We start from the raw sequence: 243,793 nt of genomic DNA, 5'->3' as shown, positions 1-243,793 counted from the left end.
AGGCTCAGAAAGTCATACCTGGGACTTCTAATTTTGGATACTGCATTATTAAATGTGATTATGGCTTTGCTTCTACATGAAGCCTGCTTAATTGCCAATTTCATGAATTAATTCTCTGTTTGTGATTTAATACCTCTATCCTTTTGATTTAGTTAACAGCATGGACTAAGCACCGGGCTAGTGCTGCAGGCAGTGTGCAAGAGACTGCTGCCATCTTCTGTTCAAAGTTGGCAAGTGACAGCAACCACCCTTGGAATAAACCTCAATTATACCAAGTCAAGGCATGCGCATCATCATGCGTGCGCACCCACCCAACAAGTTTATGTGAAAATGTCTTTCCCTCTAACATTCTAGGCTTTGCTGATAGAGAAAATATATGCCAAAATGGGCTGAATAACTTAAGCACCTACTCACACATTATACTGCCCAGATTAAGCATAACATGCATGAGACGAAAATGGCAGAAAGTCACACATATGAACCAAGCTTTGGCCTGTAACCTAATAGTTGTGTACCATGATGGCTTTGCAGTAGTGCAGGTGTGGGGAACCTTTGGCCCTTTGAAAGTGGCTTTGATGTGTAGGTCTTACTGACTTATATTTAAAAGGAGGAGTTGCTGAACTACAACTCCCATCAGCCCCAGCAAGCTTGGCTGGTGGTCAGGGATGGCGGGATCTGAAGTTCAACAACATCTGCAGGGCCAAAGACCCCCACACTTTCTGCTCATACAAGGCAGGGCATCCCGTTATAACTGATTCCTCCCCACCAGCTTCAGCCATCTGTGCTACATCTCCTTCAGGCAGTGGCAGAGGGTGGCTCAGCCCTCAGCAGCAGTTTCCCAGGGGCACAGGGGCTGGCTGTGTATGTTGCGGGGAGAATTAGTGGAAACTGGTTGCACGAAGGAAGTGCTTTGTGCTAGCACAAAGCCATCAGTGGCTACGTCCCAAAGTAATAACGGCTGACTACTTTTTTTTAAGTAAAGCTAAATTTAGACAATCTTTATAGGGAACTTGTCATAGTCATGGAGACACAAGTATGGCATTAATTCAAAGTTCTGCCCTTCTGTAGCCCCAGCCAGCATAGTTCCAGAGTTATGTGACGTCACCCTCAGGAGCAGCTTTTTTGGGGGGGAGGGGTAAAATGCTGCAGAAGAAGAGAGAAGACAGGGAAACCCCACTGAACAACCATCAAGCCTTTGCTAGTTACACTAGAGCAGCCTACTTCTGGGCTCAGGTTGGTGTTATGGCCCGGTGTCAGAATATCTCAAGGATCACCCTTGCGCAAAAACTTTATTCTACTCCCAAGGCCTTTGCCTGGGTCCCTCAGCCATCAAATTAACCATAAACATTACTCAAATTAGTTGTGGAGGCAGCCAACATACGGAACAGTCTTCAAAGAGGGGTAGAGCTGGCCTTTGCTTAGACAAGCAGCAACCATTTTCCTTTCAACAGGCTTTTCAGATTACTGCTTCTTACTCATCTGTTAGATTGTCACTGTTGATGCTTTTAAACACTTTTCACATTTGTTAAAACTACCAATTTGTACTTTGTTTTATTGTGCCTCTATAAGCTGCCTTGAAAAATTCATTTAGTTTAAGCAAGTTCAGGGCAAGAGCTTCCAGAGAAACTGCCAGCCATCATAATCATCTTCTTCTACTACTACTATTCAAATTCAACAGAGCACTATTTCAATATGAAACCAGATTAAAAACAGCAATAAAAAGGATTTAATCAGGTGCTGAAAGGTTATTGATTTCAGACCCAGCTGTGCCTACCTGAGGAAAATCCCCTTCAACTGGGCTCACCAACAGCTTGGAATGTGGAGAGTTAAACCAGGAGAGTTAAATTAGCTGTAGAAATACAAAGCTGGCAGCTGCCTGGATATTTCAATGGGGAATTTTAGGTTACTTGTAAGCAACCCTGGATTTGTATACTGAAAGGTGGGTCTGAAATAGTTGTAACTGAATAAACAAATATCCTTAACTGATCTCCAACTTTTTTTTTTTTAATAGTCTTCATTTTCCCTCGATGAGTGAACTGTTGAAATATACTGAGAATAAGGGCTTCTGCAGACATATCTTAATGTTTAAAAAAGCTCATGTGGGTAAAAGCTAACCTTGAGGTGTCCTCATGATGGTCCCAAGCTGTTCAGAGGGAACCCACGGCCTTCCAAATGTTGCTCACCTACAATCCCAGTCGTCCTTAATAACAGGTGAGCTGCTGGGGTCATGCAGCATCTGAAAGGTTAGGGGTTACTCACAGCTATCCTAGAGGCAGGTGTGAGGGGGAAATTAATTCCATTCATTTTGTACATCGGCCTACTTTATTAACTTCTTGAACCAAAATACAGCTATCCTTAAAAATTTGCACTTCTCCAAATTTTGTGATGCGGTTTTCCAGTGAAAATAATAAATGTTATGCAAAACTGCATACAAAACCCATCTGCTACCGAACCAGTTTCAAGGTCCTGAATGACTAAGCAAAAGGGTGGGTGCATGAAGGGCAAGTTGTAAGCAACCACAGTTTGTGACATTGCACAACATTGTTACAGATCAGGGACACGTCTGTTGAGCCATGATTCCATTTCCCAGATTTGTGGAGTTTGAGCTAACATGATACCCTTAACTTTGGTCACAAATAAGTTTTTTTCGGTTTTTTTGAATCAATGCATTTACCAGGTTTTGAAAAAGGAGACACGATTACAGTGCTGGCATCCCCAACGTCTCCCAAAGAACCTGACTCTGCCTTCTTGCAAATTGGGAAGATAGATAGATGGATAGATGGATGGATGGATGGATAGATAGATAGACAGATAGATAGATAGATAGATATGCTATGTTGTACTTGAGGCAAAAGAGTAACAATAAAATCAAGAAACTGACTTGCTGATGTCAAGGTCAAGCAAGAAAATTGCCAGAGTTATATGAGACAAATTGATATTGACTGCATTAAGTCTATATAGCAAGCAGAATTCACTTGCTGTACTTCCCTCTGTAATGCACAGCTCTTTGTGACACTATTAAAAGGATGGCTGTGAAAATGGATGCAGATGATCACCACTGAATGACAATTCTTACCTTGCTTCCTGGTAGCTTCATGGGCACTAAGATTGTATAATAACTCTTCACCAATGCTTGGAAAATTCATTTTAAAAAGGAGCAAGCTCTAGCTCACGCTAACCCTGTACCAAAAGAAGCTAGTTCAAGCTAATGTTCATACTCTTACAAACTAGTTCAAGTTCATACAACTGAACTTTTTTAGCTTATAAAGCTCATCCTTGGTGATAAATAAATAAATCAGTTTTCAGAACATTATGATAGGGCTGCCATACATCCGAATTTCCCCTGACATTACGGGATTTCAAAGGCAGAATTGGGGGACATCAACTCAATAACTTTTGGGTTGTCCTAAAAGAAGCTTAACAATTTTGGTGGTGTCCTCAAAACTACCTGGTCTTTACTTTTTGAAATATGGGCTCTGCTACCACTTGTTGGTTTGCAAGCCCCCTCCATAGAGGCTGGCCCCTCTCACTGTCCTCGGAGCTTGCATACCGGTAACCTCCTCTGGCTGACATCCAGGCAGACCAGGGAGATTTTGATAGGCGACATTTTCCCAAGCGCGGGTAAATGCACATCCCCTCCTCCTGCTTCCTCCCTAGCAGGGAAAAGGAGACAGTCAGAAACGTTTATCTACATTCTTTTATTTCTGACATTACAGCACTACAGAAAAACACGTCCTTTCAGTTCAGTTCTCCCAGCACATCTAACAAACTTCCTGTACATGCGCACAGGGAAGGTTTCAAATTACACTCTTCACAGAGACTTTTCCAGCCTGTGAACTTCCTGGGAAATTCTTCTTTCCCACAGATAGGCGCATCATGTGATGTCAACAATCTGGCTGTCTGCAGCTGCGATGTTTCCATATACTGACAAACCCTACATTACAAGCTGTGTTGAAGTATAGGGTCTAAAGGTAAAACAGGGGCCACACACAAGTAATGTACAGCAGAATGCAATGTAAAGCATAATGTACAAGTAATGGAAAACAGAACCTTCTCTCATAATTGATATTTCCATACTAGAATAGGCTTACCCTATTTAATTTATGCCTCCCACACAGCTATTAAAGCCACAAGGCATCATCTGCTTTGTTCCTGTACTTGTACTTTTGCCTGCAAGCTGCACCTGTTGGGAGAAAGCAAATCATTTTATTATGGAAGATGCAGGATATGCCTCACATTCCTTCCCTCTGCTTGCTTTGCAACAGCAGTAGTTCTGGATCTGCCAAGTCAGTCTTAGAATGCTGCCTCCACATTTTGCTTTCTAACTTTCATAGATGTCCAACTAACTTGACTGACTTGAAGAGATTTAAGTGAGGAGGGAATCCTCATAGTGGTCTTCAAGTATCTGAAGGGCTATCACACAAAACATGGAGCAGTCTTGTTCTCTGTTGCTCCAGAGGACATATCTAGAACCAATGGTTTAACAGATGGCAGCTGAACATTAAAAGTTTCCCAATGCTAAGAGCCATTCAGTAATGGAGGGGAGTTGATGGGCTCTCATTTGCTGCAGGTATTTAAGAAGAGGCTAGAGTACCATCTGTCAGGGATGCTGTCATTGCATCCTGCAACGCAGATCGTGCACTGAGCTGTGGACTGGATTATATGAATTCCGAAGTCCTTTCTAACTCTATGGTTCTATGAAAGGTGGAGACTAATCAAAATAAATTAAAACACAATCACCCTACACTTGGAGGGGTAAGTTTTGAATTATATGCACAATAATATATTACATCAGCATATGGATTTCAGGTGTGCCCAGGCATGATTTAGTTCGGCAAATTTATATCCCACCTTTCAACCAGTTTGTAACTACAGGCAACTCTTAATCTACAAGCGTTCTATATGTGCACAACTGCACATACACACATCACAACGAATCTGAAAGTGACATCACACAAAGGGACAGAATGGGGCAGTACAGGAGCGGAATGGGATGTTTGCAGGCTTCTTCAATGGTGTTTCAAATATATGTGATTTCACTTAAATGAGTGGTGCCTTAGAATGTAACGCCCATGTAAATTGGGAGTTGCCTGTATTACAAACTACAGTGGTACCTCGGGTTACAGACGCTTCAGGTTACAGACACTTCAGGTTACAGACTCCGCTAACCCAGAAATAGTACCTCGGGTTAAGAACTTTGTTTCAGGATGAGAACAGAAATCGCACTGTGGCGGCGCAGCGGCAGCGGGAGGTCCCATTAGCTACAGTGGTACCTCAGGTTAAGAACAGTTTGAGGTTAAGAACAGACCTCCAGAACAAATTAAGTTCTTAACCCGAGGTACCACTGTAATATAAGAACACAGGGATGTGCTCCTGCTTGTCACCCCATTGCTAATTCCCTTCCCTTCCCTTTACATTTTACCCCCTTCCTCAAAAAAAAATTCAGGACATACCCACCCCTGGAAGATTGCCCATTTACCCATGAGGAAAAGCAGCTCTGAGACTGAAAGAAGCTCCACATTCTTGGTTTAAACAAAGCAGAGGAGCATAAAAAGGAATTGTGTTTTGTTTAAAAGTGGAAGCAAAACCTTATAATCTCTTTGCAGCCACACAAGGTGGCTTAATTCACATGTCATGAAACCATGTTTTTTCTATGTCTGAACTATGTCACTGTATGAGTAAGCCCTTATAAGCAAGGATTTCAGAAACTTCCTAAGAAACAGATAGTTATATGACCCAAAGCTTAACCACAGTAACAAATTATGTTTGTTTCTCCAAGTTAAGAATGAGACTCAGGAAAGTGAGTTTTTAGGAGTTTTATTCCAATTCAGTAATATTTGCTGCTTTAATATATTATATAAACTGTATAAATAATGTTATTTCCAGAGTTCAGCTTTAGTAGTACTAAATGAATCAATCAGTATGCATCAATTCTACAATGCCAAAATTTTACAAAAATGAAGACCTCCTTAGAAAGGGTAGTGGTTTTTATTGCATTAGAAAACACTGTACTATGAAAGATATAAAATCAATTGTAATTAATGGAGAGTCGTTTTTTACAATCTTGATGCTGTTTTGTTGTTAGAACACCTAACAATTTGCCCAAAATATTTTAAACTACTTTTGACATGCCTTGATGCAAATATATTACAAGTTCAAAACTGAATGTTCTTGGCTGAAACTAAAAAAAAAATACACATTTTACCTGAGAGTCTTGTATATTAAAATTGCCATTGAAGTTCATTCCAATATTTGCAAGTTGATGTTTTAGCCGTTCAGTGTTTGCACACAACCTGAGGCATCACTGTACAAACTTTCCTAGAGGTAGCTGATTAGGTATTAAACCACCTCCTTTTTTCAATTAGGTATTAGAAACTGAGCATATTTAACAATTCCTATAAAAATGTGAACTGAACCTGGAGCTTCAATTCACAGACCATGAGTGGTATTCAATTAAGTTTTACCCGAAGAAATTAGCAAACATGACTATGTTAGCTCCATTAATTTCAACAAATTGACAGAGAGTAAAACTAGTTGAATACCACTCAGTAAATTTATTAACCAACAGCAAGAATGCAGCGCAAGATCTGATGCACTGCTCTACTGGACAATAATCCAGTCTTCCAGACTCTTTTGTTAGTTGGCTTTTGAGAGACAGAGACTTAAGCCAGACTGTCCCTGTCAACCTCAACACTAGCCAGCCCATAGAAAATCCAGTTCCCTACAGATACAATTTAGTTTACAGTATTGACACTTAGCTGTATTTCAAAAGCAATTATGTCAATATTACATCCTTTCAAAACAGAGCTACTTCTTTAAAGTATACGTTTTACATTATAAGCCTAAACAAATTTGGCACTGCTAACTGATTTGTCAGAAAGGAACAGGGTGGATCAAGAAGGAAGTTGAAGCATATGACTCCTAGGACAGAAGTTATGTGCACTTTTCAAGAGTAAGTGCCTTATTAAATGCACACAACACCCAAAATGCTAGAATCCTTCCCTAAAATTATCACAATGGAATTGAACATACACAAGAGAAAACAAATGAACTTATAGAGGAACTTCCACAATGAAGTCAAAAGTCTGTAAGCTGTGTAAATCATAATGCTAATTCGTGACAAGTATTTATGAATACCACTGCAGCTTTGAATGATCTTGAAATCATTCTGTGAGGTAGTGTAGTTTTTGTAATACATGCTGGTTATTAAAAGTACTGTTCTGATTATGTATTTGGCCAAATGTTCCCCATGTATGTTCGCATTATAATTTATAAAATGCAATTTTACTTTCCTAGAGGCTAAAGTCAACACTAACTTAACCAATATCTTAGCATGTTAAGAAATAGCAGATCTACTATGCTAAAATCTTGCAAAGCAGTTATAGAAAGATGATCATATTCCAAACATAGGTATAAAAACAGATGCCTGTTTTGAGGTAGGAAATGAAGAATTCCATTGGCTTTTGCATTTGTAAACCAGCAAAAATATTTGAGGTTCTGTAGATAAAGCTTCTGTTATTAAGAGCAATTACAGATTTTATATGGATTTTCTGTAATTAATACAATGCAGAGAAGCCTACCATAAAATTCTCTATTTGCTTATTTTTAATAGTTAGAACTATTGAAGAATCGAAGTGATTCTATTTTTATAAGTGAAGAACAAGACAATGAAAACTGAATATAAATTAACTATCCATTTAAGAGAATAGTTTTTAAATACATCCGAACTGGTCCCACTATTAATAGTAAAAGCTGAAATCCTTCTAGAATACTTGATCATTTTAATTCTCCTTATAACCACTTATCAAATCTCAAGCAAGAAGCACAAATGTTATGTCAAGCAGAACCTCACGTATTGGGGGCAGTATCCAACAATGCCTAAGGACTTTTGCCCAAGGGATAGAATGGAATTTCCTCTCCTGTCCTCTCCAGTCCCCCAAGCAGATTTGGTGAGTGTTTGGGGGAGGAAAGGAAACAAGAGTCCCACTATGTCAACAGAACCCCACTGTCGCAGCACTGGGCTCCACCCTTGGAGAGCATAGAAGGACAACATGCCAAGAATGGGAAAAGCCTCTAATGAAATGACCCACTATTCCCAAGGATGTGTCACCAAATGCATTTATTCATTTGAAACACATCTAGGCTGGATTGTTGAGGGAATTTTTAAGAAGGCAAATTGTTCCAGTTATTTTGATTCATATGGCACTGGCAGCCTAAAGCCTCTAAACTGCACAACAGCTCCTTCACATGTCAGAAAGAGAAGCCCATAATTACTTTTAGGGTTCACATAGAATGGTGGGTAGTTAAGCATAAGCAGATGCACATGTATTCCTCCTACGCAACCAAACTTTTAACCCTGTTAGTACGAGTGTGACAAAAATACGGTTTTTCTGTAGTGCATTTATCAAGTCATTCATTGATGAAAACTGGCAAGACCAATACTGTTCTGCACACCTCTTTGGACACAATGTTTTCTCAGATATTATTACAGGAACTGGACAATTTTTTGTGCTTGATCATATCTGTATCACATGCTCCTTTTACATTTTGGTAAGTGGAACTCTAATCATTTGTTGATGCAACAGAAAGACCTGCAGATAATTCTACACACAATGGCGTTGCAGACATAACATCAGCTGGTGCTGGTTGTTCCTTCTCTGGGACCAAAAACGAAAGTGGACAATCAGAGGCAGAATATTTTGCAAGAATCTGTATTTGCTCATGACTCAGTGCTGCTTCCTTGCAAACTTGTTGGCAAAGTCCTGTCAGATTCTGCTTTGTCTCAACCAGTGTTGACAAAATTTGATCTTTCTCCTTCAGCAAGTTCTCTTTTTCATTTTGCTACAGAAAAACAAAAGAGTTATAAGTTTGGTACTTTGCTCTGAAATGCTGTATGCTTTATTCTGAAATGCACTGTGCAGCTTTATTTTACTTTTTAAATCAAAGTTAAATTGTACTTCCAGGTATGTGGATTAGTTTAGAAAAAAACAATAATAGATGACACTAGATGGCTTGATGTGTACTCATTTGCAGAAATTAAAATGAAATGTAACACAAGTTCAAGAACAGTGTTAAAACAATACAAATAGCTACTCCCATACATACAAGTACTGAGTTCAATGTGGTTCCAAAGGAGGTGGGAATATGATCACAGCTCAAAAGTAAAGCCAGAATGTTACTTATGTGCAGCTTTAATTCAAGTGGTCTAATTCAGCAATCTAATTGGCTATATTTGTGAAAGGGTGATACACTGAACTTTCAATCCATTTAAAGGTAGCAGTGTAGATAACTGTAATCCCTTGGACAAAATGCAGCATGCTGAAGAGTGCTGTTCTGTCTGAAGATACCCATGTCTCTTAATGTTTCCTAGACTCTTGCTCCTTCACTTATGTAAATGATGGAATTTTCGGACATGATTAGTATCAGACCAAATACCGTATTTTTCGCCCCATAGGACGCACTGGCCCATAGGACGCACCTAGTTTTTTGGGGGGGAAATAAAGAAAAAAAATTTATTTCCCCCCCAGGTGCGGGGCTGGGGCGGGGAAAGCCAGAGCTTCCCCCGACCCCAGAACAGGCTGCTATCCGCAAGCCGTGGGAGAGCTGTGTGAAGCCCGAAGCTTGGGGCGTGCTGAGCTCAGCGCGCCCCAAGCTTCTGGGTGCCGGCAAGCTCTCTGCTAGCCGTGGGAAAGCTGCGTCTCCCACGGCTAGCGGATAGCTTCCTGAAGCCTGGAGAGCGAGAGGTGTCGGTGCGCACCGACCCCCCTCGCTCTCCAGGCTTCAGCGAAAGCCTGCATTCGCCCCATAGGATGCACACACATTTCCCCTTCATTTTTGGAGGGGGAAAAGTGCGTCCTATAGGGCGAAAAATACGGTAATCTGTGGACCACTTCACATAAGCAACTGGAGGAAGCACACCTTGACAAACACAACTAGGTAAACTAAGCAGGGAAATCTAATTTTAGCTACTGCATTTTATTTTAAAGACTTACAATAACATGGTCTACAAGCTTACAGCCCTATGTGAATGTGTTTGTACCAGAAAGGACGTGTTAGGCACTTTATTAGCACCCATGTTTATGATGGTCCAACACAGAGCTATTAGGTGGGTGGAAATCATCCAGATTTCCCATAGCAGTAGGCTCTACAAAGATAGCTACATATACTTAGGGCTGAAGAAGCATACACAACAAGAAGTAGTGGTACAAAATAGTCAATCGACAGTCAAGTTTCAAAACTTGGGTACTCAATTACTTACTAATGTTTCCAGCAGCTTCTCTCTTTAATAGCATAATTGTGTTCTAACAATCAGTTGTGTAAATGATATTTATAAAGTAATAGGGTAGCATATAGTTATGATTTTCACTTCTAAGATGTATGAATAAAAATGGGAAGAAATGCAACACTAGTTAGCCAGTGTGGATTAGAAGTGTCTTTTTGTCTCTGATAAAGTGTGTACTCTGGATGAAAGAGCCCTTGCTACCGTAAATGGCATCTTTACTACAAATGACTCAGGGACTCCTGGTTCTAGGCAGAATTACGAATCACCACTGCCTTGTAAAGCAATTTGTTTTGTTGGCATGAGACCACATAACAAACACCAGGGTCAAATATACACCTCAGATCCAACACACATTCAGAAACAGAAAGACAGCAGCACTAAAGAGATTTTCAGGACATTTTTCAAAATTCCCTCCATCAAGATACTTGCCATCAGTAAGGTTATTATTATCCCCTACAATACCCTATAGAGATACCAGAAAAAATGTAAAGTTTTTCAAGAAGTAAGAAAAGACTCATCAAGTTTACTGGGGAGGCAACAGGATGAGACCTTCTAACCCTTTTAAAAGACACACTTTGACCATCACAGAATTTCCCCCATCACTGATACAATTGCTATTGGTGAGGCAACATGACCTCAATCTCCCGAAAAGAAACACAACCTCCAGAGCAGCGGTTCTCAACCTGCAGGTCCCCAGATGTTGTTGGACTACAACTCCCATCATCCCTGAGCTCTGGCCTTGCTAGCTGGGGTGATGGGAGTTGTAGTTCAACAACATCTGGGGATCCACAGGTTGAGAAAGGCTGCTCCAGAGCCTGGAAAGAGAGAAAACACACAATCCTCCATACATTGCTACCATTATGTTCTTAAAGCAGCTCCCTGACACTGCTTAGCAGAAAGTAGCAATGAACACGCAAAAACAGATGGTGAAGGTGGCTGTGGTACAGCTACTGCTCTGGCTGTAAATGAAGTAGGTGGCTAGCCTGACAGGAGGGAGTCAATGCAGCAGCCTTATTGTGCTCAGCTTCTCCTTGCAGGTTGCCAGCTCATCTCTGGAATGCACAGTTCTGCACTGCCACCTCCGTGTACACAGCTTCTGCCTCCAGCTACTTACTGCCCATCAGACACTTTGCTATAGTTGCGGTTCAGGTGGGGATAGAAAGAGAATGGGAGTCAGAAAGATCTCAGGCTGCTCAACAATACAGCAATCTCTGAAAACTTACAACCATGATGAAAGGAATCTACAGGTGTGGCAAAAATTATCCAGGATTCTTTTGAACATGTAGGTTTAAAAATGCTTTTCACACATACCAGTTTCTCTATTTCACACTCAAGGTTCTGTATGCAGTCTAGCTTTCGCTTACGACAGCGCTGTGCGGCAATTCTATTTTTACTTCGCCTTCTAATATCATGGATACAGTCCAGCTCTTCTGGCGTCAATTTGTGCATTTTTAGAAATGACTGAAAGTCATTTCTAGAAAGAGAAATTATCTTCTGTGGATTAAATGGCAGCTTTACCTGGAAAGTAAATATAGCTTTAGAAACTTGCACACCCTACTGTGTTTCAAAATGTGGAGACCCATGTCCTAGTGCAATCATTTACGTGAATGGTTACAAGGCCAAAACACAGCAAAAACAATCTCAATACTTGCTTCCTAATTGATTGGTACATTAATAAAAGTTAAAATATATATCTAATCACCTTAAGAGTCACATTCAGAAAGAAACACTACCACTTTGTATGCTTATAGTGCTAATATTTAGAGCAGCACATGGAAAGGAATGGTATTTTAGCTAACTAAATCTGCAATAATGAGGAATTTCTGTATAAATGTCTGGCATTTGAAGTAGCAATCCTTAGCAAAAAGTGAGGAACACGAGCATTTAAACATGAAGTTAATATAAACCTTTTCAGCAGGTCTGAATATTAGCCATTCTGAATACGGTATGTTAAGTATGAGAGGAATTTAAGAGCAGCAGGGTTCTTCAAAGATGAAGACCAAACACCTTGAAAATATTGATGTGGTCAAAACCTAGCTCCACTTTAGAAAGCCATACTCTGCATGATATGTGAACAATTAGAATGTATAGCCAATCTCCGGAATCAAGCTGTAAGGGTGGTTTGCTTGTCACCGTTCAATTCACTAAACTGAATACAGGGGAATTCAATAATCAGTTAAGAGAAAGTACGTGGGAGAACCACAATGCTGTTCTAAGTAGAACCTAGGTTGGTCCAGTCTGTGGTTGGGAGGGTGATGATAAGAGATTGATCACATTATATCAAGAGCATGCCTGTGCAGAACAGGTGCTGTGCCTAGACACCTTTAGAGAAAGCATGCAAGAGTACTGGGCAGCCTGGAAGCCAAAAAGTTCAATGGTTCACATCCACCTGTGCAGACAGATGTTAGTAAGGCAGCCGCTGCACAATACAAAATGACCCGTATTTATATCCAGAGTAAGTGTGGCCTGTGCATGATCCCAAATTTTGAAAATGGAGTCTTTTGAGAAACCACCATGCAATCTGGTTGGGAATACGATCACAAATGCTATTTTGTGTGGCTTGTGGAAAGCAATTTACATTAGCTGCAATAAAATATCTAATTGTTCAACAAAAATATTTCAATAGAGGACAGAAATTATGCAAAACTGACATTTTCATACCAGAATCCAGTATCGATTGTACTGTGTTACAGTGCTTAAAGGTAAAGGACCCCTGACCGTTAGGTCCAGTCGCGGACGACTCTGGGGTTGCGGCGCTCACCTCACTTTACTGGCCAAGGGAGCCGGCGTACAGCTTGCGGGTCATGTGGCCAGCATGACTAAGCCGCTTCTGGCGAACCAGAGCAGTGCATGGAAACACTGTTTACCTTCCCGCCAAAGCGGTACTTATTTATCTACTTGCACTTCGTGCTTTCAAACTGCTAGGTTGGCAGGAGCAGGGACTGAGCAACGGGAGCTCACCCCGTCTCAGGGATTCGAACCGCCAACCTTCTGATCAGCAAGCCCTAGGCAGTGACAATTCCGTTCTGGTGATTATTATCTTGGAACCGGTTATGGGGAAGTACCTTTAATTGCATGTACGCATGGTGGAAAACCAAGTCTAAAAATAAAAGTGTTTCTTCAATCCCAACAGTCATTTCATCTTTCAAAACTTAATATACTTCTTAAGGCAGGTGTTGCAAGTGCAAAATCAGCACAATTACGCAACCCATTTCAACAGAATTACTTCCTAAACAAATGCATTTACAAAAGCTGTCATTATATAAAACGATTGTTCGTTTTAAAGTGAGGAGGAAATTCTTAAGCTTTCTTTTAAACTTTCCAGTAATAAAGTGAAAGAGCTCTCTGAATTATAAAATGCAACTTTTAAGACAGAAAAGGGGATACTTTGTACATTCTCACCTCACATTCCTGTTCTCTGGCAGAACAGGATTCACTATCTCCTTCTGTATCAGTTTCGGATTCTTCTTCCAGGTTTATCACACAGGTGTAAGGGCACTGATCTGATTGCTGTTCTGGAACACAGTCTCCACTATTATTATCAGTGCTGTTTTCAGTTCCAAGATTACTGATGAAGGGGCAAGTGACGGAGCTCAAAGTTGTAAAAGTTCTTTGAGGGCCATGCTCAGGACTGTCACTGATCCTAATACCTAACCATGGGCACTCCGTTTTCTTTTCGGAACAGACCTGCTCTGTAAAGTCTTTTGATGATGCAGGAGACAAGCTGACTTGACATGCTGGATCTGTGCTGTAAACATCACTCCAAAATCCTTTTGCTAGCTGTTCTGCTATCTCTCTCTCCACACTGCTGCGATTGCTAGGCGAACTGCTGTTCACATTTTCTCTGTCACACAAATGAGATTTCAAAGATGGGCCCTCAACGTTTTCATTCACTGATTTGCAACTTCCAGCTCCGGAAACAATGCCATTTTTTTCAGCTACCTCTGTATTGCTCTGCATACCACTCAAAGTCAAATTACAACATTGATCGTATGCATTTAAGAAAGAGGCAGAATAAAGTCCATGAGTGGCAACAGAAAAATTGTGGGGGGCAAAAGCAGAATCCATCTTCTCCACAGAGCATTCAATACTTTGGAACAGAGGGGTTGTCTCTTTTATTAACTCTTCTTTCCCATCTTCTTCCATCTCTACCTGAGCATCTTCACATTTTGCGACCGGCTGCACAGCTGCACAGTCAAGAGATTTCTTTATAGCACCAGTAGTATTTGATTCAGTCTGATGAACGGATGCAATCTCTTTAATACTGGAGTTGGACTCCGCAATAGCAACTTTATCATTTCCTAAAGCTTTTTGGAACTTCCTGTATTTGGGATATAGGGACTCTAAACCAAAGACATGACCCCTTTCTGATACAGACTCACAGGTCTGACTGGCATTATCTTGCAGAATAGACATTTCCAAATTTTGTTCATTTTTGCAGGCATTCAACTGAGGATTTTGAATGCGTTTGTTTTGTAAAATGTCATCCACACCATCTATTTCTAGAGCCCCATCATCAGCATCTATTTTACGAAGCTCTTTCTGACAGCGCTGTTTACAACATTTTTGGGGGAGGTATTCCCGCCTGCCGGATTTATGGTCCAGGAATTTGAATTTAAGAAACTGAAAGCAAGATTCCTCAATGTCATGTACTCCCAAAAACTCTGCACACTTGCAGACTTCAGCCACATTGTCTTTATCTAAAATAAGTTTGGAAGTGTATGCAAATTGAAGCAAAGGTTCGAATCCATTTAGTGTTACCTGTCGCAGGGAAGAGGAGCAAAAAGATGCATGTTAAATTTCTAACCTGCAAAAGACAAAAATGACACTTGTATGAAAATTAACCCTTCCTGTTTAGCAATGTGAACCATTAACAAGTTATGATTAGAACTGCTTCTAAATAACCACGCTTATTTTTGGCTTGCTTACTCTCAAACAGTCTCATTGCTAGACAAACAAATGCTACAATGTACACTAGAAAATATAAGAAGAGAATCAATCAAAACTTTCAATAAAAGAACAAATGCATATTTGGCAGGACACTTTGACTATATAGAATTGTATTACAAATAACGTTTTGTAGAACTGCTATAAATTCTGTATAGGTACATTTGTTACATGGTGGCTCAACACCTAAAGTTATTTGCGGCTACAAAGGAATAGTAATCAGATTGCATTTTATTTTTCACTTTTTACAGCTTTTTATAGAAGTATTTTCACTCTTAAAGCACCTCAGCACAATCTGTCCTGAAAATCCATTTTTATACATAGGGCATTCCAACTTATCCTATGCAATGTTATACTAAAATGCTTCTGATAGAGCAATGCATCTTGTAACTGCAGCCAAACACATAGGCAGTATATGCATGCACGTGCGAAGGAAAAGAATAAAGCAGGTAAGAAGAGAGTGAAGAATGAAGTAATGAGGAGACGTACTAGAGATTGATGTTACCAGACTAACGAAAATAGTTGAAGGATTGGAAGCTGAAGACTAGAAGTCTAAGCATGCAAAAGTGGTAACCTGGAACACACATATATTACACAGAAGTTTCATTGGGTTTTGTGAAAATATCAATGCATTATGTGGAATGCAAACATGGTGGTAAAGTTGCAGTATAAAGGAAAGAAACATACTCAAAGGGGCTGAAATAAGGAACTCATTCTACGCACAGCCATTGCTGCTCTAAGATCTGAGGGGGAAAGAATGGAGGAGGTCTGTGATGGCCATGTACCACTATGTTTCAGTGCCCGTTAGGAGTAGGTATTTAGTACTCACATTCTTTGGAAACTGAGTAACAAAAGTGGGACTATGGAGGGGTGTGTGTGTGTATTCCACTTTTGAGTCAATGCCAACACATCATATTTCCTCCATGAAACTGATATTAAAACATGCAAAATTTAATAATAATTATTGAAAAGCAGATGGATAATCTATTTTTGTTTCACACATCTTTCCTGCAAAAAGGATATGGATCTTGAAGTAGATTTCACTTCAGCAATATGTAACTTTAGAGCAAGCCCTAAATTAATTCAATGCATTCTGTTAATATTTTAAAGTAAATTCATTTGGAATATAATGGATTTGCAAAAGTACAGATATTGATCCCTATGATGTTTTTTCCTGGTGCTATTACTAAGCTATCTCTGCTGTATGAAGGATGTTTTTATTACAGAAAAGCGTGGACAGACAATTTCTAGGCGTTGGAGATGCCACAGCGATGATTTATAGGGTACCAGAAGCATTGTGACACTGGTGGCTTGACTGAAGCACACCCACTACTTTGCCTGGATTATACTTCTTGGAGAGAATAGTGGCTAAACTGTACAAGAACACATAATTAAAATCTCGTACAGTGGTACCTCTGATTACGAACTTAATTAGTTCTGGAGGCCCGTTCTTAACCTGAAACCGTTCTTAACCTGAGATACCACTTTAGCTAATGGGGCCTCCTGTTGCTGCCACATGATTTCTGTTCTCATCCTGGGGCAAAGTTCTTAACCCGAGGTACTACTTCCAGGTTCGCGGAATCTGTAACCCGAAGTGTTTGTAACCAGAGGTACCACTGTATTAGTTTTTAGGCTCCTAGAGTATTCAAAAAAAGAAGTTAGCTGTAGAACACCAGGATGCAACACACTTAAGACTGTTCAAGACACAAGCAAACGATGGCTTACCATCTATTACATTTGTTGTAGGAATTCTATATACTTTTTTTCCCCTTTTACGGAAAGAGAAAAATGTATATTGAGGAGCTACAGAAATGGAAGTGGAAGAAAATAGAGGAAGTGCATGTAGAAGGACTGCATAGCAAGAGAAGTTCTTTTTGTCAGTTTCAGAATTAATGTAATTGTGGTTATTCTAGAGAACTGTTTACATGGTTGTCTGGGAATCATGAAGGTTTCTGTTTAGCTCTTCCTTATAAACTCAGAACCTTTCAACGTGAGTGAGCTTGTATTTGTATCTTTAGTAGGAAAAGAAACTGATACATTTGTTTTCTCACAATATTGACAAACACCCCTGAAATAAGGAGTGGCTGATGCAATTATCTGCAGATTTACACTTGATATAAACTGAAGGGGATAATCTAGTTAACCGTGAGCATGAAAATATGCACATGAAGCTCTTTGAGTCCTGCATGTGGAGGAAGAAATGAGTGAGGGAAAGATGTGGCAGGAGATTGGATCATCCTCTATTTTATCTCATACAGGGCACAAAGTATTCATAGACTTTATAATCTTGGAATAATAAACAAGCAACAGATTAAAACATATCTGTTCTCTCAGGCATTTGACAGAATGTGACATGTTGGTTAGTAGTCTGTCTGCTTGCAAGTTAGTGTACTGTTTTACTGAAATGTACTTTATAATGTATTTTGTGTTTTTACCTTGTATTTTTACAATGTGAACCTCCCTGAGATGTACAGATGGAGGCCAGTATACAAAATTAATTAATTAACTGTAATAATAATGATGTTCTTCATGTCATTGCTTTTTGGTGTTTAACCTTCTTGTAAGTTGCTTAAGAGACTTTCTGTAATAGGCAACTACTAAGTCAAATCAATAATACTAATACAGAAGGTTTTCTGCCCTCCCAGAAAATCATTCTATGGCTGCTTGACATAGTAATTCTAAACATCACTTGTATGCTTTCACTAATAGTAATATCTACACCACCTTGAGCAGGAACAACATTTTTAACATGTGAGTAGATAGAATAGCATACATAGGAAGTGAGCTAGCAGCAGCAGTAGCAGCACTTACCTCTTCAGGTAAAATAATAAGATCAGGTTCCAACTGACCCGCAATTCTTGAACGGAAATAATTGCTGCAGGCTGCAAGCACAGAACGATGGGCCCGAAATCGCTGATCTTCCACTAAGATGGTAACATCACAAAAAAGGTCTTGCTTTCTCTGTTCGTCAAGACTAAGCAGAACATTGGCACTGTGTACTGAAGATTCATATGCAAAAACCACACTGTTCCTTTCACTTAAAGACATTCTGTATCACGTCTGTGGATGAAGATCTCAGAGGGAACATGCTTCTATTCTTCACACCTGAGATAAAGGAAAAGTTTTTTTACAGAATGCCCAATAATACAAAACACCATAAAGTTAAAGGAATCTAAACCAAGAAAAAACATTGCAGAAGATATGTCACCACTAAACAAAACTGTCAATTATTAATAGATGCATTTTATAACCTGTATATGTGGCCTAATCAGGTGAACAACATAAAATTTGCTGTTGTTTAGTCATGTCCAACCCTTCATGACCCCATGGACCAGAGCACGCCAGGCACACCAGTCTTCCACTGCCTCCCGCAAGCATAAATTTAGTTTGTTTTGAATTTATTTTCACTTTTCACGATTTTATTGTTTGGTTTTATATTTTCATTTTGTTGTAAACCAGTGTGATATATGATAAATATATGATATATGATAAATAAATATTGTTACGATTTTTAAAATCCAACTGAAAGGCCTTTGCCAGGAGGCCTGCCTGGCTCCCTGCTTACAATCATTTTCATCCTCTAAAAAGTTAGGATAGTTTAGATTACCCAGTGTGTTGATTTGTGGTCTGAGGCAAAGATGTATCACTATTCAAGTACATGTATGCTGTATGTGTTTTATTCTGTTGTTTCAATGCTTCTATTTATTTTTGTTGTGACCAATAGCTGACACATATATGGTGGTAGTAGTAGTAGTAGTTCTATTTTAAATGTTAAGATCAAGTTGAGTGTTGTTGAGTTTTTTAAATCACCACACACATAAAACACAAAACCACTAAGGTAGTTGTAACTGTGTACAAAGCTAACAATGTACATAGGAAATTTCCTACGTAGACTGAAAAAAGGAAGTTTCAAACCACTGAAGATGTAGATCAAAGTTCATCTACCCACACCCTAAGCAGAACTTTCATTTGGTATATAACAGAAGTTGCATAAATTTAATGCAAAAATGCTTCTAATTACTAGCTCCCTTCCATTTTCTGTTTAATGAAAATGTTAATTTAAAAAGTATCACAACATAACACTTTTCAGTCCATGTTTTCTTTGACAGAAGATTCTTTCACCAACTCTGCCTGATAACTGGAGACAGATGGCTGAAACTGACTCAAAAGCTGGTAAACTAGCTGCATATCTTTCTAACTGCAGGACTATGTTACTGTAAAATGTTCTACATAAGATTCATAAACTTCATCTGGTGCAAAATATAGCAGCTAATCTCTTGACAGACTTGGGTTTTCAACGGCATCGTACACCAGTGCCTTAGCATCTGTGATGGCTTCCCGTTTATGGACACTGGATAAAGTTTGTAAAATCCAAGCTGCTTACCAACTACCTAATAAATGGATTGACCAACTGTAGCTCTTGAATCACTGTAAGGCCAAGCCACTGCCCTCCATTGGATGGCAATATTAATATCAGCTCTTTTAAGCCTAATTATGAAAAACAGCAAGCTATTTCTTATCACCTGTCTCCATCAAAATGTGCTCAGTTTACAAGACTGCATAAGGAGTGGGGGCAGAACTTCACATTGAAGGAGTCATCATACCTGAATTTTTTGTCAAGCTGAGTCATTTCTTCCTTGCGTATCTCTCTAGCTAAATACATTCTGCTTATGCAGGGTAAATTGTGCAACCGCATTGCCTGAGCGAGTCTGTACAAATGTAACTTGAACTTTAACAAACAGGTCTGTTGAGGAAGCAAACAGAATGAATGCTCTTTTAAATTTATGGGCTCCAATATTAGAAATGGTGTAGGATATAGAAGCTGGGTGGAGGGATCATTGCAGACTTAGAAGAACAGTCAGTGTCAGCTTTGGGAACACTTCCGCCTTCATATCCTAATGAAATTCCACATGTCAAATTAAAAAAACTAACACCACATCTTTAGTAGTCACACAACTTCAAGGAAAGGGGTACATTAAAAGGTACAGTGGTACCTTGGGTTAAGTACTTAATTCGTTCTGGAGGTCCATACTTAACCTGAAACTGTTCTTAACCTGAAGCACCACTTTAGCTAATGTAGCCTCCTGCTGCCGCCGCACCGCCGGAGCATGATTTCTGTTCTCATCCTGAAGCAAAGTTCTTAACCTGAAGCACTATTTCTGGGTTAGCAGAGTCTGTAACCTGAAGCGTATGTAACCCGAGGTACCACTGTATTACACATCTCAGGAGCCACAAATAGACACTGAATCGGCAATAAAAGTTAAGTGGATACACAAATTCAGAAAGTAGGAGCAGATCATTACAGCTTCTAGTTTTTCACCCAGCACAAATGAGTGCTTTCAATGAATATGGCCCCTAGGCATGCTGTTCCAGAACAGAGGCGTTGTTGTTTCACATATACTACACACATACAAATCTAGTCCTCCATGCAGGACATGGGGAACAGTATTTACCCTTAGGAAAGGCATATTCTGGTTGCCAGGATATCCCACAATTGTCCACATTCATGTTCGGAAAACATCTCATGACTGCCTTTGCTAAAAACCCAAATTATAAGGTGTGCTACACTGTATCTGTGTTTTGAACCTGCTCTATTCTAAGTCACAGGAGATTGTAAGCATACGTAAAACAAATCAGAAGGCTATGAAAAGTTCCTTAGTAAGACATCCCCAAGGTAGTGCTTAGGACTGAATTAGGATCGAAAATTAGTATAAATGTGAAAAAAATGGACATGTTAGTTTGTAGATTTAAACCTTTATAAATATGCTGTTACTTCCCTGTACCATTGGGGAAAGTTTTTTAAAACTAAAATAAAATTAGTAAAAGTCTTCCTAATTTTTTGGAAAGTATGTTGGACTGCAATATCATTTATTCAACCATGATGTATGGAAAAGATTTAAGTTTCAGAAGAAGGAAAGAATTAGTTTATAATGTTGTAACTTTGAGAAGCTACTACTAAACCACAGGTCTATACTGAGCCCAACCCTTGAACAGAAAATCTGCATTGACTCAAGCAAAGACTTCCATTTCAGAACTAAACTGCACAACTTTCATTAATTAGTGTCTAGGGAGAAGAATAGTGCCTTAAGTTGCAACACAAAGGTTTCCACCATGCAATATTGCTGTCCAATATAAAACAAGATTATTTCAATGTTAACTAACAGAATAAAGGCAACTGGATAATACTGTATTCAAAGAAGAAAAGTGTACAGATTTAATATAGATGCATCTGACAATCCAACCTAAAAATATTTTCTTTTGTTGACAACGCATTTCCCAACTGGTGTAAAATATGGGGGGATAAAAGCTGTCCACTTAGGACATTTACACAGACAAGTAGCAGTAGCTATTAAATGACAGTTGGCTATCTAACCCCACCCCAACCACCTCCCCGTTTATGGGGGAAGAGATACGCTTCGAATGAGTGCCTGCAATAGTTAAGAGCTGCTGATTCATTATGTTATGCTGACATGGCATGAAACAGCATTTTACTGAAAAAGTTACTGCCTCACTTGAGCAACCTTACTTTAAAGTGACCAGAATTTCCCCCCCTATTAAATACTCAATTTATTTTGAGTATTTTGGTTATTATGGCGATCCACTGCAAGCATTTTAATGACTGTTATGGGGGGGCACTATATGATTAAAAACATATTCTAGATTTAGGGATGTTGAAATGATTCATGCATATAAACTGGGGGAAATGGTTAAACTAGGACCGGGAAGAACCTTTTTTAAAAAAACAACAACAACACAGCCTGAAATCCTGCTAGATGAGCTTGGGCCAGTATTTATCTCTCAGTCTAACTTGCTTCTCAGGATTGCTGTGAGAATAAAATGATGAACCACTTTATATTTCCCTGAGCTCCTTGGAGGATATTAGTGTAATGAATATACACAGGAGATATATATTAACATGATAAAAATGAATGTTTATTAATGTTGTGAACCAATGTTAAAAGAAATAGGCACCTTAATTGAGTCCATAACAGAGCTCACAAATACACACTTGGAAGAAATCTGTATCATTAGGTGCGGTGACAAATTACAGTGGTACCTCAGGTTAGGTACTTAATTCGTTCTGGAAGTCCGTTCTTAACCTGAAACTGTTCTTAACCTGAAGCACTACTTTAGCTAATGGGGCCTCCTGCTGCCGCCGCGCCGCTGGACCATGATTTCTGTTCTCATTTTGAAGCAAAGTTCTTAATCTGAGGTACTATTTCTGGGTTAGCGGAGTCTGTAACCTGAAGCAAATGTAACCTGAAGCGTATGTAACCTCAGGTACCACTGTATGTTGTCAGACTGTCAAACTAGGAGAGATACCTGCTAAAGCCATGAAGATCACTGGGTGACCTTGGTCTAGTCACCCCCTTATTATCAAACTAGTCTACTTGTGAGGATAGAAATTGAGATGGGAGAACCATGTATACTACTTTGAGCTCTTTGAGGGCAATAATTACAAATAACATCATTTGCATTATTGTTCTGTGTAAGTGCTCTTGAACATGCAGTTCTTCCGACCAAACATCAGGAAGAACTTCCTGGAAATAAGAGCTGTTTGACGGTGGAAGAGACTCCCTTGGAAAGTGATGGACTCTTCTCCATTGGAAGCTTTTAGAGAGAGTTGGAATTTTTTTTTTTAACAGTTGTATGGCCAACAGTGCAGGATTTTTTTTTGGGGGGGGGGGTCCCTTCCAATTCTACAGTTCTATGAGTCTATGATTAATGTCTGCAACAGCAGCTCTTTGCCTGTTGAATGAACATGGCAGGAAACAGAGATGTTCAGTGGGCAGGAGGAAAAGATGATGGCCATTTCAGAGAGGGAAAAGAAAAAGAAGGTATTGAAGGACAAAAGAATGGGAGGAAAAAATATTTATACTTGGCTACAGGAAACTTCTCTCCACAAGGAAAATGTTGCAGCAAAGAATCAACAGAAATTTATGTCAATGTAATTGCTAACTGATAATTTTCAGCTTTCACAAGGAAGCCCTGGGGGGTAAAAAGTTTTTGAGCCCTGGAGCTAGATAGTGGGATATGTATCAACAATCATCATGCCAGAAACCAGGAGAAGAAAACCAATGTGTTGTCACCCACTCCCCGAAAGCACCACATTTAACCCTTCTGTTGGTTGCTATCACCAACAGAGCTGCCAAACATGATGCTTGGATAGAATTGCATTGCTTCTGGAAGTGAAAGAGTTAAAAGCATTTTCTCCTTACATTAAAGTGTTCCTAAAAGTCAGCCCCATGAAAAAAAAAAATACAATGAGAAGGGTTTATTTAATTTATATCCTGCTCTTCCTCTCAAGGGAACCTAGGGTAGACATGTGTCTACTTATCAGAGAGACCCACATAAATTGGAAATTGGGGACAATATAGCTTTTCAATGTCTGTTTCAATAATAGGTGTAGAAATCATGCTCTGTGTTACAATTTTTAAAGTCAAAGCTTCATATGATATGAGGAAGTGCACATATAAACTGATTTTAGAGAGTTCAACTTATATTTAGTTGAAGCCTTACTATATAACCTCATTCAGGATGTAAAAAATGCAAAGGTATTTTTACGCAAAGCAGCTCTAATAGTAATTAGTGAAAATGTGACCGTTCTTACAAGTCTTAACTGTAACAAATGACTCCAGGGCTTTTCAAATTAGCATGCAAATTAGTATTATCCTAAAACCTCTTAATTCAAAGTGCTTGAAACTGCTTAGCTTGCAGCTGCAATCCTGTAAATTTGTGTCCACTGGGCAGAGCAATCAAAACCCCTGATGCACCATGATGGAAGATCTAGATGAGGCACAGGTGCCCCTCTGCCCAGGAGGGCTCCACTGGTGAGGAGACGCCACAGCCGTGGAGGTCCTTGACGCGAAAGGGGGGGCTGCGGATGCAACAATAGTCTATTATTCCGTTAAGCCCCACTGCTGCCTGGCCAATATTAGGATCATCCCCTGAATACAGGGTTGTAACTTGGTATCCCAGTCCCAAACAGATTACTTGACAGTTTTAGAAATTTATTTCCAATAAGTTTAAGAAGAAGCAAATTAGTACTGCCACACTAAAATGAACAACAGAAATCCGCCATTCATTAAAACTGAAATCCAATACATACAGTGGAAACTCGGGTTGCGAATGTGATCCATGCGAGAGGCACGTTCGCAACCCGCAGCGCCGCGTCTGTGCATGCACAGGTCACACTTCAGCACATAGCGCGATTTAGCAATTCTGCACACGCGCGAGCGCCGTAACCCATTCTGGTGCTTCCAGGTTCGGCATGGTACACAACTCGAAATCGCGTAACCTGAAGCATCTGTAACCCGAGGTACCATTGTACTTACTTGTGATTAGGGCCTATTGAACTCAATGTGGATTATTTCCAAGAAAATATGTGTAAGATTCCAGGGCTGGGTATCTAAATATTAGTTCTGAAGGTGTTAGGTTTCATTTACCAATATGCTTCCTTTCGACTGAAACATTACTCTTATACTGTAAACATTATACTCTTATACTGTACAGAGTTAAAGTCAACTTTAAAAACAATCAATATGCCATTGCTATCTAGTCTACAGATAATTCTGTGCCACCACAAATTATATCATCCCTAAACCTCATCACACTTTTGAGTTATCAGTCAATAGACTACTGTAAAACAGTAGGAAGCAATTTGCTTTTGAGTAAGCATGCACAACAAGGTCTTTCTAGACTTTCTGAACTTCCCATGTGCTCCCCACACTGCAATCTGATTGAATGTGTGAAGATTACTATGCAGAGTTGCTTATACTGGTCCAACACCAACACTGTAATGGGGGGGGTGGGGAATAGTATAGACCATATGGCTTCATCCAAAGACCAGCTCTTCCTTCCCAAATCAAATTGAAATCATGGAGTAGGAAATGCATTCCCTGTACAAATCTAATGCTGATTGGTGGCACTCCTTTACTGAGTGCATAGAACCCAACCAGATATTGGCTGGTGAGGAAGAAAGGCTCCAAGTACTTCAGAACCCAATCATACCTGGAACTTTGAACTCTCCACTTTCAGGTGCTCCACACTCTCAAGTACAACCCAACTCATCCTTTGAGAACTGCTCTCCTAATAGCCCAATCCTGAGTATATTTTAAACCAAAAGTAAGCTCCATAATGTTCAGTGGTGCTTATTCCCATGTCAACCTATTCCAACAATGTACACTATTGCAGACTAAGAACACTTATATTCAAGGATACACAAATTTATATCCACCTCCAACTCTGTCCTTCATCCAAATGGAAAGCATGGGATTTTATATATTTCCTACTAAGCTTGAAAGGTACTCCAGTCACCTCCCGAGTGAAGTGTGACTGGGAGTTATGTCCCCAAGCTCTTTCCAGCTCCAAGGTAGAAGGGGTAGGTTTGTCCCTGTCCAGATAAGCCTCAGAGATGCTCCAACATCTCAGCGATTTCAGAGCCCTTCCAAAACTTAGGGTAACATCAGGGAGAACCTCTGTCCTTATTGAGGATTCAGAAGGGCAGGAAGCCTTGTCAGAATGAAAAGGGTCTCATTGGTGGCAAGATGCTTATGGTCAAATGAAATCAATGGACTTACAATGCAGGTGTTTATGATTAAGCATATTATTCATAGGAAGAAAATACCTTATATGGGCCAAGTTGGGAGATCTAGGCTTTAAACTACTTGGTTCATTTACTATATTATTAGACAATTTTCCATGAAGTTCAAAGTGATAGATGATAATAATGAAATCACAGACATTTTTTTAAAAATCAAAATAAAACAATCTGTCCATGATAAAACAGTACAGAATTTGGAGCTGAAGGTGATAAACAAAAACAAGTTAATTTTTGCCTTCAGAAGTTTACTAAATACAAGTTTAGGCAGGCCTCAAAGAGGTTTCCTTATCTGTTATATTTTCTGTTGTTTTATGGGATTTGAAACGAACAATTTATATTTGTTTCTAAATCTTGTAAGAGAACAAGCGTAGCCAACATGCATCCAGAGGCACAAATTCAAATGGGGGAGGGGAAGGAGGAATGATATGAAATGTAGTTGGGCTTGTTTATCTATTGTGGTACAGCTAGACGCTTATGTCATGCTGCCAAGAAAAATAAAGACAACAGGAGGAGGAAAGAAGGCACAGCTTATTGTTTACCTTACCTTGGCAGTTTTTCATGAGCCTAGATATCTTTTGGAAAATACAATTAAGCTTTTTGTTTAATTCAGGTAATACATTAATGGTGTAATATATCTGTAACAGACCTCGCCGAAGTGCAACCAAGGGGACATATTAAGATCTCATTCAAGTACTCTACTTGCCTTTTAATCTACTATGTTCACCTGTCAGATGCAGCTGCTAAATCCAATGGGTTTCTCCCCCATTACAAGTAGACATGTTTGGCTACTTTCTTTATAATTTGAAGCATTCCACTTCACAATTCTAACTCAACTTCTTGACATCACATTTTATCAATGTCCCTAAGAGGAACACTCAATGTTTCAAACTAACCTCATGATCCTGTCCACAGAAGATATGGGATCAGCTGATCCTGCACATGTTTACTTGGACACAGTTTCTACAATGATTTATCATTAAGGGTATGTTCACATTAGCAGCTTAAACGCAGTGAAATAATTTCTCCCTGCTGTGTTTCTAGCCACATGTGCATAGTGTTGCTCACACCACAGAGAGGGGGTAAGGATGTCTTCACATGACATGCATGACCTTTTTGGCTTCCATGCCCTTGCAACCCACCCCCCAAAAACTCATGTTCATGAAGCTGTCATCTGTGATGGTTGTCTTAAATGTTCACATTACCACTTATCCCTTCCAACTCTCCAATTCTTTGATTCTATTCCAACCCAGTTGGATTTTAGCTGGTTTGAAGAAAAACTCATCAGTGTTTTTCAGCAGAAAAGCAGCAGTGTTTCTCAAGAAAATAATGGATCAATGTAGATACCGCTTCCAAAATTGGCAGTGGGAGAACACTGCACACTGGATTCAGAGCAAGCGATAAAGTGAACGTACCTTAAGTGTGTTTAGGATTGCATCCTTCAAGCTGCATTTTAAGCACATTCACTCAATGCTGCCAGTGGTTTGGATTGCTTTTATTTTCTATTTGTAATTATTTGTTTGCTGCTTGCACTTTTAAAAAGTTGTGGCTTTTAAAACTGCTGTTCACCAACCACAGAATTCTAAAATCGCTATTAGGCCAATCACAATGCCACAAAACACAGGCAAAGCATTTCAGGTCTGATAGTAAACCTAGCGTGGCTGGCAGGAAAGCCATGCCAGTGCATCGGGCACAAAGTCTTGAGATGGAATGTAGCAGGAGAAAGCAGGCGTTCAAAGGAAGCTGTCAGGTAGGCTTAAAAGGTTGCATTCCGTAGGCCCAGACAATGCGACTTATTCCGACGTTATTCAAACGGAAGACATAAAACCAAGTCCAACTAAGCCCAGACGAACCTTATTCTTACTCAGAGTGTTTAGCTTTAGACTGCAGTAGCTTGCGATGGTTCGTCCACAGCAAACCAACCCAGCTCCTTGTAACTCTGTGGCCAGCGGGTCTATTGTCAGTCCTGCTCACAGGAGAAAAGGCACACGGACTGCACCCCCCCCCCCAAGGTCCGGCAACCAGACTCTATAATCACAAGGTCGAAGGATTAGGAGGGATGGGTCTCTGCCCCGAAGAGACTACACGGGGTGCGGGGGGGGGGAGGACACTGGCGGAGCCACCGCGAGGCACCCAGAGCCCGGCGAAGGCGCTTCTATGCCTGTGGCCCGGACACCGCCGCCTCCACGACTCCGCCACCCGCCCCTCGAGCCACTTCTCAGCCTGAGCTCGAAAGGGCAGCCGAGCCTCGTCCTCGCCCTGCTCCACCCCCCCCCCCCCCGCCACCCGGACGCGGAGGAAAACATGCAGACTCTGGGGAGCCTTTCGCGAGTTGTGCGCCTGCGCTCTCGCCCTCCCTGCCGCGCTGTCCCCGCAACCCGCCGCGCCGCCCACGAGCCCCGCTCCGCCCGCCCGCGCGAGGGTTTCTCCCTCCACCTCCGCCCCAGCGCCGCCGGCCATCTTACTCACCCGCAGCTCCCTCAAGCGAGCCTGAGCCACTTCGACCCCCTGCCTCGGGGCCAGCTCCGCCGCGGCTTCTCCAGGCGCTGCGCTGCCCGACCACAGTCAGGTGACAACATCACAGCCGCCTCCACGAGCTCTTCGCCGATTGGGCGCTGGTGCCAGCTGACGCTCGCCCTCCTCCCTCGGCTCCCTCCTCCCAGCCCCGCCTTGGTGTCCCCGCCTACTCCCTCAGCTGCGCATGCGCTCCCTCCCGTGAAGGCGTCCGTTGACGTTCCGAGCGAGGCCCCCTCCTCCCCGCTGAATGCGAGGGAGCGGAAGTCGGTCCATCTCTGCTGCGCTCGTGTGGGGAGAAGGGTCGCCTCGAGGCATTTCGCCGCCTGAGGCGGAGCGGCAGATGTTGCCTTCCATAGTAGTACCCAAGGCTGGTCGAGTTAGTTCGGCACCCGAGGCGGAATAATGCCGCGAATGTTTCTTCCCCCGACCCTGGCACCTAATAAATTCAGTATTAAACAGCTAACAATTTGCTGCTCTTAACAGAGCTACAGTTCCCAGCACCCTTAAACTATGGTTCCCATAATTATTTGGGGAAAGCTATTATTGTTAAGGTGACGAGTACTTTTAATTACTCAGCGGATGGGTAGCAGCAGCAGCTCAGTCTTTGTGCGTGCAAGAGTACTATCCAATACACAAAATAATACACAAAATACTGTAATAAGTAATGGGTCTGTGATGCATATTTTGCTTCAAGTTCAGGTCCGAATGATTTACCCAGATTTTTCTAGTCTGCCTTTGGTCTTCAAATGTAAGACGTTATAATGATAAAAAAGAAGAGGAAAACACTTTAATTATACTATTTGCTCTCCCACAGAGCAACAAAACAATGCCATCCAGTCATTTCATAACTGAAATGTGTGACAAAATATGCAAGTCTTGCATTTTCTTCTTAATAGTTTTGAAGTGGATTGATTGATGGACCTCTTCTGGCAGCTTCCTTCAAAGCCTTTGAGAAGGAAGGAGCTGTGCAACAGCTACTTTTTCTGTGGCAATTTATAGCTATTTATATGAACATATATCAGTATGTACTCTACAAATAATCTAATTCATCAGAAGCCTAACATTTGCTGGATGGCAGTTACTATGATCAACTGAAGTAAAGGCCAAAGGATAAAGAATATAAAATACATGTTTTGATTGGCCCACAGAAATAAGCTTTATCTGTACCTAATAAAAATAGCTACTGTACAGGTCACATATCGTTCATTGCCTATAACGTAGTTCGCAGGGAATTATTTTATTTCACTTTTTTGCGTATGTTGCAGTGTTCCAATTAGAAACTTATGTCATAGCAAATAAGTGCTGTGTTCCTTGTTCCAAAATAGTGGTGCCAGATGGAAAGGATTTTTTTTTTCAATGTTGCTTTTTATGTCAAAGTGTTGGAGACATAATAAAAGCTGAACCTACTGAGATTCTCTCTCTTCTGCACCATTTTTACAGGTATAACATCCCTCCCTTGCTTGCATCTGGTCTTCTCAAGATCTTGCATTCATTAAACTTAGTTTCAAACAGAACAAGGTCCAAGCCATGTCTTCTGTCTTCCTTCAGATTCATATTATGTGAATTCTTCAGTTTATACTGTATGGCAGAAATGCACTGTAATAAAACTAGGTGGAAAGCAAATATGGTCAGTCTAATTAGGAGAAATAATAATCATGATTCAACTGTGTATTTGTCCATTGATTATGGTGACCGTTGATTCTGCTATAATTAGTACTATTCCAGACCTTTCACACACAAAACAGCTGCTGGTTCAGAGTTTACTCTGTTTAATTCATCAAGCCCCTAAATATTTGGAATGATTTCAGTTCTTCCTTTTTTAAAAAAAATAATGAGGCCACTTCCATTGGCCTTCCTAGTATCTCACTTCTCAAATTATATCAGCAATAAGCTTGGCACATCAGGCAATTGACCAGTCCAATATTGACAACAGGCTACCTATTATTTTACTGCTGTCAAATACGGTATTGTCAAGTAGAAATTGATTGTGTACATGTCAGTTTCCTTTTTTTATTTCATGGTATGATTTGTTAGCAAAGGGAGGAGGAAAAACAGCATGGCCTCATGGGTGGAAGACCTGGATTCAGATCCATAGTCATTTATTTTTATAAAGTTGCTTTGAGACTTTTTTTTTTTTTAAAAGTGACTAATTAATGAAATTAATAAAATATTAATAATAATTAAGCCCACTAGGTGCCGTTGGGCTAACCACACACTTTCAGTTTAATATACCTCACAGGGACTTTGTGAGGATAAAACGGCAAGAACCTCGGGTTCTTCAAAGAAAGAAAAAGGAGTAACTCCACATTCCATATTCAATTAAAAATAAACTGCCAGTGGAGGGAGCTCACATGCTGCAGTGCCACAAAATCCAGTCCATAAGTAGAGGAGATGCTGGAATTATTATCCAAAGATTAATAATTTAAAAGAAGGCCAGTTTAACTGGAATTCTGAGCTCACTCTGAATAAAGAGCTCAGCATGAGTGTAAGACATCAGAGGCAGCCCAAGTCGAGTAGGAAAGCCCCACTGGTTCTTGCCAGACCTCTTCTCCAGAGCGGCTGATGTGAACGGGAATCCCCCTGCAGTAATGAACATACGACCAACGAGTTATGTATGTGCAGGCCTAATAATCTTCCATACCCATTGCCACATTTAATCCAGGCAACACCTCAAATTCAGCCTTGTCAGTGATGGCTTCCATTCAGTACGCATGACCCCACCTTTATTAAAAGCAAGCACCCTCTTTTGTATTTTCTGAGATCCAAATTCACCTTTGGTGGGCACAGGGACATTCCTTGAACGTGATCTGAGTGTTTAAGGTGCCCATGTGACTCCATGCAACTCTGAGGTTTGCTACCAGGATCAGTTTGCCAACTATCTTATTGGTACCACCAATTTGACAGGTGGAAGGAAACGCTGTCAAGCTGAATTCATTAAAACACAGGTTGAGAACAAGACAAATACAGTGATACCTCAGGTTAAGTACTTAATTCGTTCTGGAGGTCCGTTCTTAACCCGAAGCACCACTTTAGCTAATAGGGCCTCCTGCTGCCGGCGCACCAATGGAGCACGATTCTGTACTCATCCTGAAGCAAAGTTCTTAACCTGAAGCACTATTTCTGGGTTAGCGGAGTCTGTAACCTGAAGCGTCTGTAACCTGAAGCGTATATAACCCGAGGTACCACTGTAGCAATTTTTTTCTAAGCCACATTAGAACATATTAACACATTTTTGCTACACTTTTAACTTGGGTTATTATGATACTTTGTGGTTTCGCTCTGGTAAGACAAACAGCATGAGTAAGGACTTGCTTCTTTAGAATGACACAGCAAAATGGGTTCACCTTAAAGGTTCAGAAGGAAGATATTGCTGAAAAAAACAAAATGTTAGGTTCACAATGACTGTGCTGTTACGCTTTACTCTAGAAATTCATAATTTTCATCCTGAGAACATAGCAATAGAGGACACTTTATTATTATTATTGAAACGTTTGCTGACAAACCAGACTATTCCTAAATTGCAATACCAGGGGGCTCAGGAAGCCAGAACAGGGGAAGGTAGAAGGGTGCTACAAGCTGAGGGAATACTGTTGAATATTGCCTTTTTACAGCATTAAAATGTGACTGAAATTACAATAGCAGAGAGCTGAACTAAACAGATTGGAAGAGGGCACTGCTATCTGTCCAAGCCAGATTCCATTCTATTCCCACAAGTCTGAAGCCACATGGAATTGGGGCAATAGGCTCCACCCCAAACTGCACACACATCTTGTGCAGAGTTTACACATGCACAGTACACATAGGTTTTCTCCACATTGTTTGAAATCCTGAGTTTACACATATCTGAGGCATTCCACTGTTATATCAGTCATGGGAGTAGGTATCCAAGAAAGCATCGTTTTCCATTCCTCCCTGTATCTGTCATATGCAGCATTGTTTCCATTTCACTGCCATTCACCTTCTGTCAAAAACAACATTGGACTCAGCTAGACTGGTAAAGAAAAAGCAATTTATGTGTGTTGTATATGCGATATAACATTGTGCCACCAGATGGTGATGTGGAGTCCCGTTTTCTCTACCCATTTTCTTTGTTTAAATTTAGTAAAGGTAAAGGGACCCCTGACCGTAAGGTCAAGTCACGTACGACTCTGGGGTTGCGGCGCTCATCTTGCTTTACTGGCCGAGGGAGCCAGCGTACAGCTTCCGGGTCATGTGGCTAGCATGACTAAGCCATTTCTGGCGAACCAGAGCAGCACACAGAAACGCCGTTTACCTTCCCGCCAGAGCAGTACCTATTTTTCTACTTGCACTTTGACGTGCTTTCAAACTGCTAGGTTGGCAGAAGCAGGGACCGAGTGACAGGAGCTCACCCTGTCGTGGGGATTCGAACCGCTGACCTTCTGATCGGCAAGCCCTAGGCTCTGTGGTTTAGACCACAGCACCACCCATGTTTACATTTACAACACTTTAAACTGAAACACTTATTTGATGTGTCTAGATCCAGCCACTGTCTTGCTGGCTGCTATGGTGAAAATATGTAGCTTATGTAAATTATGCAGTTAATTACGTTGCTTGCCATTATGTTGTTCTACCCCCTACATTTCAATGTAAACAGAATGCAAATGGAGCGATAACACAATAAATGACGTACCATTTGCATACTGAAAGCAACAACAATAGCAAATACCAATTGTATTCACTGCATTGATTTCTGTTTTGAATATGGTGCAAATAAGGGAATAGTGGCAATTTCCACTCCCATTTCTGTTGTCTTCAGAATTCTCTAACATCCTTACCTCAGAGTAGCAGGTCTTGCATTGTACCAGCATAGCATTTGCCATATCTTATAGCCCATCAGCTGGCATATCTTAAATATACAACTGCTTTGTGAACATATAATAAATTAATAAAGAATAAAAATGTGACTTCTTCCCTGTTTTGAGAATTTCAAAGAATTGCAGAGTTGGCAGGGAACCTGAGGATAATCTGGTTCAGCCCCCTGCAATGCTGGAATCACCAGGTTATACATGACATATGGCCATCCAACCTTTGGTTAAAAACCTCCAAGGAAGGTAAGTCCAATTTCTATGGAAGCTTAATAGCTCACTGTTGCTTCTGCGTGGACTACTATACCTATGAATTTTTGAGGGTGACCAGCTGAGTGCATCCCCTCTGAAACAGAGCTATCCAATTGGCATATGGTGTATTGGTGCTGAACTTATACAAAATGTATAATTAGGTAAGTGGATGCTCACAAAGGCTTTTGCAAGTCCCCCACCTTCCCTTTTAAGTCCTCAGTTTTGCTCTGTTATTTTTGCAAGATTCCTCCTCCCAATTTAAGATCAGAGCCAAAAAATGTCTGACAGGTGGGCAGCGTTGCCCACCTGTCAAATTTGGTTCACATGTTAAGGATCTGGCTTGTGGAGCCAAACAGATTCCCCACCCCTGAATTAAATGAATACCTATTTAAACATAGTTTTCAGAAATGTCTATAGTTCTGCTTATTTGTCTTCATTTCAACTGTAAAGGAAATGAGGCAGCACAAAAAAAGAAACTGCTGACTGGAGACATGACAATGTTTTTCTGGGGACTTTTTGTTTTTGAGAGATTAGGTTTGAAGAATTTTACAATCCACTAGAGTTTACAATCCACTCCTCTCTGCCAGATTTCACAATGATGGTGTATTTAAGGGCAGACACTGATCTGATGTCTCAATAGATAGTAATTGATATTTGTCATTTATGTAAGTTGGTCAAGAAATCATAGAATTGTAAAACTGTAGAGTTGGAATTAACTCTGAAAGTCATCTAGTCCAATCCCCTGTGATGCCAGAATCTCAACTACTACCAGAATCTCAAAAACCTCTGCTTAAAAATCTCCAAGGAAGGAGAATCCACCATCTCCCAAAGGAGTCCGTTCCACTGTTGAACAGCTCTTACAGTCAGAAAGTTCTTCCTGATATTTAGCCAGAATCTCCTTTATTGTAACTTGAATCTATTGCTTCCAGTCCTAGCCCCTAGAGGAGGAAACAAACTTGCTTCATCATCCATGTGACAGTCCTTTAGATATTTAAATATGGCTGTCATATTTGCTCTCAGTCTCCTTTTACCATGCTAAACATACCCAGCTCCTTCAACCATGCCTCATAAAGCTGGTTTCCAGATGCTTAATCATCTTGGTTGCCCTCCTCTGCATAAATTCCAACTTGTCAATATCCTGAAATTGTGGAGCCAAGAACTGGACGTAGTACTTAAGGTGTGGTACTTAAGGCAGAATAGAGTGGGGCTATAATTTCCCACGATCGCGACACCATACTTCTGTTGATGCAACCTAGAATCAATGATGGATTTAGGGCAGTGTGGGTGGTTCCCCTGCATGAGTCGCTGAGCTGAGGGGACACAGAATTGAGAAGATTCATAATTGAAGAGATCTATCTGGGGGTACCAAATATTGGCCTTGCACAGGGCACCATGTTATGAAAGATTACCAAAGACCACTCTGGATTAGCTTTTTTCGCTGCTGCATCACAATGTTGAGTCATGTTAAGCCTGTGATCTACTAAGACCTCTAATCCTTTTCACATGTACTACTGGAAAGCCAGGTGCCCCTATCCCATATTTATGCAGCTGGTTCTTCCTGCCTAAGTGTAGAACGTTATATTTATCCCCACTGAAATTAATTTTGTTAGTTTTGGCCCAGTTCTCCAATTTGCTATGGTCATATTGAATCCCAGTTCTGTTTTCTGCATCCCTGGCTGCCCCTCATAGTTTGGTGTCATCTGCAAATTTGATGAGCATCCCCTCAATTCCTTCATCCAACATGCAGAACAGATGCCCTTTCCTGTAGAACACAGCACACAGTTGGGCATGTAGAGGATGTAGATATTCTAGTGCCAATGTGTATAGGGCTTTGTACACTGGTACCAACATCTTGAACTTAGCTGGGTCCTAATTGGTAGCCAATGCAATTCTTTCAGCGGCGGTGCAATATGATGATAATATTTTGCCTCAGGGAATGTTTGAGCTGCTGCATTTTACCCTGGGTACTGCCTCTACATCAGCTTCCTTTACATGCATAGAATTCGACTGCATGAGTCCATAGCATTCTCATTTGCTGATACAAAAAAAAAAAAAAAAATCTAAATAGTGAAGGTTGGAAGCTATTGCAAGTAAACCTCAGACAAGAACAAGGTCTTAGTGCATTTAGTATTGGTCTATAGATGGTGGTGATGATTCCTTCTTTTTCATTTGCCTTTGAAAAAGTGGTATTTACTGGGGCAGGGTAACTTCTTATACAAGAACGGGTGTGGCTGTATTTCACTATCATTCTATGATTTTTAGCATTATATAAATACACCCCCCTTGTGTCCTCCAGAATGATATTGAATAAGAGATAAACTTAAAATAATAGAAACGCTTAAAATAGGAACGGGCATCAATAGACGAAAAGTTTCAAATGCTTCACATCAAACCAAAATAGTCATTTTGTTTTTTCAGCTGCACATCTCATGGTTGGTCTGAGCTCACTGCATAACTAGTGTATTTTTAAGCTACTCAACTTAAAACTGCTTATCTTTCCTAGCCATGTGTTTTTTAATACCTTGCTCCAACTGAGGAGCAGTCTTTCGTAATCCCAAGAGAGCTTGGTTTTGATCAGTGCCTCAGTGATAGAAAGCAATTCATAAACTCCCTTCTGTAGTATATTATTTCCTGAGTAAAAGGCACCATGTGCAACTTGCACATCTACTGGCAAAAATGAGTTAAGGAGCATCTCTAAGCTGTGAGCCTGTTCCTTCAGGCAGTACGCAACTTTATCTAACAAAATCCTATGGTGTGTAAACTACAAACACAGTAAAGATTCAACTAATAATAAAGCTTAAATGAAATATTTTCTAGTTCCATTAAAATCAATGAGAATTAAAAACACTCAGCTTTCACGGGATTGCTCCCAAAGCAGTTTAAATTTCACCTCACATGTGATTGTGTAAGAAGAAGTGACTATTTCTGGGAACCGTGACGTATGTTTACACTGAGGACCAAACGCTATTCCCAGAATATCTCTTCAGTTTTATTTGCTTGGTTTTTTCTTTTTTTCTTTTTTGAGAAGCAATAACTTTTACAACATCTCAAATTTGTTGAATCCTTCTTGACAACAATGTGGCAGAAGAGTCCACCAACCAGCTCACATCATATAATGGGGTTTTATGCCCTTTTTTTCAGCTCAGAACTTCTAGAGAGTAAAGTTCTTTCCGGTGTAGCTTCTCTAAGAAATGTACAATGAATAGAACATGGACTGAATTCCTGACACAGCCAGCCCCTAAAGCAGCCACTGTGGCAATTCTGTACCTGTACAAGCAGCAGAATGAGAAGAAAATGTTGGAGAGATTAAGATGGCTCCATTTTGTGGAGTCTGCAGTTTACCTGTTTTGTCCCTGGTTGTCCAACTTGAACTGCTGTAGCATCAAACTGCTTTTTTGTATATATTTATAACCTTTTCAAAGAGGATAATTCCCCAAGAAGTTGTCAGTACCTCAAAATATTGTTATTTCAATTCCAGCTTTGCAAAATGCTACAGTCACTCTCTTATCTGGCAGTTTCAACATTGCATGACTCATATCCTTACTGCCTGGAATATTTAAGAAAAACATATTGAGCATTTGCTACATGTGGAAGAACATATTTTTAAAAATGTATTATTATGTTGCCAACCAAATGCTCTGGGTGTTAGGAAGTTAGGAACCACATTCACATTGTCCTCCTAGGCTTGACAATTTTAGATGAAAAACTGATTGAATCATAGGTTTAACCCCTACCCCACAACATATTGCCAGCTCTTCAGACGGGGTGACCATTATTTTCCTATATAAGAAAGCTTTTTCTTTTTAATTCCACAATCTTAAATATATATATATTATTTACACACACACACACACACACACACACACATTTTGCAGTTTATTAATTCCTACATAGATAATCCATGATGTTGTGACATCTGACATCTTGCAATGAATGAGAGCGTCTCATTCATTTCCATGGAGGCAAGAGACCTGCATGCCCATTCACATGAACACACAGATATGGTACAAGTAGGTAGGCGTGTTGGTCTGCCGTAGTTGAAACAAAATAAAAAAATTCCTTCCAGTAGCACCTTAAAAGGTAAAGGTAAAGGTACCCCTACCCGTAGGGGCCAGTCGTGTCTGACTCTAGGGTTGTGTGCCCATCTCACTTAAGAGGCCGGGGGCCAGCGCTGTCCGAAGACACTTCCGGGTCAAGTGGCCAGCGGGACAAGCTGCATCTGGCGAGCCAGCGCAGCACACGGAAACGCCGTTTACCTTCCCGCTAGTAAGCGGTCCCTATTTATCTACTTGCACCCGGGGGTGTTTTCGAACTGCTAGGTTAGCACCTTAGAGACCAACTAAGTTTGTTATTGGTATGAGCTTTCGTGTATCTGAAGAAGTGTGCATGCACATGAAAGCTCATACCAATAACAAACTGATTTGCTCTCGAAGGTGCTACTGGAAGGATTTTTTTTATTTTGCTTCGACACAGATATGTGGTTTTCGCTGAAGTGAAGAGGGCAATGTGTTGCATTTGCAGAAGCTTCTGATTCTTTGTGCAGTTGAATGACGTAACACAGGTGCTGTAATTGAGATCTATATTGAAAGGCAACCAAAATATGACCAACCTTTAGAAAACTGTTTATGTAGTTACAGCCCAATGTATATTTCCATTCCATAATATTAAATATACACATCACATTTGCTTTTATTGTACCAACTAAGCCCTGCAGGATAAGAATAAAGGCCCATCTAGTCCAGAATTCTCACAGTGGCCAAGCAGATGCCTATAGGAAGCCTTCAAAAAGGACATGAATACAACACCACTCTCCTCACTCGTGTTGTCCGATAACTAATATTCAGAGGCATATAATCTCTGATACTGAAAGTAGAACCTAACCATCATGGCTAGTAGCCAAAGACAGCCTTATCCTCCATGAATTTATCTAATTTTTTTTTTAAGTCATCCAAGTTGGTGGTCCTCACTACATCTAATGGGAATGAATTCTAGAGTTTAATTATGTGCTGTATAAAGAAATGGTATCTTTTTTCCTGTCTTGAATCTTCACTAGATGACCCCCCCCCCCACAACATGCATAGTGTTAGATATCACATTCCCCCTTACTCACATTTTTTCTAAACTAAAAATTCTGAAATGTTGTAACCTTTCCCTCGATTTTGTTTTCTCTAAATAATGCTGAAATTGTAAAATTTTACCTGCGTAGCCAATCAAACCCTTCCTAAAGTTGGCTTGAGACAGGGGTGGAAAATAGCTGTGTTCTGGAATGATGAAATAGCTAGGTTTAGAAATTTAATGAATGAATTCACCATGCCAGGATACACATTAAGAACTTTAAAAAGAATACCGACAATAGAAGATTGGAGGTTTAAGTTGTTAGACTACGCTGAATTAGATAAGATGACTGGAAAAATTAGATACTTAAGAGACCAAAAGTTTACAGAAAACTGGGGGAAATTTGTTAATTATCTGGAGAATGCAAGTGATGGTCAAATAACGCTAGAAGGTTTTAAAAGAGCACTGTGACATACGCGAGAGACATTGTTAAAAGGAATGATAGAGAAAAGATACAATTAATGACAATGGTAAAAAAGGAAATGCGGAAACCAATAGTGATTATGAAAGATTTACGGAAAAGCTGAAGGAAGTCCAAAACCAAAGACTTGGAAATGGAAATGTGAAACATGAAAATACTATATGTGTTGTTTTGTTTTGTTTTGCTTTGTTGTAAATTAATAAAAATTATTTTTTTAATAAAAAAAAAGAACTTTAAAAAGAAGGAAATGGGGAAAGGTTCTAAAAACAAAGGGGTGAGTAAAAAATGGCCAGCTGTAAAACTCTTTAAATGAGGTACAAACCTTTGTAGCTCGTAGGATGCTCATTCCACACACAAATTTCACCAAGATTGGGAAAAATATAGTTTGTCACACAGTAGACCCTAACCCAAATAAAGAGAAATGCATTTAAACCCAGTTTAAATCAATAGGGTTTAAGTCACCATAAATCTACCATTAATTTTATGTGAATTTACAATGCACTTTACAGTAGTTGAGTTGGAGCCATTGTAGAATGTACATGAACCAGAACCATTGCTACCAGTTTAAAGTACTGTACTTAGCGAAAACCTTATAATATATAAGCAATTCACACATCTCAGTCAGACCTACAACTTACCAACAGGGGAAAGGAAATTCAGGAACAAAGTAACTTTTAAAATTGTATTTTAATGAAAAAAATACTGTATGAATAGAAATGGAAGTATAACAAAGAATTTTTAGCTGATTCATGAAAACAGAGTTACCAATAGAGGAAGGAAATACTTGATATTAATCTTTTATGCTTAGCTATTTCTCCTAGAAAATTGATACGGATACTATACTACTTTTACACCACAAACCTAAACACATTACCCAAAATGAAATCCCATTACTGAACTTACTTCCAAGTGATGCTTTTTGGACTGGGGCTCCAACTGACAACTATATAATCTTAACCATTCACCACTCTGATATCTTCATGTTCTTTTTTATTTCTTGCATTGCAAAAAGATGACACATAATTTTAATATCCTGATCTTAACCGCATATACTTAGAACTAAGGCTCACCAATATTAATAGATCTGATTTAAAAGTATGCTCAGAATTGCCTGGAATTCAGTAATATTTTTGTCTGACAATGCATAGGGCTGTCATTTACATAGGGCAATGCAAAAGTCTCTTTCTCTCTCTCATACACACAGACACACATTTTAGATTGTACTTTTCTCAAGAGCCCCTTTATCTCCAGTTATGAGATCTGGTTACGCCTTTGCCTCCCTCTGCACCGTGATCCTGATTGAAATGGTGGGATGGGCAGGCGTAGGAGTGCTTTTAAGACGAAAAAAATGAGAAGGAAAGTCAGGACATCCAATCACAGATCTCATCTGAAGTCATGTACTTTGGCTTGAAGATGTATCTATGGGGCAATATAGGCTGATTCCCACAAGGCTTCCTGCCCCCAGTTCTTAGTCAGACTTTGCGATGCACTAAATCAGCTTCAAAAAGTCACCCAAACTGGTTTCTCACGCTGTTATCACTCAGACTCAAAATGCTGCAGGCAGCCAAGAAGATGGTGTGTGAAAACCGACCTATGCTGATCTGTATGCGCGCATGGCACCAACATTCAAATAGCTGGCTCACTGCATGGAACCACACCTGGAAAGTCTGCATAGACAAATCCAAGGTGTCATGCACAGAAAAGGTTATTATTTCCCTGGGGAACGCCCTCCCTTCAGGTGTCAAGGAGATAAAGAACCACACAACTTTTAGAAGACATCTAAAGGCAACCCTAATTGGGAAGTTTTTAATGTTTGATATTTTACTATGTTTTCATATATGCTGTAAGCCGCCCAGAGTGGCTGGGGAAACCCAGCCAGATGGGCAGGGTATAAATAATAAAATTATTAATTTGGATTACATAAGCATTCTGATTCTGAGCACACTTATATTGAGAAGCAAGTCCTGTCACTGAAATATCTATAGGACCTCCTCTTGGAAGGACTACAAGCTCATTAAGGTAAGATTAAGATCAATGGAGCTCACTTTCAAGGAAAACGTTAAGAGTGGTACAGTACTGTACAAGGAAATGTGCACTTTTCCATTTCCTTGCCATATCAAAGCTGTACAAATCACTGTTTCCAATTTGCAGTGTGTTCCTATGCAAGTCTACTGAGAAGAAAGTCCCAATGAACATAATAGGACTTAGTCCCAGTAACTCTGTATAGGATTACAGCAATAGTTATTTAAAGAAAGTGATTGAGGTGCCAGGTTACTAGTTTTTAAAAGTTATTCAGTGTATGATTGCCCTTTGGCACATATTGTCAGATAAACGAACTAGTTTTTCTCCCATAAGCTGTTTAGGTTCATGAAAGAACAGGCGTGTGCTCCCGTGTTCCCCATATTTAACAGTGTTCCTACTAATATGCCTTAGTATGGTCCACTTCCCAACACAGAGACTATTCAAATCAGTTTCTAGTGTGCTTGTATCTTCCTAAAATTGGAAGAAACATATTCAGACTGATCCATTTGAACATATAATGGGGATAGATAAGCATTCAATTATGTTCCTTGAAATAAAATATCTATTATATAACAAATAAAAATATACATATTAAGCTAGTGGCTGGCAAGCATTAAATCCATTTTAGACATTTGCATATTCTGCAAGTGAAGTGTTCCAACATATCAGAGGAAACCTTGGAGGGGGAAGGAACACTTGCCTAGCACAGAACAGGAGCCCAGATTTTTTTGGCTCAGACAGGTTCATTCAAAGTTATGATGATCCTTGCCTCTTTTGATACTGTATTCTAAGCTTCTCCAGCTGTTCGACACATTGCGTCTGGGCCAGCTTCAGTGTCCGGTTCTCTTCTGTCAGGTCTGCATACTCCTTAGTTAGCTGAGCAGCATCCATGTTTTCTTTCTCAGCTTGATCTAGCCTAGAGATCAGCTCCCTTCTGGAAAAAGAGAGAAATTTTTAAATGTCCTTTGGGTCCCTTTGGCTTGGATCCTAAGAACTATGAAAAGAAGGAAAACACATTAAAATGCTGTTCTGTCAACTCTTAGCTAGCAGAAGACTTCTGTGTCAGGGTGAGTTACAGTATAAGAAACAGGAAGAGGAAAAACACTGGCTGTGACATATGAACCCTAAAAAGTGGTTAAATCTAAAATGTAAATATTATATAACTCACAATGAAAGCTTACTCCTCCATGAATAAACTGAATACATGTATATGGGTAATGTTTAGACAAACCTTTGGTTTTGATTTTACAATTAATCATATCTTCTCCTCCCAAATAGGAACATAGGAAGCTGATTTAGATGGAACCAAACTATTGGCTCATCTAGTTCAATATTGTCTGTGCAGACTGGCAACAATTCTCCAAGATTTCAGACAAAATATCAAAAGAAGAGTGATCTAGCAACCGTAGTGGGAAGTGATATGACAAGCTAGCCTGATACCCAAGGCCATCAGATACATGGGCCAAAACCACCCACAGAACACTATATTGTCTTGAGAGTCAATGTGTTAGATGGCAATTTTTAGATCCAAATAATCTTTTGATGGTATTGGTGACATGCCAAGACTCCATACTCAAAACAGGTAAGGACAAACTCCATGAATGATACGCATCCCCAACCTCTCCAGGTCACAGGACATGAATCTATGATTGCTTTTCTCTTGCCTATGGATGCCTCTGTGAATTTAACCTTTAAACTTACAATGTAGACAGACAATGCAGAAAAAGAAGTAACACACTTGGGAGAAATACAAGAAATCTCTCTCTCTCTCTCTGAATGATATCCTGTGTTAGTCATATTCAGAGAAGACCCATTTAAATAAACTAGTTTACTCTCATTTAATTTTTACTAGTCTCTTTGATTAACGCAGAAATTCTTCATGCATATGTTACCTTTCTGAGTATATGACAGTTATTTAGAAAAGGAAACACACACTTACTTTCTTTCTTCAAGCAGTGCAATTTCCTTTTTGACTTCATAGTATTCTTCTGCTATTTGGCAGTGCTGTTTGAACACCTGCATAGATTCCTTTGAGTCATGGCAAGGAGGTAGAGGCTTCATAAACATAAAGGGGGAAATAGTTTAAGGTTTTTAGCATTCAGATGAATAATCAGAAATGAAATTTAAACTGAGATGTTATTTTAATATAATCATTTGTGTTCTTATAATGAGTGGAGCATTGTCTCATGAAAGCATTAGCTTAAGAAAGAAGACACCCTCCGCATCTGTTATAAGAATAGTAGTACTGTATTAATTTGCAAATGGTATTAAGGATCTAATTGATTCTATGGAACATTCACGTTGTACATATTTATGAATAAGAGCTTTGGCTTTATAATAATTATTTAATTAAAAAATGCAACGAAGTCACATAAGCTAAATTGCAGAACACAGAAGGCAATGTAAGAATGACCACTTATTCCTAAAGATATAAAATCCAAACCTGGGCCCTGAGCTAATACCTCTGACAACTAGAGCCCTGGTGGTTTTGCTATGACCTTACATAGCCCATGACTTACAACACAGATAATATCACAATCCAATTCATGTACAGCCTTGCATTTTGTTAATCATATCAAATGTAAAGCATTTTACACAAGGACATAGGAAGAGCCTGTTGGATCAGACCAATGGCCCATCCAGTCCAGCATCCTGTTCTCACAGTGGCCAGTCAGATGCCTGTGGGAAACCAGCAAGCAGGATTCAAGCACAAGAACACTCTTGCCTTCCTGTGGTTTCCAGCAACTGGTATTCACAATTTACATTTACATTCTACAGAGTAACCATACCTGTTTCTCCAGTGGTGACTATGTTCAAGGTATTTTTATAGAGTGACATAATGCGCAAATACAGGCTGTGGACCCAAGCAGCTTACAGTCTAAATTTTTTACAAGGGGAAACAGAGGGATAGGAGGGGTACGGGTAACAAAATGTAGGAATTAGACAGCTGAGTCACACATAAAGCTTTGGTTTCAAGCTGGGGGCAGGGACAAGACACTAATTCAAAGCCTTCACAGGGTCATATATGACATTCACAGCAATAGACGTGGTTAGACGTCATCAAAGGTGACCATTGAGCATTCTGGCTAGGGCTCATAGGAGTTGGAATCCAGCAGCATTTGAAGGGCACCACGTTGCCTATCTCACAAAAGCTGAGAGAGGTGGAATCACATAAAGTTGTGGGAGAAGACTCAAAGGTCTAAGAAGCAGAAGAAGCCGGTTCATTTAAGAGGAAAGGAAACTAGGGAGCAGAAGCTGGAGAGGACAAGGACAGGGGTATAATGAGATGTACAAATCTATTGCTGGATTACTAGATATGAATATCAAATAGGAAGACAAAGATTAAGCAAAGAGATAGGATAGAGCAAGGCCATGAAGACTTTTAATGCTAGATTTAATAGTGTGGAAAAGATTCTGTCCAGGACACTACTTGAGAACACTATTACAGGTGGAAAAGATTCTGCCCAGGACACTACTTGAGAACACTATTACAGGTGGAAAAGATTCTGCCCAGGACACTACTTGAGAACACTATTACAGATGCACAATTACAGCATCTCAGGGTCAAGGCAACTCAGTCTAACAGATGCAGATGATGGACAAGTGAGGAAAGACTGAAATTCTGATGTAGTACTCCAGGGAACAATAACTGGGATGGGGAGTGGGAAAGATGAGAACTTCCTACCACTTGGGTTGGGCATTGCACTCATAACTAATGATGCAACAAATAGTTTAATATTCATGCCCTTCAATACTACAGAACCCCAGTGATGGCTCAGGAAGAGGGCAGAAGAGATGTTCTCCTGGTGGCACAGAACTTGTCAGGACAGGAGTGAATATGGTGGCTGAGGTAAGGTCAAGCGAGTTCTGGGTTGCTGGGAGGAGCTCCCCAGGTTGCCAGAACTGCCCTGATTTTGCTACAGCCTTGCCCCACCCAATCTCTGTCCCTATGAGGACAGCAAGACACCAACAGCTGCTGAGGAACTGTTTATGTATCACAATTCATGGTTCAGGGAGCACATCCTCTAGCTCAGGGGTCAGCAACATTTTTCAGCTGTGGGCCGGTCCATCGTCCCTCAGACCATGTGGTGGGCCAGACCATATTTTTTTTTGGGGGGGGGGGAAGGAATTAATTCCTATGCCCCACAAATAACCCAGAGATGTATTTTAAATAAAAGGACACATTCTACTCATGTAAAAACAACAGGCAGGCCCCACAAATAATCCAGAGATGCATTTTAAATAAAAGGACACATTCTACTCATGTAAAAACATGCTGATTCCTGAGAAGGCAATTGGGCCACACCTGGCCCAAGGGCCTTAGGTTGCCTACCCCACTCTAGCTTTTGATGAGGTATGCTTTTATGTTCCCATTATTTTTCATTTTCACTGCATCAATGTAGGCTGAGGCACAATGGAAAATGAACTACGTGATGCATCCACCACTTCCTCAGTTCACTTCATATGTCTCTCAGTTATTGCCCGTTGAAACTCAGACCACAAGAAGGGGGTTAAGCTAGAAGGTAGCATACTTACTGCTAATCTTCTGGAAATTTCCAGACAATAATTCCACACATTCTTCCCTTAAGGAGACATCACCCCTCCCTCCCCACAATGTGTCCTATGCATGTCAACACTGTCTAAGGAGGGTTCATTGATTTATTTATAAAATACTTTGCAGTGATTCCGTGGGCGGGGCGGGGGGCGGGGCGGCTTTGTAGGTTTGGCAACAGTTCCTAAAGATCAGCATCTGGCCAAAGGAGAGCTTTTATTCTACTACTGATCCTCTCCTGCAATGTAAAGATGCAGGGTGAGTTTGTAGTGTTGTGTTCTTTACATCACAAAAAGGTGATTATATACCCCTGAAACTAATCTTAGTTTTTAAATTTGGGGGGGGGGGTAGGGGAAAACCTGTGGCCTTCAGGTACTGTTGGACTACAACTCCCATTGGTTATGCTGGTTGAGGTTGATGGAAGTTAGAAGCCCAAGTATATCTGGAGGACCACAAGTACCTCAGATCATCCTTTTTGGAGGTTAAGACCTTCAATAATACGTTATTGTCCTGCACATGGCTAGACCTACAGCAAGTTCCACTGTCTAGAGTGGGATTTATTCCCAAGTATACATACAATTGCAGCCTAAGGCTGGAACCCTATCCTCCCTTATCTGAGAGTAACCCCCCACTGAACTCCATGAGACATTGTAAGTCTAGTAAATAAAAATATTCTGATATTATCTAGATCATCATTCAGTAGTTATTCTGGAGACATCTTTCTGTGCCTTTGAATGAGCAGCACCTTAATTCAGACAAAAATCAGTGACCACAATTTGTCTGTTACCGTGGACTGTGTGTAACACACCTTGAAAAGGGTAAGTAAACTTCTCACTATACAGCAACAAGCTGCTTAAGTAGAAAAAGAAAATACTTAGTTCATTCATCTTGACTCTGTTGCCCAGTTGAGAAGCACACAGCATTCCTCTGATCTAAAAGAGAATCTATTTCTAACCCTGCTCCCTCTTTTTAGGCTCCTCTATTTGTGGCGAAAAATACTTGGAGTCACTCTGTTGGGAGTGGCACAGCACATTCATACTTGCATTCAGCCTTTTAAAATGGCATAGTATTTTCGCTAACCTTCAATATGTCACTAAAAGAAGAATGGCAAATGATTTCACCTAAATAAATGATAACGCTACAAAAAAGAAGCAGATGCCTGCTTGTAATTCTCTTTGAGTTCAGTGTAAATATTATTGCTATTTCCATACCCCTTGTCCAGTGTGTGTGTTAAGATCTTAAACATCTTCTCTCCTTCAATCTGAACATGGTTTTACCTACTTCCAAACCCGATATTCTCACCAATGTGCTTTTCTGTCACCAATATTTTCCTTCTAAAGACTGGTTACACATAAAGCCATGGAAGATACAGAAGGTTAAAGTGGACATCAAGCAGTCAATCTCTGTTCCTTCAGTAATTTTTACACTGACTGCGTGAGGGGACACAACAAAAGCTCTTAGCACATAAACATTTAGGGAAAGGCTATTGTTATGAGCAGAGATACTCTAGGATTTGTGTATATATTATCTATGGGAATGGGAAACTATGATAAGTCAAAATTCCTATCCTTAGGAATGAGACCACATCTTCCAAGGTATGGGGCATAATTTGTGGGGGCTGTACCCTGTTCACCAGGGTACACAGCCCCCACATTTGTTTTCAACATCTGGAATTAACCTAGAACAGCAGTTGCCAACCTTTTGGGGGGAAATGGAGAAACTGCCATTCCCCCGCCAACCAAGCACACACCACAACCTATTATATTAGCTACAATAGAATGCTTCTTTCAAGTCTAATTTCAGCTGGGGCGAGAGGAGGCCCCTGTGGACACTAAGGAAAGCCTTTGCGAATGCATGCGCACCTAGAGGTGCCATATAAGCAACTCCTGACCTAGAGCATAAGGTGTAGGAATAAATCAAAGTGCCCCTGAACAGGCTCAGGGTGCATTTCTCTCATCAATGGAGTAAATAATGTGGGTTGTATATTTAAGCACCATAAATTAACCCAGCTTCTAGATTCCTGACCCCCTTCTGTTGGTCTAGAAGTAGCTCTACTGCAAGAGCCCTCTAAGAACCCTGAAGGGCTGGCCCAAAACATTATGCTGTCTGACATGAAGGATATAAAAACTTAAGAATGTAAGAAGAGCCTGTTGTACCAGGCCAAAGACCCATCTAGTCCAACATTATTTTCTTACAGGGGCCAACCAGATGCCCACAAGTGGGACCCAAGCACAAGAACACTCCTCTCTCCTGTGGTTTCTAGTACCTGGTATTCAGACACATCACGAGGCAAAATATAGAAGCTGATGAGAGTGGCAGTTCTGGCTTACTTGAACCCTGATGCCAGGACAGCATCCTTCACCACACCTGAAGGTAGCAGGTTAGCTTAGGGATGCAGGGCAGATTACCTGGGACACACTGATCTGTCCTACCATAGGCTGCCACTGCTCCCCACCTGCCAGGATTGACCAGCAGAGGAAGCAGTTGCACTCTGCTTAATGGTAGGGCCATTGCTGCCACGTTCCTACATAGAACACCAGTTTTGTTACCAACAGCTGTGTGGAGCTTGCATTCCACAACCCCATTCAGCCTTCACCAGCCCAGTGCCCTCCAAATGCTTTGGATCACAACTCCCATCAGACTGATCAAGATGAGTTGGATTGGAGCTTGCAGTCAAAATCAACTTGGGGGCATCAGATGGGCAAAGGATGGTCTAGTTCAGCAAACACCAGACTTTCAGATCAGAACTAAATTTTGCTCAGAGTAGACCTAGTGAAGTTAATGAACATGATTAAGTAAGGTTCATTAATTTCAATAGTTTTACTCTGAGTAAAATTTAATTGAATACCACCTGGGTTTTCTCCACACATGACCTGCTCCTCCAAAAGAATTATCCACTACCAGGTAAGGGCCTAAAAGAAACATTAGTACAGTTTGTTGGATGCAGGAAACCGAAGAGAAAGATGTTTGAGATTTGAAATGCTCATAAAAGCACCCACTGTTTAGTTTTTGGACAGGAAACAAGACATCTGTAAAGACCAGGACATTTGTAAATGCTAAGGACAGGTTTAAAAAAATAGCAACAAAGGGCAGGATAAACATAACAGAGATTCTGAAAATGTGAGACTATAGTTCTACGGTGAAGGCTTAGGAGGCTAAATGTGCTTTGGCTGAGGGAGCGGGGGGAAATGAATGTGTCCCCAAATATAAAGCTAAATCTGGGGGTAAGAGAAAAGAACAAATGGAACTGATAACGGTGGTTTTCGTGTGAGACAAAGATAGTGAAAATAAACATAGGCCAGGGATGTTGCTTGATGTTACGCTTAATTAGTGCATGGTTTCAAGTTTGGATTAATGGTCATCTATAGTTTTCTTGGCTATTTAAAAAGTAACCAAATGCATACTTCTGGTTTGTGCCCAGTACTCAACTTGCCTTATAATATGTTCAGGCTTTCATGAATGTTTCTATTGTTATCCTCTCACTAAATCCCCTTTCCAAAACTAGAAAACTTTTTATTCTGGATTTAGGCAGCCTGTGTCTTTCTCCATCCACCCCTGGCCTCCTATAAAGAGAAAGGCAGCCCATCTGTCTAACAAATCTGTCATTTCCTTCTTTCCATGCCTCTCATTCCCCCAATGTCATTTTTAGTCAGCCACTTGCATGGATTGCTTACTGAAATTTTAATAGCTCAAGTGGCCTCCATCTTGTATCTTTAGAGATGCCCATCCAATTTAGTCTGTCCCCTACTATAGTCAGATCTAAATGTGAGGTGGAAAGCATGTAGCTGTCCTGTTTTGATCAGGTTCATCTGTGTCAAAGCCATGTTCAGAAAATCTTAAATACTTCCAAACACATATGAACTTGCATTGAACTGTTCACAAGATCATAAGGCAGCAAATGACTGTTAGATTATACAGGCTGTACTGGAATAGACATGTAAGAACTGTGTTTCCCAGCACTTATAAATCAGACTTCTATTAATTATCTAAAACCTTCTCTGTCGCTGTTTTTTATTTTCCTTTGCAGGAAAAACTATCCTATGGCACAGAAAACAAAGAAAGAGGAATACAGGAAAGAATACATATTTGCCTGATTGGTGTATTTAGAATAAAATACGTGCTCTGCATTACAACATACACCAGGCTTCCTCAACCTCAGCCCTCCAGATGTTTTGAGACTACAATTCCCATCATCCCTGACCACTGGTCCTGCTAGCTAGGGATCATGGGAGTTGTAGGCCAAAAGCATCGGGAGGACCGAGTTTGAGGAAGTCTGACATACACCTTTCCCCCCTGTATTTCTAAATGTCATATAAAAATTGGACTGAAGAAGCATGCATATCCGAAAGAGATGCAGTCATTTATATTGATTTCATTCACAAATGTGCATTTTAAGATTTTTTACATAATATTTGAGCATCTGTGATTGCCCCTACATTTCAAGTGAATACTGAGAAATGCAAAGATTTTTTGTGGCAAATACATGTTTGCTATCATACAGGCAGCGACTGCTTAAGTGTACATTGGGCGGGAAACTTGGTAACATGTGAAATGACCCATGGGGAGGTGGGAAATGTTATGTGAATGGGGCCTAGGGACCAAAGGATTCATGTACCCACTAGAAAGTGCAAGGCAAGGGAGCCAGCAAAGAGAAGATCACACTGCAAAGTCTACAGACAGCTGGTTAAAATGCCTACTGTCACTGTAACATTTTGACCAGGCAGCTTTAAGGGGAGCAAATGGGACCAAACTGATGGGAGGAAGCAGAATTTCCACATTTTGAACTAATGTTTGCTAGAAAGCTTCTAGTCTAGATTTTATTTAAGGAAAGGGAAAAGAGCAGAGGTCCTTTGCTGAAAATAACCAAATGTGGAAAATGCATTCTTTCTTTTTCTAGATGCATGATCTCAGTCTGGATCTGTGTTCTTATTCCAGTGACGCACTTGAACATGTACTTCAAGCCGTCTATATTCAGCAAAGTTCTTGTCCTTACTGGGACATGTTTTTTTTATGTAAATTTATTAGGCTGCTCCTAGCTCAACAATATAAAAAAGGTTGATGAAAGGAAACTTTATTGTCTCTCCAAGCCTTCTGCAAATTTAAAAGATTATACCTGACTGGTAAGGATAATTTTAAAACTGTTAAATCTTATTCTTGCTTGTATAGTGCAGCATACAATATATACATAGCTGACTGTTATTAGCACGCATACATTGCAGATAAAACCACAAACACTTTGTTGGCAACATTGCCATTCACTTCCCCCTATAAATGTTAACTAATGGACCACTGACTCAGTTCCTAAAGGGAGACCCCTTGCCTTTCCGGACCTCAGGGGTTCTCCATTTTCCTGCTCATCATTATTAACTTTATGGAACATTTCTCCTACTGCAGAAGGGTTGGATTCAGTACTAAAATGTGGAAGGAAGAAAAGACACTAACTACAGCTGCAACAGAACTTCCTTCTGTGTAAATATGCATAGGACTCCACTGTAAAATTTATGAGCTGAATTGCAGCTCCATCTACTTTTTCTTAAAAAATAAAAATGGCAGTTCACCCTTCTTGGACTGACATTCTGGGTGGGTGAAAGATTCTGTCCCTCACCTTCTACTCCTTTCACCTTTAAACTAGTGTGGAGCCAAGAATTTCTCCTGCATTTTTAAAACTATTCTGTCGGTCAATGATAAAAGAAACTGTGTCCAAAAATTATGAAAGGGGAGAGTTGATTTCAGTGAAATTTTCATAGGTGATGCGAAACACCTCACTTCTGAGGTGGGTGAAGTATCCTTTCTTTCATTCTGCACATCATCTCATCAGAGGACTGCATTTTGCAGACTTCCTGGGTGCCTGTGCTTCACCTAAGCTCCAGGAAAGCTAGCCTGAGTAACTTCTCCCATGTGCCTTTTTAGATCAGGAAGTGCAGGCAGCTTGGGAGAATGCAGAGTACTGGAGAAATATTTACTGGAAAGAATAACTCACCCAGCACCCTTGGCCCCCTCACAATGAAAAGGTAAGCTAACAGACATTCTAGATAAATTCTCAAGTGCCCTGATAATGAGGCAGAACACTGGAAGCCTCTTTCACTGATGATTCTCTCTCTCTCTCTCTCTCTCTCTCTCTCTCTCTCTCTCTCTCTGTGTGTGTGTGTGTGTGTGTAGAAATCAGGGCACAGATTTCAGCATAGAACTACTTTACAGCTGCCATCTGCCGTCTCTTGGGGTGAAAAGATGGAAATGGAGATATATGGCGGCTGGGAGAAAGATCCAGAGGGGAATGAGAAATAAAACAAAGAGTTTGAGTCAGATGAAAGGTATCTTGAGAGGTGTCTGGAAAGGTTGCTTCAAAATTAATCACCTCCTAACACTGCTCAAGGTGGAATGAAATTTCTTTGTTCTTTGCTGCCTGAAGGCCTCCCATTGTCTCAGGAAGAGATATTTCACTTTATAAATGTGGGATAATCAGCCTCATGTGACCAACATACTTAAGTCTAATTAATGAATGAAGGAGTTAATACCACAGAGTAAGTTGTCCTGCCAGGCTTGTTTAGGTCACTTCTCACTTTGGGTGAAAGATAATCAAGCCTACTGTTGTACCTCAGTCTACCAGAGAAGCTCAGAGAAGCTCAACATGGCTCTAACAAGCGCATCTTAAGTTCCTATACCAATAGTATAATTTAAGAATATTACTGCCTGTGCAACTTTTCTAAATGCTGCATGGAAAAGCACATAAACCTGAGCTTTGGAGAGTTTCTAAATAAAGCATTTTAAGCTTGCCAAACATGTGGTCTTTTTCTATGTGAAGAGAAAAAGGAAGTTTTGGAACTCACAAGGGCATATTTTAAAAGTCTAAGAGCCTATATTTCCATGCTTTTCATTTTTATAGTTTGAGTACATACATTGACAATCACTCACTACAACAGCAGAAGTCTATTTTTGATAGTTATAAATAATCGTAATTCACACTACGGATTTTAGTATTAAATAAAAGAGTCACCTGGAGCTGCTTTTCTAAATCTGGAAAAGCCAAAGGAAAAGCATTCTCAGGGGGTGTATCATCTGAAAAGAAAACAAGTTTAAATTATTATTTTGAAATCTTAACAATTATTAAGAGGCAGACTACATCATCAGCTGATGTAAAGCATAGAAAAAACGTGCATGCTTATATTTGTTTCCCATCTATACAAACATATATATGGTCAATTACTGTACTTAGGGGGCAGATGGACCTGAGTACCAAATATGGCCCCCGGGCGCCTCCATCTAACCCTGAGTCACACCCACTCTCCTCAGGCCATAGCTCTAAGCAGCCCTACATCACAACCCCCTTGAGTGTTTTCATCTGGCTGGAATGTGTCTTTGAACTCTGGTTGCATGGGTGGAAGATAGAGATGGGTGTGTTTGTGTGTAAACCAACCTGATGTACAAGGTAAAACTTCACATTTGCCTCTGACCTTGGTCATCACTGGCGTGTGGCCCTTGGGAAGACTGCCCAGATGGGAATGCAGCTCTTCTTTTGAAAAAAGTTCCCAACCCCTGTAGAGCATAGGCTCTACAATAGAAACAGAGAATCTGGAAGAAACGGATATGCTTTGCTCAGGGGGGTGGGGTCTGTGTAGGGTTGCAGCTCTTTGCAAATGATTTTACTGTACATGGAATCACCTTTAGGGCTTCATCCATCACATGACCACATATTTGACCACATCAAATATGTAACGTACAGTTGTGAAGAAGCCTGAGGCTGCCTTCTTGGATAGCAGCCCATTGAATGACAGCACTAAATGCCACTGGACTTAGGGAATCATGAAGTTCAACTTAGTACTTTCTCACAGTTTTACAGATAATCTAAAAAAATAAATTAAAAAAATTGACACAGTGGTTCCATTAAGTCTAAGCCCAATGACTGCATCCATTTCCCCTAAAATTAAGGGATCAGGACCCATAAAGGTCATAGATAAACACTAGCTATAGTCTTGGGCTGGGGTGTTTGCGTTTTTTTGGGGGGCGTAGGGTTGTTGTTGCTGGTTTTTTGTATCTTTTTTATAGATCTTGTTGTGATTTATGTGGAAATTGGTTTAATTGTCTACTTTTTAACGTTTATTTATTGTTTATGACTACTTTTGTTATGTTGCAGTTGTGTATTTTTTATGTTGTAAGCCACCTTGAGCATGGTTTGAACTGTGGAAAGGCGGCATTCAAATAAAATTATGTATGTATGGCCAACAGTATGCAGATAAAACCTTCCAGACCTTTATGGTTTCACATAGTACAAATCTCTGCTTCAGCTCGTTACTTCAGTGGGCTTGAACATGGCTTGTGCTGCTGCCTGTTGAAGTCAAGTTCTTCTATGCATTTTCCCAGCTCAAGAATGGATGACCGTCCCTTCCAACAATACAATTGTATGATTCTATTATGCTTACAGTACATGCAAACAGAGGCCTGATCTTTTCCTGACTGCCGCTTGCATGTATTTTATAGGGACGGGGGCTAAAAATGCAACATCAATACAGTTCATACTGAGATAGTCAGAACATGTAGTTTTTATTCTGGGATCATACCAGAGGACAAAAGAGGAAGGACCATCAAATATTACTATAGCAGAATGTCAAGAGTGGACAGCTGGGTAGTGGTGACATTCTCCTTTTCTCCTGGAATGAGAATGGAATGACTAGATCCCTGGCTGGTTGCCACAAGGCAGCATGAGACTGCTTGGGCTAAGGAGAAAGCTTTGGTGGGTTTGGTGTGGGCTCAAGGCTTTATTCTTCCTGCATCTGGTTTAATCTAAATATCTCTGGCTTATTTATATGCATGTTATGTGATATGATATCAAATGGCTCACTAATATCACACTGTGATACATCTATTGTTTCTTTGGCCAACTAAATTCTTTCAAGAAATAAAGGCAAGTATGGCTAGAAATAATCCTCCCTATGTTAAAGGTATTATTATTATTTTTAATTCAGAAATCCAGGATTTTAATGTAGCTGTAATTGGGCAGTAGTGAATCTACCCAGTGCAATTAAAGGCTGGAGAGGTAAAAGGAGCCAAGGACAAAATTAATGGCTTTCACCATAGATGGTAGGATGTCATCTGGACACCAGTCTTCCTGTTGATTAGCAGTAGATACCTACTGGGAAACACTGAAGGATTAGATTTGGTATTGTTTTTCAGAGATCAGGTCTACCCAGCTTAGTGGACCTGGTGTCTAAGCCTTGTTGCCACTTAGTCACCAGGTCTGCCAGAAACAGTTATGTATGTATATGCTTTGCCTAGTCCTAGAAAGATTCCTACTAATGTCCATGAAGCGTCTGGAAAAGTCCTAAACCTGCAATTCTAAGCATGCTTGGCAAGAAGTGTCAGCGAAGACAGACCTAATATTTTAAAAGTAGAGTTGCAGCTGGTTTTTCAGCTACAGTGGCCAATCCAGCTTCCTCTTGGTATTGGAATTTGGATGCCAATACTCATTCTATCAAGTCAGCTGCTGAGTCAGACACCAGACTTGCTCTTCCAGCCAGTGTTCCAGGTGGACTGCAAATAGGTATGGGGGATAAATGCAGTTGGGTTGACATTTTAATGCAGAACTCCCAAAGGGCTTATCCAGACTTACCTTTCCTCCGCTCCTTCCAGGCATAGTCTGCAATTTAAAGCTCCATATCCAAGCACACCCCTTTTTTCTCCAGAGTTTCCCTGTGAAAATGCACTCTTTAAAGCTCAGTTGGAGCAAATGTCAAGCCACAGAAATCCCGAGCTGACATTTGCTCCAATTCAACTTTAAAGAGTGGGTTTTCATGGGGAAAGCTCAGGACAAAAGAAAAAATACTGAGACATGGAGAGTTAAGGTGTGGACCTCTGGCTGGAAAGAGTGGGGCCAAAGGTAAGTGTGGATAAGCCCTAAATCACAGTATGCAAACTGAAACACAGCTTTCACTCGCAATTCTCACTTTTCCAAATTTTGCAGTGCTGTTCTATAACCGAATGTGTAAAAAATGTGTATATTAGGGGACCGTAGGCATAAATATGAACATATTAGTTAAAATAACATTCGAAAATGCATGGCATTAGGTAAATTTGCTTGCAGAAATGTGCCTATCTGGAGAAATTCACACTAAAATGTTGATGAATTTTCACGAGAGCTTTAAAAAATAAATAAATCACAAGCTGATGCAGAACTGCAGAGAAACTGACTCAAGACTGGAAAAATGGAAACTGAGAGAATCCAAAATTTACAATTCTATCCATCCCTAGGTGCAAGCTTTCTTAGCTTTTTTTAAAGTACTACATTTATGTTTACCAATATGTGTTTTAATCCTTTGCACAATTGTTTTAAAGAAAACATTTTCAAAATAGTTCTTTTCACACAAGCTGCTCAGAGGATTCCCAAGGGGCTGGGGAGGGGTGCTCTCTGTGATGTAATGACCAATAGCCAATCAGCACTACCCACAAGTAGCTTTTGCTGCAAACCGGAACTATTTCCCCCCACAAAGAAAAGGTTTGATTCCAAAGAGATGAAAGTACGTCTGCTCTACTTCTCTACAGCTGTTAGGTCTATTTTCAGAAGCCTCAACTAGTTGTGATGCTAATTGTGCCTAAGCAATTAATATTGACAGTTTAAAAAAATTAAATAGCACATGGAGGGGAGGTTATCTCATGGTTCCAATCAAAATCTCCTCCAGCCCTAGTACTCATTGGTGCTGATGGGATTTTCATCAGGACCGTAATGAGGAGAAAGGGTTAAATCCCTTACATGTTGTGTACTGTGGTCCTAATCCTTCTGTCTCTCCTAGGGTGGCTATTTAAATATTGGTCATATTAATTACCTTCTCATAATTAACACTGGAGTCCTCAGTAAGCAAGCTTGTGATAAGGGCTCTTACTTTCTGAATTTCATGCAACATCTTTATTGTCAGTTGCAAGTGTTGCACAGTGAATGGCCAAAAGGAAAGGCAACACATGACTCAAGTCACATCGGTAGCACAGCTTCTCTAAGAACATTTAACTGGGTAGTTATAAAGCATTTTGACAATATACTGGATACTGATACTTCTTTTGGCAACTCAAGAAGCCCATACAACTATTTTCATTTCTAACATTAATATTTCTTTAACACAATATTTTAAACCATTTAATAGTGGTAAAAAAGGTAAAGGTAAATGACCCCTAGATAGTTAAGTCCAGTCAAAGGCGACTATGGGGTGCGACACTCATCTCGCTTCAGGCTGAAGGGAGCCACTGTTTGTTCACAGACAGCTTTCTGGGTCATGTGGCCAGCATGACTTAACTGTTTCTGGTGCAACAGGACACCGTGAAGGAAACCAGAGTGGAAGGAAACACCATTTACCTTCCTGCCGCAGCAGTACCTATTTATCTACTTGCACTGGTGTGCTTTCGAACTGCTAGGTTGGCAGGAGCAGGGACCAAGCAACAGGAGCTCACTCCGTCGTTAGGATTCAAACTGTCGACCTTCCAATCAGCAAGCCCAAGAGGCTCAGTGGTTTAGACCATATCACCACCCACTCCCCGCTTTATCTTTACCTTAATTTAATTGTATATGAATTGGAAATCCCATGGATTGAACCTGGGATCGCCATCCGTGGTATATATCCAATTCCATACAATTTATGAAGAACATTTTAAGCAAAGGAAGCTGCATTATATTGGACAGGTCAGACTTTACCCAATTCTTTAAATTTAAATTATTTATATGATTTTTAGACCGCTTTTCATCCAAAGTCTCAAAGTGGTTTTTAACAATAAAAAGAAAGATGAAAACCAGATACATTTTAAAATAAAAGCAACCAGTATAAACAATGCAGAAAAGGGTAGCTTGGATTCAGTCCAGAAATAGTGCCCAGCTCAACAACCTTGGCAAAAAAAAAACCCCTTAATTTTGTTTCAACAACTTTTGCGTCCAGATTTTCGCTTTTTGAAATATGGTAATCTTAGCTACACAACTCGTCTAAAAGCCTCAGAGAACAGAAAGGACTTGACTAGATGACAGAAGCTCAGCAATGATGGTGCCATCCATGTCTCTAAAGGGAGAGAGTTCCAAAATCAGGGTGCAATTACTGAGAAGGCCCTGCCCTCCATTCAAATACCAAGAGCAATACTTGCTGGCAGGACTACAAGCAAAGCTCTCCTGATTGCTCTCATGATCTGAGCTGGCTGATATGGCCTAGAGTTGCATACTCTGACTGCAGTTCTCTCAGGTCTTAAGCACAAGGTATTTCACATTACTTGCCACCCAATATTTCTTTCATTCAAGATGCCCGGAATCAAACCTGGTACCTTCTGAATTCAAAGATGTGCTCCATCACCAATGAGCTATAGTCTACAGAGGTGGGGAACCACTGGTTGGGTTCTAACTCTCATCAGCCCCAGCCAGCATGGCCAATGGTCAAGGACATGGGAAGTGTAATTCAACAACCTCAGGACCACCACTGGTTCCCACCTTTGCTGTAGAGTTTAATCAAGTTGTCACCTCTGTTGTTGTAATAATGGTTTGGGGTAGAGCAAAATAAATTCTAAAACAGATTTAGCTGTTAACCATAAGAGCAATGGGGGGCGGGGAGCCACCTAAACTTGTTTAGCCTACTTCCCTGCTTTACCCATGATCAAAAAGCCATTTCTTCTGCTCATTCTAGTCCACTGCAGTGCAACACCCAGCCTCCTCACTTTCAGCTCAGCTTCTTAGTTCTTGCACTGTGGATCCTCTGCAGCACTCTTCATTCTACCTTCTCTTGATTTCTGGCTCTCTCCTCTAATAATAATAAGAATAGTTGTACCCTGCCATCTGACTGGGTTGCCCCAGCCACTCTGGGCGGCTTCCAGCATATATAAAATCATGATAAAACATTAAACATTGTTTGCCAGCCTCACTTATATATATATTCCAACACCTCCACTCAGCATCTTTGCTTCGCAAAAGTTTTAAAGTTTCTTGTTCTCTAACCGAGTTGCTTCTCCCTCCTCATAAATTCCAGTTTCCTGGTCTGACCTTTTCAACTCCCTGGCAAGCAGGCCCAATAGACTTTTGCTGCCTGAGGCAAAGGAAAGGTGACCGCTCCACCCCTCCAGCAGGGGTGGGAGCTGAGCCAGCAGGCAGTTGAATCACTGGTGATGGGACAACATCCTGCACTACACCCAAAGGCTGGGTTAAGGGCTGTACAGGTCAGCAGCATGCACAGCTCTGTTGTCCAACACCTTCCCACTGCTTCCCACCCAGTAGCATCTGCTGCCCGAGGCGATCGCTCTACTGAGCCTTGAAGCTTATAGTCTTAACAAAAAGCAAACATTTTACAACTAAGAAAAAAACACCAAATGGCATATCTGACTTTTAGAAGAGGAAGTCCTGAAGGCAGTCCTGTTTAGGAAAATTTTTAACATTTGATGTTTTATCCCCAAAGTGGCTGGGGAAACCCAGCCAGATGGATGGGGTATTAATAATAATAATAATAATAATTGCAGTTTCATTCACAGGGACTCAAAGATACAGGAGTCCTTTCAGGACCTGAAATTAATCTTAGTCATTAAAAAAACACACACCTTTGACACCAATGGTTAATGCAGCAATTATTATAAAACCTTAAGAAAACCAAGTCATTTACAACTTTTCCACATAAATTATGCAGAGGGAGTATAACACGTACATGGCAGAACTCTCTCTCTCCCCACCCTGCACTTTAGGCTGCAAAACTAAACAAATAGTCAGCAGTAATATAAAGAACAATGTCAACCAACTTTTTATTTCTTTTGTTTCTGAGGGAACATACAATCCAGACCAGCTGTTTCCTGAGAGCTTCCCTCAATTTGGTCAGGAAGGTATTTTTTTACCCAATCTCGTTTTTTTCATACTCTCTCTCTCTCTGTTGTCCTTCTAAAGATCCACCTAGAATTCTGTAATGTCGGCCAGCAGGCCGACATTACAGAATTCTAGGTGGATCTTTAGGCTTGTGCTAGGCTTGTGTCTTTCTGTTGTTGTTGCAAGTAAGAGCCCTGATAAACAATTTCAATGAAACAGATTTGCTAATAAGATTATAACAACTTGATAGATGTATGAGACCTCTGGGTTTAGGGCGGTATGTAAATATAATAATAATAATAATAATAATAATAATAATGAGACCAAATCATTTCAAACACCTAAGGAAAATCAAACTGTGACACTGAAGTGCCAATTTGTGGCAATAATGGACAACCAGGACAAAGAACCTTTAATAAATTTGAATTTTACCTGCGGAGTCATTTAGACTGAAGGCAATTCGTATCGGTTTATCAGCAGGTACCCTTGCGGTGGTGATCATGTGGGCACTTGAGCCTATGCGTTTACTTATGTGTTCCAGCTGCAAAATATAAATATTGCATATTTTATGGGTCTTGAGAAGCCAATGCAATGTGATTTTAATGTTCTTCAAATATCTTCATAACTTCTCTGATGTAATCCTCTCTCACGTTCAGGAATATTGCAAAGCATAATTACCTGCAAGTAAATTCCCTGTCACGGTTCTTTCACATATAAGGTCCACAATGTGCAGAGAGAGGTAGAGCATAAGCATCATATATATTTCCAGACAAATCCAAGTCTTCCATTGAACAATTGCTAGCCAAGACAATTTTTTCAGAGAAACTCACTGTATTTGGCTGCCATTCTTGACTTTTCCTAGGACAATGCAGGATTTAGGGCAATTATATATGTCTACAAAATGGGTGCAAGCATGTGGAAATGCATAATTGATCTGTGACCAGTCCTTTCTAAGCATTATCATCTGAGATATTCCTACAGGTTTTTGTACCACCAACAAGCAAAGATTGATCAACGAAGGTAGTGGAGAACACCCATTAAACAAAACGACAGTGAAAAAGTCAGGGAAACAATTCTTTGGCACAAAACAGCCCATTGCTTTACGAATGGGTTTTGCTTACAAATTGGCAGTGTTAATATATAATGCTATCTTGCAATAGGTCAGATCGCTGGTATATCTAGACGAATATATATCTAGCTCTCCAAAGCTTGTGGAAGTTGTCTATATCAACTTTGCCATTGGAGAGATCATTTTAACCAGAGAAACGGGGGATTGATCCTGGAACCTGGGAGCCATGCATCTTACAAACAACCGGTGGCTCACCTTACTATCACTATTTCAGTGTAAATGAGTTGTCCTGCATCCTCTAAAACATGGCAGGGGAACCTTTCGAGCTCCAAGGGCCACATTCTTATCCAGATTGGATAGCAACCCCCTGATGACACCATGATGTCAGGTTCAAGGTGCTGCTAAAACTAAGGTTTCCCACCTCCATTTTAGCAGGGCCTTTGATGCAATCCTTCCTGAATCAGGAAGAGGTTTGAATAGAAACTCCTGCTAAACAAAGGGGGGGGGGGGAACACATTTGTTTTAGCTGAGGTTTTAATGCAAACCCCTTCCTGAATGAAGCAGGCTGTATGGAATCCTGCCAAACTGAGCACTCTTCAGTTGTGTGCTCCTGTTCTTTAGTGCATGCAGGATTTACCCTGCCCTTCCACCCAAGTGACACCAGCTGGTGGATGTGGTTTGTGAAAGATGGCCTCACTTAGATCCCCCCCAGCAGACCAAGATTGGCCCACAGTTCAGAGATCTTCCCCCCAACTCTAAAAAGCCAGCTAAAATACATTTAAACCAGGTGTTCTGATGCTTACACTGTAAATTTTTAGACAAACAGATATGTCTGTAACCTAACAGATTTCATGAGTGCAACTAACTTGTTTTAAGTCTACATTAAATGAGCCCACGATAAAATAAGTTTACTAAGTTTGAAGCCAGCCACTTACTTGCTCATTGCAGCCGATTATCACCATTTGGAGCACCATTCCAGAAAATGTGACTACTGGGTCAGAGAGTGATCTGTTCAGAAACCCTGCGATTTGTATACAGATACCAGATTTTCCCACAAATCTATTACTACTACACTGCTGTTATAATATTAAGTGGCTAACAAAGAATTAAATCTACTGAGTCAGTTGTAAGTTACCGGTACATACTCAGCAATGTAAGCAAGGTGCATTTATATTCCGCCATTGGCATGTCCTGTAGTTAGTATGGCATTTAGCTGGTGGAAAAAGCAACTCATTGCTCTGCCTCCTTCTAATGCTATACTTTTAATGTAATAGCAGGGGACTGCTTTGTTCAAACATCACTGGTAGAGATGGGTGAATCTGTCTATTTTAGTTTCTCATTTTTCCAATCTTAAGTTCAGCTCCACATTTTCCTATCAATTTGTGACAAAACACCCAAATGAAAAAATCTATTTTTCTATGCAATTTTGACTAATACACATAATTCTGCAAAGCAATTTTCCCTAATACAATGCAGTTTTGTATGTTATTTTCATTACTTTACCCTAATATGTGCATTTTTGTGCACAAGCTGCAGAACTGCATTGCAAAATTTGGAGAAGAATCTCCAAATTTTGCTTCACATATTGTTTTAGAAAGTGCAGACTGGGTAGATTCACCTTTAACATTTCACCTGGAAAAAATTAAATGCAGCTCTTAAAACTGCAAGAACTTTTGGAAAGTCTGGACTTTGCAGTCTTATGGCCATTGTATTTTATTTTTTATTTTTGAAGCACTTAAAAAAACATTTGATAGCAAGAACTAGTTCACACAAAAAAACATCCTTAACACCATTCTCTAACAGCATAGGATGTTGTGGTAGTAGGCATAAATTTGGCCAGCCCCCATCTATTTTCCAATGTACCTTGTTCTTTCAGCATTTATCTAGCAACTGTAACACTATCCTAGTTGTGAAAAGCATTTAAACATGTGCTTAAGCCAAGGAGTGTTGTCATTCATTTCAGGATGACACACTAATGCAATTTGCAGGCTCCGGAAGACTAACACATTGAACAAATTGTGTTCAACCTCAAAGAGACCCATTTAGACTATTAAAATGCAATACCCTAAATTGCCAAAGTTAGTGTACCTGGTCTACTAAAGCACAAGAAGTAAGTACATTGTTTGTTTTGAAAGATCTTTGCTGCGAGAAGTTCTATGATACGTCCCATATCTCTCAGATGCTGTAAGATGATCACAGCAATATCTAAATCCGCTAATAGCTACACAAACATAGGTTGTAACAGTGTTAGTTCTGAAGAGAGCTTGCCAAAATCTTTAGACTTTGGGAACTCAAGTTATAGCTTAGTCAATGCAAATAAACCAAACTTAGATCCATATTCTTTAGCTTAACTACTAGGCTATTAAAACTGCATAATAAATATTATTGATGCATCACTTAGCTTACTATCAATTATTTAAAATCATATCTATACATGTATGATTAAATATTTTTATTGAGTTTAAATACAGTACTGCTTTATTTTCTCTTCTTTACAATCACAAAAGCATTTGAGATGGTATAGATACATAATTATAATTTATTGCTCACAGTATTGTGGCCAAACTAACCTACTGCAAAACAGACAGAAAGCATGAATGAAAGAAAGGTTATATATTTGGAAAACCAACATCATCATCACTTTTCCCTCCACGAGTCTCCTGTGTTCATCCTTTGGATAGCTTAGAACAATGCATGAAAGGCATGTTAAAAAGTGATCAAGCTATGAAACAATTTATATGTTAAAAAGCACAAGGATTTTGAGTACAAAGCTAAAATGTGCTTGTAGCAAAGCCATTTGCTTTAAAAAGCCATTCTCTTATCCTGGTAATGTAAGTTTCTTTTAAAACATTTGGTTTTCCACTTTTCAGAAAGGCAACTACTTTTCCTGTACACAATACATACATATAAGCTTTCTCTGTACTTTACCAAAGACTCCCAAAAGGTCTTCCTCTCAGAGAATGAAACAAAATGAATCTATGCAAAGAAAGGACGGAAAGTTCATTCACAACATTCTCTGTGTGAACATCATCAGTGAGATAAATTAAAAAGAATTGCCTCAAATATATCCCTTTCCCCTCTCTCCTGATGAAACCTAAAAGCTTTCAATTTGGAAAAAAAAAATCCCAAGGAAACAGTTCTTCAGTTCAATTGCCTGTGAAACTGAGTGATCCTTCCTTATTTTTTTTTAAAAATCTGCAACAGAACTCAAGTTAAGTGTGGTTACAACTCAATCAGTTAGTTCAGTTTTCACACCTGTTGCCTTACCTCACTTAGTAGTGTCTGCACTTGTATAATCCAGGGCCAGCCACTGCCTTGGCTTGTCGCTGCCTTTATGGAGTAAAGATTCAATAGAAGAAAAGGCTGCACCTGCTACATAGCAGCAACTGACAAGGTCTGAGAAGTTGAAACAGCTGTCAGGGCAACATGCTGCTACCTGCACTTCCCATAGGCTTTTCAGTCCCTGAGGACCACCCTTTTCCGTTTCCCTTCACAATTTCACCGTTTCTTCCCTTCCCTTCCTTTCCAACAACGAAGGATTACAGTGTTGTCATGCTTCATGGGGCAAAAAATCCTTCCATCAGAGGCATTATTAAAGCGGTGAACTGTCAAGAGTCCAAGATTTTTAATTCATTAGTCCTGCCAAACCTAAAATATACAAACAGACTTGCTTCATAGGACTGGAATGTTTTCAGCATGACCCAATCAGTGTCTGTGTCTATTCCAGCAAACTGGAAAAGATAGCCTGACTCCAGTCAGCAAAAATGTCTGCGTCTCAAATCAGCTTGGGTGACATTGCCAACTTGAACCGGCTGCAAGCAAACTATCAGATGATAGCTCCCGCTGCTGTTGCTGCTGCTATGAAAGCGGACAACTAGGTTAGATGTTTGCTGCTTCAGACCGGGCTCAGTAAAATGATACCATCCAATAAATGAGATGATAGACCTGCAGCAATGAAGAGACAATGGGCTATTCTTAGATGCACTGTATACTAAGGGTCTATTAATATTTTTCTTAAGGCATGTCTATAGCCATTCCGGAATTACACTGCCCGAAACGGAAGGGAAGCAATATGTTTTCATAAATCATAGAGTTTACAATTGATGTTTTATGTGAAAGCTAGAACTGCTGAAAATACAAGCAAGCTAATAGCTAGTAAACTGCACAGTCTCACCAAACTTCCCCCCCCAATGACAATATGTATACATCCTTCCTCAGTCTATATAACATGCTTTATTTACAGCTCTGACACTCTATCTGTAGTATATCATTTATTTTTTTTAAAATGGTTGGGATCAAATTATTTTACATTTAAATTATTTTACAATCATTGTTATACTGAAGTTATGTTGCATTACCTTTTGAAAGTTATTTATGGAATCATGCTTATATGTATAAATATATATTTTTAACTCCCATATTAATAGTAGCTGTAAAGTGCTGCTTTTTTCTGACTGCTGTGGTAGAGCATTTCTGAGCTGCCTTACAATATCAGTTACTGGGGTGAGGGAACGGAACAGGTTTTGCAATATATTTTTCTTAGATATATACAAGTTAAGCAGGGAATATCAGGTAGGCAATAAGACAGACACTACAAATCTTAAAATAACAACCCCCCCACACACAAAGGAACAGCCAGTCTTGCAGCTTCCCAAGGCTGCTTGTTACCAGGTGACAGACAGGGTGACACAAACTCTCATTGGAACAACCACCAGGTATCAAAGGTTGCTGAGCAAATATTTTCAGGCTGTACAAAAGTTTACGGTGGAAATATCTGTTCAGTTTACATGCGATAATATCAATTGCCATAACAGTACTTGGCTACTTTCTATTATTATTTTTAATTTTCAGAAATACATTGGTGCATGATAAAGTATGGAATGTGGAAGGTTCATAATAATGCATTTGAAAGTCATCAATATATAGATGACTTAAGATATCTTATTTCCTATCACACCCACTTCAAAAAAAGATACATCAACATCCATCTACATATACTTTGCTCGTCTTCTGTTTGTACTGTTAATTATAGCACGATCCTAAACATGTCTACTCAGAGACATGTGCAACGAGGTGTCCCCCAGGTAAACGTGTTCAGCACTGCAGCCACAAAGAGCTATTAAATTACTTTATGTTTTGCCCCAAAGACTGAGAAGTGAGAATCCTATATTAAGACACATTAACAGTGGCATTTGGAGGCTAATCCTTCAGAACAGAGTACTCTTGTGCAATTATTTATGCCCACCAGAATAGACATAGTAAGCACTACTTCACATAACCTCTTTTAAGGAGTCCTTTCCCAGGAAATTAGCAGTAAATGCCAAATTACTGCTCAGCCAGTTGCATAAAGGTGCATGGTAAACTGAACTTGTTACAGATAGACCTTCCATCTCAGTTTGAACTTTGGCATATGAGATCACAACAAGTCAACAGCAAGATTTTTCTGAGAATGGGTTGAGCCAGAATGTGCTGTGTTACTAGCCCACCATGAATCCAAGTATTCAGAGAGCTACTTCAAAACATCAGCATCATGAAGAAATATATACAAGAAATTGCTTATCTGTGTCACTGTATTTATCAATTTTTCAAGCACTTGTTTGGCAGAACACTGCTGTGTAAACAGAGGAAACAAATAAAATACAACTGTGTTCCATGTTCGTAACTATATAGCTGAAATAACTAAATATGGTTTTTCACAAATCCCAAAAGACTACCTTAAAAGTTTTTAGTCTACCATCCTCTGCCAACTTGAATCTATTTTCAGAGATTAACTGCTGAGGGTGGCAAGTCACCCACCTGGGCACAGAGACAACACATATCTAGAGGACTTGAAACAGATTTAAATCTAAGTTCAAGGACTTTACACAATGAACAGTCATCCGGAAATACTGTTGTATTTATGACATGGGTGACAGTCAACATTGGGGAAGAGTGACTAGGTTATCAATGGTGTGGCTATGGATAGGGGAGGGATGAAAAACACAAGATATTGATGTCATATTCATCTTGCATTTTTTACAGTGTACTGTTCAAACTGATCCAGGGTCTGGGGATGCACCAAACTTTCTTCTCCGAAGACTTGTTTTTGTTTTTAAAGCAAATGGCTGCAGAAATGTGTACAACTGAATTTCAGATGGGAAAAACAGAAACGGAAAGAACTAAAACTGACAGATCTGTCCATCCCCATTGCATACAGTTTTTGGACCTCTACAACAGCACTCCACATAATGCTTTTAATTCAACCAGACCATCACCCAGCTACTAAAACCATGCCTGGAAGACCATCAGAAAAAGATATTCAGGGCCTTCTGAAAAGCCTGCAACTTAGAAACCTGATACAAGTCCAATGGAAGAAATTCTGTAGCCATGGGACCACCATACAGAAAGACCTGTGCCCTTTGGCCATTCACCTGACCAACCTGGGAAGTGGGCACAGTAGGAGAGCCCTGAAGCAGATGTTAAAAGTGCAGGCAGGATGGCAGTCCAATAAATAGCTTGGGCCAAACTGTTTAGGGCTCTCAAGTTTCCTCACCCCTATTCTAATTCTTTTACCAGTCTATAATACAGTAGTACCTCGGGTTACAGACACTTCAGGTTAGAGACCCCACTAACCCAGAAATAGTACCTCGGGTTAAGAACTTTGCTTCAGGATGAGAACAGAAATCGTGTAGCAGCAGGACGCCCCATTAGCTAAAGTGGTGCTTCAGGTTAAGAACAGTTTCAGGTTAAGAACGGACCTCCGGAACAAATTAAGTTCTTAACCCGAGGTACCACTGTATTCTGGAAATGTGTATTTTCATTATAGCTGGGGTCTCTTCCACATTTGATCTTTAATGTAATATGGATCTATCTTGAGTTGCCCACAGGCCCCTCTGTTTATCCCTGGGTGTTGCCAACCAACATTTGGATTAGAAGACATTGGAAACGTTTTCCAGTTCCTGCAGTTCTTAATCATATGTGCCATCCTGAAATAAATCAGGATTTTAAAAAGCTGTAAACATACAGGCTATACAGTAGGGTACCTTCTCAGCATTATGGAGAGGACAGAATGCTGATAATCCCTCTTGTTCTTCCTTTAGGAACAGGGGCAGTGGTGCTATGTACTGTTACCTGCCAATGTGTTCTAGTCATCAACTGTTTGGTACCAGAGCAAAATTCTTTCAATCGTGGATCATATTATGAAACGTAAGCTCATCTCCAGGGATGACATACAGCGTATCATGTTTTAGTCATCACACATTCCAACATTATCATCTCCTGAATTAGAAACGTTACAACTTATTGACACTGGGAGTTTGACAAGTTTGTAATTTTATTCGTTTATTTATTTAGCCTGAAGTATTCATTGCCTTGCATATGTAAATAAAGGCCAGAATCTTCTGCCTAATAAAACACCTGTCCTCTTCTATTTTTTAACTGCACTACTTTCACCTCATTACAGTCCCTTAGCCCGAGTAGCGTTCGGGTAGTGTATGACCTCACCAAAGATGAAACAGTGTCTGAGGCGATTAGTCAGCCTATAAAAATAAACTTTGACATGTTCTGACACTTGGATGACAGTGTTCAAAGGAGATGGAGGAAAACACCAGCCCCTTTCATACATTATGCGCACTGAGAACAAATGTGCCGAGGCAGGAGGGTGACATTGTGGCAGCAGGTTCTGTTGCCAACTGATGCCCATTCATTTCGACATTTGAAATGTCTTTAGGCAAATTCAGTGCCACTCTCAAAGCACACGTGTTCTGTGTGCACATAATGTATGGAAAAGAGTATATCCTAACGTGGGGAATTACTTCACACAGTTAAATATGATCTTTCCTAAAATGGCAGAAATGAAAATACATTGTTCACTAGTAGAGTTACTTATATGGCTAGTCTATTATAATGAAGTCAAAATCAGGATCTTTGTTTTGAAGATATTCAGCACCTGGTTTGTTGAGCATTAAGTACACATTTTGGGGTTTAACATTTTAGCCTCAATATTCACTTGTAAGGCATGAACGCAGTTTGAGCAGAGGCTAACAGTTTGACACAGCCTTCAGAATATGCTGCTCTCAGTCATAGCAACTACTCTGGAATATGGGTGGAGGGGCTATATTAACAGGTTATTTCTTGCCTTCTTATAGTACATTATGAGACAAACGGATTGGTGGATTTATATCTTACGATCCTTTACTAATCTTGAACTGGGTGTGTCTGCTGACAAGACAAGCCCTATCCAACATTCTCATCCCTAGATATATATTTTAGTCACAGGATAGAGCTCGTATTGCCTGTAGGCACAAAAAATTCAAGATGTGGAGCTTTTCTTAGAATTTAAACGCAGAAATAAGGAAAGACATATGTGTTCTGTTTATGCTTATAACGCAGTTATTTAAAGCCAAGGGCCATGGGGGCAGTGGGCAGAGAAAGAGATTCATGTCTGAGTTGAAATAAGGTTATCTCAGTTCTAGTCTGACGCTCTAATTAATGCACCTTATTTGATCCGGAAGGATTGGTTCACATCTTCTGACCCTTTGGAAGTCTTGGGCAACAAACCCACTTCCCCCAAAGATCACACTTTTTGCAATAAGGAAAGTGGCAGAGAAGTACACTGGGGAATGTGGAATAACACTTGCATGATGCAGCATCATCTGACCTCCCCACAAACAAATGAGAACCTCCCTGAAAACAAAACAGGACGAATATTCAGAATGGAAACAACATTGATCTAATGATAGCAACTTCATATGCTCAGGAGACACAGAATAGTTACAACGAGGGTCCAAAAGATTTAAATGTAAGGTTTAAAGCATGCTTTAAAGGAGCGGGGCGGGGGGCACTAAGGAGACTTTATTGTTTTTGAATAGCTACACTTCTACTTTTAATCAGCATAGCTGGAAGGAATTGAGACGCAACACCTTGCTGTGGCGTTCACTGAGGCCCAGATGACATGGGGATAACATTGCATGTTTAAACAAACATGATTAACCTGGGTGCTTTTGGAGAAGAAACAGCCATGAGGCCTCACAGCTTTTTGTGCTGCTTTGCCCCCAAGTTTGTGATTGCAGTAAACACCACTTGCAGGTGCAATCAGCAGCCAGGAGGGAGGAATTTTCAGTAAACAAACAAACAAACAAACAAACAAACAAACTGGTGTGAAGTCCCAAGTGAGAGAGATAGCACAATGCCCACTTTCAAAAACGTGACAAATATCGTGTATATTTTGGACCCTGTGCAGGGGCGGAGGAAGGGAGTGTGGTAGGTGTGGGCCGCCCTGGGTGTCACCACTGAGGGGGGTGACAAAATCCTTCAGGATGACAACAGAAATTGTGCTGTGGCGGCAGGCCCCATTAGCTAAAGTTGTGCTTCAGGTTAAGAACAGTTGCAGGTTAAGAAGGGCCCTCCAGAACGAATTAAGTTCTTAACCCGAGGTATCACTGTATCTAATTCAGCAGGAGCTTTTCCCAGCCTAATCTGAAGAGGCCAGGAACTGAACCTTGGGTCCCGTATGTGCAAAGCGTGCTCTTTGCTGTGAGCTATGGCTATCCCTCATTTTCAATACAAAAATCACAATATTTTCAAAGGAACATATTGCCTAAGAATACTGAACTCTTTTTTGCTGTTGATGAAAGACCCATCCTGACATTTGACTTCCCCTTTTTTCTAGTATCAAAACGAATATATCCTTTTTGAGTGCATTTGCTGTAACTTGAAGCAGTTCCTTTAACATCACAAGATAAGCAGGGCACCAAAGAGAGGGAAACACCGCCACCAAGAGAACATATTTGAGAAGTTCTTTATACAAGTTGATGTGTTTTAAGACTACAGGGGGCTAACTGGTTAAAGATTATGGGTTCAGCAATAATAAAAATAAAATATATAATTTTAAATACTAAGCAGTATCAGTTAACTGCTGAGATGTCCACCAGTGATTGGAATGTACATAGAAATGTTGCCTAAGAAAAGCAGTTTAGTGGGTGCTGAAATAATGACAAACTCAGCTTTCTTTCCCAGCAGGCTTTGCAGCACCTCACAATGTCTTGGACCATATTTCCTCCATCTCTCTGTTCCTAGGGAGCCTTATTTCTGTCCCTGCCTCCCTAAGTCCTTCACTGTCACCTACTGCTCACCTGTCTATGTCCAGGTTATTTTTTTTATTCTTCCTTAGCAGGCTTGCTTCAGGAAATCAAGAGGGTACAACTCAATCCAATTTGTCTCTTGCTGTAACAGTCCCTGGTATTTCTCAAGATCCTACCCCATTTCATGAATGAATGAATGAATGAATGAATAAATAAATAAATAAAGTAAAATAAATTATTTTCCTGAAATGCTCTTCATTAGATCTGGCCTGTGAGAATTGTTTTACTTGTTTTACTTATTTACTTTACTCGCTACACTGTTTTGTTATGATTGGAACAGTTTTACTTGTTTTATTGATTTTTATAACTATATTATAGTGTAACCTGTCCAGGGACCTTATACTGAAGGGTAGGCAAGAAATTGTATAAATAATAAAAATTGTTATAAAAATAGTCCTGCTCACAGGGAGCCACAAGAACAGAAAAATATCTTTTGACATCTTTTTTGCCAGCCACCCAAACATTTGTCTATAAACTCCAGTATTTTCTTATAGCCATTGATTAACAGAGGACGATTCTGAGGAGAATCTTGAGTGCATTTCCTTGTCCCAACTGACATAGCTGGAGAACAGCTGAACAAATCATACCAATTATAGTGTGTAACATTTTCTTCATCAAACCATATGTTGTACCCTTAAGGCATATGGTCCGTGTTTCATGGTTTCACAGTTGGCTGAGATTCCATTTTGTGCACTGTCATCACTATTTTCTTATAGCCAAATGTGCCTGTCTGAGGCAGAAATGGCTCATGTTCTTTATACATAGAGATGTGCTTACTTGATCTACTCTAGAAGGACATCTCTTTGCCACCCAAACATTTGTCTACCACTACAACTTGGTGAAGGTAAATGTTAATATCGTTTAGTATTTATGTCTGGTGATATCCAGACCAGTATTGGCTATGTTGTTGTTGTCTAGTCGTTTAGTCGTGTCCGACTCTTCGTGACCCCATGGACCAGAGCACGCCAGACACTTCTGTCCTCCACTGCCTCCCGCAGCTTGATCAAACTCATGCTGGTAGCTTCAAGAACACCATCCAACCATCTCATCCTCTGTCATCCCCTTCTCCTTGTGCCTTCCATCTTTCCCAACATCAGGGTCTTTCCCAGGGAGTCTTCTATTCTCATGAGGTGGCCAAAGTATTGGAGCCTCAGCTTCACGATCTGTCCTTCCAGTGAGTACTCAGGGCTGATTTCCTTAAGAATGGATACGTTTGATCTTCTTGCAGTCCATGGGACTCTCAAGAGTCTCCTCCAGCACCATAATTCAAAAGCATCAATTCTTCGGCAATCAGCCTTCTTTATGGTCCAGCTCTCACTTCCATACATCACTACTGGGAAAACCATAGCTTTTACTTTACGGACCTTTGTTGGCAAGGTGATGTCTCTACTTTTTAAGATGCTGTCTAGGTTTGTCATTGCTTTTCTCCCAAGAAGCAGGAGTCTTTTAATTTCGTGACTGCTGTCACCATCTGCAGTGATCATGGAGCCCAAGAAAGTAAAATTTCTTACTGCCTCCATTTCTTCCCCTTCTATTTGCCAGGAGGTGATGGGACCAGCGGCCAGGATCTTTGTTTTTTTGATGTTGAGCTTCAGACCATATTTTGCGCTCTCCTCTTTCACCCTCAATAAAAGGTTCTTTAATTCCTCCTCACTTTCTCCCATCAAGGTTGTGTCATCTGCATATCTAAGGTTGTTGATATTTCTTCCGGCAATCTTAATTCCGGCTTCGGATTCATCCAGCCCAGCCTTTTGCATGATGAATTCTGCATATAAGTTAAATAAGCAGGGAGACAATATACAGCCTTGTCGTACTCCTTTCCCAATTTTGAACCAATCAGTTGTTCCATATCCAGTTCTAACTGTAGCTTCTTGTCCCACATAGAGATTTCTCAGGAGACAGATGAGGTGATCAGGCACTCCCATTTCTTTAAGAACTTGCCATAGTTTGCTGTGGTCGACAGAGTCAAAGGCTTTTGCATAGTCAATGAAGCAGAAGTAGATGTCTTTCTGGAACTCTCTAGCTTTCTCCATAATCCAGCGCATGTTTGCAATTTGGTCTCTGGTTCCTCTGCCTCTTCGAAATCCAGCTTGCACTTCTGGGAGTTTTCGGTCCACATACTGCTTGAGCCTTCCTTGTAGATTTTAAGCATAACCTTGCTAGCGTGTGAAATGAGTGCAATTGTGCGGTAGTTGGAGCATTCTTTGGCACTGCCCTTCTTTGGGATTGGGATGTAGACTGATCTTCTCCAATCCTCTGGCCACTGCTGAGTTTTCCAAACTTGCTGGCATATTGAGTGTAGCACCTTAACAGCATCATCTTTTAAAATTTTAAATAGTTCAGCTGGAATACCATCACTTCCACTGGCCTTGTTATTTGCAGTGCTTTCTAAGGCCCATTTGACTTCACTCTCCAGGATGTCTGGCTCAAGGTCAGCAACCTTGAGACATCCATATCTTTCTAGTATAATTCCTCTGTATATTCTCGCCACCTCTTCTTGATGTCTTCTGCTTCCGTTAGGTCCTTACCACTTTTGTCCTTTATTATGGTAATCTTTGTACGAAATGTTCCTTTCATATTTCCGATTTTCTTGAACAGATCTCTGGTTCTTCCCATTCTGTTGTTTTCCTCTATTTCTTTGCATTGCTTGTTTAAGAAGGCCTTCTTGTCTCTCCTTGCTATTCTTTGGAAATCTGCATTCAATTTCCTGTATCTTTCACTATCTCCCTCGCATTTTGCTTGCCTTCTTTCCTCCGCTATTTGTAAGGCCTCGTTGGACAGCCACTTTGCTTTCTTGCATCTCTTTTTCATTGGGATGGTTTTAGCATTGGTATTGGCAATACCAATATTGGTATTGGTGATACCAATATTGGTATTGGCTATAGACAATGCTAAAAAGCAGGTGACATCTTTGGACATTTTGCAAACTTCAGAAATGAATTGATTGGTATAGCTATATTGGGGGAAATAGTCTTTGTGAAATGCGTAGAGGTTGGCAGATTAAGGTGAAAAAAGCAGCAACATCTTTTTGGCTGCCTGCCTCTCAAGTAGTCATACATTTACATATGGAGCCAGAAAATGAAATCTGACTAATATCCAAGCAGAACCGCAAACACTGCAAATTCTCTGATTCTTTTCCAGAAGGATGTTGCTTTTCAGTCCAGTCCATGGAAAGTTAAACAGCATCTTGAAACTTCCTACATAAGATCAATTGTTTTATTATACCTGCCAATTTTCATTTAATCTGTCCCCTATGCTTCATATTCAGAGCCAATTTCTCTGCATTCCCTAGTCACAATATGAATCACAGAGCCTATTCTCCATGGTATTTATGTTTCGTATCTAAGCAACTCTTACATATTTGAGTTTATTACTTCAGCAAAGGTTTGGGTCAGTTGTTTTGAAGCAAGGCCCCTTCTCGGATTCCCTCAATGAAATGACCTGAAATGGCAGACAGGCTTCCCTGAAAAACAGGTTGCCCACCACTACTATGCCCTTCTGAAATGTGCAGCTGCTGCATATTGTTCCAAGATGCCCGGCCAGTATCCTGCACGAGCTGAATGTGTGCCCAGAATTCTCTGCAATGCAAGGGCTCCTCACCAAAGGAACCTGAAGGCAGAAAGTATGGAACTACTGATTTTGTTTATATATCCCGTTTATGTTGAGCTAATGGTTTGTCTTGTGCAATTCTATTATTTATAGTTCTCACCTTTTACATTTGACTTGTCTTTCACTCTTCCTGATCTCAGACATGTGCCCTGGAAGGTCAGCGTTATAGACATAAGAAAACGAGTCGGTATTTGGAGACTGTTATATTCTTAGATGATGCCCACATGTATTGCACCAAGAGGCATTCCCACCTGTGTAAGCCAGGAGGAATGCTTGTTCTTAGATGATGAGTGCCAGTTAATATTTTGTAAACAACTGTTTTTTTAGAAATCCACTGCCATTTCATCAGGAGCATGCCTTTACTCAATTAAGAATGCTTTAATAAATTAATTCAGCAAATAGAGTAAATATTGTAGATATTCTGCCCTGAAAAGGGGCACATCAAGTCACCTGATGGCAATGAGATCTAATTGGTGGTATTAGTCAGAGCTTGAGAACTTCGTAGAGCTTCAATGAAGCTTTCCCCCACAAAAATATCAGGAAGAACTTTCTAACAGACTGATACAACAACAGAACAGGTTCCCGAGAGAAGTGATGGACTTCATTTGTCAAGGTCATTTGTCATGTATGATCAAGCTAAGATTTCTGCATTGCAGGGGGTTGGACTAGATGACCCTCAGGGTCCCTTCCAATGCTACAATTCTATGGTTCTATGAAAGTCTGGAGTCTAAATCAGGCTTTTTATCTAATGTGATGATCTTAAAGTATTAGCCTCCTGGCCTAGTACAGTACTCTATCTCCTCTTCTGGTTTGTTGTCTGCACTAGTGATTCAGCAGTGAGGAGTATGGGGAGATGGTTAGTTCCTTGTGGACCTTAGCAACAGGGGTTGTGGTCTCTGGATATGCTTGTTTGGGGGTATATTGACTGAGAACCTGTTGCTCAGGCCCAGTGTTGGGGCTTGTGACTGTGGCTATCTGTCCCATGGCCTTTACCACTGGTACTTCTGATCTCACAGGTCTCTCCTAATCTAGGTCTGAATACAAGCTGCTGCCAAAAATGGTGTCATGACAGCAGCTTCTAACACACATTTTTTTAAATCATAACTTTATGGTTAAAAATAAGCTTCAAGGATAATATTCAGCTTAGTTTTACTCAAGAGTACACTCACTGAAATGAATTAAAATGATGGAGTTAAATACCTTAATTTCAATGGGTCTACTCTGAGAAAAAATTAGTTGAATACTGCCCAAGTGTTTTTTGGAGACTTGTTTACATATAACAAATTACACCTGCATACAATGGCATAAATTGCAGTGCTAATCCAACAGACTGAAAAATGATTTCATATTTTTATCCTATCATCGCTTAAATTTTCTGGTGTTTTATTATTTCCAAACTTTTGCATTTTTTTCTTCAAAAATAAACCTTAATGAGCACTCATTAAATTTGTCAAAACTAAGGTGCACATAAGCTGGGGATTTCCATTTGTACAGTAATAGATTTTGGCTGGTAAAAAGAGGGCAACTGCCAACAGCCAAGTCTGTGACCTTTGGATGGTCCTCTATCAAGGCCAAGCACCCTGCAGAATATAGTGTGGCTAAATAAAGATCAAGGCCAACTCAAAGTCATGACCAGATGCTGAGCCTCAAATAAGTATTCAAGACATATTCTAAGTGTGTGGGGACACATGCTTTTTCACTCTTATTTTAGTCAGATGTTATTAGGAAGACATTTTAAGAAGCTGCTTTAATATTTGAGTATTACATTGGGAACTCAGCTCTTAAACATCTGTGTGGCAGACTTGACCTGATCTATCATAATATCATGGCTTCTTGTATGTTGGTGGAACAACCATTAGAATTAGGTCACAACCTGCTAGTCTGAAATATCAACTATATCAACAGTATACCAAATATCAACAGTATACCAAATCTAGTGCTCCTTATAGATGAAGTGTTTGCAAGTGGCTCCCTGCATTTTCATCGCTGCTAATTTTCACTATTGCTTTCAGGCACATTTGACAGGGGAGGAAGGGACAATTTTTTTCAAAAAACAAACAAACCAGAAACAGATGGAGGAGCAAGTCTACACTGATTATCTGCTCTAACCACCAACACTGTTCATATGAATACTGTGTGCTCAAAGCTGCTTTAGTTTCATAGTCTTGCTCCTCAGAATATGAAAGTATTCATCTGCTGTCTTTCTTTGCTTTTAGTTTTTATTATGTAATGAAAGGGGAAATGAACATATGTGCAAACATAAAACCAACTCTTAACCTAAAGGATTATCAGGGCTCAACCACGGAGCCTCCATGTGGCCAGTTATTCAGTCAGTTTTTTGGCTCTCATCCAGCCCACCACTGAGTCCAGGCACCAGTCCATGGCTTGCATAGCCTCCCCTGATTCAGATGTTACAGAGAAATAGAGCTGGATATCACCAGCCGACTTGATGACACCTTGCCCCAAATCTCAGAAAGACCAGCTGAAGCAAGGCTCCAAAACCCAACATATCTCATTCGGCTTGAGACTGTTCTCCCCAACACACGTTTTCCTTGTAGAGTCACTTTTCTGTCATTGACCAGGCTCATTTTCAGACCATTTCTTTCCCCAAAGACCTTTTCAATCTGCTACTTTCTGGGAGCCCCATTCCCCACCCCTACCACAACAAAAGTATAAATTGCCAATATTTTAAACAGTTGCACTTCAAGAGGGTTTTTCTGCGGCATAAAAGTAGGAATGGGGAGAAAGGCCTCAGAGTGCTGGGTTGGGAGGTCTGTATAGAAACAATGTATGATAGGAAAACATGAAGTGTCATCAGAACACTGGAAAAGCATATTTTTTAAAAAAAAGTAAGTAGGAATGGGGGGAAATTTGGCAACCTTACATAATTTGCACTTTTCAAAAATAATACATGATCCAAAATACAGCTCTACTTTTTATTACTTATTTATTAAATTTGTATACTGCTCTTCATCTGCAGATCTCAGGGTAGTTCACAACATAAAAATACAAGACCTTGCATATTTCTTTATGGGCAGTAGGGAAAAAGAATATATATAGATTAAACATTTTTGTTTAACCTGTACATATTCTTCCCCACCTCTTCTCCTTCCTGAGAGGAAATCACGTTCTCTCCACCACCATTCTTCTGCTCAGATGCAGTCTGCCTAGGTTGCTTCAAGTTTTGTTTTGTTTTTAATGTAGAAGGAAGAATCATATTCTCATGTAGCATAAACCTCACTCTGGGCTGATCCACACTAATTTCCCTCGACATTTTCTAATCACAGGTCCCTGCTTTTCCAGGAAATCACAGACCTGTGCCTAAAAAGCATGGTGCAAAAGATAAGTGTGAGTCCATTATTTCCTTCTACTGCACTTTATGATGCTGCCCCAACATGGTAATGAAGAAAGGCCTATATACAGTATAAATAAAGGGAAGTTTGCCCCCTTGTGGCTGCTTGAGTATCAATTTATTTTATATTACTGTACCTGTACTGGCGGGACGCGGGTGGCGCTGTGGGTAAAACCTCAGCGCCTAGGACTTGCCAATCATACGGTCGGCGGTTCGAATCCCCGCGGCGGGGTGCGCTCCCGTCGTTCGGTCCCAGCGCCTGCCAACCTAGCAGTTCGAAAGCACCCCCAGGTGCAAGTAGATAAATAGGGACCACTTACCAGCGGGAAGGTAAACGGCGTTCTGTGTGCTGCGCTGGCTCGCCAGATGCAGCTTGTCACGCTGGCCACGTGACCCAGAAGTGTCTGTGGACAGCGCTGGCTCCCGGCCTCTAGAGTGAGATGAGCGCACAACCCTAGAGTCTGTCAAGACTGGCCCGTACGGGCAGGGGTACCTTTACCTTACCTGTACTGGCAAAAACTTTGGCTGGATGCAGGGTTTAAAAGACACTGGATAATTTAAATGGCAAATTGATCCTTCTATGGTGGCCATTTTTTTATTTTGTTTCAACTACGGCAGACCAACACTGCTACCTACCTGTAACTAAACCCATCAACCCAGTTCAATGTCCATTTCCTTACTCTATTCTTTCCATGCGCCTGGGATGAATCCAGTGCAGTTAGATGGTAATAGGTCCATCAGTGCAAGCTTTTCTTTTCATCTTGCTGGACAGAACAATCTTCGTTCTCACTGAGAGCCAGTGTGGTGTAGTGGTTAAGAGCGGTAGTCTCCTAATCTGGGGAACCGGGTTCGTGTCTCCGCTCCTCCACATGCAGCTGCTGGGTGACCTTGGGCCAGTCACACTTCTTTGAAGTCTCTCAGCCCCACTCACCTCACAGAATGTTTGTTGTGGGGGAGGAAGGGAAAGGAGAATGTTAGCCGCTTTGAGACTCCTTAAAGGGAGTGAAAGGCGGGATATCAAATCCAAACTCTTCTTCTTCTTCTTCTCATTCCTTTTCCCTCCCCTCATATGCCATACCTTGCAACACTGAGGGCAGGGGCCTTCTTAAGTAATGACATCCTGTAAGTTATTCTGATATCCTTTTTGGCTAAAGGACAGTGTATAAATGACATGAAATAAATAATAAAGGGACACAAATTTCTATCTGGTCCCAAGAAGCTACAGGGCTGGATCCCAGCTAACACTATCTATTTAGAAGTCCCACTGAATTCAATAGCACTTACTTCCAAGTGAACCATTCAGTGGGATCAGGTGTTAAACAGGGTTGTGTTATTGCCTCAACTCTATTCATTATTTTCATTGCCACGATCCTACACTTTGTTGAATGGAAACTCCCCACCGGAGTAGAAATCATATATCGAACAGATGGAAAGCTCTTCAATCTGAGCAGGCTGAAAGCAAAGAGTAAGGTTACAATAACTTCTGTCATAGCGCTTCAGTATTCTGATGACAATGTAGTCTGCACATGCTCAGAGGATGACCTCCAAATCATCCTAATTATCTTTGCAGAAGCTTATGAAAAGCTTGGCCTATCACTCAACATCCCAAAAACCAAAGTGCTGAACCAACAAGTACAAAATAAACCCTCTGCAGTGCCACAAATTCAATTCAATGGTGTAACATTGGGAAATGTTGATCACTTCTCCTACCTAGGCAGTTATCTTTCCACAAGGGCCAACACTGATGCCAAAATCAAGCATTGCCTGAGCTCTGCGAGTGTGGCTTTATCCTGATTGAAGTGCAGAGTGTTTGAAGACCGGGATGTTCGCAGGGAAACCAAAATGCTTGTTTACAAAGCTATTGTACTACCAACCTTACTATATGCTTGTGAAACATGGACCACTTATAAATGCCATCTCCAACTCCTTGAAAGATTCCATCAACAGTGTCTCCAAAAATTTTTACACATCACTTGGGAAGACAGGCGAACTAATACCAGTGTACTGGAAGAAGCAAAGATCACCAGTGTTGAAGCAATGATTCTTCAACAGCAACTTCTTTGGACTGGTCATGTTGTGCAGATGCCTGATGATAGTCTTCCAAAGCAACTACTCTATTCCGAACTTAAAAATGGAAAGCGTAATGCTGGTGGTCAACAAGAGGTTTAAAGACTGTCTCAAGGCAAATCTAAAAAAATGTAGTATAAACACTGACAACTGGGAAACACTGGCCTGTGAGCGCTCCAGTTGGAGAACAGCCTTTACCAAAGGTGTCATGGGCTTTGAAGACACTCGAACTCAGGACGCAAGGGAGAGACGCGCTAAGATGCTTGGCAAACCCTCACCGTGATCAACTCCCGCCCAGAAACCAATGTCCCCACTGTGGAAGGATATGTGGACCCAGAATTGGCCTCCAGAGTCACTTAGGGTCACACTGTTAAAACTGTGTTTATGAAGACAATCTTACTCAGCTAAGAGTGATCACCAAAGAAGAGAAAGAAGAAGACTTCCAAGTAAATGGGGTTGGAATTGCAGCCTAAGCCCCACTGAAACCAATGAGAACTAAATCATGACTCATTCCTCCTATTTATTTCAATGGGACATGAGTGCAAGCCACGTAGTTTGGAGTCAAGCCCCCCCCCCATCAAATCTGGTTCAGAAACTATCTAAGATTTAAGCGTTTCAGATTAGGGAGCCGAAAACATTCCAAGCGACAAGTCTGGAGTGGAAACGGCAAAGGCGAGGAGGGAGAGGAACAAGCGGGCCTTTGGCGTCGCTCAACTGCAATGATGAGGGAAAACCGCCTTCGGAGTCAGGCAGAGAAACCGACGCGGACCTCCGGCTGCGCATGCTCAATCCCTCCCGCCTTCTGCTCCCAGCAGCCATTTCCTTGAGTCTCCTCCCCTTCTTCTTCTGCGCTTGCGTGCGAAGCGGGAGCTGCGCGCGCTGCCACTCCGCCTCGGCGTCTCCCTTCCTTTTCTTGTGTGCGCGGCCGCGTGTGGTTCGAGACCTCGCAGAAATGGCGATGCACGTTCCGAAGGCCCCGGGCTTCGCCCAGATGCTGAAAGACGGAGCGAAGGTGGGTGATTGTATGTGTGTGTGTGAGAGAGAGATAGAAGCTCGCGAGCGTGGCGGCGAAGGAACGCAGAAGGTTCCAGAAGCGACGCCTCAGCCCGGCGCCTCTAAGGAGGCGGGGCTACTGGGCCCCATCGCCCGTGGACTGGAAGCCCGTTAGCTTGGCGCGCGCTCACTGGCGGTTAGCAGTCGCCTGAAGAATTAACGTGCTCCCCCCCCCCAACCCCCGCTTTCCGAAGGGGAGCCAGTGGCTACTCTCCCGTCACAACGGACACGCCCTAATATTTCATTCATGTCCCTTCCCTGTCACCTGACGTCTCTCTCGCCGCACTCATTGGCGCGCCCGCTGCCTAGCAACTCGGGGGCTCGCGCGCGGTAGAGGGGTGGGTGACGGTGACTTCTTTTCACGTTTGCTGACGTCATGGGCACGCGCCAAGTTCGCGGCCGGCGGCGGACTTTTTCGTTAAAGGGAGTTGCTAAGGTTCCGATTCTGAAGCAGAACCGGCCCAGAGCTAAGGCATCCGCTGCTTTGCTGATTGCCTTGCCACTTTCCTTTCAAATTCGTGTCAGGGATGCTTTGTGCAGCTTCCTGTGTTCACTCTTCTGAGCTGGAATGCCCACACGTTGTTCTTCCACCTCCATGGCCGTAGGCTCAGAGTACGACAGGGTGCTGCATTTCCTCCTGCCACCCTGAACTTAGCAGCCCTGGTGATGGAGGAGTGGGAATGGTTGGCTTAAGACACCTGTGCAGCTCAACTGTACATAACTCGTGACTGCATGGTCCATGTGCTTACATTGTAGGTCACATATGTGGAAAGGATCCAGGAGCTTTCACATCCTGTACAGTGGTACCTCGGGTTACAAACGTAATTTGTTCTGGAGGTCCATTCTTAACCCGAAACCGTGCTTAACCTGAGGCGCGCTTTTGCTAATGGGGCCTCCCACACCGCCGGCGCACAATTTCCGTTCTCATCCTGGGAAAAGTTTGTAACCCGAGATACTACTTTGGGTTAGCAGAGTTTGTAACCTGAAGCATCTGTAACCCGAGGTACCACTGTACTTGGTGTTTTACTTGTGTTTATAGTAAGAGTTTTATAGTACGGTATATGAGTTTTATGATTGAGTTAATCTTTGAAGCTGGGGCCTAGTTCGACATGTTGCCAGTGGCAATGATGTTTCCATCTATTTCTATTTGGAGATGCTTGCACCTATAATGGGTAGCCACTGGGATAAACTTTGCTATGCTTTTAGATTCACTCCTGACTGCTATAGGGCTAGGTGGCCAAGCTATTCTTTTACCTCCCTTTGATAACAAATGACACTTTAATCAGTCAAACAAACAAAAATAAGCCGCCAACTGTGCAGTGGCATTCTTGAAATGTTTGACTGTTCAGTCGGCCTGTGTGCCAGTTCAGGATTACAACTTGGTGGGCAGTAGTTTGTGGGCACAGTGGAGGACTGGCTTAACTCAGTGTTCATTGCCTTTTCTTAAAGATGGCGAGTAACCTTCTGCAAACCTGTATTTGATATAGAACATAGATAGACAAACTAAGGCCCGGGGCCCGGATCTGGCTCAGTCGCCTTCTGAATCTGGCCTGTGGACAGTCCGGGAATTAGCGTGTTTTTACATGAGTAGAATATGTGCTTTTATTTAAAATGCACCTCTGGGTTATTTGTAGGGCATAGGAATTCATTCATCCATCCCCCAAATATAGTCCGGCTCCCCACAAGGTCTGAGGGACAGTGGACCTGCCCCCTGCTGAAAAAAGTTTGCTGACCCCTGGTGTAGAATCATGAGTCTTTGTTTTTATATCTCACTTGTATGATTCTAGACCTGTGATTTTTAAATGCACAGCCAATGTCTTCAAATAGTCCTGGAGTCCTGGGGGCTGTGGCCCTGGCATCTACTCCTTCACATAGTTACCAACATTTTTTGCCTAGTCATGCAGTTATTGTCTATTGTGTACTCATATATTTCTCTCACTACTATATTATACTTTTTCATGTACTTTAATTTAAAATACTTTGTTTTGTGTCTATAGCATTATTCAGGATTAGAAGAAGCTGTGTTTCGAAATATTCAGGCATGTAAAGAGCTTGCTCAAACAACTCGCACAGCCTATGGACCAAATGGTAAGACTTTTTAAAATATTCATAAATTATAACCTTAAAAAGAGGAATTTAGGGTGACTATGTAGTATGTATTAAGAAATACAGCTTATGATGCTTTTGTTTGTTGATAAACCCAGGAACAATGCCATGATTTGTTTGGAGAATTTGTTGTTGTTGTTTAGTCGTTTAGTCGTGTCCGACTCTTCGTGACCCCATGGACCAGAGCACGCCAGGAGAATTAGATAGAATTAAATCCTGAAACTAATTCACATTTCATAACACTGTCTAGTTATATTAAATTGTCATTCACATACTTGAGGTGTTCTTTTTTTTTTTTTAAAGGGATGAACAAAATGGTTATCAATCATTTGGAGAAGCTTTTTGTTACTAATGATGCTGCTACCATCCTAAGAGAGTTGGAGGTAAATTCCTTCCTGCCTTATTCATTTGTAGTCTGCTAAGGATATATTGACTTGTACATGAGGATTATTTATGGCGAAACATTGTGTATGCTATCTGTTACAAGCTAAGCTTTTCTAGGCCTGTGTTGTTTCCCTGTGAAGGGGTCCAAAGACACCTTTGGGTGGGGTGTATGGGATGGATAGAAATTTGTGGTACAGGCAGCTTTGTGTATATCAGTGTTGAATTAGCATGATTATAAGAAATGTGTGCTGCTAAGATTGTATGAAGAACTTGTTAATTACGCCAAAGTTTTGCTATTTCACATATGTGTTTTAATGACTGTTGCCGCATAATAAGATTTAGGTGCACTGAATTAGTTAAATGTTTTGACTTTGTAATGCAGCATAATACATATTGAAGCATGCTATTAGTTACTGAATATACACAAGTGTGCTTAATAGTGTTCTCTGATACAAAATCTTAAACAGGTTCAACATCCAGCTGCAAAAATGATTGCCTTGGCTTCTCACATGCAAGAGCAAGAAGTTGGTGATGGAACAAATTTTGTTCTTGTGTTTGCTGGAGCCCTCCTAGAACATGCAGAGGAGCTTCTAAGAATGGGACTTTCTGTTTCAGAGGTAATCTTTTATTTTGTTCAGATTATTGCAATTCAAATTAGTATTCTAGGATCTTTGAATAATTGTGTATGAAACTCAGTCTCTTGTTTATCCTCTTAATTTTTCCATTCCTAATTGTGTCCTATTTTGCCTTGTGGAGATTGGGTTGGATCCAGATGTCCCTGTCAAAATGGCTCTTTTTGTGTGGAATGGGGCTTCAGGGAAAACTGGTCACTTTCCCTGCTTCTGCTTATGGAAGAGTCCAGTTGGCAGAGTTTTATTCTTGGGAAGTCTGAATCCAATCCTTTGTGAGGTTAAGATATGAAACTGACTTTGAACTTTTAACAACTTATGCATCACAGTACAGACATGCTAGTGTCTTTAATTTTAGCTAATTGAAGGCTATGAAAAAGCTATGAAGAAAGCCTTAGAGATACTTCCTGATCTAGTGTGCTGCTCTGCAAAAAATCTTCGGGATGTTGAAGAAGTGGCATCTTTGCTGCAAACTTCAATAATGAGTAAACAATGTGGCAGTGAAATATTTCTTACTAAGCTTATTGCTGAGGCATGTGGTAAGTATATGTCATTTTTAAAAATCTAAACATAGTATTTTGTTTTTGATACCTAAAATATTTTCATGTTCGTTTCAAGCTTGTTTTTTGTAGTGAAAGTCACTTGTCTTAATTTCTTGTTGGATGTCGTTTTTCAGTTGAGTACATTGGTGCCTCTGTTTATGAACTTAATCCGTTCTGGAGGCCCATTCTTAAACCGAAACTGTTCTTAAACTGAGGTACGCTTTCCCTAAGGAGGCCCCCCACCACCAGTGCCCTTCTACCATTTGGCTTCCGTTCTTAGACCGGGGTAAAGTTCGCAAACCGGGACACTACTTGGGGTTTTGCGTAGTTCATAAACTGAATAGTTTGTAAACCGGGCTGTTCTTAAACCAAGGTACCTGTATTTTCCTGAGCTGCTCTTGTCAAGCTGCAACAGTGTCTAAAAATAGAGTAACACTTGTTCATATTATAAAGCATAATATTGTCACTGGCGCCATTCCTAAAAACATGTTACTTTTCATTTTTCGCTCTCTCACAGTCTCTATTTTCCCCGAGTCGGGTCACTTTAATGTTGACAACATCAGAGTGTGCAAGATCATAGTAAGTCATTCTTTCTTTTCCTTTCAGTACTGTAATACTCAACATTGAAGGCACTTTGTTTCACTGGAACTTGCCTTCTGGTCACTATGCTTGAGGGTTGCAGCTTTAGTTATGGTAACCTTGAAGAAAAGCAGTTCTGTCTGAACTTTGGTTGGGGCCAAAAACAGGAGAGGGTGTAAAAAACATACCATCTGTGGATTTTTAGTAGACTGTTCCTATTTCCTGGGAGATTAGAGACTTCATATGTAGGTATGGATACATATAAACATTCCGATTCTGAAATTCGAAAGTAGATTTCGCAGAAAAGAAAGAGTTCTGGCTTTCAGTCAATAAGATAATGAATTTCTCTTCAATTAGATAATTAGCATTTCTCTTCAAATATCAGTGGGGAAGATTGGGAAGATCTAGAGTAGGGAATCATTTGCTGTATTGAAATAGAAACATAAGAATGATAAAACAAATGCTTTAAATTGTAGCAATTTAACTGTTCCTAAGCAGATACAATCAGAGTTCAGGTATGCTTTCACATTAAATAGCACATTAATTTAATTAAAGTAAAAAATTAGTTGTATTCAGACTTTGCAGTAGGTCTCTTAAAATCAATGAAATCTACTCCCAAGTATGACAGTCTAGATCCAACTCAGTGTGATTTCATTGGCTTAACTTGGATGGAATGGTAATTATAATCTGTTCTTTTCAGGGTTCTGGCATTTGTGCTTCTACAGTATTGCATGGCATGGTTTTTAAAAAAGAAACTGAAGGTGATGTTACTTCTGTCAAAGATGCCAAAATAGCTGTGTATTCTTGCCCTTTTGATGGTATGATAACAGAAACTAAGGTATGGTTTCCCACCCTTTGGAAGTATTAAATATGTATGAAGCAGCTGCATGTCTTTACGTATATATAGTAGTTGCTTATTTTCTCAAGGCGATCCTTTCCGTGTCTGCATTTGCATGGTGAACCAGGCCGAGAGCTACCTTCCTTTGTGCAGTTCTGTTCACAGGGGCCAATATGGCGAAACCTTGGTTAGCACAGAGAGGGACAGTCCTATTATCGTGACTGTAAAAAGTGGTGCTGCAACTAGATAAATAGCTGCAGCCCTTTTAAAAATGCAATCTGTTCTGTGTTAAGGCAGGGATCCACAAAACTGTCAGTGGGAAGCAGTCACAACTTTGCAGTGACTTTTTGCCCCTGGGTGCCCAACACCCATGGAAAGCTTGGGCAAATGGAGGGATCTCTTGTTGCATATTTTCCAGTTATGCCACAAGAATGGTGCGTGTGTGTAAGTAAGTTAGTAAAATGACTACAAATTTTTGACTGATTTTATCTGGGCTGGGATTTCAGCAGGCAGTCCTTTCATGGATTGTCTGTCGTATATTTCCATGATTCAGTAAACTTTTGTTCGGTGGTACTAGGGTCTTAAGTGTCTGAAGTCCTTCCATGTTAGGTTCTTTAGATGAACATACCTGACAATGGTTCATTTGGAATGCTCCCCAAAAAACCCTTGTGCAAAAACACCATATCCATGATTCACAAATCACTTTTTCTAGCTTCTTCAGCAGCTCAGTCTTTGTTTGCTAAACACTTTAGAAATCCTGGAGACACATGTTGCTGTTGATCTATATGTGCATTACTTAGAACATGGTTCTATGATAGCTGTCACTTCTGGAATTGCCTGTTTTTCAGGTTATTTGTATTAAAACATACTAGGAATTGAAGATGAGAATGATGGGGGAAATGCTTTATAATTGCAGGGAACTGTACTCATCAAGAATGCCGCTGAGCTGACAAATTTTAGCAGAGGAGAGGAAAACTTACTGGAGTTACAAGTCAAGAGCATTGCTGATGCTGGTGTAAATGTTGTAGTTACAGGAGGAAAAGTGGCAGACATGGCACTTCATTATGCTAACAAATATAATATTATGTTACTCAGGTAAGTTGTGCAAAGATGTAAATTGTTTACATTTCTTGGCTCATTTAACTGAAATACATAACATATTTGTTTCCTGAAGTGTAAATTAGTACATATGTTTCATCCCATTATGACTTCAACCAAGATTATCCCTGTGTGTGTGTTTTCCTCTCTTTCTGAAGATGGGGGTGAATGGGTGGAAAGTACTCCGTGCAGGTCAGGATCATGGCACAGAACAGTTCATCATTTTATTTTGTACCATTTTTGCCCTTAAATTGTCCCCTCTTCAATTTGTGGCAAATTTTCTTTAGAATTCTAGAGATGTCACTTTTCTGATCATGGAAAGGATTTCATTTAAGTCCAGTGTGCAGTTAATATGGTTTTGGTTTTCAGGTAGTTTGGATGATGATGATAAGGTGTACATATGTACGATTATTTGTCAATTTCTTTTGTCAATAATGAAATGCACTTTAATGCTTCTGTTACCAATCAAGATATGATGGAGGGGCACTGTCCTTGAGCCATTACCAGAGTCCCTGCTTGTTCCTAAACAGGACAGTGGTGAGAGGCAGATGGTAAATTGCAGTCTGTTGGTAGACTGCTAGTACCTGCTGGGATATTGCAGACTGCTGGGCTTGGTATACTTTGGTCTCATCCTGCAGGCACTACATACATTCTTAGGAAAGAATGTGTTCTGGATTGCTTAAGAGAGACTGGTGCTTTCAGTGTTTATACAAGACAAATTCCCATTTTCTAGATAGAGAGCTCATCTATTATTATTATTATTATTATTATTATTATTTATTATTATTATTATTATTTTAAAAGGCCCTAGAACAGGGTCTTTGCAGGAAGTAAAATGTTGATAGGGAACATTCCTGGAAAAATTAGTTTGGTACTAACAAGAATTTCTAGATTATGAAAATTACACCTGAACACTATTTTATCTCCTTTCTTAAAGGCTGAATTCTAAGTGGGATCTCAGGAGACTATGTAAAACTGTTGGTGCCACAGCCCTCCCCAGACTGGTATGTAGCGAGAACAGCAGAGGTTTTTTTAAAACCTACTCCTTTGCATAGACATAATCCTCCTTTTTCCTTTCCAGACACCACCTAATCTAGAAGAAATTGGTTACTGTGACAGTGTGTGTTTGTCAGAAGTTGGGGAAACACAAGTAGTTGTGTTTAAACATGGTATGTTTATTATTTTAGTCTACTCGTTATCTTTAATACATTGCATATAGAAACTTTGCATTTAGTCAGATTTCACAAGTAAAACATTGATATATTTTCCTGCAGAAAAGGAAGATGGTGCCATTTCTACAATAGTAATTCGTGGCTCTACAGACAATCTTATGGATGATGTAGAAAGAGCAATTGATGATGGTGTCAACACTTTCAAAGTACTCACACGGGTGAGTAAAGTGCTATGTAGAATCATAGAATTGTAGAGTTGGAAGGGACCCCGAGGTTCATATAAGTCCAGCCCACGGCAATGCAGGAATGTAGAGCATTATTTTACTGGCTTGTTAAAATGCAAAGTTAATCATGTGCAGTTGCAGAAATGCTACCATACTGGAATATACAATAGTATATACTACCCTCAGTAGAGCAGAGTGCCACTCTGCTTGTAGTTCTTTTGGAGCCCGGTAGACCATTCTGTTCACCAGGGCCTTATTTATTCATAAAAAATATTTATGTACTGCTAGAAAAAAGAAGTTTACAATAATTGTTTACTGCTTACTTAAAATAAAAATGGGTTACAATACACTCTTTTTTTTTAGTTTGTTTGGTGCAGTATGTTGTCTCCTCCCCCTGTCTTAGTTGGGACAGGGGGATATGAGACAGTATACTGATAAAATAAATATAAAGGAAGAGAGTGAGATAAATTTTAAAAAAGACTTGAAATAGTTGCTTGAACTCTTTTGCAGGATAAGCGTCTTGTTCCAGGTGGTGGTGCAACAGAGATAGAGTTGGCTAAGCAGATCACGTCATATGGAGAGGTAAGCTACAAACTTAATATCTTTATTAAATTTAACTTTCCATATAATGCGACTTAAAATCCAATTCTGTCTTTAGACTTGTCCAGGTCTTGATCAGTATGCTATCAAGAAATTTGCTGAGGCATTTGAAGCTATACCCCGAGCCCTGGCTGAAAATTCTGGAGTTAAGGCTAATGAACTTATTTCTAAGCTCTACGCCGTACATCAAGAAGGCAACAAAAATGTTGGGTTTGATATTGAGGTAAGGCTAATGCCCAGCGTAACATGCTTGTGGTGGCAGCAGTGTTCTGGAAGGCCATCCCTAGGAGAGTGTCTGCAAGGGAACAGTAGTCTTTAACTATGGTTGCAGGGTGGGGTGGGGATTCTGGATCAGATGGGCACATCTGTAAAGGAAGAATTGGGAGTACACTTAGGCTGCATACTCACTATACTTTTAAAGCACAGGCAAAACACATTTTCTCCTTGAATAATTTTGTGGTTTAAGAGTTATTGGGACTGTATAGTGCCCAGGATCTTTTGAGGAGGGAAATGTTCTTTAAAGGCATAGTGTGTATGCAGTTAGAGCATACTCCAGTTTCTTCTGTTTGAATTTGGCTGTGCTGTAGCTTTACCTGTCCTGCACCTGACAAATTAGGTGGATGACTGGGTAGGTTCATGGGCCAATTGGGGAGGCTTAAGCAGGGGAAACTCCACTTGTTTTGTTAATCCTTTTACAGTTATTTTAGCGACCTTCCTATTCTAGCTGTTTTGTGATGTAAGGCTTACAGATGTTTTTGAATAGGGAAATACTGTTTTCTTTCAAAGCAAAATACTATGGGCTTGATTATCAATATTAATACCCGCTAGCTGTCCATTTTGTTCCATGGGCAGATTCTTAGCACCTTTAACTCTTACTGACATCAGTGGAACTCTCATTGTAATCCTGTATCTGCTCAGAAAGTTGAGGCGCTGAACTCTTTTTCTAACATTTGACAGGCTGAAACTGCAGCTGTGAAAGACATGTTGGAAGCTGGTGTATTAGACACATACCTTGGGAAGTTCTGGGGGATTAAGCTGGCTACAAATGCTGCAGTAACTGTCCTAAGAGTTGATCAGGTAAGTTGGTGTAATAGGCTTTTTTATTGCTTCAGGTATCAGGCTAAATCAATACGGTATGGAAGCTGCTAGAGTATTGTTGGGTTATATATGCTTCATATGATTTGGTTAAAGTTGAAGGTGTATAACTTAATGTGGCAGTGTGTAGTCTTCTGGTAGGCTTCTGTTTTCAAATGATCAGTTTCATACAGTAAAGGATTATGCAGACTCTTACATAAATACTTTTAAAATTGAAACTTGGTGGAATTCTGTGCTTGATGTGAAATTCCTATAGATTATTATGGCAAAAGCAGCAGGTGGTCCAAAAGCCCCTAAAGCTTCAGAACATTGGGACAAGGATGACTGGAAAGATGGACCTGAACAGTAGTGTGAAGTAAGATTTGGTATCATGGCTCATGTTGGCAAGGAACGAGACTTTGTATGAATTCCTTTGCCTGGTGCTGCTGAGTGTATTTTTGCTTCCACTTCCACTTATGCGTAGGCTACATCACAATTTAACAACCTGCTTGAGATAAGGGTGCACAACACTGTTAATATTCCTAAAACATGGTTTGAAGAATTATTCTATAGACTAATATGCATGATTTAGTTTACACTATTAGAAGCATTATTTGTGTGCTAATCTTACATATTTTGCAAGTTATTGTAGTTGAATTTTTTTACAGAACATTAACACTTTGTCTTGGTTACCACACAATGCACCCAAAACACCCCACGTTTTGTATCTCTTTTGTAGGAAATGCATTCTGCGATTTCCATTTTTGGCATTCATGCTAAGCATGTATCTATAGAAATCTAAACTTACAGCAGACAATCACTGCTTCTTGGAGACAATTCCTCATGACAACAGTGCTATCCCCATTGCTGCTTAGCAGTGTGGGTATAGCAATCTTGTACAACTGACACCTGCAAAGGAGATGGGTGCTTTTTGAGATGCAAGAAGAGCAGCCAAGGGCTACTCACGTGTGCAAGAGGGTTTTGCTTTTCCCTGTTAGGCTGATTGATTTCTACAATTTCAATCAATATTTTATAAAATAGCAAAAACAGTCCTGGAGCTATGGTCAAGACTTATGGGTTGAATGCATTTTTCATTGCATAACCTTTCTGTAATACTAATTATGGAAGTATGTAAGAGATGATGCAAAAGATACATATCAAATCAATACTGTCATACCTTAATTCAGCTGAAGTGCATTCTATGTAAAAATGTAGGTCTAACAACTACTTTTGCTTGCAGATCATCATGGCAAAACCAGCTGGTGGCCCCAAACCACCAACAGGAAAGAAGGAATTGGATGATGACCACAGTGATTGAACACTTTCAGAGTACTACTTAAGGAGTTGTGTATCTTGTCATATATGTTACTCACCGTTAAATTATGAGACTTAGCTTGTCTTGTACCATTTCAATAAAAACTGTTTCAGTAAAAAATTGTTCTGAATGTGGTAATAAATCCTATTCAATATTACAGAAAGATAGGACTGTATCTAATGTTAGTCATACTCAAAGCAGACCCACTGAAATTAATGGACATCACGATAACAGGTTTACAGTCCACTCAACAAATGACCACCTCTGCCATTGGCCTGCTATCCAATTAAAACCAGGAAAGATTCTGGAATTGACTTCCTGCAGGAAGTCACCTTCTTTCAATGGAACAGTCTTGGATAGAATACCTTGTCCTAGCAATATGTCACAGTGGATTGTTTGCTGTTCTCATCTATCTAAGCCCAGTTTTTTCCTACTTAGGTTCTAATCCTACGTGGGGTAAATCTATTTACATGTGGGGTAATGGGAGACTAGACTGCCAATTAAGCCAACCATTTTTTTTCCACAAGGAATTCCTGCAAATTGGTTTCTCTTCTAGGCTCCACAAATACTATATACATCCTGCCACCACCCTTCATAGAAAACATATCCATGGCCAGTTATGTTCCTCTCTCCTAGTGGCTATAAGTCATCATGTTTCAACAAGCTGAATAGGTAACTTCATTTGGCACATTCCCAAGTTGCATTAGAAGACATCTGTAGCTCTGTATTGCGGTCTAAGCCTTTAAGGCACAGGTAGGCAAAAAATGTGTTCCTATACCTAGTACAGGGACATTAAGAGCACCTTTTAACTTCTACTGCTCCCGATTCCTCCTTCCACTGCTTCCAACACTGTTCTCTGTTGCTGTTGGGAAGTAAATGGGTGCATGTGTATTAATAGCCTTAGTTACATGTGGCCCTCGGCAAAAAGTTGTGCCTACTTTTAAGAGAACAAGAGCCCTACTTCTGCATCCATGTAGCACTAGAATGTTCGTAAAAGAGGTAAAAATGTCATTTAAATTCATGTTAGATAAAACATTTATTTTTTATTTAAAAGCATGTAAGTTCTATTCAGATGTGGGTAAGACAAAACCAGTGTAGATCGAGTATCAGGTTAATTGAACATGGAATATTAAGTTAATTGAACATGATAGCTTTTTTTTTTTTTTTTTTTTTGGGTGCAACTTTCCTTGGTTTCAAATCAGCTGTAAAAGAAAATGGCTCATTTACAGTAGTCTTTCATAGAATAGAAGATATGCTTGTGAATTCAGCACTTTGGCTAGAGGCACTGCTTGCACATGTGTATCACTAATATGAAACCATTGTCCTTTGGATGATTCAGTCTCTGAAGCTGAACAGAAAAACAAAAGGTGTGTGTCATTAAATTCCAGTAATATGGCAAGAAAGTAATTTTACATTGGTCATCTAGGGTAAAAACACTGGTGCAACTTACTTTGTCCAATCTTGCCATGGAGGACAAGATCAGAAAGTTGGTTGTTAGTAGCTCTCGTCTTCACATAGGCAGTATAGTGACCAGATCTCATAGTGCCACTATGTTCAACAATACCATACAAAGAGTACAATACTCTTGAGCTGCCCTCTACAACATTCTGTGAAAACAAGGAATCCAAAATACTTCAAGAAGGTTGATTTTATAATGCATCACAAAAATCGTAACGTTTGGTCGTTCTTCCGCACTAGTATACAATTATCTTTTCATTATAACCAAGCTCAGCTAATAAACAGGAAACACTATAAGGGGCAACATTTATCTATTAATAAAAGGAGCAATTCAAACAAAAATATAGAAAAAGGTGAATAATAAAACAATTTGGCTAAGAATGAGACTAAAAATTAGAGGATAAAACAGCCCCAAATACACAAATCATATCTAAATAGATCCCACCCCACTAAAATTACAATCAAAGGCCTTGGTCAATAACCTATATTTTTGCCTGGCATCTAAAAAAAGGGTGATGATGCTAAGCATACCTCCTTGGGCAAAGGGGGCACCACTGCAAAAGCCCATTCATGTGTTATCACCCACAGAGAAAAGAACCTCAGGTGAGAGCGTAGGGCTCAGGTTGGTTCATGGGGGGAGAGGCAGTCTGATGTAGTACAGCCCTGAGCTCCTTAAGACTTCATAGGTCAAAACCAGCAATTTGAATTAGGCCCAGAAGCAAATTGGTAGCCAGTACAGTTAGGCCATGACATGTTTTGTGCTCAGACCCATCTTTCCCCAGTGAGCAACATGGCTATCAAAAACAGAAAGTGGTGTGGGTGAGCCTTAAGAATGTTCAGTAGCATGTATTTGAACAGGGCAAAGTGTTTATTTTAGGTGCTGATAGAAGCCTAGTGGTCCAGGACTTAGGGAATACCAGGGGATCATCTTACCCCAACAGCAGTGTCTATGGGCTATCTAGTATATGGGGGAACTAGAATAACTTGTTTTCATAGAGCTCACAATTAAATGAGTCAGATCTAGAAAAAAAGAGACAGCATTTCCCAGGACAGCATGATGGCCAGAAGAGAAATACGGTTATTCCAAACCAGTCACCCTCATCACATTAGGCTGCTTACTTTGAGGCCACACTGGGGCACTCAAGGGAAGGCAGAAGCCAGAAATTATGAGGGGTGGGTTTCAGAGGAAAGAGGTTGGGTCTTTGATGTACTGAGTTTGAGACAATGATGGCTGTTTCCACTGGGATGCTTCAAGAAACAAATGGATATTTGGGATTGGAAGGAGGGAGAAAGTTCTGTAGAAAGGTAGGATCAGATATATGAAAAGCACAGGCTGCTATCAGGTTTTGAATACATACACATAGTAAGCATCTCTTTTACTGGATACACACAAGATTTTATGTGCACAAGTTAAACTTGTGTGGCTGACTTTTTAAAGCTGTTCTGCATGAGAAAAATGGTGGAAATTTAAATAGACTTTCTCTTTGCTTACCTTACACTTAACTGAGCAGAAAGGAGCCAAGTCCATTACTTCAGGAAATTTTATGTGCTTGTTCACTTTTTGGAGATTATATCCAGTCTAGAAGGATAGCAGAGACAGTGGCAAATAAAATGTATAAAAATGACACAATCTAGTGATTTAAGAACAAAGCTTCTGATCTTCAAGACAAGAATTCTTATAAATTTAAATTATTTCTTTTATAGCTCAAATATACTTGTAATATGGCAATAAGAATTTTCCCAGTTTCTCTCTCGAGCATTTTCCTGTTAGCAATGCTGCTTACAGTGATGAAGGCAAGGACTTAAAACTTATTTTACAGAAACATTTATACCTGTTGAAATCTTTTTAAATGAAGCGTTAGAATTGGAGGAGCGAGAGAAATAAGCATTTGTTTTTTGGCATTAGTGTATACATGTTTCTTGACATCTGCAGAACAAAAGAAAAAAAATGATTTATTAGATTTTAAAGAATGCCGTCATGGAATTGTTCTAATGCAATATAACGGATCACATAATTTGAGACTTCAGGCATGCTAAAACTTTGACTGCTTTGACTGAAAAGAGCTCAATTTATGCTACTCCGATTCTGAGCTGATGCTTAATAGAGCTTTTCACAATGACCTTTATAAATTTGTAACACTCAAAATACAAACAAATTAATGTATACCAGCCTTTACCAACTTTGTACCTTGAAGATGTTTTTGACTACAGCTCCCATCAGTCCAAGCTGGAAGCTTGGGAACTGTGGTCCAAAACATCTGGAAAACAACTGTTTTTGAATAAACAAATACCAAAGCTGCTACTCCCATTCAGTTTTGTCACCATGTGATTAGTTTTCAAAAATACAACTTCAGCCAAATTGTATACTCACTCTAAACGACTATCTCCAATTCTCTAGGATTACTTAGGACACTACTACATGCAGTTGTCTATGCCTTTATAACAGCTATACACGCACTTCCAACTTCCCTCCCTGTGAAGTCATATATGCTAGGCTGACATGGTAAGAAAATATTTAAGAGCATACTTTTTCCAGAGGTCTTTGGTCCACAAACTTGCCTCTGTGTGCATACATCACACAGCAGTTTATTGTTCTCACAAAGTTTCTCATTATGAGTGAACTGATACAAGCAATGAAGCACTGAACCTTCTTCTGTGTTCATAGCTTCTCTGTTTGCAAGGGTACAAAATGCTGTTTCTGGATCCTCATTTACTACTTCATACATTTTTGTCTCAGAATCGTGAAGATCATTCAAGCTTTCTGAATCGTCGCTAGGCTCTTCATCCAAGGATAATTTGTTAAAGCCATTGGTAATATCCTCATCTTCATCAAGACTATCATGTTTGGCAGGCAGATTGTCACGTTTATTAATACACTGTACAGCAGAAACCAAGCCTTCTGTGGTAACAGCCATTGTGGCGTCATTGTTTGCCTCTTGGTCAGAACTTCCTGTATTTTCATTCTGTACTTCAGTTGTTCCCTCTTGCTCATTCATACTCTCTGTCTGATCCATGCACTGCTCTTCACACGGGTTACATGACTCCTCGTCTTGTTTTAGGCTGGTACCCTCAGAATCATTTCCTACAGCTTCACTGCTGCAATCATGATCACCTTCCATTTTTTCAGTGGCACAGATATCTGTTAGTGGGATTACCTTTTCTTGCATTTTTTGCTGGCGGCGTTGGTTCTGTCAAAGGAAATACAAGAAATTAAGGGTACCAAAAGGACAATTATCCTAATTTGTGCTGCATAGAGATATATAAAACGATACGGCATTTAAGTTTGGTATAAACTGAGCTTCCAAGTTAATTTACATATAGATGCTCTTACGAGCTGTAAGCAGTAAGGCTGTCTTCAAACTTAAGGCCAAACCATAATCTGGTGTAGATGAAATAGTTTGGTAGTTCAGCCAAAGGAACTTAAAACAACAGGTAAAAATAAGGGATTTACAACAATTTGTGGGAAGGAAGCACCTAAGACAGGGATGGGAACCTGTGGCTCTACTAATGCTTGGCTACCCCCCCCCCATCATCCTTCATCACTGGCCATTCTGGCCAAGGCTAATGGAAGCTGAACAAGGGTGGTCCTCACTGCTGTTTTAAGAGCACATATTCCACCATTTTACAACTTAACAATCTCCTTGACAATTTGCCATGTTGCCTAGAATAATGCCAATGCTCTCTCAGCACTTGGTTAGCAGAGACAGAATGTGGATGGGGATGCCTATCGGAAAGTAATGCAGTACAAATATATGCATTTAGTCACATATGCTCAACTTTAAAAACTGGACTGAGGTGAAAATGAGTCCAGATGAGCAATGAAACAGCCAGTGCAATCTGGCAAGATAGAGCACTGGCCTTAATGCCTGGGCAACAGGGATGCATACCTTCTATTCTATTCAGAATAAGAGCAGTAAGAGGCCTGTGTTCACTATCAGTTATATGGCTACATTGCAGCGTAATATGTTTGTTAGGTGATCCGCGACTGTCATGTGATTCTGCAGTGATGAAGTCTTTACCAGTTAAACAGATGCGCAAACAGTAGGAGATGGGAGAAAAACACAGCCTGTGTAAAACAGGAGTAAGCAACTGCACAAGAGTAGGAGAATGGGGGGGGGGGGGGAGGGCTTTCTTAACTCCCCTACCAAAACCCTACAATGCTCAGTGCAGTACTAGTAACAACTCTTCAACCGTCCGTATTTAAGAGGTAAGTGTACAGAACTGCTTTCTGCTTTGCTACTCTACTAACCTTTGATTGCTTTTTGGCCATTTTCTTTGCCTTTTTCAGGAGATGCTTACTTGTACCAGGAGTCTCCTCTCTCTCCTTGAAATAACAATCATTCCCAGTGTTGTCTTCATCATCTTCAATCTCTTTTTCCTGCATCTTTCTAACATTATTATTATTATTACTGGGTTTTTTCTTGCCACCCTTAAAAAGAAAGCGATAAACCGTTCAGAGACATGGTGGGACGTCAAGCCCAATATTTGGGTTGAGACTGGCACATCAAATGAACAAAGGAAAACAGGATGGGGGAAAAGGGAATATTCAGCTGGATATTTCTACTCTTCACAACAAATTTAAGAACAATGGGTGGCTTTGCTTTACATACTATCTCACTGATGAAGGCAGGAGAAACCAGTATGCCAAGCACTGCTGCCGATGTTGCTGGACTACATTTCTGACCACCAGCTGGGCTTATGGGAGTTGGACAATTTCTTGAGGGGTAAAGGATCCTCGTCCCTACTGCTTTAGCAGGGAGGAATGGTTTACTCCATTAGCTTTTTAGGAACCCCATATAAGTGATGGGCTTGAGAGCAAGCACCCATAAAATGTAATAAATGGTAGTATACATATAAATTTGTACAGCTGCATGCCTGATTTTGGAAATTCTCTTACTGCACACTTCACTGTCCCACCCCACCCCTAAAAAAATGGAAGACTTTCTCGAAGCATATCCCTTGAAGTACACCTATGCTGATGGGTAGGGGGAATCAGCAACCCCTCTCCTCATATATGCAGAACCTTCATCCAGTGGATGCCTCTGCTACTGAAGATAGAAATCAATTTCATATTATTCTCTCTTCTGCAATCCTATGCTATCTTCCATGCTGTTCTGGAGGGTCTCCTGCTTTTTGGAAATGATTTTCAGGGGATTCTTGGGGCTGGAGGAGGAATTGGCAAAAATTGCTTCCCTTCCTCTTCTTTTAACAAAAGCTCTTCTGTGAGCACAAGGATACCAACTGTAGAATGACTTCTGTTTGCACAATTGAAGTTCTCCTCCCACTCCTCTCGCTGAACCCCCCACCATCTGCTCTGGAGGGCTGGGGGAGTTGTGGGAAGCATGTGGGGGAAACAGAGGGAAGGGAAGTTTTGATGCACAAAGTCATTCCATGAGCACAACAGCCTAAAAACAAAAGCAATCTGATCTTACCTCATTTAAGACAGGGAGTGACAAATCAAGGAATGACTCGTGCACTAACGAAATCTGAAATACACATTTTATCATAGTATTAGAAAAATCGCCTGGGTTTAAGAACAACCATTATATCTTCAGTTATGTGAAAATAAGTTTATTGAAAAATAATCCCCAGCTTCGAGGAGTGAGAGAGTGTGCTCAAAGCTAAGAGTAGGTGCCAAAGAAGGATGAGAAGTCCCATTCTTGAAAGTAGGAAAGCAAGATACAAAAGCAGACTGGGCTGCTATTATCGCTCTATTCTTTTGCCTGAATGTAAATACCAACATTTTTTGGAATTACAAGTAAAAGCCAGTAGGTGACTGGAAATCTTATACAGCAGCTCCTCCAGCTTATAAGATTTCCAGTTCTGCAAGAACACTTGTAGAACTATAGGATATACTCATGCACACTTCATTCCCCCATCAAAAGGAGTGTCTGGGATGTAGGTCATTATAGAAATCTCAAGTCAGCAACAGCAAAGAGAGCCTTTGTGTCATTCTGCTTGCCACCAAATTTATAAGCTATTTAGGTTATATCAAAAAGGAAAGCCACTTACAGTTTGGCACTCCTCACACATTATTGTGCTTGTTAATTCTCCACCAAAAATACGGTCCACAAAGCTCAGGGTCACCTTTCCCTTTTCATACTCTGAAATATTAAGAGAAAACATTAAAACTTTATCTTGATCTGAAGATGTTATTGTATGAAGAGCTACACTGAGTTGAACAAGATGATACCCCCACTCCCAACCAATGAGCATCATGAAGACATTATAGCTCCTTAGGAAAGGAGAAGTGAAATGGAGTTGAAGAATAGTTCCCAATGGCACAGTGAACATTCTATATATTAATTATTGTTTTTCTTTCTCCATTGGAAAGATGGGTTGGAATCAAAAAAGATCCAAAAGCATTTGCTCACGTCCACTGGAATTATTAAACACATGAAACAGCCCCACTTCCCCATATCACAACCTGCTTTTGAAAGTGCTTTCGACTGCCAAGCAATTTTGATGCAACTTTCAGTTATTTATTTATCAACAAGGATCTGGTGTGAGTGGAAAGCACCTCTGCATGCACATAAGGCAGGAAGAAAATTAATTTCCCCAATAATTTCCCCTGGCACTTATCACATCCTTTTCTGGAGAATCCTCAGCAGCCTTTTTTGTGGTTGTGATAGGACAGAATGTGCATATGTTTCATATGCAACTCTTTGGATACCAAAATTAATACAGAAACAATGCCCAAGGTGAGGAAGTGATAGAAGTTATTACCTTTGATTTTCTTTTTTAGTTCTTCATTTTCTTTATCAGTAGAATTATTCAGTGCCTTAAAAATTCCAGCAGAAATACGCTAGAAATAAATATAATTGTAAATTGTAACAAAGCTAAACATTTCTGTTGTTGTTTATTCTACTAAACATCAAGTTTAATCACCACCTTAACAGTCAAAACAGATAGCTACTCTACATATTCCTGTAGTATAAAGCAGGGGTTTCCAAGCGTTTGGGGCCTATGGGCACATTTGCCAATACTGAAAGGTGTCATGAAATAAATACTCTCCATTATAATTAATATACACATATTTTTACATTTCTGATTCTGTGACAGCCCAATTTCATGCATATTTACTCAGAACTAAGCACAGACACCTTTCCCAGCAAGCAGCAGTGGACGGCACGGTGGGGCTGAACCACCCACTTAACCTTTGTTCTGCCCCACCATTCTCCTCAATGCTCTTTGTGCACTAAGAGGACAGGGAGTTCCAGGCTGCAGACATTCTGTACTAGATAGTTACCTGGATTTCTTCTGTTCGCATCCCATCTAATAAATAGCGAAGCAGTTCCTGGCTGTCTTGCTGTTGATAACCTTTAAATCGTATAGCTCTGTTAAATATAACAACATAAAGGACAAAGATTTAAATTTAAAATATTACAGTAAGGACATAGAAACATTTTAAAAGTGGGGAAATAACTTGGTAGGGAAAAACAAAGGCTCACATCACTTAACAGCTCTCCTTTTGTTTTTTACATTATTCTAGGAAGTTATAAAAAAGAAACTTCCTGGTTTCATTTTATTGTTCCTTACATAATTTTGGCAGTTATCATACAGATCAAACATGTTCTTAAATAATGTACAGCAGAATAATGTACAGCACAATCCTTTGCATGTCTAACTGGAAATCGATACCCCTGGCCTTGGTAATGGTTTACCATGAATGTGGTGATCTTGGTTGCTTTGCTCCTCCCAATCATGGGTGAGGGAACAAGCCATGATCCCTGGCTTGGGGTTATGTCCAAACCAGGGGTTGTGATTTGTTTCATTCCCAGCAAACCATAATCTGTAGGCCTTTTCTTGGTCACTGTGGCATAAACTAATCAGGACTGAAACTGAGACATGTGGACACGAAGCCTGTTTTCAGCTTCAAGTATTTATAAGACAATGCTAACATCTCATGATGTACAGGAAGAAATACAACCTAAAATGCCTTAACCCAATCAAATTGCTCTACAGACCAACCAATATATGCAATTCACTGTTTTATGTAAGCTTTTCAATATTAACATTACAACTCAGGCAGATACTCACTTTTTACAGATCTGAGAGAAGAGTTCTTTGGGGGTCACAGTTCCTTTTTTAGTCTCTTGCATTTCTGTCAGAAACTGACACATGGCTAGTGTAAGAGGTCTTGGCTGATCAAGTGTAACTACCATGGGTTCCTGAACATCACACAAAAAGAGCATTTGTATTACATACATTTGAAAAAGTAATTTGCCATTCATTCATTTGAAGCAATATAGAAAAACATCTGGATTGCCCTCAACAAAATGTTTATTTTTCTAAATTTTGTAGCCTGTATCCAGTGCGGCACTTGCAAAAGAATTGTCACACAATGGGAATTTCTGCCCCTCTCCTTCACACTGCTAGTCATGAGGGTCAGGGAACCATGAGGAAAGAAAATGCCTGGGATATGGGTCAAGGGGTTGAAAAGGAGCTATCATGGGTGCCTGGCCTGAAGAATAACCATGTGAATTTCATAACACCTGCCTGAAAAGGAGAGTCTTCAGTGGTGGAAGCTGGTTTGCTTTCTGAAACTAATTAAGGCTAAACACATCTGTTCAGGCTTGGACATGATGCTCAACTGTGGTTAGCTAGAAACTGAAATGAAAGCTTCTGATATCGACATTATAACACAGGAGCAGGATGAGGTAGTAAATGAGCCTGGGGCTTATTCATATAGCACTAAGCCATTGCATCTGAAGCAGGCAACTGCATTAACTGACCTGGCCATCCCCAAAATTCAGACACAGGCTTTTTGGTAAAGCTTGCTTAAATCCACCTCTTAAAAATTTTAATACACCATAAAACAACAGCTAACATACCGTTATTGAGAATTCTGGTGGTTCAAGTGTAACTGCCAAGTCCGGCATTTTAACCTCCTTTAGCAGCTCTCTCAGAACTGGTGTTTGTGATAAGTTCTGCAGGGAATTTTTTTTAGAGTCAATGATTAACACGTTTGGGAACTCACTGTCATACCTAGAAACATTTCCTTATGTTCAAAATCCTTTTGAGACACAATTTATTCAAATAAAGGCAGAGAACAAGATTGTCAGCAAGAAAAATGACAATCATTTTCCCACAAAAATTTTCCCACTTCTCCACCTCACGCTATTAGCATTCAGGACAAAGCCTACCCTAAGAGGTTTTGTTCCCCAGCAATCAGACAAATGCATTCAGGATAATACATTTCATCATACTGGCTATACAGGGATTTAAAAGATAAGAGCTTGCAACTTGATATTTGTCAAGAAACAGAACTGGTAAGCAATGAAGCTCCTGTTGCTACTTCAGCACAAATGGGGGTGGGGGGAGATCAGGAATCTAGGAATTGCTAGGAATCTCCACCATACCTGCAGAACTGCATTAAAGAAACAGGTATTCCCCAGGTTACTGAGACCCTTCACTGTCACTTCTGCATTGCCATTTAAATGAAGTTTGTTGTCCTTCATCAATATCTCTTTTTTCTCCCGCTCTTCCTCATTTCGGTGGTCCTTTATTTTTTTGTTTTCCAATGGCTTGTTTTCTTCTTCTTTTGATGCTGAAATAAAAACAATTCATTTTGTCTCTCAAAATACAACAAACCGAGAGATGTTAGGATGCAGCAATTACTAATACTACTCAGAGAAAAGCTAGACCTCCTAGGATCTATTCATTACTGCAGATAACAAAAGTAAATTGGCGTTTCTAGTACATTCTAGTCTGGAAGGTGACAGTGAACAAAAAAACCATCAATTTCTAAATCAGTAGCCACGTCCCAATGATGTCAGAACTTACCTGTATTCTGCATGTTCACATGTGCTTGTTTTCTAACATAATCCACAAGCTGGCCCAATTGACCATTACTATTGTATGGCACGTCGTTGTCACACAAATAGCACCTGCGTCCACAAAAAGTAGAAAAAAAGATTAATAAAAAAAACACCCATAAGCCCAGTGCAGCTGGCTTCAAAATAAAGTGCATATCATGATGTAGATACATTTCAAATAAAGTTGTATTCACATATGATATGAAAGCGGTTATCAGAGCCTTTAAAATATATATATATAAATATATATAATCAGCTAGAATTTTGCAGTTCTTTACTACAAAATGTCCAGCTACTAAGTTCTCAGCAGCTGTTGTCTATGACCAAAAATTTTGCACAGTAGAGAAATACAGCAATTTTAAGACTAAACTTGGTATATTGTATAAATCAAGGAATTAAATCTATATTAGAAGCAAATTCTAGTAAGTTCACTTAGAAGTCTCACAGAGCCGCAGAGTTCTTATTTCCTAATAAATCAATACAAGATTAACACAATCTTGGTACTTTATTATTGCTACCAGTTATGTATTATTTAATCCCTAATTTCTGATGTATAAGCTTTTGTGTGTGCGCCAGAGATATTTATAAACAATTTACAACATAAGCGCTATGACAAGATGGGGAAGGGGTGCAGAATCACTATAGCGGTGAGCCTCTCAAGAAAATAGAAAGCATTTATGATAAACCATGTTACTGCCACTGAAAATATGAAAGAATGTTTCTAGTCTGGGATGAATTACAAGGCACTTAATTAGTATGACAACACAAAAATTTAGGTAGCGATTCCCTTTTTTGTTATATGTTGCATGCCATGTGTGCTGGCACATATTCAGAATAAGAGCTCCATAATGGTTTCTATAGGAAGATGGTGTAAGAGGAATCCCTCATACAGGAGGAAGAGAGAAAACTAAGTATACAGCCAAAGCATGACAGAAATGGTAAATAAAATAAGTCAGGTACACTGCACAAAAGGTTACATAATTATTCCAATAACTTTTAGGGGGGGGGGAATGTATTCTTCTAACTGGAATATTGACAAACTCACCACACACTCCAGTTGTCCAAACTGAGAACCAAACAATGAGGTTCTGATCTTGGTGTTTCATAATGCTTTATGGCATGTTTTTCTTGAGAATTTCTGCCACAGCCCTGGAATAGCAACAGTTGCAAATACAATAAAGGTTGCAAGTCAACAGTTATTGAATTAAACTTTTTAAAGTGAAACCTTCAAATAGTTGCAATAAGGAATAGTTCCACTATAAGGAGTACTGTTCAGTGCTAATGAAACAAAGCAGTTATACATTTCCCTCCCTTGGTATGCATATTATAGGGAAAGAAATACCGTGTGGCCACATTTCAGGCATAACCATATTGAAGGTCCGTCTTCTGCTTTCTCTTCAGATTTCTCACGGGTCTCACTGTCTGATGTTCGGCAATCCTGGCAGGAGCTCCAGTCCACATTCTGCAACACCTTTTTCAGGCCACCTTGTTCCAATCCTTTGCGAAGGTGCTTGCATACAGGTTCTATTGGGAAGTTTCAACAAGGCAAGGCAAATTTAAAAGGGACATTATTTAGAACGAATGTGGTGTAGGGGTAGAAATACTCCAATCTCTGCTGTACAGTGCAACTCTCCAGGTGGCTTTGGGCAAATTATTGTCCTGCAACTTAACCTACCTCACAGAGTTGTTGTGAGAACAAAAACGATACAATTCTACATCTGCCACAGTAGCTTCCTGGGTGCACAGTAAGACACTGGTGTGATTAATGAACAAAAACCTAAGACATATAGCCAAAGAACTGTGAGAAGAAGTAATAGTTGCTGGTGCTGCTCTACTAAGCAGAGCTTGTGAACTTTGTACAAAATGAAAGCTCTAGAGCTCTTTGAGCAAGACCTGTTTTATTTGTTCTTAAAACATTTTTTCTTTAAAAGAATCAGGTGTCTTCCTTTAACTGCATGATCTTATATAACCCAGTATCACTGCCTTCTTTCTGACATGGTCTTAATGCTCTGTCCTTTCCCAAGCCTCATTCCAATGTCCTATTTTTGTCATATATCCATCAAAAGAGATTTAATAGCTGAACAAATGGATATTATTTATTTAAGAATCGGAAATAATGGGGTCACAAGCACAGAAAACCTGTTTTTACACAGGGAGGTTCAGGCAGGAGAAGAAAAGTAATCATGCCATTTTATACTGAGGATAAAGCTACACTGCTGTTTAATCATCATGACTATGATCAGGGTTCCAAGCTAATTGTCAGATGTTTTGTCCCAATTCAGATAAAACTAGGCAATGAAGTGAACAGGAGTCAGGCAAACGTAAATGTTAACCCATAAATTTCACTGAGAAGGGCAAACCTTCCCTGGAGTCAAACCTTTGGCAAGTCCAAGGCCTTCTGTAAATTAAATCATGAGATTGCCCCTTAAATATGAATTTAAATACTGTTGTTCTCTACATGATTTGATTTGCACTCGGACAAACACCTTTGAGATATTACACTTCTGCCAAGGAAATAAGAGTATAAACTTCTGCCAAGGAAATAAGAGTATAAACTCTTTCTTCCTCGGAGCTATGAAACTGATTGACAGTATTACAATTACAATTACAAAGCATACCCGCTATATCCGGTGAGTCATCTGGTGGCATGTTTTTCCCCTTTGTTCGTCTTTTTCCCATGCTGCTGCTCCAAGGTTTTATTTCACATCAAACATTTATGGCCTAAAAGAGAAAGAAATATTATCATTCTCAATTTTGAAGGAGACCTAAAAAACTAAAAGCAACTACACTAGAAGACATTCAAGACCCAATTCCTCAAGGTGATGGTAACTCTGAACATAATGATGTGCCATGGAGCAAGTGGGGTAGAGTTTGTGTCACCAGTTATATTTTCCTTTCTTGTATATCAGTCCTGGAAATTGAGGCTGAAAGTGGCAAAACTGCAACCAAGCAAGCCCAAAATCCAGCTGAAATGTTTGCACAAAGTACTGTATACAAATTTAACAGCAGAATACATTTTAGGAATATATTGGGCATATTCAGATAACCAAATATCAGCTTGAGAAGCTGAGATATGCATGAGCTTCAGGCACTTGCATGTAGCCACACTGCTCCCCCCACTTCAGGAAACTTCACTTAATCATAGCTTCTCATTACACTTGAACCGGGAAACTATTATTTTTTTGCTTGATTGCATGCCATTTTTTGACATCGGCTTCCATATCCTGACTTGTTTAGAAGCTGCTAACCAGTTTCAAATCTGGACATAACTGGAAGCTATGGTTAACTGTAGGTTACTTGTCCTGTGAAGAAACAAAGCTGTTACCAGAAGGTTATTTGTATCTTGGCTTATCAAGCCAAGTTTTGATCCCTTAAATGTGCCATTGTGTACAGGAAGGCTGCAACTCAATGAGAGTGCTCATGCAGTCTATTATATAACATTGGACTTTTGACCGCAAAGATACTGAATTCAAATCCATGCTTAACCCTAAAGCTCTCTGGGTGGTCACAGGCAAGTCATTTTTTCTTTGTCACAATAGTGTTGTTGAGAGGATAAAATGGGAGAGCACCCTGTGTACTGCCTTGAGCTTCTTTGGGGAAAAGTAGGATATAAATGTAATAAATAAAATTACTGACATGCATACAAGTGCGACAGATAATATTTCAGAGACTAAATATGAAGTGAAGTGTCATGTTCTAGTACAGCAGGTTAAGCTAGTCTGATGGGATATCACATACTAAACTACAAAATGCTACAATATAAGGGTGTGGATTTAGATCAGAGCTTTCCAAACTTTTCAAGTTGGTGACACACTTTTGGGACATGCATCATTTCTCGTCACAGAAACTCAGTTTTACTAGCAAACCAGAGCTTAAACTAACGCTTTGACCCCAGGAGGAGCTCAGGGAGTGTTCATGCGACACACCTATACACTGCAGCCGACACATTAACGTGTCGTGACACACTGTTTGGAAAGCTCTGATTTAGATACTTTAAAATGTACTCTCTGTTGTATTGGGAACACTCAGAAACAGGTAACGTTCTGCAACAGAAAATATTAGGGAACATGTTTATTTGCCAGCACAAACTTCAGTAGTACAGGTTTTGGTGGTCTTGATTTGTTGTTACCTCTACCACATATTCTATATGCTTGTACATATTTTGCTCCTATTGTTGCTGCTTCCCTTGGCAAATGACAGGTTAGCCTGATTATATAGAACTTACATTCTATTTTGGAAATTATCCTGAGAAACATGTGACTTAGCTTCATGTGTCCAATATGGAATAGCCAGGACACAGAGCAAACTTTTGACTATTTTAAAAAATAATCTGAACAACAAAGATCCGCTGGCCATGCCTATAGCAGCTTTCAGATCCTAATCTTGGTTTTTGATTATTATTTTTTAACACAACAGTAATCAGAAAGGTAAATGCATTTTTGTGTGTGTTAACTATGAACAGTTTAGGGCTGTTCATATTCCAATCCCCATAGACTGCCTGCACAGTGGGGATGAAAAAAGGTAAAGGTACCCCTGCCTGTACAGGTCAGTCTTGACAGACTCTAGGGTTGTGCGCCCATCTCACTCAAGAGGCGGGGGGCCAGCGCTGTCCGGAGACACTTCCGGGTCACGTGGCCAGCGTGACATCGCTGCTCTGGCGAGCCAGAGCCACACACGGAAACGCCGTTTACCTTCCCGCTAGTAAGCGGTCCCTATTTATCTACTTGCACCCGGGAGTGCTTTCGAACTGCTAGGTTGGCAGGCGCTGGGACCGAACAACGGGAGCGCACCCCGCCACGGGGATTCGAACCGCCAACCTTTCGATCGGTAAGCCCTAGGCGCTGAGGCTTTAACCCACAGCGCTACCCGCGTCCCTCACAGTGGGGATACATGCTGACAAATAAATAGACTTTCTGCAAATACAGTATAACTGTACTGCTGTAGGGATTACTCAAGAATGACTACTGTGACATCTTTACATATGTTTTCAAAATAGTCTACCTACTCTGGCTTCTCCTCCCTACAAAAACAAATTCAGTGTAGGCCGAGCCCCTGGAGTACTTTGCTCAACTTTCTGCACTATTATTCACCACAATCTCTGGGGTGGAAACAGCACCCCTGGAAAAGGGAAGAGCAGTCTTTTACATTGATGTAAGTCCATATTACAAGTCCATATTTCTGCTTCTTTCTCACTTTTAACTCAATTAGTTTCCCAGAATTCTGGAGTTGGAAGGGATCCAAAGGGTAATCTAGTCCAACCCCCTGCAATGCAGGAATCTTTTAACCCAACATGGGGCTTGAAACCACGACCCTGAGATTAAGAGTCTCGTGTTCTGACAGGAGTTAAACACAATTCAGGGCATAAAGTTTTAAATTTAAGGCCCTTTCCTATGACATAAGACAAGTAAATGCTCACACAAGCATGGCTATTGAGCAGTTTGGGACACATCCTCATTCCCTTGCATCCACTGAATTATTAGCAACTGGGCTGCTGTGAGGGGAGGAAAACACCTGTTTCTTCACAAGTGTGTTACTGCTAGCATTTTATGACATACAAAATGTTAGAAGCAGTACCCTTCAACTCTCTATATTGGACAAACAGGCCAAACCCAATGCCAAAGGATAAATGAACAAAAAACTGACATCTGGAATCACAAGACAGAGAAACCAGTAGGACACCACTTCAATCTCCCAGGACATCCAATACAAGATTTCAAAGCAGCTGTCTTATTATAAAAGAATTTCAGAAATAGACTTGAAAGAGAAGTTGCTGAATTACAACTTATTACCAAACTGAAAACTACGGAGAGACCTGGTCTGAATAGAGATATTGGATTTTTGTCTCATTACACATGCTAAAGTTATTTTTGGTCATCTGCATACTATCCCTTGCTTTTTCCTGTAGGACTAACTGCAGTCATCAACATGTTTACCATACCCATTGAACCAATCACCCATCCCCTACTACCCTACTGAGAAATACCCCACCCCACCGTCCCACTATATACAGTGCATGCTCGGGTTGCGAACGTGATCTGTGTGGGATGCATGTTCGCAACCTGCGTCTGCGCATGCACGGGTTGCAATTCGGCGCTTCTGCGAACACCGAAACCCAGAAGTAACCCATTCCAGTACTATCGGGTTTCGGTGGTCCGCAACCTGAAAAGGCTGTAACCCGAGGTATGACTGTATAAGGGTCTGGTGACTTCTGCTTCAGTGTATCTGAAGAAGTGTGCATGCACACGAAAGCTTATACCAGAACAAACTTAGTTGGTCTATAAGGTGCTACTGGACAATTTAAAAAGACAATTTGAAATATAAAAAACCATAAATAAAACCAAGTGTTGGGAATACTGTACTGTAAATAGCTAACCTGCCCTGCATGCAGACCTTAAAACCGGTGAAAACGTTTCCCTACAACTTCTTTTGACCAAACTGCAGAAGGCAGTGGAAGACAGGAGTGCCTGGCTGCTCTGGTCCATGGGGCACGAAGAGTCGGACACGACTAAACAACAACGACTTTTTATCCCCGTGACTTGCTTGGCCAGTGCCATTTCCTTAGCGCACGTTAATGGCAGGGAGCGCGCTCAAATTATTGCGGGGGCCAAATCCTGTCTTTCCCAAAGCCTGCCTTTCCATCTTAAGAAAATAGCCCCCCTGCGAAACTTCTGCATGTCCTGCTGCCTTTAACAGGCGCAGGACCAAAGGCCAGCAAGAGAATTGGCCACTTTCCTTAACCGGACACGGAGTGCTGCACTTCTTGGACCCAGCTCGTGTTCCTGCGCAGTCACACAAAACCTTGTCCTCCCCTCCCTTCATACCCAGGAGTAGAGCCCTTCAGAAGTTGGCAGCCTCAGGTTGGAAGGGCAAAATATTCTGCCTCTCCAAGAAAGCCAAGCCAAGGCAGACCTGGCACTGCCGCCGCCGCCGCCTCCTTTGCGACTACATGGGCTTAAGAGGGATGGTACTACTCACCCGCAAGCCGTTAAGCGAAAAGTCTGGTGAAGGAGATACAAATAAAGCCCCGCGACAGCACCCCGCATGCCTGGAGAGACCAACAGTCCCCACTGCTCCGTGGCAGCCTCTGCGGCGCGTCACCGTCTGAGAGTCGAGGGAGAAACACGCAGCTCGCGAATGGCCCAGCTCTCCTCTCCCTTCAGAAAACGAGCTTCGCTGCAATTTCTACTAGAACGCGCCGCAACTTGCCGGGTGGGAGGCAGTCCCCAGCTTTGATTGGTCACGTCACCTTAACCCCGCCTAGTCTGCCCTTACTGACAAAAGCTAGAGCCAATAGGAAAACGGTCCTGCGCTGCGTCACGGAGAAGAAGACGAAAGTAAATGAAGCGGCCGGTGAGGGCAAAGTGGGGCGGGGGGGGGGGGAGAGCGAGCAACTGCGCAGCATGGGGCAAAGGAGTCCCGAGGTGTCGCCCGCGCTCCTTAGCCGGAAAGAAATGTCCCGGATTTAAACGGTTCGCGACCTATCTCTGCGTCTGAGGTGGATATTTGCGGCGGATATTAACAGTCCTGTAGAGCGGCACAAAAAAAAAGGGGGGGGGAGCAGTTGACGGTTCGCCGAGCATAGATTTCTTACCGTAGAAGGGCCGCTTTGCTGAGCAGGAACTTCCGGTGCGTTGGCTGCCGGGAAGGGACTCCCTGGGAGGAAGTCTGTGGTCCAGATCTAAAGTGAAGCGAAGGATAAACAAGCCACACCGAGTCCAGCTTCCGGGTTCGCTGTGAACTTTCCAGGGCAGAAGGGAAGGGTGTTCGTAGGCGGGAACTTTGCTGAGAAATCCAGGTTTTTAGTGTGGTTTTGGCCAGCGTGCTCTCCCCCCCCCCCCATCACAAGGTAGCAGCAAAGGCAAGCAGTCAAGATGTTTTAATTTGGGATCGGGTGGAGCTCGATTTATATTTCCGTGTACAGTATTTGTATCTAACAATATGGAAACAGGGTCATTGGAGTCCTAGTAACAATAAATCAATTGATTGCAGTGGTTCTATCCTATCACTAACATGGAATATCAACCCTTAATCAGAAAGAAAGAAATGCCCCGATGACTGTCTGCTTACACAGAAACGAAAGTGCCGAATTTAGGATGACCTGGATAGTTGGAAATATGAAAAAATGTAGGGTTGAGTGTTTCAACATCCGGGGCTGCAATCCACATATGAAGGCTCTGGCTATGTGGTAGATACTGCTGAGTAAACATGCATAAGAATGTGCCACGTGGTCCATGCTTATGCAATCTTTTTCAGGCGCTGATCTAAATTTTTTCAATGTATACCTCAAATCTTTGTTAACTGTTCTTTGGAAACTCATATAACCTACAAGATACACTCATCAGTGATCCATAATCCGTGAACCTAAGGCTGTAGCCCTGTATCCACTTACTTGGGAGTAAATCTCATATAACTCCATATGACGTTGCTGAATATGCATATACAGGATAGCAATGTAAGGCTGCAGTCATATGCAAGTTTATCTGGGACTATCAGAGTGATCCTCATCCTGGTTAGAGATCAGAAAAGTAGCTGATTGCCCCTTGCATCCCAAATCCTGTGGGCTTGGAACTGGCATGTCAAAATATGAGTGTGTGTGGTATTTTTCTGTATGAGTTTTGCTATTCTAGCTCCTGGCTGGTATAATTGAGGCATAGTCCACAAGGTTTTGAATCTAGTTTATCCAAAGATGCCTCCTCCCACAGGCAGTAGGGTAACTACTGGCAGTAGCTTTTCACTTGAAACTTGGGTCTTTGTTGCACCCCCCCCACCTGAGGAAACTACTACTTGCTATCTTAAACTTCAGTATTGGGTTGTGTGTAGGAATGCACTGTAAACCACACTCATCACAGTGAACATGCATAGGATTGGGATGCAAATTTACAATCCAATGCAGTCATTTGGAAGTAAATGTGCATATTATTGGGCTGCCAATAAAAAAGATGTTGATGGGAATCTGTGTTTCAATTCCTTCAATGTGGAAAAATGACATAGAAATTAATGGTAATATCCTGGAACCAGTTAAAGATTTCATGTGTTTGTCCCATCAAATATAGCCATATACAGCACCAGAAGCTGCAAATACTAACACTATTTCCCTCTAACTTGTTTAGGAATCACATAAACTTATCTAAAATGAGCAACTTGGAAGAGGCTGAACTACAACTTTCTGAATTAGATTTGCTTTCTAGTATGTTCCCCAATGAAGATGAATTTAAAGTGACTGACCAACTGGCTTTAGCAGAACTGAAGGATCACATTGACAGATGCACCTCGGAAGTGCCATCATCAAAAATACAGTTTACATTGAATTTAGAATTAGACACTGCAGATGGAAATAAGGTAAGGCATCACCGTTCTGAATGAAGTATGGTATTTGAGACTAGATATTTAGTAATCTCTGTTTCTTTGAATTCCTTTCTAGATTCCACTTTCTTTGTTTTGTGCTTTCCCATTAAAATACCCAGCTGTTCTTCCAGAAATTACTATCAGGTACTACATATTTTGATACAGAGAAAAGTGGCCTAAAGGTTGAAATGCATTGTTTATTCTGTTGTAATATAAAGTCTGCATTTAACTGTCTTATGCAGTATAATAAGTCTAATGACCGCAGTGAGAATTCAGGGATTTATCCTCCCTCCCTCCCCCAAAGCAAAGTTTAAAGATTCCAACTTTATCCCTCACACACAAAGAAGAAAGAAAGGGAAGGAGATTGTGTGAGCCTAAGGTCACCCTAGAGCATTCCCAATAATTAAGGAAAACTAGATTCTTCCATTTTTAAAACCCTTTCATTTGTATTCTAAACAATGCCATCATTCCTCCCCCTTTAGATCTCCATCTATAAGCCGATCACAGCAGGTACAGCTGAACACAGATCTTATAACCTACTTGAAGACACACTGTGCTGGTGAAGTCTGCATATTAAGTGCAAGAGAATGGATTAAAGAACATGGCACTGCTTACATCAGCAGAGATCCCTCATCTTCCAGCATGATGAAATCAAGTATTCAGAAGTCAGATAATGTTTTCACTAGACTATGGATTTACAGTCATCACATTTATAACAAGCACAAAAGAAAGAATATAGTTGATTGGGCTAAGGAACTGTCTCTGTCTGGATTTAGCATGCCTGGGAAACCAGGTATCATTTGTGTAGAGGGCCAGCAAAGCCTGTGTGAGGAGTTTTGGGCAAGGTTTGTTTTTCACTTTATATCTTGCATTCTTGAGTTGCTACCTTTTGGTGGTTTACTTCAGTCATAAATTCCTGAAACTAATATTTTTCACTGTATATTCAGAATCCTTCCTGTGCTTATTCTGCCAGTTATACTTTACAGCACCATAATTTAGCACTGTGATTAGGCAGTTGCTTGATCTTTTTTTGCCAAGTAAAAATTGGCTCCATATTTCAAAGTCCTGTGTGCGCATACCTCACAGAAGAGGGATGGCATGATGAGATTGTCAGTGACTGTTTCATCACCAAGAAAAACATGATGGAAAGCTCTCTGTTGGCAGAAGAAACTGAGAAAGTAGAGGCAAGAGATGTAGAGCCGTACGTGGGTGACCAAGGCATCGAATATAAGTTTTCAAAGGTTTGTAGGAATACGATGGTCACTTAAATTAGGGGTAGCCAACACGGTGCTGTCCAAATGCTGTGGACTGCAGATTCCATCATCCCTGACTGTTGGGTCATTTTGGATGGGGTTGATGGGAGTTGTAGTCTACAAGATCTGGAGGGTACCATATTTAAATTCACAAATTTAAAACACATGACTTAAACATGGGAACTGTAGTTTACCACCCAGAGGGCTACAATTCCCAGCACCCTTCACGCCACAGTTCCCATGATTCTTTGGAGGAAGCCATCTGTTTTAAATGCACAATGTGGGTGTGACCTTAAATCAGTAACAATATGGGAATTGTAAGAATTCCATTTATGTCCTGAGACCAGACATAGTTGCAATCCAAGACCTTAATGTCAGAAGAAACTTTCAAGCCATTGTTCAGGCCTCTTTTTGTTGCCAAAATCTTTCTGGTGGCATTGTGAGGAAGGCAGTATAAGTATGCTTAGGAACTACAGTAGTACCTCAGGTTACATACGCTTCAGGTTACAGACTCCGCTAACCCAGAAATAGTACCTCGGGTTAAGAACTTTGCTTCAGGATGAGAACACAAATTGTGCTCCAGCTGCGTGGCAGCAGCAGGAGGCCCCATTAGCTAAAGTGGTGCTTCAGGTTAAGAACGGACCTCCAGAATGAATTAAGTACTTAACCCGAGGTACCACTGTATAAACTAGTAAATGGCTTCTAGTCTTCACCAGTGACTTCATTCTTTTTCTCACAACCTCTTTCAAGAGAGAATATTCATCACCTCAACCACTAACATGTAATGTGAATACTGAAAATAGGCTCTTTTCAAATCATAGTCCCCTCAGTGGCAAGGAGGCTGACCATCCACTAAAATCTATTTATTTAGTAAGGGGTTATATATAAATATATTAAAGTTGGTAGAGCATGGTAGAGTTGGTTCGAGCCCCACATTTGGCGAAATGTGCATTGCAGTAGATTGGGCTAGATAAACCTTGTAGTCTCTTCCAACTCTATAAGTGCCTAGGAGGGTTTCCCCTGTAATTTATATAAGTTACCCACTTTCATTATAATAGAATATAATAGAAAACAGATTTCGGAGTACAGTGGTACCTCGGGTTAAGTACTTAATTCCGGAGGTCCGTTCATAACCTGAAACTGTTCTTAACCTGAAGCACCACTTTAGCTAATGGGGCCTCCTGCTGCTGCCGCGCTGCCGGAGCACAATTTCTGTTCTCATCCTGAAGCAAAGTTCTTAACCTGAAGCACTATTTCTGGGTTAGTGGAGTCTGTAACCTGAAGCGTATGTAACCTGAGGTACCACTGTATTGTAATGGATATTGTGGTGTAATAAATGCAACACTTTGCTTCTAAGAATATATAAAGAAAGGTTTGTCACATTTTTGTAATATTGTTCCTTTTACAGTTTCAGAATATATTAGCCCATGTCTTAAGTTCTATTGAAAACACTAGGATTTAAGTTAATTGTGACTAATAAATTCCATTGGCCTCAACAGGACGAAGTCAGAAGTAATTTTAGTTGGTAGGGCTTATTGTGTTTTCTAAATTTGTGATTCTCTCATTGAATTTAGAATCAGAAGATTATCATGGCAGAGAATTTTAATACGTCACAGAGAAGACATTTGCTTAGAAGGGACTGAAGCTGAAATGGAAAAACAAAAGAAGTTTTTTGCTTTTGAAGAAAAAATATTTGATGCACATGGTGCCAGAGGAAATCACATGGATTTGGGACAATTGTATCATTTTTTACTTGACAGTGGATGTGGTGATATTTTTCAACTGTACTTTGGAGTTGAAGGACAATAGATCATCAAGAGGTGGAAAAATCACATGGAACACTTAAATGAAACTTTAGCAGTCCTCTGTGGGTGACATGTAATTGTGGTGTTCCGCTTCTGTTTATGACAACAGGACGTGTACCTCCTCCCCTCCCCTTTTCATCCCAAATGTGTTGTGGGACCTTCTGGAGCATTTTGGGGAGTGGGTTGGCAGGAGAAAATCCAATCACATCCACTGGTGTAATGTTGGATCTTGTCCTATGTTTTTACTTTTTTTTAAAAAAATAAATACTAAGAACTTTACTCATTTACATCTGATAAATTATGAATGTCGAAACAAGTTTGATTTTAATTTAAAATAACATTTTAATGCCAATGATAAACAATAAAAGCAGTGCAGTTGATCTATTCATGTAAATAATTCCCATAATCTCAAATACCTACGTAGCGTAATCCTTTGCAGAATTAGGAAACTCGTTGAAATAAATAGGCTTTGATAAAACTAACCAGTTAGTTTTGCTGCACAGTATGAACTTCTATCTGTTCTTGTCTGCACATCACAAAATATGATAGCTATTTTTTCACATAACCCACTTGCAAGGTTGACTACATCATCATGTTTCCACTTTAGGGGTAGCAAAATTGTGTAGGTAGGTAGGTTGTGCTTGTGTTACTCATAGATAGGCAAAACCTTTATGACAGGTTTGCTACACCTCTTACAGGTGGCTGTCACTCTGGTGCCAACACATGTCAACCCAATGTGTGGCAGCTATGAAAAAGGTGAATTCCATTTTAGAGATCGTTAGAAAAGGGATTGAAAATAACACTGCCAATATTATTATGCATTTATATAAATCTATTGTGTGACCTCAGTTGGCATACTATGTACTGTTCTAGTTGCCACATCTCAGAAAGGATACTGTGGAGCTGAAAAGGCGGAGAAAAGAGCAACCAAAATGATCAGGCGGTTAGGAAAAAAGTGAGTAAGGGGAATATGAAAGAGGTGTAAAATATAAAAGCTTGTGTCAAATATATGATGGCTATCCCTAATCCTATAGTAGGTATTTCAGACTTTATGCCTTATATTTCCACCTTCTGTGAAACTTGGAAGTTCCTGAGTGTATGCTTATATGTAGAACATCTGTAGGTCAGGAGTCTAAGGCCTCATTGTTGTCATGTGTGAACCTATAACACAACTTTTGAACATCCAGTATCCTATAGCGGCATGTTACAGGGAAAATAACTAGTGATGAGCAGGCTTTCAGGAAAAGATCCACCTTCCAGATCCTCCACTGAACTACCCCCAATGAGCCCCCGAGTTCTCCAGTACATAATTTGAACACTATCCTAATCCTAAACTGGAAAAAAAACCTTCCTGTCAGATTCCATGTATGCTACTAAGATCACTTGTTTTTTAAAAGCCCTATTTATCAGGGCACACATTAGCCTCCCATCAAGTGTCTGAGGCAGGGGTGCCAACTTGAATGAAATGTGAGGGCTGGGCGGGGAGGTAAACCCTGCCCTTCACAATTGATCACTAGACACAGGACACACACAGTTTGAATGGCAATGTCCATCCGTGTGGGGTGGGGTGAGGAACCGAAGGATCCTTGGGCCCTAGAAATTGACATCTGTGGTCTGAGTTGGGGTATCGGAGGAACCTACATGACACAACTGCTGCCTGTGGCTGCGAAGATGACCTTTTTTTACAACAAAAACAACACCACAATTATTCTTGGCGAGCAGATTGCGGACCAAAAAGTATAAACGCCAAAGTCTTGATTCCGCTGCAGAGCCCAAAGGTACAGGCAGCGCTGGATTTAGGTCTGATGAGGCCCTAAGCTAATGAAGGTAATGGGGCCCTTTATATGTCCAGCTGTCCTTTGTCAACAACAAATTGTCATTGTTTTTTGTGTTGAATATATGCTATATGGTAATTTATGGACCTAATAGCTATCCAAAACCATTTACCACTGTTGGTGTATGTAGGTTTAATTTTGTTTTTTATCTTATATTTTGGAAATGTACATCCAGGTTTTTTTCCCTTTAATTTTTTGGGGGGCCCTAAGCTATGGCTTATTTAAGCTTATACGTAAATCAGGCGACTGCATATTCTCGAAGAAGCTTGCAGTCTAATAATACCGACACGCGGGAAGAACAGAGGAAAGTGGAAGAACCGGGGGGAAGAATTGCACCGTATTTAGGCTCATGAAAGTGGTTGGGACCTAGAAGGCAAACGGGGCTGAACTCAACCCCCACGAGTCGCGTCTCGAGCTCCCTCGGAAGGCTCCGAAAGCGGTTATGAAAGAGGCGTGCTTCGGCGGAAGAGCAAGAATAAGCGAGGGAGGCGCGAGAGGGGAGGAGACTCCGGTCTCCGGGGGCGGCCTCTCCGCCATCGAGCCCGGAAGCGCCGCCCCTCCTTTCCCCACGTCTGTTGCCCGGGACCAGCTGCCTTGGGCCGGGCTGCCTGCTTGCTTGCGACTTCGCCGCCGCCGCCATGGGAGGCAAGAACAAGCAGCGAACGAAGGGCAACGTGCGGGTGAGTGAGGGAGGGGCGCGTGTGTACGTGGGTATGTTATGTCTTCGCCCCCGGAGGGAAACTGTATCAAAACGGCAACAGCTTTCCCCATCCAGCGCGGGCCTGCTTTCCCCTTGGCGTACACGTGTATGAGAGCCTGTTCCCACAGCCTTCTCTTTCAAGGGCTGCGTGATTCAACGTCTGTCGGGGCAGGGAGGAGCGGGGGAAAGAGGCGGCCTATGCCAACACAAGCATCATAAAACCCTCTCCAAAGGGAGGATGAATTCTTCCTATCCGGGGCCTTTTAGCGGTTGCAAGTTTGTAAATATTGATTTGAGTGTGATCTGGACACTAAGGAGAGTTGAAAGCACGACAATTCTCAGAGGACAAGTTTTTTTGGGCTAGGGCTTCTTGATTTTCTTTGGTCACGCCACGTCCATATGATCTTGACTTTGTATATGACAATTAGTGCGGAAGAACCGCTGTCCTTGGCTCCGTTTTTGAACTTACAGGAATCGGTTTCCCTCGCCACTTTGCCATAAACATGTAGTGTAAAGAATGGCTCCATTCCTTCCTACTTCAGCCTCTTTTCCTGCTATTACTGTGAGTACAGCTAATCTGTGTTCAGTTAACACACTTACCTGTGTAATATATTCCTGATATGGTGGATAAGAGTACTGGGCGTGACATGTGTTCCAATCTGTGCTTAGCAATGAAGCTCAGATCACTACACATAAACACGGGCAGCTGTATACCAAGTTGTAAATTATCAAACTGGTAATCTTGTCATCTGTATTGCCCTGTCAAGTGTTAAGGAGACTTTTAGCACTCTTCTGCTCCCCAAGTTTCTAAGTTAGGTGTTGAAATGTGGTAAAATTATTCTTCTCACTTTGTACAACAATACAGATTGAGAGTTTTCCAGGCAATTACATGTACCTTATGGTATGTTGCTGCAATTAAATGGTTATCTGTATTCACACAATACTTCAGCCCAACCAATTTACAGGTTTCTTGTGAGGATAAGGTAGCCAGAAGCTTTGCAGAGCCTTGATTTTTAACAGGCTTAAATGTAATTAACTGCATAGATTTTTTGCTTTAAGATCATCCTGTATTATCTTTCTGTTTCCCATTCCCCCCTCCTCAACAATATTCAAGTGTTTATTCCAAGCAGGAAGTAGGGGGTTGGCTTCTTACTGACACTCTACTCTTCCCACCTTTGAACTCCACATTTTTTGGAACTAGTGCAAAAAGTCCACATGTGTACAGTCCCTTATGAATATCCTTGAAAAATAGAATGTGTGGACATTGTGCATAATCTGCTGAATGTGTGGAAATCGGGGATGGCACTTGCTGGTGTGTTCCCAGTTCTTGTGCCCGTGTGCTCATTCCTACCTATGATCAGTGTTTGAACAAGGCTTCTGTAGCTTTGTTATATTTGTCTTTTCCTGCTCTCCATTTTTGTTTCCCCCATTGTTGAAATGTAGGGCAAAATCACTGTGATCTGTTCTCCGGGAACCTTCACACTCACATGTTCTTGTTAAGCCCTGGTTTGGCTTGTTGTTATGTGCTAACGGGGTCACTGTGTGTATCTGGCAGGAGAGGGATGGTCGTAAGAATTCCCCAGCAATGCAGTCCAAACTGTTCTAAATGTAAACATAACAAGAATCCTGTAGTAGCTTAAGGACAAATATAATTATTGTGATAATTTTAAGATTCCATGACTTGTTGTTTTTGCTATAACAGACTTGCATGGCTATTCTTTTGGAATTTATCTAAAATGTAGACTTCTAGAGAGAATAGAGTTGTGAGCACAGAAAATACGTGTTGGGTTAAGATTTGAACAAGTAGCAGTGCAACTAATGAGAATAATGGTATTGGGCCAGTTGGATTAGTTCTTTCAGTCATAAGATAAAGAATTGCAGCTGTTGGGGCACAAAAATATGCCCCCAAATTGTCGGTAAACAGAAATTTTAGAATTGTTCTGTAAAAGTAAGCTCTGCGTTTCTCTCTCCCTTTCTTTAAAAAAATAGCCCTCTAGCAGTGGTAGAGCAGCAGAACTTCTTGCCAAAGAACGAGGAAGTGTTCCTGGGTTTGTTGGCTTCGGCACATCTTCAAGTGACCTAGGCTATGTCCCTGCGATTCAAGGCGCTGAAGAAATAGATAGCCTTGTGGATGCTGACTTTCGAATGGTGCTGAGAAAACTTTCCAAGAGAGATGTTACAACCAAATTAAAAGTAGGTTTGCTCTTAAATGCCTAGTAATTATTTATTGATATGCTACTTAAGTTTAGACAAATATTATGAGGATAGAAATACACCGAAGAAAGAAACAGTTACTTTCAGTTTATTTCTAACAAATGGTTTGTTGCACTATAGGGTATTGTGTGATTTGTTTAGCTGCATATTTTAATGGTTAGGCGAGCCTAGGATTGCAACTTTATTTGAAATTAAGAACTTTTAAACTTGATGGGGCTTGCTTACGTAAACTAAGTATAATATCATGATGCAAGTCCCATGTATGTCAACAAGAGATGTAGCTTGTTTACACGTAAATAAATCCCATTATAACTCAGTTGAACTTACTCTCAAGTAATTGTGGATAGAATTCACCCTTAGCCTTTGGGTTACCAAGTGATTCACAAGGTTCTAGGCTGTATATCCAATACATGTGTATATTCAGAAGTAAGTCCCACTGAATTGAGTGGGACTTGTGGGACTTACTCACAGAGAAATGCATATATGCTTGCACTGATAGTAGCTGAAGGGTAGGAATGGAGGATTTCAACAAATACTTGATATCCTTCCTTTTATATGTTGTTTAGGCCTTACATGGTTTTAGCATGTTCTGTAAAATAGTTATCCAGAGCTGATGGAAAGTGATGTGGAAAAGGTTACCCTAGTCTTTAAAGTTGCATGTGTACAGACAAGTGCAGTCATAAAGCATATGGGAAGGATAATAGATTATCAGTGTTTGGAATTCATGCTCATTTTCTCTTTTTTAATTTCAGGCTATGCAAGAATTTGGAACAATGTGTAAGGAGAGAGAAACAGAGATTGTTAAAGGAGTCCTACCTTATTGGCCTAGAATTTATTGTAAAATATCTGTTGTAAGTATTAACCTCTTGGATTATGGCAAATATGGACAGGTTTATATCTGACAGTTGTCAAAGAAATCAGTGCACGGTTCTATTGTACTGGGGGTGGGCATGATTAGTTTTGAAGAAAGTTTGTGACTTGGTATAGAACTACTTAGTGCTTTATGAACGACTCATATTTACAAAGGAGTATGGGAAAGCTTGAAATAATGTTGTATACCTTGGTTTAGGGATGCAGGTGGTGCTGTGGGTTAAACCACAGAGCCTAGGTCTTGCTGATCAGAAGGTCGGCAGTTCGAATCCCCGCAACGGGGTGAGCTCCCGTTGCTCGGTGTCTGCTCCTGCCAACCTAGAAGTTCAAAATCATGTCAAAAAGCAAGTAGATAAATGGGTACCGCTCTGGCGGGAAGGTAAATGGCGTTTCCGTGTGCTGCTCTGGTTCGCCAGAAGCGGCTTAGTCATGCTGGCCACATGACCCAGAAGCTGTACGCCGGCTCCCTCAGCCAATAAAGCGAGATGAGTGCCACAACCCCAGAGTTGTCCGCGACTGGACCTAACGGTCAGGGGTCCCTTTACCTTGGTTTTTAAATGTCAGGATTGATGCCAAGTACCTTTTGATTTTTTGCCCCAGAAGCTGAGAGACTAATATAAATACTGAGCTCTTAAGTGATACACTTGTACTGTATAGTATGCTTGTTTATTTATATCTATAGTTACCTATAGTTTCCCCCCCAATATTTATTGTAGGATCATGATCGTCGGGTCAGAGAAGCAACACAGCAAGCTTTTGAGCAGCTTATTTTGAAAGTTAAGAAACATTTGGCTCCTCATTTAAGAAGTCTTATGGGACACTGGCTGATAGCGCAGTGTGATACTTACTCTCCTGCAGCGTCAGCAGCTAAAGTGGCATTTGAAAAAGCCTTTCCACCAAGCAAACAGCCTGAAGCCTTAGTATTTTGTAAAGATGAAATTCTGAATGTGAGTTTTCCAGTCTGTATGACTATGTTAAAGGTTTATGTTAGTTGCGTTTTGGCTTTTTAAAAGAGTGAAAAGAACCAGGCAGAGGGTCTTCTCGGTAATGGCGCCCGCCCTGTGGAACGCCCTCCCATCAGATGTCAAAGAAATAAACAACTATCTGTCGTTTAGGAGACATCTGAAGACAGCCCTGTTTAGGGAATCTTTTAATGACTGGTGTTTTAATGTATTTTTAATATTTTGTTGGAAGCTGCTCAGAGTGGCTGGGGAAACCCAGCCAGATGGGCGGGGTATAAATAATAAGTTATTGTTGTTGTCACATTAGATATGCATCTAGTTTTGAGTTTGATTCTTAATTACATCAAATATATATTCTGTTCTTTTCTTAATTATTTCAGATGTAGTATGGACAGAGAAAGTTTTGTCTTAAAACCAGGATCATCGTTTACACTATAATTAGTTTCAAGACAAACCAATTTCATAACCCATGGTTTGAAGTGGACTTGCTTTGAGACTTAGTATTAAACTACAATCCCCAGTTCAGATGGAAAGGAAGGCTGTTATTTTACTAAAAACAAAAGAAAAGCTTTTACGTATTTTCTTGACCACACAGGAGCGGGAGGCAGGAATGTGTGAATCCAAGACTTGCTGCAGCTCATACCCATCATAATACTTCATAATGCATTGTGACGCTCCAATTTAGGCAGTGAATAATAGTGAGAGAGAAAGGGTGTTACAAATGCAAATTCATTTTTACTTGTTGGTCATTTTTACTTGTAGCTGCTGATATTATCAAAATAGAAGCTGTGATGCATAGTTGAGCTTGTTTAACTAAGAAGGAAAAAATACACAAAGTCACACATTTGTTCCTCATTAATTTCGAAGTGATTTGCAGTTTGGAAATTCTAAGATGAAAGAAACAAAATGTTGTAATTGTTTTGGTTTATAAAACTTAATATTAACTTTTCTATGAGGACTGCATAATTTTATTTTCCATTTAAGGACATCTAGTTGATTCTTCTCTAGGTACTCCAAGATCACCTTTTGAAAGAAACACCTGATACACTAAGTGATCCACTGTACGTACCTCTGTATAAATATGTTTGTTTTGTATTGATTCACAATAAATATGTAAAACTTAGAAGCATGTTTCAGATCCATTATATCAAATTATGGGAAGCATTTCTCCCTGTCCAGAATTTTGTGTGCATATATATAAAGGAGACTTCCTCATTCAGAAGCCCTTGCATATGTGGGAGTTTTGTGTGTACCATATATCTATCTTGCTTTCAGAGCACTTCTGGATTAAAGCAATAGTATGTTTAGAACACTGCCTTCTCTTTAATATTTCACAGTCAATGCCGATTGGTCTAGTAGTTTAGTTTGCTTGTGAGAACTTATGCTCGAAAAAAATTGTTATAATTTTGCTTCCTGACAAAGGACATATGATGCCTAGAGTGAATTAGAAGATGGATTTAACTTGGTAGTGCAATGTTGGTAGTGATGCTTAGTAAAAAACTTTTCATTATTTCTAAGACTAATGCTGTTTCTCAGACCTCTCAGATTGATATTTTTATGTATATGTACAATGTGGGATATTCAGAGAAGGACTAGCTTTCAGAGTGAGGTTGTGCTATCCTTTTTAACAAATGATTTAAAATCAAATATGAAAATTATGTTCATGACTGAACTGTAAAACTATATAGCTTATATATTCAATTCTTTTGTTTTAATAGAACTGTGCCAGAGGAAGAAAGGGAGGCCAAATTCTTCCGAATTCTAACATGTTCTTTGTTAGCTTTAAAGAAATTGATTTGTATGTTACCCAGTAATGAGAATAGTTCATTGGAGGAGAAACTTAAACCTCTGCTGACTCAAAACAAATTTTGGAAATATGGGAAGCACAACTCACCACCGGTATGTTTATCTTTTTGTCCACTTTCTAAAACGGATCTTAAAAAATGGCGTCAGTCATGATTATCTGTTCTGAACCCTTTGCTTTCATTCACTTTTTTTTTTGCCTTTCATATACATTGCTGAATTTTTACATGGATTGCCCTAGATATGGAGGTCATAAACCTAGTGTCTGCTTGAAAATGTTTAAATTTCCCTCTCCTTCCTCTCCTTCAGGTTCGTTCAGCTTTTTTTGAGCTGATTTCTGCTTTTTGTCAGTACATTCCTGAGTCAATGAAAGCTGAAGCTTCAAGAGTTTGCCCAGCGGTTCTTCTCAGCATTGATGACAGTGATGCCATTGTTTGCCCTGCTCTTTGGGAAGCTGCACTTTATGTCCTTACTGCTATTGAGGTAATACAGTGGGCTAAATGGAAGCATTATTTCTCACAATTCTCAGGGACTTGTTTCCAGGGGTCAGCAAACTTTTTCAGCAGGGGGCCAGTCCACTGTCCCTCAGACCTTGTGGGGGGCCGGACTATATTTTGAAGAAAAATATGAACAAATTCCTATACCCTACAAATAACCCAGAGATGCATTTTAAATAAAATGACACATTCTATTCGTGTAAAAACATACTCATTCCTGGACCGTCTGCGGGCCGGATCTGGCCCCGGGGCCTTAGTTTGCCTACCCATGTATGCAGACCATGCTTCTTGAAAAGTAATTGATATTATTAAATGCGTAGGCACAAGCTTAGTCCCACTGCATGCTTCTCTTTAGTTCAGCTAGCACACTCAAAAACCTCTGACGTTTTGACTCTTTCATTAGACTGATAATTCACAGATCAGTTTCAGTAGATCTGTTTATGTAGACCCAGAACCCACAATTATTACAACTTGCAATTTGTGAAATGTAGGCTGAGTAGTTCTGCAAAAGTTTGATTACTTGGCTGAATATTAATTTCAAAAACGTGGAAAATTGAGTCCATAAAACTATGTCATTACTTTGATGTAGAAGCAAATATTATATAGGTCCCGACTTCCTGAAAAGAGGTCTAGTTTAAGTTCTGCTTAAATATCACCGCACTTAACATTTATTTTCCTGTTGTCTCTTAGAATGTTCATTAACTTTCAAATTTGTGAGTACGTCAAATTAGCATGCTTCTTTTGCAGTGTGGCCCATGAAATAGATTGTGCATTTGTTAGGTTGCTCTTTCCAAGCTAGCTGAGTAGTCTTTAAATTACTTCTGAACCTTGTGTTGTTCTGTAGGATTGTTGGAGTCATGTGAATGCAAAAAAGGGAGTCCTGCCAAAAATATGGGCCGTTCTTCGAGAAGGAGGACGTGGTCTTGCTACAATTATATATCCTAATCTCTTGCCTTTCATTAGCAAGATACCTCATGGTATTACAGAACCGAAGCTGGACTATTGTAGAACATTTTTCACCACCATAATTCAAGGGTATGAACAACTAGTTCTTTTTTGATTAAAGATCGCCTTATGCGTGTTTGGAAATGAAGGGGAATGTATAGTGGGTAATATCCAAATGGGTCGTATCCAGTGGTGTTGCAGGAAGGGAGACCATTTCCACCTTCGCTCCCCAGATCTACTTCACCTGCTGTGTGACACCATTAAATGCATCCCATAATTTAAACACATTTTACAATTGTAGATGCTAAACAACAGTGCTCTGTATAGTTCAATGCACCCATCATAGTAATACATTGATTACTATTTTTAAAATATTGTTCTTTGTTCTTCTAATCTAGTTCTGTGCTTCTGATTTTCCAATCAGTGCACTTTCAGCACAGTGTAAAGCTATAGCATTCATTGGGAAGAATTCAACATAGCGCTAAGGAGACCGTTCTATCAGCACAAGCTTGCAGGCATCTACTAGTGGGAACTGTTAGTTAAATCAGGCTCTTTGATTACATTTGAATTCAAAACTATAAATGAAATTTATTATGTTTCTCAATTTTGTGTTTGTCTAGGTTGTTGACTGAAAGGGCTATGGCTAGCCGTTCAGAATGTTCAGCAATCCTTTCGGCTTTCATGGAATGTTTACGATTTACAGTGCAACAGAATATAGGTGAAGAAGAAGAAGAAATTAAAATTCAAGAAATGCTTATAAATGATCAGGTATTTTTTCATGGGAATATATCGTTTACTTCTAATAATTTTTAGTAATTTGAGTTTGAGCCAGTTGCCTAAACGTCTGTAATGAAATGGCTAAAATACTCTCTGATGCAAGGATTTTGAATAGGAGATTGCCACAAGTGGCCCTCTTCACCACCTTTATGACTGCAAAACTTCCTAGGGCAAAACAAATAAATATGTTAGATCACAGGTGGGCAACCCACAGGCTCCAAGTTCACTACCAGCTACCCAGCAACTTAAATTCCTTCCACCCCACTCCCCTGTTAGCTCACCAAGCATTCCTTACAGCCTGCCTTGAGTTACTCAAGTTACAGGCAAATTCACACCCACCCACAGTTCTCACCTGAGCTCCCCAACTAGTTGTTTGGCAGACTGTGGGGAGCCCAGTTTAGACCGACCGTTGTGCTTCCCTCCGTCTACTAAACAGCTGTTTGGTGCTGGCAAGTACACTCCCCTCACCCTGTCAATCAACTGGGGAGGGCAGCTCATGTGCATCCCCTCCAGCTCATTGTTGTTAAGGATTGTGCTAACAGTTAGCTAAATGAACTAGGTCTATGGTAAATACCTTTCAGAATATTTATATTTATCTGTGCCTTTTCACTGTTGCTGCTGCTGTAGCTATGCCTAGGGTTGCCATCTTTCAAAAAGTAAAATCCAGGACACCTTGAAAGTTGTTGAGCTTTTCTTAGGAAGACCCCACAACTGTTGAGCTCTTTTTAGACAAACGCCAAAGCTTTGGGTGTTTACAAAAACACCCCCAAACGGGACTTCTACTGGACACCTTCCAGAAATCCCAGACGTATGGCAGACCTAGCTATACCATTCTCTTCTCCTTCTCACAACCCCCATTTTGTTAAGTTTTCTGTTTGCTGTGACGATTTTCATTGCCTATGGCAACAGCACAGCAAATTAGGTACAGTAGCAGCCTGGACACATCCCACTTCTCCCTCTCCCACCCTGCTTTTCACTATACTTGGGTGTGTGGGTGGAAATCACCAAAAGGAAGGGTCACATTTTGTAGTGAACAACATTTTCTACATCATGCCCTACTTTAATCTCTGCACTAAAATGAATGTATTTTCTCTTTACAGCTAGTTCCCCTCATTGACACAGTGATTAAAGAGCCCAGGTTACAAAATGGACCTTTGTTTTTTGAGGTAGCAGACACCTTGCGCTTTTGGAGCACGCGAGCAGAAATTTCAAGTGGTGATGGAGCTGCTCCCACTTTCCGGAGAATATTGTCGGACTTTTGGGATGGCCTTTCAACTATATGTGTGGGGCACATTGATGTAATAGACGCAGATGAGAAATCTTTGGCTGCTGTGTCCTCTTTGCTACAAATCCTTCAGAACCCAGAAAATAAGATAAAACCAAGCAGAAGAAAAGCTGTGAAGATCAGGTTTGCAGAAGATGATGAAGCTGAAAGCAACACTGAACATGAAAATTTTGTTGATATGAGAAGCAGCAGTGATCCTGGCACTCTTATTCATGCACAACATCTTTCCCCTCTACAGAAAGAGCCTTTAGAAGATTTAGTTTGTAAACTTGCAGAACTGAGTATTGTGTATACCAATGAACAGAGGTCTGAGCGGCACTTAAAGTTCCTCTCTGCTCTCCTCAGTAACTTTGCCTCCAGTAGAGTTTTCCAGGTTCTTTTGGAGAATAGGACCAGTATTCAGGAACTTGCAAAGCTTCAGTATGAAAATCCTTCTATCCAGTTTCTCTATGAAAATCTAATTGGTTGGCTGAAAGAAGACTGGAGAAAAGAGACAGATTTCTTGGTTGATATTTTGTATAGTGTCCTCCATTGCTGCAGCAGTGCCCCAGAGAGAGAAAACATTCTAAATGACTTAACAAAGGTACACTTTCTTAAAAATAAGTTTCATAGAATTGTAGAGTTGGAAGGGACCACAAGGATATTCTAGTCCAACCCCCTGCAATGCAGGAGTCCTTCACCCAGTGAGGGGCTTGGACCCACAGCCCTGAGATTAAAAGTCTCATGCTTACCTACCAACTGAACTGCAGTCATACCTCAGGTTGCGATAGCTGCGGGTTGCACATTTTCAGGTTACGGACATGCCGAGACTCAGAATTACCGGAATGGGTTACTTCCGGTTTTTGGCGTGTGCGCAGAAGCGCGTCATGCGCGTGTGCAGACACGGGTTGCGAATGTGCCTCCTGCACGGATCACGTTCGCAACCCGAGGTTCCACTGTATTTGATTTGCTATGATTTGGTAGACTGGTGGTGAGTTTAACAGTTTGGATCAATTTTCTCTTATGTAATTTGAGATTTGGAATGAAACATTTTGGATATTTAGGATTAGAATAGAATAACTTGGTAGCAGTAATATAGTTTCATAAGCAGGTGCTGATCAGTTTTTTAAGAAAAACATGTCTAATACTAACCTATGCTAATTTATTCATTTCATATTGAAATTTAGAAAGTTAGGGTTGTATCCAACACAGCACAAGTGGAGATCCACTTATACAGCAGTGCTTCCCCTTCCTCTCCTTTTTCCATGCACCCCCAAATTGCCCAGTTTGTTCTCTCTCAACCACCTGGAGCAGATTTTGAGGATGAGTTAGGGGTTGCACAAAAAAGAAAAGGAGGGGGATATTTAGTGACGCAAGTGGGAGTCTGCTGCACAAGCAGAACAGCAATGTGGAACACAACTCTGCTTTCTCACCCAAAGGATCCTCAAAAAGTTCAATTCAAAAAATTAGCAAACTTTTAGAAATCGAGAGGAGCACACAAGCAAAATCAGTAGCATAATCAGTCACCTGGGGCAGAGGGTTCCACTGTCTGGGTGCTGCAGCTGAGAAGGCTCTGTCCCACATTTCCACCTGCCGTGCTTCTGATGACAGTGCGACATGGCTACTTTAAGGGGGGAAATGTGCCACAGGCAGAACCACCCGCAAGGAAGCCTCTCAGTTTGGCACTCATGAGAACAGATCTTCTGAAGAAACAGTCCAGTTATACTAAGCAAAGGGGAGGAGGGAGTTTTCTTGCAGCAGATTTATGTGTACGTTTGTAAAAATATTTGTATCCCTGCAAGGAGCTCAACTTAGGGAAGATTTGAACCTAGGTCTCCCATACCTTGGTCCAGTACTCTAACCATTATGCTGCATTGGCTATAAATGTAAAACTTTTCACACAAATTGTTTTAAGTTTCTGCTTATCACATTGTTGATGTTCTCTCTTTTTTCTGTTTTTGTTTCAGATGGATCTGAAATGGAATATTCTTCTTCAGATAATTCAAAAGGTATATTCAAGATTTTTGTTAGTTTTTTTACACATACTAGTTTTGTATCCAGAGAAGCATGAATTTAAGATTATTTAAACAGACAGTTTTATTGCACTTTATGTAAATATCTGTCCCATTTTCTGTGTGTGCTTAAGATGAAAAAGCCCTTTCTGTGCTGAATCACTTGCACAATTGGTAATTAACTATAGACACATGTCTATATAATTTATAATAAGTAGTATAGTATATTTGAACATTAAATAATTAAACCACCACTAAAATATACTTTGGTATTTTTAATGTTTTAGGCATGCTCAAACTCCGAGAAACATTCATTGAGTTCTGCTTGGCTGAAAGGAGATGTGTTAGGAGAAAAGCTTGTAACTCTGGCTGATGACTTGTGCAACACAAGTTTGAAAACGACAGTAGCTTCAGCAGAATCTTTTCATTCAGAAAGATGGACTCTTCTAAGCTTGGTGTTATCTCAGCTTATTAAAAATGGTAGGTGGCTTCAGTTTACCCGAGGAAAGAATAAAATTAACTGCAAGAGCTGGCAGACAGGCTTGTCATGGGTGGGAAGTGTGAGACAATGGTGGTGTTAAGGTGAATAATAGAATATTGCATTTATTCTTTATAAGATCCCAGTAAGAAGCCAAGGTTCAGGGCTTCAGAGATACGGAATGCCAAAAGCAAGTAGCTGATTAACATACACTTGGCAGAGATCTTGCTAGCCAGTTGACCAAGATCAAGTCTATGTCTGAACCATAGCTAAGGATTTTTGTACATGGGAAAGACTCTTTGACTCATATGCTCACTATTTCATTCCTTGAGATTTTCACGACTGTACCCATGCATTAAGTCAGAAGACTAAACTTAGCTCCACATAGGAACACTTTTGCAGAAATTAGATTTAATATGATGCCCTCTGCTTTTTTGGATGGTCATTGTAAGAAATTATGCTTCAGACAACATATTTTGTATAACCGTCACAGAGGATATTGTTCATTATATTATTCAGTGCCCACTTTATAAAGATCCCCATGAAAAATATTTGTTGGAGATTAGTTTCAGGGAGAACTTTGTTTCACCTAGTAAGTTTGTTTGCTTTTTTGCTGTTTGATAAAGGAACACACAAGGTAACATAATCTTCATTATTTGTGTTGGGGACCAGGAAATTGAGAGCTAAATTTCTACTCAATGCTACATGTGTTTTTTGTTTCTATTTTTTAATGGCTTATAGCTAAACAAGTGCAGTATTACCTACCTATCTGCCAAAGGAAGAATCTCAGAGCTGCTGGCCCAGTTTCCTCAGGCTGTAAGCACTGTAATTTCAGCATGCACACATTGATCATGGAGTAACTTAAAATGTGCTTTTTTCCCATCAATAGAGTCCTTGATTGGTGAAGTTTATGTTAAAAGGATTATTGATAAACTTCAAGCAGCTCTGTCTAAAGCAAAGGATCTTTCAGAAGCTGGAAACACAGAACCATCGGTGTCTTTCATCTGTGACATAGCCTCTAACTTTTTCAGCTCAGTTAAAGGATGCTTGTTGATGCCATCATCAGAAGATTTGTTGCTCACCATTTTCCAGTTGTGTGCACAAAGCCAGGATACAACACATTTGTCAGGTATTGCACAATAAGTATATGTTGAAGATACCATATGCTGGACTATGACTCTCATCTTCCCTGACCATTGACTATGCTACTAAGGCTGATGAGAGTTGGAGTTTAACAGTATCTTCCAGCTTCTTTCCATTTGCACAATAGAACTTCCATGGGGGAAGGGCTATCGGTCAGTGATAGAGCATTTGCTTTACTAGCAGAAGGTCCCTGGCTGAATTCCTAGCACCTCCAAATAGACTGTGTTTTGGGGGAAATGGTCTCCCAAGTCAAATGGGGAGGCCTGGCAGGCCAAATTTAGCCCATAGACTGGAGGTTTCCCACCCATGGTATAGACAACTCGGTATAAGGCAACTTCCTGTGTTGCTATGTTCCTCTTCTGGTGCATTCAGCTGAAGCAAATTATTGCTTCCAGTAATGCCTAAGTGCTGGTGATCATCCCTGAACGCTCTGGAAGTGGCAGTTTCAACATTCAAGTGAAGAGAAGCTGGCATGAGGTGAGGGAAGACAGAGGAAAGATTCTATCCTCTGAAAGTTGTCACTACTGACAAGTACATTGACTTAAGGCATGGAGCAAGGGAGCTGGCTCAGTTGGGAGCTGCGGCCTCAAGGTGCCTGGACTGCCTTGAGGTGGCACTTCCCATAGCCTTTGTGAGGCATATGGTGTGTGTGTGTGTGTGTGTTGCAGATTGCATGTGTGTAGCTTCCATGAGTATGTGAGGGGGTGATCCCATGCTCAAGGATAGGATTCTGCTCTTATGCTAATGGATTTAGCAGTATGACTAATGCTTCCCCATTATGCTCAGAAGTTAAAATGTTCAGCCATTTTTTTTTAATTGATGTAGATTTCCTTGTGAATAAGCTGAAGCACACATGGTTCTGTGGCTTAACTTCACTTGTGCAACATCTTAGCGATATGCATAAAGACAGCACCTTCCTGCAGAGATCTGCATTTTGGGTCAAGAACCAACTTCAGTCCTCAACGCTGGATGTTAAAAGGTAAGCAGTGCACTGCTTAATTTCTTTGCTGGGGCTACCACAATTTTAACAAGGCTTCGTCTTTTCACCAGGATTTTAAATCAAGATTTGAAAGTGGTTTCAAAACCTAGTTAAAATGAAATTGTTATGAAATTCAGTGGTGCCGTAATAATGGAGGTGTGAGTCTTAACATTCAAGGTATGTCATTGTATGGAAAGATGTGAAATACGTTATTTTTTAATTACCTGGTTTCTTCACAGTTTGCAGGTTTTGATCACAGCAGTTCATGACTTGTTGACTAAACTTTTGGAAGCTGATAAAGTTCCTACTTATACTCTGAAGGATTATTTTGATTGGCTCACTCCAAGTGAGTCTGAATGGGAAAAGATGCGGGGATCTCTATCCAATGAGGTATATAAGTTTCCACAGTGTCATTGTACAGTGAATAGTTACTGTCAGCATTTGCAGTTAACTTCTTGGGACCAATTTTTTGTTGCGGCTAAAGCAACATGAACGAGCAGGCCACCAGATTCTGCATGAAGAGCGCATGTTATCTATGTGCCATAAATATGTCTCTTGATAATTAGTTTTATGTGTTAACTTTTAACTATAGTCAGTTGTTGCTAACTGTTATATTAAAATGTATAATATTAATGCAACATTTCTATTATGTGAACAGTAATGAAAAAATTACAATCTTGTATGACTCTGGGGGAAAATGAAATTCAATTTTTTTACTTCCTATGTGTTGCTGTAGTGGTTAAAGAAACCACTTTTGGAAGGAAGACTGAGTATGAATTGTGAAATACCTGAAATGGTGAAAGATCAGAAGCTTTGTTTCATGGGAAAACTTCCAAGCCACCTATGTACTGCAGCTCTGTTAAGCAGAATGACACTATTAATACTGGGAAAAGGAGTTGAAAACCATGAAGTGGAAAGAAGCAAAATTGAAAATATCAGTAAGTGACAAAAAAGAAAGAAATCAAACTTTAAAAATCTTATTGTTTGCGATTTATAATTTATTTTCTGACCAGTTTCTGTAGGGTCCTGTTGTCAAACAGAAGTGTGACATACATTTATTTATGTAAAACATTTTTAAGGGACAACTGATATTTGAAAACTCTGAATTGATAAAGATATGCTAGGATTATAATTGAGTGGCATTTGTCATGCTTTCTGTGTTATGATTTACACTAGGCTTGTGTGTACATAACTTGAAATCACAGTTGGTTTAAAAGTGAATGTGCTGTGTATGGGTTGAAAATCACAGCAGCATAGCTCCTCCCTCCCTCTTGCTGCTGCCAGAAGCTAAGCGGTCGTTTGTCTTAGCATTATGTTCCTTGTTTCCCAGACTCAATGTTTGTCTCCCTCAAACAAGCCACAAGTGGTAAGGCCAGAACAAAGCTTGATTACAACTTGAGGTTTGTATGGAAAAAGGCAAACAATGAGCACAGGTTCAAATGCAACTTAAACCAAACCATGCCTTAGCCCCTGGCAGCAGTGACCACAGTAGGAGCAGAGAAGGAGTGAAGCAGCCATAATTTTTGCTCTGTGCATGCTGTGTGTTTGCCTTTAAACTAGATGTGGGGAACGTTTGGCTCTTTAAGATCTTGCTAAAGTAAAACACCCACCATCCCTGGTCATTGGTCATGCTTGCTGGGGCTGCTGGAAGGGGTTGTTCAGCAACATCTGGCGAGCCAATGGTTCCCAACCTTTGCTTTAAACCACAGTTAACCTTAACTGTGGTTTACAGTGGCACATGAAACAGGCCACTGTGGTTTATTGCACAGAACTCCTACGTGCACAGTCGTCCCTATTTATTTTAATTGTAGGGCAGAAATCTCTTTTGTGTACATGGAGACGCCTCCTCTTTTGAAATGAATAGGAAATACCTTGTGTGTGAAAGCTTTCAGTGTCATAAAAGTTCTGATATGAACAAGGAACTCCTGCCCTGCACAGTCTATTGTGTAGTGTTGGATTTAGAATTAGGTGACAAACGCATATATCCCCATCTCTGAGCTTCAATTTACCTATTTGTAAAAGGAGATTATAGTTGGATTTATGGGATAATAGAAATTTGAAACATGTATATTAAAAAGGACATTATATAAACAGCTTCCTCTGGTGATTGTTGCAGTATAAATTTTACCATGTTCAATTATATGTTTAATAACTATTACAAGGTTAGCAACAAATTCATTTGCTGGATTATACTATTCAGATATTGTTCTGTTGTTGTTATTCTAGTCGCAGAACAGCTATATGCCTTACAGTGGATTGAAGAATTAGCAAACCCACCCAGCATTCTTGCTGAATTCCTTCACCACCTGCAAGTAATGGATATTTCATGTGAAAAATTATGCATACTCACTAATACAAATGGCCTATTAAGAATATTATTCAATAGGTAGGTATTTTTTTTATTTTTGAAAACATTGTTTCTCAAAAAACAAACAATTGTTTCTCAAACAGCTTTCACTAGAAAGCAACAAATATCCCAGTTCTTCCTGTTCAGGTATCACTTTTGTTACCTAATCTGAAGTTTGTCTCCTTGTGAATTGTTCACATCAAGAATAAATAATAATGAACATTTATTTTGTCTTTAAATAAACCAGATTTATCACAGAAACTTTATTATTCCATAGATCAAAAGACTGTGGACGACTTTGGGCCTTAACCATGGCTAAATTGATAAAAACTGAGAATATTGCATCCTGTGAGATAAAAGGACTATTCAGTACATCAGAAAGGTATGATAGTAGGCTTGTAGTTTTTCTTAGACTGTGATCACACCTACTGCTGCCCCATTGATTAAAGTAGGAAATGGGAGGAAAGGCCCACATTGTGTCTCACATTATAAAGAGAGAGGATATGTCCAGCAATGCTCTGGTCCAAAATCAGATGGCAGTGATAAAAGTGCATATTAGTGTTCATATAACTGGCTGTTTGGATTTTCAAGCTTTGCTCCAAATTGGAGCCACTCTATGATAAAGACCTTCCCCCTCTTCAAGAGAAGCACATGTGTCACATGAGTATGAGGTGGAAATGATGTTTCACTGCACCTGGGCGCTAAACAACATAGACAATAAACAACAATAGCTCTGAATTTGGATGGAATTAATTCACCTGTAACATATCATGCATCATGACTAGGATGAAATATGGTTGTTGGGTCATAATTTGTTGGCTACAAGTAGCGCAAAACAGTAAAAATATTCTACATTGTTGATATGTACTTAGATATTTGGTGGCGCACGTGCTGCTTTTGGCAACAAAAGGGGGTGGAATGGGGCGGAACAGACTGATGGGCATCCCGCTGACATGCGCGGTAGCCAGGAATGCAACCCTTGTGCGAGCGGAAAGTTGCCTGTACTGTCTTTCAGGCCATAAAACCTTAAGGTGGCTCACATAATAAAACATATAAAATCCATATTTTTTATTTCCCCCCATCCCCAACAACAATGCCATATACCCTCCTGCCCCTGTGATAAAATAGAAAATATAATAGTAAAATACTGACAAATTATATTACATAAACCCGGACCAGCCTCAAATCTATCATTTAAAAGTGTGGTTAAAAGCTAGGTATTTAGAGCCTTTAAACAATCATCAGGAGAGCCAACTGCTCTTTCCATGTGAAGGAGTTCCATAATGATGGGGACAGCACTGAAAATGCCATGTCTTCTGTAACCACCAGCCTTATTGATGTTGCTGGCAGTTTTGAAGCAGAGCTTTTATAGCTGATCTTAAGGCACAGTCATATGGGAGCAGGTAATCTTTCAGATAGCCCAAGTCATTTAGGGCTTTAACGGTAACCAGCACTTTGCCACGGCTCTTCTGGGCCCAAGTCAATCAGTACAGCTGGTACAGAGTTGGAGTTACATGCTCTCTCCTGACATCAGTTCACTATTTCTACAGTTTCCCTAAGCCTAGTAGGTGTAAATGATGAGTGGCAGAGCTGTTGAAGACACTTTAGCCTGATCATCTTGGTTACTTCATATAGATGTTAAATAGCATGAGAAACAGAAATGGAACATCCTTAGCATTCCTGATTCCCCGCCCCCCTCTGTTCCTATATGCTTTACTTCCCTTTGGTGGAGAGTCCTGTCTGTTTCAAATAAATGCTCTGGGGGTCCTGGTTTGTGGTTGTGCAAATCCTATTTCTTCATAAAATTCTGCAACAAAACTTTCCCTGTTTCATGGCCTTTCTGAATTAATTTGCATTTTATCTGTGGACATCATACTGATTTCCAGATTGTCTGCTGATGTGTCATTTTCTTGGACAGGTTTTTTCCATTAACGGAAGGCAACTTGCACACACTTCAGAATCTGTCTCCATTTTTACTTCAGGAAGACAAGGAAGAGCTTGTCATTCAGTGCACTGCTAAACTAATGACCTGCAATGAAAGTGGACTTTACAGTACTGATGGTCAGTGCTTTAAATATTATCTCCAATGTTTCATTAGCTTGTAGGAGTTAGATTTTTAATGCACTAATTTAATTAGATGTTTGTTTGCCTTTGAGAATTGCTTCTGTTCTTCAAGAGAGAGGAAAAGGCTCTTGACGAATCAGTTTATTGTTAAGTGCTTTTTCCAAGGTGCATATTATTAAGCGTACTCAGTAGATAAATGGCAAATCTAAGTTTCTTTTAGACAAGTTCTGATTTATTACAGATTGAAGAAAATGTAATATGGATGCTGAACGTTAGGAATTATTTAACCTACCTTTTTCTGATCTTGCATCCAACCACCAGTGTCCACATCTTGTCTGCTTCTAATTTACTGCTTTTCTTGTTGTTTTCAATAACATTTAATGTGATATTTTAAATCTAGCATTTGACTCTGTTTTAGGAGCTTTTGGATATCTTGCTATTTTAAATTCCTGCTTGAATTGTGGAAGCATTGATTATGGAGATCTAATGCCTGGAATATTAAAAATCATCATCGCCTGGCGAAATGACTATGAGGACAGCTTTCTTTTTAGCTGGTGGGTAGCTTTATTACAGTTTTATTATGACTGGTCTGTGTTGCACGGTTGAAATGGTTATATTTATAATAGGGCTGCAATTCAATTAAATAACCGTTTGAAATTTGTGTAAGTGTAAACAATATTTCTGTAGCAAGAAGCATACTTTTCTTTTTAGAGGATCTCCCTTTGTCTTAATAGGCATTATCTTAGCAGAGGTATTCCTCCTGTGTGTGAGAGAAGGGGAAATTCCTCTTTGCTTTCTGCAGTGTTCACAAATACTGAAAAAAAAAATACTTTACAAAATCTGCTGCCTGATTCATTTTTGTTTTTGTAATTTTCCTCCCTGCCCCCCAGCAATCTACGGGAAGGAAGCCCACAGGTGCTTGGCTTGAACATAGAGATGATCCGGTTTATTTCTTTGTTGCTGAATGATCCTTCCTCTTTGCTGGAGAGTGAGTGGGATTTTGTCATGTGTTCCATGCTGGCCTGGTTAGAGGTAAGAAGCAAACTTAAATGTAGGGAATGATATTCAGGCCTCTGCATGAAGTCTTGAGAGTGCAGATATTTTTCTTTGTGAATCCACTGGGTGGCAGTTCCTGCCTTTGAGAAATCTAAAATATGTGGCAACAGCCTATCATGTAAACTTATTATTGTATGGTTTTACTGTAAAATTGGCTACAGTAAATGTTTTGAACTTTTGTGAAGCAAAAATTTCAGAACACATTTAAGATTATCTGAGCTCAATCTAATCCCGTGCACCAGTTCCACAACATGTTCAACAAAACATAACTGGTAGTTTATTTTGCTAAAATATGCATAACTGATAAATGTTACACCTGACCTTGTACAAAGAGGTATGGATAAAAATGTGGAACAAGAATCATGTCAAAATGAGGGTAAAAGAAGAAATATAGAACATAGAATCGTAGAACTGTAGAGTTCCAAACCCCTACAATCTCTTACCATACTCTTACCAGCAGATAGATCCTGCCATTCTCTTTCTCATTAGAGAGAGAAAAGACCATTGGAATCTATTTTCATACTTAAAGAAATTGCTTTGATTTGTTATAGAAGGGTTTGTTGTCATTAAACCTTTAAGAAAATGTGTAACTTTTAGATTACAATTATTCTTTGAATGGGTGTTACTGAAATTCCTCAGGTTGTTTTTTTTTAAAAAGGAAAAATAAAGCCCATCCTGGTGTTCTTCTTTCTTTTCCAGACAACAAGTGACAGCCAGGCAGTCTTTCCGGTTGCCCTTGTGCAAGTGTTTGCCTGTGTCAGCTGCGACTTGAGTGCTGCCTCGAGTGCTTTTTTCCAGGCAGCAACTCCTGAAATCACTGAAAAACTTCCACCAAACCTCATGGCTGAATGGCAGGAATTCTTTTCTGAAGGCATTCATAGTTTACTTTTATCGTTGCTGGTAAAAATTACAAGTAAGTCTGGCAAATGATAAGTATACAATATAATATGGAAAAGTGACTAATTTTTTGGACACTCTGCTTTACTGCATCTTAAGATTGCAGTTTTATCTAACAGTCTTAGAAATACAGAACTTTTCAGTGTCCAACACTGTTCTGTTTGTGTACCGTGGTGGTCTGTTCACCTGGTTAGGCTGTTAAGCTCCTTGATAAAAAATGAGACTTTCAGCAATGCTCTGGAAATCCTTCACTTTTTGCAATCCATTCAGGAAAGCATGTAAATTTAGTGTGCTGGGTGCTTCCAGACTGTCACTGTTTTTCTGGAGGGATTCAAGGGCATACTGGAAATTTAGGTTCATACAGTTAAAGTAGATTAAAACATTCTGCCACAAGGAATCAATTTTTTAATATATATTTTTTTGGTAAGGAAATTGAATGGGAAAAATACTGAACATTATGGGATGAACAAATTCTTAATGGAAAGATGTTAGCAAGGAAATCAGGATGAATGCTCAGTTAAGACCAAATGTAGTCTAACTACCACATAAGCTTTATGTGTGCAAATCAAGATGAGTTGTCAATAAGTTGGAGGAGTCCTTTAAGAGTACAATATCACATTTGTATGTTACCTTTTTGAACAGTTTTCCAGGAGAACTAATAATTCTATAATGTAAACTTGCTAAGATGAATTAAAATTGTGAATTCTCTTTTCTGAACAGGAAAAGAAAAAGATGCATTGGAAACATCATTTCAGAATTTCATGTTGAAATCTTTGGGGAAAGCTTTAATGTACATTTCAAAGGATCAGTTATTGAACCACAAACTTCCTGCCAAATTTGTTGCTGGTCAGAAGACAAATCTCCCAGATAAACTACAAACCTTGTTAAATACTTTTTCTCCAATGCTGCTCTTCAGAGCTAGACCTGTTCAAATCACAGTCTACCACATGTTAAATAAGTAAGTTATCCCCTCCACACATACACTTTGATCTTGTTATAGCATAGAATATGTATTTAGAAATAGACCAGGGAACATATTAGCATAACCAATTGCCCGTTCAATTGCTTAGTTCAAGGTGCTCACATTAGTCTGAAAGGAACAGTCTTTCCAAACCGGAGCCTATGTAGGGCTTCTTGATTTCTAGGTCTGCCTTGAAGATGAAAAGCACACTGACTAACTACTATTTCCACATCAAGTCCACCAGGGAGCTCCTACAGGTATTGGCCTCCTCTCAGAGGGATTGGTGACCACTATTGTCCTGTAGGCATCTGCTAGGTTGCTCTACTGATTCCGAATAAGGAGACTTACCAAGGGGGCATAGAGGAAGAGGGAGAGCAAAGGGATGAATGCAGAGTCTCTTTCACCCCTCTGCCCTTCCATCTTCTCCAGTTTTGAAATATTGTCTTATATTGTATTATATTGTCCCTTATATTTATTTTGTCAGGCACTAAATATAATAAGGGTTAATACTGAGGATGAGGGTAATGATGCAAACTATTTCTTTGTATCACCTCTGTAAACGGATGATTCCAAAACATAATGGTGTGCTTACTTGCTAGTAATATCCGATGTTTAAATCCTTTTCAGAACAGATAATGTTGGGCCTTAAAAATATGGATAAAAACACTGTTTTTTAATTTTTCTAAATCCCAGGTTAATGCCTGACTTGCCTAAATTTGACAACGAGGATCTCAAATCCTATGGTGATGAAGAGGAGGAGCTATCATTGTACGTTTCATTTTATTTATATAATGAACGAAGCAATTGCCTATCATAGTAGAATGTTAAAATGTTCCAACCATTTACCAGACTTGGACTTTCATGGCTTAAGTGGGAAGATGCACCTGTGATCCTCAATATTGTGTTTGTGTGTGTACACTTGCGCACACACACACACACGTGCCTCAGGAGCTGTCACATAGTCGCAGAAGGTACACCCCCAAAGAACTGGGAAAGAGTAATGTTCTGTGTTTGTTCTCTTCATCCTGATGTCTTCACATGTAGGGACATAAGAACCTTGTTGGATCAGACCATAGTGTCATCTGGTCCATTATCCCATCTCTCATAGCCAACCAGATGCCTATGGGAAACCTACAAACACAATGTGAGGGCGATAACTGTCTCCTGCCATTGAATCTCTGTGTTGAGGACTCACAGACCTCCACTCCTGGGGGGTAGTATATAGCTATCATGGCATTCTAAGTAGGACAAGCTAGCCTTTAAACTGGGTAACACATTCACAATTTTAAGCAGCGATTCTGCCTTGGGAGTAGCCAATTGTTTGATTTCTGTATAGATCTTTTTGGTCCTTGCTCTGGGCTTGTTCAGTAGGTCTGGTTTAACTCCCAAGTCATATATTTAGATCTGGAAGAAGTTCTTTGTCACCTTGGTAGCACCTGGTAGCACATTCTAGGTGTTGGCATCAAGGAAATGAAAATAAAATGAAATTCTCCTGGAGAAAAAGTCCTCCATTGAGGTGCTTGAGATAACATGGCATTGGTTAATGTGCTTACATGTTTCGTACTATGGAAACTGATCTGAATGTAAAAAAATAACACCTTTGCTGCCCTGACTTTAGGTCCCCACCAGCAGCTCTTATGACTGTGCTTGCCACTCAGGAGGAGTTACTGGAAAACATCCTAGAAGGCATTCCAGTTGGAGAGTTTGCAGTTATTCAACCACTAAGTGATGAGTTTTGCCTTGTTTTGGGATACCTCCTCACCTGGAAATTAATACTAACTTTCTTCAAGGCAGCATCTTCTCAGGTGAATTAAAGGGTTTATCTTTTTCTCCTCACCCTGTGACACACATATACCCATGTACTTCTCCACAGCCTTCTACTGACAAATGAATTCAGCTGTGTTCAGTTATTCCTAATCCACAGCAGTAGGAAATAATCAAGCCTTTTGCTTGAAAACCATTAGTACAAATGAAAGCATTTCAAATCCTTTTGCCCAGAACTTGGAGCTTCAAAATAGCTGTCATATGGTGTTCCACTATCCATTTTACTAGTATTCCCAAGTCATTTTTGTCATTGAGAAAAAAGTACTTTCATATATCTGAACAAGGGTTATGGTTGTTCTCATGCCAGTTTGGATAAATGATATTGTCTTGTAGCATCTGGCTGTAAGAAGGAAAGACTTGGAAGCACATAGGGTATGTTTAATACCTGGCAACATGAAACCCAAGGCAATCTTACCAGCATGTCATAATGACATTGCTAAATTGCTCCATAGAAATATGTATTTGTGATGTTGTATCTTATTTTTTTAAATAGTTTGACCAATGTATTACCATTAATTTCCTTGCAAGTGCGTATTAAGGCTTTGTATAAAAACTGTCTTGTCTAATCTGCTGTAAATCCCACCAAGCCTTTTCATACTCCCATTGTATACATTCCTTCAATTTTAATGCTTCTGAGAACAGATTTTATTGGGAATAATTTTTGTATGGTTTCACCACCAGCTGCGAGCTCTTTACTCACAATATCTCCGAAGAACCAAGAGTCTGAATAAACTATTGTATCACCTGTTCAGGCTTATGCCAGAAAATCCAGCCCTTCCAGGATCAACAGCTGAACTCCCAAGTAAGGATGTAAAAACGTACTTTACTGAGGAGCTTGACTTAGACGTCAAAGGTCAGTCCAAATAGTTTTAGCTTTAATTGACATTGAATTTCTTTCATTGTATGAAACAACTGTAGAGATGTAATTGAACTGTTCTTATTTACAAACCACTTCCCCCATTTGTTATCCAGACACCTCATCGCTGTCTTCCCACATCCCTCATTTGGCATGTTCTGTTTACTGTATGACATTAAAAGATTTGCCAGCCATGGTTCGTCTTTGGTGGAATAGCTGTGAGAAACGAGTCTTCAACACTGTAGATAAATTTACAAGCAAATACGTCAGCAGTGTACTTTCTTTACAAGAAATATCTTCAGTGCAGACCAGTACACAGTTGTTTAATGGAATGATGGTTAGTATGATCTTATCTACATAAATTTATTTCATTCTTTTGACAAGTTTGATACTGTAGAAAGTAAATTACCATCGAGTGTTCAATCAGAAGCATACACTTTATCTAAGGTTGTTTCTGGAAAACAGGTCTGTGCATATATAGTGCTCTGAATTAGGGCAGTGATCATCTGCAGTCTATGTATTATTCTGTAATTTAGAGTTTGTATGAGATACTCCAGTTAATATCAATCCCTCAACAAATTAATGTCTGGAAATGCCTTGTGATATTCGTAGCATACAGAACTATTCCAGGATTGCTACTTCTGCTTATTAAATAGAAAAAGAATATTTGCACTCATAAATAGAAAAAGATATTTGCGTTCATAAATGTTGCAGATATTGTGCTGTCATTTCCAGGGCAGATCTCTTCTATAAGCAGACATTTTCAGTGTCTCTGTTCTGGCTACAGTTAAAAACGTTGCACATATTTCAGTGAGGGGAGGAATAGAAGTATATTGCAAGTACACTCTACATGTGTATATATTTTAGGTGCATTCCAAATTATCTGCTATATGCCTTTTTGACAAGTATTCTGCCTGCTATGGATTTGTTTTTCCACAGGTAAAAGCTCGATCTGCTACCCGAGAAGTCATTGCTACCTACTCAGTTGATGATATATTCATTGAACTGATAATACAGCTTCCTCCAAATTACCCCCTGGGTTCCATAACTGTTGAGAGTGGAAAGAGAGTTGGTGTAGCAGTGCAGCAATGGCGCAATTGGATGCTACAGTTGAGCACATATCTCACTCATCAGGTATGTGTCACTTAAAAGTACCATGATGGTTCAGTCCTTGCCATGTATTATTATCCACAGGTTAGGTCTGCTCTGAACAGCAGGTGGGTGCAGAATAGCAGGGCAGCTGTTCACCATTGGACAGCTCCATTCTGTCTAGCTCAATATAACCTTCATTCTGAAAGCTATCTGCATGGGTACCGAAATTGCCTCCTCCTGAATTTGCACTTGCAAAAAACATCCAGTCCCTAACTGAGCAGGGAGAGAGAAGTACTTTCCAAGCATGGACCCAGTCAGATCTGCACTCCCAAAAGCCCTTGCCATTGAAATGGCAGCTGCTTCAGTCAAAATTCCTGTTCTTTTTTTAGAAGAGAGTTGTGTAGTACAGTGGTGCCCCGCAAGACGAATGCCTCGCAAGACAGAAAACCCGCTAGACGAAAGGGTTTTCCGTTTTGGAGGTGATTCGCAGGACGAATTTGCTATGGGCTTGCTTCGCAAGACGAAAATGTCTTGCGATTCCTGGGGGTTTTTTCCGCTCCCCACCCCCTTTTTCTAAGGCACTAAGCTGCTAATAGCCTTTTAGCAGCTAATCCGCTAATCGCTTAAGCCTCTAATAGCCGCTAAACGGCTAATAGCGCTAATCCGCTAATGGACTTGCTTCGCAAGACGAAAAAACCGCTAGACGAAGAGACTCACGGAACGGATTCTTTTCGTCTTGCGAGGCACCACTGTATAGCTATTAAGTAAAATGTATGCTTGGCAGATTCTGATCTATGGAAAACAACTCTTGCTAAAACTATAGCAACAGAACTAAATGGTCACCAGATACAGTGGAGTACTTTATTATGTAGTAGACAGCATTAATGGTGGGACACCATGCTTTAAAAAAACTTTCAAGATATGGTATAGCTTCCTTGTAAAATAGTTGAAAGGACTGTGAACCAGTATGAGAAGTGAAGTTACTCTAAAGACAAACTTGAAATAATGAATTATTGATTCCTGAGACAACTTATTTTCTTTTAGAACGGAAGTATAATGGAAGGCTTAGCATTATGGAAAAACAATGTGGATAAACGCTTTGAGGGTGTTGAAGACTGTATGATCTGTTTCTCAGTCATACATGGCTCTAACTACTCTCTCCCTAAAAAAGCTTGCAGAACATGCAAGAAAAAGTTCCATTCAGCCTGTCTGGTAAGTACATGGAATAGACAAATTCTGAAGCAAGTTTTAAATAAAAGACGACACAGAAAGCTTCACTGGCTTTAGGAGTAGTCAAATCCACAAAACTAGTTGAGTTTCAGTAAAATTGAGAGGATAAATCCTCCTGTAATGAGTAGCAAGTCTTTCCCTTATGAAAACACAGTTTACTTCCATACTGCATTGTAAACTAATTATCACTCTTGGGAAATTATGCAGCTGACATTGTTGAAAACTGAAAGACTAAGACATACTAGTGTAGTATGCTCATATAGGAAAGCTATCTGCCCACGGTAGTAAGCCTTAGAATATGACAATTAAGTCCTTAAGCACCCAAATGGGCAAAAAACTTCGTTGAATAATAGGCTTCAGAAATGGCTTTCATTTGAATTTTCACAGAAGGCACACATGTGATAGTTACTCAACTATTTAAGACATAAATAAAACTTGTTCGTCTAGCAACCTTACATTTAACGTAAAATGTATGTCAAATCTGCTTTTAATACTCTTTTTTAAAAATTCTTTCAGTACAAATGGTTTACATCTAGTAACAAATCCACCTGTCCGCTTTGTCGGGAGACCTTCTTCTGAAATGACTTCTCTGCTTCAATGAACTTCTCTGCTTCAATGAACTTCTCAAAGAAAATCAACAGGCACAGTTGGATTTAGCTGTGAAATGCTAATTTTAGCTTTATTTACAAATAAAAATCTTAAGTTGTTTGATCAGGGTATCATACAAATTGTATATGGCTTTTATATTAATTATTATTTATTATTACTATATATATTAAAAGCAAGGCATTCTGACATCTCTGGCAAAAACTGATGGTATGTAAAGCCTCAGCTTCTGTGCTTTGGTTAATTCCATTTCCAGAGACTAGAACACCACCAGTGCAATGCTGTGCATACTAGGGGTGCCATATTTTGAAGAGCAAAAAAGAGGACATGGAGCCCCCTCGCCTTCCATGCCGTACGTGCACACCATACGCTCCAAAGTTTCTGTTCAAGAAATTCAGTCCTGATCAAAAGAACTTCTGGCTTCATTGTGAAAAAAATAATAGTATAGGATCAAGTATTATTGTCTTTTGTGCAACCTTTATTCCAGAGTAGTTTTTGTTTAACAGGTAGTCTTCAGGACTTGCAAAATTTAAGTACCGAGAGATTTTCTCTTCCTGCTTGTCTGGAAAGTACTCTGGTGCCTTTTAAGCCACATTTTCGCAATATTTTGATAATTTCATCTGCAATTACAAATGAGAAATCACAGCTAAGTTTAAAGCAACAGATGGGTCCTAGCCTTCTATCAGCCAAAATTATCTTCAAATTTCTTTCAGCATTAATTTTGCAAAAAACAAAACAAACAAACCATACACAAACACAATTCACCCAGCTAGATTTCCTGCCTATTGGCAAAGAGAAAAACCTGTAGAAAGCTGATACTAGATTACCAGCACTGCCGTGAGAACAGATATAGAACAAAACTAAGCAAGGTTCTTAACTCCTTATTCCTGACCAGTGTAAGGCTCACTTACCTGTCATCTCCAAGGTTCTCTCATTTTAAGAGTTACACACTTGGCTATTAACAAAATGAATAATAATTATTCACTGCCAACCTAGTCTCAGTTTGGCTCTCAACCGAAAAATCTGTTCCTTTGCTACTTCATGATTCACATTTACTTAACATTCAATTATAACAGCCTCTGACTCGCCTGTATGCCACCTGTAAATAGATGTAGAAACTCTGGGCAAAAATGGATCACTAATCCATTCTACAGCAAGCATTACATGACTAAGCAGTAATAGGCACGTGATGAGTCACAAGGAAGTGTTGCAGCCCCTAACACAGGCATCCCCAAACTTGGCCCTCCATATGTTTTGGGACTACAACTCCCATCATCCCTAGCTAACAGGACCAGTGGTCAGGGATGGTGGGAACTGCAGTCCCAAAGCAGCTGCAGGGCTGAGTTTGGGGATGCCTGCCTTAACAGAAACATTGCTGTTTACAGCTACAGCTTGAAAAAGATTAATCTGTTTGGAGTGCAACTGGGGTGGGTGACTTTTTGGAACCAGAAATGGAAATTGTATGACCCTTTTTTCTTTCCTTCCTGTCGCCTTTACCATATGGTGTTAAAGGATTTAGGTTGGGGGCTAGCTAGCCCTAAACTCAAGTGTCCTATGCATTGATGGAAGCAAGGAAGGTTTTGGAAGAATGGGAAAGAGTACGTGTGACCTTTTTATTTCTCTTCCTGAAAAATCTTGGTAAAGTGCAAAAAAGGAAGCATAACCTCATGGCACAGGTCCCTCTGGTGACCCGAATCCTCCAGAATACCTACTGCAAGATGTTAGGGGAGGCATGTGGCCTTCCAGTTCTTGGTCTCCAACAGTCCCAGCTAGGATGGTCAATGGTCAGGAATTCTGGGAGGTGGAAGACCAACAACTAAAGAGCCACAGGTCTGCCTTGCCTATGTTAAAGCCCCAAGCAGGTTTTTTTCTTTCCTCCCCCCACTGTTGCCCTCAACATTCTTTAGACATATTTGGGACTTAATTTTTTTAGTTTTAATTTACATATTTCTGCATACCAAAGGAGCCCCCCAATATGTAAAAGTGTCTACCTTATTTTTGGGTAGTCCCATTTAGCATTCAAGCCTGAGACTAAATGGCTTTTAGAGGAAATAAGATGGTCATTCTAGCCCCCTGCAGGTGAAGAAAGTTCATGTGATGAAAGGGAAGTTGTATCCTCAATGTTCTGTGCTGGGACAGCCTCAGAATCCACACATTGAGTGTGGATCTATGCATGAGATATACCTTTGCAGCCATTCACATTAAATGCATAAGCATCAGGGGGTAAGGCTATCCCAGCACAGAACACCTGGGATGGGGTCCCACTTTCCCTTCATCATATGGAATTCATTCATGTGAATAAGGTATGAAGGGGGATTCTGTGTTCTCTGCAAGGGCTTTCACTAGCAGTAGCTGAATACTAGACAGATCATACATGATGTATACAGCTCATATAAGGCATCATAAGAGTGGCTGAATCCATTTTGGCATAAAATTGTCTCCAATACTCATTCAAATGAAGTTTAAGGGGGGGGGGGGGAGAGAACAGAAGTATTGCTAACCTGGATCATTTTCTTTAATTGCAACTAAGTAAAATAATCCTCTAGCTGAAAGCAAGTCTGACACCAGTGGAAAGAGCCTGTCCATAACTTCTCTGCCATTTTTACCTCCAGCCCATGCTGCCTCTATTCCATGACTGTGAATCTAGAATAAATGAAAAAGGAAAATTGCACTTTGATATACCATGCAGCATTTTAGACAAAATAAAAACAAGATGACCTTTGCAATGAGTGAAGTCAAACACATTTGAATTCAATCAATTATGTAAGTCACATATACTTGTTTAGCTTTTGAACCAATTTTTTAAAGCAAGATGGCCTTACTGTCTATTATTACTGAAGAATCATCAGGATATGAAGTCTGCAAACCTAAGCAGAGCTCCATTCAACACAAAGGTGACTGAGATAAGATCAGGCTGCAAGTATCCAGAAAATGCATGTGCAAATTTATTAATAGTGGTAATAATGGAAGACAGAAATACTAGACAAGATTAGCTAGTTAATAGTGAAAACAGATTTAGGAAATGCTGCAGTTGAATTGAAATTTTCAGACAAGTGAAATTCAACATATTCAGTGGGTAACAACTGCTACCCAACTGCAACAGGTTGATAAACTATTTTCTCAAATGCATACGTACCTCAGCAGAAGGGGTTACTACATAAGGTGGGTTAAATAGCAGTACATCCACTTTCCCATGCAATCGTGGCAACAAGGCTGTTACCTAGACATAAGTTGACGTAAAATAAATTAACACAACTTTTATTCTCCAACAAACTGCTCCAAGCCTGCTTGTGTAAAATACGATTTAGTAAAGAATTTGGGGCAGGGGCAGGGGGGGAAGTTACAGCTATTCCAGTTTGCTTCAAATTTAGCACATGACCTTCAGTTAGGTCACAGAAGACTGACATCTTATTAAAAGACTGGTTATCAATCTAAAAGCTGTCTCATTGCCTTTATGCTCCAAGAAAAGGTCAAAACCAAAAAACAATGTTGTTTTCAATTAACTCACCAAATTACTGGATGAGGATAGTTTTGCTACAATTATTTTCCAAAGGAAGTGAAAAAAGTCCCTCTGTATTAAAAGGATTACCGTATTTTTCGCCCTATAGGGGACACTGGCCCATAGGATGCACCTCGGGGTTTTTTGGGGGGGGGGGAATGAATAAAAAAATATATATTTCCCCCGCGGCTGGGGCAGGGGAAGCCTGAGCTTCCCCCGACCCCAGCCCACAGAACAGGCTGCTGCCCGCAAGCCTTGCGAGCCCGCGGGAACTCCCCCTGGGCTCGCAAGGCTTGCGGATAGCTTCCTGAAGCCTGGAGAGAGAGGGGTCGGTGCGCACCGACGCCTCTCGCTCTCCAAGCTTCAGCGAAAGCCTGTTTTCGCCCCATAGGACGCACACACATTTCCCCTTCATTTTTGGAGGGGAAAAAGTGCGTCCTATAGGGCGAAAAATACGGTAACATTTTATAAATTGATCTGATTTAATATTTGTGTTCTGCTTTTCAAGCAACAATGTTGAGATAGAAGTAGCTCACAATAATAACAGTACCATTAAAATTTACAAACATAAGTCACTAGTAAACAAACAATAGCATATAAATACCGCAAAAAAGCTAATTCATTGAACAATATAAACTCAAAGTGCTATATCAGCCCATCACAGTGAAGTGTTTGGTATTATGAAGGTATGCAGTATTATCTATCAAAAGGATGAGTTATAATTTGAATCTCACCAGATCGGTAATTATGGGCTGAATGTCAACATTATTATGTATGGCTGTTTCCACAGTGCACAGACCTGCCAGAGGGTTGATATCGGTACACCTATAAGCAAATGAGCCGTATTTCAGTTAAAACAAGCAATGTTTTGTCAACCAAGGTAACATTAAATATCATTTAGATAAGGTGATATTAAAACTGTCACAATGTGATACAAATAAATACCCACAGGTCGCAGTTCCTTATAATAGTATTCTCTGGTAGTTGGCAACAATTCAGATACCATGTTAGGCATAACAATTCAAATATCCCTATCTGCTCTGACTGCAGGGATTTTTGCGTCACCCAAGCTTTGAAAGAAAGAATACTAGTAACTTTTATTAAACCAAGATTAACCATGGACTTCCATGCAACATACTGGCTCAGTTCAGAGACCATAAAAACTGGTGAATGAAGTTTATGATTTGGCACAGCATGTAAACATCTCCAGGCACGGCTGCACCAGAAATACAGAAATAAGTCTTTGAAGCCAAGTCCTGGAAGGATGGAATACTAAAGCAGATAAAAAGGTCTAAAGGATAGTTTGCTTCTAATGCATTTGGAAACTCAATGGTTTAGGTTCTAAAATACTGCTAAAATGAACCATGATTTGGTATGATTTGGTAGGAGCCAGTGTGGTGTAGTGGTTAGGAGTGGTAGTCTCGTAATCTGGGGAACCGGGTTCGTGTCTCCGCTCCTCCACATGCAGCTGCTGGGTGACCTTGGGCCAGTCAAGCTTCTTTGAAGCCTCTCAGCCCCACTCACCTCACAGAGTGTTTGTTGTGGGGGAGGAAGGGAAAGAAGAATGTTAGCCGCTTTGAGACTCCTTAAAGGGAGTGAAAGGAGGGATATCAAATCCAAACTCTTCTTCTTCTTCTCCTTCTTCTCCTTCTTCTATGATATCTGAACCAAGTAATTAGCTGCATAGTTGGGAGATGTATAGTATTAGCTTCAACCTGTGCATCTTTCACCCAACTGGTCTACAGTAGGAAGGATCCACTGGAATCAAATATACATTCCCATGACTTTAATTACACTTCACATATTTATGCCCAAAGGTTTTTTAAAAAGCCACTATAGTATACAACTTAATTAAAAGGCCACTGAAGTGCAATTCATGGTAATATTTTTGTGATCTAGGGGTGTGGGGTACATTTAAAGAATCATATGCACCCTGCCTTTACTTATCCTACACTACAATTTAAAATAACATATAAATACTTACAAGTATAACGCTTTGGGTCCAGCAATTGAAGCCAAAAATGTTGAAACTACTCCAGATCCAGATCCTACTTCAAGGCAGATCTCAATGCTAAACATTTTAGACATAAAAATAAGGGTGCAATGAGATTAACGAGGGCTGTGCCGCTATAAACTATTCAGACAGTGACTACATATCTTAAAAATATCTGAATAGATACAATGTATTTTTCTGCAGAAAAAAATAAGAGATTAATATTATCCACTGTAAGCTTTACTTTAAATGGAATGACTATACCCACTAAGAAGCTTAAGTTCTATTTTTATAAATTAATAAGCTTGATTTTTAAAGAGATTAAATTCATTTTCCATGTAGTTTTCAACTTCTGATTTTTTAAACTAGTAAATCCTATTTGAAATGCACTTATCCAGTCTAATGATGGCCTTTCAAAACAATCTGTAAGCCTAAGTTCTTTATATATTTTCCATCTGTAAATGCCAGTACGTATTCTAGTTTTGCCTCAAAACTAGTGGGTCATCCTGCAGATGAATGTTTGCTCTAGACACACTTAAGCACAGTTAACTGCCATAATTATAGGACAAGTATATCCTAGATATCAAGCTGGACTACAGCCATAGTTCTAACAGAGCATATTTTGTGTATATAAGGTTTCAGATTCATCCCTTGGCAACACTTTAAAAAGGGAGTCTCAAGTACTACTACTGAGAAAGATCTTGCCACAAGGCTGGTTGAACTCCTTTCAGCAGAAACTCTTCACAATCCTAACTGCAACTAAAGCCAATACGTTGGAACAAAACACTATAGAGTATGACCAGCTTTGGCAAGGCCCTACAAGGAAATAAAGTAAGGTGGTATGTTTTTGGGTGCTATTAGAAGCGGCAGTGTGAGAGACAGGCACATCTGATCCATGGGGCACAAGTCATCAGGAAATTCTACTTTCAAGGCTCCTTGAAACAGCAGCAATGCTCTTGAGGCTCAGGGGTCCTTGGTGGAACAGAGTGCCTTCCATCAGCTTCAGCTGGTGACCCAGCTGCTCCCCTATCTGGACACAAATAGCCTAACTTCTACCATCTATCCTTTGGTAACTTCTAGGTTAGATTACTGCAATGTGTTATATGTGGGGCTGCCTCTGAAGAGTGTTTGGAAACTTCAGTTGGTGCAGAATTCAGAGGCCAGGTTGCTCACAAGGGCAAAACAGTTTGAGCAGTGTTAGAAACAGAGATATGAAAGTTAGGGGATAAATGGCACCTTAAACTTAGGTTATGGGTGCAACAATGGAATGTCCAGGTGCACTTTTTATAACAAGAATACAAAGCTGAAAATAAGAACTGCAGATAAAATCTTATATTCATTTTTCACATGGTCTACTCCTCTTCTGAAGACTGCAAAAACAACAACAACAACGCCATGCTTCCCCTGCCCACCGCCCTAATATTCTTAAGAGGGTCTCTTCTCCAGTATTCAGAAAGTGGCCGGAAGTGGGGAAGCAAGAAGAGATCTTCCTTTCCTTCCACTCTGCAGTTTTAATCTGAAATCTTAGGTGCAGTACTGTGCCCAGAGCTCAGAAACTACTCATGCAAATGAAATTCCTTGTCGCAAAACGTGCCTAGAATAATGGGAGTTTTGAATGCTGGGTTTGAGCATATGATGCCAATTCTGGCCTGACTGCACCAGTTTCCAGGCCCAGTTCAAAGTGCTGGTTTTGGCCTTAAATGGCTCAGGATCCCAATACCTGAGGGACCACATTTCCCCATTATGAATCCCCCCCCCCCGACCCTGCAATCACCATCTGAGGCCCTTCTTCCTCCACAAGAGGTCTAGAGGGTAGCAATATGAGAACGAGCCTTTTCTGCAATGGCTCCCCGCTTATGGAATGCTATCCTGAGAGCCTCCCCTGGCACCTTCATTACATATATTTAGGCACCAGGCAAAACATTTAACTACTGCCAATTCTTTGACTAATTAAACTACCTAAGATCTTTTAAACTGTGTGGGGAAGTTATTGTTTTTGTTTGTTACTATGTTATGCATTTTTGTATTTTAATATTCCAAACCACCTTGTGGACCTCAGATGAAGAATGCTATACAAATTTAATAAATAAATAAAAATATTTTTTCCCCCAGTGGGACTTTGTGGTGCATTGTGGCATGTTGATTAGTGGGAGGGCTGCCATTTAAACTTTCTGCTTCAGGCACCAAAACAGGCCAGAGCCCTGTTGTTTTTTGTTTTGTTTTTTGATACATTTCTTTCACACCCTTCCTCCAAGGAGCTCAGGTTGTACTATTCTCACAACTCTGAGAGAAAAAATTAGCTGAAGCTTGCAAATCCTACTAATAAACATGTGCAGGTTCCCAAAGATGAGATCGCAACTGCCTTGCTCCTCGTGGTGGGAAGCATATCCTGATCCTATCTGTCCAGCTTCAAGATTGTGCCAGCTGTGTGAGAAAAAAAGAAAGGGTGAATGTTGTCCTGTTTCTTGTAAGTTGCCTTGAGAATGTGTGATCCAAGGGTGGGGAATAAATCTTTAAAAACAACCAACTCATCTGCCACTGCATGCACCTGGATGATGCCTGTGGTTCCATATAAATTTGTTGTGTGCACATTACTTTACACATGAACCTTAAAAAAGCGTGTTGAATGCTTTTAAGGAATCTGCTTTTTTTCATGCCATGGTGGAGAAATGGGTATTGTGATCTGGGTTCAATGCCCTCCTTACCATCATTAGGCTAAGGTTACCAGACGTCCCCGTTTCCTGGGGACAGTTCCCAGATTTACAAATCAGTCCCCTGACAAAATCCATCTATTTAGCAGGAAGTTGAAAAGTGTCCCCGGATTCATTGAAACAAATCTGGTAACCTTACATTAGGCACACACACACACATTTCTTTTCTTTGCTTTCAGACTTCAAAGAACTCCAAATGCATGGATATACACTTTTAGTTTAACTGGGCGCAATTTGAGGTTTGAGTGGGTTCGGTTTGATGTTTAGCTCTGCTATAGTGGTCTGCACTTTCGCCGTAGGTCTACGCCGCTGTCTTAAACGTCCTCGGAACATAACCCACCTGCAATATAAATTCAAGCGAAGTCAACGAGTTCAGCTTTTGCCAAGAGGCCAGAGCTGCGAGACCTGAGCGAGGTGAAGGCTCCTGACAGGAACGGCCGTACAAATGACCGGCACCGCCGCCGTTTGCATGCGCGCGCATCCTCTCTCTCCCCCCCCCCCGCGTCCTTCCCCCGCCTCCCTCCTGCCATTGGCTCCCTCACCTGCCGCTCCTCAGCTCCTCCGCGTCCCTCTCCAGAGCGTCCAGCAGCAGGAAAGTGTCTTCGGCGGGCTCGTAGACCTCGCTGAAGAGGCCCTGCGGCCCCACGTGCCGGTGCCACGGAGTGGGAATCATCGTGGGGCACCGCCAACGGTTAAACAAACGGCGTCCCGCCTAAGAAGATGAGTAACGGCCGGTGAGGCGGGGGGACGGGACCGCGCAGCCGCAAAAAAAAAGTCCCGGATGTAAACTCATCCCTTCGTCGGAGGTGGAGGATATTTACAGTCTTGTAGAGAGGCACAGAAAGACCAAAGAAAAAGCTGTGGCTGCCCGATGAACATAGATTTCTTGCCGTAGAAGGGCTGCTTTGCTGAGTAGGAACTTCCGGTGCGTTGTCTGCTGGGAAGGGACCCTCTGGGAAGGAAGTCTGTGGTCCGGATTTATAAACAACTCGCACTGAGCCCGAATTCCGGGTTCAGTGTGAATGTTCCAGGGCAGAAGTGAAGGGTGCTCGGAGCGGGAACCAGCAGAGAAATCCAGATTTTTAGCGTGACTTTGGTCAGCGGGGTGCCATACTCTCCCAAACAAGGCAGCAGCAAAGGCAGGCGGTCACGATCTTTTAATTTTAGAGAGGGGGTTGTATTTATGTTTCGGCATCTAACTATAGGGAAGCATAGGGAGATAGCAGACGAAATAATTCATTTCCCCCCCACCTTCCAGCTAAGATTTCACTTCATGCGTCTGATAAAGTGGGCTTAAATAAAAAAAAGCTTATGATAAATTTTACTCTTTCAGTTTTGATAGTGGTTAGGGTGTTTAACTAGGACCTAGGATCCCTGGGTTCAATTTTCCACTTGGATGTGAAGCTCACCAGGTGACTCTCAATCTAAACTACCTCAGAGGTGTTGTGGGGATTAACTGGGGAGGGGGAGAGCAATGTATGCTATATTGAATTTCTTGGATAAAATATGCATATGAATGCAATAAATAAATAAAATAAGGTACCACAAGACTGATTTTTCTGTAAAAGTGGAGTGCTCCTGTATGCAACACACTGATTGCCTTCATTCCCTTCTGCCTGCCCTGTGCCCCCTTTGTTAGCCTCCCCCCACCCCAGGCCATCCTAAGACATTTTGCTATCTGAGCCAAAAGACAAGTTGGTGCCCCAATCCCATTCTTGTGGGTGGAGTAGCAGTTGATTCTTCAGTACAAGCACAGGGTACCTCTTCAGCTGCACCTAGGGCAACAAGCTAGTTGAGAGTACAGGACAGATCACGAGGCACACATAACTGCCCTACGACAAAGTGCAGTAGTAGAGTGGGGGCATTCAGGAGGAACAGCTGGGAGCTGCATGGATGTGTGCTTCTGTGAGCGGAACTAGTTAGTTAAATCCAGCCCGTGGACTACCATACCACCCTCTTTGTGGGGAAGAGGTAGAGGAGGAAAGTACATTTATGCCTGTAACCTAAAGGTAAAGGTACCCCTGCCCGCACGGGCCAGTCTTGACAGACTCTAGGGTTGTGCGCCCATCTCACTCAAGAGGCCGGGGGCCAGCGCTGTCCGGAGACACTTCCGGGTCACGTGGCCAGCGTGACATCGCTGCTCTGGCAAGCCAGAGCCGCACACGGAAACACTGTTTACCTTCCCGCTAGTAAGCGGTCCCTATTTATCTACTTGCACCCGAGAGTGCTTTCGAACTGCTAGGTTGGCCTGTAACCTACTAGGTGATTTTTCCAGGTCAAACTATTCAGGTGTCAACACAGGTTGCAACTCAGTTGTACACACTTCAACCAATTTTGCTGGTGTATCCCAGATGGTCTATGTGAGCCTACCCACATTCAGTGTTATTTTTCTAGAAAAAGTGGTGCCAGAACTTGGCACAAACTCCTCCTTTGTTCTTTTATAATGGCAATGGCGTCCACCTGAGAGGTACCGAAAAAGCACTGCCCACATTTAACCCAGAGTTCTACATGTTGAACTATGCCTTCCTTTATTTGAGTCGTACCTCATGGGATCTGCCCTACACACAGATAATGCCTATGTAGTTGTGTGGTTTTTTGCCTACACCCAGGCTGGGGAACGTGTTGTCCTCCAGATTTTGGACTCCCCACATCCATCAGCTGTAGTAGGCATAGCCAATATTCAAATATTATGTAAATTGTGGTCCAGCAACATCTGGAGGGCTGCAAGTGTCCCACCACTGAATACACTGAAACAGGCAAGCCTGTTTTTTCTGGCAGCTCTTACAAAGAAATGTACAGCAGCCATTTTCTGCTTTTGCCTTTCCATTTTTCATTCTCTCACTTTTTTGAGAAGTGTACAGTTATTTCAAAGCATGGTAATGAATGGGAGTCTCTTCCAATCCCTCTTCAAAACCCTTTTTGTGTGAAGCCTTTGACATGGTCCTAGGTCCTATTGTAGCTAAGCATAATTACACATTCTTTTCATTATTATCCCTGTTTCCATTTCCATCACCCTCCTCTATTGTCTCCCTGTATCTGATTATTGACTGCAGATCCTTCGGATAGGGACCTGTCCTATTGTGCTCTGTAAAGCACTATGCACATTTATGTATTTACAAGCAACCTCATGATCCATAGTTTGGGAATTCTAACAAATAAAATCAGTGCAGTTTTCAAAGGTACAGTCTGCCATCTTGATTCAAAATGGCACCCATTTGTATCCAAACATAAATAAAAACCTACCCCTTGATCTCAGGAACCATAATGCAAAATTTGGTTCCTGTATCTTAAGAGGTATCCACATGCATAATGAACAATTTTTCAAAATACATAATTGATTTTAAAGCATGTTACCCCAGCTTCAGCTAAAAGACTGCTAGAGCAACTTATATAAGGTCAATTAAAACAAGTAAATCCCTGGCCCACAGCTTGCAATTTGAAAGAAAACAAAAGGTATGAAGAAGGGAGATTGCAAACTCTTCAAGTTACATAGTAGGTCTTCTAATGAGCAGATGGAAGGAAAACAGTTCAGGAAGATGAGCCAAAGGGTGTTGATAAAAAGAGATGATGGAATGCCCCTGCTTATCACCTTGCTTTCTGTTGCAGCCTTTGGAGGGAGGTAGAGCCAGATAAAGTGGCCCTGCTTTCCACCTTTCCCTCAGCCAGGTGACACTTAATGGAGGGAGGAGGAACCTGATAGTGTGGTCCTGTTTCCTATCACCCCCTCTGCTTCAGCCTAATAAAATTGCTGCTGATGGTGCTATATACATAACAACAAATAAATGAATAGATTATGCAACATCCACAAGATACACTTTCAGAATGTACACAGAACAGACTGTTTCTTGTAACACCATAACAACCAATGCTGCCGAATAACTTGGTGGGCCAATATAATGTTGTTGCCAAGGCTGAAGATCAAGTCCAATTCTTCAGTTTGCTTTTGGGTGGCCAGGAAAAATTAGTTTCAGCAAAGGCTCATGCATGCTGATTTAAAATGAATCCAGGTCTGCTACAAAGAACATTGGAAAATTGCAGCGGCCAAGAACAGACTTGTATTTGTGAAGTTTTATAGGCTTGTGATTTTGCATGAAGCCTGAGGTCTTGTGCTAGGCACTAAAAATACTCAATTAGCAGATTATGACTAATAGAATAGGATAGTTCTGCTTGCACGAGACAAAGTAATATACAGCAATATTTAGCTCTTTCAATAGTACAATGTCAAGCTGTGCTGGGTAGATGGAATAACAGTTGTACATCGTATTCCTATGCTTGTCTACTCAGAAGTACTGTGTTTAATATGCATTCCCCCAATAAGTGTGCAGCGTCAAACACATGTTCTTTATAGTACTTGTGCATAAAGTAGTGCATATCTTCTGTGACAGGTGCATATACTTGGTTTCTTTTGAAGTGGATTCTGGGATCTGATGGAACCTTAAGGTACTTTCAGCCCAAGTTGTTTAGGGTTTTGCAAATTAACACACAGACTTTGAACCTAGCCTGGTAGCGATTTGATAACCAATACATATTGCCAGCAGTCTGCTACTGTGAGAGAGTAGCTGCTGCATTCTGCACCAGCGGCATCTTTTAGACCAGACACAATCGCAGTCCCACATAAAGTGTGTTACCATAATTGTGTTTTGAGGCTACCAATGCATGTATGGACCATGCCACCCTAAACCAGGAATAGTTGCAGCTGGCGTACCAGCCAAAGTTGCTAGAAGGCCACAAGTCACTTGGAGCCTCTAATGACAAAGATCGATGAAAGAATATCTATAAACCTGCTCCTTCAGAAGGAGTGCAGCCCCATCCCAAACAGGCAACTAATCTATCTCCCAGATATGGAACCATCTACCCATGAGGCCTCTGCCTTTCTAGGATATCAGCCCAGCTTACTGGCTCATCCAGTCCACCACTGCATTCAGACACTGGTCCAGGGCTTCCACAGCTTTTCCTAACTCAGATGTAATGGAGAAATACAGCTGGGTATCATCAGAATATTGATGGTTCTTCATTCCAAATTTCCTAATGATTGTTTCCAACAGTGCCCTCTGGCACTCCATAGTGTAAACACCAGAGGGCTGAGGAGCACTCTCCCAGAGTTACTCTCTGGACATGGCCCTATAGGTAGGAATGGAGCCACTGCAGCACAATGCCACCACTAATGATGCCATTGATGCCCAGCCTGCAGTTTTGCCGCAGAAGTATACAATGGCCAATGGTATCATAAGCCACTGAAAGCTTGAGAAGAAGGAGCAGGGTTGCACTCCTCCTGTCCTCTCTACAAAGGGCAACCAAACCCAGGCTGGCATGGATTCAGATAATCATTCTCATCCAGGAACGTCCACTTGCTCCATCACAAACCTCTCCGCCACCTTCCCTAAAAACAGGGCATTTGCAACTGGGTGATAATTTTGAGAATTGATTGGATTGATTGCTTTTTCGGTAGTAGCTGTTCAATCGCCTCGTCTAAGGTGGCAGACGCCATCCCCTCACACTGTGAAGCAACCACTTTCAACCAGCCGCTAGTCTTTCACACGCTCCCTGAGTTTGATTTCACCAGCCATGATGAAATTAGAATGAATTAGATTTCTGTACTTCACTCTTCAAGGCTTCACCTGTCATCAAAACTAGACCACTACTGTATAAAATAAATAAACAACACATTAAATCTTATTATTCCAATAATCTAGAGTTGTATTAGATCTGATAATTTTGATTTACCAATATTAAGCTAATCCACATTGTAGATTTTAAAAGATCTTTATAGAGGACTAGATTTTGAAGTTTTATACAAGAACCAACATTGTATTCAGCTGTGGTAAATGTTGGCTTTGGCTGCCTAAATGCTTGTGAAGTCTGTTGTTGTCGCTGTTGTTAGTAGCAGCAAAAGTAGTGGGTTTTTTACACACTTTTAAACCTTTCTTGGTAAATTTTGTTCACCATCTATTTTTAGCCTTTACATAACTAAATATGATTATTTTCCTTCAGAGAAGACAGGCTGTTGTTGCCAAAAAGAGAGACAGATCTGTTTCATTTTTTTAAAAAAAACTACTTGCAAGTTAATAATATTTTTGTTTTGACGGTATCTCTGTCATGTAATTAAAGTCTATATTACAGCAGTTAAACATTTTCTTCTTGATGGATATCATCACCTGCAAAATACATAGCTTAATTGCCTTTAGCATTTGGAGACATTGTTTAGCTGAGGGACATGTAACCCAGCCATACTTGGAGCTTTTCCACAAAAAAACTTTAGCTTCTTTTTAGTGCAACGAGGACAGGAACTTTTTATCACATAATGGACACGAAGAGGACAGAATTGCTGCAATGAGGCCAAATAGGTGTGTTCCAGGATACCAGAGGCAAAGTGCACAGCTTTCAAAGAGCAGCAGTAAAAAATAAAATACTAAAGAAAAAGGAGAAACATTTTTTATACGATCAAACATTATTTTGTGCATAGCTGGGGGTGATGAAGTCGTAGCTTTGGTGATGCTGGCCACGTACTGACAGGACAACAGTTTTATTTCTAGGCTAAGTTTGTACTGCACATGAATGGAGTAGTAATATTAAACAAGGAGCAATGGAAGATTGCTATCATGGAAACAGGTTTCATCTGACTGTTGGGCAGCAAGCTGCTAAATTCCTGTGTCCCTTAGCTCTTCAACTACCATAATGCCAAATTTTTCTTTCTATTCAGAAATGGGCTTTTCATAAGTTTTGGACTCTGCAAATTACAGCAGTCTCTGTTCTTCAACCATCATCCCTAGAATGGCTTACAACAAGATGGAATAAAAACACATAGGACTAGAACCAATTAACCCAGTGGGAGGCAGCACAAGGGCTCCTGCTAGTGCAATGCGGGCCATCCCTACTCTCTTTCCCCTGTGTGCCCCCCCATGTCTTCCAAATCCACTCCAGAGGGTCAGGAGAATCTGCAAAAAAAGTTGTGTGTGGGAGGAATCATTCATTCTAGCAAGAAGAAGTGTTTGCACTGACAGAATGATCAGAAGTTTGTGATGTTACTAATCTCATATTGTGTTGAATCCTTCCTAACATAAGTCGATTGAACTTAAGCCGTATTGAAATCACTAAGATGAGTTAGTCATGATTGAACTTAGCTCCCAATGAAATCAATTGGTCTTAAGGTATTTTGTAGGTCTTAAGACAAAATAAAATCAATGACTTTTATCCAACCTCCAGAGATTGACTTAAAATATACAGTGTGCTTTTTAATAGCCTTTCTAAAGGGATAAACAAAATAATTGAAAAGTTCCCTAGCCACATTTAAATTTCAGTGAAATGTTTCCTAGAAAAGTTTTTGCAGACTGAGGCGTAGACCCTCAACTTTGTGGGGTATTTGTTTTTTAAGCATTGATGGAAAAGTTAATAACCAAAAGAGCAGTGTTTTAAAGATGAATTGTCCTCAACTTCTTTGCCAAATTGCTCTCTAAGGATTAAGGTGTTTATCATCAGTATGTTTTATTGTCAGTTCATATGTCTGAGTAAAATCTGTTCTCTCAAATAACCATAGTCGAATTAATCATTTTGTAGACAAACTTCTAGGAGGAGTTAACTGGGTTTTGCAGCTGTCAAAATACAATTAAGTGTGATATGGTAACGGCTTGAATTTCACTGTTTTGAATGGAGGGATGCCTTTCACAGAACTGTAAAAAAAAATATGATTAGAATTTGAAGATAGCTTGGGGATCTGACAATCAGCACTGGAAAAACAGGGTATAGAATTGATTTAATTAAAGGAGCTCCATCAAACTGCACTTTCTAGAATCTATTTCTAGGTGTTTAATACAAACATAGATTTAAGTTACAATGGGAATACAACTGATACCTGTGAGAATATTTATATGGGTTTGATGGGTCTTACATTTTATCTATGGAAGTTCATTCTTTTGGAGGTTAAGTTCGCCTCTGCTGTGGTGCTCCTCTTTTAGAGTGATGAGGTAGGACTTGCCTTTCTCACTGTATTGTCAAAGGAATTTTATGTCATTTTTAAACTTGGCTTTTAACTGATTTCCCCCCTGTTGTTCAATTGATTCAAAACTTTTTTTTCACATAAAACACCTAACAAATGCAGTAAATCATAACAATATCAGCATTTTTTAGATACAGTAAGTGTTAAATGCTCCTGCTGCTATTGCTACTAATAATTGTCCAGAGGTCAAGTTGCTAAGCACATTTTTATTAGGGAAATCACAAGTAAATTGGCTACAGTGACGTAAGAACCGCTTGGGGATCTGATGTGGATTTGCTGTTGGAGTGGTTAAACTACACCGACCCAGTAGCAGCGGGCATGTTGGGGAGCTGCCGAACTGCCCTGATGACACTGCAGTGATGCCAGCATACCTGGATAGGAATGGGGTGGGGCAGGGCAGTTGCTGTGTCAACTCACCAGAGCCAAATTGGCTTTGCCAGTGTGTCCTCACAGCCCTGAACTCACCACCACTCTGTCTACATAAACAGCAGTGATACTGGTCTCAGGAGGGCAGCTCCAAACACTGGCTGCTACTGGCTATAGCAGGGGTCAGCAAACTTTTTCAGCAGAGGGCCATTCCACTGTCCCTCAGACCTTGTGGGGGGGCCAGACTATCTTTTTTTTTTTGGGGGGGGGGAGAATGAATTCCACAAATAACCCAGAGATTCATTTTATCCTGGACCGTCCACAGGCTGGATTTAGAAGGCGATTGGGTCGGATCTTGCCCCCGGGCCTTAGTCTACCTACCCATGGGCTATAGGGAAGTTACCCATGCTGTGTGTTCAATTATCACAGCATGAAACAAGAAGTGAAGGGGAGATTATTGCTGGAGCTTTTCTGAAAACCATAGCTGTACAGGAACGAAATGTTTTGTGTATTGAACAGCAGCATATTTTTGGTTTTTTTTAATGGCACCTTTGATTTACAAGATGCTGACACTATTTCCCCAGTGCTGGTATCTGTTCCTGCATGATACAATTGTGGCATCCACATACAGACTTCCCTGTACTATTCCTATCTTTCATATCTTATTCACTGCCCTGTTCTACACTAGGTTCATAACATATACTTTTTGACTTAAGGATTCTCACTCTCAATAAGACGGCAAGCAAAATGTTGTTCCCTCGCTTGAGAGCTGCATTTCCAAGAGAAATGTGGCAAATGGGAGTTTTGCCAATTCCCCTTGGGTTAATGATGAAAGAAGCCATGGGGCAATGTTGGTGGCAGGACCATAGCGCAGTGCTAATGCTTTTATTGAAAAGGCATTGGATGAGATCCAGGAGAATTGTTGCTAGTAAGATTGGACAAGACAGGCCAATAGATGGAATTTGATCATGTTTATTCGTGTTTATATATATTTCCCCATTAAATGTTTCCTTGTTTCTAAGTACTTGAAGGAACAGGAGTTCTGCCCTGGGTAGAATTTTAAAACTCTAGGCAAGACATCATGGCTAAAAATAGAGCAATATCTATCTTCTTGCTGTAGTTTGACCCAACATTCTTTTTGAGTAATTCCTGGCTTGGCTCCTTTCATCTGCAGTCCCGGCAAGGGAAGGGACAGTCGCCCCAAGAGAAGCAAAAGCAGCAAACATGCAACTAAGATTGTTATTGTACAGAAACACTGATTGGGAATTGGAAGAAAAAAGAAGACTCTGCTCTCCCTGAGCTGTTTGTTATTGAAGAAAGTTTTTCTTGGCCAAATGTAAAAACTTTGCAAAGTGCCCACCCAGTTAGTCTTCATCTTTGGGATTATTTTGCAGCAAACATGGTCTCTATCTACAGTGTGAAGAATGGATCCTTAACTCTTTGGTGATTGTTAGATTTCATTAATAAGAAATAATTCCAATGCACCTATTTTTCAGCTGTGTTCCTTGCTACAGTTTGTTAGCATTTATTTAGAGCCATTTAACCTGGCACTTTGCAAAGCATGGACATGTCCTTGTCCAAAGCACACAAGGGAAGAGTCTGTTGTCAGTGTGATCTTCCCCCTTACAGTCTGAACAGATTTTATTGTACAGAAAATCTATTATGTTCTGCATCTATCTATATTTAAAAAAAAAAAAAAAGTGTTTTCCCCATGAATCAGAAAAATAAACCATCTATCCCATTCTGAGCTCAGTTAGTCACCATGTGAGTGATGAAGGATGGAAACCTGGCTCATTGGTGGAGGTTAGGCTGTTCACTGTCAAACTCTCTGAAATATAGGCACTTGTGGAAGGGACATACCTCTCCTGAAGGTCAGCAACAAACAGCTTCTCTTGGCTAAAGAGGGCTGTGGAATCAATGTGAATTCTGGGTTGTACAGTTCTCCTTCCCATTTTATATAGTGCTCAAAAACAGCGCTTGTGAGTAACTTCATGTTGTTGGCATCCATCTGTCTTGAGAGACAATGGAGTGCATCTCCAGGGATGAAAGCATACTGCTGTGTTAGCAACACTAATGTGACCTCCCTGGGACGCAAGCCTGGGCAGTGTGTATGGAAGTCCTGGGCTGCCCAGATAACAAGTCTTGCTGATGTGGTCCAAAGAAAAGCAGAACAAGACATTTGGTACCAGCTTGGCTGCAGGATTTGCCAGAAGGAAGCATAGAAGGCGCCATCCAACTGTCTTAGGGACTCTAATTCAGATTTGTGTAGGGTTTGATCCGTAGCCTTTTCTTCTCCTGATGATGTCCTGCAAGGTAGCTGGTATGGATTTTTCCTTGGGGTTTACTCTGAAGCTTTTCTCACAGATGGGTATAGCTGCAAAGCAGCGGAGGTTTAGGATCAGTTTTCTTTTTCCTGGATGGTCTACCTTCCCAGGTTGATGAACCCCATCTGCCCCTCACTTCCTTCTACAACATGTGCAGAAACTGCCTTCTTGACTGTCAGATCCACTACTGGTCTCATCCGCTTAACCCACTGGAGGCTGTCTTCACATGCAGGCAAAGTCCCTAACTCAACAAGGGTTTGAGACCCATTGGCTACTCTTACCTGATATTAGATGCCCAGTCAAAGCTGTTTCCTAGAGTATGGCTGCTGTCACATGCTGATAGCTTCCACAAGCCATAGGTGAGAACTGAGTATAAGGTGGGGACCAGAGGCAGCAACATAAGGAATTAAAATCTTGACTGGAGGAATGCCTGGCTGGATTGTTGTTCCACTTAATCTCATGGAGTGGAGACACTGTGACATTGTTGTGTGTGTTGCAGTAGAGAGAGGTGGGCCCTAATAATGAATTCATCAACTCTTTTCATGTGTGAGCAGCATGTGGGCTCTATTGCCTATGCAGTCTTTGGTGGGCTTTTGGTGGGTCTCTGTGTGAGCCTTGTCAGGGTTTTCTGAATGATGTGTGTCCCCCTCCCATCTTGGTATGAAAATGTATAGATACACATGACCCAGATATTTTTATATCTTCATTCTGAGTTCACAAGATGGCAACTGAGGAGCACTGAGATGCACTAAAATGCATTATGTGGCTATTTTATTAACTGTCAGCAGGTAGAAGAACTGTTTGAGCTCAATCTGATGTTTGGAATATCCTTGATAAGGAACTACTAATGAAACAGCCTGGCGTGCCTGGTGTGCTCTGGTCCATGGGGTCACGAAGAGTCGGACACGACTAAACGACTAAACAACAACAATGAAACAGCAGTTCTGATAGAAGCCCCTGGTAAAATGAGGATGGGAGCTAGGCATTTGCTCAGGAATGTCTCATGGTTAATTGGACCCTGAACAAGGAGAAAAGCCTTTTTTGTTAAGTGCACAGCCAAGGGGTATTAGATTTCACCAACTCTGCTTTTGCAGCAATAATACAATTAGGTTTTCTTCCAGAAAATTATAGTGGTTAGTTTATATACTTAAAAGAATCCAGCAATTTTGCTTTGTTGAGTGAAATATTCCAGATGGTGACCATCAGAAATTTTACAGCGCTATTGATAGAGGAACTTGACAATTAAGCCCATAAGCACACATATATACAATATATATACGTATATATGTTGATGATAACTGGTTTTATTGTGTGGTTCATTTTAAGTAAATAAATAATCACTTTTCATATATATATATTTTAATTCCACAAAGCACTATAAATTGCTTGCTATATCCGGAGTTTCTTACAAAACATTTTGTCAGCAGTGGAAACCAATGTTATTAAAGTAAATTGCTGCTCCAATGGAGCAGTGCTCCATGTTGTTTGCAGTTGCCTTAATATATAGGACTTAAAGGATATGGCTTAAATAAAAATCACAATCTCTATAAAAGTCAGTTTATTTTAGCACAATTTTGCCAAACTTTCTTGGATTCCTTTGAATAGATTTACAGCCCAATTGAGGGAGCAATACTTACTACAATTTCACCTGTCCCTTGTGGCTAAATCCATCAAATGGTTCCAGGTCTTGTTTCAAATCACAACTGAATTAATTACTCATGAGTGCAGTTGGCTTAGTTGTAATTATTTTATATGATCCAGGCGCATTCTTGGGGGAAAATATGTCAAACAGGGGGAAAATATGTCAAACAGCAATGCAGTGCTAAGTCATCAAAAGTAATTTATAGTTACTTCTTGTGTTTCTATATTAAAAGGTAAAGGTACCCCTGACCGTTAGGTCCAGTCATGGACAACTCTGGGGTTGCGTGCTCATCTCGCTTTACTGGCCGAGGGAGCTGGCGTTGGTTCACAGACAGCTTTCCAATTTATGTGGCCAGCATGACTAAGCCACTTCTGGCAAACCAGAGCAGTGCACAGAAATGCCGTTTACCTTCCCGCCAGGGCGGTACCTATTTATCTACTTGCACTTTGACATGCTTTCGAACTGCTAGGTGGGCAGGAGCTGGAACCGTACAACAGGAGCTTACCCCGTCGCTGGGATTCGAACAGCCAACCTTCTGATTGGCAAGCCCTAGGCTTTGTGGTTTAGACCACAGCACCACCCACGTCCCTGTTTCTATATTTGGGGCACATTAATGGCAGTTTGTACAAAATGATTAGACATAGATATATGGCATAGTCATGTATGGCGCATTAAGATGTAACAATTGAGGACATAACAGTCCTAGGATGGCTCTGAGAGAATTTGCGAGAGGGCACCTCATCCAAGGCTGCCTCAAACCTGACACATCCATGAAGGCACACCTGGAAGAATCTTCAGTGAAGATGGTCATAAACGTTGCTCACAGTTGACACTAGTAATACAGATTTTATAATGTTAGCAGCAGGAGGTGCTCTTGTAGTAGCAAAAAGCTAGAGATGATCTCATTTGGCAGCTGGAATTGAAATGCAATCACTTAGCTCACATCTTCTATTTCAGGATAAGAGAACACATTATACGAACTTCTTAATTTAATCAGGCAACCTCAGTTCTAATTAAAATCAAGGGCGTCTCTAGATGTCAAACTTTCTCAGTTAATTTATTGAGCAACTGTAACTGAAACATTTTTAAATTATATGGATATATTTTTTTTAAAAAATGTAGACTGCTGGCAAATAAAATTTTGAACATATTTTTGGGATGGATGGAAATCTGAAGGAAAAACAAGGAGAAGTAAAATTGACTGTTGCAAAAGGACAAACACTTGATATGTTTAGCATGAATGATGCTATTTTAAAAAATCCAATGAAATATTAATGGATGCTTAAGTTTCAGAAATGGAATTTTTAAAAGAATATTAGCATATTGTTGGCAATGGCACATGTATCTGTATTTCAAATAGTTTAACTGAGAGACCACTTCAGTAAATTAGGTTGTGCTTTTGGGCAGACTGCACAGGAGATTTAAAAAAGTTCTGTTTTATGTTCTTGTATGTGTCTCTTAGGTAGGGGGAGTGTCATCAGACAAGCTAGTTTTGCCCTATGCAGTGGAGACTATTCCATAAGGGCTCTTGCCATGCATTGCAAATATGTTCTGCTATGTTCTGACGTGCCCTGGTTCAAATTAACTGGTTGTCTGTTTGGTATGCTTTGTTCTTTTGAGAAAAAATGTATTTTGGATAATGAAAAATTAAGTTGATTTTTTGGGGGAGGGGGGCAGTCCACTATTTGAAAGTGGTTCCCTAGTATATAATAAAATTGCAAGTATGTTGTCACTTCAGTTTGCATAGTTGCCAATTAGAGCTTAATCCTAGTCTGTTAGGCATTTTGTAAACCATTTAGCTTCAGTTTTTAACTGCTACAAACCGCTTCTCTCTAAATGTAATCTCCTCTAGTGTTTTGTAGGCAATTGGGCTGAAAATTGAAGGTATAAGAGAAGTGTCTCTGGACAACAAATCTGCCAAATTACATGCTAATAGGTCCAGGGGTCTTTGTGAAAGGCACAAAATTGATTTTAAACTTTCTGAATAAAATAAAATAAAGTTGATTTTAAACTTTCTGAATGAAATCACTCAGCCAATGGAACTCTCCAATTTCTCTCTCCCTACTTCATAATTTTTTTCTCCCTTTTTTCTCCCTTCTCAATCATTGCACCCTATACGGTGATTATTCCTTGTATGGTAAGCTTATAGATGTTACTTTCTGTTATTTGATTTGTATCACCTCATGTGGATCCTGCTTTGCCTCTGAGAAGCCCCATATCACACCCCCCTGGCATCTTGCTTTTCTTTAGGATATGGGATTTGTCATAATCTGATGCACATCCCTACAGAATACCTCTTCTTGATGTTTGTTCCTTTATTTGCCTCCTTTCATGAATTAAAATACACATGAATGAATACAATTCTGAATTGCCAATTTAGTACCCTCCACTTTAAGTTTTACAGCACTGTGTGCAAAAATGCAGTACTCCATCAACATTTCAGTAACCACATTTCAGTAACAAAGCATTCAGTACAATCATGACAATAACATTTTTTCCGTAATCATGGTTCTGCATTACAATAACATTTAATCATGATCTTTTCATTTTGACAATTATGCAGATTTGTATATCAAAATCCACAAAATAAGTGAAACACTGACTTCTCAAGCTTTTGGCATATTTTTGGTAATCCACTGTTTCATTCCATGGTGTTAATTTTCATTTGTACTCCTTCAGCACACATTTTTAAAATATTGATTCCTTAAATCTTACATTCCAGATTCTCACTTATTCCCAGGGCCATATTTAGATGAAGAGAGACCCTAGGCTACTCCACTTGTGAGGTCCCTTATTCTTAGATAGGTATTTGGTAAGTAAGTTAATTAATTAAAAATAAATATCCACATACAATTAATACCATATTTCCAAAGCAAAGTTTTCCAAAGGTTTTAATAGACATGTTATATAGGCAATATTGGTATAGTATGGTAATCTATCTTGTGGTTAGTTCCAGTTGTGCCAAATACCTTTGTAAAAAGAGTGCTGTTAGTGACAGCAGTGGACCCAAGTCCCAGTTTTGTGTCTTCACTAGTAAACCCATTCAAACCATTCAACTGAAGCCAGCATGCTATTCAAACCACCATTCTAAGTTACAAGTACCCAAATGGCAACCAATGCCACCCACACTGAATTATGGTTTGAGAAGACTGTGCCAACAACTTTCTCATCAGGCAAACTTCAAACTGAAATGAGAACCTCGATGGAAAACTCAGCGGGAGAGATGAGAAATAGGGTGCGTTCCACCAGCTCTGGTTGCTGCTTCTTCTCTTCATGTAACAACTAGTTCACTGGGTAAAATTAGTGAGGGTTCATGCTGGTTTCCATGTTCTACAATCACTCCAGTGGATTCCTGTACATTTTAAAGGTTAAAGGTGCAGGAGTGGGCCTAGGTTCCTTTTTAGGTCAATTGGCAAGTCTTAAAAGTTGCAATAGAAAAATGGGAAATTAGGCAAATTAAGCACACTCAAGCCCCCTAAATCTCCTTCCTCCCTTTGTTCTGAAGCTTCTACTCTACTTTCAAAAGCTGCTCACCAGAATCCAGCCAATTTGCACCTCAGGTATTGTTATGTACTGCGTTGAATAGGATCCAAAATGCAGCAGTCTGATTGGTCCTAGAACAATAGGATTCAGAATGCAGCAGTCTGATTGGTCCTAGAACAATGCAGCAGTATGATTGGTCTGCAGGAGCCACCCAATCTGGCGCTACAGATGGAAGTGAATCCACAACCTGATTGGCCTACAGGAGAATTCCGGAATTAGCCAATCACGTGCAGCCCATTGTGTAAATAATGTATATAAAGCAGATACTTTGAGGGGACTTTCATTCCTCCTTACCACTATAAGCTGAATAAAGAGCATGAAATCCACTTTCAACTCTGAGTATATTTCAGGTATATTGCCTCCTTTCCTTCATGCCCTTCAAACTATTCTTACTCATCTCCCATGATTTCATCTCCCTGTCTTCTTTCACACCTAACTTCTATCCACTTGAACCACCCGAACTATAAACACTTCAAGGCTGAGGCCCAGCCTGCCCCCACCAAATTCCTGTCCTTCACACCGATACACCTTTTTATATTCCTCTGGCTGTCACTCATTCCCATTCTTCCTTTCTCACATTTAACGTTCTCTCACAGCAGGTTCACACTTGGCATGTGTGGAGAACACCCTTATGAGCTCTCATTGAGTAACATTGACTACAAAATAGCCTTAAAAATAAATAAACTACAAACAGGTCACACAATTCATGGGTAATGGCACATACCAGGCATTCCCCTTGACCTAACACAATAAGCAATTTCCCAAAAGATGCAGTGCAAATGCAGAAATATTTTCCCCAAACACTCCAGCAAAGTCTGAAAAGAAACACCCCCCCCACTCACACCACTTGTTGACTTCTGAAGTTGCTCTTCACATATTTAACTCATTGCAAATTGCCATTTTATAATCCTTTCTATGCCAAATCTGACAGACTATCCTCAAACTTACTAAATTTCAAATACCGTATTTTTCGCTCTATAAGGCGCAACAGACCACAAGACGCACCTAGTTTTTGGAGGAGGAAAACAAGAAAAAATATACTCCGAATCTCAGAAGCCAGAACAGCAAGAGGGATCGCTGCGCAGTGAAAGCAGCAATCCCTCTTGCTGTTCTGGCTTCTGCGCAGCCTGCCTTTGCTCCATAAGACGCACACACATTTCCCCTTACTTTTTAGGAGGGAAAAAGTGAGTCTTATAGAGCAAAAAATACGGTAATTCAATTGAACTGTTTTCTAACTATAAGCTGTAGGACCTCCTCCCTCCTGATATCTTATTATAATGTCACAACACAATCTTTAACATAGGGCCATGACTGTGGCTTCAAATACTCATTTGAACAAGTCTGCCCTCCCAAATCCAAAGAACCAGTTATAACGGGTAATTCCACATGTTGTTGAACTCCAACTGCCATCCGTCCCTGCCAGCATGACGAATAGTGAAGGATGATGGGAGTTGTAGTCCAGTGACATCCAAAGGGCCATGGGTTCCCCACCCCAGTATAAAGTTATCTATTCAAAACTCAGGCTTTGGTGTTTGGAGCTAGTTTGCACTATAGCACCATCAACACTTACTGTGAACAACTTGGAAATCATTCCACAGAGTTGTCATGGCCTATGGATAGATCTAAGGCCATCATTTATTAAACATTATTTTCAATCAGTGACTGTGTCTTGTTCTATGAGGTCAACACATTTTCATTTGGCTTGTAGAGTGTTACTAAATTTTGTATACCATTCATTTCCTTGTTTCATTTCTTTCCACTTCCAAATAAAAATCAGTCTTGGCATGAAAAGCAGATACCACTATGAGTGCTTCCAACTATATACTTATATAAGCCCCTAGTGCTGGAAAGCTATGTGACCCCCCCCCCCGAATGGAGTCCTTGAGTGTTATGTGTTCAGCACATGTTAAATGGCAAAATAAACTGTTCTGTTAAAAATACCGTCTTGAAGAATCAACTCAAATCCCTCTCCCCTTCTCCCTCTTCCAGAAACTTGGAAATGCCTATAAACATGCACATATATTTTCAGGTTGTGGTAAATAATCAGCTCTCTCTGTTGTTGTTTGGAAAGTTGCTCAGAAAAACAAAATGGATGGTTTGTCTTCATAGTAATATTGCAATCTTTTAAAATCTGTTTTGGTGCAAATTATGCGTATTATTTTCTATTGTAATTTGTTCTTCACTGCCTTCATGATCTTTTAGACAAGATAGCAGAGCATAAGTGGTTTATTTATTTATGCTGTTTTCTAGTTATTTTTATTCCATTGATCCTTTGTGGAAATGTGTTATAGCAAATATCAAAATAATTTTATTAGACAAGGAGGTCTCCACTGTGGCTGATACCATATGGCTGGCTCATATCCTTCACTATTTGTTTAGTACAACAATCTTACCTCTTTTCTGACTTTGACTGTAGAGCTTTTTAAAGTATCTCACAGGTCCCCATAGATTTCCTGTTCCTCTGTTCATGTCTAATTATCACACATACTTGTTGGACCTCATTAGCACTTGTAAGTACTTAAAGTATTTGTGGAAAACATGGGGACATCCTGACCCAGAAGTCTAATTCCTTTTTCTCATTGAGTTGGTATGGCAGTAATGTGAATGCCAATGACCCTTTTGGTCCCTTCCAACTCTACAATTCTATGATTCTATGTCTTTTCAGTAAATGCCTGTGCATGAAACGATCAGTTATCAGAAGTGATGTTGCAATAGTGTTAGTAGCCAGCATTGGCTTGAAGAGCAAGACATCGACTGAAATGTTTCTGCTTCCCCCAGCGAGGCACTCTGAGAAGGCTACTTTGTAGTAGATTGTGTAGTAGATGGACTATGTTACCTGCCATTTCAGTTCATATGTTGAAAAATGAAGCATGCTTTTTTGAGGTTACTTTCGCATATATTCTCTGTTTAGGAAGTTTAGGAAGTGAGGGTTAAAGCATTCACAATAGGACTTCATAGCCCAACAGTTGACAAAGTTCCCTAGGGATAAGTGGTGACATTAAGGGGCATCCGAAAAGTTTAGCAATTGCACCAGTTAAACCAGATCTTCTGACTCACAATTAGCACTGACTTTGACTGCTCTTTAAAGACCCACTTTAGAGACAGCCTTACCTGTGCACCAATCTCAACCATTAGTGTCAGCAGAGTTACCTGCAATGTCATCATCAAAATGTCACAAAAATGCAGCAAGCTGAAAGACTGAGTTGAAAGATAATGTGATATTACATAATCAAGATTCCTTAGTGTGTGGTAAGAAAAAACCCTGCTTCCTTCTCTGTTAGCTTATTGGAACCTATTTGATTTTGGAATTGAGGCCAGGAATATCAAGAAGCTAGAACTGTTTGTTCAAGTTGGCTGGGTTTTCCCTCTGTTTAACCATCCATCATTCAGTGGGGCAAACTAAGAAGTTGGGGCAGGAGTAGGAGACCAGCACATGGCCACAGACATAATAAATAGCTTACCAAGAATATGAGTCATGGGCCTATGCCACTGGTTATTTTTCTTTAAGATACGCAGTTAAGAACATGCTTAAGTAAATTTGCCAAAGTGATTTGTATGACATAGTGAAATGTTCACAAAACTACCAAATTAGTCCAGCAGTTATGAAAAGAAAAATGATTATTCTTAGAGTGGTAATGAGTACTGAACAAAACATACTAAAGTGAAAAACAGCATCAAGTATTTGGCTTGAAAAGATTTGCTATCAAGAATATTTTAACAGCCAATTTAAATATTTTCCCCTTTGCGATAGTGTGATTTGGCATTAATTATGGAAATGTTCTTGAGCTCAAACAAATGTTTTCCTCAAATGCTGTTTTGGCCGCTAAAAGCAAAACTAGAAAATGCGTATGTTCTATTCTGTTTAAATTTATCTTATGATTAATTGGGCTATTATTAAAGTATAACAAAACACTGAAATTTCTGGTTTCAGTACACCAAGAGCTGATTTTCTTGTTATTCAAATGAGAAAAAAATCTGGCAAGATTATTTGCAGCATCCTTTGTACCAGTTACACCAGTAAATAAACTACCTTGCTGGAGGCGGAACAGAGGGAGATCCCCTGCTGCGTCCTGCCTTTATGGGGCAGGCCACACCCCCGGACCGACCCGATTGGCCGCCTAGGGGGTGATACAGCTGGGAATCCCCCAGTCGCACAGGGCTAGCCTCCCACCCTCTGCGCACGTGGAGGGGTCGTGAAGTCCACAACCCCACTTCCTCCTCAAGGCGGAAGTGGCTTAATCACCCCAGACAAAGACATTTGAGGGGTGTAGGAATGCCTCAAGCGGGGAACTTTCACTGGGCTCTGATTGGCTATTTTAAATTTTAAATTTCAGTGGGAAGTCCCTAAAGACCCTGCAACCAGCTGAGGCTGAAGACGCCACTGGCGGTCATACAACAGAAGATTCCTGCCCCCAGGCTTCTCTGCAGATGCACCAGGCAGCAACTGCCATTGCTGGGGATACAGTAAATGGTCTTTCTTGAAACAATGATGCCAGACGCATCAATGATGTCAGATGCATCAATCATTCGTTGATTGTCACAGCAGACACACATGGACAAATTAATTCTGTTTATTTCAATAGTTCTGTTCTGAGTATGAGTAACATTGGATATCATCCATTGATTTAGTTTAGGTATATGTTAGCATATCCTCCAAATGGGCATCATGATGCTCATGAACATGTGACATGGCCCAGCACCATGAAGACATCCCATGTGCTGCATAAGTCTTCTGAAATACAGAACGTTTTTTATGCACAAAATGTGATTCAGAAGAGGGCACTGTCTGTGTATGATGCCCACCTTGAATATCAAATTGTGTGTGCGTGTGTGTCTATGCAAAAGAAAGAGAAAAAGAACAATTTCTGGAGTAGCCTCAAGTTATAAACCGGCGTGACTAGTGAATTGAAAATACACAACCCAAACTGTAGTATGCTGATGTAATTGAAATATAAGATTGCTGTTACATTCTGCTACATTGTGGTTTCAAAAAACAAGTTCTGAAGTTCTGAATCGCCCTGTAAACACACAAATACTTTCCAATACAGCTAAGAAAGAACATCAGTTTTTCTTGCCTCAGGCTCCTCTATCCTTTCTCCCCCCACAACCCCGTAAGATTTGATTTTCATATTTTAAGGGACAATTAGGGTAGTATCATACTTTTTTTTGGAGAACATAGCTGCCTGGTTTTGGGAATCTTATTAGTGTCATTTTGAAAATACCAATATACGAAGCCCAAGCCTGGCAGCTTGCCATTGTGAAATCATGGGTCTAACAAGAATATTTTTGGCTTGATCTTCGTTGTAATCAAGTCCCTGAGAGATGTTCCACTGATAGCAGTGAAAACAGACATGGAAACTTTCGTTATAGAACTTGCAGTGCAATAATTTCATTTATATAAAATGTACTGCAGTTGCCAGTTATTTGCTAGGCACTCGCATAAAATAGACACAATATGGTGGCACACAGATTCACATGACTTGGATTCCTAAGGGATTAGGATAGACAAAGCAAATGTTAAATGACTATATATGGATGTCTTCTTTTGAAATGATGCTACATGTGTCATCATGAACTTTATGGCAGGTCACTGTGTGCTTGAGATGTTATGGCTTTATCAGCAAGTCCACTGTCTATTTGGAATGTTGTTAGCAGGCAAAAAGTAAGAACACAAGTATTGATAATATAATATATATATATATTTAACTGACTAGTCAAGAGGAAGCAGATTCTTGGTTCCTACCATGAGCTACAGAGCAGTAATAGAGGGTCACATGTGCACACAAAAGGTAATTTATATGGCATATTTGCTATCACAGCCAGATCAAAAAGTACATTAGTCTTCTTGATAGAGATACCAAGTTTAAGTTATTGTTTGCTACCAGAGAAAAAGAGTGCTTCTTGGTGTGAAATGAACTTCTGCTTGTTCAGTGAGGTTGTAAAATGACAGTGAAATTGTACCTTCTTTGGAATCCATTTTCAACATTTTATGTGGTTCAGTTATATAGATTTCATTCTTAGTTCTGTCGGCTCAATTAATAACTGAAGATAAAAGGAATAGACGCATCCATGCATGGACTGCCCATCTTCTATTAGGTTGCAATCAGGGGACAAATACAAATCCCAGAGGTCATTACGTGAAGGTAATGGACAAAAAAGGTGAAGATCTGGACACAAAAGTTGGCAAAATTTGGAAGTTTTGGGGCTATTTTTAAGACTATTCGCCAAAAACCTCAAAACCGACGTGGGACAATACAATGCATGGTATCCTTGTCAGATGCAAACATTTGTAAGAACCTGCTGTTTTGTTCATAAGCTAAATCTTCTCAGGAAAACTGTTTATTGCACCCAGTGCTTTTTTTCTAGAAAGGTAAGTGCTGATACTTACCATAAAATTGTTACAGTAAGTTCCATACTTTTTAACAACAAAAAAGAGGTGCTGGTACTGCATACCCCTGAGTACCCCCTGAAAAAGCACTGATTGTATTGCATTGTGTATTCTTCAAAAAGCAGCCAATTTTGTTTTCAGACCCATCAGCCCAATATTTTAATATCTGTGCAACCCTTCTGACTGCTGTCTGGCAGCAAGAAAGGCTAGGTATTGATAACTATTGGTGAGATGCTCTTTCTAAACAAGGCCCTTTCCTAAGATGTGGGGAAAGGATAAAACTGCAACTGCAACTTGGTATTGCAAGTCAGTTATACACACAGAGTTAAAGACTAGCACAATTGTCCAGGACACTTGCCAGAGTCAAGGTGGATATGTCCTTTTGGTCTCAAGGACAACTTACAACAATTCTTACATCCTGTGGGTACTGAATGTATGCATGGGCTTTTGAACATGTTTTGGGGTAGCCCTGCTTACAGAAGCCAAGGCTTGAACAAAGCAATATATACATGTCATGTTTTGTTCCCTTCATAGGAATGGGAAGCCTGATTGACCAGGACTTCTTGTTTCCTTGAAGGAAGTTCTGGGAATATATTTCCATACTCTGATATGCCACCTTCAAACTGATCATGCATTGGAAAGGGGCACAAATGGCACATGCAATGCCATCTAGGGGGTGGGGCTAGCTTGCATGTTCCAGACCCTCCAAGTGTCCTTATTTTCCAGAGACGTCCCTGATTTTGAGAAGCCATCCTGGTTTCTGATTTGATCCCAGAATGTCCCACTTTTCCTTATTTTCACCGGAGGAATGTTCGAGGGTATGGAGTTATCTGCCCCCCAAGCCATCTGAAGGCAATCCTGTATAGGGAAGTTTTTTTAATGATGATGATGATGATGATTATTTAATAAATGTTGGAAGCTGCCCAGAGTGGCTGGGGCAACCCAGTAAGATGTGTGGGGTATAAATAGTAAAATTATAATTATGGAATGGGATGTCCCTATTTTCATTGGAGAAATATTGAAGGGTATGCTGTTCTTGTTAAACATTTCTTATCTTACATATTTAGAGAATATTGCTTTTGTTGTGTACTATCTGCCTATAACGTGTGATTTTATAACCTTGTTATAACTGGCTTGTAATGGCAGTTGGACCTTGACTTTGGGGTTGGTGGTTGCTACTGAAGTGAGTCTTAAGGCTCGGCCTAAACATTAGCAACTGTACTTCTGAAAAGCCCAGTTGCTGCAATCTATTTTGCTGATGCTGTGGCTCTTTACCAGATTTCAGACTCCAGATTCCCACCTGGTCCAGCTCCTTGGAAAAGAAGTGCTATTGTGCTAAATTCCAGAAAGGTTAGCCTGTTGCACCAAAATTAGAAGAGTCTTGTGGATCTTTTAAAAAGACAGATTGATTGATTGATAAAACTTATGACACAATAAACGAGATACAAAATTCACAATGTAATAATTGAATTACAATATAAACATACACCCAGAAGTAAGCCCTACTGATTCCTGCCTTAGTCATTAAAATGCTACAGTGTCAAAGTTTGCACATTATTATGTCAAAGTTTGCACAGTAGAGCAAATTCAAAGATATATGTGGAATCAATTTCCCGTGGAAACTTTCTATCTGTGACAAAAAGTGGTTAAATGCATACTGCACATCCATATCTGTGTTTTTGCTAACCCTAAAGTCATTTCCCACAAGAACAGCTTCCATTTCCCACATAAACCACATGATGGCAGCCTGGCTACATTAAAAGTCTAACACCACCCTGGATTTTGATGCAGGGAGTAAAGGTTTAACTCTTCCAGGAAGGCTGCTGGACTTGTAACCACCAAGTCAGATTAGCAGCCCACCATGTATTCAGCAACACCCTATGTCCACTACTTGACTGGAGCTGTAAAAACATGGCATATCAGGCTCCAGGCAGACTACAATATTGGTAGCCTATGGTGAGCTTGATTGCTGTGGGACAGCCATGATTTGTTCTTTCACTTTTATGGGGAAACTACAAGACAAACTGATCAAACCACCCTATCTTCTATTTTCACTGTTCAGCCTCCATTTTTGTCCCCAGACCTCAGAAAATCTGACTTTTTAAAATATCCAAAGGAATAGCAGCAAAATTTCCTTAGGTATAGATGATTCATAACAAGGGATAAAATTTTCTGAAAATTTTGCTGTCGAGCTTATCCACACAGATTTTTTTCTAATACTCATCTCGCTCCTTAGTCTCAAGTGAGACTCTCCAACCCAGTTCTGCTTAAAATACTCAGCTAAATTTTATTCAGAGTAGGATCACTGAAATCAAAGGGATCTAACTTAGTCATGCCCATTAATTTCAATGGGTCTACAATGAACTGCAGGGTATGCTACAATACATGTGCTTGACTGCAATCCTAACCATGTCTACTCACAAGTAAGTCCCATTGAATTCAATGAGGTTTAAGGTAAAGGTAGCCCTGCCCGTACGGGCCAGTCTTGACAGACTCTAGGGTTGTGCGCCCATCTCACTCAAGAGGCCGGGGGCCAGCGCTGTCCGGAGACACTTCCGGGTCACGTGGCCAGCGTGACATCACTGCTCTGGCGAGCCAGAGCCGCACACGGAAACGCCGTTTACCTTCCCGCTCGTAAGCGGTCCCTATTTATCTACTTGCACCCGTGAGTGTTTTCGAACTGCTAGGTTGGCAGGCGCTGGGACCGAACAACGGGAGCGCACCCCGCCGCGGGGATTCGAACCGCCGACCTTTCGATCGGCAAGCCCTAGGCGCTGAGGCTTTTACCCACAGCGCCACCCGCGTCCCTAAACCTCAATGAGGTTTACTCCCAGGTAAATGGTGTTAGGATTGCAGCCTAGTCTTAGTGCCGCTGGAGACTTCAGGCTGCCATTGAACTTAGTGGAACTTACAGGTAAACGTGCATAGGATTGTGCTGTGTGTTATTTTTATTGTTGAAAAGAATGAAGGTATTTTAAATTATTGCACCCATAAAATCTTTTGCAGGCTTCATAATGGAACTTTCAGCAACAGGCACATTTCCTTAATACTGATGTGTGGCATCCATCACCAATACTACCGTAAGCATTTGGCCAAAATGTTGACTATGCAGATTGTTTTTAATGAGCTATTTATAAGTTTTAACCGCCAGGCTTGTTTAGTTGGATATCAGTCAATGAGCAACTTTCAGTGTCCATATGCTTTGATTATTGAAGAGATTCAAATGGGCAGAGACTTTCTATCAACTGAAAAGAGTGGTAATATTCAGGAAGTCCCACTTCTAATATCCTGAGCTACAACTTCAGTAGGGATACTAAAAGCTGATGCATTCGTTGCCATCGCAAAGTTCCAGAAGTGTCCAATTTATACTTTTACAGCAGCAATATTTCAGCACATTGCTGTGGAATTCTATAAAATGTTTTACAAGCTTCTGAAACCATGTATATAATAAAAGGTAATGTGGAGGTGCTCACGACGAGAGGTAAAAAAAGTTTCTCCATTTATAGTGACACCCATTAACACACTCTTCGCTTGAGTGACTAATATGCCTCCCTGGGCTTGGGAGAAGTATGTTGAACCCTTCGTAATAAAATTGTTGGATTCTTGGTAATGACCAGAAATACATTCCTCATATATTAAACCCTTTTTGGAATTTTGCCTGTCAACACTCCTTTAATAACTATGGATCTCTCACAGGAATAATAATATTCTGGATTCTAGAATCCATCAGGGTCCTTTAGCAAAACCTGCTTTCACTCTTTCCTTGCCTTTTCTTTTAATTCATCAACATTTTTTCCTCTCTTTGGAGAAGGATGTCTGAGTATTTTACAGAGTGGTCCACACATACCTCATCTGGCAGTGACATTGGCTTTGGAGACCTCACAGTACGTTGATTCCAGTCCATGGCCGCTCTTGCATGACAGAAGGAGACAGGATATTTTACAGTACACTTGAGTATCGAAATACCAATTAAGCGTCAGCAATACATTCAGGCCCCACTGTTCCATTAGATTTAAAAAACAAAAAATGAAACAAAAAATACTTAACACCTCAATTCCAAACATGCTTACTCATAATTTGTATCTTTCTAGCAGAACTTAGTTTACCGAGTCTGCAGGATTTCAGCCATGCATGAGAATTCGTATTATTATTATTATTATTATTATTATTATTAAAAAGTTTTCTACGTGTGTGCACTGATTTTCATAACCATTACACTGAATGACTATCATCACAAAATATATTACGGCATTCTAGTACAAATTCTTACATCATTTCTCATTTAGATGCCTGATTTTGGAACAACACAATAAATTGTCAGGATCACTGGGTCCTTCATCTCACATTTCATATTTTGTTTTATACTTGTGCCTCAGTTACTAGCCTACCTCCACATACCTTGTGCATTCCAGATGTTTTGGACCACAACTTTCATCCACCTCAGCTGTCATGGCCAATGAACTAGGATAGTAGTCCAAAACATCTGGAGAGTACCAGGTTGGGGAATAATGTTCAGCTTTTTTTAGGGGGACCACAGTTTTCCAGGGGAGCAAAAGTTGCTTCTTTGAGAGGAGCCAGTGATCTACTACCACAGACATTCAGTGATCTACTGGTAGATCATGATCTACCTGTTGGACATGCCTGCTGTACTACATCAATCTTCATCTTAACTGCTCAAAACTAGACTGACCACCAGGTATGCAAATAGGAAGTTAGTAAGAAAGTTAGTAGGAAAGTCCACAGTGGCTGGGGAAACCCAGCCAAACGGGTAGAGTATAAATAATAAAATTATTATTATTATTAGCTCAGTGCAGCATACTTCTAATAGCTTGTCCACACTACAGCAAAATGTGGCTCTGCACCAGCCTAAGTCCACATGTCATCCTCAACATCCCACTATTGTCCCAGACTTTCCCCTTTAAATGTAGTTTTTTTTTTATTCTTAGAAAGCCCAAACATGAAAAACCCCACATTTAATGTTAGAAAGGTCTGAGACAGCATTAGGATAGGGTCCACATTTTCTTCTGGTGCGGAGAATCCCAAAGTATTTAGGAGTTGAATCTCTGAGCAGAGCATTACCAACTAAAATTTTACTACTCCTTCTCTGTAAAGGGAAAATATTTTCTCATCAAATTTAGGGCCATTGGAATTTGTTTTATCCTAAGTCAGACTACTGGTCCATTTAAGCTCAGGACTCTCAACACAGTCTGACAGTGGCTTTCCAGAGTTTCAGAAAGAGGACATTCTTAGCTCTACCAGTCAGTCTCTGACCACTTCAAAAAGGATTGCTAAGATGCAGCATGGGTTTCTCAAAAACACGTCATGCCAGACAAATCTCTCTCTCTTTTTAATGGAGTTACATGCTTGGTGGATCAGGGGAATGCTGTGGATATAGTGTATCTTGATTTCAGTAAGGCTTTTGGCAAAGTCCCTCATGATATTCTTGCGAGGAAGCTGGTAAAATATGGGTTCAACGCAGTAACTGATAGGTGGGTTTTTAGCTGTTTGGCTGACGAAACCCAGAGTTCTCATTAATGGTTCCTTATCATCCTGCAAAAATGTGACAGTGTTCTATCCTGGGCCCTTTGTTGTTCAACGTCTTTATAAATGACTTGGATGAAGGAATTGAGGGAATTCTCAACAAATTTGCAGATGACACGAAACTGGGAGGGGTATCTAATGCCACAGAAGACAGAATCAGAATTCAAAATGATTAAACCTGGGACCTTGTGCATACAAAGCATTTGCTCTACAATCTTTACAGTTTCTGCAAATCTGATGGCTGTTGAAAATTCAGTGGTGGCCCTTGTGCCCAACCTGATCCATTGTACCCAACCTGATCCAAGATGCTTTAATATCCCTCCCAGTTTACAATAGGAACCATGTGCATAGCTGGGATGAAAGCTAATTCCTTGTCAGCTTGGAGACCTTGTTGCACACACTCTGTGTAAGCTGCTCTGGGAAGCCTTTGTAGGGAAGAGGAGTAGGCTTTAAATATATTACAGTGGTACCTCTGGATGCAAACGGGATCCGTTCCGGAGCCCCATTCGCATCCAGAAGCGAATGCAACCCGCGTCTGCGCGTGACGTCATTTTGACCGTCTGCACATGCACGAGCGATGAAACCCGGAAGTAACACACTCCGTTACTTCCGGGTTGCCGCAGCACACAGCCCGAAAATACTTATCCCGAAGCTACTTCAACCCGAGGTATGATTGTAAATGAATGAATTAAAACAGCATCCCACAAAATAACTTAAAAAACATAGTTTGCATCTTAAAGGCACTGATTATTTTAAAACAATATTTGATTTGATTGCCTTTTCTGCACTAGCATGACACAACACAGCACCCAAGATCAGAGGGAGACAAGCTGACACAGAGCTTCCTTGTTGCGTATTTCAAATTTCAAATCCCTTTCAGAGTACATGTCAGCCACAGTACACAATATTGTTATTTGAAAAGGAGTGAAGAGCTGGTGGGGTGCTGCCAGTGAGAGGACCCCTTAATAAGGAAGGTATTTTGCTTCAACCCCAGTAATTCCAAATCTCATGCAGTAATATTCTGAAACAGAATCTATTCCATTCTCGAGGTTGCTAATGTCCCCACAGCAGTTTACATGCTGAAGGTGGCAGTATAACACTGAGAAACAATTTATTTTTGAAAATGAGATGGAAAATCAATTTTACCTTAGTTTCTGCATCACAAGGATAACCATTTCCCTTCCAAAATCTGTTAAGTTTCCTGGAACTTTAAATTTTTATTGTCACATGATAAAACGTCAAAATATTATCAAAGGCTTTTGTTTTTGTATGTTCACACCACTGCTTCTGTCACCATGTTACCTTTCCTTGGAAGAAGTCCGCACCTAAAACCCATCCAAGAAAAACAATCCTCTCTTTGCTGATCTCACTTTTTGTTTCTGGAAGCTTTTGTTCATGTTATATCAAAGGTATCAAATACTTTTGAATATCCAATTCCTTTAGCTTTTTCTTGCTGACATCTCTCTCAGATTGCAGAGGTGTAAATCAGCTGTTCTGTTCCCTCTAAAGGTAGAAACGTGTTTTAAAATGACCTCCTCCAGAAACACATAATATACTCCTTGGGTGGTATTCAACTAAGTGGTACTCACAGTAGACCAACTGCAATCATTGGACTTGAGTTAGTAATGATTAATTGGTCCATTGATTTCAGTGGGTCAACTTGCTCCGGTGGACTAGATTATCTCTTTCAGTTCTTCAAGTCTGAGCATCTGCAACAGTGAATCCCGACTTGGAAGTAAATTCTACTGAAATCAATGGAACATGGTAAGGATCAGGTTGCTAGTAGTGCTATGGAGCAAATTAATGTGCTTCCTGTTGTAAAAGTGGTACAGAGGTATTTTCTAGCTCCCACCACAAGACAGACACCAGATCCATATGAGAAAAGCTGTTTAATTTTGGATGTTTAAAGCAACTAAGACCAGACCCTCTAACAACTGTAACTGCAGTTGCCTTGCTAAGCAACCAAAAAAACCAACCAACCAACCACAAGGGGCTTCTTTATCCACAGGAAGGCCGATGGCCCTCCACTCAATTCTGTCAACTCACCAACACTCCTGGTTGCATATTCATTATCCCATCTGCATTTCTGAGCCTGGAGATTTAATGACAGCTTCACTTCTGGGATTTCTTCTGACCATTTGACAACCACTAAGATTCCTCTGAGGGCTGTGGTTTGTCTGTGCATCCATCACTGAACCAGCCATTGAACTAACCCTATCATCACTTGATTGCAGAGAAGTCTCTGCGTGCTCAAAATGCTACACCAAGCTCCTGCGAAACACAGTCTTCTCCCAAATCCATTTATTGTGGTTGGTTTGCAGTGAGGATGAAGGCTGCTTTAGTAGTCTAAGTGCTTTTTAAACAGTGCCAATAATATCACTGTGGAATGGACCACAAGTTCCTTCCTTTTCTACTCCTGCCATCTATAGGGCCATTAGCCAATTTTAAATCCCCTTCCTTCCCCCCTCCAGCTTCATTTGCCATGCTTGAGCATGGGCTCCTACAATACAGAAGCCTGCATAATGTAAAAGCATAAGAAAAGCCTGCTGGATCATATAGTACAGCATCCTGGTCTCACCATGGCTGACCAGATGCCTGTTCCATGGTACCAAAGCTGGTCCTACCCCATTATCTGAAGACTGATATTGTGAGATAATGGCTGGTGCTGAAGATTAAGAGAAAGCAGCATTACTGCCACAGGAAAAGAGCTTTGTATGAGCCTCTGCCATTTTTCTTTTAAAGATGGCTACACCATATAATGTAGTTATGCAAAGCCTCTACTTAAATGGAACGTCCATAATCAGACAGTAGACCTCTGGTCACCAGGTGCAATTACAGGCAGGGCCAGATTTAGGTATGATGAGGCCCTAAGCTACTGAAGGTAATGGGGCCCTTTATATGTCCAGCTGTCCTTTGTCAACAACAAATTGTCGCTATTTTGTGCATTGAATATATGCTATATGATAATTTATGGACCTAATAGGTATCTAAAGCCATTTGCACATAACAAAATATTCATTTTATCAAAGTAATTGTTGAACTGAAATACAATTGAGAAGAAGTATTTTAATAGTGAAATAATTATTAACCTCTAACTTAAAATATTTTTTATTCATAACAAACTTAATAACGCAAACACATTGGCATTTGGCAAAAACAAAAGTTCCTTTAGAAATGAGCAAACCAGTGATATTTTAGGGAGCAGGCTAGCAGGCGGGGCCCATTACTTACATAATAGGAGCCTACACAAGCCAAAAACTGATGCTGTTTTGTTGTTGTTGTTTTTTTTTTAAAAAAATCTTATATTTTGGAAATGTACATCCAGTTTTTTACCTTTAAACTTTTTGGGGCCCCCAAGAGAGTGGGGCCCTAAGCTATAGCTTGTTTAGCTTATACGTAAATACGGCACTGATTACAAGCGATCATCTGGGCCTGCAGAGAGGTTCCTGGTAGTAGCTGGCTGATAAGAGGAATACATAGCACTGGGATAGATAGATCTTTGCTGCAATGCAGCAAAGATATTTCATTTAAAAATATGTATACAATGTGGTCTTATGCTCATGTTTTAATCATTTCACATAAAAATAAGCAGCTTCCCCCTTCCCCCACTTACACTTTTACCCAGGTTACTAATGTATTTGCCATATAGAATGGACATAGAGATCTGGCATAACGCAGAAGGAAAAAGAGTCAGCTGAGAGCTATCATCCAGCTCCAAACGGAAAGAATACCTGTAGGAGGAGGATAACACACCCTGCAGAAGCTTGGAAGACAAACCATGTGTGTGTGTGTCTTTTTTAAAAAGCAGCTGCTACAGAGATTAGCAACGCAGAGATTTCCTTGGGTTTGCCCATTAATGTGTGGGCTAGACGTGGGTGGAAATTTCGGATGTGTTGACACACTTAGGACAGCTGTTGTCTTGTCAACATCTGCTATCTCCAGTCCAAAATAAGATACCTTAATCTGTATCTCTTTCTCAGTGCTTATACTCTGTTGTTACATCATATTCTGCTCTCTCTTTTCACTGAGTAGCATATTAAAAATTCTTATGAGAAACAGATCCAACACTATTCAGGGCCAAATATTCAAATATGGAAGAAACCACAGCTTGACAAAACAGCTCACAGAAGGCATTTTGCTGTCTTATTCCTTGCCCCCAACTGGAATTTATATTGTACAAGTTCCTTGGTAGAGAGAATTCTTGCAGTTTTAGCATCTGCCATAGTTCAGAGATACTCTGTTCACCCCCCACCCCGAAAGAGACTTGGTGACTTTAATACCTACACGGCAAGCAGAATATCAAAATATCATTTTCCCCTACAACATAGAGCTACAATAGGAAAGTTTGCACCTGTTTAACCTTTTGCTGTCATACAACTGTTCAAGGCACATAGCTTCTTCAGGGGGGAGTCTTCCTAAACATCTACCAGGGTTGAAAGGAATGTATTAGGAAGCCACATTCTACCTTGGAAGACAGGTGGTGCTTTTAGTTACAGTCTCTGATAGCTTGAACAATGGTTGTCACTTAGTTTTGCTTCTAACAGCCGAATCAGCAGCTGAATGTTCATCCCTATGAAAATCTTCATCAGTTAATTGCTGCATATTGTGCTCGTCTTCCACTCAGCTTTTGGTGACACAAGAATGGTTGGTGAGCATTCCAGACTAGGATTGCGAGTGGCTGTTGTTTTGTCTGCTTCCAGTTCAACAGTAACTAAAATACCAGTTGAAGCGCTTTCTGAAAAGATGGATGAGTAGGAAAGAGGAGACCACAGATAGTTAGTTACCTGCTCCTTCTGCACTCACAACTGAATGTCACTTAAGTGACACTGAAGATTTCCACCCTTCTACTTTCCAGTGATGGATGGATGAATACGCCTGAATAGATACATTTTGGGAACAACCTATATATGGGCCCTCCCAAAGAAACGGGATGGACAATCCCAGGGAAACCACTCCAACTCATCCTCAAACATAGGGTTACTATCTTTTATACTAACACCTTCTCTTTGCCTCCCAAGTTTACATCCTCACTCCTATGCTGTATGTATGTGACTTTGGAAGTTTGCACCCACATTGCAATGCAGGGATGGGGGAACCATAACCCTTGGTGGACTCCAGTTCCCATCAGCCCATCCTTGTGCTAATAGTATGTCTTCATCAGCCCATTTCATGTGAAGAACTGTATTTTTGCAAACTCTCCTTATGCATAGTAACTCCCTACATGTTTCTGTTTCAGCATTGCAGATGCTTTATTGTCTTCAGCAGTTTCATTATGACTTTTGTAAGCTGTATTTAAAAAAAAAATAAAAATAAAGGCCGCACGTAATAAATAACCATTTTCATTTTTTAAAATCACATGGCTCCTTCTCTTCCTTTGTTCTCAGAAGGTAACACCAGAGAATGTCCTCACACTTTTACCACCAATGAATGGGTTGTTGTTGTTTAGCTTCTAGCATTTCTGACACTTGTAGCACTGAAAAAGCCAGAACCATTTCCAGATTTGTATATAGTGAGGGGTTAAGGTATTCCTTCCATTAAATTAGAAGAGAGAGAGACTGTGAAACTCCCAACTGATAATGATTGCAAGATGCTTAATCTTAGATTTGAGTCCAGGACTTATCAAGTCGCACAGAGCTGGCTTGGTTATGAATAAATGGCAAGCAGCTTGATATAGGGTCCCTCTCCTGCAACAGATATTCTTGAGTGTTGAATGAGCTCTTCCCCCTTACAGAACCTCGTCCCCTGAAATTCAGCCATCTGTACAAGAGCTCAAGAGGCAATGACCACATGTGTTTTGAATGTTTGCATTTTTCACTATGAAGGGGAAAAACCCATTCTGGATTTGGACCAGAACAGAAGTATGCTTTCTTCATCATTTTCCCAGTTGGGGCATCTTATATATATTGGTAGGGCCGTCGACTTACAAAAAGCAAACAGAGAGCTTTTCCTTCAGAAACACTTTTGGAAAATGTGGGTGGCAAGATATAGGTGGTCTTTATACAGCTGAGAGTTTACATTGAAAATATATGCTCTGGGTCAGAGAGAAATGAGTTTATATAGACGTATAAAATATACATAGCAGATGTAAAACAGGGAAGATTGATGAAAGAAACTATAGTACAAGGAGCTTGTTTGTAGATTCAAAAGTTCCAATTGGGACCACTTAAAACGGCGGCAGGTGACATCAATTGTCATAATCTGTACTGCAAAATGCTTGAAATTAGCAGGTGAAATTGGAAAGAAAGTGAAAACAGATTCCACTTATTTGTTATAAAAACATCTTATTTTCCTTGCAGGTGCAAATTGAATAATTTTCCATTTATACCATATCATGGAAGTGTTAAGACACTGCAGATACTAGAAATGGTGGTACAGGGTAAGCTCACTCATACAGTGGCTCTGCTTCAAAGGAACAATAAACAGTTTGTGGTACTGCCCCACCCAATGCAATGAATGGAGCCCTTGTGCTCACACTGAGGGTAGGTTCTTTCATGAGCTGATTTGATGTCACCAGAAAAAATACAACCTAGAATCTGGCTATTTGGTTACAGGTCTATTTTCCATACAAATAATTCTTCTTTTTTACTTATGGGGAACCTATCCCTAAAACAAAAACCTCTGTGGCCTACAGGGTATATTCTAAGACAATTAAATGAAAAAAACAAAGAAGGCGAAAGTTGGGCAACTTGTGCTTCAGTAGCTGTGTAAGATAGTCACCAGTTAATAAAGAGCTAGTAGACCAATGTAACATAATGACTATGAGACCTGTAACTGAACTACAAAGTCCATGTTTCAAATATCGATCAAATAACATAATAGATTAAAAATGATGTTTTTCTCCACAAACTATTAAATACATGGCGTTCAGCTTGGTTCAGTATACCTGTTTTAATTTCACATTTCCATATCTGGCATAGCTGTTTGGTAGGATCTCAGTTCTTTTTGCTTGCGCCCAAGCATCCATTGACACTTTTAACATAGAAACACAGTCAGCCAACAAGGAGTTCAAGGTCCTAATTTCTCTGTCCACAAATAGGGTTGAGAATTATAAGAGGGCATTTGTGCACAACTCTAAAGCCCACATTTTGCATGAATGCTTTGACACAATCCCACAGCCCTGATACCTTCCTGAAACCTTCCTATGGGATTGTGTCAAAGCATTCATGTGTTAGTTGAACTAAACATATATTCTTCATCTGTTTACTTTCAGCGCCACCATCCTTCCTACCGTCTTATTACTTCTGCTTTGTTGAACTGTTAGGTGGCAAACTTTTTGGGGTGTGAATCTGGGTGAAATCCAGTGCTGCTGTTTTCATTGTGGAATGGCTTTTGTTCCAGTGGAGTCATAAGAGAATTTTCACCAATTCTCCCTTCTCCCTGCTCCCCATGTGTAACTATCTGTGTCACTTACCATGCGGTTCTGAAGCATCCTTCAAATCTCTGGAACACATTTTCAACTGCAGCTAAAAGGCGAAAATCCTTCACCCCTTTACAGTAGCAGACCTAACCTATGGTTAGCTGCAGCTGAATATAAGAGTTGAAATAAACCTGCAAAATAAATGTGTCATTTAGAAATAGAAATGACAAAGGTAATGCTTTCTTGTTGTGGGACAGAGGAATAATCTATGTAAATACCAAGCTTCCTACCACTAAGTTTAACAGATTTCATTTGAAAATCTGCTTCTTTTGAAACCTGCCAAGACTATTAAAAATATTAACGAATAAAAGAACTGAAGGAAATCTCATCTTAATTACTTGAAGGTCTTAACAATGAGAACAACACAGACCACCAGTATTTTAGGCAGGAAGGATTATATTAGCACCGTAGCCACATATTGCACCTCCAATGTGTGTGTGGGAGGGGGGAGGGGGAACCCTGAAAGGATTATCATGGAGTGAGAATTTAAAACATTCTCTGATATAGTTTTATTTGCATTAATAGAATGTATTTCAAAGTTGTACTCTGATTTTCACATCTCTATAGCACAAAACATTTTTGCTTTCCTCAGACCATTATCCAGAAGAACTATAACATGTTAGGGCATGTTTTGAAACTACCAAGGTAATTTAGCTTTCTCTATTCCCTCATCTACATTCTTCAAAGACAACAATGCCTCAATAAGGGTCATTTAAGAGATCAGTGGGGGGGAAATTGCTTCCTGTTAGCCTGCTGTATGTCTCAGGGATGCCTGAGGCAACCACCTCAGGGTGGTCTGAGGCAGCTGCTTCTGGCAGCAGATGCTGGATGAGGGGCAGCAGCGGGCCTTGAGTGTTCTTTCTGAGCACTCCAGTTATTCTCTCCTGTTGCCACACATTGCCTTCCTCTATTTGCACATGGCCCAATCTCGCCTGCTGCCTCAGGTGCCTTCTGTCCTTCACTTCAGGAAACAAAATGTCTTAAGCTGATCTTGGTTCTACTTCTCAGCAGCAAAAACACATTTGGAGGAGGTGCTTGGAAAACACAGGATGAAACACTGGTTTTCCAATAATGTGTTTCTCCTCCAAATGTTACATCAGCATAGAAACCGACAGTGTTCAGATCCTGAAGTTCATTGCATTATTACCTGTAGAATAAATACAATAGCAGAATGTTTTGCCCTTTCTTGCTTTTCTGGATGTTAGGCAGAGCCCTGTGGATCTCAGCTGTACTCATGAAGAATCAGGCGCTTGTGTTACCTCTGGCCAGTCCTGTTTCAGGCATCTAGCTTTATGCACCACCCTCTAACACTATGATGCTCTTCTAGCTTTAAATAAAAGCTTCTGGCCTGACATTAGAATTTTTCCTACACAGCAATGCAAGGGTGGGCAGCCTTTTTTTCTGTCAAGGGCTACATTCCCTCATGACTTATCTGTTGGGGGCCCATATACTGGCAAGCAGTGAGTATATCCAAAGCTAATGGGGGATGGGCCTGAGCCAAAAGTGAGGGAGACTCTCTTTTCATCCCATTTCTCTCTCTTCTTGCCATCCACTTCTCTCTCTGTTTTCCCCTGCCCGCCACTCCACTTCTCTCTTCCCTGCCCACAAGCTGTCCAAGCAGTGGGCTGTCAGAGAAGGTCTTGCCCAGAGCTGCCCCCCCCCCGCCAGAATACACGGGAACTTAGTTTTGGCACCTCTCAGGTAAACGCCATTGCCATTATAAGAGAACAAGGGAGGTGTTCATGGTGAGTTATGGCACCTGCTTGGCAGGGGGTTGGACTCGATGGCCCTTGTGGTCTCTTCCAACTCTTATGATTCTATGATTCTATACCTCTTTTTCTAGAAAAATGGCACTGGTTTTGCCACTCCTGGCCCAATATTTGCAGATTTGGCCTGCTTTGCAAACAAAAGTAGAATACTAACATAAGCATGAATTAATTCCACCCCTATATAATAAATAAATGTTGACTACATCTTGACCTATTGAAGTCATCCAATGCTTTGTTAAAACATTTGTTCCATTATTTCCTGTTCAAGCTGCTCTTCTTACTCATTAATTCCAAGAATGTCACAAACCAAATTATTGTTTTAGGACAACAGTTTAGGCTGGGGAGAGGCAGATTCTATGCCACAATATAACTGTATTCACATCCAAATAAAAATGATGAAATTATGGAAATATGTGACTGTGGGCTTGGAACACTCTTGTTTTAAAAAACCACATAGAACTGCATTTCCAAAATGCAGCAAATTATATATGAATTTTTGCTGCTTAATAGCAAGCTAGTGATTTACATTTTGTGCCTGTGGAAATTATGCCTAATAATGTCAGGTATGCATTATGACAGTTTATAATAGGTTCAAGGGGTGTCATTTAAAACACATGTAGTTGCAGGGAATTTTCTGCTGTGTGACAGAGAAAGATGTGGATGGGAATTCAGGACATATATTTTGATAGCGCCCAAGGCTTCTCGACCACGGATTTGCTACATGCCCACCAAATCACAGAGACACAACTTCTTCTCCCCCAAGCCTAGATAATGATGATGAACATGACTCATATGTTGATCATCCATTATCAGCAATGCTGAAAGATGCTTACAACTGTTCTGTACAGAACAAGATAGAAAGGCAATGACAATAAAGTATACTTCAAAATCACACCAGAAACAGAGAAACAAAAAACCAAATTAAAAGCCAGCATTTGCAGTTTAGAGAAGGAAATGAAACACTCAAGGTAGCTCGCCAAATGTTTTTCTAAACAACAGGGCATTCCACCGTTTCTTGAATGAGTTCAGATGTTTTCTTTTGGGTGGGTGGGACAGCATTTTAAAGGCTTGCTCCTTCTATTGGCAGATCTAACCACTGTTCTAAAGCAAGACTTTAGATCTGAGAAGAGCTGCCCTGGTAATCTCAATTGACATGAAAATGATGTTTCCTAAGGTATTCTGGGCCCAGAACAATACTTTCCCTGTGCCCCTATTCTTTTGTTTTGGTGTGTTCTGCAACATGTTCCTGACACAATAAGAGAACTTTGCAGGAACAAAGTACCAATAAAATACCATTTGACCAAATCAGTGTAGGGCTGTTGGATCAGATACTACCGTATTTTTCGCTCCATAGGACGCACTTTTTCCCCTCCAAAAATGAAGGGGAAATGTGCGTGCGTCCTATGGAGCGAATGCAGGCTTTTGCTGCAGCCTGGAGAGTGAGAGGGGTTGGTGCGCACCGACCCCTCTCGCTCTCCAGACTTCAGGAGAACCCCAGCGCCAGCCCCACAAGGTCGGGGGACAGCGGGGAGGCGGAACGCCACCATCCCGCTGTCTCCCGATGTGGTTTGGAGGCTGATGGCGGGGAGACGCGTGCTTCTCCCCGCTGCCAGCCCCTTAAGCTCCAGGGACAGCGGGGAGGCGCAGCGCGTCTTCCCGCTGTCCCCGGACCTGGTCTGAAGGCAGGCGGTGGGGAGAGGAGCACTTCTCCCCGCTGCCTGCCCCGCAAGCTCCAGGGACAGTGGGGAGGCGCAGCACGTCTTCCCCCTGTCCCCGGACCTGACGTGAAGGCTGGCGGCAGGGAGAAAAGCGCTTTTCCCCGCTGCCTGCCCCACAAGCTCCGGGGACAGTGGGGAAGCGCAGCGCGTCTTCCCCCTGTCCTTGGACCTGATGTGAAGGCTGGCGGCGGGGAGAAAAGCGCTTCTCCCCGCTGCCTGCCCCACAAGCTCCGGGGACAGTGGGGAAGCGCAGCGCGTCTTCCCCCTGTCCCCGGACCTGATGTGAAGGCTCGCGGCGGGGAGAAAAGCGCTTCTCCCCGCTGCCTGCCCCACAAGCTCCGGGGACAGTGGGGAAGCGCAGCGCGTCTTCCCCCTGTCCCCGGACCTGATGTGAAGGCTCGCGGCGGGGAGAAAAGCGCTTCTCCCCGCTGCCTGCCCCACAAGCTCCGGGGACAGCGGAGTGGCGCAGCGCGTCTTCCCCCTGTCCCCGGACTTGACGTGAAGGCTGGTGGCGGGGAGAAAAGCGCTTCTCCCCGCTGCCTGCCCCACAAGCTCCAGGGACAGGTGGGAGGCGCAGCGCATCTTCCCCCTGTCCCCGGACCTGATGTGAAGGCTGGCGGCGGGGAGAAAAGCGCTTCTCCCCGCTGCCTGCCCCACAAGCTCCGGGGACAGCGGGGAGGCGCAGCGCGTCTTCCCACTGTCCCCGGACCTGGTCTGAAGGCAGGCGGTGGGGAGAAGAACGCTTCTCCCGCTGCTGGCCCCACAAGCGCCTCGGGGGGGGGGAATAAATTTTTTCCCCTTTATTTCCCCCCCAAAAAACTTGGTGCGTCCTATGGGCCGGTGCGCCCTATGGAGCGAAAAATACGGTACTTCCTTCATTAGGCTGTGCTGACAAGAAGATGCTCTGAGTGGAACATTTAAAAAATGTGAACTACTAGGCCTTAGAGTCATAATGTCTGCTCTCAGGTGACCAAAGCTTGGAAACAGAGAAATGAAGTCTGGGAGTTGCATGTGACCAAAAGTATCTATGTTTGGCACTTTTGCAGCAAGTCATCCATCTAGTGATTTATTCAACATTTACTTAAGGAAAATAATACATGTATAATTGTACCCTTCCTCCAAGATCCAAACTTAAGAGACTGTTTAGTGATGCCCAGAGTAACCTAAGAACTTGCATTAGAGGCTGCAATTGGGTGACATCTGATCCTTAAATATATTGAAGCAACAATTCTTATTGAAAGCAGCACTTTAGCAAAGCACAGTGGAATGAAAAAAAGAAAAGAATGGCAGACTGCATCTGGTTTAAATATTGCTGAATAACATACTGGTATGATTCTATGACTGGATTAACAAGTGGAGAGAAGGTGCTCGTATTCCTTGAAAGATGATAAAATAAATGGTATTTGGTCATTGATTCTAGAGCTTTAAGGCCGTTGAAATATTATGCTATAAGTGCCATTTCATTCACACACAAAGGGTGAGAGCTAATGTAGTACATGCAGGCATCCATTTGCACAACAGGGTTTCTTCACACCTTCCCCACATTTGCGGGTTTTGGTTGCTACAAAGAAGAGACAAAGGAGAAGCTCCATTGCTCATGCAGAGGTCCATTGTGTAAGCAAGTGGACATCACATGATGTCTCACACAGAAAATTCAATGTGTCAAGCTCCTTATTCCTGACTTTGATAGAAACATTTCACCCTTGTATAGCCAGGGTGACCTGAGTATGGAAACCTGTTTTGGAACATGAATACCACCCAAGCTAAAGGTGATCTCTTTCTCTTTCACTCTCCAGCTTGCGTCCAGTACCTGGAGATGTATGCATGGTATGCCTTGCTGGACTGGAACATTTCTGGAGAAGCCATTATCATCTAGTAATAAGTAACATTATTTGCACTCAGAAGGTCCCATGTTCAAATCCTGGCACCTCCAGTTAAGAGGACCAGGTAGGAGTTGATGGAAAGGACCTCAGCTAGACACCCTGGATAGCTGCTGCCAGAAAGATGAAAGAATACAGAGCAAGATGGACCAATGATATCATTCAGGGTAAGGTGGTTTCACATGTTGTGCCTAGTAAATAACAAATCCGGCACTGAAAAATAGTACCGAAGATCTGTTTGGTTGGAGAGGGAAATGGGCTGTTCTCCTTTCCCCACAGATAGCTGACAACTTGAGCCATTTAGGCCATAGCTGTCAACATTTCCCCTTTTTTAAGGGAAATTCCCTTATTCCGAATAGGATTCCTCGCAAGAAAAGGGAAAAGTTGACAGCTATGATTTAGGGTTAGGGCTGGGTAATCCTGACACTAAGCAGCAAGCATGCAGCAGCAGCAAACATGCATGCAAAGACATCTGGATAGGGGCCAATTCTTCTTCCTTTCAGTGTTGATTCACTTGGGACCAAACCAGTAAAAAAGGTCACCAAATTACGCCTTAGAGTGGAACTAGCATACGTCAAAACTGACCCAGTTTCACTGTTCTGTTATTGTTAGTGCAGCATTTGAATTTGGTTTACAGAATGGCTTGCTGAGGTTTATGAAATCTTTGACTTTGGCTTTTTGAGAGAACCAAGGCTAATTTTTGGTTTTTACACGGAAACCTCAAGGGAGCAAATCTGCTGAAGCTTCTTCCAGAACTTGCCTAAAAGGGACAGTGGGACACTATTAATCATTTTGTCCCCATTCTCTCTGTATGTATACATAGGAGAAGAATCTCTGAAATGCTGCACACTCCTTACTGAATTGATTCTTCTCACATTCTACCTCATGAAAATTGACTAAGATGTATTAAAATGATATGGTCGTTGCTTAAATAAGTAAGGCTTTATGCAAACTCCCACACGATCTAGGTTTATATGCTCATAAATGACAGCAGAGTTGACATATATCAAGGGTGGTGAACTAATAGCCTGTAGGCCAGCCCACCAGCTCCCTCACCATATTTTTCTGGTGGCAGCTGCTAACACTGTAGAGGATCAGTCAAAACACACTCCCGCCCCCCCTTGTGCTATGGTTTCCCTCATGCAGATCACAAATTGAACAACATGCACTTTATCTGTCATCCAATGAGTATGGCCGGGGAGGGGAGGAGATAATGCTGCAGAAGAAGGCAAAGACCTGCTGCTGCTCCCTTAAAAAAAAAGAGAGAGAGAGAGGTGCTTGCTGAGCAATAGGAACAGGGCAGCTCATTGTCACTGTCATTGAAGGAAGGAGGTGAAGGCTGCTATAGCAGGTGTGTGGCTCAGGCAAGTCAGGTGGCTCTAAAGAACTACAAAGTCATGAAAGAGGGCAAGGCGTCTTGGACCTGTACTGAATAGAACCACAGGATCTGTTGCTGCAAGATGTAGTGATGGCCGCCAACTTGAATAGCTTTAAAAGAAGGGTAGATAACCTCAGGGAGGATAAGCTCTGTTGGTCTGTTTAGCTCAGTATTGCCTACACTGACTGGGAGTGGCTCTCCAGGGTTTCAGGCAGAAGTCTCTCCCAACTCTACCTGGAGATGCCAGGGATTGGCCTTCTGTGTGCAAGGCAGATGTTCTGTCACTGAGCTATGGCTCAGCCAATACATGACAGGGAATCACACTGGCAGGCCATAGTGGCTTGGTGACTTGGGATAGTCCAGCAGCAAAACAGCTATTTGGGCTTAAAATGTCTTGACTCCCAGTGACAATACTGTGGCAGTATTGTCACAGTATAATTGTGACCATCTGCTCAGCACATTATTGACTTTGGTGGATTTAATCATGCTTAACTGTGCTGGATTGTGGCCATTGTCTGGAGAAGCCTCAAACTTCTAAGCTGTATCCAGTGAACCAGTTGCATTGCCTCTAGGTAGTAGGGTCTGCCAACCACAATTACTCAGACATATCTAGATGTCATATACCCACACCCAGTCCTGAACTATGGCCAGAAAAAAGAGCCTATAAAACTGCAATGAGATAAAAACAGAGAGATAAGTTATCATAAGTTTTACCCAAAGGGCCATTTAAAGGATGCGAACATGCAATTTTTTTCCTCACTGTGTTGGCTTCAGCAACTATAGGAGTGCTGATGCAGGCATGGAGAGGGATACTGTGAAACATTTGCACAGACATTTTGCCACACAGTCTGTTCCATAGGAGAGCTCACAGGAGGTGAGAACTGCATCTTTATCTACAGGCAAAATGGTGCAAGAACTTCACATCCATGTTGAACAGAAGGGATGTCTCAGCATTTATACACAAACATGAAAGTTCTTCCTCACCTGTTATGTACTGAGTTGAATAGGATCCAAAATGCAGCAGTCTGATTGGTCCTAGAACAATGCAGCAGTATGATTGGTCCGCAGGAGCCACCCAATCCAGCTCCAGATAGAAGTGAATCCACAACCTGATTGGCCTACAGGAGAATCCCGGAATTAGCCAATCACGTGCAGCCCATTGTGTAAATAATGTATATAAAGCAGATATTTTGGAGGAACTTTCATTCCTCCTCACTACTATGAGCTGAATAAAGAGCATGAAATCCACTCTCGACTCCGAGTATATTTCATCACCCATAGTACCATTCACAAAAAAACCTCACTGGGAGTTGCATCAGAACATTTGTCATCAAATCATACCTTAACAAGCCACACCTTACTCTCTTTGCTGCCTTAGCTTCTCTGAATACTAGCCCAAGTCCTGTACACCCATCTCAACTAATGGTGTACTGATAACCAAGTGAGTCAGTGAGATTTGAACCACTCAAATAGAAACGGCTTCCATGGCTCAAAGTCTTTAAAACCAAGGGTCAGCAGGTTATGCCACTAAATACATGGACCTAACGCTTCTGCAGTCATATACCATGGAGCCCTATGAATGGCAATTGCTGTCCTCACTGAGAAAAAAATACATCTTCCAAGCAACAAAAATACTGCCGTTTCACTCTGACATATTCACAAGCAATAAAAATGCTTCCTCAAGGAAAGGTTTCTGGGTCTCCTGAGTAACAATGGTATATTTATGGCACTATAAGCAGATTGTCTGGAAATGTCCTTAAACCAGGAACGGGGAATTTATGACTGTATAGATGCCATCGTACTACAACTCCCATTATCTTTAGCCACTGGCCATGCTGGCTGGGGGTGATGAGAGTTGTAGTCCAATGACAGCTGGGGGGTTCCCCATCCCTGCAGCAGTGCTTTAGGTGTGAATGCTTTTTAAGACAATATTTTGGCTATATAAGAATCCTGAATTTTTCACTAATATGTCTCATCCCTGTGGGATAGAATTTCCACTGGTCTTTTGTTTTAAAAAAAGAAAATGAGCACAGTCTGCACTGGACAAATCGGCTCCCTGCCCATTCCACCCGTCTCTGACAGTGATTAATTTTGGATTCATCATAGGAAATATATGCAGGAATTCAAGGCCCCTAAGAAGTGATATTAAAATTGAAGTAGAAACAAAATTTAATCCCAAAGGGAAGTTCTGGCCAAATATGACACTGAAAGATTCACAAATATTTTGCCAATATTTCTTTTGTCCCCTTCATATCATTGGATGAAATACCGGCTGTGTGTTCTTGGTGAAAAAGAAGCGGCAAGGTTAAAGTGGAATGTGAAATTAGGCTTTTTTAAATAGTTCCTTTTCTCCAAGTGATAACTAAAACCTCATAGAGGATACATTGTGTGGTTTAATAACAAAAGAACCAAAGAGAAAGGGAGGAGAAAAAGGGGGCTGGCAAAGGAAAGGAAGTTTATTATTTGTGAAATATGCACTTTCTGTTTCTCCTTGCCTGACTGTTTTAAAGGCTGTACTTATTAAGAAGAGGAATGCAGAGTTTATTGTCAGTGCAAGAGTTATGTGTGTGGTAATGAGCCTCTCGAGGCTGTTTTATTTTAAGTACATGAAATGTAGGAAAAGCAAGTAGTTATAAATTTTTATCATGGAATGTAAGGGACATTAACAGCCCACTCAAGAAGAATTTTGCAGCATCCAAATCTCAGCATCTCTCTGTATTGTGAGTGGAGCAGCGGAGGACAAGCTTGGAAGTATATTTCATCATACATTACCATCCATTTCTGCAAACTTATTTAATTGCAAATTTCCATTCAAGTGCTCAAGCAGCCATCTAAAAATGCATCAGATAAGGGAATGGTATGCTGTCCGATACTGACGTCTGCAGCTTATTTGGTCAAAACACCACATTTTGCTGTGTTTACCAGTGGCTGCTGTCAGGATTTTTCCATGACTTTTTTTCCTGGACCTGCTTTCTTTTTCAGTTCTGTATTTTCTTTGCCAGGAATTCTAACTGTGTAGAATTCAAGTGGACTTGAAATTCTGACAAAGCATCAAGCCTTTTAAAGAGCGATTTGGCCAGTTTGAAGCTTGCTTGTGTGCACATGGAGAAGATATCACCTCGTGGGATCTTGCGAAAGCTTTGCTAATTTGGTTCTTCATGCAATGCCTAATTGACGCAGGCCTTGGAACTGATTTTTAAACTCAGTTATTTAAAAGTACGTAAAAGGAACTTACAAAATCAACCCTGCAAGGACATAGACTTTACAGGGCTCATCCAGACTGGTGTTTGGGTGGGTGGTTTTTTTTGGGGGGGGGCATTTTTTCAGGTTTATTTGGAAACATGTGTTTGACGCAATAATGGCGTAATAGTAGTGGATTTATATTGGACCATCCACACAGTCTGCATTTCTAGCTGCTCTGATTCTTCCCCAATGCTATTGCATTATTGCTATTGCAATATTGCCAGCCAGAGGGGCACTCTTGCACTGTAGTGTAACAAACAGAGCTTGAACATTTGTAGTACAAAAAGTCACAGGATGTCAAAAAGAAGTTACATTCACTGACTGGAAATAAAACCATATGACTGCCCTGAAACTTTTGCAATGCCAACAGCATTGAAAGCTGTATCACATATTACCATCCCATGCCCTTCAGGACCACAAAACACCATGAATGCAGGATACAAAGGAAATCTGGAGGAGAACTTAATCTAGTAGATAAATTGTTTCTTATCTGCTTTCCCACAAGACACAGGAATCTGGACATTATGACCCAGATTCAACTAAATAGCTGCAATAGTGGGAGTCAGTGCAATGAGTCCTGCTAGTGCAATAGGGCTTTCCCCCTTCCTGCCCCCCAAACCTGCTCAGAGGGGCATTGGGGGGAAAGCTTCTTAATAGTACATGGGGGAGAAAAGTGGGGATTGTTCTGTCTGGGAAGCATACATGTTTGCTCTGCTGAAACTATTGTACTAGCACAACATTGAATTCCACTCAATATTTTTAAAGCATTAGTTGAAAAAATGTATCATTTGGTGGTGGCACTGCTTGATGCCTTCCGTCATCCACTATTTCTTGCACTCACTTCGAAGTCGAACTGGAATTCCTGTTAGGCATTTTATGGACTTAAAGATTCCAGTCACACAATGCAGGATATTCCTCTACTGATCAATGAGTTGAACCTGTTGAGCTCATAAGATGGCTGCTCCTTTAACTTCCTTTTTCACATTTTCCTAATGATAAATGTAGAATTTAACTTCCAAAGACCTGACATAGGATGTCAATGCATCATTAGCTTAAGAAACCAGGAGATCCCACTATGTAGAGCTTATATTATTGGCTGCTGTTTGCGAGAGCTTCCAGACATTCTGAATGGCTGGTGATTTACACATTCTGGCAAACAGGAGATAGCTTAACAAAAGATACCTTCCTTCATTTTGTTTGTTAGCATGATGTATACCCTAACCCCATGTGATATCAGGCATCACACTAATACCCAGGAAGCCAGTGCTAATTATTCATGGTACAGGCATTTCCCCCACTTATGTGTGCTCTACTCGCACACAACTGCATATAGGCATAACTCTGGGAAATAAATAAATAAAATCATGCCAAGAAACGGTGGGAGACAGCTGGAGAGTCCTTGTGGCATGTGAGATGTTTTCCCCTACTCTGGAGCTCAAAGAGGACGTTAGTGAGGGTGGCGGAAAACCCAAAAGAGTCTAGAGCAGGGGTAGGCAACCTAAGTCCTACAGGCCACAAGTGGCCCACGGGGCTTGTTTAACCAGCCCACTAGCCGCCCCCGAACAGAGCCACCCACTCAGTGAGTCCCCGCGCACTGCGCTAAACCGGCACAGCACGGCACGGGGACTTGCTTCTGCAGTGCCAGAAATCATGTCTTCACAGACGCAGACGCCGGAAATTGCGGACGTGTGCATGCACACATGCATGTGCGCAATCCAACACACAGAGAGATCTCTGCTGGAGTGAACGCGCCCAGGTGAGGTAAACCTTGCCGACTCCTGGTCTAGAGGCACAGGGGGACTTTGTTTAGGCTGCTCGGTCATCACACCTAACAGCTGATGGGCAGGATAGTGCAAAAGTAGCTGCTGCTTTTCCACACGTCCTTCAGCCACCTGCCTTCAACCCTAGATATTTTGGTCTGGATTGGAGAGAGAGCTGGAGAACAGGGGGAAATAGCTATTTAGAGGCTTTTTAGAGGGTGCTCCCCACTTTACGCAATTTCACTTATGTGTGTCGGAGCCCAGAACGTAACCCCTGTGTAAGTTGGGGACACACCTGTCTTGCTTACTTAGATTTCTAGAACTTGCAAAGGACTGACTAAAGTGTGTTTATTATGTGCTGGCCATTTCCTTCCTTATTATTTTGAGAGTAAGAAGAAATTGCCGGAGCATATGTGCACACTCAGAGCCACTGGATCTTAATATTATGAGAACATATTCCTCATAATATTATACAGTCTGAAATCTACAGTATAGGTACAGTTGAGTATGTATGTGTGTGGAGAGCAAGAAATACACACAACTCTTTTATTTCAGTTGAATATTTGGAAGGAAGAAAATAGAGTTCACTTGCATAACAGCTACAGTAAAATAGGATTGCACAGCATTTATCAACAGAAAACAAAGCACATTGTGTTCAATGTAGATATTGAGTTGAATCAGGAATAATTAATGTGTTATGCATTATATAACTGTTTCTTTGGACGAGAGTCTGGAAATGTTTATTTTGAAGCAAAATATAGTCATAAGTATAATATGTTAAAAATCCCTAATATGTTTTTAAAAACCCTAATTTCATGGCCTTTATGTTTGCTTGTGTTGTGGAAAAATACAGTTCAGGTCATTCATTTTAAAAACACAAGGAAGGGTGGTTGCACAATGAACAACAGCACATGGCGGTCGACTACAGAGCATAGAGTCAGTGTTTATGACACATGGTTTTAATCACGAAATGCCCACCTTCTTGACTGTGGTCATGCATGAGAGTGGATGCTTCAGAAAATAGCAGAGTAACTTAACAAATAACCTAGTATTATTATTGTGATTTTTCCAAGTAAATAACCTGTGCTATTAGTATTCTGAAGGCATATTCTTTCTTATTTTCCCCTTCTTCCTAAGGTCAGTTTTGAAAACAATATGCAAGCACACGCATTAGCCAGAAAACAAGGGAAATAAAAATATATATGCACATTTCTTAAATAGCAGAGAAGAAGAGAGAATTCAGACTGGATTGTATTTGTCACAGGAGGTGTTCAGCAGATGAAAAATTGCTCTTTTGCCACAACCCCTAGAACTTTTACTGAAAGTGCATTCCATAGAAATAATAGGCAATTGATTCTGAACACGTGTGTTTAGTAAATATATAGAATTGTTGTTAATTAAATTACCCAATGGTGGTGGTTGTCCCTTGGGACTTGGAGTAGAGCAGAAGGTTGAGAGGTCAACATTAGGCAGACTCCTAGTCATGACAGGCAGAACCAAGAGATTTAGTTCTGTCGCCATAATCTTCTATGCTGAGTTCTACAGGGGCAAAACTTGAGACCTGAAGAGGAGGAAGTTGACAAGCCTTGGATTGCTTGTAAGAAGGTAGACAAGTGGGCGCTGACCAATGTTCATTTTCCCTTGTGAACCAGCCTTATTGCCCATAATGTATTATGCAACATGTCGGTCTGGGTGGAGTATTGTGCCAACCTCTGAAATGGGCCCCAACCAAGTATGGCAACTCGGGTTTACATTAGGATCTGGAATTAACACTCCAATTACTTCATCTCACCTTGATAAAGTATCTAGAGGATAATTCTTTTGCTCCTTTGAGGATCGTGCTTCTGCAATTTAAGTTTGTGTGTGTTCATATCCAAGGAGCAGATCAAATGGGCTGCAATCTCAATGAAAGAAAGGTTTCCTATGAAAAATATTTGGTTCTTTCCATTCAAATCTGACACTAAAGAAATAGTGATATGCTGGTTTGGGATTTATCTCATAGGAAATAAATGTGATCCAGCACTTGGCCATGTCACAAGGATCATTGTTTCTCCAGCTTTCCACTTACTGTCTGCTCTGGAATCTGCTGCATTTAGTCTCCTGCTTGAGCTTTTTGGCACATTGATCCGTCATGGTGTTGGGCTGATGGCGACTTACTTTACAATGTTTAATTAATGCCAGCTTTTAAAAGCCCTGAATTTGAAGGAACGTATAAGCAAAGAGAAAAAGAAAGAAGGGAAAAGGGAAATTCATTAGCTACAGTGCCATCATTCTAAAGGGAGTTGTATTCTGCGAATATGAATATTTGATATTCTAATTACCCCAGGAGTGCCTTGCTGGATGGGACAGAACTATTAAGCTAGTTTCCTGGCAGGTGGGTAGCTGTTTAGTGGGTGGCTCCACCGGCGTGTTTGCACTGCACTAACCTTCCTGCTGCTCCACTGCTTCCCTCCCCTTCTCCAATGAAGCTAGCATAGCGGCTTTGCCACATCCAGGGAACCACTCCTAAGTTATGCTGAACAAATATATTGATTGTTATATAAAAATGAACCAGAGCTACTGCTTATCCTTTATATGCAGGGATAGGAAACCTCAGGTCTGAGCCTCCAGGGCTCTATCTGGCCCTCACGATTCTCCCCAGCCTGCACTTCCTTCTCAGACACACCTCGCCAGACTACCTTAGCACCCTTGTGTGTTTTTTTTCCTGGCTGGAATGTGTCCTTGAATTATAATAAAACCTCTTGTTTGCCAGAATGGAGAGAGACATGAGAGCAGGTATGAAACTAGCCTACTTGACAAAGTCATCATATCCATTGTTCTGTCGATTTTTGCCACTGGCTCTCCTACAGGTGGCATGTGGACCCTGGAAGGTTGCTCAAAAAGGTCTGGAAAAGGTTCCCCATCCCTTGCTTTAGATGAGATACAGTTAACTGCTAAATGTTGGATAATCTGAATCTTATTCTGGTAGGATCAGGGACAGAGTTCCATTTGGGAGCTATTTCTCTAAGGTTAGGTACAGAAAGAAAATCTTACATCTCTAGTCAATCCTACAAAAAATAATGGATTCCACACTCCTGATAATTGTGAAATATAATTTTTTCTCAATGATGCACCCATTTTTACATTTTAAAAAAGCATGAATTTGTTCAACACTTTTAATAGCCTTTTCTGGAATGAAATATGGCACACGTGGAATAAATTTCCTGAGTGTCTTCAGAATATCTAACAGCATGATAGATTCAATGGATATTTTATGTTCACTTTGTTTAGCAGGATTCCTATTTATTTATTTAAATAAAATAGGAGACAACTTATTTAACTTAGTTACTAAAATTAAATGGTTCCTAGGATGCCCTTTCTGTGTGACAATATAATTTATTGCATTGTCAATATGGCACATGATACTACATAGATATAAATATATAATGCTCCATATACATACATTTGCTGTTTGGATATAGCCTTTTGCAGTGTTAAAAACTCATAGAAAGGAGTAGCAACAGAGGGAGCATAATTCTGTATATTTGAACCAGTCCATTGGCTTCTTACATGTGCTGGAGTTCTGGTGCACCTATGGCACTCCTCAATACATGATGACTTTCTTGTCTAATACTGTGTTGGAGACCTGCCCACATCCATTGCTTGTCTGAAGATGCTACTAGCGTTGCAATGAGAAGATAATAATGTATATGTGATATTGCATGTGTAAAGCAGGTTACAGAGCAGGTTGCAGTTAGAGGGTAACATCTAATAATGTCCACCCTCTTGTCGAATGGAAATCCTCTTGCGTAATGAGACTTCTGGTTTTGTTTCTCCCCACTTTAACCCTTGTACACTCTCAAAATTTGCTCATGGGGGAGGGGTGTCCCTCAGCTATATGGAGACAAGTTGCAGGAAGGGAGCTGAAGAAGAGGAAGGGGAAGCCCCCTTCTGCAAGTAGACACCTACTCACATGTTGCCAATGCTTGGCCATAAAATATGAACAGAATTATTGTAAATCAGATTTGCAAAACTTAGTTGCTTTTGTTTTATGGGCTACTGAAGTGATGCTTAAGTTACCTGAAGAAAGAAGAATGGCTATTCCTAAATACCCTTTTGCTCAGATGCAAAGGACCCCAGGGCTCCACATGTGTGGTTTTGTCTTGGGAGGGGGGTTTATATGGCATGTATGAGCCACTTGAGATTCCTGCTTTGCAGGGGTTGGACTGCATGACCCTTGGGCCTCGGGGTCCCTTTCAATTCTGCAATTCTATGATTCAACAAAGCTTGAGAAATAAAAGTCTGTACCATGTTTCAATGGTACTGGTGCACAAAAACCCTCACAAATGATAGTTGTTATAAGATTGTAAAATTGTTTAGCCTCATTAGCTATATACTTGTGGTAAGCAATGCCATTTGACATGCTATAAAATATTTGGAACCAGATAAAAGAAACATCAAACCTGATGTGAAACCAGAATTAAAAGACCCAATTGAAACCAGATTCTGTAGCACATTATCAAGACATGGTGAGTTTGAATAGATGCAAAGTATAAGCAATTATGGCAGCTCATATTCTTTTTTGTTTAGTTGTGAAAAAACTGAAACCACATGTTAATTAATTTATTATTTTTGCCTTCGGCTAACTGAAAATAATATGAAAACCCAGGTCCATGGAATTCGATTGTATTTTCCCATTGAATTTGTCATGTATCAGATAGCTATATTTATTGTCTCAGTAAAAAGCATTCAATACTTCAGATTTTTGAAGATCTGCTCAGATATGGAAGTTACTGTTGAGGTTGTAATACAGTGGTACCATGGGTTACATACACTTCAGGTTACATACGCTTCAGGTTACACATTTTCTTGAACAGGTCTCTGGTTCTTCCCATTCTGTTGTTTTCCTCTATTTCTTTACATTGCTTGTTTAAGAAGGCCTTCTTGTCTCTCCTTGCTATTTTTTGGAAATCTGCATTGAATTTCCTGTATCTTTCACTATCTCCATCGCATTTTGCTTGTCTTCTGTCCCTCGCTATTTGTAAGGCCTCGTTGGACAGCCACTTTGCTTTCTTGCATTTCCTTTTCATTGGGATGGTTTTCGCTGCTGCCTCCTGTATAATGTTGCGAGCCTCCATCCATAGTTCTTCAGGCACTCTGTCCAGCAAATCTAAATCCTTAAACCTGTTCCTCACTTCCACTGTGTATTCATAAGGGATTTGGTTTAGATTGTATCTTACCGGCCCAGTGGTTTTTCCTGCTTTCTTCAGTTTAAGCTTAACCTGAGGTACCACTGTACTAATGTATCAAGCACAACACTGGACTGTTTTCCTGATATACAAGTAGTTGTATTTTTACCATGCTATTGTGTTTACTTTCTGTGGCTCAGAGGAAAATGATAAAGTGAGATTTGTTACAATGTGTACATCTGACTCCACCTATATGTCCACCACATATATAGACCCAACATTATTCAGACGAATAAAACCTACCTTCCGTATGGTATCAGGACATGTGTCTGTTAACAATGAGTATATATCTTTAACCCTTAGGTGTAATAAAGAGCTTTACACCAAGAAGTTCAGCAGGCTTCCTCTCATAGATTCCAACCATGTACACAGGATCACAGGTTTGGAAGGAGCTCATTGGTATCAGCCAGACTAACTTCCCAAACCTGTAAAAATTGAAAATCACCTATATCAGTACACAGCAGTGGCTTAAAACACAGCTTTATGAACACACAAGAGAGGTGGCAGGGATATCGTCACCAGGTGTGCATTACCTGATTTGTTTTCCTGCCCCAAACTCCTCTTCAATGATGCTATTCATCTGTGCGTGCATTGTCACCTGTGCATACACAATGGCTGTCCAAATGGACACACCTCAGCCTAACCACAGCTTACATTTTCAAAATGGATGGAAGCTGGTTTGAGGGAAAATGCATTAGATGGCAGTATTTCTCAAGTAACTACGGGGTACATATGGATTGTGGCTAATGTTGTGTGTACCCAGCTTCAAACACCAGGGGTGGGAACACACTGGAGGCAGAGTAAACAGTAATGTGTAGACAGTCTAGGTCTAGGAATTAAGGAGAATCAATCACTAGAGGTAAATTGGTCCTGGGACATTTAGGTCTGGGTGACGTGACCTTATACAATAAATACAAAACCACAGACTGTAGGAAGTCTGTGGTGAAGTTAAAAAAAGAAAAGGAGATGAATTTATGCTAATTCTGAAATGCTGTTTGGCCCTATATGGTGATGAGTAGCTGGTACTAAGATGGTTATCCGTAGTCTTATATCTTCATTTTAAATGGTTAACCAAATGTCTCCATTTCAAACTCGAAGGTTTAGCTTTCCAGATGCACTCTATGCTGCCCTTTTACTGTGACATGATAAGACTGTCACCATAACAGATGGAGCCAACCACTTGAAGGCAACAAGATGCCCAGGGTTTTGTGTATATAAGAAATATTGTTTTACTGAGCCCCGATCATATTAATATCAAATGCTAGTACATGGAATCATTTGGTTTAAAGAGTAATAATGCCATTCGACATGCTTTTAAAAGTTTGGAACCAAATAAAAGAAAAATCAAACTTCACCCATAACCAGAATTAGAAGTCTCCATTGAAACCAGATTCTGTAGCACATTATTTGAAAGGAACTTTCCACCAAGAGAAATGGCTTCATCTGGAAATCAAAAACACTTTGCATGCTGAATCTTAGATCCAGGCTTTCATCTGGTGTAACATGACATTGTTCTGTTTCAGTTAATGGAATGCCAAGGAACTAGTTCAGAATTTTTGTACTTTACACTTTGACTTAGTCTGAAGAAATCCTTTCCTCCGCATTAATACATGTCCATTGATACTAATAAAGGTCTTTTTCTGAAACCACAGAGGGATGTTCCAGATCCTTTCCTTATTAATTGTGTGAAACAACTACATGAGAGCAATGCATATGTGTTGTTTGCATGTAGACATTGGTCTAAAAAATTACTAACTGTATGCCACCTCAAAATTAAACACCATTGAGTTCAATGGGACTTCCTCCTAACTAAGTGTGTATGGGGCTGTAGTCTTAGAGAGCTAGAAGCCCTACTTCTTGACCAGACAGGTACCTGGCTTGTAGCCTGTTTCTTTCTTTTTCTTTTTACATGGCTGTATTGTTCTGGTATCAGCCACAACTAAGATCACAATTATTTGATTTGTCTTGCATTGTAGCTGGCAATAACTGAAATGGATCAGGAGAGTGAAACTTTTGAAAATGATGAATGGCAACTAATATTGCACAGGCTAAGTTTTGTGAATATAATTGTGGGTATACTCTACCTATATTTGCTCTGATCCAGGTAAATTTAGTTGTGGCCAAGTCCTTTTGAAGTCAATAGGACATTGGGACAAGTTAGTAATCCCTATTAATTGTTCCACTGATTTGAGTGTAGCTTTAGCTGGATTGTCATGATGCAAAGTATCTTACATACTTTATCTACATTTATTGTATTGCTTCTTTTATCTTGATGCTAATGAATAAAGTTCAGATTTGAATAGTAATAATAATAATAATAATAATAATAATAATAATGGGACGCGGGTGGCGCTGTGGGTTAAACCTCAGTGCCTAGGGCTTGCCGATCGAAAGGTCGGCGGTTCGAATCCCCGCGGCGGGGTGCGCTCCCGCTGTTCGGTCCCAGCGCCTGCCAACCTAGCAGTTCGAAAGCACTCTCGGGTGCAAGTAGATAAATAGGGACCGCTTACTAGCGGGAAGGTAAACGGCGTTTCCGTGTGCGGCTCTGGCTCGCCAGAGCAGCGATGTCATGCTGGCCACGTGACCCGGAAGTGTCTTCGGACAGCGCTGGCCCATGGCCTCTTTGAGTGAGATGGGCGCACAACCCTAGAGTCTGTCAAGACTGGCCCGTACGGGCAGGGGTACCTTTACCTTTACCTTTAATAATAATAATAATAATAAACTTCACCCATATTCAGAATTAGAAGTCGTTATTGAGACTTTTCTTACATTTAAACAGTGCTTTTATTCTGGGAGGATGCAGGGGTACGCATACCCATAAACATTTTGTGAATCTTTCTACTTTTGTCCATTTACCTTTCCCGATTTGAACTATAAAATGGTGATTTTCTTGAGTCAAAATGAGAGTATCCCTAAACATTTTTTTAAAAGAAAAAAAGCACTGCATTTAAATATTTGACAAGCTGCTTCCTTCCCTCCAAATCCTCTGGGATGTCAATATCAGCAGAGGAATAGATCACCTTTTTCATTCCACTGTTTTCTGTTTGAAGTGACAAGTTTTCAGTGTAATTTTTTTATACAGCAGCTTCGAAATGCCCACTGGAAAGAGATTTAACGATGTAACGAGGGGCTAGAAAAAAATGGCTGCCTAATACACGTGGTGTTTAAGTAAACAGCTTCCACAATATTAAAGTGGAAAATGTGAACATGTGTTTAGATAGCAGTTTTAGCCATGGGACTCCCTCAGGAATGGTGTTACTCACAAAATGCTGATGCTTCTATTTTCCACCATGCTTTTAACTCAATAATTTCACTGTGGTCTATTAAAGACTCTAGGAACAATTTAGACATATTTAAAAGATTCCAATCTCTGAGAAGGTTTAGTGCTTTGACCAGAGCTGGTTTCTGAAACATGTGTTAAATTGGAGAAGGAAAGCAATTTACCTTTTAGTAGGACCTGCAGAAGATCAAAAACCTTTTAGGACAAAAGAAGCAAAGCCATCTTCAGTTCCTATCTAGTTCCATATGCCCGTACCTACCCAGATTCCACATTTGCTTAACTTGGCAGACTCCTTTCCTCTTCGTTGATGAACCCCCCCCCCCCTTTTAAGATCTGGAGAGAGACTTCCAGAGTCAATTCCTAAACACATCTGCCATACTCGCATTGCACACATCCCACTCTATAACTGTATTTTTTAAAATTAAAATAACTCCATTGTTTAAATGCCGTTGTTTATACTATTCAGTGATAGTGTGGATATTTTCAGCTTTAAAGGTGGATCAGACCAATTTATGGAGGGTAAGTTCATTGGCCTTGAACATTAATCAGAACATTCATGTTCAGAGGCAGCATATCACTGATTACCATGGGCACACACAAGCCCTGCTTATGGGCTCCTTAGAGGCATCTGGTTGGCTACTATGAGAGGCGGGATCATAGACAAGATGAACACTTAGTCTGATCCAGCAGGGTTCTTATGTTCTTAGGATTTTCTTCCTGTATTCTTTTTTTTTTTTTTTGCATAGTTTAGAGTTTCATATGCTGAGAAACGACAAACACATTACAATGTTTCTTTTCTGGAAAGAGTCTCTGAAATTATTTATTTCCACAACATAACCCTCTGAAGGATGCTACTGGGGGGGGAAATGCCCTTTTATTCCCCTTCCCAACTAACATTTTAATAGAAGAATTACAAAAGTGCATGGAACATGATTTAATGTGTCCTGCAGGCAAACTCCCTTACAGTGCCAGTGTTCTTTAGAGACAGGGCGTACAGGAATGCAAAGTACGTGCAGAACTTTCATTGGCATATGCATCAAGGTTGCTGGTTTTTTTTATTATTAAAAAAGGAGAGCTATAGGAGGAATGATGATGTCATTGTCAAACCTACTTGAAAGCAACAAGTTCAATTAATTTCTTTTCAGGATAATCAGGAGCGAAAGTTATAGACTGAATGTTCAAGCTGTGCTACCGCTCTTGAGCAATATTTAATTTAACACATAAATCATTCCATGCAATTCATTTTTGTCACCATAATCTTCAAATTACATAAAGAGACTAATTCATGACTGAACCAGAAGAAAATCCATGGGAGATAAGAATGGGTAGGAAAATAACAGAAGGCTGTTGGATCCAGACCAACCACGAACTGACTTCTACTCATAGGCGGGAGCGGGAATTTTTGGCAATTCCTCCTTCCCCTAGATAGAAGTTACCTGTGGCACCTGGAAAGCTGAGCACAGGAGGATGTAAGGAGACTGTGATCAGCAGATAGAATCTCCTCCCTACCTCTAATGGGAGCCTCTGCTGCATCTCAGTCGCTCCTGTTCTCAGAAGGGCATGTCAGAATCCAACACAGAAAAAGTGTAACTATGTCAACAATGGGCGTGGACAAGTTCAGAATAGCATTACATGAAAATTCAAGGGGAGAGGAGAGCAGTTCCTTTGCTTGTTTGTTTTCAGGAAAATGGCAGTGAGTTTAGATTGAACCACAAAGCAGCTTTGATAAAGAAACAGATTCATAAGCTTGGGCAACTTTTAAACTACGGTGGTACCTCGGGTTAAGAACTTAATTCGTTCTGGAGGTCCGTTCTTAACCTGAAACTGTTCTTAACCTGAGGTACCACTTTAGCTAATGAGGCCTCCCACTGCTGCCACGCCACCGCTGTGTGATTTCTGTTCTCATCCTGAAGCAAAGTTCTTAACCCAAGGTACTATTTCTGGGTTAGCGGAGTCTGTAACCTGAAGCATCTGTAAACTGAAGTGTCTGTAACCCGAGGCACCACTGTAGAGAGTTCTCTCAATAAAAATGTTCAGGGATGACCAATGTTCCACTGCCATAATAGAGATGGTGCATGTATGACCACATAGAGAGCATTTTAGTGTTTTTGCTGTCTACGATAAATAAGCTTCCCATGCATAACACCTTACCTTGTGGTGCAAGTCTGCAAACTGATGTTTATGTCTGATTGACTCCAGGCAGGATTTTGGAATCCAAAATGATTTATCTCATTTGGGAGTGGCAGGGCGGAACAAATTGGGGGAGCAACTGCTACATCTGGCCAGGAGAGAGGTGGGGTGGTGCTTTCCCCTGCTTTTCTTTTGCTATGCCAGCTGTAGACTGGTGCTATAGAAATGCCCAGATTGGGCTCACTGCCAGTAACTGGACTGGCTTAGGATCTGAGCAGCTCCTTGATTATCCCAGATCTGTCATTTTATGGGTTTCCACGGCTACCACAAGCAGGAATACTGCTGCAGCTGTACTTTGACAGGTGCTGTGGTGCCCTCTTCCACCATTGGAGCCTAGCAGCATCAAGCACCGTTGTCTCTGTGCCATATCCAAAACCCCTTCAGTTTGTGGTGGATCAGGGATGTTAATTGCTCTGTTAATTTCAGTAAGATTTAAATGCATATAACTCTGCATTGGATCACCCGATCATCAACTTTTTTGTGTTGCATATTTATACATTTACTTAATGTGTTAAACAGTTGGGTAGATGAAGGTTTTAGCATTATTGTACCTTGGCACTTCACGTTCAGCCCACCCTCCCTTTTAAAACAACAAAAACAACAATTTTAGGATTTACCTTTTAGAATTAAAATGGGATTTATGGTTATGCCACACAGGAAAAGAAAGAAAGAAAGAAAGAAAGAGAAAGAAAGGAAAGAAAGAAAGAAAGAAAGAAAGAAAGAAAGAAAGAAAGAAATGCTTTGTCAATTCATACTTTTCATACTTACTTTTTCATTGTGGTCCAAACTAATATACAGGGGAAATTAATCTGGGATTAAGCCTGGGCGATATATCAATAACCTTGTTTTCAAACAGAAATCAAACATTGCTCTGACTCTCTCTGACTTCCCAGTCTGCAGTTTTTCTTCTAGCTTCTAACTCACATCACTCAACTCTCTGCTCTCCAATCTGCCTTTGTCCTTTTAACTACCCATTAGAATATGGCCCATCACCCAGGCTATCACCTCACCAGGAAGCTAGCCTGACTATTCTAATAATTAGAAGAGAGCCCAGGCACTCAGCCTAATTCCCTCCAAAACTCAAAATAGCATTATAAACATGAAGTTCAAAAAATGATTGAATTGATCAGTGATCCACGGCCAGTGTGGGCCTGCTTTTACCAACTTGCCACATCATTCCTATTCAGAAATGGGTATTGTGTTCTATTATATTGAATGACATTCTCTGGATATAAATGATGTAATAAAAACATTACAGAAACAGTGTAAGCACGTTTTAAGCAAAAGAACCATAATGTTGGCAATCATGAGAGAACATTGAATTCTCATCACTAACTCCTTATTATTCAATTTTAAAGTTAAAGCTTCAACTAAAATAATTCCTATAGCTTTAAAAAATGTATTACTGTTCATTTTTCATGGGCAACACATCGTAACTGCTACTTCCTAAGTAATTATCAAGTTACTGTGTAAGTCAGTGGTTTTCAACCAGTGTGCCGTGGCACCCTGGGGTGCCTTGAATGAATCACATCCACACCACAATGATGATCAGGAGTGCCGCAGGCAATGCTGCCCTCTATCCCTCCATGTCCTAACACCTGGCTGAAGTTATTGAAGGAACATTCTTACCAGTGTGCCTATCATCCCAAATATAAACAGCATGAAACAGTAGAGGGATCCTCATTATCATCCTGAAGTATACAGCATCACTGGCTGAAGTTATTGAAGGAACATTCTTACCAGTGTGCCTATCATCCCAGATATAAACAGCATGAAACAGTAGAGGGATCCTCATTATCATCCTGAAGTATACAGTGGGGTCACTCAGAGGAGAAGATGGAGAAATGCAAACAGGGGACACAGAAAGGGCTGAACTCCTCAATGCTTTCTTTGCCTCAGTCTTCTCCGATAAAGAAAACAATGCCCGACCTGAAGAATTTGGAGCAAATGATTCAGCAGAGAAAACACAGCCCAGAATAACTAAGGAGATAGTACAAGAATACTTGGCTAGTTTAGATGTATTCAAGTCACCAGGGCCAGATGAACTGCATCCAAGAGTATTAAAAGAACTGGCAGATGTGATCTCAGAACCACTGGCAGTCATCTTTGAGAATTCCTGGAGAACAGGCGAAGTCCCGGCAGACTGGAGGAGGGCAAATGTTGTCCCTATTTTCAAAAAGGGGAAAAGAGAGGACCCAAATAATTACCGCCCAGTCAGTCTGACATCAATACCAGGGAAGATTCTGGAGCAGATCATTAAGCAAACAGTCTGTGAGCACCTAGAAAGGAATGCTGTGATCACCAATAGTCAGCATGGATTTCTGAAAAATAAGTCATGTCAGACTAACCTGATCTCGTTTTATGACAGAATTACAAGCCTGGTAGATGAAGGGAACGCAGTGGATGTTGGCTACCTCGATTTCAGCAAGGCATTTGACAAGGTGCCCCATGATATTCTTGTAAAGAAGCTGGTAAAATGCGGTCTTGACTATGCTACCACTCAGTGGATTTGTAACTGGCTGACTGACCAGACCCAAAGGGTGCTCATCAATGGTTCCTCTTCATCCTGGAGAAGAGTGACTAGTGGGGTGCCACAGGGTTCTGTCTTGGGCCCGGTCTTATTCAACATCTTTATCAACGACTTGGAGGATGGACTCAAGGGCATCCTGATCAAATTTGCAGATGACACCAAACTGGGAGGGGTGGCTAACACCCCAGAGGACAGGATCACACTTCAAAACGACCTTGACAGATTAGAGAACTGGGCCAAAACAAACAAGATGAACTTTAACAGGGAGAAATGTAAAGTATTGCAGTTGGGCAAAAAAAATGCGAGGCACAAATACAAGATGGGTGACACCTGGTTTGAGAGCAGTACATGTGAAAAGGATCTAGGAGTCTTGGTTGACCACAAACTTGACATGAGCCAACAGTGTGACGCGGCAGCTAAAAAAGCCAATGCAATTCTGGGCTGCATCAATAGGAGTATAGCATCTAGATCAAGGGAAGTAATAGTGCCACTGTATTCTGCTCTGGTCAGACCTCACCTGGAGTACTGTGTCCAGTTCTGGGCACCACAGTTCAAGAAGGACACTGACAAACTGGAACGTGTCCAGAGGAGGGCAACCAAAATGGTCAAAGGCCTGGAAACGATGCCTTATGAGGAACGGCTAAGGGAGCTGGGCATGTTTAGCCTGGAGAAGAGGAGGTTAAGGGGTGATATGATAGCCATGTTCAAATATATGAAGGGATGTCACATGGAGGAGGGAGAAAGGTTGTTTTCTGCTGCTCCAGAGAAGCGGACACGGAGCAATGGATCCAAACTACAAGAAAGAAGATTCCACCTAAACATTAGGAAGAACTTCCTGACAGTAAGAGCTGTTCGACAGTGGAATTTGCTGCCAAGGAGTGTGGTGGAGTCTCCTTCTTTGGAGGTCTTTAAGCAGAGGCTTGACAACCATATGTCAGGAGTGCTTTGATGGTGTTTCCTGCTTGGCAGGGGGTTGGACTCGATGGCCCTTGTGATCTCTTCCAACTCTATGATTCTATGATTCTATGATTTGCCTCCAAGTTCTGAAATGTGATGTGATGACATCAGTGTTGTGCACCAAAACATAGGCACCTGATCTGGACCAAGTTTGGAGTCCAGAGTGGTATTGGGAAATAAATGCAGCCCCTCTGCAGTTTCTTCTGGAGTGGGTGTATGTGCTCATTCTCAATGTCAAATGCTGAAACCAGAAATCCAGGAGTAAATACTGAGCATTTTTCACAACTCCAAATCACAGTAGAGGATTTAGAGGGCAGTCAGACATGTTTCATTTTCTTGCTTCGCCCAACAGTGGTTAGGTTTCAAATATTTGCTCCAGCCCTCTGTATTCATTCAACTGATTTTAGTTTTTCCTTCAGACTAAGGTATACTTTGGTAAAGAAAATAGTTGTGCCTGGCCTAGAGTAAGGAAAGATATAGAGTTTTGAAAAAAAATCAATGCACCAGTCCTTTCCCACCCTCTTATGTTATTCTTGAATAATCATAACCCAGGATATAGGGTAAGATAAAGAAGTAGGCAGAAAAACTCTTGTTGCTTGTGTTATTGTCATTCAAATTGGAAATCAGTGGGCATTTTAAAACATGTGATAGCTGACAGCAGACTTTAACACTTCAATAGGTTTGAAATTAGGTAGTTTTATTATAGTACATTCCAGTAGTATAATACAGCTGTGCTGATTTAGATCACACTGAAGAGCCAGCCTTCTTTTATTATTTCATCTGCCTTGTTTAGCTTTCCAATTTACTTTAAACAGACTTTCACTGGGACTGTCAGCTCTGTGTCAATTTCCTCCTATTCTCATTAATGTAACATTCCATTCTGGCTGTAGACATCAGAAATATTCCATTCAAAATTTTATACATTGCTATTTAAGGTTGTTTTTTAAAAAACACACAAAAAAGACAAAACAACAACAACCCTAAACCTTGCTTTCTGAGCTAAAAGCAATAGGGCATATGATACTCCATAATAATTTGGATCAGAAGCTTCCTCCTCTTTGTGTCCAAAATGTGATGTTCTACTATACAGTGTATAATAAAGAAACCTAAGAATGTCATTCAGTATGCCTGCATGGTTGTAAAAACATCTATAATTCAAAATGGCAAGCACTCATTTTGAGTTGAAGAATATAATTGTCTGTGATGGGCCTTTTGCTCCTTTCCTCCTAGAAGATGTCTGGCCCTGATATCATCTTAGAGACAGGATATGGTAGTAGATGGGACATTAGTCTTATCTAGGATGACTATTCTTTGAGTCTATTCTCCCCACAAAAATGTCTGAGCAGGGCTGTTCATTTTGTTTCATTATACGTTCTCACTGACCTTAGCAGTGGCACCAGTGTTATCATTAAACTTGCATAATTGGTACTTTTACTGCTGTTGCTGGTAAAAAAGGGAGAGATTGCATCAGTTGTCTCATTGCTTTAGTCTTCAGAAAAGCAGATGGATCATTTTATAGAATAAATATGAGTGAATAGTACTTATAATACTTCTAATGTTGCCTTTGTGGTTCTTGATTATTTTTGCCGTAAGTAATATTGGGAACATGGTAATGAATCTGACAAGGCCTGCAGGGTTCCCCATCCTGCCCTCCTTGTGAGCACCTTCCCTTCGAACTTACTGGTAAATAGGGAGAGTGGTGATGACAACTACGAAAAGAGGCACAGCAGTGATCTTCAGTAGACTACAACAGCATTGTGGGTGCCAAGATCCAAGGGATGGTGAGAAGGGCTGTAATAGCACTTTGGAGAGCTTGGGCTATGTATATAATTACTCTGTACATTCCAAATTGAGAAAGTGTTATTTCAGACTCCCCATTTCTCAACTTTGGCTGCACTGGTGTTAATGTCAATTAATTTTCCCACTCCCACTAGAAAAACACACTGTCATTATACCAATTGCACCCTGCAAATAGATGTTATGACTGCCCAGGTAATTGGAAAAAAAATCACATGACAAATCTGAAGTGGGTTGAACAGTAATAATATTTACGGTAATAAATTAATAATAATAATAATAATAATAATAATAATAACAACAACAACAACAATACAAAATTATTTGTACCCCACCCATCTGGCTGGGCTTCCCCAGCCACTCTGGGCGGCTTCCAAAAAAGATTAAAAATACATTAAAAAGGCCCACATTAAAAACTTCCCTAAACAGGGCTGCCTTCAGGTGTCTTCCAAATGTCAGGTAGTTGTTTATCTCTTTGACATCTGATGGGAGGGTATTCCATAGGGCAGGTTCCACTACCGAGAAGGCCCTCTGCCTGGTTCCCTGTAGCTTTGCTTCTCGCAATGAGGGAACTGCCAGAACGCCCTCGGCGCTGGACTTCAGTGTCCGAGCAGAACAATGGGGGTGGAGACGCTCCTTCAGGTATACTGGGCTGAGGCCATTTAGTGACTCCCCATTTCATCATTACTGTTTCACCAAAGCCAGACTAAACGTCTGTCCTTCTGCAGTGTTGGATGGCAGGTTGAGGGGAGTTCCCTACCAGGACAGACTTTGCTCATGTGCTCAAGACATCGATTCCATAAAACATATTTTGCTGCACTGTGCAAAATATGAACAAGCCAGGGCTTGCTGGTACCTTTCCCAGGGAAATCGTAGGCTCACTATGTCAGCTTCCTAGTGGAAGACCAGACAAAGGCTAGAACAATAGCAGTGGCCAAGTTTTTATCGGTGGTTGCAAGAACCAATAATCCCTATCCTATGAACAAAATGCTTGTTTAACCTGGAGGTAGGCTGTATGAATTGTGCATTGCTTTGTAACGATTTGTTGGGTCTCTGGACCGTAATAAAGATTGATTTGATTTGATTTGACTGTTTTAAAGGCTTTTTGTGGACATATGGGTTTCACCATGTCACCTCTAGCTTCAAATATCCTTTATCTTAAGGTCTAGTCAAAATTAGGAAAATATCCCAGCGGGAAATATAATCAAAAGAGGTAGGCACTGACCTTATTGTTGCCAAATTATAGGATATCGCCTGTGAAAGGAAAAAAAGTTACTGCTCAGCTTTGAAGATAGTCACTTTGCTTATTACCTGCTAAAGGAGTCAGAAAGTGAGAGATGCATTTACAGGAAGACCAAGTGGAATGCAAAGAAAAGAGATTATGACAAGCGATGAAGGAAGCAGAACCATTGCAGCCCAATGACCAGATGCATATGTATGAAAGTGTAGCATAGACACATAGTAGCAACTTTTGATACAGAAGTAACAGAAGGTATATTTAACTCATTGCAAGGAGCATCAAAGCGACCAAACTCTGGCAATTACAAAGAGACACGCACAGAATGAAATACAGCAAACACATTTTGACTAAATTCTACCTTAGGGGCATTGCTTACCATGTCTTATTCAAGCTTCATATTATATTACTTTGAGGCATCATTTTTTAAGAGTGTGATTTTGTTAAATTAATTTTATTACTTATTATTATTTTTAAAGCTATTACTTTTGGAGAAAAAGCAAATAGTTTACACTTAAAGTATCATGTTGACATTGTTCAACATTGTTCACCCTTGTTTTTGAAAAGTGGCTGTGATCAAATATATAGCATTGCTTGGATGTTCCATCAATAAGATTTCTTACTATCACCTCCACCCTCCTTCATTACAAAGTCCCAGGACAGATTACAACAATAGAATATTCAATTATAAAACAAATCAGACCATTACAATGATAAAATCCATAAAACCATTCAGACAGAATGGAATAGTATAAACAGTATACATATGTGTCATTTGGTTTCATGCCCCTGTAAAAAGACATTTGTTTGAACACATTAGGTGTGCATCACAAAATAAATTACTAATTTTTTGAGCTCAGGTTGGAGGCCTGCCATTTCTTTCACAGTGCTTGTTAGCAGATGATATCCTTTCATATTTTAAATAATATTAAGTAAAGCTCACAAAGGAAGCTGAGAACAATAGCAAAGTGGAGTTCAAAACTGCTTGGAAATAGGAAATGAAAGTAGACATGGCACGTAACCAACCAACTCACTCCAATACAATCCATCTATATGGACAGATTTCCATGTTCAGTCCAGCCATTTGATGGGCATCTAGCTAGACTGTGATATAATATCTTCAGTTACATAGCATTAGTATTTTGCTATTGTAGTAGCTGACTCTGGTTATTTTATAAACACTACAGGAGGTACTTTCAGTATACATTCTTGTTTCAGGTGTTTACAATTTTACAAAATGATGGAAGTAATGCTTTGTTTGGAATTTCTTATTTGAAAGCCTTGTTCTCAAGCCAAAAAAATGCTTTGGCTAGTTTCTGTTTGATTACTTTTGAATTTAAAAAAAGGATGGGGGCGATTTAATTTCATGCTTTGCAAGCATTTTTGGACATATCCCATATGTGCTTGGAGAATGAGAAGAATGAGCTATTTTTAAAAGGCCAAATTTTTCAATTCTTCAGTGAGGTCAAATTTCTTTGGATTAGAATGGAAGACTAGACCTTCAATGTGCAAAAGTGATCAACAGTGTGCCTGCAAGAGGGTCTTGCTGTGGACTTCCCTGTTTGGAATTGAGTATAATGTGATAGCTGAAATCCCTATCAATTGCCTGCCACTTCAAAAGTTAAAAATTGAGGTAATGGGGATGCCTTCTAAAGCAAATGTGCTGTGACTTCCGGTGGATCCTGTGAGAAGGTAGAAGGGATCTGTGGACTCTGTCCTATGAAAACGATATAGAGAATTAAAGGAGCCTCTGTTGATGGCTGCGTGAAAGGATTCTGGAAGGGGGTCTTGAACAGGAAAGGGAGAGGGTGCTCTTGAGCATTTTCTTCATGGTGATTCCAAATTCTTCACATTTCTCACATATGGTTTCCTGCCTTTAATTCCCAAGATCTCATCTTTCCTTGGTCAATGCAGCACCATTTAGAAAACAATGTTATATAGGCAATCTGACTTTTTTGGTGTGATTTCCCCCCCCATCATAAGATGCATCTTCTGTGATTACTGGGCACATGTCCATACTTTTAAATTTACAGTGGTACCTTGGTTTAAGAACAGCTTAGTTTATGAACAACTTGGATTAAGAACGCTGCAAACCTGGAAGTAGGTGTTTTGGTTTGTGAACTTTGCCTTCGAAGCAGAACATGTTTTGCTTCCTGTTGAGTGTGTTCCATTTGTAAATTGAGTCCCCCGCTGCTATGGGAAAGCACACCTTGGTTTAAGAACGCTTTGGTTTAAGAACGGACTTCTGGAACAGATTAGGTTCATAAACCAAGGTACCACTGTATTCGACGTTTTCATGATCTCTGCATCATGGATATACCAGAAACAAAATGGTTTGTTTTCTCATAGTAAGCTTCACTAAGTCAGATGCCAAGTAATATGAATAAAGCCATAATTAACACCTGTGCTGTAATGCAAGATACTAACTTTGCCGTCGGACACTAATTTTGCACATCAAAATGCCAGACCTATTATGACATGATTATTATCACCATCATCTTCTATAATTTATGTTTCTCAGCTCTCAGGCACAGCACTGTTATTAGTTTAATTTGGCAATTATTTTGAAAATAAAAAAGACTTCCCAGTCTAATTAGATTATTAGTTTGTGAGCAGACTAGGAAATCCAGTACATTTATGAAACCAGACCTTTGAAATGATAAACAAACTGAATACATGCCTCCCATCAAATAGTTTGTCTTCTAAGGTGTAGTAGATTTGCTCTCTTTTTCAACTTAACAAGCTCAGACAACAAATTCAGTTTATGAATCAGCAAACAAAAGGCATTCAGCAGAAGGCACAGTAGGCACAATTCTGCCAAATGTAAGCATTTTTATATCATGTTATTCGTTTTAACATGACAATTAAGCAGATGCTTAACTTGCTCCCACTGAAATCAATGAAGAAGAAGAAGAGTTTGGATTTGATATCCCGCCTTTCACTCCCCTCCAGGAGTCTCAAAGCGGCTAACATTCTCCTTTCCCTTCCTCCCCCACAACAAACACTCTGTGAGGTGAGTGGGGCTGAGAGACTTCAAAGAAGTGTGACTGGCCCAAGGTCACCCAGCAGCTGCATGTGGAGGAGCGGAGACACGAACCCGGTTCCCCAGATTACGAGACTACCGCTCTTAACCACTACACCACACTGGCTCTCGGGACCCAAAAGTTTATTACTGTGAGACCCAAAATGGGACCCAAAAGTTTATTACTGTGGCTGGATTGTGCCCAGGCGCTTCAATGTTGGGTCTAAGTCTCACTTACTGAAAAATGGATTTATTGAGAAATTACTGAATTGTTCATTTATGAAGCCCTATTTAGAAATTTTCCTCCACAAGTTATGACTTCTATCCCTGTCCCTGTCCATACACCAAGCATGATTGCATGATGGTACCTACCCATGTTTCAGCTGAATGCAAATAGATTACTTACCCGGCTGTCCCTCCAACCATACAGGGATGCCAGTTGCAAGGAACAACTATCCAAGTAGGCACTTCTTTCGAGATGTAAGATTCCCCTCCATGCATTTAACCTTACGAATTTCTGAACTGGACTTGAATTGGGGCCACATTAGTGGAGGCCATAGGCTGTTTCCATCTTATTTTTTAATTTAGCCAGAGCAGTTCCTTTGTAGTGGCAAAACCTCCACCATGCAGTGTGAGTTACAGTTTTTCCCTATTAGCAACATTTTAAGAGTTTGGAAGCTTGTGCATGTTCTCTATTTAAGAATTTGGTATTTCATTCCTTTAAAAATAAGAACAACTGAATATGCTCTTGACCCCTGTGTATGTGCAACTTATTAAAAAAAAAATCCCCCAAACCCTCCAACAAAATGCTTTGTTTATGATCAAAACTTGACATTTGATCTGTGGAAGAGACCGCATATATTAAAGTTTTCTTTTTAGTTGAAAAGAGAATTTTCAAGATGGTTATATTTATAGAAAAATAATTACACCTATAAATATGCAGAAGAAGCAGCATTGTGCCAGAAAGTCATTCTATTATTGTTATTAAATTATATTTATATACTGCTTAATGCCAAAACAGATTTGAAAGTGGTTTACAAAGTGTAAAAACCCATTACACAACCATTAAAATATTTACATTCACAATGAAAACACATAATAAAAACAATCCTATTTAAATAACAACAATTAAGAAGTGGAGGGGGTGGGACAAGTTTGAAGCAAGATGCATGAATTGGGCCAAATGTCTGTATTGCCATCTGTGGTTTATGAAATAACTCACCAGAAGTGGAATTGTATGAATCAAACTTTATTCTTGATGAGGCCTGGGAGCCTGCACAGAGCCAGGTCTTAGTGACTTCTCCAGGAGCTGGCCTCCTGGGTCATGCCAGATACTCAGTTGATAATGCATGCAATACAGTGCTAACAAACCCACAATTTCTGAAGCATCCATTTTGCTTCTTTGGTATAAACAGAGGAAAGGAGCTGGAATAACATTTCTCATAATGCTAAGCATTTACATGGAATGGCACACTGAATAAAAAAGAAAACATGTTTTCATGATTTAAAACAAAGAGGGTAAAAAGCCAGAAAAACTGATAAATGTTGGCCAAAAGGCAAAGGGATAAGGTGCCTCATAGAGTGTCTGCTGAGTTAGTAAATACCACCCTACCTGTGTCAAAGGCATCTCCAAATGTTCATGTGCTCATTTCATTGCATAAAAACACCTTCAAAGCTGTTTGAAATAAATCTTTCCCACATTCAAACCTGGTGCCTGCTCTCCAGTTTTAAACTAGTTCAGAGTGTTTGTAGCTGTGTTGGCTCACAGAACGAGGTACACTGAATAGATGAATCAGCTGCAGCTGAATCAACCAGCTTGATTCATTTGTACTCAAAGTACAATTGGCTTTCATGCTTTGTAAATGCCTTGTGCCAGTTGGGGATTGAAAGGTGAATCTGGTCAAAAGTGTAATGAAGGGCAGCAGATTCTATGGTATGAAAATTGTTTTTAATGTTGTAATACATCCTGGAACTTGATGGGCGGGTAATGGTAATGGTAATAACAATAACAATAACAATTCTGTGAACTGCCCTGATTATTCTATGAACCACCCTGAGACCTCCGGGTATAGGGTGGTATATAAATTCTAATAATAATAATAATAATAATCAATAAATAATAATAAAGTCAAATAATAATAATATGTAAACATAGCAGATTCTTAAAAAATTCCTTCCAGTAGCACCTTAGAGACCAACCAAGTTTGTTATTGGTATGAGCTTTCATGTGCATGCGCACTTCAGATACTAGCAGATTCTGAGTTTCATTTATTTCATCACAAAATTTATATACCGCTTGATTTTATATGCATTTTAAATGACTCAATTTTTTTCATTATTCCCCCTTTCCACTAAGCAGTTTCACACACTTGTATAGGTTCACTAGTTCTCATCAAGTGCCAGAACCAACTGTACCTATTGTTGCATGGATCAGGATTTGAGGGGCCCTTCTACTAGCTTCCCACTTAAGCCAAATGCCAAGAAATGAAAAGCAGATGGGCCTGTGGCTTCCCCAAGCTTCTAGATGAACTTCTGAGCTGCCTCCACCTTTCTTCCTAAGTGGAGGTGCTTCAGTGTCACCAAGAGTTTTCATTGCAGCAGCTGGTTGAAAAGACCCAGGAACAGAGTCACTCAGACTTTTGCCTAAAGTAAAAAGCCTAAAACAAAAGTTGAGGTCAATTGGGTGCTTTTTGCTTTAAAGGGAATTCAAGGAGGGAAAATCGCTAGCAGCATTTTTCAGGATGTGTTTCTCAATGGGAGACATCTGAAATGCTGAATCTGAGCACTAAACATGATCTATATGCAGGTTACAGGTATTCTTCTCTGCCATCTGGGCACCAATGTAAATCAGTAATTGAATTTTCAGCTGAGTTTTCATGGCACTGATACAGAACAAACATACTGGAACTCTGATAGTTAAACAGTGTTTTCACTTAGAATAATTCTACGACTAGAAATGGAACTACTTCTCGGATATTTGTAGTGTTTGCATTTCGGTGGAGATTTCAATCTCTTTGGCTGGCCCAATAGTGCAGATTACGATTCTGACCCACAGGTTTCTCTGTAGTCTCACAAAACGTCCCAAGATCCTTAGGAAGCCAAGTGGTTCCATCCAATTATTTTGTTTTAATTTGGTTTATATTTCATTTTGGTGAAAAGTCTCAACTGTGTGATTCCATTGGAGCCTAAATTACTCACCTTTCTGTAGCTTATAGATTTACATGAGGATGAAAAAGATCTGCTGGCTGAGTCCCACATGAAAGTTCTTCCCTTGGTATTTACAAGTTTTGAAGTGGGAACATATGGTCCTATAGCCTAGCGTGCCAAGGTGTATGAGTCTTGTAACTGTGCTTTCCAAGCATTTTGTCAACCAGAGCTTACTACTGAAACACACATTAAAGAACAGAAAACAAATATTTTGTTGATGATTGTATGCCGAATGCCTTCAGTCACACTGTCTACTCCTGAAATGTTACTCCTGCACTGAAATTTCACTGGATTTAAATCCACTGAAGAACTTGGCTTATTTGAATAATGTCAGTATGCTTCTTATTTCAGTTTTATTGCAGTTGACGCAGCTGATCTCGACAATTGATCAAAAGTCTGATTCCTTGCACTGACTGAAGTCTCATTCTCCTTGCTATTGATTCAAAATGCAAATTAATTTGTAGCGATGTCATGCTTTGTCTTGGCCGTCACTTTTAACTGCAAGGTATAATGCATGAAATGTGAACTGAGGGTGAGTTTCTAGTTCTGTTAGAAACGTTACCATTGCACTGTCAGCTCTTTTATGTTGATAATCAAGTCCTTGTCTTTGCATATAAAATGTTTGGTTTGGCTAGGCTATCAACAGTTAAGCTTGCAATCCATTTAATACATGCAATTTTCATGTATTTCATGTATTCATGTGTTGAGAGGGTTGAAAACATGCAAAAATGTGTGAGAAGAGAGTGTGAATTTGTCTATGGCAGTCTTCCCCAGAATATGGAGGAGAAATAGAGGATGCATGGAGAAGAAAATAGATTTTGTTTCCACTTTAAAGAGAAAACACATAATTTGCCCTTCTCAAAACAATATGTGAACCAAAATCCTGCTATCCTTTTGCTCTTCTCTGAATTTTGCAATGATGTTCTGCAACCAAACAACATGTAAAAAATGCATTATATTAGGGAAAACTGCATGCACAAATGTGTACAAAAGTCAAAATTCCATACAGAAATGTGTTTATTTAAAGAAATTTTCACAAAAATGCTGACAAATTGTCATAACGTTTTTTAAATGTAAATTGTTACAGAAATGAGAACTGGAGATTGGAGAAATAGAAAACTGAGAAAAACCAAAATCGACTGATATATCCATTCCTACCCAATATATTTGGGATTACAACACCCATCAGCTGCAGCCAGCACTGCCATTGTTCAGGAATGATGGTCAAGAAGTTGTAGTATAAAACATTTGGAGGCTGGAGTAAGACAACACTGAATTGCATGGACAAATGGTCTGAATAACAAATGTGAAGGATAGTAAGAGACAGCTACTGCCCTTGTACTTGTTTTTGAGAGGCATCTTGTTGGCCACAGTGGAACAAAATGCTGAACTAGATAGGCCTTTGGTCTAATCCAGAAGAGAATTCTGCTCAGTTATACTTCTGTCATGACTTATTTATTTTCTTATGTTGGAGATATTTTGCTAATATGCTGTCAATTGGTGCAGATGCATTTAGACTAGTTCTGAGTAAAAATAGTTGTGAAGCAGTTGAGAAGTGTACCCCCAAACCAAAGTGGCTTGAGGATTACAGTTTAGCTGCTTTGGGGATTACAGTGCCAGAGACACTGCCATCTCTAATTCCTCCTCTCCATCCTGATTGAGAAATTAGACTTCAGAAAAAAAGAGCCATGAAGTCTCTCATTTCAGTTATAAACTCTTCATGACAGCCATATTATGTCATGCCCAACTAGTGGGTGGGTGTCTGTAGACAACTGAGTTTATTTAAGATGTCAGATACAGCTTGAGTTACATGAATTGTGGTCCCAAAGATGAAAAACCAATACTTCAGCCCATAAATACTTCAGTTTCTATTTCGCTCCAAGGTAGGCTTGAAGCAAAATAATCCAACACTTTTGGAATATCACCCAGTGTTGAGATGTTCTTTGGTTTTTACAGTAGCACAGGTCAGGATGTCAAAATAAGAATGGAAAGAACAGACGATTTTGAACAGTTTAAAGTTTTTGTACACTTGCATTTGGCTTTTCATCAGTGTTCAGTGTGTTTGTTGCTATTAATGTGGATTAAAAAAAAAAAGATTGACTTGCAGATATACTATTTACACCGTTTGTTATCTAGCTGTGCCCTGTTCCTTGAATAGCATTTCCCTTACCACCCCCCTCACAAATATCAAATGATGCACACATGGCCTGTATACAAACCATGCATTTAAAGGACATTTAAAACACAACATTCCCAAAAGTATCCCATTAATTTACCCCTTACAGAGCTACAAATCCAAGAAAACCACAGCTCCCAAGATTCTTAGGGGGAGAAACAATGACAACAACAACTGATCATAAATTTATTCCCTGCACTTCACCAGCAGGTCCCAGGGTAGGTTACAGAGATTTAGAATTCAGGTTTTAAATGTATGGTGTGTACACAGCCAATGTAGCCTTCCATAGCTCATGTAATTATAAGCTCTGAATGACATAGAACATATACCCTTTGTATTTCCATTAAATATTTTGTTCACTTACAAAATATATATGAAACTGTGTAGCTACAGACATACAAAAAAGTTGGTATAGCATCACATAGGTAAAAGGTAAAGGGCCCCCTGGAAGGTTAAGTCCAGTCAAAGGTGACTGGGATTGTGGAGCTCATCTCACTTTCAGGCCGAGGCAGCCAGCGTCAGCATGACTAAACTGCTTCCGGCGCAACAGAACACAGTGACAGAAACCTGAGCGCATGAAAATGCCATTTACCTTCCTGCCACAGCGGTACCTATTTATCTACTTACACTGGTGTGCTTTTGCACTGCTAGGTTGGCAGGACCTGGGACCGAGCAACAGGAGCTCCCCACGTCATTGGGATTCAAACCACTGACCTTCCGATTAGCAAGCCCAAAAGGCTCAGTGGTTTAGACCACAGCACCACCCGCATCCCTCCACAGCATCACATAATTCTCCCATTAACAAATGCAGGTGCCTGAGTGCCTATCAGGCTGGAAGTGAAAAGGAGCCATATCACAACAAAGGAGTTGTTTCAACATAGCACACAGAGAAGTGTGTACATGAATAAAGAAAAGGAAGCTCTGCAACAAACCTGGAGTGTTCCTGAAGTGTGTGTGTTTGAGAGAGAGAGAAAAGTGTGTGTGTGAGAGAAAGAGGGGCCCAAAACAGGACTGGACAACCTGTGCCCCTCCAGATGCTGGTAGACTACAACTCCCATCCCCTCTGATAACTGACCATGCTAGGTGGGCAGTATTGTCTCACCCATGAGGTGGGGTGAAGCAGCTGCCTCTGGCAGTAGATTGCCCACCCACCCCATCACTTCCACCGCTAGTGGAATAGCCTCCTCTTGCTGAGTTTCAGTGCACAGCATCGCTGCTCTCTTCCCCTTCCCCTGGAGCAGAGAAGACAAGGGTCAAGGCCTTGCAGAATGACTTTCCCTCACAGAGTTCAGCAAGAAGGGGGCATTCTGGTGGTGGTGGAAGGGGTGGGGTGGGTGTTTTTGGCAGTGTGAGGGGGCACAGCAGGAGCTGGCACATTCCTCAGGTTGTGAAATGAGACAGGCCACCCCTGTGGGTGGGGCTAAATTGAACAACATCCGGAAGGCCACCCCTAGTCTCAAGGAATCAGGAGTTGGGCTGGGCGTGGGATTCTGTCAGCTGTGGCAGAAAGCAGTTGAGACATGGCTTCTCACTTGGGGTGGGGGAAATGGAGGGCAGGGGCAGAGAGGAAATGTGCCTGCTCAAGCCTCTAATAGCTTGTAGTCAATATTGTACACTGGGGGTCAGAGGGGTAAGGGACGTAGGTCTGGAAGCTGCCCTGCACCATACAGGGATGTTTCAGGTGGAAGGAAGCTTTTCCCTTTCCTACTCTCCAAAACTCTCATGTCATTCCTCCTCTGCTTTAGAGCTATAAAATGTTCAGCTTCCAAGCTGGAGCTCTCTATACATACAGCAATATATAGCATAGAAAGGAAAGGGGGGGGAACCTCCCCCCCCGAAGCTTTCTTCTACGGCATGATGCCTAAACAGGACTATATGACTCCTGTTCCAGAATGGTTTGAACCCTGAACAGGAACACCCTTTTAGGGACTGAGGTACATTGCAACATTTTGTTCCTCAATTCTGAGGAAAACATGTTGTTTCCTCAGCGTGTATCACCACCTGTAACTGAAGCAGCCTGGCCAAAAGCCTGTTTAAATGAAAGCAACCTGTCAATAAATCATTATCTTGCCTTTCAGCTGCATTAACAAAGCTTTTTTCATCCTATTTCTTCCAGGAGCTTGGCCTTTCCTGAAAGTTGCTCGTGTCTTTTCTAATCCCGGAGTCATAATGCAGCAGGCTGCCCCGCTATGCTTTTACAAGAAAGTGTCATACTGAGCATTTTCTGTCCCTTGTCAGTCAGAGGAATTATGTGAAGTGGGTTTTGTGTGCATGAGCTAAGCCACTCTCGCGGTTGGGTGGGTGCAAAGGGGTGGGATGGGGGCTGGGAGGTCAGAAGTGAAACTGTTCGAATGAAACTGTAGGAGCACATAGCCTCAAAAATGAAGCAAACCTCCCAGATGTCTAAGGGCAAGGGGAGGTCTGATAAATTATATAACTCTTGGATGCTCTCCAAGATCACAGCCAGTGTTTTAAATCTGCAGTGGCTGTGCCATTTTCAAATGAGAAAACACCATGTGCAACATGTGTGTCTCATATTTTAGAAGCCTGGGCCAGGGCGAGCATTGCCCATAGATGACATCAGGCTCCTACAGTTTCTAAATAAACTCCTATTCACTTGCTCAGTTGCTTTTTGTTTGTTTCTATGCGACCACCATCAAAGTTGCTGTGCTGGCCTTATGCATTATCCCTTCACTGAGGATCAGGTTTGCCAACTTGGGGCTGGGAGGTGGGAAAGTGATCCATCAATCAAATGTTATCATACAACCCTAGACCTGTTAACAGGGGGGTGGGGAGGATGTTGGAGGGGGAAGGGGAACCTCCTTGACTTCTGTGCTTGTAGCCTCAGCTCAGTATAGAGAAAACAGAAGTCAAAGCTTTCTGCAGCATGGAGATGAGCATTGTTAACTTGCTAAGTGGTGCAAAGCAAGCTGCTCTTTCACGACATATTCAGAAGTCGGAAGGACAGTCAATCACCCTGGTTTAGGAGTAGGTACCCTGATTTCAATCTCGCAGGACTTGTACAAATTATGACTGTGCCAAGACATAGCTTTAGCCTCACCCTACTGTACGATCAGTCAGTGATTCCACAGCCATGCTATGTAAACAAGACAGCCAACTCCCACCAATGCATTGATAACAATAGTTTAAACTTTAAACATTATTTGGAACACTGGCCAGGCCTTTCCAAAAAGTTAGTAATTTGTGGAGTTGCCAATATTTTTTGAACTGTGGACACATTTGTAAACTGGGCAAAACTGTTGTGGGCAACACACGCACACCAACCCACATCCCAATTCTACTGGCTAAAGGAGAATGCTTCTTTTCATGTCTAATTTCAGGGGGATAGGAAGATGGGACACAGAGAGCACCTGGGATGGCCTCTGTGGCCACATGTGTGTCTGTGGGCACCACATTTGTGACCCCACAGGGTCAGTAGAGCAGAAGAAGACCTAAGACTGCTGTGTGAATGGTTGACTGTTTCTACCCATTAAAGTTGTCTTATGCTGGGCCTCACTCTGATTTCCCCGACCCCATATCCTGACTTCTAAGAACTCCTTGATCTTGAGAAAGAGCCAGGTAAAGCCTTTTCCAGAGCACTACCTCCATGCAAGCAAAACCATCACCTTTAACATTGGTGCTGGTCATGCATCTCTTACCTCTAAGAGAGAAAGGCCACTATTTCTTTATGCAGGCATTTTCAAATTCAGCGTGATATGGATTCAGAGTAAGGCAAACCCCTATGATCTCTTGCAGCAGATCCAATATGGCCTTGGAATAGTCTCAGTTCCTTTTCATTGCCTAAGGCAATTAACACAATTATTTTAATTAGGGACTTTAAAGCTCCAAGGAGCAAGGGAGACAAAGCAGAAGGACAGAAAAAGAGCCTTGTCAAAGGCTTATTTAATGCAGTATCGTGTTTGCACGGCAGCCAACCAGATGCCCATGAAAATCCCACAAACCGTTCATGAGTACAGCAGTAGCCCATAGCTTCTGATACACTAAGCCAGTGGTATCCAATCTTTTTTCAAAGAGGGCCAGATTTGATGAAGGGCCCAACCAAAGTTGTTGACCTTTTTTTAGGATTGAAGTTGTTGAGGTTTTCTTTAGGATTTTACCCCAGGAAATAAACTGCCACAGGGGCCAGATTAAACCGACTCTGATAAGTCTTATCCTCCATTGATTTGTCTAATCCATTTACAGTGGTACCTCGGGTTAAGTACTTAATTCGTTCCAGAGGTCCGTACTTAACCTGAAACTGTTCTTAACCTGAAGCACCACTTTAGCTAATGGGGCCTCCTGCTGCTGCCGTGGCACCGGAACATGATTTCTGTTCTCATCCTGAAGCAAAGTTCTTAACCTGAGATAATATTTCTGGGTTAGCGGAGTGTGTAACCTGAAGCATATATAACCCGAGGTACCACTGAATAAAGCTTTCAAAGCTGATAGCCCCCATATCTTTTTGTAGCAAATTCCATAGTTTAACTCTGCACTGTGTGAAGAAGTCCTTCTTTTTGTCTGTCCTGAATCTTCCACCATTTAGCTACATTGGATGAACCTGGGGTTTAGTATTATGAAAGAAGGAGTTCTTTCTCCACTTGAGAGCATGTGGACTACTGAATATGGATGGGGTGTCATTATAGCTGAAATTGTGCTACACCATAGTGGCTAATTTGAGTTTGATTAGGACATATACTTTGTCATTTTGCACTGGTGTATAGGTCACAAAATCACGAGGAAGAGTAAGCAATGCTAGGTTGCTGCTTCTAAAATGAATGCAAAATGTATCTAGGCTCACACATGCATAAATACATGCACAAGCATGCAAGTACACACACAGACACAACCACACCCCTTGCTTTGATTGTGTCTGCTTCAAAGCTCTTCTCACTGTGCTACTGTTGTCTGTAAAATGCTTGCAGGGCAACAGGCCTGTGCAAAGAAATTTCCATGTAGAACTGCTAAAGATGCTGAAGATATATCTATCTATATGAAAATGTGGTGCCAAAAGTCAGGAGTGCTTCTAATTTTGTAAACAGGATGGGAAATGCTGAAATGAGAATCTCTGACTAGAAACAAAGAGGAAAACATCCATTCTGGGTGAGGAAAAATTGCTAGTAAAGTCTAGTCCTTGTGATGAAATTCTTTCCTATTATAAAGTTCCAGATAAACCCAAGATTCTGTTGTGGATGAACCTTTCAGATGTCTGCAGGTAGAAACTGTTGGTTTATAAGTTTATGACACTATAGGGATGGGCAGATCTGTCAGTTTCACATTTTTCCTATCTGAACTCTTAAAAAAACAAACAAATTTTAGTTCTCCACAATTCCACATCAGCTTCCAATTATTATTATTATTATTATTATTATTATTAGTCCCCTTGAAAACCCACCAGCATTTTAGTGCAAATTTCTCCTATTATACATACTTTTGGGACCCCTGACCATTAGGTCCAGTCGTGACCGACTCTGGGGTTGCGGCGCTCATCTCGCTTTATTGGCCGAGGGAGCCGGCTTACAGCTTCCAGGTCATGTGGTCAGCATTACTAAGCCGCTTCTGGCGAACCAGAGCAGCGCACGGAAACGCTGTTTACCTTCAAGCTGGAGCCATACCTATTTATCTACTTGCACTTTGATGTGCTTTCATACTGCTAGGTTGGCAGGAGCAGGGACCGAGCAATGGGAGCTCACCCCGTCACGGGGATTAGAACCGCCGACCTTCTGATTGACAAGTCCTAGGCTCTGTGGTTTAACCCACAGCGCCACCTGCATCCCTACATACCCCTATTATATACTTTCCTGCAAAGCAGTTTCCTCCAATATAATGCATTTGTGTGTGTTATGTATATTCATTTGCACCTTGCCTTAGCCCAGTATATGCATTTTTGTACACATTACTCTGCTGGAGAACTGACTGCATTGCAAAATCCGAAGAAGTATGACTTTGAAAGGATGGCTGTGTTTACATCTGTGTATTGTGTCACAAGTGTAAATTAGGTAGGTTGGCCTTTAAATGTGAATCATAGACTAGAATCATAGAAATGGAAGGAACCACGAGGGTCATCTAGTCAAACTGCCTGCAATGCAGGAACTTGAAGCCCAACATGCGGCTTGAACCCATGAACCTGATAGTAAGGAGTCTCATGCTCTCTTCCAGCTGTCCTCCTTCATCCCTACTAAACTCTCAGTTTTGCTCCTGGTGGCCATAAACATCAAGTGGTATGTAAGCATTTCCATCTTCCATCTCCTCCATTTTCTTTTTTCATTATTATTAATTTATGCTGATTGATCCTTTTGTCTTTATGGGAGTATTGGTCCAACAATTTACTTTAGCAGAGTACAATGAATAAACCCATTTTTTTTACATTCAGTAAGGCAGGTCAAATTGCCCCATTATCCCTGCCTGAACATTTTACTTCAATATTAGCTCTCTGTCTTTTTAAGATGGCACATGTAAATGCAATAGATCCTGTTTATGTAAGGAAAAACTTCAGATATGAGAACACATCATTTTCTCCCATCTTTACCTGTATATCAGATATTACTAATGAAATAGCTTGTCATCAGACTGCTGTAATAACATAGCAAACTCAGCTGGATTTCTCTGTAGTCTGCATATATTTGGTGCTCAGGAGAATTTGCTTTTCTTTCTGCCCTTTAGAGTTGTTTGGTCTAGCTGGCATTGTGGGATGTCAGCACTTGTGAAGTGCTATATTTTAGAGTAAGCATTGGCAAACATCACTTGATATTTTGCTGAAATTTCACGCAACCTTCCAGGAGCACCTCTTTGAAACTTATTGTAATAAATTACTAACATGGCTACTTGTAGGCATGTTGTATATCTAAGCAGATGGGTTCCATGTGTAGCTAAGGGAGACCATGGAGAGTAGCTTTGTATAAGTACCAGGAGATGCTTATAAAAGACACAGTGCTGCTAATGTGATTTGGAGGTATGAGTGCATCTGTAGCTCGCATTTATGTAATAAGTGTAACACAGCACTGTGTGTATTTTCAGGACCCCAAATTGTATTTTCACACATTGCAGAGTTTACTTTTCTGAACATTAAAAGTTGTCATATGTTGCCTTTGGAGGAGACAAAGTGCTTAAGTCCCCTAGTATCAAAGCATATTTTAAGAGTCTTTTTTTGCCACTGTGCAGTTCAATCCTCTCCATGCTTATTTAGAATTAAGTCCCACTCATTTGAGCTTATTCCCAGAATGTGCATTCAGGACTGAAGTCTAAATGTACTCTCATAGGCATACACACAGAGAAGGCACAATCTTTCCCCCATCTACTACCCTTCTGAGAAAAACCCCACCCCACCCTCCCACTATATATAAGGGTCTGGTGACTTCTGCTTCAGTGTATCTGAAGAAGTGTGCATGCACACGAAAGCTTATACCAGAACAAACTGAGTTGGTCTCTAAGGTGCTACTGGACAATTTATTTATTTTTAAAATCTTTTTCCTGTTCACTAATTGCATAGCATGGTATGTTAACTATAACTTCTAAAATGAAACTTCAGATGGAAATCCCTGCTGGAAAAGTAATAAAAAGTCTTCATTTTATCATTGAACTCTGATAATGCTTCTTGCTTGCCTGGATGGAAGACAAGAGAGGGTTGTGTGAGAGTGCAGGCAATGTAATATTCACATTCAAGTGGCCAGTAGATGCCAGAAGCTTTCCTAGATGGGAATGTGGTCCTCAGACTGAAAAATTTAAACCAGTTCCGGGATATTTACAAGGCAACTTATGGGCCACTTTAGAAATAAAAATGTATTTGCATATTGACGCAAGGTCATTGGGGAGTTCTGGCTTAAAAGTACCATTTGTCACCAGTAGGGACAGCAGTGAGTCAACTATTACCAAAACTGTAGCGTTTACAATGACCCATCCAGCCTGAAAAACAGCGTAAGAGTGGCCAGATAGGTTGTAATGATCGAGGGGTTGCCTCAGTTGGCTGAAGCATCAAAAAAGGCACTGTGGGCCACAGTGGACTCAATCCAAGAGCAATGCTTGGTCCCAGAGTAGCCCCTAAAGTATGCTTGTGATCTTTGAGGGGGAGCATGAGCCATCCACGTGAGGTCAATTGGCCTTTTTTTTATCATCAGCATCTCAGTCTTGTCTGGACTGTGGTTGAACTCATTGATTTTTCATTCAAAGATGCCAACTTTGATACAAAAGAAAAGTGTCAGGGGGTGTTGTCCCACTCCCATTGCAACAAGTTGTGGTCATTTCCTTCCTTTTGCTACACCCGAACAACTTTTCCTGGGAAAAGAATTCTGTCATTTCCATTAGGAAGATGATTGACCGAAGCCAATTCCTCTCATGAGCCAAGTCAGGAAATCAGAATGACAACTTGATAGTGTTCATAGCGTGTCACAATTCATCTAGCTAAGATTTCCTGAAATGAATTAAATCAACAGGCTCCTTCCTAATCCAATTTGTAACCATAAATGGAAATGCAAGCTGAATAGTAAAAGCAGATTTCGAGACTGGTAATCGTACAGGTAGAACCCTTCAATTAAGTTATCTTCTGTTCATAAAGGTGTGTTCGGTTGTAAGCACATACTTATCCCCACTCCCAAATTAATCATGTGCTTAAATGCTTTGCAAACTGGTGCCTTGCTTTTGTGTTTTGCAAAACATTGCCTTTCAACTGCAGCAGTTAGCATATGAAAGCCGCATTGAGGAGGATTAATTTAAACATGATCTGCTATAGCTGAAGAAAGTAGAAAAAGTACCCTTTGCAGGAGGCTAAGAACCCTCAAACAATTTTCTGACAATGGCAGTTCCTCTTTTAGCTAGATCATATAATAACAAAACACCATATAGTACTCTTTTTCGCATATTGTGCATAATTAATCATAATTTTGCTACACCCAACCATGTGGGTTAAAAACAATTTGGTGGTCACTTGGCATGTGACAAAATAGTTTTAAATATATTGTAAGCCTAGCTGCCACGTGAAGTTTCTTGCTTTCAGCCTATATGATTCCATATACCAAAAATGAGGAATTTGTTGTTGGGTTACAGCTCCCGTAATCCCTGCCCATTGAGCACGCTGGCTGGGACTGATGGGAGGACCACAGTTTGCCCATTCCTGCTTTATGCATATTGCTGCTTGAGCTCCTTTGAGATTTCTGTCACATCTGTCTTTAGAGCTCTGTAACTTGAAAAATAAAATTAGCTGAAAAAACTTGCAGCCAGTTAGTTATAACGAAGTAAAAATGAGAGAAAATCATATGGGAAAAAGATCTGTACCTGAGAGGTACAGTTCTCATTTCTTGTTCTTTACTTTCTAAATGTTACTCTGTTTTCTATAATGAATTGAACAGGAAACTCTACCCTTTCCTTTGAATGACTCATGATGTAATGTAGTTACAGATTAGGAGGGACACAATTTGACCAATGTGTTACAAGGCAATTTGCAAAGGCTTTGCCCAGTTCCTCACATTTGCCTTAGTGGAAATATCACACTACATCATTTGTGCTAAAATTAGAACATGCGTAGAGGGTTAGTGCAAGACACCACCTAACACATTTGTGGCTGTATCTTTGCTGTTTAGAACTTTATCTTTTCATTTTCTAGGAGCACGAATGCCTAAAAATGCTTTTGCTCAATTGAAGTCAAGGGCTTAGAAAATTTCATGGTAACTGACTCAGGACAACATAATTTCTGCATTTTTGTGGACAATAAGCCCCCCTGACCTTTTACTAAAAGTTATCTGCAAAACATCCTGCAGACTTTTTTTTGTAGGACTAATTTAAAAGAACAAAGTTCCATGGGAAGCGAGATGGATTGTTAAACCACTTTGAGAATTGTAGCTTTGTGAGGGGAATAGGCCTCTCCTAATAACTTTTAGCACCTTTAACAGACTACAGTTCCCAGGATTCTTTGAGGGAAACCATGGCTGTTTAAAGTACAGTGGTACCTTGGTTCTCAAACACCTTGGTTCTCAAACAACTGGGAACCCAAACACTGCAAACCTGGAAGTAAGTGTTCTGGTTTGCGAACTTTTTTCAGAATCCATACATGCTTCCAATTTGAATGCCACACTTCCACTTCTGTTTTGAGTGTTACACTTTGGTCTGTCTGTTTTTGCTATTTATTTTGTGTTTTTGTGGCTCTTTTTTGTTTTGTTTTTGTGACTGTGTGGAACCCAGTTCAGCTACTGATTGATTGTGTGACTGCAGTACATTGTTTATTGCTTTCATTTTAATGGTCTTGTAAGACAGTAAAATCATTTGAAATTGCTGTTTTGGGGGTTGTTTTTAAAAGTCTGGAATGGATTAATCCATTTTGCATTACTCTCTATGGGAAAACGTGCCTTGGTTTTGGAACACTTTGGTTTTGGAACGGACTTCTGGAACGGATTAAGTTTGAGAACCAAGGTACCACTGTAGTATGATACTGCTTTAAATGTTTAGTGCAGATGGGGCCAAACACTGCACTTACTTGGGTGTAAGCCCCACTGAATTCAATACGATTTAGTTTTGAGTAAATATGGTTAGGAGACTCTCCAATACATAGATTTTCAAACTAAACATTGATGGACATGCAGTTCGAAGTGTTTGGCTCTTTTACATTGCATCTTTTTTGAAAAATGTAATGCATGAACAATGCAAAGTTATTTGAAGTGGATTGTATTTCCCCACTGACATGCCAAACTCTTTCAAATAAAAGCCACAAGTACCATAATAATTAGTTTTTATCCGATTAAACAAACTGCAAAGAATGGATTGTATGTTTTGTTTCTGAAACCTTAACAGAAGACAAGAACAAGAGGTATATCAGATTATATTTACTGGCTTCCATGCTAAAGTTTATACACATTTTAAATTGCCTGTGTAATTACTTTTTTTGGATCATTCTGAAGAACCACACGTTATTTACATCAATGAAATCTGCTAACTGGGCAGATATTATAACTTAATATGACCTTTGCTGTTTTTTTTGGTGATATGATTATCTGCTATTCTCATGCTTTTTCACATTCCTGTATTTTCCCTGCATAAATTTGGACTATTTCCATAGTAGTAGTAGTAATAATAATAATAATAATATTTTTATTTTTATTTATATCCTGCCCTCCCCAGGCAAACTGGGCTCAGGGTGGCTAACATCAAAATATACAATACATTAAAACATAAAATCCAGCGACTGACTGAAATACAGCTTAAAATCAGATTTTATTGAACATGGTGCCCCAAAGACCACTGTAGAAGTTTAACCACAAGACTAATTCAAATTTTGAATAGAAATGGGACTGAAGTAAGAATCCTATCCTATTCCGCCTGGCCTTTGGCTTGGAGCCAATTTGATTCCCTCCCTCCCTCTCTTTCTTTTTTCTTTTCCTTCTCCTCCTGCGATGAGGCTACATTTTAATATTTTAATGTTCCATTATTTTAATGTTGTATTTTACTTTTGTTTTTAAGTTGTAATCATTCATCTTGTTTTTATTATTGCTTGTAAGCCGCTCTGAGCCCGGCCTTGGCTGGGGAGGGCGGGGTATAAATAAATTATTATTATTATTATTATTATTATTATTATTATTATTATTATTATTCCACCTCTCAAATCACCTATCCTAACACCTATCCTAACACTTGCATACGCTCCCACCACAGGCCAGATTATAATGGCCATGTAGACCATGAACCACCTTACTATCACAAAACAAAGAGTATCAGAGTAGTTTCTCTTTAAGCCTCTGTGATTCTACATGCCAGCAGTCAACCAATGGCAGAGAGTCATAAGAACAGAACACCCTCAGGGTTCCTTCCCACTCTACAGTTCTATAATTAGAAGAGCCTACTGGATCAGACAGGAGTGCCTGGCGTGCTCTGGTCCATGGGGTCACGAAGAGTCGGACACGACTGAACGACTAAACAACAACAACTGGATCAGGCCAATGGCTTATTTAGTTCAACATCCTGTTCTCATAGTGGCCAACCAAATGCCTCTGGGAAGTCCAGAACTCCAGAAGAAAGCTGCTTAGCAACTTAACAAGTGAAGATCACTTGTTCCTTTTGGAACAACAACGGCATGGTGTGAAGTGGTGTTCCAACTATCCAATATTGGCCATTGCTGCTTCTTCATTGTCCCTTTCCATCCCAGCTTGATATCCACAGATCTGCCACTGCCCCCAGCCTCACTGCCTAACTTATACATCTGTATTATGTCCTCTTTCCCTCATCTTTTTTCCTAAGCTAACCCCCTCCACCGATGGTCTAACTGTTCTTCACACAGGAGTTGCTCCATCCCCTTTTGATTGCTCTTTCCTGCACCTTTTTCAGCTCTACACATATGGCAAACTTCATTCACCTGAGTAGATCAGAAATTACTTTCAGGCTCATTCTGTGCACAAATCAAAGCATGGGCCTGAAGTGCTCTGCTTTTCTGTGCTCTATTTCTAGAGTGTGGCAGCAGGAGGTTAGACACAAATACAAAATGTTGATTAGGGCAGCTGATTCAAGGTTACTTAACCAGCTACTTGTGTGAATGTGGCCTTGGAAACAGTAGCAGTGTCCTTTTGCTGAAACTTCTATTGAAACGGGGATTTATATGCAGAATCAAATCAGGTGCATTATCTGTTATTTCCTTTAACAAGCCATTTATTTTACATTGTAGCCATGGCAATACTTGGCAAGAGCGCTGTTATAGTGAATGTGTTTATTGAATTATCCTTGTGGTTTCATAACAGTTCAGTTTCTAGAATATGCAGTTTTACAGGAAGGAAAGTTGGGCCCAGGGAGGATAAATGAAAACTGCAATATGTGATCATGTCAACAGATGAAGGAACACTCTGAATAATTGAGGCAACAGCTGAAAAATAGGTCCGTGAAGGTGTTTGGAGTTTGTCCCAACACATTCCGATGGGGTGGGGTTAGAAGTGCAGCATATGCTTCCTTCTTAAGTTTAGTCTTACATTCAATTCATTATCAAGGAGGCATAGCTGTTTCAAGGCATGACCCTGAATGACATAACCACTGATATGCTCAGTGATCATGTCTGAACGAAAATTGTGAACGTTGACATTCACACTAAAGGACATTTAATAAAATCACAGATGCGCTTTAAAATAAAGATTGAAAAGAAGAAGAAAAAGACTGACAAAATTCAATTTAATTTATTTGTCACTAGTAAATGCTCCTCCTTTGAGGAGCTTCGGTGGGTTTTCCCATTCTGTCTTCACCTCCACCTAGCAAGCTAAGTAAGGCTTGTTTATGGCTAAAGACAATATAGTAAAGAACAAGAACTTATAGTGGATTTCTCAGCTGAAAGAAAGGGCGTCAGCAACCTGCTATCCTCGAGAAGATTTGGACTACAGGCCCCATCAGCCCCAAACCAGAGGCCCCGGTTTGGCAAAGGCTGATTTAGAAGAAGTACATACCAGCAAGCTGAATGCTGGTTCAGCTATTATTCTTAACCCCCACTCATTTCAGACAGGCTGCCTGCTTTTAATTTTCACTTAAAAAGCGATGGGTACATATCCACATATATATTTTGCTGTAATAAATTTATCAATAGAAACAGTAATGTTATCCTTTTTTTAAAAGTACAAACTGCTCCAGAATTTGCAGAGGACAGTGAGGTTAATTGGGGACATCACAGAGCAGTATCCAACGAGTGCTGTCCACACATAGGATCAGTTGCAAACTTGTAGAACTTATTTTCTTCGCACAGCTGATGCCAAGAAGAGCATTTCCAAATCATACCCCCACTGCTTTTAAAGTGTCGTGTCAGTCTGACCCCTCAGAGCACTTTAAGAGAGTTTTCTAATCCAGAGAAAAGAACATAAGTGAAACTGAAGTCTAAATGTGGCTGACTCTAGCTTACCTGATACAACCACTAGCTTTCCCATCTCTGTGGGGAGTGGAGATGCTGATCATTTTACCAAACATCACTGCCTGACATGTGGTAAAATTCTCAGCACCACTGGCTTCAGAAGTCCAATCTGTCCAAGGTGTGAGGACTCGTTCTGGAGTGCTTTGGTGATTTGTATGAACTGAACTGAACTGAACTGCCATAGATTCTGTCTGACCCACATGGTGTACTTGAGTCACTGGACCAATTTACCTCTGAATGATGTGGCATCCAAGCAGACCAGTCAAACCCCATGGGACCAATCACTTTACATGATGGGGACGTTTTATACCATCTCTTCCACATTGTGCCAGTGAAACATGTGCCTGGCCAGATGGGATCAGTGGGAGAGCATCAGCCTACCACCATTATGGGCTGTTGAGAACCTGATTGTGTTGAAATAGATAGCGCAGATCCAAAATCAACAGTAGAAGAAGCCATCTTTATTACCACCTACAACATAGGGTTCTTGGAGGGTCATGTTTTCATCAAACTCTTTCATTAATGCTTTGAGAAATGTAACTCAAAGTAGCCCATTGTCAGATGGTGCAGAGTTTTGCTCTTAGAACCTTTATGCATGAGAATGGGTCACAAGATTCTGGTTGTAAAGCCTTAAAGAAGCTTTTAGACACTTATGTTATTACACCACAGTCATCCCTTCTCTGACTGTAAATCTTAAATGCTCAAGGATCAGACCTTTCTCCTTCCTTCCTGGCTGCTCCAAAGATTCTCATTATTTTCAGCTGTCACCACAGTGTCCAAACCCTTTTAAATCCAGGGTAGATCAGATAATTCTGATAGCTGCAGTATGATGCATATCCTGTTTCAAATCATAACTCTTCTCCAGAGGAAACAGGATAAGTGAAGATGAGGTCTAAATGTGATTGCCTTTTTTATACATGTGTTCTTCCAAATAAGTACCTTCTGACTGAGAGTGCCTCACACTTCCACATTTGTATCTATAGGTAGTATTGGCCAAACTTGTTTCTACTGCATGTCTTCACGTTTTCAGAGAAAGATGATCACGGAAGAAAATTAATTATTAACATTAAATAAAAAAATGAATTTTGATTCATATTGAATAGCAGCCAACTTAACGGAAAATTTGATCCCACACGCATCTGAACTTGTGTGTATCTGCCTAAATCTGTATCTGCAAAAACCTACAAGCTGTATATAACTATGTCCAGAACTATTTTACTGAGGCTTGTCTTTTGCAACAATAAACCATTTGGACCTAAAGCTGTTTCCATGGGGTGACTGGTACTGGAAGCAACTTCCACTGCATTTGTATCCTACCTGAGATTCCCAATAGTTTATGAGTTCAGCTACCCAGCTACCATATCCCAGCTAAAAGAAGTCAGGAAGCAGTAAATTGGTGGATGTCTGGACAGACACCAGCAGAGATGCAGGCTGGAGTTGAACCAGTAAGTTTGTCTTGACTGATTCTTGGGAAGCAGATGCTTGTGAGTGCAATATGGATGATTTTGGATACTATGTACATTGACTCTAGAAGTGGGTGGCAGTATCATTTGCCCCTTCACCTTAGGCAACAAAATATATTGTACTGTTCTTATGAATGAGTGCATGATATATGCAATTTAGTAGCTGAGAAGTGAATATTTTTAGTTGTGGTGATTTTGCTTTTCTAGAAGCAGTCCCTCATAAACAGTAATGTCTAAAGGTTTCAACCAAGTTTTTCAGAAATTTCAATTTTCTTTCTTAATCTGCAAAACAGATTTGGAGAAATTAATCTTCTGTCCACCTCTTACATCAAGGCAACAGCCTCTTCTTTCAACTTCAGAAGGAATCCCTCTAACAGCAGATCAGGGACAACAATAAATTAGATTTACCTTTGCTATTTTGAAACAAAACCTAGAGCTTTTATTGACCTATACTAAATTTAGATGTACTTAGGAAAAAATTGCTGTACGTAAACTGAGTGAAAGAAACTAAAATGAGACAATGAACACAAAGTTACAAATGAGTTGTTTCCAGTCTGAATTCCCAGTCTGGTTTCCCTTCTCTGACACTTCCTTGATATTGAAAATGTATCCTTGGAAACAGAATCCTCTTATTTGTCCAGGCATAGCATGACCTGTGGCTCCTAAAAGCTGTGAGCATGTGACAGCAGCCACAGCCCAGGAAATGGCTTCAACTGGCTGGCTAAACCAGGTGAGGGTAGCTCATGGGTCTCAAACTCTCAGTGCATTAGGGACTTCCCCTGTATATAAATACAGGCACTGGAGGATTGATTGGACAAGACCATTAGCGGGTCCAAGAGCAAAGAACACACTTACTGGATATGCTTTATTGGGAAATGAGGGGCAGATGGGGCCCGTCAACCTGGGAAGGTAGCCTATCTAGGAGAAGGTCCCTTCCAACTCTATAATATTAGATGGTTTTATTATGCTTTTTTCAGGTACCCAGTTTTATGCAAGTCATTTAGCCAAAGTAGGGGGGGGGGAATGCATTTACTCATTGTACTTATGTTAAACCAATGCTTAGAAAAGGAAAGAAACATGTTGATGTCCTGGTTTCTGACTGATTCTAGATTTCTCCCGAATATTTTTCACCATGGCAATGTGTTGATATGGACTGCAGCCCAGGTCTTTTTCTTCTGGTAAATTTTCCTTTCTTGCCGTAAATAGTATAACTGATGAGATGCAGACATCAGTTTTGAAATTGTTCCACACCTCTCCACTCTCTGTGAGTCTTTTTGTGGTGCTTGCCAAGACTATATATTATGTAAGAGATCTCAGTCTTCAATTAACTGTGCCAGTACAGAATTGCCCCTGGCTCTCGTGGTTATAGATAATAATAATATAGCGTACCTGTAGTAGTTTAGAGTCACTGACAACCCTAGGTTGAGGCACAACACCTAAAGTAAAGGCAGAGCAAATGACAGAATGGGGAAGAATTATCCGAAAGAGCCTTAAGTAACAAGTGTGCTCCAAGGTTAGTTATGCAGATTTCTGTTTTCTGAGTAATAACATATATTTTAGCACAATATCTTAAAATGTTTCCAGACAGAGGGTGGAATTCAAAGTAGCATTAAGGAGATTGCTCCATCAGTGTTTGCCTGAGGTAACACTCTCCCCTCTCTTCCTCCTTCACACCGTTCTGGGGTTCTATTGACCCTCCAAGCCATTTGAGGGGGAAGATGAAGGAAGGAGATGGAGGAAGCCCCATTGCAGTAGCCAGGCTCATAGTGCTAGCTCCTGCTAGTGCAGCTAATTCAGTAAATCTGGCTCAGAGGGCTTTTTGAATGTCAAAAGTATTGACTTGAGTGAGCCTGAGGCTCCCTCCCCACGCTTTACATTTTTTAAGTTACAGATATTGTTTTTGAAGTGGATACCCCAGCAGGGGCCCCACCAGTATCAGTTTGTGAGGTAGCAAAGGTGGGTCAGCATAAAGGTAGATGGTGACTTTTTGCTTTCATCTTGTTTTAGCTTGATTCATAATTTGCTTCAGCTAACTGAGAGCCATTTTTCGAAATTCGGAAAATAGCTTGCCTGTTCTCAAGTGAAATTAGGAGCCCTTTTGGGACCCCGTTATACTTCTGGTAACGTCTGGTAACATCATTGGCAATGCAAAGGCATCAGGATTATCCACAGGTAGGCCCGGATTTAGATGAAGAGAGGCCCTAGGGTACTCCACTTGTGAGGCCCCTCTGTTAGGACATTTCCATTCCACCTTAAAAGGGAGCAGGATGTTTGTGTCACAGCCTGCGTATTTCCTGTCTCACAGGATGTTTCTGTTGTGTCTTTGCTTTCGTTTCTCTCTCACTGCCGGAACTCCCTCATGCAGGCAGTCATGATTTTTCTTTGTTCTGATCAACGCTGAATAAACTTAGAAATAATGCTCTCCTGTGTGCAACTTTTGCTGTGTGAACTCTGCTGATAGAGTGTGCAAGAGCTCTGGATCTTTGGCAAGCTATTTCTGGAGCTCCTGTCGCTAATTGCTGATACTGCGTGTCTACGGGAGATTGATGGATGTCCGGAGACGACGTGGAGTCAAGATGGACTTTATCTCCCTGGCAGTATCCCAACAACAGGTTATGGGCCCAGATAAACAGCACTTACAGGAGAGTAAGACTGCAACAGACTGCTGAGGTATGTGGGGAAAAGCGAAAGTAAGGCTTTTCGTTGCCGTGGCAGAGTGCCTTTGATGTCCGGCTGGCTTAATTGGCCTGGGAGTCAAGCCAAAGGCTTCGTGATTTATGGGCAGCCAAGATAAGAAGCCTCTGAAGTAGAAAAGGGCTCACAGTTGAAGTGAAAAAGCTGAAATGGATCTTTTTCAAGCTGCTTCTGAAGCTGCTGAGTGCCCTAAGCTAAATGGCCGCAACTTTCAGACCTGGGCAGGGTACTGTGAGGGCCAGATGAGGAGGCTTGGTGTGTGGAATGCTATTACTGAGGACCCCCCAGCCCCTGTGACAGATGATTGGAGGGCACAGGATTCAAGAGCCATGGGGATAATTTTGCTCTCAGTAGCTCCTGAAGAGTTAATCACCCTGGATGGCAAGGCCAGTGCCCGTGAGATGTGGAATGCTTTGAAGCTGGCCCATCTGCCAGTCAACCCAGCCCAGAGTTTGACTGCATCGGAGGTCCTGGCTGTTTCCCGGAATGCAAATGAATGCATGGATGCCGAGGGCACCAGTTGCAAGCTGCAGAGGGAGCTGACTGTGATGTCATCCCAGACAGCATTCCAGCCTCCAGGGGGAGCCAAGGAGTCGGCAGATGAGAGCTCTGTTTCTCGTGGGAACCAAGGTCATCGCCTTTGCAGAGGCCGGAAGGCCAAAGGTAAACAAAGACAGATGCCTGCAGATGGCCAGAAGCAGAAGGGGGGTGAAGAGCCCACGCCAGTGGAAAACAAGGCTTTG

The 243,793-nt window shown here is 40.6% G+C and overlaps 7 protein-coding genes across 16 annotated transcripts; 3 read left to right on the top strand and 4 right to left on the bottom strand.

Annotated features, from left to right (window-relative positions):
* Positions 1-5,801: 5,801 nt before the first annotated feature.
* On the bottom strand, positions 5,802-28,528 carry BACH1 (BTB domain and CNC homolog 1). 2 transcript variants are annotated; one of them, XM_083438617.1, is made up of 6 exons: positions 28,299-28,514; positions 19,834-19,973; positions 18,041-18,334; positions 13,685-15,043; positions 11,594-11,800; positions 5,802-8,841 (listed from the first exon to the last, which is right to left on the bottom strand). In XM_083438617.1, the coding sequence occupies exons 3-6, from the start codon at positions 18,275-18,277 to the stop codon at positions 8,563-8,565; spliced, it is 2,082 nt and encodes a 693-aa protein (XP_083294743.1). In that variant the 5' UTR covers positions 18,278-18,334; positions 19,834-19,973; positions 28,299-28,514; the 3' UTR covers positions 5,802-8,562. The 2 variants fall into 2 exon arrangements, with proteins under 2 accessions (XP_083294743.1, XP_083294742.1); XM_083438616.1 differs by lacking the exon at positions 19,834-19,973 and having other exon boundaries at positions 28,299-28,528.
* An 11,100-nt stretch (positions 28,529-39,628) lies between these two features.
* Positions 39,629-80,325, bottom strand: MAP3K7CL (MAP3K7 C-terminal like). 5 transcript variants are annotated; one of them, XM_083438654.1, is made up of 5 exons: positions 79,191-80,325; positions 59,762-59,870; positions 52,529-52,590; positions 42,922-43,037; positions 39,629-41,916 (listed from the first exon to the last, which is right to left on the bottom strand). In XM_083438654.1, exons 2-5 carry the CDS (start codon positions 59,829-59,831, stop codon positions 41,736-41,738), a joined length of 429 nt encoding a protein of 142 aa, XP_083294780.1. In that variant the 5' UTR covers positions 59,832-59,870; positions 79,191-80,325; the 3' UTR covers positions 39,629-41,735. The 5 variants fall into 5 exon arrangements, with proteins under 5 accessions (XP_083294780.1, XP_083294778.1, XP_083294779.1 ...); XM_083438652.1 differs by lacking the exon at positions 79,191-80,325 and adding an exon at positions 63,666-64,261; XM_083438653.1 differs by lacking the exon at positions 79,191-80,325 and adding an exon at positions 60,008-63,570.
* A 30-nt stretch (positions 80,326-80,355) lies between these two features.
* CCT8 (chaperonin containing TCP1 subunit 8) lies at positions 80,356-91,281 on the top strand. 2 transcript variants are annotated; one of them, XM_083438618.1, is made up of 16 exons: positions 80,356-80,559; positions 82,598-82,688; positions 83,010-83,089; positions 83,558-83,707; positions 84,078-84,258; positions 84,779-84,840; positions 85,541-85,678; positions 86,595-86,773; positions 87,714-87,780; positions 87,858-87,945; positions 88,051-88,166; positions 88,683-88,754; positions 88,831-88,995; positions 89,730-89,849; positions 90,124-90,222; positions 91,087-91,281. In XM_083438618.1, the coding sequence occupies exons 1-15, from the start codon at positions 80,500-80,502 to the stop codon at positions 90,214-90,216; spliced, it is 1,662 nt and encodes a 553-aa protein (XP_083294744.1). In that variant the 5' UTR covers positions 80,356-80,499; the 3' UTR covers positions 90,217-90,222; positions 91,087-91,281. The 2 variants fall into 2 exon arrangements, with proteins under 2 accessions (XP_083294744.1, XP_083294745.1); XM_083438619.1 differs by lacking the exon at positions 90,124-90,222 and having other exon boundaries at positions 80,359-80,559.
* Positions 91,282-92,184: 903 nt separating this feature from the next.
* On the bottom strand, positions 92,185-105,160 carry USP16 (ubiquitin specific peptidase 16). The gene is made up of 17 exons (XM_083438606.1): positions 105,056-105,160; positions 103,780-103,961; positions 103,483-103,586; positions 102,406-102,509; positions 101,982-102,169; positions 101,454-101,549; positions 100,660-100,790; positions 99,869-99,956; positions 99,346-99,424; positions 98,632-98,723; positions 98,052-98,105; positions 96,869-97,048; positions 95,147-95,807; positions 94,452-94,546; positions 94,112-94,198; positions 92,612-92,768; positions 92,185-92,509 (listed from the first exon to the last, which is right to left on the bottom strand). The coding sequence occupies exons 1-17, from the start codon at positions 105,114-105,116 to the stop codon at positions 92,385-92,387; spliced, it is 2,484 nt and encodes an 827-aa protein (XP_083294732.1). The 5' UTR covers positions 105,117-105,160; the 3' UTR covers positions 92,185-92,384.
* A 4,646-nt stretch (positions 105,161-109,806) lies between these two features.
* Positions 109,807-115,119, top strand: RWDD2B (RWD domain containing 2B). Of its 3 annotated transcripts, none has more exons than XR_014510646.1 (5): positions 109,807-109,932; positions 111,548-111,776; positions 111,859-111,926; positions 112,265-113,023; positions 114,610-115,119. XR_014510646.1 is itself a non-coding variant. In XM_083438639.1 (5 exons), the coding sequence occupies exons 2-5, from the start codon at positions 111,570-111,572 to the stop codon at positions 114,842-114,844; spliced, it is 873 nt and encodes a 290-aa protein (XP_083294765.1). In that variant the 5' UTR covers positions 109,807-109,932; positions 111,548-111,569; the 3' UTR covers positions 114,845-115,119. The 3 variants fall into 3 exon arrangements, 2 of the variants coding, with proteins under 2 accessions (XP_083294765.1, XP_083294766.1); XM_083438639.1 differs by having other exon boundaries at positions 112,265-112,627; XM_083438640.1 differs by lacking the exon at positions 109,807-109,932 and adding an exon at positions 110,127-110,232 and having other exon boundaries at positions 112,265-112,627.
* A 2,003-nt stretch (positions 115,120-117,122) lies between these two features.
* On the top strand, positions 117,123-144,374 carry LTN1 (listerin E3 ubiquitin protein ligase 1). 2 transcript variants are annotated; one of them, XM_083438563.1, is made up of 30 exons: positions 117,123-117,355; positions 119,365-119,568; positions 120,342-120,440; positions 121,176-121,406; positions 122,430-122,482; positions 123,140-123,320; positions 123,534-123,707; positions 124,566-124,756; positions 125,287-125,434; positions 126,544-127,311; positions 128,675-128,716; positions 129,007-129,199; positions 130,087-130,326; positions 131,166-131,319; positions 131,559-131,709; positions 132,056-132,257; positions 133,546-133,705; positions 133,944-134,048; positions 135,585-135,727; positions 136,149-136,284; positions 136,621-136,762; positions 137,486-137,699; positions 138,404-138,641; positions 139,338-139,412; positions 140,263-140,449; positions 141,150-141,321; positions 141,441-141,661; positions 142,264-142,458; positions 143,461-143,628; positions 144,163-144,374. In XM_083438563.1, the coding sequence occupies exons 1-30, from the start codon at positions 117,314-117,316 to the stop codon at positions 144,223-144,225; spliced, it is 5,292 nt and encodes a 1,763-aa protein (XP_083294689.1). In that variant the 5' UTR covers positions 117,123-117,313; the 3' UTR covers positions 144,226-144,374. The 2 variants fall into 2 exon arrangements, 1 of the variants encoding a protein (XP_083294689.1); XR_014510644.1 differs by lacking the exon at positions 144,163-144,374 and having other exon boundaries at positions 142,264-142,827; positions 143,174-143,628.
* On the bottom strand, positions 143,997-153,376 carry HEMK2 (HemK methyltransferase 2, ETF1 glutamine and histone H4 lysine). The gene is made up of 6 exons (XM_083438649.1): positions 152,998-153,376; positions 149,736-149,822; positions 148,486-148,576; positions 147,389-147,472; positions 146,754-146,895; positions 143,997-144,872 (listed from the first exon to the last, which is right to left on the bottom strand). The coding sequence occupies exons 1-6, from the start codon at positions 153,126-153,128 to the stop codon at positions 144,766-144,768; spliced, it is 642 nt and encodes a 213-aa protein (XP_083294775.1). The 5' UTR covers positions 153,129-153,376; the 3' UTR covers positions 143,997-144,765.
* Between the last annotated feature and the right edge of the window lie 90,417 nt (positions 153,377-243,793).

Source organism: Podarcis tiliguerta (genome assembly GCF_965153285.1).
Source record: "Podarcis tiliguerta genome assembly, chromosome: 4".
In the NCBI taxonomy this organism is placed as follows: Eukaryota; Metazoa; Chordata; class Lepidosauria; order Squamata; family Lacertidae; genus Podarcis; species Podarcis tiliguerta.
This window is presented reverse-complemented; position numbering and strand designations above follow the sequence as displayed.

Excerpts from the sequence above, each read along its gene's own strand:
- BACH1 (XM_083438616.1), bottom strand. The coding sequence starts at position 18,277 with ATGTCTTTAAGTGAAAGGAACAGTGTGGTTTTTGCATATGAATCTTCA. Across the intron at positions 15,044-18,040 it reads TTATTATTTTACCTGAAGAG|GTAACACTAAATGGATTCGA; the intron begins GTAAGTGCTGCT and ends TCCCTGCGACAG. Across the intron at positions 8,842-11,593 it reads AGTGTGAAATAGAGAAACTG|CAAAATGAAAAAGAGAACTT; the intron begins GTATGTGTGAAA and ends GTTTTTCTGTAG.
- MAP3K7CL (XM_083438651.1), bottom strand. The coding sequence starts at position 61,372 with ATGGTGCTCCAAATGGTGATAATCGGCTGCAATGAGCAA. Across the intron at positions 59,871-61,333 it reads TAATCGGCTGCAATGAGCAA|CTGGAACACATAAGTAAACG; the intron begins GTAAGTGGCTGG and ends TATATTTTGCAG. Across the intron at positions 41,917-42,921 it reads GCACTGCTTGAAGAAAGAAA|AAGGGAGCTGATCTCTAGGC; the intron begins GTAAGTGTGTGT and ends CTCTTTTTCCAG.
- CCT8 (XM_083438618.1), top strand. The coding sequence starts at position 80,500 with ATGGCGATGCACGTTCCGAAGGCCCCGGGCTTCGCCCAGATGCTGAAA. Across the intron at positions 83,090-83,557 it reads CCATCCTAAGAGAGTTGGAG|GTTCAACATCCAGCTGCAAA; the intron begins GTAAATTCCTTC and ends AATCTTAAACAG. Across the intron at positions 84,259-84,778 it reads GCTTATTGCTGAGGCATGTG|TCTCTATTTTCCCCGAGTCG; the intron begins GTAAGTATATGT and ends GCTCTCTCACAG.
- USP16 (XM_083438606.1), bottom strand. The coding sequence starts at position 105,116 with ATGGGAAAAAGACGAACAAAGGGGAAAAACATGCCACCAGATGACTCA. Across the intron at positions 103,962-105,055 it reads TGACTCACCGGATATAGCGG|AACCTGTATGCAAGCACCTT; the intron begins GTATGCTTTGTA and ends ACTTCCCAATAG. Across the intron at positions 97,049-98,051 it reads CACTCCCTGTCTTAAATGAG|GGTGGCAAGAAAAAACCCAG; the intron begins GTAAGATCAGAT and ends TTTCTTTTTAAG.
- RWDD2B (XM_083438639.1), top strand. The coding sequence starts at position 111,570 with ATGAGCAACTTGGAAGAGGCTGAACTACAACTTTCTGAATTAGATTTG. Across the intron at positions 111,777-111,858 it reads ACACTGCAGATGGAAATAAG|ATTCCACTTTCTTTGTTTTG; the intron begins GTAAGGCATCAC and ends ATTCCTTTCTAG. Across the intron at positions 111,927-112,264 it reads CTTCCAGAAATTACTATCAG|ATCTCCATCTATAAGCCGAT; the intron begins GTACTACATATT and ends CTCCCCCTTTAG.
- LTN1 (XM_083438563.1), top strand. The coding sequence starts at position 117,314 with ATGGGAGGCAAGAACAAGCAGCGAACGAAGGGCAACGTGCGG. Across the intron at positions 131,320-131,558 it reads TCAACGCTGGATGTTAAAAG|TTTGCAGGTTTTGATCACAG; the intron begins GTAAGCAGTGCA and ends GTTTCTTCACAG. Across the intron at positions 132,258-133,545 it reads AAGCAAAATTGAAAATATCA|TCGCAGAACAGCTATATGCC; the intron begins GTAAGTGACAAA and ends TTGTTATTCTAG.
- HEMK2 (XM_083438649.1), bottom strand. The coding sequence starts at position 153,128 with ATGATTCCCACTCCGTGGCACCGGCACGTGGGGCCGCAGGGCCTCTTC. Across the intron at positions 149,823-152,997 it reads GAGGAGCTGAGGAGCGGCAG|CATTGAGATCTGCCTTGAAG; the intron begins GTGAGGGAGCCA and ends TAAAATGTTTAG. Across the intron at positions 144,873-146,753 it reads AATTAAAGAAAATGATCCAG|ATGAAATTATCAAAATATTG; the intron begins GTTAGCAATACT and ends TTGTAATTGCAG.